The sequence below is a fragment of the Ovis aries genome, chromosome 15 (assembly GCF_016772045.2).
Source record: "Ovis aries strain OAR_USU_Benz2616 breed Rambouillet chromosome 15, ARS-UI_Ramb_v3.0, whole genome shotgun sequence".
NCBI classification, from domain to species: domain Eukaryota; kingdom Metazoa; phylum Chordata; class Mammalia; order Artiodactyla; family Bovidae; genus Ovis; species Ovis aries.
The window spans coordinates 56743895-57032252 of NC_056068.1; the positions used below are offsets into that span (position 1 = coordinate 56743895).

The window sequence follows — 288358 nt, forward strand, 5'->3', positions numbered from 1 at the left end:
GTTATACATTTTACTCTAGGTACTGCTTTAGCTACATCCCACAAGCTTTCATATGGTTACGTTTTCAGCTTTTTAGGCGTAAATGTTCCTCCTTGTCATGATTATTTCCTCTTTGTGGAATCATTAGTGCTGGTTACTGACACGTCCAGCTCTCCTCTTTGTGCAGGTCCGTATCCCAAAGGCAGCCATGGCGATGGAGGTCCTTTGGCCAACATAAGATGAGTGGAAGTAATGGGTGTCATTTTGGGGCAGAACATTTTAACAGCCACATGCTCTCCCCTCCACTACAGCAACTGATTCTATGCCAGATGGCAGAAGCTCAATCAGCTTGGGTCTCAGAGTGTGGAAAATGGGAAACAGAGCTCCCAGCTGACTTACACTAGAAATGTACCATAAATGGGAAGTAAACCTCCATTGTTTTAAGATCTTGAGATACTTTAGGTCTGAGCATTATTGCGGCATAATTTACACTAATCTGGCTCTTGCATCTACCACAGTCAACAGAAGTGTTTTTCCTTCTGTCTTTATGATTTTCAAATGTAGAGAGTAGTTCCAAGTATCCTTTTTTTTCAAGTTTATACCCTATTGGAGAATGGTCAGAGAATATATCCTATATGATACTAAGTCTTTGGTACTTGATGAGATTTCCTTTGTGGGCTAGAAAACCATCAGTTCTGGGGTCGTATATGTGTGGTGCTAGTGGTAAAGATCCTGCCTGCCAGCGCAGGAGATATAAGAGACACAGGTTCAATCACTGGGTCAGAATCAGAATCTGCCTTGTAACACGGTCCAGGTGATTTGTATGGACCTTGAAATTTGGGAAGCCCTCAACTAGGGAACAGCAGCTTCCCAGGTGGCGCTAGTGCTAAAGAACTCACCTGTCAGTGCAGGTAGACGTTAAGAGTTGAAGGTTTGATCCCTGGGTTGGGAAGATCCCCTGGAGGAGGTCACAGCAACCCACCCCAGTATTCTTGCCTGGAGAATTCCATGGACAGAGTAGCCTGACAGGCTACAGTCCATAGAGTTGCACAGAGTTGGACACGACTGAAGCAACATAACAGTTGTTCAAACCTTCAATATCTTTACTAGTTTCTGACTTTAAATCTATCAATTACTGAGAGATGTTTTTATAAACCTAAAACCTACAGATTTTTAAGTTTTCCTTTATAAATCAATTGATTTCTGCATTAAATTATGTGCAAACAAGGGGTGAATTATTTATGTTTGAATATAAAGTTAACTTCTTTAATAACGCATTCTGTCTTAAAATCTATTTGTCAAAGTGGTTGCTTCTGAAGTTACCACTGACTGGGGTATCACTGGCTTGAGGTCACTTCATATAGCGATGTCTCAGCTGGACAGGTGTGGCAGGCACATCCAGGACCACTCCATATTGATCAATTCAAGTTCTAAACCCATGTGCGATAGGCCTCTCTTCCTTCTCATTTTTCTGTACTGAGGGTTGATTTTTCTCTAGTTCCCTTGAGTGACAGTATAACTCTTTGGCAGTTTCAGCTTTAGGAAAGGGAATTAGTTCCAGTTCTTCAGCTCATGCAGGCTCACCATGGGCTCCTCTCCCATCCCTACATCCCTACATGTAGCCACAACATCAGCCCATAATCTTTCTCCTTTGGTTTTCACAGCTCCGCCCTCTTCTCCCCCTTAGGACTTTATTTACTGTAACTAGTACTTTTAAGAATTTTCCATTGGGAGGATGTTAGGTTATCTACTAGTGCCAGCAGAACTAGAAGTTGTCTTAATTATATTTTATAACTGCATGTCAATAACACTTTTGCCTTTCTATGATCAGTAGGCTGAAAGCAGGATTTCTGATAGAATAGAGAAAAGAGAACTGAATTCCTCTCATTTGGAGGATCTTTTTAGTCTATCACCTCCAAAAAAAGAAGATAATAATTACTATCACATCCTAATTTTTTTTCTCTTTATGTTTTCCCTGTCCCTCTGTTTTCCCCTGGAGGCAACAACTAGAAATAGGAGCTTCAGAAAGCTCAGAAGGTTAGTCAGTGAAAGAATACTTCTGATGTAACAACAGAATTAATAACGAATTGACATTTATTAGCATTTAAATGGGGCTTTCATGGTGGGTCAGTGGTAGTGAACATGCCTGCCAATGCAGGAGATACACGACTGATCCCTGGGTCAGGAAGATCCCCTGGAGAAAGGAATGGCTACCCTCTCCAGTATTCTTGCCTGGAGAACTCCATGGACAGAGGAGTCTGGCAGGCTACAGATTTAAATAAGCCAGGGCCTGAACAAATGCTTTACACATGTTCTTTAACTGAACCTAGAAACCTTATGAGTGACTGGACCTGAAGATGCTAAGCAATCTGCTGAGGTCCACACACTTAGGATGTGGTAGAGACCCCAGTTTTAGTCATCTGAAGCCAGAGCCTGCCATGGCCTGCATTCTTCCTCCAACATTCCAATTTGAATGTTGAAATTGCTATTCTTTACTTAATACCCCTTTATCTTCTTACCCCAACACATCTGCTTAACCTTTTCATTCCTTCCCTTGTTAGAAAGGCGAAGGAATATGATGCAAATACAGGTTTCTGGAGGATAACTCTTGACTGCACTGCAAAACCCAATTCAGGTGACACTTCCTCCAGGAGGTTTCCGTGGTTGCCTGCAGGGTAGTTCAGTAACCTTTCTGGGGTTCCTGTAAGCATGCAAACTACAGTTATTTTATTTCTATGAGCCTTTCCTATTGGTCTATGACCCTCCTGACTGTTGAGACAGTCACCTGCTCTTTTTTGTATCTCAAGCACATAGCACAGGTCCTGGCACCCAGGAGACACTTGGTAAACATTTGATGAGTGAATGAATGAATGAAAATTATCTTTCAGGGAAATGTATATATATTTATATTTCAGCTAAATATATTTCCAAAGATGTAGATGTTTATTATTCTTTAAAAAAAATTTATTCTCCTCATGTCCTGAAAACATTCAACAATCTCTCTAGAGATGCATATTTTTCTGATTTATATGTTAAGTCTGTTTCAAAATTGCTAAGGTGTCACAAGACAAGCGTGGATGTACCTAGAGTCTATGATCTTACTCAGCGCAGAGTTTTCCCGGGCCTGGGGTGGTCTGCTGCCTCCTGGCTTCAGTTCTTACTACGTGTCTTCTATCCAGTTCTGAGGAACGTTCTGTTTTTCCCTGTGCCCAAGGAGTGCTCTCCCCCATTGTGACAGCATGACAACCAGATGCTGCTTGCTCTGTGGGTGGCCACTCCAGGAAACCCTGGGAGTTTTTGCAAACTGATGCATTTATCCTGAAAGCAGCGTTTTGGCATCTTTGTATTCTCTCTGTTCCAAAAGGCAACTTTCACGCAAATGCCCTTCTTTAAAAAAACAGAGCAAAACCCAGGCACAGGTATAAATACACCTGCCCATGGCTGACCCTGCAGGCAACTTTGCTTCCCACTCATTAAAGGTTTCCCGCTCATTAAAGGTGATGAACCGTCTGGCTTTCTCAGAAATCGCATCAAGATGTCTCAGTCACCCGACTTCTATTAAACCATGCCATGCTTCGTGCACCAAAGCCTGGCTGGAACCGTTCCTCTTCTGAAAAAAAAGAAAGAAAGAAAAAAAAACCCCACATATACTCAGGAACTCAGTTCTTCTTAATTGGCCCCAGATGGGATGTGTTAGTATCCCTCCTCTCATTCCATCATAAATCCTTGTAATTAAATAACAAATACTTATTACTCTCGTGCATGCAGAAGCCAGAAGCAGCTTTTCTCAGTGTAGGAAAGCAAGGCGTGAGAGCTGAGAAGATAGGGATGAGCAAAGTGGTAGTTTTTTCACACTCAGGAGAAGTAGAAAGGTTACGGTTAAGGTGAGCAGAGCAGGCTTGTCTGAGGAAGCTCCCTGATCTTAAGTTTCTGCTCTGTTGGTTGAGCAGAGAAACAAAAGCTGCACAGTTAAGAGCATGAACCTTGGTCAGACAGATCTTGCTTTGAACCCTATCTCTGCCACCATGTAGTTGCTGTGTGAGGTGAGGCAAACCACCTAACCTCTCTGAACTCCAGTCTGCTCATCAACAGAGTGATGAAAAGAATTCTTCCTACATCGCAGGGTTGTTATAAACATTAAATGAGAAATCTGTTGGGCCATAGGCACAGTCTTCTCCAGCACCACAATTCAAAAGCATCAATTCTTTGAACTGTAGAGCTGGAGAAGATTCTTGAGAGTCCCTTGGACAGCAAGGAGATCAAACCAGTCCATCCTAAAAGAAATCAACCCTGAACATTCACTGGAAGGAACTGATGCTGAAGCAGAAGCTCCAGTACTTTGGCCACCTGATGCAAAGAGCAGACTCATTGGAAAAGACCCTGATGCTGGGAAAGATTGAGGACAAGAGGAGAAGAGGAGAGACAGAAGATGAGATGGTTGGATGGTATCACTGACTCAACAAACATGAGTTTGAGCAAACTGAGGGAGATAGTGAAGGAAAGGGAAGCCTGGCATGCTGCAGTTCATGGGGTTGCAAAGAGGTAGGCATGACTTGGTGACCGAACAACAACAGTTGGCACAGTACTTGTGCCAACAATAGGCACAGTAGTTGAAACATAGTGAGTAACTATAATTAATCATCCCATGCATAAGAGCTATTGTTGTCATTATTTAAGGAAAACAGAACCAGCTCCATATGAAGAGGACATGGAAGATCTGCACAAATTCACACAAAGTGAATTTGCACTTCGGAGCCCACAGACCAAAATAGTGTCTCATCCATGGTCTTATCCTGATGCCTATCCCCCCCAACTAAAAAGCCACCACCTAAGGGCCTTTTCAAGACATATGTTTGACTAGATTAAGAAATTATGAGGACTTTCCTGTGGTCCAGTGGTTAAGAATCTGCATTCCAATGCGATCTCTGGTCGGAGAACTAAGACCCTATAAGCCATAGGGCAACTAAGCCTGTGTACCGCAACTACTGTGGCCATGTGCCACAACTAAGACCCCAAAAAGCCAAATAAATAAATATTTTAAAAACCCCACAAATTGTGAAGCTGAGGCAGGCAGATAAAGCAAGAGCTATTTTACACATTATAAAGGATTTCTTAAGGGGACCAAAACTCATTAATGGCCAGGGTCGCATTGGATAGAGCTGGCTGCTGAGAGAACCAGACAGAGGACAGGTAAGTTTCGATGAGGGAAAAGGGCCAGAAAGAGGTAATGAATGGCTCAAGGCATAGAAAATACTGCAAAGGGGACACTTTGGAGATTAAGTCACCTGTAGACCATAATGGTGCTGAAAGGGGGCTTGGAAGAGAAGACTGGAGTCTAACTCTGCCAATATAAAAACTTTGCTATAGGTGAGAACTCAAGAAAAGATAAATATTTTGGAAACTGGAGCCATTTCTAAGATTCCTATTGAATGATCTGATTGTGTAAAAATTCATGAGTAATCATGAATCCTCATCCTGTATTTCACTTCAGGCTTAAGTCGGGCTGCATTTAAGAAAGAAATGCAGGAAATCTTAAGCCCCTGTAGTGAAATGAACTAAAGTCCTGATAAGCAGTGACTGCCCTGGTATACCGCAGCCCATCCAATCTCTGGACCTCACCCCAAGTTTATTCCTCAAGTCAGGAGCTGGAGGCTACTCTTCTGCAGGAAGAACTACCACAGGAAAAGAGAACCACCAAACCCCCGGCCTGAACAATTCAGCTGCCCAACAATATGTATTGTGTTCATATTCTATTCAAGACAAAGGAATTATTCCCAGTGAGTAAAACTGGGTTAGTAGGTAAAAGCCATTGGGAGGTGACTTGATCCAATATCAGCAGAGGCATCTTAATAGTAAGAAATGTTCAAAGTATAGGCTACAAAGTATTATGATTCCCATCATCAAATGTGTCTCAAGCAGAGGTTGGCTTGTAGAAATTCAGATTTTAAAGTGGAAATTGGAATCAATGAATTTAAAGTTTCCTTCCAATTTCCCAGCCCTATAAAATAGAAGGTATGGCCTCCAGTTACAATAAACTTACAGGTTAACCAAGAAAGGAGAAATTGTGGAAATGTTAGCAGATCCAGACTGAAGGTCTAAAAACTCAGGACAGTAATTCCTAAAAGGAGCTCTCCAGGGAATATTCAAGACAAACCTGAAATTCCTTCCCACCTGAAGAAAATTCATTCCTCTGCAGAAGCAATAATTAGACTGGACTCCTGGTAGTGAGGATAAAGATGAAGTACACATTTGATTTAGAGTCAGATAAATTAGTCTACAAACCCTCAGGCAGTGCCCACCAGATTCTTACTTAAATGAAGTACAGAGCCTAATGCTTGCCAATAAAAAAATAATAATAACCTCAAATAAACAGTAGCTTTGCCATCTCATGAGAAAAATCAGATCCGCTTGGATTCTGTTTTCTGTGTTTGTGCACACTATGAATCTAATGTCAATATTTTGCTTTGCAAGAAATTAGAATTCCAAGTCGTGGCTTTCCAAACTTAACTTTTAAATCAGAAGATGGAATCTGTGACCTCATGATTACTCAGGGGGTTTGAAATCATTACTTATTCATTCTTTATTTCTGACAGTGTCTGAGGAGAATAAGGATTCTTATTCCTCCTAAGATGCATCAGCTTGAAACAGGAGCTAGAGATAAAAGTTAACTAGGGCCTTGTTACTCAGCATGGTCCACAGACCAGCAGCCTTGGTATCCCCATCTCCAGGTCTGGTGAATCAGAATCTGCCTTGTACCACAGTCCAGGTGATTTGTATCGACCTTGAAATTTGAGAAGCCCTCAACTAAGGAAAGGCCATGGCGCCCCACTCCAGTACTCTTGCCTGGAAAATCCCATGGATGGAGGAGCCTGGTAGGCTGCAGTCCATGGGGTCGCTAAGAGTCGGACACGACTGAGCGTCTTCACTTTCACTTTTCACTTTCATGCATTGGAGAAGGAAATGGCAACCCACTCCAGTGTTCTTGCCTGGAGAATCCCAGGGACGGGGGAGCCTGGTGGGCTGCCGTCTCTGGGGTCGCACAGAGTCGGACACGACTGAAGCGACTTAGCAGCAGTAGCATCAACTAAGGAACAGCAGCTTCCCAGGTGGCACTAGTGGTAAAGAACCTGCCTGTCAGTGCAGGTACACATAAAAGATGCGGGTTCAATCCCTGGGTGGGGAAGATCCCCTGGAGGAGGGACCCACCTGGGAGCAACCCACCCCAGTATTCTTGGCTAGAGAATCCCATGGTCAGAGGACCCTGGCAGACTACAGTCCATGGGGTTGCACAGAGTCAGACATGACTGAAGTGACTTAGCACGTACTCATGCAACTAGGAAGCAGTGATTCTGTTGCCAACTTTCTGACCTCCACTATCTGAAAGCTTTGAGAAGAAACAGTGGCCTCTGGAAAACAAAAGGGAGAAAATTACTCCTATTGTAATCATTAATGGAATCATTGATCAAGCCACTTATATTGTTATAGCAAATCTCCTACACTGCTAACATGGTACAGTTGTGCTTGAAGTGGGCTGGCAGAAACTCTGGTTTGTTCTGACCCAAATCAGCTGATTAGTCTCAGCTTGTTATTAGACTTCAGTGGAAAGGATAGAAAAACCTCCAACAAGGGCTTCAACAAGGAAAGGCAGCTGTTTCTCATTCATTCTGCAATGAATGAGCTGATAACAGGGCTTCATCCTATATAACCTGCAGTCTCCTGCCTCCCTGTCAGCAGAGAGGGCTGTCTTCTGGCGAGGGTCACCCCTGAGATGTCAAGAGTCACAGTGAGAGCTTGGATGTGCCAGGGGAGGGGAGCTTTTTAAGCCTCCAGGTAATAGAAATATACAAAACAAAGTAAAGTGTTCCCTAGAACCCTTCCTCAATTCCAAAAGGCCACAGGTTGCAGCCTTTAGATCTAACAGAGCATCTAACAGAAGTTTTTCAGGAGGAATAATGAATACTCCTTATGTAAGTCACAGACACGCCCCTGTTTTTAAAGAGTAAAGTTGGGGAAGTCAGAATGTGTGAGTACATCTCAGAACCCAGAGGATTATAGTAGACCAGTGCTTTTCAATTTGATTGGCCAGATTTGCTCATGGAAATTAGTAATTCAGTCTTTAGATGGCTCCCTGCAAGTGTATATGGGGTTCACCGTTTTCTGCAGGCATCTGGTTTGCTGTGAGACTGAAATACAACCCAAAGAACTGCCAAGAAAGAGAAATATCAAGACTCTACTCTCTCCAAAGAAATCTCGATTAAAAATTAGGTAAGTCTCAGAGTTTCACACTCCTGTCAAAAGTTTGCTTTTTGTGAACTAGGGTCTGAGTCTGGTCGTATTGATGAAGAAAGACCAGCTGATCATGGGTGTGTATGTGTGGGAATGGTCAGAAGCAGAGAGAGAAACTGAGGTCCTGAAAGGGGACAAAAATTGTCCCACAAACACAGTGAGTCAATGAAATTCTGATTCCCTTAAGATGTAAGGTCAGTGTCTTTCCCTCTATCGTACCACCTCCTTCAAGCCATCCTATGTTTTCTGGTGTCCAACACTCAAATTCCTTAAATGAGTAAGAGTCCTCTCTCTCTCTCTAGCCCCAGCCTGGAGAAAAGCACACCAATTAAGAACTGCAGGGAGCACCATCAGGAAATCCAGAGTTAGAGTTCTCAGTGCTGCCAAAGTTAGACAATGCACTTCCCCATCCTGCCTGGGTAAAAAATCCTCCACCAGCCACCGCCACACGGCACAGAATGTACAATGAGTCACTTTGCTGCTGAAGGAAAAGTACTTTCTTCCTATGGCCCTCTTGAAAGTTTTCTACCATTAAAAAAAAAAAAAATTTCCAGTTGATTGTGGAGAAGTCAGAATCTTTAATGTTGAGTAGGGACTTCCTGGCAGTCTGCTGGTTAAGACTTCGCCGCCCAATGCAGGGGGTGTGGGTTCAGTCTCTGGTCGGGGAGCTAAGACCCCACATGCCTCTCGGCCAAAAAACCAAAACATAAAATAGAAGCAATATTATAACAAATCCAATAAAACTTAAAAGGTCCACATCAAAAAAAAAATTCTTAAAAGTAGAAAGAAAAATATGTCGCCATAAGCCCTGGTCACATTTGCTTTCATAGGCATTTATCTGCATTTTTCAAAAGAAAAATAAAAATCGAAGTGGCTATTTATAAAGGGCAAAAGCTTTTGGAAGAATTCCTCATAGAGGTCTCAGGCTTTCCTGGAGACACATCACTAGTTTTTCTTTCCCCTGAATCCTAAAGCTCCCTCTAGTGACCAAGAACTCAACACCGTCTACAGGTGGGGAGAATAAACGTTTCTCTAAAGCCTCTTGCTTGCTCTTGATTTCACCTGCAACTTTCTATGGAAGTTTATACATGCATCTCATCATTTGCCAAGAAAACTATAGGAAGGAGGAACTATACATGTTCTTTCCCCCCCATTTAATAGATAAGTAAACTGAGGCTCAAGACTTGTACAAGGTCACTTGGCTGATAATACGAGGACCTGGACCCCAATTCCAGTTTCCTGGGTTCTGCTGTTCTCACATTCTGGGACAATTGTGTAAACTTATACGTGAATATTCCCCTAGAAAGCACTCACGGAAACACTTTCAAGGATTTATAGCAGTGATTCTAGACTGCCTGGGTCCTTTGAGAACCTGATGTGAGCTATGGGCCCGTACCTACACATTTTTCCATAACATCAAGAAATCTTTGGACCACCCTGAAGGGTATCCACTGACCTTCTAGGACCCCAAGGACCTCACATTAAGAAGCCATTGACATCACCTGGGTATAATTGGGCTATCAAGAACTCAAGGAGTATGAACTTTGAAGTTCTTGACTCTTTCCCTTCATTGTTTTCCATGCTCATCCAGTTATCACTTCAGCACTGTTCAGAGTATTTAAGAGGATTGAAAAAAATTTGCTAACATTTAAGGAAAAGCCTGTGGATGCTGCCATCAATGCATTCTAACATTCCCACAGGCATGCCTGGGATTAGTGGCAAACTGAGATGTTTCTAGGAAAGTAGCAATTTGAAAGCATTTTTTTTTTTTAATATAAGAGCATACCACAGTCTTACCAGCTGGCTCTGTGGAGAGTCTAAACAAACAACATGGTAAATACATGAAGAGCTTTTGTCAGTGAACAAAAACCAGTACTGCCTCCAAATTATTAACTCTTTTCATCCTGGCACGTCTAATGACTTTGGAGAAGGCTGAATGAACAGTGATGGTTTTCGTGTTCACTTAAGTCTCTTCCACTTAAGCTCCAGGAGGGTGAGGACCATGTCTCTATTGATCATATTCCCAGCATCCAACATGGCCCCCAACCCTAATCACACTCAGTAGATAGTTATTGAATGAGTACATGAATGGTCCTCATTGAGTCAGTCCCTCTGGGAAACTGCTCATTTCCCTCCCTAATGAATCAGTGGCCTCTGGTTTCCTGAGACATTCCCTACAACACTCCACACAAGCAACCCCAGGGTCCAGATATTTGGCTGCTCTTAGGAAAATTCTGTTCTCTATTCTGGGACCTATACCCACAGGCTAGACTGGGCTACAGACAAACCTAAGCAATAATAACAGCTTCCCACCTTAACCCTTCTAGAAAGGGTGTCACAGTTTTTAATCAGCACTTCTATATGTAATACCCATAAAATATTAGGTTTGATGTGCTAATTGCTTTTTATTAATATGCGTTAAAACAAAAGCAAAACTATTAAAATGAAAAAACCTTTGCATTAAAACAAACTCATAACTATTACAGTGTTAAAAATGACTTTACGTTTGCACTCAAGAAAATTGCCTTCAAGTGTCATCAGTTGCATAGCTGCTCCACTTTGAGCAAGACCATCCTAAGCCTTCACTGCCCTCCCCAGCCCTTCTACACAAACCTCCCCTTTCATTCCCAGAAGGCTCCCCCACCTCCTACTTTCTTAAAAAGGGTCCATTAGACTTGAATTCCATCAAGCACCTCCTCGGACCTCCCCCCTCCACACATGCCCCTGAGATCACGCTGCATCTGCTCTCATCCTTGCTTCTTCCTGCTTTGCTCCCAGAAGAGGAGTCGCCCTTCTTTCTGCCCACTTGTGTGCCGAAGCCCATCCCAATGCATTGCCTCAAAGGATCTTACCCACAAATTAACTTCACTTTTGCTACTATCTAAATTATTCTAATTTGTGAAATGCAGCATGCATTCAGAAGCACATAAGCATCTCTCTTCAGGTTAAACAGTAAAATACAAGCATGTGTGTGCTTTATCACTCGGGTTAACAGTACCTAGTACCTTCAAACATGTGCTGTATCTCCATTGTCTCTCTCTCCCATTCAAGAGTTCACTCCGGCTTTTCTTTTTATGGTTTTAATGCTTACCTGTGTATGTATGTACGTAGACTTCAGCAATGTATTACTTATGTTTTGCTTAGGTTTAGATTTTATGTAAATAGAATCATACTAATTTATATTCTGTGACTCACTTCTTGCATCCAATATTCTGTTGAGATTTACCCATTTTGGTGTGCGTAGTGATAGCTGTTTATTTTTGCTTCTTGTTTATTTCACGACTAATCTTCAAGGTTCCTTCATTTTTATTTCTGTAGAATATTCCATTACATGACTAATCTACAGTTTATTGCAGTACTGTTGTTGGATATCTGAGCTGTTTCCAGATATTGCTGTTATGGTGTTATTATAAGCAATACTATTTAGACATTCTTGTGATTGCATCCTATCACACATTAAGTATCTTTTTAGTGGCTTTCAAAAAATTTTAACACAACTCCTAAAAAAAGACATTTTATAACATACCCTGAAATAATTAATACAATAAAAATCCCTACTACGAGCAATCCAAGAAATCCACAAAACGATCCATAACCTATCAGCAATGCATTCTGATTATTTCTATGCTGTTCTGTTTAATTCTGTCATATTCTCTAGATTTCTTTTTGTTTGTCTGTTTTAAAAGCACTGGTTCACCCACCAATGTGATCTGAGCTTGACCAAAAAAAACTAAAACTGCATTATGACATATACCTAGAAGTAACTGCTGGGTTGCAAAGCAAGTACATGTTTCAGCTTTCCTATGTAATGATAAATCATGTTCCAATGGCACTTTCTCAGTTTACAGACCAGTAGGACATGTAAATGACATTGTTCCCTGCCCTTCCTAATTTGGTGACAAGCGTATTTTTAAAAAATGTTTTCGAACTTCATGGTAGCTCACTGTGGTTTTAATTTGCATTTCCAAGATAACTAATGAGACACAGAATATTTTCCTATACCAGTTGACAATTTGTATTTCTTCTTCCATGAAATGCCAGTTTATATATTTTGGTGACTTTTCTATTAGGATTTTTTATCGCCATTCAGTTGCTCAGTTGTGTCTGACTCTTTGCAACCCCATGGCCTGCAGCACACCAGGCTTCCCTGTCCTTCACAGTCTCCCAGAGCTTGCTCAAGCTCATGTCCATTGAGTCAGTGATGCCATCCAACCATCTTGTCCTCTGTTGTCCCCTTTTCCTCCTGCCTTCAATCTTTCCCAGCATCAGGGTCTTTTCTAATGAGTCAACTCTTCTCATCAGGTGGCCAAAATATTATAGCTTCAGCATCAGTCCTTCCAATGAATATCCAGGGTTAATTTCCTTGCAGTCCAAGGGACTCTCAAGAGCCTTCTGCAACACCACAGTTCAAAAGCATCAATTCTTCTCCATTCAGCCTTCCTTATGGTTCAACTCTCACATCCATACATGACCACCGGAAAAACAATAGCTTTGACTAGATGGACCTTTGTTGGCAAAGTAATGTCTCTACTTCTTAATATGCTGTCTAGGTTGTTCATAGCTTTTCTTCCAAAGAGCAAGCGTCTTTTAATTTCATGGGTGCAGTCACCATCTGCAGTCATTTTGGAGCTCAAGAAAATAGTCTGTCACTGTTTCCATTGTTTCCTCATCTATTTGTCATGAAGAGATTGGACTGGATGCCATGACCTTAGTTTTTTGAATGTTGAGCTTAAGCCAGCTTTTTCACTCTCCTCTTTCACCTGCATCAAGAGGCTCTTTAGTTCCTCTTTGCTGTCTGCCATAAGAATGGTATCATCTGCATATCTGAGATTATTGATAGTTCTCCCGCAATCTTGATTCCAGAATGTGCTTCATCCAGCCCAGTATTTCCCACTGATGTACTCTGCATATGAGTCAAATAAGCAGGGTGACAATATACAGCCTTGACATACTCCTTTCCCAATTTGGAACCAGTCTGTTGTTCCATGTCCAGTTCTAACTGTTGCTTCTTGACCTGCATACAGAAGTCTCAGGAGATAAGCAGAGTGGCCTGGTATTTCCATCTCTTTAAGAATTTTCCAGTTTGTTGTGATCCACACTGTCAAAGGCTTTAGTGTAGTCAATGAAGCAGAAGTAGATATTTTAGAGGGTGTCTATTAGGATACCTATATCTTATATAGTCCCTATATTTTTGAGGTGCTAATCATTTGTTGGAGATGAGTTCCCAATATCATCTCCCACTCCATGGCTTGTCTTTTGACTTTCTTTAATGTGTGTTTTTTATTGAACCAAAGTTATGTGATATACTTGAATCTATCAATCTTTTCCTCTATGATCTGCCTTTTTGTTTAATGTCTTAAGGTTTCCTTCTATATCAAGAAATTGTATTAAATTACATAGTCTTCTAAACATTCTACGTGTGTGCTTTCACAATTAAGTCTTCTATCACTAAAAGCTGATTTTCAGCATGGTACAAGGTAGTGAACCCATTTTAATTTCTTAATCTTCATGAATTGTCCCATCGACATGCATTGAATTGTTGATCTTTATTCAGCAGTCTGCAATGATTTCATCAAGAATCAAAGTTGCATGCATGATTGGTTTGTTTCTAGAGTCTATTCTGATCCACAGATCTGTTTATACAGTATCTTGATCACTAGAGCTTTAGTCCTAAATCTGGTAAGGCAAGCCCCACCACTTCTTTTTCTTTATAAGTTTCTAATCTATTTTGGAAATTGTTTCTCTTCCACATCATTTTAGACTTGCTTTTTCAACTTTCTCATAAAACCCATTTGGATTTGGATTGGAATTATATTGAATCTATCGATAAATCTGGAGTAACCTGGCAACTTTACAGCTCTGAGTTTTTCTATTCAAGATTATGGTAGATCTCTCCCTTCACATAGGTTGTCTTTAATGATATTCGATAGTGTTTTATCATTTCCTCCATGAAAGGGTTTATATTCCTTAGAAGTTTACACTTTATGTTGACATTATAAAAAGGCAACTAACTGATCACTGCTGAGTAATTAGAAATGCATCTGGCTTTCCTATATTGACACCATATTCAGCCACTTTGCCTTACTCTCATTAAGTAAAATGATTTCTGTAGAAACTTTTAGAATTATTTAAAATCAATAATGATCCTTTTTCTTTCTAGTCTTTATAATTTTTATTTCTTTTTCCTATTTTACCCTACTGGCCTGGATATGCAGTGGATTCAGGTGCTAGTCAACCTCGGTTTTCTTCCTAATCTTAAAGGAAATATTTTTAACATTCCATCATAAAGTGCTTTTGCTTTATGTTTTTGTAGTTGCCCTTATCAAATTAGGTTTCTTTCTGTAGTAAGAGTTATTATTTCAGCTGTCATGTCTGATGATCCTTATCTGTGGCTCATCCTTTCCTTGTGTGTGTGTGTGTTTTATCTTAAGATACTACTGAAGCATAGTTGAGATCAAATAAACTGCACATATTTAAGATGTACAATTTGATCAGTTTTGACATATGTATAAGTTGACCCTGAACAGCACAGGGGTTCAGCTGCTGACCTTCCCCTCAGTTGAAAAACACCAATAACTTAGAGTTGACTCTCCATGTCCATGGTTCCCCATCTGTGGATTTAACCAATCATGCATCAGTGTAGTACTATAGAATTTACTGTTGAAAAAAACAAATAGACCCATGCAGGTTCAAACCTAGTATTGTTCAAGGGTCCACTGTATACATCTGTGAAGCATCACCACAATCAAAATGGGGAACACATCTGTTACCTCCACCCCCAGATTTTCTTCTGGATCTTAGTGAATCCTCCCTCAAAACTTCCCTGCCAGGCTTCCCTGGTGGCACAGTGGATAAAAATCCACCTGCCGGTGCAGGGGACATGGGTTGGACCCCTGGTCCAGGAAGATCTCACATGCCGTGGAGCAACAAAGCCTGTAAGCCACAGCTACTGAACCTGTGCTCCAGAGCCCACGTGCTGCAACTACTGAAGCCCGCAGGCCTCGAGCATGTGCTCTGCAACAAGAGAAGCCACTGCAATGAGAAGCCCATGCACTGCAACTACAGAGTAGCCCTTGGGCAGCAATGGAGACCCGATGCAACCAAAAATTTAAAAAATAAATTATGAAAAAACATCTTCCCTGCCAATTCACACCCCTATCTCCAAACAACCACTTATTTTTGTCAGTAATGATTAGCTTGCATTTCCTAGAAGTTTACATAAATGAAATTGTACAGTGTGTATTCTTTTGGGTCTGGCTCCTTTCGCTCAGTATATTGTGATGCATCCACAGTGTACATCTATAATGCATTCTCTTTTTATTACTGAGTAGTGTTCCATTGTGTGATATACCACATTTATTTATTATACAATGATGGACATTGATTTATTTCCAGGTTTTGACTATTAAATCTTCCTTAGTCATCTTCTGGGATGCAATTATAATAAGTTACTTGGAAACTGTTTGATTCTGTCGGTCTTGCTTTTGAGCTTTGTTATGTGAGACTACAATTAGTAGTCTCACATAACACTAATTGTGTCCAACTTTTTGGACTAATTGTGTCCATTTTTGTGTCCAGTTTTACAGAGGCAAAACTCTTCTGACTACCTTCCCAGACGGCTAGGATTACAAGGCTTGGACTCTGGTGGAATCAGGAACTATTATCAGCGCTATGTGAGCCCTGGGGACTGTATCCTCTAATCATTGTGGGTGGCTCTTTCCCCAGCATCAGGTAGTTTGCTTACAGGTATGCACTGATCAGTACTTACCTGAAAACTTTAGGAGGACTCTCTGCAGACCTCCAGAGTCCTCCTGCACAGCTCTCCCCTCTCCTGGGCTTCCCTGATGGCTCAGCGGTTAAAGAATCCGCCTGCAACACAGGAGATGCAAGTTTGATCCCTGGGCCGTGAAGATCCCCTGAAGGAAATGGTAACCCACTCCTGGAAAATCCCAGAGGAGCCTGGTGGGCTACAGTCCAAAGAGTTGCAAAGAGTTGGACATGACTGAGCAACTAAGCACTCCCCTCTCTAGTACGTTGCCATGTGACGTCCATCACCTTGACCTCCCCAGACCTCCAGTTCTACCTTCTCACCTCAAGCCAACCACTGCCCTCAACCTGGGTTCATGTCCATGCACCTGGGCTGGGCATCCTTTTCCAGCAGTAACTGAAGCAAACATAGGGCTCAACTAGCTTGTTTCCCATCTGTTGGAGATCATTGTCTTTCACTAATTTCAAAGTCTGGAAAACTGTTGTTTCTTTCTTTTTTTTTCTTTTTTTTTTTTTTTCAGTTATTCAGATGGGAGACTATCTTAGGCCCCCGTTACTCTATCTTGACCAGAAGCAAAAGTCTTGAATTGGTGTCCTTATGTATTTTATGACTTGTAACTGTGAGCTGCAAATTTTCCCTAAAACTTTGGGAGTTGATTTAGGGCTGATTTCCTTCAGAAAGGAGTTACATTGCTTTTGTCAGCGACTTGGAAAACACTATAAGTTAAAGACTATTTTAAAATTAACTTCTTCGAGTTGTGCAAACAGGTTCAGTTCAGTCACTGAGTCATGTCCAACTCTATGCGACCCCATGAATTGCAGCACACCAGGCCTCCCTGTCCATCACCAACTCCTGGAGTTCACTCAGACTCACGTCCATCGAGTCAGTGATGCCATCCAGCCATCTCATCCTCTGTTATCCCCTTCTCCTCCTGCCCACAATCCCTCCCAGCATCAGAGTCTTTTCCAATGAGTCAACTCTTCGCATGAGGTGGCCAAAGTACTGGAGTTTCAGCTTTAGCATCATTCCTTCCAAAGAACACCCAGGACTGATCTCCTTTAGAATGGACTGGTTGGATCTCCTTGCAGTCCAAGGGACTCTCAAGAGTCTTCTCCAACACCACAGGTATGTACTCATAAATTCTCAGAGTGGTATTACCACTTTCACTCAATGCAACTGCTGAGAGAAGAAGGAAAATACCTCTTTGTGCATGGCAAGATTCATCTTTTGTTCACTCATACAGAGTTTTAGCCTTTGCTGTCCCACATTTACGCAAGTTTCTTCTACTGGGAATGCTGCGTGGGCAGGACCCAGGTGTCCTGTCCTGTGCTCCACACCCCACGCAGCCATCAAAAGAGAAACCCCAGTATCACCAAGGTTCAGAAAACCTCAAGACAAAAGCCAGAACTGGGGCGGATTTATCAGCCAGAGTTCCTCCTCTCATGTTGTTTCAGGTCCCTGTAGGTTCCCCAATTTCATATCAGTTCAGCAGTTTCTTTTGGAAATTTTCACTCTTGAATTTTAGCTATTTTAGTTTCAGAATGTCTATTCTGACATGCCGATGGACTCAGGACTCTCACTTGTGTTTTCAATCTCTTTTTTTCTTTTCCTACAAGCTCCTTCTCGTCAGCCAATAACACATCCAAGTATTGATCACTCTTCTAAAGCAGTGGGTCAACAAAGGAGCCTCTCTCATAACGACAGCCCTCTCTCACACCCACCAAATTCTTGAAAAGTGTGTCTACAGTCAGTTTTTTTCTAATCCTCAATTCAGGTTCTAACCCACTGTATCTGCCCCCACATCTCCAGTAAAACTGATCTTTAGCAAACAGACTAAATGATGACCTCCACCTACCAAATCCAGTAGACATTTTGATTTATGATCTTACTTAACCAATCTGTAATAGCTGGCACTTCAGATCATTGTCTGATCATTCTCTCTTTGAGTTCTTTTATGTCATTTCTCCTAATTCTGCTTCTGCCTCCCAGTCCTTCCTTCTCATTGGATCCTCTTCCTCTGTTTATTTAATACCCTGCAAAGGTTTTATTTTTCCTGGTTTTTCTCCTTGTGGCATCATCTTTTGCCAAGCCTCATGAACCATATGCCATATACCAGGTATCAACCTCAGAACCACACTTCCTCTCTTCCTCCCGTGTAAGTAAAAGTCCCATTTTAATTTGGTACCATACTGTTCAGAATGACTTATTTCTCAGTCTTCCTAGCATTTAAACAGAGCCATGTGACTAAGTGAGGACCCATCATGTACAAGTGTTGTCTGGCATTTCCAGGAAAACTTCTTGAAGGAAACCAATGTAGGGGCTCATCTCTGTGCTTTGGTCTTTTCTCCATCTTCAGTCTTGAAACATGGGCATAATGATGACTGGAGGCCTGCATCCATCTTGGAACAAGAGGTGACTTTGAGGTTGGAAGCTGTGTAGCAAGAGAATAGAGCGGAAAGATAGGGGCGTAGATCCCTCCTGACCCCGTGGAGCCATACCAGCATAAACCATCCACCTCTGGACTCCTTCTAGAGAGAAGTAAACCTCTGTGTTTAATCCTCTGTTATCCTGAGCACAAGGGGATTGTTACTTGTACTACAGAAGTACTAAGTGATACTTCTGCCAGCTCTGAAATCTCAGTCAACCTAAATTCTTTTCTTGACTTTCACATCAGACACACTCTGCTGATTCTGACCCCTAAATATCTCCCAAATCTTCCCTTACTTTTCCTTTTATACTACCCAAGTCTAACTTCTAAAGACTCAGTGTTTACATGGTGGCTATATTTTTAAATTAATTCTTATTGCAATATAGTTGCTTTACAATTGCGTTAGTTTCTACTGTACAGCAAAATGAATCAGCCATACATATACACATATCCCCTCCCTTTCGGACTTCCTTCCCATTCAGGTCACCACAGAGCATGAAGTAGAGTTCCCTGTACTGAATAGTATGTTCTCATTAGTTATCTGTTTTATACATAGCGTTAATAGTGTCTACACAGTGACAATTGAAATAAATTTTCTAAAACATAAGCCTGTTGTCTCAGAACCATTTAAAACCTACACAAATTGATTGTCTATGAAATAAAGTCTAACCCCCTTAGCATTGCTTCCTTAGCCCTTCACAGTCAGATACCTAACTTCTTTTACTCCCCTTCCCCTTCAGACTTGACTGCCAATAATATATTCTATGATGGATTCTTGTTTGTTAAATATATCAAGTGGCTCCATGCCTTTATGCCTTTGTCCACATTGTACATGTGGGATGTCTTTCCTCTTTGCCTCACCTGCCTACCTGTTTTTCTTTTAATTTCCAATTTGTGTACAAGCTCATTCAGCTGCTATTCTTTGATGCTTGCATCCTTCTTCCCCGTTTCTTCCTCCCTGCCATCTCTACATCTTGCACATATTTCGGTCTCTGCATTATTATGCAATAGTTTTTTGCTTATGTTTTTACCTTCTCTCCTATACAAGGAGTCCTGAGGATAGGAAAAATACCCTACTGATCTCTGTAAGCCCAGCAAACAGAATAGTGCAATTCCAAGCTTATAATATTGGTCTAAAACTACACGCTGAAGAAATGAAGGTGTTTTATGAACATTCATAGGAATTGATAATGGAAGCATGATAATTATGAATTCTCAAGAAAAGATGTTTTCTCTAAAAACTGAAGAGCTGGACCATGGTGTTTTTAATGTCTTTGATACAGACAAAAATCACCAGTAAGTTGAGTGTGGGGCTTCCCTGGTGGCTCACTGGTAAAGAATCCGCCACCATTGCAGGAGACATGGGTTCAATCCCTGGATCAGGAAGATCCCCTAGAAAAAGAAATAGAAACCACTTCAGTATTCTTGCCTGGAAATATCCCGTGGACAGAGGAATCTGGTGGGCTATGGTCTATGGGGTTGCAAAAGAGTTGGACACAACTTAGCAAATAACAGCAGTAAGATTAGTACGGTAAAATCAACGACATAGAGGAGGTGTTGAATGGATTCTGTGAGCTATGATCATAAAAGATTAGCAAGGTGCTTGGAACACAGTACATGTCCATTGGCTTTAGCTATCATGATTGTGATTATTTTTGATGTGCAATTCTGTCATAGGGCACCAAAAAAATTGTCAATGTTAAAGAAATCTTCATTGGTTAGGATGACATTTAAGATACTTAATGTGACTGCTGGGAAATTAATTTCAAAAATGTAAAAAATAGGGCCTTTCCTTCCTAAAGAGAGTGTGTGACATAGCTTCTTGAAGTGGTAGTTATTGCTTGGAAATAAGAAGTAACCATCTATTTGCATGAGACCATTTTGCTGTTGAAATCGAAGCCCTAAAACTAGCTCTGTGACCCACCTTTATTTTCCAACATGCATGAGAAGCCAAAATGCTGAATCAGCTTTAAGAACTCAAACCATATTTCCAAGAAGTTGAGCTTGGGTGTTTGCTTGAGTTTTATATAAATGTATGTATAAACAAAGCAGTGTTTTAGCAGGATATGGGAGTAGTGTGCGTGGGAATTTAAACAACAGACACATTGTCTAGGTTTTTTCTGGTATGAGAGATTAAAGGAATGATCATAGCTTCACACATACTGCCTGTTTGTGCAGTAATTATGCTTTACAATTGGTTCTGGCTTCTCCATTAATGCCAAAGATTCTTTTTTAGAATGTGATAAACCTTCCTGGCTCCAGTGTACCAGTTCCAAACATTCCTTGGACTTTTTATGTTTAATGATGGAGTTTTAAAAGCTATACTTTGTATAGCTGTGTGTGTGTGTGTGTGTGTGTTGGCTGAGGAGACAGAAAAGGAAAGGAGAAAATGGGTTTCAGAGGACTGACTATATTTTAAAAAGCAGCTCACATGGCAGTCGTTCACGATCTGAATACGGTAGATTTTAAAAAAAACATACAAAAGAAAAACAGTCCCCAAACATAATTTTAAGATACATATTAAATTCATTTAGATGACAATAAAATCTAGTTACACACAAACATACGGATGCCTGTGTAGGTCTGATTGTTATTCCCCCTACTTTGCCTGGGTTTATCTGTTTGACTGTCTCCTATGAGGAAAAAGTAGCAGCAATTGTTTCAACGTATCATTTGCAACAGGATTGAAATCGAATTTGCTCAAAATTAATTACTCTTTTTTTATTTCATTCTGATGAATAGGTTTAGATTACCCTAAATAGGCCCCATAAATCTTGTAGTTTTTTTATTCTTGTCCTTCTCCAATATAAAGGCATCATGATAAATGGGAAACATTACTGATATTCTGATTCACAGCCAACATTTCCCTTTCTCTAGGTACCAATAACATAGTATTTCAATGCCTCTCATATGTTAAGTGTTATGATAGGTATTTTGAAACCCAGTTCGACTATTAACTAGCAAGGTAGTTTCTCTACACTAATGCTTTCTTGAGCATAAAACTGGAGATAATAAAAGTGCTTACATAAGGAGTTGTATAAATTAACATAAAGTGCTTAGAATAAAGCCTGGTACGTGGTAAACACTCAGTAAATGTTCATCATTATTATTTACTACTATTTAAATTCATCCTTAAAACCACCTTTAGAAGTAGAAATTATAATCCCATTTTATAGATAAATACATTGAGGCTCAGAAGCTAAGAAATGTGCTCAGTTACTCAGCTGATAAGCCTCAAAGCTGGAATTTGAAATCATCCTGCATTCCTTTGAAGCCCGTGTTCCACATTATGCTACCTTGCTCCCTCAATCTAACATTTTATTCTTCCCTTTGGCATTCAGTCATAACCCTTCTGTGCCTTAGTTTCCTCATCTGAGGAATGGCAGATGTAATAGTGCCTGCTTCCCAAGGTTTTAGACTAAGCCCTCAGTGAATATTACTACTCTGACATTTGTCCTGGTGATGACATTCCTTTATAAAACTTAGGGCTAACTTGAGACTTCCTATGCAAGTTAAGGAAAAACATAATTGGTTACACAGTAAAGTGATGGCCAATTTTAACCTCATCTTTTACTCAGTGACATGATCATTATACTAAAAGTCCTTTTAATCTGCTTAACATTTTATTCTTAAATTTCTCTTTGAACCTCTCTTGGAAGAACCCTAACATCTTTATGTAAGAATAACAGACTCAAACCACCTGAAACAACAAGAGTGGAGACTTTTTTAAAGGGGATCTGTTTGTTCTGGAATACCATGAAAGAAGGCAGCTAATTCAGCAGATTACTAGCTTCAAAGCAGTTCATTTTGACCAGCTTGGAAGCCCAAACACCTCATGGTCAGCATACAAATGTGAATTTAACGACTAGTTTGACAAGTGCATTATAAAAGCTGTATGAAAGAGAAAAGAAGTGAGGGGCCAGGGGATGAGAGAAAGCTTCGTTTTGACGGGAGTCTAGTTTTCGATTGCTAACTTGTTATTTCAACAACCAGAGTTCATGCCTTCTGCTGTCTAGTCTGGATTAAGCTGTTACTGCTGGTTGGATTCTTTTTTTCTCCCCCTGAAACACGACTTCGTCTTTTTTTCTTAAATGGCTAAAAGTATTTCAAATGACATTCTAAAACCCAGAGGACCAAACAGGGCATTCTTCAGAAATAGGCTTGTCAGAACTAAAACTTGTAAAAACAAAAATGAAACTGCTATAAGAAATTAAGCATCAGATTTTTCATCAAAGAATTACTTATCATATGTGGCATCATCAGCTCTTGATTATACATGTTAGTGGAGGGGACCAGTGGCCCAGATAATCAAGAAATCATTTATTTGATTTTGGAATGTGGTGCCTTTCTTTTTCTTTTTTTTTTTTTTTTTCAATCTTGGGTATATCTGGAGTTCTCAGGATTAGAAATGGAAACAAATGAGGAGGTCACCCTGTTTAACTCAAGGAACCAGGAAAAGCCACCCAGATTCTCGACCTTGAACTTGTCTCCAGCTTTGCTTTCAGTTCTACCATAAGTTAAGATTTCTTTGCTAGACTGCCAACTTTCCCTTTTTCAGCCTGCAACGTTTCTGGCTTATAGGAGAAAATACTGTTTAGGAGTGGAAAACCTTCCTTTTCTAGTGCTAATAGGAAGACCATATGATGTATGAAATTTAAAAAAAAAAAAAAGGTACCGAATGATCTTAAACGGGTTGCTGCGTTCTGTACCCTCACTTTTCTTCCTGCACAAGCTGATTCTAATGAAGGTGAAATGCGATCCAGGGACAAAGCCCTTAGCCTAGTCTTTGGTACATATTTAGTTCTGTATAAATGACAGCTCCATTTTATTGACTTGAGGTTGAAGGAAGCTTTGCTTCTGCTAAATCATATGGTGAATTATCAATCCATAAGAGAAGAATTAAATATAATCCTACAGGAAAAGTGTAAACATTTTTGCAGAGTAAATGAAAGGCACCATTGCTCCATTACCCAAGTGAAACATTTACAAGTGATGTATTTTAAAACTGCAAGATGTCAAAAGGTCACGAGGGAGGAAAACATTGTAATGCAGATGAAAAACACCAGAAAACTCCTGGTTTTTCAAACAAAAAGCCCTCTCTGCTGCTTGTAGTTATTTCCTTTTATTATCCTAAATGTAACAAACTTGTTTCATTTTAATTGCTTGCTATAGCAAGCAATGTACTGTGTCACTTTTGTTTGGTGATCATTTCATTATACTGCTGGATTACTTATTAATGGTTTAATTCCCTGACATAAACATCTGCATTATCTGAATGCAATACCTCTCCTTAAGTCATCCCAGAACTTGTTCACAATAGCAATAAATCATGCAGAGTTTTAAAAATAAATAAATTGGAAGGTGTCATGCAGTAATTCTTCAATTGCATTTTCTGCTTTTGGAAGAGAAAGTAGTGTTTAATCTAATTATGTCCTAAGCAGTAACTTGTGTTGATCATAGACAGTGGTATTTTTTGATGATTTTATTGTTTCACCTCAGTAATTCTCAGGTTAGTCAGGTTAGGTTATGCTTCTAGGATATTAATTCCATGCCATTAAAACTATACAACATCAGTAATATTCATTTGTAGATTCATGCCAAAAGATTAACTTCCCAAGTATCAAATTGAAATGATCATTAACAACGTAGTTTCATTGTGTACTATCCCTGTATCCAACTTAAGCTCAACTTCAAAACCAACCTGAATTATTCCAAACGAAGGTATTAGCTTCGTACCAAGCATTCCCAGAGGTTCTCAAAATTTACAGTACATAACACTGGAGTGGGTTGCCATTTCCTTCTCCAGGGGATCTTCCCAACCCAGGGACCGAACCCAGGTCTTTTGCATTGTAGGCAGACGCTTTCACCATCTGAGCCACCAGGGAAGTCACCACATAACACTCCAGGAGAGCTTTTTTAAAATGCAGATCCCTGGGTCCAGCCATCAGACTATATTGGTATATACATTCAGGGGTGGGGATTAAGGGTCTCTGTTTTTAACCAGCACCAGAGGCAATTCTCATTAAGATGGTTTGCAACACATTTTTAGAATCACCAACTTATACTGATATATCTATTACTTGTGAAAAGGAACTTAGTTGCCATACCTATAATACAAAACTGTTTTTCAACTTGCTGTTTATTAATCCTAAAGGGTAAGTACTACACTGAAATGAATTTAAACACTTTTAAACTTGTTCAACTTAATACTGACAAGTTAGCCATGCTTAAAGAGACTGTTTTACTTCGTGAGTCACTACTTCAAATATTTATTACATATGCTTTGCACTGAAACATATAAAAAATAAAACTAGATTCTGTTCAGCAGGGCTTTATAATCTAGTTAGGGAGGTGAGATACAACCATAAATTACTTAGAGTGCATGATTAAACGGCAAATAAGGGGAATTCAGAGGGGCACTGGGAGGGATTGAAGTGGGGAAAAAAAGGCCTTCCCATGAGTAGCAGGGAGGAGAGAGGGTGGTAACACAGACCTTGAGGTTAAAGAAAGAGGAGTAACTATACATTGGAGTGATTATACTCTTGCACTGCTAGAAACACATGACATCTCTGCAATGCATATTTTGCTTCAGAGTTTAGAGATGCCAACCATAATTAAACCCAGATGCATACATCCAGTCACTGCTTACTGTAAAAGGGAAAAGCCCTAGGCCCAATTTTAAATTTTCTCAAACTGCCCAATTTTTTAATGTCAAAGAAGAAAATAAAAACCCTCATCCTTAATCAATACTGATCAGAGAATGAACAAAATTGAGGAAGAAGAAGCCAAGAAGTTCAGTGTAGATGCAAGTTTTTAAGAAAAATTAAAAGTTTTCATTCAAGTTTTGTGCAAAGAATGTGTAAGAATGGAGGGGAGATGAACATAGCAGCCCCAGGATATAGACCAGGAAAGGTAAATGCAGAAGTCAGTGGGGGCAACGTGAGAAAGCATATCAGTGAAGCAGGCCAGGGTGGGAAGCAACAGGCAGTGTTAAAAGACCTTTGGCTGAAATAACCCTAGTGTCCATAGAAAATATCAAAAAAATATATTCATTCGAACAAAACCCTAGACACAGATGTTCTTGGCAGCATTACTCATAATATTGTAGTCAAAAGGTTAGAAACAAGCAAATGTCCATAACAACATATCAATGGATAAACAAAACCTGGTAGGTCCACACAATGTAGCATTATTCAGCCGGAAAAAGGAAAGAAGTGCTGCTGTATGCTATAACATTGAGGAACCTTGAAAAAGTATACGATGTGAAAAAAGCCAGACATAAAAGGCCATATACGATATGATTCCATTTATACGAAATGTCCAGAACAGGTATATCCAAGGGGACAGAAAGCAGATTTGCAGATGCTGGGGGAAGCAAGTGATGCAGAGTGGCTGCTTGACTGGAAAAATTATATTATGGGGGGGATACAAAGTTATTTTGGAAATAGGGGTGGTGGTTGCACCATTATGAATTTGGCAGACTGTAAATATACTAAAAGCAACTGAACTGTTCGCTTTGAAATGGTTACTTTTGTCATGTGAGTTTCATCTCAATTTTGAAAGACTTGTATACAGCCACAGGCTTCCTTGGTGGCTCAGATGGTAAAAAATCCACCGGCAATGCAGGAGACCTGGGTTCGATCCCTGGGTTGGAAAGATCTCCTGGAGGAGGGCATGGCAACCCACTCCAGTATTCTTGCCTGGAGAACCCCACGGACAGAGGAGCCTGGTGGGCTACAGTCCATGGGGTCGCAAGGAGACGGACATGACTCAATGACTAAGCACAGCACAATATACAAACACAACAACAACCCAGGAACAGCGGCATGTCTCATAATTGGCATCTAACTCAGTTCAGTCACTCAGTCATCTCCAACTCTTTGAGACCCCATCAATCGCAGCACACCAGGCCTCCCTGTCCGTCACCAACTCCCGGAGTTCACTCAGACTCACGTCCATCGAGTCAGTGATGCCATCCAGCCATCTCATCCTCTGTCGTCCCCTTCTCCTCCTGCCCCCAATCCCTCCCAGCATCAGAGTCTTTTCCAATGATTCAACTCTTCATATGAGATAGCGAAAGTACTGGAGCTTCAGCTTTAGCATCATTTCTTCCAAAGAAATCCCAGGGCTGATCTTCAGAATGGACTGGTTGGATCTCCTTGCAGTCCAAGGGACTCTCAAGAGTCTTCTCCAACACCACAGTTCAAAAGCATCAATTCTTTGGCACTCAGCCTTCTTCACAGTCCAACTCTCACATCCATACATGACCACAGGAAAAACCATAGCCTTGACTAGACGGACCTTAGTCGGCAAAGTAATGTCTCTGCTTTTGAATATGTTGTCTAGGTTGGTCATAACTTTTCTTCCAAGGAGTAAGCGTCTTTTAATTTCATGGCTGCAATCACCATCTGCAGTGATTTTGGAGCCCCCCAAAATAAAGTCTGACACTGTTTCCACTGTTTCCCCATCGATTTCCCATGAAGTGATGGGACCAGATGCCATGATCTTCATTTTCTGAATGTTGAGCTTTAAGCCAACTTTTTCACTCTCCACTTTCACTTTCATCAAGAGGCTTTTTAGCTCCTCTTCACTTTCTGCCATAAGGGTGGTGTCATCTGCATATCTGAGGTGATTGATATTTCTCCTGGCAATCTTGATTCCAGCTTGTGTTTCTTCCAGTCCAGCATTTCTCATGATGTACTCTGCATATAAGTTAAATAAGCAGGGTGACAATACTCAGTCCTTGCCAAATGCTGCCATGTCGCAAAGTCTTCATGGTGCTGTCAAATCTTACTATTTGAAAAATAACAGAAACTCAGACTTTCATATAAAAACTCACTATTTTAAATACTGGCAACCAATTCAAAAAATTTGGACTGTGCCAGCCAATGAAAACATACCCCAGGGCTAAATACAGTCCATGGGCCACCAATTTGTAAATTCTGGCATTGCCCCCTCCAATTTAAATCTGGATATTTTTAATAGTCTATAAACTCACTATATTGTTTCAATATACAATTAAATATTGTATATTTAATTACTAGAGATGGGTTAATTTAAAAAAACAATTGGGTTTCCTGAATATATATAAAAATACATGTGGACTTTTTAATAGAAGATGCTATAATACAAAAAATGGACTTTTTTTCTCCCAATGACACCATGAAATTACAGTGCCCTTTCATGTCTTTAATCTGAAATTATGCATTTTTTTTCTCTGTGGATGATATTCTGTTGGAAATATTTCAAAAACAAGTTCTTCCCGGCTCAGCAAAAGCATTATGTTGAATGAAATGCAACCATCCATGTGCACTTAAAACCTGACTTCTTAACCTTGAACATTATTCAATTTGATCTTAGTTCTGTTGACATACGAATAGAGTAAAGCCCTTATTTTAAATGAATTACAGGTATATATGTGTGTGCGCTCCGTTGTGTCTGACTCTTTGCAACCACATGGACTGTAGCCCACCAAGTTCCTCTGGCCCAGGTATTTATAACTATGTTTAAATGTTCTCCTACCAAATGACAAGCTATTATGTTATAATTTAAGAATAACAATATAATATTTACAAGAAAAAAACAAAAATTTCAAAAGCTCTGAATTTATAACTATGAATTTCAGAGGCCACATATATTTTAACTTTTTATGTTAAAACAATTTCAGGTGAGCTTTTCTATGTACGCTTCACCCATCTTTTCCTTAGATATAACCACAGTATATTTATCCAACTATTTTAAACATTTATGTAACCATGGTACATTTACCAAAACTAAAATATTAACCTTGGTACGATACCATGAACTCAGGAAATCAGCTATAGATTTTATTCAAATTTTGTTCCAAGATCTAATCCAGTTCAGTTCAGTTCAGTCGCTCAGTCATGTCCAGCTCTTTGCAACTCCAAGGACTGCAACACGCCAGGCCTCCCTGTCCATCATCAACTCCTGGACTTTACTCAAACTCATGTCCATTGAGTAGGTGATGCCATCCAACAATCTCATCCTCTGTTGTCCCCTTCTCCTCCCTCCCTCAATTGTTCCCAGCATCAGGGTCTTTTCCAATGAGTCAGCTCTTCGCATCAGGTGACCAAAGTATTGGAGTTTCAGCTTCAGCATCAGTCCTTCCAATGAACACTCAGGACTGATCTCCTTTAGGATGGACTGGTTGGATCTCCTTGCAATCCAAGGAACTCTCAAGAGTCATCTCCAACACCACGGTTCAAAAGCATTAATCCTTCAGTGCTCAGCTTTCTTTATAGTCCAATTCTCATATCCATACATGACTACTGGAAAAACCATAGCCTTGACTAGATGGACCTTTGCTGGCAGAGTAATGTCTGCTTTTTAATATGCTGTCTAGGTTGGTCATAACTTTCCTTCCAAGGAGCAAGCATCTTTTAATTTCATGACTGCAGTCACCGTCTGCAGTAAATTTGGAGCCCAAAAAATAAAGTCTGACACTGTTTCCACTGTTTCCCCATCTATTTGTCATGAAGTGATGGGACCAGATGCCATGATCTTAGTTTTCTGAATGTTGAGCTTTAAGCCAACCTTTTCACTTTCCTCTTTCACTTTCATTAAGAGGCTGTTTAGTTCTTCTTCACTTTCTGCCATAAGGGTGGTGTCATCTGCATATCTGAGGTTATTGATATTTCTCCCGGCAATCTTAATTCCAGCTTGTGCTTCTTCCAGCCCAGCGTTTCTCATGATGTACTCTGCATATAAGTTAAATAAGCAGGGTGACAATATATAGCCTTGACATACTCCTTTCCCTATTTGAAACCAGTCTGTTGTTCCATGTCCAATTCTAACTGTTGCTTCCTGACCTGCATACAGATCTGTCAAGAGGCAGGTCAGGTGTCTGGTATTCCCATCTCTTTCAGAATTTTCCACAGTTTATTGTGATCCACACAGTCAAAGGCTTTGGCATAGTCAATAAAGCAGAAATAGATGTTTTTCTGGAACTTTCTTGCTTTTTCAATGATCCAGCGGATGTTGGCAATTTGATCTCTGGTTCCTCTGCCTTTTCTAAAACCAGCTTGAACATCTGGAAGTTCATGGTTCGCGTACTGCTGAGGCCTGGCTTGGAGAATTTTGAGCATTACTTTACTAGCGTGTGAGATGAGTGCAATTGTGTGATAGTTTGAGCATACTTTGGCATTGCTTTTCTTTGGGATTGGAATGAAAACTGACCTTTTCCAGTCCTGTGGCCACTGCTGAGTTTTCCAAACTTGCTGGCATATTGAGTATAGCACTTTCACAGCAGCATCTTTTAGGATTTGAAATAGCTCAACTGGATTCCATCACCTACACTAGCTTTGTTCGTAGTGATGCTTCTTTAAGGCCCACTTGACTTCACATTCCAGGATGTCTGGCTCTAGGTGAGTAATCATACCATTGTGAATATTTGGGTCATGAAGATCATTTTTGTACAGTTCTTCTGTGTATTCTTGCCACCTCTTCTTAATATCTTCTGCTTTTATTAGGTTCATACCATTTCTGTCCTTTATTGAGCCCATCTTTGCATGAAATGTTCCCTTGGTATCTCTAATTTTCTTGAAGAGATCTCTAGTCTTTCCCATTCTATTGTTTTCCTCTATTTCTTTGCATTGATCACTGAGGAAGGCTTTCTTATCTAAGTCCAAATGGCTATATTCTTATTCAAGTTCAAATGGGTATATCTTTCCTTTTCTCCTTTGCTTTTTGCTTCTCTTCTTTTCACAGCCATTTGTAAGGCCTCTTCAGACAGCCATTTTGGTTTTTTGCATTTCTTTTTCTTGGGGATGGTCTTGATCCCTGTCTCCTGTACAATCAGGCACTCTGTCTATCCAATCTAGTCCCTTAAATCTATCTCTCACTTCCACTGTATAATCATAAGGGATTTGATTTAGGTCATACCTGAATGGTCTAGTGATTTCCCTACTTTTTCCAATTTCAGTCTGAATTTGGCAATAAGGAGTTCATGATCTGAGCCACAGTCAGCTCCTGGTCTTGTTTTTGCTGCCTGTATAGAGCTTCTTAATCTTTGGCAGCAAAGAATATAAGCAGTCTGATTTTGGTGTTGACCATCTGGTGATGTCCATGTGTACAGTCTTCTCTTGTGCTGTTGGATGAGGATGTTTGCTAAGACCAGTGTGTTCTCTTAGCAAAACTCTATTAGCCTGTGCCCTGCTTCGTTCTGTATTCCAAGGCCAAATCTGTTTCTTCACTTCCTACTTTTGCATTCAAGTCCTCTATAATGAAAGGATATCTTTTTTGGCGTGTCAGTTCTAGAAGGTCTTGTAGGTCTTCATAGAACCATTCCACGCCAGCTTCTTCAGCATTACTTGTCAGGGCATACACAGCCTTGGATTACCATGATATTGAATGGTTTGCATTGGAAATGAACAGAGATCATTGTCGTTTTTGAGTTTGCATCCAAGTACTGCATTTCAGACTCTTGTTGACTGTGAAAGTGAAAGTGAAAGTCGCTCAGTTGTGTCCGACTCTTTGCGACCCCATGGACTGTATAGTCCATGGAATTCTCCAGGCCAGAATACTGTAGCATGTAGCCTTCCCTTCTCCAGGTGATTTTCCCAACCCAGGGATTGAACCCAGATATCCCACATTGCAGGTGGATTCTTTACCAACTGAACCACAAGGGAAGCCCCTTGTTGACTATGAGGGCTACTCCATTTCTTCTAAGGGGTTCTTGCCCACAGTAGTAGATATAATGGTCATCTGAGTTAAATTCACCCATTCCAGTCCATTTTAGTTCACTGATTCCTAAAATGTTGGTATACACTCTTGCCATCTCCTGTTTGACCACTTCCAATTTGCCTTGATTCATGGATCTAACATTCCAGGTTCCTATGCAATATTCCTCTTTACAGCATTAGACCTTGCTTCCATCACCAGTCTCATCCACAACTGGGTGTTATATTTGCTTTGGCTCCGTTTCTTCATTCTTTTGGGGGTTATTTCTCCACTGATCTCCAGCAGCTTATTGGGCACCTACTGCCCTGGGGAGTTCATCTTTCAGTGTCCTTCCTTTTTGCCTTTTCATACTGTTCATGGGCTTCTCAAGGCAAAAATACTGAAATGGATTGCCATTCCCTCCTCCAGTGGACCACATTTCGTCAGAACTCTCCAACATGACCCATCCATCTTGGGTGGCCCTACATGGCATGGCTCATAGTTTCATTGAGTTAGACAAGGCTGTGGTCCATGGGATTAGTTTGGATAGTTTTCTGTGATTGTGGTTTTCAGTCTGTCTGCCCTCTGATGGAGAAGGATAACAGGCTTATGGAAACTTCCTGATGGGAGAGGCTGGCTAAGGGGGAAACTGGGTCTTGTTCTGATGTTCTGATGGGGCCGTGCTCAGTACAATACCATGGTACAATACCATGAACTCAGGAACTCAGCTACAGATTTTATTCAGACTTTTGTTCTAAGATCTAATCCAGGATACTGCAATTATGTTTAGGCTCCTCTGTCTTTCCTTGTGTTTTATAACTTCGACTATTTTGAGAAGTGGTCAGGTTTTTGTACCATGTCCCTCTATGAAGGTCTGTCCAGTGTTTTCTCATGAGTAGACTGTAGTTACTGATGTGAGGGGAAAATGCCATAGAGATGAAGTGCCCTTCCATTTGTCTAGTTATATCATTATCGAGGAGTCTATGATGTCAATTTATGTCATTACTGGTGATATTAACCTTGATCACTTGATTAAGGTGCGGTCAGATGTCTTTATATTCTCTTCCTCAAAAGTGAGATGCCAAGTCCTGCCCACACTCAGTGGGAGAGGAATTAAACTCTACCTTCTGGAGGGAAGAGTATTAAAATATTTATAACTACTACAGTAATGAATGATGCTTTGTGGGGAGATAGAAGGTGATGGTACCCCACTCTACTACTCTTGCCTGAAAAATCCCATGGATGGAGGAGCCTAGTAGGCTCCAGTCCATGGGGCTGCTAAGAGTCAGATACAACTGAGCAACTTCACTTTCACTTTTCACTTTCATGCATTGGAGAAGGAAATGGCAACCCACTCCAGTGTTCTTGCCTGGAGAACCCCAGGATCGGTGGAGCCCGGTGGGCTGCCGTCTATGTGTCATGTACCCTGGGGCACAGAGTCGGACACAACTGAAGTGACTTAGCAGCAGCAGCAGTGTAAAACTATGCAAGTATCCTGTTTCTCCTAGAAGTTCTTCTGCTGACATTAGCACTAAGTAGTGGATCTTGCCTGTAGCAATTGCTGCTGCGGTGTTCTAATGGGGATTTTCTGTTTCCCTCATTCCTTCCACATTTATTAACGGGCATTCTTTTTCTGTGCATGTGTGATCAGTTGTGTCCAACACTTTGCAACCCTTTGAACTGTAGCCCACCAGGTTCCTCTGTCCATGGGATTTTTCAGTTGAGAACGCTAGAGTGGGTTGCCATTTTTCCTTCGCTCAGGGAATCTTTCTGATCCAGGGGTTGAATCCCTGCCTCCTGCATCTCCTGCATGGCATGCAGATTCTTTACTTGCTGAGCCACTTTTTAAAACTGAAGTATATTTGATAAATAAGTTATCGGTGTGCAGTATAGTGATTCATAATCTTTAAAGGTTATATTCCATTTCTAGTTATTATGCTGCTAAGTCGCTTCAGTCGTGTCTGACTCTGTGCGACCCCATAGACAGCAGCCCACCAGGCTCCCCCGTCCCTGGGATTCTCCAGGCAAGAACACTGGAGTGGGTTGCCATTTCCTTCTCCAATGTATAAAAGTGAAAAGTGAGAGTGAAGTCGCTGAGTCGTATCCGACTCTTAGCGACCCCATGGACTGCAGCCCACCAAGCTCCTCCATCCATGGGATTCACCAGGCAAGAGTACTGGAGTGGGGTGCCATTTTATAAACAAGCGATTATAGTAAAACCCAGATGCAGCTATTATGATATATTTCCCTTGTTGTCCCATGTTATATCTTTGTAAAACCCAGATGCAGCTAATAATATATTTCCCTTGTTGTCCCATGTTGTATCCTTGTAGCTTATTTTATGGGCTTCCCTGGTGGCTCATGGAAAAGCGAACAGCTACCCACTCCAGTATTCTGGTCTGGAGAATTCCATGGACTCTATAGTCCATGGGGTCACAAAGAGTTGGACATGACTGAGCAACTTTCACTTTCACTGGTGGCTCAGATGGTAAAAAATCCTCCTGAAATATAAAGGACCTGGGTTTGATTCCTGGGTTGGAAAGATACTCTGGAGGAGGGCATGGCAACCTACTCTAATATTCTTGCCTGGAGAATTCCTCATGGACATGGAGCCTGTCCATGAGGCTACAGTCCATGCGGTTGCAAAGAGTCAGACATGACTGAGTAACTAAGCACAGCACACAGCTTATTTTATACATAATAGTTTGTACCTCTTACTCCCCTCCCCCTTATAGTGCCCCTTCCACTTCCCTCTCCTCACTGGTAACCAGTAATTTGTTCTCTATATGTTCTCTCTTTTGTTATATTCACTAGTTTGTTGTAATTTTTAGATTCCACAGGTAAATGATACCATACAGTATTTGTCTTTCTCTGTCTGACTTATTTCACTAGGCATAATGCTCTCCAAATCCATCCATGGACACTTAGGTTGCTTCCATATCTTGGCAATTACAAATAATGCTGTTGTGAATACTGGGATGCATATATCTCTTTGATTAGTATTTTTGCTTGCTTCAGATATATACCCAAGAATGGAATTGTTGGGTATTATGGAAGTCCTATTCTAAGTTTTTTGAGAGACTTCTGTACTGCTTTCCACAGTTGCTACATCAATTTACATTCCCACCAACAGTGTATGAGGGTTCTCCTTTCTCAGCATCATCACTGACATTTGTTATTTGTGTTCTTTTGAAGATAGCTATTTGGACAGGTGTGAGGTGACATACCATTGTGATTTTAATTTGCGTTTCCCTGATGAGGACTAGTGTTGAGCATCTTTTCATGTTCCTGTTGGCTATCTGTATGTCCTCTTTGGAAAATGTTTATTCATTTCTTTTGCCCATGTTTTGATCAGTTTTGTTTTTTTTTTTAAGTTGTATGGACTAATTACATATTTTGGATATTAACCCCTTATTTGTCATATCATTTGCAAATATTTTCATTGGTTGTGTTTTCATTTGGTGATTGTTACTGTGCAAAAGTTTGTAAGTTTAATTAGGTTGCATTTGTTTATTTTTGCTTTTATTTCCTTTGTTTCAGGATATGGATCCAAAAAATATTGCTACAGCTTATGTGAAAGAGTGTCCTGCCTATGTCTTTCCCTAGGAATTTTATATTTCTAGTCTTACACTTAGGTCTTTAATCCATTTTGAGTTTATTTTTGTATATAGTGTTAGAGAATGTTTTAATTTCATTCTTTTACATGTAACTGTCCAGTTTTTCTAGCACCTCTCTTTGAAGAGACTGTGTTTTCTCCATTGTATATTGTTAACTCCTTTGTCATAGATTAATTTAACTATAAGTATGTGGGTTTATTTCCAGGCTCTCTGTTCTGTTGATCTATTAATATGTGTCTGTTTTTGTGCCAGTACTATACTGTTTTGATTACTATACCTTTGTAGTATAGTTTGAAATCAGGGAACTTGATTCCTACAGCTCTGCTCTTCTTTCTCAAGACTGACTCAGCTATTTAGGGCTTTATGTGTTACCATACAAATTTTAAAATTATTTGTTCTGGTTCTGTGAAAAATGCCATTAGTATTTTGATAAGGATTACATTGAATCTGTAGATTTCCTTGGGTAGTATGGTTACTTTAACAATATCAATTCTTATAATCTAAGAACATGGTATAACTTTCCATGTGTTTGTGTCATCTTCAATTTCCTTCATCAATATCTTACAGTTTTCTGAGGATAGGACTTTTACCTTCTTAGGTAGGCTTGTTCCTAAGTATTTTATTTATTTTGATGTGATGGTAAATGGGACTGTCTCCTTAATTTCTCTGAGAGATTTTTGTTAATGTTTAGAAATGCAACACATTTCTGTATATTAATTTTATATCCTATGAATTTTACTGAATTAATTGAGTCCTAACAGTTTTCTGCTGACCTCTTAGGAATTTCTTAGTATCTGCCATCTACAAAAAAAAGGGCAGTTTTACTCTCTTTCCAATTTGGATTCCTTTTATTTCTTTCATTTATCTGTTTGCTGTAACTAGGACTTCCAAAAATATGTTGAAAAAGTGGTGAGTGGCATCTTTGTTTTGTTGCTGATCTTAGGGGGAACATTTTCAGCTTTTCAATATTGAGTATGCTGTTCCTCATATATGGCTTTTATTATGTTGATATGTATTCCCTCTATGCCCACTTTCTGGAATTTTTATCACAAACAGATGTTGATTTTTTTTCAGATTTTTGCATCTATTGAAATGATCATATGGGTTGTATTCTTCAACTTGTTAATGTGGTGTATCATATTAATTTATTTGCAGACACTGAAAAATCCTTGGATCCCTGGGATAAATCCTACTCAGTCACAGTGTATGAGCTCTTAATGTATTGTTCAATTTGGTTTGCTAATATTTTGTTCAGGATCTCAGTATATACATTCATCAGTTATACTGGCCTATAATTTTCTCTTTTTTTTGTATCAGTGGGATACAGATGTCATAGAATGAGTTCAGAAGTGTTTCTTCCTCTGAAGTTTTTTGGAATAGTGTGAGGAGGATAGATTTTAACTCTTTTCTAAATGTTTGGTAGAATTCACCTGTGAATCTGGTTCTGGACTTTTATTTGTTGGGAGTTTTTAAAGTACTGATTAAATTTCATTACTGGTAATTGGTTTATTCATATTTTCTATTTCTGGTACAGTCTTGGGATATTGGACCTTTTGAAGAACTTGCCCATCTCTTCTAGGTTGTCAATTCTATTGGCTTATAGTTGTTCATAATATTGTCTTCTGATCCTTTGTATTTCTGTGGTATTTGTTGTAACTTCTTTTTCATTTCTGATTTCATTGATTTGGGCCCTCCCCCTTTTCTTGATTCTGGCTAAATATTTATCAATTTTCTTTATCTTTTCAAAGAATTGGCTTTTAGTTTAGTTGATCTTTTCTGTGTATTTTTAGCCTCTATTTCATTTATTTCTGCTGTTATCGTCATGATTTCTTCCCATCTACTAACTTTGGATTTTGTTTGGTCATCTTTCTTCAGTTTCTTTAGGCGTAAGATCAGGTTGTTTGAGATCTTCTTGTTTCCCGAGCTAATCTTCCCTCTTAGGACTGCTTTTGTTGCATCCCATATGTTTTGGATCATTGTGTTTTTGTTTTCATTTGTCTCTAGGCATTTTTTAAATTTCCTCTTTGATTTCTTCAGTGATCCATTAGTTGTTTAGTAGCATATTGTTTAGCCTTCATGTGTTGGTGTTTTTTGCAGTTATTTTCTTGTAGTTTATTTCTTGTCTCATAGCATTGTGGGTTAGAAATGATGCTTGATATGATTTCAGTTTTTGTAAATTTATGGAGGTCTGTTTCGTGACCTAGCTTGTGTTCTCACCTGGAGAATGTTTCATATGCACTTGATAAGAATATGTATTCTGCTGCTCTGGGATAGAATGTTCTATTATATATCAATTAAGTGCTTGCTTCGGCAGCACATATACTAAAATTGGAACGATAGAGAAGATTAGCATGGCCCCTGTGCAAGAATGATACGCAAATTCGTGAAGTGTTCCATATTAAATATATATATATATATATATATATATATATATATATATATATATAAGCTTACCTGATCTAGTGCATCATTCAAGGCCAGAGTCTCATTGATTTTCTGTCTGGATGATCATCCGTCCATTGGTATAAGTAGAGTGTTAAAAGTCCCCTACTATTATTGTGTTACTGTTGATTTCCCCTTTATGTCCATTAATATTTATTTGTAACTGGAATTCTTTCATAGGAAGATTTCTCCACCCTGCACATTTATTTATTTACTTAGTAATCTGTTATGTATATGGATCCATGGATATTTACTTTATTCTCTAGATTATAATTCAATGTTATTTTCATTTACTTTGTCATTCACATTGTTCCAGTTTTGGCCATCAGCAGCTCTTTAAGGTTGGCCCCTGTGTCCTTTTGATATGCTCTCATCTCTTCCTCACCCTTTTACTTTCTGATACTATATGGTGTTCCAGGCTTCTCTAGTATGTTTCTCGCCCTAGCCCTAGAATCAAACAGGCATTTCTCCAAGGAATTCTGGCTTTTTAAAATGGTTGAATGGTATTTAGAAACCACAATGGGTGTGTTCATTGCTACTGGGTGTCAGTGCTTCTTAGCTCTCTCAAGGAACAGGGTTGGGAATTATATCTATTGTACTAACCAATGCAAACACACCTATCTACATTTATATCTACACCTATTTGTTTGTATGGTAAACTTATTCTCACCTTCTCCCACTTATTTATCATTTCCTTCTCTATTTCTTTCTCTTTAAAAAATAAAACAAAACCTGGCACCTGGCTCCCATTATCTACAATTACTAGTCTAACCCTGACAAATATATAAAGTGTCAGAATTGCCAAACTCTATCCCCAAGAGAAGAAAATTTTACTAGTGTTTTTGTACAGTTCTTTTTGTCTTCATCCTTACAGGATCTATGCAAAACACTGTTTTCCAGTTATTTAAGCCAACTCTCCTTCAGAGAGACTCTGTCCTGTATTTGTAACATAGTTAGATTCATTTGTCACAGTCTGCATTCCATCCTGGATTCCCCTGGTATTCTGAGTTTTTGTGTTTTTATTGCATGTAGTAAAAATTTTTCTTGTGGTATATAATTCTATGAGTTTTGAAAAATGTATATAGTGATATTATCTAATACCATAGTACTATACAGACCAGGCCCATCATCCTAAAAATTCTGTTGTGCTGTGGGGGCAGCATTTTAATTTATTTATCTGGACTCATACCTCTTTAAAAATCAAATATGTAAGTGATTAAACTTGTTTTTAGACTAATATTTTTTCACACTATCTTTAGTTTTTTTCTACCCAAAGTTGATGTTATACTTTAAGAAATCTCCATTATTTATCAAACTCTAAAATTCTCTCTTGAAGAGATATTAAACCTCAATTGCTAATGACATATATGGATTAACCAAAGTACATTCTATAACCCAAGTCCATTTCCCAACGTGCCTCATCCATTTTCCATACAGTCATTGCAAAAACCTTTCCATGGTGAGCCAAAGAAAATCAGAAAAATAGGTATAAAAATAACTTTATAAATTACAAATACAGTATTTTTTTTTAATTCTCCAGTATTTTTTGAAGTTTTCATATTGCTGCTCTTTTTTTGGGCTGAGATTGACAAAAGTTGACTTTTAATACTGCTCCCTTTTCTCATAAAATTTTAACAACCATGTTTCTATTTCTGAAAGCTGAAATGTTTTCATTGCTTTCCTAAATTCTTTAATTTGAAAAAGGAATAACTGAGGGTAAATCATTTAAAAGAGGTAAAAGTCAGAAGCCAGACAGGTAGAAATGAGGTTAAGTCATGCTTGCTGGTTAAAACTCTACAAGAGGACTTTTCAGAAGCCAAGGCACACAGAAGTACAGTGGCTAGCTGGCCTGAATTAGTGACTTGGTTAGTCAACAGACAGGAATCCAGAAAATATTCAATTGTTTAGAATGGGCAAATTAAAAGCACCAAGGAATACTACTCAACCTATTGCTCCCAAGATGGGTAAAGTAGAATATTTCTACTAGAAATCTTAGACCAGCTAAGATATGAGTAGGGGGAGGAATAACTCTTAGTCCTCAAGTATATCACCTGTCCTCACTGCCTGAGCAAGCTGTGGTAACTGACAGTGGAACTATGCGTGCTTATCTGGGAATTCATGTATATACTTGAGTGGGGATGCATGTAGGGGGTGGTAGAGTGGATTAGGAGAGGTTGTATGTAAAATTGTGTGTGCCTGTGGGCATTTTTCTGAGGACTCATCAGATCTGATGGATTCATCAGATTATCAAAAGTTTCTGAGTCATGTAAAAAATGTTAAGAAATACATGGGTTTAAGTTCTGGCTGGAGGGGTTGGGATCTCCATAAATGTGTCCAATCTGATTCTTCCTGGGATGCTGCTTCCCAGGAGCAGGTGTGCCACCTGAATTCACAGGAACATCCCTGGACCACTATAGTCTGAGCCTTCCTGGAGAACTGGCCCCACAGTCACTCCCTGCTTCTTAAAACACTTCTGACTCTGATTTTTATAACACTCCTTCTGCAAACCTTCTGTCTCCTGAACTGGCATCTCTTAACCACTTCATGTTTCCTGAAGGCTGAAGTTGTCTGTTAAGTCGCTTCAGTAGCGTCAGATTGTTTGCAACCCTGTGAACTGTATCCCTCTAGCTCCTCTGTCCGTGGGATTCTCCAGATAAGAATATTGAGGTGGGTTGCCATTTCCTTCTCCAGGGAACTTCCCAACTAAGGGATCAAACCCACATCTCTCATGTCTCCTGCATTTGCAGATGGGTTCTTTACCACTAGCACCAGCCATCTGGGAAGCCCAATGTTGTCTAGTAATGGGTTATCTATCTTTTTCTTTCTACACTTTTTCCCGTGGAGCATTTATCCATCCTTCTCTCATCCATCTTTCTCCAGCATGTGCTGTAATTTTGTATTTCCATGCTGGGATATTTCCATCTGGATACACTGTACCTTCCTCAAGTTCACTTGTTATACAACAATAAAACTGTGATTGAATAAAATTACCTTTCAGTCAGTTCAGTTCACTCAGTTGTGTCCAACTCTTTGTGACCCCATGGACTGCAGCACACCAGACCTCCCTGTCCATCACCAGCTCCTGGAGTTTACCCAAACTCATGTCCATTGAGTCGCTGATGCCATCTAACCATCTCATCCTCTGTCATCCCCTTCTCCTCCTGCCTTCAATCTTTCCCAGCATCAGGGTCTTTTCAAATGAGTCAGCTCTTTGCATGAGGTGGCCAAAGTATTGGAGTTTCAGCTTCAACATCAGTCCTTCCAATGAACACTCAGGATTGATCCCCTTTAGGATGGATTGGTTGGAATTCCTTGCAGTCCAAGTTTCTCTCAAGAGTCTTCTCCAGCACCACAGTTCAAAAGCTCAGCTTTCTTTATAGTCCAACTCTCACCTCCCTACATGACCACTGGAAAAACCATAGCCTTGACTAGACAGACCTTTGTTGGCAAAGTAATGTCTCTGCTTTTTAATATTCTGTAAAAGTCTCCCAATATTGATATTTTATGATTCTAGTTTCTATTAATTATAATGCCCTATTCTGAATGACTTGGATTCAATCTGAGTAAATGACACCAAAGTATTTTAAGAATTTTAAATCTAGAGAACATACAGAAAGGTGAATTGAGATCCCTTCAAACATCTAATGACAGCAAAACATCGCAAGATTGAGATAAGTACACAGTGTCCTGGATGATGAAGGAAGAGTCCCAACTCAGCCAAATTGGGGGTCAAGGGAGGCTTTGCTGCTCTAACCCCACAGCTGAGATTTAACGGGGCTGCTTTCAAAACTTGAAGTCAGTTTAAGGGACAGCATTGCAGGGGAAAGAAAAAGGTGAATCATTCTTTAAAAAAAAAAAAAAGGTGGGGGTGATGAAATAAGCAAAGGCATAAAAGGTGGGAATAACATGGTTTATACTGGGAACTTTCAGAAGTTGGGAGTATAAGGAGTAAAAGTACGAAGGTGAAAGATGAGATTAGGGAGACAGGGGGAAATGAAAAGGTAGTCCTGTAGTCTGTATTAAGGTTAAACCTCTTGGATGGAAAACACACATTAGGATGGTGGAAGGGGCTGTTCTTGTTGTTCAGTTGCTAAGTCATGTCTGACTCTTTGCAACTCCATGAACTGCAGCATGTCAGGCTTCCCTGCCCCTCACTGTCTCCTGGAGTTTGCCCGAGTTCATGTCCATTCAGTTGGTGATGCTATCCGACCATATCTTCCCCTGTTGTCCTCTTCTCCTCCTGTCCTCAATCTTTCCCAGCATGGGGGAAAGGTTTTCCAATGGGTTGGCTCTTTGCATCAGGTGGCCAAAGTATTGGAGCTTCAGCTTTTAGTATTAGTCTTTCCAAAGGGTATTCAGGGTTGATTTCCTTTAGGATTGACTGGTTTGATTTCCTTGCTGTCCAAGGCACTCTCAAGAGACTTCTCCAGTACCACAATTTGAAGCCATTTGGAGGTTTTTGATTCAAGTACTGCTGAAGATGTTTGAAGGGTTTTGACCATTACCTTACTAGCATGGGAAATGAGCACAATTGTCTGGTAGTCTGAACATTCTTGAGCACTGCCCTTCTTTAGGATGGGAATAAAAACTGACTTTTTTCAGTCTTGTGGCCACTGTTGTGTTTCCCAAATTTGCTGATGTATTGAGTGCAACACTTTAACAGCATCATCTTTTAGGATTTTAAATAGCTCAGCTGGCATTCCATCACCTCCACTAGTTTTATTGACAGTAATGCTTCCTAAGGCCCACTTGACTTTAGAAGTCAAGTGGGAAGTGGACAGGGAGAAAAAGCAGTGGCGGGGTGAAAGTATTCCCCAAATTGCCCACATGGAATGCTTTTCTAATACTCTGACACTCTTCTTCCAGGGGGAACATGTCCAGATAGGTTGCAAATCACCACATACACTGCTTACTGAAGGACATGTCTCATGCAATAACACTATAGAGGCAGTGGTGATGGTGGGAGTCGGGGGGAGTTAAAGGCAATGCTGGAGGTATGGTGGGCCATGAGAGAGCTGGAAGCAGACCTATGACAAGGTCAGATTTGCATTTCTGAGAGGTCAACAGTCACTGAGGATAAGATAAACAGGAGGGGATAAGATTACAAGCACTGTGACCAGATAGGAAACTGGTGGGTGCAATCATCCATTTGAGAAATGACTGGGAAAAGGGATGAGAGAGTCAGATTGGAAAAATATTGAAGATAGTGGTTTCCAAACTTTTCTTTATATTGGAGTCTTTGGGGGAGCTTCAGAAAAAGCTTATGATTTCATTGGTCTGGGATGTGGCCTGGACTTTGGAATTTTTAAGAGCTCCCTGGATGATTCTAATGTACAGACACAAGATGGGAATCGTTGATTCAAGGAGTAAAATCAGCAGAAATCAGTGACTGATTAGACAGAGTTGAGAATGTGGGAGAGGCATGTGAAGGATGGCTAACGCCTGGGATTCTAGCACTGGACACCTAGCAGAGCTGGGAGAATAGGACCAAGGCCTGATCCCTACTGAGCCTCAGTTCGCAATTGAAAGTGCTTTTAGAATATTGTCAAGCATGTCACAATACAGCAATGTATGTTCCTTTTCGATTGTGTTGTGACTCTAACACTTGGGGAAAACATTAACTGCCAAGGCCACTCTTCCCACATGCTGGTCCCTCCTGACCGAGCATGGCAGGGGTTCTAAGGCAGATCAGTAACCACAGTTGTGGACTTCTCTGCAGGGCAGTTTGGAGTGGGGGATTCATTGTCCTCACTAAACTTTTCTTAGAACTGCAGTGCACCCTTTTGGCTCTCTGAGCGGCACCATGGCGGTCGGCAAGAACAAGCGCCTTACGAAAGGAGGCAAAAAGGGAGCCAAGAAGAAAGTGGTTGACCCATTTTCTAAAAATGATTGGTATGATGTGAAAGCACCAGCTATGTTCAATATAAGGAATATTGGGAAAATGTTGGGCACGAGAACTCAAGGAACCAAATTCGCATCTGATGGCCTCAAAGGTCGTGTTTTTGAAGTGAGTCTTGCCGATCTGCAGAACGATGAAGTAGCATTTAGAAAATTCAAGCTAATTACTGAGGATGTTCAGGGCAAAAACTGCCTGACTAACTTTCATGGTATGGATCTTACCCATGACAAAATATGCTCCATGGTCAAAAAATGGCAGACCATGATTGAAGCTCACGTTGACGTCAAGACTACCGATGGTTACTTGCTTCGTCTGTTCTGTGTGGGTTTTACTAAAAAGCGCAACAATCAGATTCGGAAGACCTCTTACGCCCAGCACCAGCAGGTGCGCCAGATCCGCAAGAAGATGATGGAGATCATGACCCGAGAGGTGCAGACCAACGACCTGAAAGAGGTGGTCAATAAACTGATTCCAGATAGCATTGGAAAAGACATAGAAAAGGCTTGCCAATCTATTTATCCACTCCATGATGTCTTCGTTAGAAAAGTAAAAATGCTGAAGAAGCCCAAATTTGAATTGGGAAAACTCATGGAGCTACATGGTGAAGGTAGTAGTTCTGGAAAAGCTACTGGGGATGAGACAGGTGCTAAAGTTGAACGAGCTGATGGATACGAGCCACCAGTCCAAGAATCGGTTTAAAATGCAGACTCTTAATGGTGACAAATAAAAGATCTTATTTGTGGTTAAAAAAAAAAGAACTGCAGTGCTCCCTAAGATGCTTCCTTCCCTCTCTCCGCCACAGCGGTCTGACTGCATCGTGGTGTGATAGCTGTCCTGGCCGACTCTGAATCCTTCCCTGTTTTCTCTCATAGGCTATTACTCAAATAATCCTTTGCCTAACTATGTCTTGCTGTCTATTTCTCAGAATCCAAACTAACATAAGATTATAACTTTATTAAATTTAAAATTTTCTCTTTGAATCTTATGAAATACGGGAAACAAACTCTCCCTCATTTCAGTCAAAGACAACCTAAACAAGTTTCCAAGGAGCACCATTGGCGGCACTTCAAATTTAATTAGGCAAACCAACCTAGCCAGAAAAAAGCCAAGACATACCAAGACTTTCCCTCATCAGAGTCACATGGAAGGGTTCTGCAAAGTCGTAACGAAGAAACCAATTACATTAAAGTCTCCACATCTTGATATGACTGATATCCCATAAAACATACACGTATCTGAAAGTACTTCTGCAACTTTCAAAGACCAAATGTTTCACAAAGCATTTGCAAAAAAATGGCACCACAATGCAGAAAACATCACAGGGAGAATTCCATGAAGAAGTCTCAGTTATGCAACTTGTTGGAAAATGTGTAGCCTCATATACTGCCAGGAACTATGTTACTTCTACCCATAAGTACATATAAGTAAATGATATATGAAGCATCTTCCATGTGTCATATATTGTACAAGGTACTTTACATAGTATACTAACCTTAGCAACCAACTTATGGAGAAAAGATTATTGTCTTTTTTTTTTTTTTAAGAAGAAAAAACTGAAGCTTAGAGAGGTGGAGATCCATCTAGCTCCCATGGCCTAGGTAGCAGAGCATATATTCAAACTCAGGTGAATCTCTATTGCTCCCTGCAGTCAGGCTGCCTTCTGGCAGAAGCTGGACACAGCCAACTTCAGGAAGCCATAGGAAGGCTTCCTGAAAGCAGTTGTTTCCAGGTCACATTCCAAGAGGGAAGGGACGTTGCCCTCATCATCGTTACCGGGGAATAAGCAGTGACCTATGTCCACACTCTAAAAATACAAAAATGAACCATACAGAATAGAAGCCTGAAGCAGAAAAGAGCCTTCAAGATCATCTAATGTTAGGCAGGGAAAGAATCTGAGAATCTCCTCTAGGTTATGAGACAGACATCTTTTAGATTTACCTGTGAGCACTTTGCATCTCAGCCTGCACCCAGAGGGGAAAGCCCTTGGCTGATGGAATGGGAGGTACAAGCCTGCAGGCGCTGGATGGCTGTTTTGGTAAATTTATTCAAACTAAGGAAACATTCTGCTCCCATGCTGCCCTGCATGGTGGCCACCAAGGAGAAACAAAGATGGCTCCAATCTCCTTCTGGCCCTTGGGTGATTCTCAGGACTCTGGAGTTGGTGGCAGGGGACAAGCTCCTCCTTTTTTCCAGGTTCCTGTGCTACTTCTATCAGCTTAGAGCATAGGAGTGAGAAGAGGAAGGGAGGTGGCTCTGTGGTTTCAGGGAAAGAAAAGGGCAGTGTTCCTTGCTGACTTTTTTCTCCTGCCCATGAGCTTTCTCCCTGCTGACAGATAATTGAGTATTTTCCCTTCTCCAGTGCTCCTACCTCCCCCTCCAATTTTAAGAGGAAATTCAAGATACCACCGCCCTTTCTGAAAATTTTTCTTTCTCAGGCAGGCTGCCATTATCAACAGTAGTAGGTAAATATTCACTCTAAAGCTACTTTGTATGCTTTTTTTTTTTTTTCTCAAGCCAACATATGAATTTAATTTAGGATATTAATGGGCATGGTAAACACTTGAATATATATTTTCTTTTTTGCATCAAAAAAATTTAGTTTAAAACATAAAATACAATTTATGAGCATATACTACTCGAAGCTTTGTTATGCACCTGGGCCATGGGTAGCAGGAGAAGAAAGTCTGAAAGTCCAGTCTTTGAATTGCTAATGAGATCACCGGCGATTTATTTTTTAAATGAACAGCCCCATCTGTATTCAGATGCTGAGGCCACAGAGGGTGCATTTTTATCATCAAACTTTAAGGTTTACTTTCCCATGGAAGTATAAAAATTTTCTTTAGAAATGACTAAGATTTTAGAAATTTCCCTTGTAACCTTGTAGCTGTGTGTTCATGTATATGAGCCATCTGAAAGTCCCTTTTATGTTTAAAAGCTCTCATATCACCTGTCCTTGGTCTTGGAAAGATAGGTTACACATAGAATCACATTGTTCTAAGCCCATTTCTTACTCTCCAGTACCAACATGATTAAATGCTGAGCCTTGTTTATTTGGGTTATTTATTTGAGACTGCAGTCAAAACTGAGTCTCAGCTTAATCACTTCCTCCTGGTAGTTTTTCCTGACCCCAATAAAGGTTAGCTTCCTCCTGAGGTAGCCTCATACCTTGTGCTGTAGGATAAGGACTGGTTTACTGGTCATCTTTGCTAGACTGTAAGCTCTGATGGATTCAAGTTTAGGCCTCGAATTAGGTGTTGACTGCTGTATCCCAGAATCCAGCAGTGCTAGAAATGCAATAAACACTAATGAAATAAGCAAACAGAAGGCTTCCCACATTCCGTCCAAACCCTTAGGCAGCATTTCAAAATAATTTTATATTTATTTTTTGCCGTGCTGGGTCTCCGTTGCCATGTGGGCCTTTCTTTAGTTGTGGCAAGTGGGGGCCACTCTTTGCAGTTTGCGGTTTCTCATTGCAGTGGTGTCTCTGGTCGTGGATCGCGGGCACCATGGTGTTTGGGCTGCAGTAGTTTTGCACATGGGTTCAATAGTTGCGGTTCCTGGGCTCTAGAGCACAGGCCCAATAGTTATGGTGCTTAGCTGTTCCAGGGCACGTGGGATCCTCCTGGATCAGGGTTTGAACCTGTCTCCTGCATTGGCAGGTGGATTCTTTGCCGCTGAGCCACCAGGGAGCCCCACCGCATTTGGTATTATAGGACCATGAACTCTGCCTTAAAACCTCCCTGTCTCATAGTGAGAACACCTCCTTGTACCCTCTTCCCACCTTCCCCATGGATTTCCCAGTGGCTTCTCTTCCTCTTTATATCCAAATCCCTGTATTTTCAAAGTTGAAGTTTGGTTGCTGCATAATGTTATAGGTGTACAATATGGTGATTCACAATTTTTAAAGTTTATATTCCATCTATAGTTGTTATGAAATGTATAGTATATCCTGCATACTGTACAATATATCCATGCAGCTTATTTTACACCTAATAGATTATTCTTTCTCTTCTCCTCGCTTCCCTCTCGTGACGGGTAACTGGACACTAATTTGTTCTCTGAATCTCCTCCTTTTTTTGTTATAGTTCCTAGTTTGCTGTATATTTTAGCTTCTACACATAAGTGATATCATACAATGTTTGCCTTTCTCTGTCTAATTTTACAGCATACTGCCCCCCAATTTCATTCATGTTGCTACAGGTGAAAAAATTTCATTCATTTTTTATGGTTAATAAAAAACACATTTTTATGTGTGTGTATATACAGTATTTTTATCCAATCATTGCTTGATGGACACTTAGGTTGCTTCCATATCTTGGCAACTGAAAATAATTCTGCCATGAACACTGGGGTGCATGTTTATTTTTTAATTAGTGTTTTTTCAAAAATATACACAAAGGAGTGGAATTGCTGGGTATATTTAGAAATTAATTGTATTTGGAGGGCCCTCCACAGTTTTCCATAGTGGCTGCATCAATTTACATTCCCCAAAACAGTGTCCTAGGGTTCCCTTTTGTCCATATCCTCACCAGTATTTGTTATTTGTGTCCTTTTTGATAAAAGCCATTCTGATGTGACATGATATTTTCCTGTGGTTTTGATCTACACTTTCCTGCAATGTTGACCCTATTCATGTGCATGAATATTTTTGAACCAGTCATGGAACAACGGATTGGCTCAAAATTGGGAAAGGAATACATCAAGGATGTATATTGTCTCCCTGCTTATTTAACTTACATGCAGAGTACATCATGTGAAATGTCAGGCTGGATGAAGCACAAGCTGAAACCAAAATTGCTGGGAGAAATATCAATAACCTCAGATATGCAGATGATACCACCCTTACAACAGAAAGCAAAGAAGAACTAAAGAGCTTCTTGATGAAGGTAAAAGAGGAGAGTGAAAAAGCTAGCTTAAAACTCAACATTCAGAAAACAAAGATCATGGCATCTGGTCCCATCACTTCATGGCAAATAGATAGGAAAACATGGAAACAGTGACACATTTTATTTTCTTGAGCTCCAAAATCACTGCAGACAGTGACTGAAGCCATGAAATTAAAAGACGCTTGCTCCTTGGAAGAAAAGCTTTTACCAACCTAGACAGCATATTAAAAAGCAGAGACACTACTTTGCCAACAAAGGTCCATATTGTCAAAGCTATGATATTTTCCTAATCGTGTATGGATGTGAGAGTTGGACCATAAAGAAGGTAGAGTGTCGAAGAATAGATTTTTTGAACTGTGGTGTTGGAGAAGAGGTTATTGATATTTCTCCCGGTATTCTTGATTCCAGCTTGTGAGTCATCCAACCCAACATTCCTCAAGATGCACTCTGTACAGAAGTTAAATAAACAGGGTGACAATATACAGCCTTGATGTACTCCTTTCCCAACTTGGAACCAGTCTGTTGTTCCACGTCCAGTTCTAACTGTTGCTTCTTGATCAGATTTCTCAGGAGGCAAGTAAAGTGGTCTGATATTCCCATCTCTTTAAGAATCTTCCCATTTCTTGTGATTCACACAGTCAAAGGCTTAAGCATAGTCAATGAAGCAGATGTTTTTCTGGAATTCTCTTGCAAGCTTTTTCTATGATCTAACGATTTTGGCAATTTGATCTCTGGTTCCTCTAAATCCAGCTTGTACATCTAGAAGTTCTTTGGTTCAAGTACTGTTGAAGCCTAGCTTGAAGGACTTTGAGCATTACCGTAGCAAGAAAGTTCCAGAAAAACATCTATTTCTGCTTTATTGACTATGCCAAAGCCTTTGACTGTGTGGATCACAATAAACTGTGGAAAATTCTGAAAGAGACGGGAATACCAGACCACCTGACCTGCCTCTTGAGAAATCTGTATGCAGGTCAGGAAGCAACAGTTAGAACTGGACATGGAACAACAGATTGGTTTCAAATAGGAAAAGGAGTACGTCAAGGCTGTATATTGTCACCCTGCTTATTTAACTTATATGCAGAGTACATCATGAGAAACGCTGGACTGGAAGAAACACAAGCCGATCAAGATTGCCAGGAGAAATATCAATCACCTCAGATATACAGATGACACCACCCTTATGGCAGAAAGTGAAGAGGAACTAAAAGCCTATTGATGAAAGTGAAAGTGGAGAGTGAAAAAGTTGGCTTAAAGCTCAACATTCAGGAAATGAAGATCATGGCATCCGGTCCCATCACTTCATGGGAAATAGATGGGAAACAGTGTCAGACTTTACTTTTTTGGGCGCCAAAATTACTGTAGATGGTGATTGCAGCCATGAAATTAAAAGACGCTTACTCCTTGGAAGAAAAGTTATGACCAACCTAGATAGCATATTCAAAAGCAGAGACATTACTTTGCCAACTAAGGTCCATCTAGTCAAGGCTATGGTTTTTACAGAGGTCATGTACGGATATGAGAGTTGGAGACTGTGAAGGCTGAGCGCCAAAGAATTGATGCTTTTGAACTGTGGTGTTGGAGAAGACTCTTGAGAGTCCCTTGGACTGCAAGGAGATCCAACCAGTCCATTCTGAAGGAGATCAGCCCTGGGATTTCTTTGGAAGGACTGATGCTAAAGCTGAAACTCCAGTACTTTGGCCACCTCATGCGAAGAGTTGACTCACTGGAAAAGACTCTGATGCTGGGAGGGATTGGAGGCAGGAGGAGAAGGGGATGACAGAGGATGAGATGGCTGGATGGCATCACTGACTTGATGGACGCGAGTCTGAGTGAACTCCGGGAGTTGGTGATGGACAGGGAGGCCTGTGAATTTGGTTGAGTAGAATGATCACCTGGAAGTTGTACTATATCTAAGAGGTTATGAGAAGGATGGTCAGGTCTCTAAATTTCAGCAACATTTTGACACAATCAACTTGACTGATTCCTCCTAAACTGTTCTCCACTTAGAAGTGAAAAAAATAAAACAAAACCAAATGAAGATGGCTGAACTGAATGAGCTTTCAGGCTGGGTGCTCATTCCTTATGGGGCTCACAGACCTCCATGAGCAAGAAATTTTTTAAAAAGTGCATTTTTCTAGATTTCTGATGATATGAATACCCTTCAAAAATCCCATTGCTGTTTCCTGGCATTGACCAATACCACTGCAGGTTAATCACCAAAAACTTGGTAGATGACTAACCTCAAAGAAACATGGAATGTATTCTAAATAGGAATCACTTTTAAATGAACTTACTGAACTTTTATATTGCCACCACAAATTTTCATTTCTTGATGGCCCCCTAAAAAAAGATACACAGATTTTTAAAATTTAATAAGAAGGGCTGAGTGCTATTTTAGTAATCTTTTGATCTACTTTCCTTAACAAGTATTTATTAATAAAGATTTTTTTATTTCAACTTTAGTTAAAACATGACAACATTTTACATTAAAAACTAAAGCAGACATTTCTAATTACAAAATTAACAATCTAATTATAATGTGTAAGTATATGTACAAAGTATAGCAAAATATATTAGTGTCCAAAGATTACTACAATCAATTAAGATTGAGAGCCAAAACAATGTTTATAAATTGTCCTTTCAAAACCCAACCTTTATTTCTCCATTACCAAACATGATTCCAGTTAGTGGTTTACAAATATTTATGAAGGGAAAAACATACTAAAAGTCATCAACAAAGGCTGTTTTTGATTACTCTGGGATTCTAACTCATTTTAGATTCTTCTCTTATTTTGAGCATACAGTTTAGAAATGCTTGTTTCAATGACTTATTCTTACTATGTTCATAAACACAAACACATAACATGTGTGTATGAAAGAATACATGAAAAATTGTTTTATTGGTATTTAGAGGGTAGTTTTAATATAAGCTAAATATAAACACAATTGTTAGATATTGTCACTTATCTTGGAAAACAATATTCCAAGATCAACCTTGAAGCATTTATAAAAATGAAAATGAATAAAATATCTTCCTCAATTAACTCTAAGGACTCCATATACAAATGCAAAAATGTGAACTTAACAATAATACATCAAATGTTGAGCTACTAATAGTTGAGCAACAAAACAACAATTTCTGATGTTAAAATTAAATAGCTCCAGGTAAAAGCACGCAATTTCCCACATCTACTATCTCTGTATTTTGCATAGAGTTCCAAGGCAAAGATTGCTTCTAGCTTTATGCATTACCAGAGAGGACGCCCTGTGTGGCTGGCTTATCACAGGCCTTTTGGTCTTCTTTCCTGATAGATCCTTCACTTCTTTGGAAGGAGGCATAGGAATTGGTTTCCATGGAATTGGGTTATAAAAGGCTGGTTCTGGATAAGAATTCCCACTGTAAAAACCTAAAATTATTTAAAAATCAGAATAAAACAAGAACAACTTTTTGAGATCAAAGAAACTATTTTAAAATTCATAGAAAAATGTTAAAATGTTAAAAAGGCAAAAATATCACTGACAAACCTGACTTATTTAAAACTTGAACCCAAATATTTTCAAACAATACTTTTCAAATACAGTAATATTGTAGTAAAAGTTAAAATATAAATGATAATTCTGAATATTCAAAGAACATTAATGTTCAAAACTAAAAACTCATACAAAATTTCTTCTAAGAAGTTAATTTTAGAACGCTTAAATTGAACAAAATCTTCACTTTCTTATTTCAGTCTGGGAAACTTCTGATTATGTACTAGTTTCCCCTAGTTGGACACTAGAGCTTGCAGGAAAAAATCGTATGTTGCATATGTAGCTAAAGTGAATCAAGATTGTGGTTCAGAACCACTGAAATTCTAAATCATTGTCACTCAAATTAAGCATATTTCATACACTCTAGTTTTGTAATTAAGAGCAGTAGGGCATTTGCAGACTACAATGTTTATTATAACACTTATTTAAACACAAATTTGGTAAAATAATCCATTATTTGGCAATTAAGTTCTAGTCAATACATATATTCCATCTAAGTTTTAACTTTACTATCCAATCGTTTTGTTGAAACCACTACTTATTTCAAACAAGAGAGCAAAATAAAGGAGCAGACTCTGCTCGGTAGCTGTAGTGGATGACCTTTGTGACATGCAGGAGAGGCCTAAATCCTGACAGAAGGAATGTGTCATTCAGACACTGGCAACCCACTTTGACCGCATACATATGTCAACACACACTTCACCACGATGGTCAAAACAAAGTCTGGAATATGTTCTATTGTGTGAACAAAACAGAATGGGAGTATTTTTAATAATAAATCACTTAAACAAGTGAAGGCAGCTGTCAGCAAGGTATGAGCTTCCAACATGGAAGTACAAAGGAAAACACACATTGCCATTTATAATCAGACCAAGCCAAAAAAGCCAACCAGGTCTGTGTCTGGTTCGTGTGGCATCTAGTATTCCACCCTGCAAAAATAATGAGCCAAAGACACTGGGAACTCTGCCTCAGAGAGGTTAGAAAAGGGAAAGAAAATGACCCTTAAATATATCCTGATTAAGGCTTTAAGGTCCAAGGAATGTAAAAATTTTACTTATTTCTTAATGTTAGAAATCATTACTTTGCAGTTTTGCCACTGTTGCCTTTAAAACGTATCTGATTTTAGAGAATGACAGCAAATTTGTAGTATCTGCACAGGAACACAGTATGTTATAATCTTCCAGAAAATAGTAATTTGAAAGAAAAATGATTTTTACACACTTCTATTTCTGTCAAAAGGAAACATAATGTATAATATTCACTCCTGCAAGCCATATTTATGTAAGCCACATAACATAAAAACCAACCTGTGAGTTTTCCATTGGCATAACCATAGCTCTTCGCAGCTGGACGAGGTTTATTTTTTGCATTTTCCAACCATTCCTTAAACTTTTTTTCTGCTATTTCCTTTTTTTCCTGTAATTCAGCCTGCCGTTGTTTTTCTTTTTCCTTAAAATGACAAGACCAAAGAATCTCCAGGGATATTCTGTAACTAAAAGTTCTATTCAGAGTCTACTGACTTGCTCCCCAGTAGCTCCCCATCCCAACGGCTTACTGATCAGAAACACTGAATCATATTGCTTCTAAACAATGATATTAAATCCAAGAAGAAAAAAGCAATTTGTTCTTTTAAAATAGATCAGTAATTTACAATAATGTAATAAAACTTTTCATAAAAGTACACTGAATAATATTTAAAAGCCTAAACAACAGTAAAAAGCTTGCACCTGACTGCAGGAGTATCAATAGGCTTATTAATATTTTTCAGTCTAAAAAAAATCACAAATGCATATTCATTTATGAAGCTTAATGATAATATAACAAGTAGGGATAGCTACATGTATTTATATTATGCTAAGATAATGCCAATTTTCCATTAGAAATTCTTTACACAATATAGTTGGCACAATATAAACACCAAGTCATGTAGTCTAACTGATTACCCTAGTGAAAATACCTTTTCTTTCTTCTTCTTTTCGCATTCTTCAGCATTTTTTTTCTTTAACCATTCTTGATATTTTTCCTTTGCTTTTTCTTGTAAATGTTCTTTTTCCAGTTCCTTTGCTGCTTTTTCTTTCATTTCCTTATTAATTTTTTGTTCCCTTTCTTTTCTTTTCTTAAATAAAAATGAAGGAATTTTCATTGGAATCTGTAATTATTCTCATACAAGGAAAGTGTTATAGACAGTAATTTTCTAAAAACAGGTGGTAACATAGTGGTTGACACAATGTGGCTTATGAAAATATATAACATGCATGAACTTACCTGATCAATTTTAGTGTACCAGCTTGAGTATGTATTTCATGATGGCCTAACAAAGATCTTGTTCAACAAAGTATATTCAGAGCCTGGAACAGTGTTAAGTAAATAGTAGGTGTTCTATAAAGATTTGCTGAATAAATGAGTGAACAGAAATGACAACCTGTTAGACTGTCTTGAATCTTAGTGCTTTTTTTCCTTAATATATGTATTTTATTGAAATATAGTTGACTTACATGTTTCAAGTGCACAGCAAGGCAATTCAGCTATACATAGACACATATATTAGTTCTGAAATTATTTTCCACTGTAGGTTATTACAAGATATTGACTATAGTTCCCTGTGACTATAGTTCCCTTTGTTGCTTGTTACATACCTATTTTTTTTAAATTAGAAATCTAGCATTCTAGTCATACTAAGTCAAACAAGTAGAATCAAAATGTCATAAATGTTTCAGTTCAGCAAAAATTTATAAATTTTCTAAAATATATATAGTGTACATATTTTATATATATATATATATGTATACAAAAGCCTTCCTACTATGCTTGAGAAAGAACATTAAAAAAAAAGGGACGAGATGGAGAGATTGGAAAACATAAACTAAATGAAATGGGAGCACTGAATATGAAATAGAAAAAGTGAACAAACTAGATAAAAGTAAAAGATCATCACATAGCCAGTTGCTTTTAAACATGACTGCTTATTAGAAACATATCTGGAGCTCTGGAGGGAAAAAAAAGCAATACCTGAGCATTTGTATTTTTCAAAAAATGGATAATTCTGATTTTAAAAAGTGACTACAGGTTTTTCTATTAAATCCTACTTTTGGTAATATAGAGTCCTATTATTTTTCTGTTGACCAATCATGATACAATGGTATTAAGTGAATAAAAGCTGCATAGTCACAACAGTAAAAGATATTTATCAGTTTTCACAATCAATAGCCAGACAAAAAAATAAAAGGTAATTACAACTGCAAGCCATAAGAGGAACATGATTAGCTTAACAATATAAAATAATTACATACCTTTGGGGAGTCAAGCAGAACAATGTGATAAGTGGAAATGCATACATGCACATGTTTTCATCCACCCAGCCAGTCTATGTCTTTCGGTTGGTGCATTCAATCCACTTACGTTTAAGGTAATTATCAATATATATGATCCTGTTACAATTTTCTTGTTTTGGGTTTATTTGCTGTAGGTCTTTTCCTTCTCTTGTTTCCTGCCTAGAGAAGTTCCTTTAGCATCTGTTGTAAAGCTGGTTTGTTGGGGATAAATTCTCTTAATTTTTGCTTGTCTGGAAAGCTTTTGAGTTCTCCATCAAAACTGAATCAGAGTGTTCGTAGGTAGAGTATTCTTGGTTGCAGGTTCTTCCCTTTCATCAGTTAAATATATCATGCTATTCCTTTCTGGCTTATAGCATTTCTGTTGAGAAATCAGCTGATAGCCTGATGAGAGTTCCCGTGTATATTATTTGTCCTTTTTCCCTTGTTGCTTTTAACATTTTATCTGTCTTTTATTTTTGTCAGTTTGATTATTATGTGTCTTGGTGTGTTCCTCCTTCGGTTTATCCCGCCTGGGCCTCTCTGTGCTTCCTGGACTTGGTTGACTATTTCCTTTCCCACATTACAGAACTTTTCAGCTATTATCTCTTCAAATATTTTCTCAGGAACTTTTTCTGTCTTCTACTTCTGGGACCCGTAAAATGTGATTGTTGGTGTGTTTAAGGTTGTCCCAGAGGTCTCTTCAGTTCAGTTCAGTCGCTCAGTAGTGTCCAACTCTTTGCAACCCCATGAATCGTAGCACGCCAGGCCTCCCTGTTCATCACGAACTCCCGGAGTTCATCCAGACTCATGTCCATCAAGTCAGTGATGCCATCCAGCCATCTCATCCTCTGTCGTCCCCTTCTCCTCCTGCCCCCAATCCCTCCCAGCATCAGAGTCTTTTCCAATGAGTCAACTCTTCGCATGAGGTGGCCAAAGGACTGGAGCATCAGCTTTAGCATCATTCCTTCCAAAGAAATCCCAGGGCTGATCTCCTTCAGAATGGACTGGTTGGATCTCCTTGCAGTCCAAGGGACTCTCAAGAGTCTTCTCCAACACCACAGTTCAAAAGCATCAAGTCTTCGGTGCTCAGCCTTCTTCACAGTCCAACTCTCACATCCATACATGACCATCCCTTAGGCTGTCTTCATTTCTTTTCATTCTTTTTTTTTCTTTAATTCTGTTCTGTGGCAGTGATTTCCATCATTCTGTCCTCCAGGTCATTCATCCATTCTTCTGCCTCAGCTACTCTGCTGCTGATTCCTTCTAGTGTATTACTTACCTCTATTTGTTTTTTAGTTGTTATAGGTCTTTGGTAAACATTTCTTGCATCTTCTTCATTGTTTTCCCGAGATCCTGGATCATTTTCATTATCATTATTCTGAATTCTTTTTCTAGAAGGTTGCCTATCTCCACTTCATTTAGTTGCTTTTCTGGGGTTTTATCCTGTCCTTTCACCTGGGACATAACTTTCTGCTTTTTCATAGTGATTAACTTTCTGTAGTATGGTTTTTGTTTTAGGTACTGTGGGACTGTGTTTCTTCTTGCTTCTTCTGTCTGCCCTCTGATGAATGAGGCTAAGAGACGTGTGTAAGCTTCCTGGATGGGAGGGACTGGCAGTGGGAAAAACTGGGTCTTGCTCTGCTGAGCAGGACCTCCCTCAGTAAAGCTTTCACCCAATTATCTGCAGATGGGTCGGGTTGCATTCCCTCCCTGTTAGCTGTCTGGCCTGAGGCGACTCAGCCCTGGGATCTACTGGCTGTAGGGTAGGGTTGATGGAGAAGCCCAAGAGGGTTTACACCAAGGGGGATCTTCCTGGCCTGCTGCCGCCAGTGCCCCTGTCCCTGGGGTGAGACCCTCCTGAACCAGGCCTCTACAGGAGGCCCTCCAGCACTGAGCAGGTAGTTTTGGTTTGTCTCCTGTGGGGTCACTGCTCCTTTCCTCTGGCTCTTGGTGCATGCAAGGTTTTGTTCATGCCTTCCAAGACTGGAGTCTGTTTCTCCCAGTCCTGTGGAAATCCCATAATTAAATTCCACTGACCTTCAAGGCCATATTCCCTAGGGATTCCAGTCCCTTTGTCAGATCCCCAGGCTGGGAAGCCTGACGTGGGATTCAGAACCTTCCCAACAGTAGGAGAACTTCTCTGGTATTATTGTTCTCCAGTTTGTGGATCACCTACCCGGCAGGTATGGGATTTGATTTTATTTTGATTGTGCCCTTTGGCAACCCACTCCAGTACTCTTGCCTGGAAAATCCCATGGACAGAGGAGCCTGGTAGGCTGCAGTCCATGGGGTCGCGACGAGTCAGACATGACTGAGCAACTTCACTTTTACTTTTCACTTTCATGCACTGGAGAAGGAAATGGCAACCCATTTCAGTGTTCTTGCCTGGAGAATCCCAGGGATGGCGGAGCCTGGTGGGCTGCCATCTCTGGAGTCGCACAGAGTCGGACACGACTGAAGCAACTTAGCAGCAGCATCACTCACTGTGGCTTCTTCTTTATCTTTTGACGTGGGCTATCTGTTTTTGGTGGTTCCAGCATCCTCCTATCAATGGTTGTTCAACAGCTAGTTGTAATTCTGGGGCTCTTGGAGGAGATGGTGCACATTCTTCTACTCTGCCATCTTCAACCAGAAGTCTGAATCTTAATGTTTCTTAATGGATGTTTACCCTCACTCTAAAATAGAAGCCACATAGGTATATATTTCCCAGACAATTTACCAATATGAATACTTGGATAAGTCTTCACTATAAAAGAGTTACAGAGGACCAATTTTAGCCCATTAAATACTGTTATAAGGGCACATATAGACAAATCTTTGGCTGTGCAATTCTTGTAAGTCTTACACAGATCAAGGGTTGGCAAATTATGTCCTGCAGGCCAAATATGGTCCATTACCACCTGTATTTATAAAGTTTTATTGAAATGTGGCCACACATATTTATTTACATATTTATTGTCTATGGCTGCTACTGCACCACAACAGCAGAGTTAAATAGTTACAACAGAGACTGTATGATCCACAAAAACTAAAATTTTATTTGCCCCTTTGCAGAAAAAAACCTGACATAGATTCTAACTGAATATTTTTTCCTTTTCTCACCCAAAGGATAATCTATCAACACAGTGAAATTCTAAATAACCAATAACATGGCTAGCTCTCTTTATCAAAGGTTTAGAAAATAATCTGCAAGGCATAAAGTATATCTAATATAAATGTCATATATATCACCCTTCATGGAGCAAAGAAATATGAACCAAGAAATTCTTCTCTTGAAAGCACCTTGTAGAATACCTCAATACAAGCAATTCAAATAAGATTCAAGTAACAAACATCAAGTTATATTCAACAGATGTACAGTGCTGTGCAAGAAAAAGTGAAAGTGAAAGTCACTCAGTCATGTCTCACTCTTTGTGACTCCATGAACTATACAGTCCACGGAATTCTCCAGGCCAGAATACTGGAGTGGGTAGCCTTGCCCTTTTCCAGGGGATCTTCCCAACCCAGGAATTGAACCTAGGTCTCCCGCATTGCAGGCAGATTCTTTACCAGCAGAGCCACAAGGGAAGCCCAAGCATACTGGAGTGGGTAGCCTATCCCTTCTCCAATGGATCTTCCTGACCCAGGAATCAAGCCAGGGTCTCCTGCATTGCAGGTGGATTCTTTACCAACTGAGCTATCAGGGAAGCCCCTGTGCAAGAAAGGCAGGGGTTAAAAATCAAAGCCCAGGAATCCCCTGGCAGTTCAGTGGTTAGGGCTTTGAGCTTTCACTGCTGAGGGTGCAGGTTTACTCCTTGGTTGGGGCACTAAGGATCCCCCAAACCTTGTGGCAAGGCCAAAAAAAGAAAAGAAAATCAAAGCCCATCATTCCCCAAGTTGTTATATTTCCTTATTGTTGGGCAGCCAATACCTGTAAAAGGAAATCCTTTCTTGCTGAGAACTCAATATCCATTAAAATAACACTGGAATTTGACTACTTCCTACAGTCAGAAAATCCACAAGATTAAAAAGGATCTTGCAGCTCTATCTGACTCATAAGACTCCTCCACAAGCTCATCAACAAGGAGTCATCCATCAGAAAAAAAAAAAAAAAAGAGTCAACCAGTCTCTACACTATTTTCAGTTTTTGACAGCTAACATTTATTCAGTGCTAACTCTGCCTGTTACTGTTCTGTACGCTGTATACACATACACTATGTCAGTTAATTCTTAAAAGCACAATATGAGAAAGTTACTATTAAGATCTCATTTTATAAATGAGGAAACTAAGGCACAAAGAAGTTAAGTATTATGCCCAAGGTCACACAAATGGTAAATGAAAGATCACTATAGATCTCTCATATACATATGAAATAACACTGAAAACAATTTTTTTTTTTGGCCAATAAATCCAATTTAAATGAGACATTAAAATTCCTTAAAAATACATCACTTTTCAAAACTGATTCAAAAAGAAATAGAGTAACTGAAGTAACTGTTATAAGTAATTCTACTTACTAAAAATAATTCAGAATTAAAAACTTTCATATAAAGAGAACTCCAGCTTCCAATAGCGTCACTGGTAGATTTTATTACACGTTTCAGGAAGAAACAGTACCAATTACCATACAAACTATTTTAAAAAACAGAAAAAAAGAACACAACCAAGCTCATTTTAGGAGTGTAGTATTTCTCTAACATCAAAACCAAATATGAAATAAGCAAATATTAGGAATAAGGCAAAATAACTCCTTTCATCAAAACATGAAATACTTAGGGATACATTTAACAAAAGACATTTAAATACACCTGTACACTGAACTTAAAAAAAAAGCTAATTGAGATAAATATGACCTAAATAAATAGAAAAGAAAAATCACACTTATAAGTTTATATTATTAAGAGAGTAATTTTCTCCGGAATGATCAATGCAGTCCCAATAAGTTCAATGCAGTCCCAATAAGTATCAGGCACTATTCAAGCAAGCATGATTAGGGAAATTAATAAGCTAATTCTAAATTGTATATGGAAAGGGTACAGAGCAAATAAAACAATTCTGAAATAAAGAAAAAAGATGGAAGACTTACAGTATTTGATTAGAAGAATTTTAAATTAAAAATTACTCTATAAAGCTACAGTAACCAGACAGTGTAGTACTGTCACAGATCAAAGGAACAGAACAGAGTCTAGAAATAGACCCAAACATATTTGCTCAATTAATTTTAAATGAAAGTGCCAAGATAACTGAATAGGGAAAAAGATTATCTTTCAACAGTGATAGAATAACTGGATATCCAAACTCCAAAAAAATGAACCTTGAACCCTTAATGCATGCTATCATTAAAATTAACTCAAAATACAAACACAGGCAAATGCTGAAGTTATAAAACCTCTAGAAGAAAACAATGGAGAATATTTTTACAACCTTGGCATAGGCAAACATTTCTTCAACAGAAAGCAAAACCCACAAACTATAAAAGAAAAAAAAACAGAAATACAGAACCTACCCCAAATTTTAAATGTTTGCTCTTTAAAAAGATACCATTAAAAATTAAATGGAGGATATATTTACAATACATGTTACAGGACTTAAAGGAATATAAAAAGAACTCTTACAACTTACTATTAACACATGCAAAATGGGCAAAAGTTTAAACACAAAACAAACTCCACAAGAGACATAGAAATGGTCAACAGTGTTATGGACTGAAATCTGCCCTGCCAAAATTCATGTATTAAAACTCTAATCCTCAGTGTACTGGTTTTTGTTTTAATTGGAGTATAAATGATTTACAATGTTGTTCAGTTTCAGGTGTACAGCTGAGTGATTCAGCTATACATGTACCTACATTGTTTTTAAGATTCTTTTCTCATACAGGTTATCACAGAATTTGAGTATAGTTCTCTGTGTGATACAGTAGGCCCTTGTTATATATAGTAACATGTGTATGTTAATTCTAAGCTGCTGATTTACTGACCACTTCCCTCAGGTTTTACCTTTGGTAACCATAACTTTGTTTTCAAAACCTGTAAGTCTGTTTCTGTTTAGTAATAAGTTCATTTGTATCTTTAAAAAAATTTTTGATTCAACATATGAAAATATGTAAATCTCTAGGCCCAAGCATGTTGTTTCAAACGGCATTATTTTATTCTTTTTTATGACTAATATTCCATTGTAAACATATACCATATCTTCTTTATCCATTCATCTGTCAATCGACATTTAGGTTGTTTCCACATCTTGGCTATTGTAAACAGTGCTGCAATGAACACTGGGGTACATGTATCATTTCAAATCATGATTTTATTCAAGATATATGCCCAGGAGTGGGACTGTTGTATCATATAGTAGCTCTATTACTAGTAGTTTTCTTAAAGAACCTCCCATACTTTTCTCCATAGTGGTTGTACCAATGTACAGCCCTACCAACAGTGTAGGAGGATTCTCTTTTCTCCACACCCTCTTCAGTATTTATTATTTGTAGACCTTTTGATGATGGCCACTGTGACTGGTGTGAGGTGATATCTCATTTGTAGTTCGGATTTGCATTTTTCTGATAATTAGTGATGTTAAGCCTCTTTTCCTGTGCTTTTTCCACAATCTGTGTATCTTCTTGGGAGAAATGTGGCTGGCACAGGTGATTCTCAGGTCTGTGTCCCACCACTTGGGGCCATCTATATATTTTCCTTCACTCTGTATGCGTCCCTAGATCTGAAGCAGATCTCTTAGAGATAGCATATCTAAGGGTCTTATTTTTGTATCAATTCAGCCTGTCTTTTGGTTGGAGCATTTAATCCATTTACATTTAAGATAATTATCAATATGTACTAATATGTTATTATTGCCATTTTGTTAATTGTTTTAGATTAGTTTTTGTAGGTCTTTTTCCCTTCTCTTTTGTTCTCTTGTGATCTGATGACTAACTTGCTTGGATTCCTTTTTCTTTTTTGTATACCTCTTGTAAATTTTCAGTTTTTGATTCCCATCAGATTTTGATATAGCAGTCTATACATATACAAGATTGTTTTATGCTGTTGGTCTTTTAATTTCAAAATGCATTTCCAATATCCTCCATTTGTACTGTCCTCACAATTGCTGGTTATATCATATTTGTGTGTGGATGATTTCCTATCTTTACTGTAGTTTGCCTTTACTGGTGAGCTTTCCCATTCATAATTTTGTTTCTAGTTGTTGCCTTTTATTTTTCACCTAGAGAAGTTCCTTTAGCATTTGCTGTAAAGCTGGTTTGGTGGTACTGACTTCTCTTAAATTTTGCTTGTCTGTAAAACTTTTGATCTCTCCATCAAATCTGAATGACAGCCTTGCTGGGTAGAGTATTCTTGGTTGTAGATTTTTCCCTTTCATCATTTAAATACACCATGGCATTCCCCTCTGGCCTGCAGTTTCTGCTGAAAAATCAGCTGACAACCTTATGAGGATTCCCTTGTTGCTTTTCCCTTGCTTCTTCTAACATTTTCACTTTGGCTTTAGTTTATGTCAGTTTGATTAATCGGTGTTTTGGCATAATACCTCCTTGGTATAATCTACCTGGGACTCTCTGTCCTTCCTGGATTTGACTGGCTGTTTCCTTCCCATGTTAGGGAAGCTTTCAGCTATTATCCCTTCAAGTATTTTCTCAAGCCCTTTCTCTCTTCTCCTTCTAGGACCCTTATGATGCAAATATTCGTGCTTTTAATCTTGGCCCAGTGGCCTCTGAGACTGTCCTTCCTTTCATTCTTTTTCCCTTTGCTCTGTTCCACAGGAGTGATTTCCAACACTCCATCTTCCAGCTCACTAACTTCACTTTTCCGCCTCAATTATTGTGCTATTGATTCCTTCTCTTGTATTTTTCATTCTAGTTATTCTATTTTTCATCTTTGTTCTTTAAATTTTCTTTGTTAAGTATCTTTTTGTATCTTCTTAATCTGTGCCTCCATTCTTTTACCGAATTCTGGGATCATCTTTACTATCATTACACTAAGTTATTTTTCAGGTAGGTTGCCTATCTCCATCTAGATGTCTTATGGCTTTTTATCTTGGTCCTTCATCTGGAACATAGTTCTCTGCTGTCTCATTTTTGTCTAACTTTCTGTGTTTGTGGTCTCCTTTCTACTGGCTGCAGGATTTTAGCTCCTCTTACTTCTGGTACCTGCCCACTGGTGGGAAGGGTTGGGTGTGTCTCTCTGGTGAGCAAAGCCATGTCAAACAGTGTGTTAGAGGGAGCTGTGAGCTCAGTACAGCTTTAGACAACCTGTCTGATGGGTGGCAATGTGTTCCTATCCTGCTGGCTGTCTGGCCTGACGCATTCCAGCACTGGAGCCTGTAGGTTGTTGGACAGGGCCAAGCCTTGATGTCAAAATGGTGACCTCTGTGAGAGCTCATGCCAATCAATACTCTCTAGGGCCACTGCCTCCAGTGGGCTTGCCCCCAGCTCAGTGATCCATGGCCAACCCTCACCTCCCCAGGAGACTCTCCAAGACTCACAGGTCAATCTCTTCCGCTTTGTGTTGGATCCAGTGTATGTGAGCCCTCCAAGAGTAGAGTCTCTGTTTCACCCAGTCCTGTGGAGCTCTTGCACTCAAGCCTGCTGGTCTTCAAAGCCAAGTCCTCTGGAGGGTTCCACCTCCTGATGCCAGATCCTCAGCCTCAGGAGCCTAAGATGGGGCTTAGAACTTTCACTCTGGCAAGAGCATCTCTGCAATTATTTTGCAGTTTGTGGGACTCCCACTCGTGATGTCACTAATGCATCTCTCTTATTGTCGCTTTAGGCTTCTTCTATGTCTTTGAATGTAAAATATCTTTTTTGGTAGTTTCCAGTCTCCTTTGCCAATGGTTGTTCAGTAGTTTGTTGTGCTTTTGGTGTTTTCGTGAGAGTAGGTGAGCTCAAGTTCGTCTGCTCGGCCATCCTTTCTGGAATCAAGGGGCTGCTTTTAGTTTGGATATCTGCTGTCTCCCTCCTCAAGGTGAGCTGGCTGTTATCCCCTTGATATGGGGGGTGCAGGTGTAGCAGTCTTTGCATACTCCCAGGATAGCAGGGGCAGTGCCTGGCACCAGCCTGCGGATCTTAGTGGTTGCCCAAGCCTGCCTCTGGAGCCTACCATGGCAGCGATAACTGCGCCCACTCCCAGAGCTTCTGTAAGGTGGTGTCCTGCTGCCTGGGAGCACTTACAGGGGAAAGAGCTCTCATGGTGTCCCCCCCCGACCCTCCCACCCCCACCCCACTCCTTGTGTGCCCCTAGTAATGGCACCTTGCCTCTCTGGCAGGTGCTGGCTGCTACTGAGCACACCCTCAGTTACCACAGTCCACCCTCTTCAGGCTGTCTCCGCACAGCCAACCCTGATCTTTTCCTTGGATCTGATCTCTGAAGCCTGAGCTTCAGCCCCCAGCCCTCTCCTGTATCAATAGAGGAGCATATTAGGCTGTGGAACACAGGGCAGTGATGCTGACCTTCTGTGCAGGTTATTCCCCATTTTGCCTTCTACAAACCAGTTGCTGTGCTCTCCTCCTAGGCTTTGAATGTCCCTCTCCATCCAGGCTGATCCCCCACCAGTGAAGGGTCTCCCCAGGGTATGGGACTCTTTCCTTATTCATAGCTCCCTCCCTGGGGTGCAAGCCTGTCCTAATTCCTTTCCTTTCCTTTTTCCTTTGTCCTACCTGGTCATGTGGAGGTTTTCTTGTCCTTTTGGATGTCTGAGGTCTTCTGCTGGCATTCACTAGATGTTCTGTGTAAATCATTCCACTTACTGATATGTTAATGTTATTGTGAGAGTAGGTGAGCTCCCCTACTACTCCTCCACAATCTTGATCCCCTGGCCTGATGCTGTATTTTGAGATAGGACTTTTAAGTCACTCAATCTGTGGTAGCCCCAGTAGACTAATAGAATAAACTTACGAAAAGTTGCTAAATATCGTTAGATCTCAAGAAAATGGAAATTAAAACAATGACATACTGCTGCTACTTAGCCAGTCATGTCTGACTCTCTGTGATCCTATGAAGGCCGCCAGGCTCCTCTGCCCATGGAATTTTCCAGGTAAGAACACGAGTGAAGTGCCATTTCTTACTCCAGGGGATCTTCCCCACCAGGGATTGAACCTGCATTTCCTGCACTTGTAGACAGATTCTTTACCACTAGTGCCTCCTGGGAAGCCCAATGACATACTACATGTAACAGAATGATTTAAAATGGGAAAGACTGAGAATCTGGCAAGGATATGGTACACTTGGAACTGTCAGATATTAGTGGCAGGAATATAAAATGGCAGAAGCACTTTATAAGAAATTGCCAATTTTTTTTTTTAACCTAAAAACCTACCATACAACCCAGCAATTCGGTTCCTAGGCATCTACCCAGGAGAAATGAAAGCAAGTATCAACAAAAAGACTTGTATATAAGTGGTCACAGAATTTTACTCATATCTCCAAACTGGAAACAACCTAATTATCCATCAACTGGTGAATGGATACATAATTTGTGATACTGAACAATAAAAAGGAAGAATCTTAATACAAGAAATATTAGCAATTTTTAAAAACAAAGTAGCTTGGGACTACCCTGGTGGTACAGTGGATAAGAATCTGCCTGCCAATGCAGGGGACACAGGTTTGATCCCTAGTCCAGGAGGATTCCACTTGCAGAGAAGTAACTATGCCCATGAGCTCTAGGGCCCATGCTCTGCACTAAGAGAAGCCACCGCAACGAGAAGCCCACGCCCTGCAGCAGCCAGCAGCCCCTGCTTGCCACAACTAGAGCCAGCTCGTGCACAGCAACAAAGACAGAACACAGCCAAAAATAAAAATATTTTTTTTTAAAAAGTAGCCTGATGCTAAGGAATATACATTTAGTGATTCTATCTGAAATTCTAGAAAAGGCAAATCTTATCTATAGGAACAGAAAGCAGACCGATGGCTTCCTTGGAGCTGGGGTTAGGTCGGGGGTAGGAAGCAGGGGTTAAATGCAAAGGAGCACAAGGGAGCTTTCTGGAGTGAAGAAAGAGTTCTCTCTATCTTGTCACACCTCAGCAAACTTAAAATAGGTGTATTTTATTGTATGTAAAATATAGCTCAATGAAATTGATTTTACAACATCAGACAGGCTCTCTGCAGCATTTAAACTACAGAAGAGGGACTGGAATGTCTTTAGTTAGCAAAAGGATACCAGAACAGGCACTCAGACAGAGTACCAAGAGGGAATAGCCAGCCACTAAGTGGCTTCAGATTTTCTGGCGCTCCAGTTCTATACCACACAGAGTACAACAATAAATCTTTTTTTTTTTTTTTTAAGATGGTGCCTTGAGAGAACCTTTGTTTCTTCCAACTAAAGGAAACTAACAAACCTGAATTTCTATTTTCATTCCTTCAATAGTACCTGGCACATAATAACAGTGTTGAAGGCATGAATGAGAACTGATGACAGTTATCAATCATATGCTTGTTGGCTTGAATTAATTTTTTACATTAAAAAGCGGTTCCTTGCATTAAAAAAAACTTTAAAAATAAATTTACTTTTAATTCTCAGTGAAGGCAAATACCCTTTTACAAAATATGTGGTAACACACAATAAAAAAAAAATCTAAAAAATAAATTAGTATGGCAACACAAATATCAGAGTACCAGATGAGATAAGCCCTTTATTTGAAAAAAGATTTACAATAAAAGAAACCAGTCACAATAAAAGAAACCAGCTTTGCTAATGGATACATAAATTCTTTTTGTCTGATTTTTTGATAGAACACAGTGAAAATGACTTAGAGAAAATAATGCCACAGATATAGCTAAAATGTGAATGAGGCTGGAGGCAGCAGAGGACCACACACCATGCAATGTAAACAGAGGAGAAAAAAGCTAGATGCCAGACAGGAAGAGAAGAACCAGAAGAGCAGTCTTTACAAATAGAGGTAAATGTAACCAAGACTGAAATAAGAAATCTGAGAGTTCTTAAAGGAAAAAAACAAGAGTATCCTAATTATTCCTTAGCATGCATAAGAATTCTACAGAATAAGTAAATTTAATTTTTATTTCTCAAGGTTCATTTTTAAACTCTTCTCAACCTTATGGGATCTTGCTTTTAGGAATTAGTGATTTATGTCAGGGCAAGCCACTTCCCTCCAAAAAAAAGAAATTTTTTCCTCAAATAATTGGATTAGACCTACCACCACTAATTAAAACAGGGAATGTATCATCTCTACATTCTTAGACAAACAACAACTATGTTTGACTGGCGTGGTAAAATGAGCTTAATGGAGTCAGAAGATAAGAGAAGCTTTTAGAGGAGAGAATATACTTATACAATACACACAAAACTGTTTTATAATTATATACTTCAAAAAAGTATCACTCAAGGCCTAGTAGTGGTCACACAGGCTTATTTTGATTTTGGCATTTATTCACAAAGAACTCTTTCTTATTGTATTATGGGATGTAGCAAACTTTAAAAAATAATTTACTTAAGTAAAGAACAAATATATTTATGGTTATAACATACACATCTCTAGCCAATTCCTTCTCACAATATTTGGATGAAGAAAGCTATGCAATCTTCGATTTACTGGGGAAGTATTTACTAGGTACTCTTATTAATACCAGTAGGCATTACATTCAACAATAGCTAGGAACCAAAAATTAGAAATAATTTAAAAGTTTTGGCTTACAATTTCAATATCTCACTGCATTCATGAAGCTGGACCTTAATAATAAAAGTTTCTGCTATGCAAAAACTCACAACAGGAAACAAAGTGACAAGATCAATATTTTTTAAATTTCTAACTTGTGATCCAAATCAAGAATGTATTAAAATTCAAAGGAAGATGATACATTTATTCATTCTATAACTTATCACCTCCAAAATGCTATGCATATGTCTGCGTGGGCCTCTCTCCGTTCAACCCACCCTGCCCTTCCACACACCTGTGTGCACAAGTCTGTTCTCTCTGTATTAGGCAGCCAGTGGGAATTTGCTGTGTGATACGGGGAGCTCAACCCAGAGGGGTGGGGTTGGGGAGGAAACGGGAGGGAGGTTCACGAGGGAGGTGACATACGTATACCTGTGGCTGATTCATGTTGATGTATGGCAAAAAAAGCATTATGTCAGAGCTTATAATAGAAAAAAAGTAATACAAAAATAACTCCTTAGTTACAAAACAGAGACTCACAGACAGAGAAGGAACTTATGGTCCCCGGAGGGGAAGAATGTGGGGAAGGGATGTTAGGAAGTTTGGGATGGACATGTACACACTGCTATATTTTAAATGGACAGCCAACAAGGACCTACTATATAGGGAACAGGGAACTCCGCTCAATGTTATGTGGCAGATTGGATGTGAGGGGAGTCTGGGGGAGAATGGATACGTAAATATGTATGGTTGAGTCCCTTTGCTGTTCACCAGAAGCTACCACAACATTGTTAGTCAGCTATACCCCAATAAAAAATAGAAAGTTAAAAAGAGGGGGAACCAGCTAAAAAATAACTCCTATCCTGAAGAGTCTTAAAATTACATGAGAAGTTAAGACATATGCATAATAAAAGCAGCCACAAAATATATACATAACACATGGCAGTATATGATAAAGTGATGTCAATTAAGGATTCAGCAAAGAAGAAAAGAATTTCCAGTATGTGATCAGAGAATACTTCATGTAGGAAATACTTTGAGTTGGATAACAAAAGGAGGTTGAGTGAAAATCGCTCAGTCATTTCCAACTGTTTGTGACCCCATGGACCAGGCGCCTCTGTCCACGGAATTCTCCAGGCAAGAATACTGGAGTGGGTTGCCACTTCCTTCTACAGGGGAACTTCCCAACCCAGGGACTGAACATGGGTCTCCTGCACTGCAGGCAGATTCTTTATCATCTGAGCCACCAAAGGTAGGGGGGAAAATGTGATGAGATCCCACATTGAGGAGATAATTATTTAAAAAGGTGAGAAATAGAACAGAAATGTTCTCAAAAGTTCTTGTGAACACATATTCCTAGGGCCTGGGAGCACAATCCAAAGCCCAATATTTCTTTGAATTCTATTGTGTATTTTAAAAATACCATAAAATTTATGTTCTATACTATTAAATATCTGTGCTTGCTTTAGCATAAAAATAACGTTTTTCTTCTCAATATTTTCCAGCAAAACTAATACACCAAGAAGATGGGACATGCTTATCCTGAATGTGCTCCCCAAAGATGCCAGTCAGAGGCAGATAGCATGGAAGGAAGAACAGCACAGGTGAAGGAGACATGGTTCAGAGAGCAGAAGGTATTTAACCAGCCGGGCCACAACAGTTCAAACGTTATTCAGAGGAGAGTAGGGAATGACAAAAGATGTATTTGTGAACTGAGGAATGACATTTGGCTTTTTGGCAAGATTTCTCTGCAAAGGATACAAAGGATGAAGTCAAATCTTGGGTGGCTTTTAAGCATCAAGATACTGATTTACCTGCTGGATAACTGAACAAAGAGGCACAAACCCCTGCCCTTATGGGGCTTACATTCCAGTATGGGAAATAAACAATGAAGTGAAGTCTCAGTCATATCTGAATCTGAGACACCATGGACTGTAGCCCACAGGCTCCTCTGTCCATGGACTCTTCAGGCAAGAATACTGGAGTGGGTAGCCGTTCCCTTCTCCAGGGGATCTTCCTGACTCAGGGATCCAACCCAAGTCTCTTGCATTGCAGGCAGATTCATTACCATCTGAGCTACTAGGGAAGCAAATGAACAATAAATAAACTGAAAAATATAATGAGTCTAGACAAGAAGAAAGCACAAACAGGAGAGAGGTGATCGTAAAGGAAAGGCATGGACAATTAGAAACAAGAGAATTCCAATTACGTCTTGGTGACAGAAATTACACTAAGATCAGAAACCAAGGAGTCAGGATGATGGTTCTGTCAGAGAAGAATGGATAAAAATGGGTTGTTTTAGATTTGCAGGCCCAGAGGTGCCTACCTACTGAAGAAACGAAAATCCAAGGCTCTTGGAGGTCAGGTCTGGAGACAACAGACTTCATGACTACCTGCAACCACATCCAAATGGAAGCCACATGATGGAAAAGGGAGAGAGAGCAGAGAGCAAAGGACAAAAGATCTGATAGATGTCCCTCGGGGGGAGAGGGCTGGGGTGGGGCGGAAAGGGGGCAGAAACTAGGTCAGAAAAGAAAAAATCTAAGAGAAAGTGAGAAACACATAGGTAATGACTAGGAGTAACAGGATGAAGACTATAAGCGAGATATAGTACGTGTGTGCCCTTTTTTCTCCTTACCTGTTCATTCTTTTTCTGAACCCATTCCTTGTGCTTTTCTTCAGCAATTATCTTTCTCTTTTCACGGTCTTCCACTTCTTTCTTTTTTTCTAGCTGTTGATTTAACTCCTATAGATTTTATTCAAACAAAAGGCAACATTTAATAGAAGTATTCAACCTTGCATATTAAAAATAAAAGTCTGAGATTAACCAAATTTTAAACAAGAATATAGTTTCCTTTATAGAAATACGCCATTAGTGACAATAACTTACTTAAGTAACTAGTTTATGATGAAAGGAAAGCACTGGTAAAAAGTATAAGTCATTTTTTAGAAATGCAAATAATTGCTTGGCAGCAAAACACTAGTTTCTTAGACTAAACTTCAGCTAAATTACCCTCATTGAAATCAACTTTCCCACACATAAATTTTGGCATCACTTTATGCTACTGGCAGAAGCTCAAGAGAATTGCAACTTTTCTACAGTTATAAAAAGCTTCTAGATTCTTGATGAAGATAAAGGATAGGAATTAAATAATCCCTAAATTAAACTTTTAATTCAGAGTTATGCCAAAGAAGAAATGTAAAGAAGCCATTCAATTTTTTAAAGGGAGTGAAAAAAAAGGATCCAGATTTTCGTTCATTGATTTTATAGCTGTTGGAGTGTAAAACAAAACCACATTCATATCCTAGATTATTTAACTGCCTTGCTGTCACTCGAATCTACACGTTTGGGCATTTCCTCAGGAGAAAGAATGTGGGAAGTATGGCCAAATAAAACTACAAGCTGAATGCCACCACTCCGTCACTCAGCAGTTAAATTACTGCATTAGTTGAGAATGCTGTTCAAACTAGACTCCTAGGACTCTACTACCATAATTACCAGTTATTTTCCTTCTCTCTCCATAGATACCGGCAATTGGATACTTTTACATGTCTTTCACTGGACCTCGCTCCCCATCCCCATGCCTCCCTTTCCCAAGGACCTACCTACCTCAGCAATGGGTGGCAGTGGGAAGGACAATTTTTCAACTCTCAAGATAATTCCAGTGTGTTAAATGAAATGAAGATAAAACCTGACACCAAGAATATATCTCACGCATTTTAGAACAACTGGTCTCAGGATACCTGTCTTCCATGATCTCTCATCCCCAAATCCTTCAGCATAGGTAACAACTGTCCTCACTCATTCAGTCTTCCAACTTTTCAACTCTGTACTCCCCTACCCCCCAAGTAAAATATCCACCTTGGTTTTTAAAGGATTCTTCATTACCTCTGTGGCTGCTATCCCTTGATTATTCACTTATTTATTTTTTAAATGGAGCACCTACTCTAAAGATAGCAGGGATGAAATTCCAGAAGTCTCTGACCTAATCTGATTCTGTATACACCAAAGAATTAAGTGCTGTGTTGTGAGGTACTGTGTAGAATAAGAGCTCAGAAAAGGAAAAGGAAGATGAGAGGAGAGAGTATGGTCCAAAGTAGTAAAAGAAAAAAAAAAAAAGCACCATGAGAGGAACAATGAGGAAATGGCTTGACTACAAGGGGGAGGAGTGAAGACTAGAAAATCAGAGTGTGGTATTAATCCTAACTAGACAGGAAAAGGTCTTCTGAGACAGGCAGAGTAAAGAAAACACTGGGGAGTAGGAATACTTTGCAAACGGAATGATTCAGAACTCTCAATGATAAAGGCTGAAAACTGCATTTGAAGGGATCAGAACTATTCTGAGGGAGACAGACTAGGAGGTTGCCACAGTATATGAGTCAGAAGGAGATATATATGAGTCTGGACTTGGGTCAGGAAATAAGGGAGGGATATACTTCTACGTGTATGACAAGCCAGATATAGATGTGACAACCACATTTTAAAAAAAAGTCTTAAATTTTATCATCAAGAAAAGTAGTGATTTAAATATATGACTAAAAACAGGGTTGATTACTTTTATGAACCTTTTCAGATTCTTCGCATAATTAAGCTCAAAAGTAAGGGAAAAAAATCAGACTTTGTATTCTGATTTTATGGTTCACAAATTCTAATGTTGATGTAAGAATTAAAGATGAAGGAAGGGTCAAAAGTATCTAGAAAATGCTGCCATTGACCCAAACAGTGCTCTAATCTCAGAGTGTCTGTGCAAGCAATTTGCCACCTCAGAATACACATCACATTCTGAGAAACAACCCTCCTTCCAAGGCTGGCCCCTCTCAGAATTTCCCACCCTAAAGGCCTCCATCTGTTTACCACCAAAGCAAGTTTCTACCAGACACTGCTGGAGCCTTCTCTCATAAGGCCCTATGTCGTCTTCTGGTACACCACTGAATTTCAACAGAATTATACATCTTCCCACAGAGTAAGCACTTGATTACAGGAAACCAAAATCCAAAGAGGATCCTAAACATGGACTTTTTATTTTAATAACTTTTGCCGACTAAGGTAACAATCAGAAAAACTGAGTTTCTGAGTCTCACCAACTCTATATCCTGCTCTTTTCCTTCATTAAGCACTGATGAATATAAAGGGCAAAAGCAAGATGACGGGAAAAAAACAAACAAACCTGGATTATTCACAAATTAGATAACTTTTATAGTTTAGAATAGACTGTACCAAAATGTTAAAGCAAATGTTAAAAACAAAAATTATCCAAAGGCCATAAAAAATTTCGGTCAGTCTGCTAAATATTTTTTTTAATAATAAAAATTTAAATAAAATCTATATACCCTACAAAAATATACTAGTTTTTCACAATACTAATGTGAAATATTTACTATTTTTATCACTTCAACAGTTACAAATATAAAAACTATAAACATAATTTTGATGCGTTAATCTTACAGGGACATGAAAAACAAAAAAAAATGCTGCTAAAATCAAATTTATGAAAGGTGATGAACTTTTTAATGATTTAACTACCTTTAAATTTTAAGATTTCAAGGAAGAATATATGAAAGCCAGTGTACACTTAAAATACTGAGTCCGACCTATTTATTTCTAAAATGCACCTTGGTACTGTGGAAAAAATATTTATTAAGTTGGAAGTCAAAAGAACCAGGATCCAGTCCCAGCTTTGTCACTAACTGAAGCATTGGCAAAGCTGCTCTCTGGCCTTCATCTTTTATTAGGGATCTGAGATGAACTGTTCCTTGTGGTTAAAAATCTGAGATTTTAATGATATGATTTATAAATAAATCAGAGAATACAGTAAATAAGAACAGAAAAGTAAGGAAAGCATGACTTAGAAAATTAAAACAAAAGGAAAGGCATGAAAAAAAAAGTGAATACCACAATAGATCAAAATAAGTTTATACCAAAGTAAGTAATTTATCTGTATGTTATGATGTCTCTGGGATGACTGATACAGTTAAGATTCATGCTAACATACTTTAACTGCTTCAGAATTACAACTAACTTTTACAAAGTGATTTCTATAGAATAGGCCACATCCTGCAGTTCACTTAGTTCCCAAAACACTATGAGGTAAATGTCACTCTCCCCTTTCACTGATAATCCAGCAGAGAGAGGCTAAAGATCCAAGATCTTAGTTTTGAATCCAGGATGTACGACTCAAGAATTTATGCTTTTAACCACTCTAATATTGCCTAACATCTGGTTTATAGATGAAGAGACTGGGGCTCAGAGACGTAATTTTTCCAAGATCACAGATTTAGAACAGCAAGACTAGAATTTCAGCCTAGTTCCATGTTACTCCAAAGCTCAGAGTTTCTTATAATTTCTGTAATTTAATTACATTCATTTATGGTATGCTGACTCTAAAAATCGCTTGAAGTGACCCTCCTTTTCTTAGGATAACAAGTGACTTCTAGTGAGGCTGGAGATAAAGCTAAATAACATAAACTGGGCTCCACAATACCACTGATTCACTAGATCAGTGTTTTACAAAACTGTGATTCTACAATTAATGCATGGGTTATGACTAGCTTTAAAAAAAATTAGAATATTTCCAAGTTCTCCACAAAGTTAAGATATTTCAGATATATACATAAGTGTGTATATATGTATGCATTTGTGTGAAATGAAGAAAAGCAGATTTCTCAGTGTGAACAATTATTTAGAAAGGTATGAAATTAAATAATTCCAGTAGTCATGTATAGATGTGAGAGTTGGACCATAAAGAAGGCTGAGTGCCGAAGAACTGATGCTTTTGAACTGCGGTGCTGGAGAAGGCTTTTGAGAGTCCCTCGGACAGCAAGGAGATCAAACTAGTCAATTCCAAAGGAAATCAAGTCCTAAATATTCACTGGAAGGACTGATGCTGAAGCTGAAACTCCAATACTCTGGCCACCTGATGCGAAGAGCCAATTCATTGGAAAAAACCGTGATGCTGGGAGAAACTGAGGGCAAGAGAGAAGGCAGCAACAGAGGATGAGATGGTTGGATGGCACCACTGACTCAATGGACATGAGTTTGAGCAAACTCAGGGAGAGTGAGGACAGAAGAAGCCCGGCATGCTGCAGTTCATGGGGACACAAAGAGTAGGACTTAGCAACTGAACAACAACAAACTAAACAATGGAATCAGTAATGTTAAAACTTAAGATTGAAGGAAGAAAATTAAGCGTCTGGGGCCTTAACAACAAATGAATTCTGAAAATAAATGAAAAAGCATTAAGAAGGCTATGACTGAAGAGAGTGGGCAAGATGATGGAGTAGAAAGGCCCTGGGCTCCCCTTTTCTCATGAGTACACCCAAAACCACAACTCTCTACAGAACAACTGCAGATGAAAAAGGCTGGAACCTAAAGACACAAAAAAGGAACCATAATCAGACAGGTAGGAGGGACAGACTCATATTGCCCCTGAGGATGGGCAACCCACAAAGTAGAGAATAAGTATACTGCAGAGGCTCTCTCACAGGAATGAGAGATCTGAGCCCCATGTAAGCCTTGCAGTCCAGCACTAGGAAGACAAGTGCCAAGAGCATTTGGCTTTCAAGGTCAGTGGGCTTACTTGCAGAAGCCCCACAGAACTGGGGGAAAAGAGATTTCATTTTTAAAGGGCACATACAAAATATCATGTACAATGGAACCCAGGGCAAAAGCAGTAATCTGAAATTAGCTTGGGCCAGACCTACCTACTGGTCTTGGAGAGTCCTCTAGGCAGGCATGAGGTAGCTGTGACTCACCCTAGGGACATGGACACTGGTGACAGGCATAGCTGGGGCATTCAGCTGCATGAGCTGATGGTGGCTGCCATCTTGGCTCACTATCGCCAAGACCTGGACCCACCCAACAGTTTGTAGGATGCCTTAGGCCAAACAACTAACTGAACAGAGACACAGCCTCAACCACAAACAGGCTGCTTAAAGACTTCCTGAGCTCACAGTCACCACTAGACAAGGCCCTAAACACAGATTTCCTCACCAGGGTGCCAAGAGCTGGGTCTGGGCCTTTGCACTGGGAAGCTCACACAAGCCTCTCGACCACCAGGAGGGCAGACACCAGAAGCAAAAAACTATAATACCACAGCTTGCACACTGAGTCCCAGCAACAGCAGGTCAGACCCTACCCTGGGACCAGCTGGGCACTGGCCCTGCCCACCAGCAGGCCAACAACCTTTGAGACACCCAAGCCCCATATCCAGCCTCCAACACCAATCATCTAAAATGAGCTCTGGGATCCCTGGGCCCTGGACCGGGCTCTAGGACACAGCTCTGCCTGCCAGTGGTCCTGCACTAACCCTAGGATCTGGCCTCTCCTGCCAATAGGTGGACAAGAGCCCCAGAGTCTGCAGGATACTATCTCTAGCCAACAGTGAGCCAGTACCACCCCCAGCACTCCCTAGGGTTCTGCAACAGCTGCCTCATGACCAGCTGACACTAACGAGTAGCCAGCAGCATTCACACAAGGCAGTGCCTGGCAACCAACTAGACTAGCAGCCAACCAGGCCTACCAGACCACTCACAGTCAGCCTGCCACAACAGAAGGGCCTATGCAGGTATTTGGCTTAGGTAACGAGAGGGCACTGCTGGAACATGAAAGACATCCCCTACAGAAGGCTACTACTCCAAAGTCCAGAAAGGTAACAAAGCTGCCACATACACAAAAACACAAATACCAACATAGACAAAATGAGACACCACAGGAATATGTTCCAGATGAAGGAAAAAGATAAAACCCCAAAAGAAAAACTAAGTGAAGAGGAGACCGGCGATCTACCTGAGAAAAAGTTCACAGTAGGATCGTAAAGATGAGGGAAAGAATTGGGAAGAAAATGGATGCACAGAGAAGTCAGAATTTTTTTAACAAAGAGAAAATATAAAGAACAGCTGAACAGAGATGAAGAATACAATAATTGAAATAAAAAATACACTAGAAGGAATCAACAGTACTCTAAATGATATGGAAAAATGAATTGGTGAGCTGGAAGACTGAGTAGTGAAAATCACTGCGACTAAACAGACATCTGGGACATCAAGCGTACAATTACTCATATTATTGGGGTCACTGAAGGATAAGATAGAAAGGGCCAGAGAAAATATTTGAAGATGTAATAGCTGAAAACTTCCCTAACCTCAGAAAGAAAAATGTCACGCAAGCCCAGGAAGTGCAGAGTGGTCCCATACAGGATAAACATAGAGGAACACACCAAAACACATTGTAACCAAAACACCAAATATTAAAGACAGAATATTAAAAGTAGCAAATAACATACAAAGGAACTCCTATAAGGCTATCAGCTGTGTTTTCAGCAGAAATTTTGCAGGCCAGAAGGGAGTGTCATGATATATTTAAAGTAATGAAAGGGGAAAATCTACAACCAAGAATGCTATACCCAGCAAAGCTCTCATTCAGATTAGATGGCAAAATCAAAAGCTTTTCAGTCCAGCTAAAGTTAAGAGAATTCAGCACTACCAAACCAGCATTACAACAAATGTTAAAGAAACTTCTCCAGGCAAAAAAGAAAAGGCCACTACTAGAATCAAGAAAATTACAAAATGAAAAGCCTCATTGGTAAAGACAAACATACAGTAAAGATAAGAATCCATTCACAAAGTTAGTAGTGAGGTTACAAGACAGGAGTAATAAAGTCATCTGTATCCACAATAAGCAGTTAAGGGATACAAAAAACAATTAGATGTAAAATATTACATCAACAGCCATAATCATGAGGGAAGAGTATAAATGCAGGGGTTTTTTTTTAATGCATTTGAAATTAAGAATTCAGTAACTTAAAAAAGACTGCTATATAAAAACTTCATGGTAACTGCAAACCAAAAATGCATAATAGATATACACCCAAGAAATAAGATGGAATTCAAACAAAACACTAAAAACAGTCATCAAATCACAAGAAAAGGGGGAAAAAGACCTACAAAAACAATTAACAAAATGGCAATAAAAACATATATATCAATAGTTACCTTAAATGTAAGTGGATAAAATGCTTCAACCAAAAGACACACAGTAGCTCAATGGATACAAAAACAAGAAACATATGTATGATGCCTACAAAATACTCACTTCAGAATCAGAGACACACACAGACTGAAAGTGAGGGAATGGAAAAACATATTCCATGTAAATGGACATCAAAAGAGAGCCAGAGTAGCAATACTCAAACCAGACAAAACAGGCTTTAAAATTAAAGACTCAAAGAAGGATACTACAAAAGACAAAGAAGGATACTACATTATAATCAAGGGATCAATCCCAGAAGTAAGATATAACAATGGAAAATACATATGCACCCAAAATAGGTGCACCTTAACATATAAGGCAACTGTTAATAGCTACAAAAAGAGAAGTCAACAGTAACACAATAATAGTGGGGACTTTGAAACTCCACCTCTATCACTGGACAGATCATCCAGACAGAAAATCAATAAGGATACACAGACCATTAAAGATATATTAGACCAGACAGCCTTAATTGATATTTATAAAACGTTCCTATGAGAGCATCAGGCTACACATTCTTCTCAAGAGCACATGGCATATTCTCCAGGGTAGCTTACATGCTAGTCCAAAAAGCAAACCTCAGTAAGTTTAAGAAAACTGAAATCATATCAAGCATTTTTTCTAGCCACAACACTACGAGATTAGAAATCAACTATAAGAAAGAAACTGTAAAAAAACACAAATATGTGAAGCCTAACAACATGTTACTAAACAACTAATGAATCACTGAATAAATAAAAGAGGAAATTAGGGGGGAAAAAAAAAACCTAGAGACAAAAACAAACACATGATGATCCAAAACCTCTGACGCTTTGTGCTGTAACAAAAGCAGTTGTAAGAGGAAAGTTCATAGCAATACAACTGTACCTTAGGAAACAAGAAAAATCTCAGACAACCTAACCTTACACCTAAAGCAACTGGAGAAAGAACAACAAACAAAACACAAAGGAAAGAAATTAAATAGATCAGAATAGAAATAAATGAAATAAACATGAAATCAATTTAAAAAAAGATCAATGAAACTAAAAGTTGGTTCTTTGAAAAGATAAAATTGATTTAGCCAGACTCATCAAGAAAAATGAGAGGGATTTCCCCGGTGGTCCAGCAGCAAAGACTCCGCACTCCCAAAACAGGCAGACTTGCTGGGGGAACTAGATTCCACACGCTGAGTTTGTATGCCACAACTAAAGAGTTTGCAGACCACAACTAAAGATCCTGTATACTGAAATAAAGACCTGGCATGCTGAACTGAACTGATGCTGAAATAGATAAATATTTTTTAAGAAGAAAAAAGGAAAAAAAGAGGGCTGAAGTCAATAAAATTAGAAAAGAAAAAGAAGTCACAACTGACAATACAGAAATACAAAGGATCACAAAAGGCTACTATAAGCAACTGTATGTCAATAAAATGGACAGCCTAGAAGAAACGGACAAATTCTTAGGTACAACCTTGCAAGACTAAACCAGAAGAAATAAAAAACATGAACAGATCAATCACAAGTACTGAAATTGAAACCATGATTTAAAAACTCCCAACAAACAAAAGTCTAGACAAGATGAATTCACAGGTGAATTCTTTAGTATTAAACATCTGTGGTTGTTTAGTCACTAAGTCATGTCCACCTCTTTTGTGACCACATGGACTATAGTTCACCAGGCTCCTCTATCCATGGGATTTCTCAGGCAAGAAAATACTGGAGTGGGTTGCCATTTCCTTCTCCAGAGGATCTTCCCAACACAGGGGTCAAATCCAAGTCTCCTGCATTGGCAGGCAGGTTCTTTACCACTGAGCAAACATGTGAAAAAAAGAGTTAAACTGATCCTTCTCAAACTATTCCAAAAAAACTGAAGAAGAAGGAACTCTCCCAAACTCATTCTATGAGGCCACTGAATAACAAACCTAGACAAAGATATCACCAAAAAATAAATTACAGGCCAATATCATTGATGAACATAGGTGGAAAATCCTCATCAAAATATAAGCAAACCAAATCCAGCAATACATTAAAAGGATCATGCACCATGATCAAGTGAGATTATCCCAGAGATGCAAGAATTTTTCAATAACTGCAAATAGAGTGATACACTACATTAACAAATTGAAAACTAACAACCATATTATCATCTTAATGCTGCTGCTGCTGCTAAGTCACTTCAGTCGTGTCCGACTCTGTGCAACCCCATAGATGGCAGCCACCAGGTTCCCCCGTCCCTGGGATTCTCCAGGCAAGAACCCTGGAGTGGGTTGCCATTTCCTTCTCCAATGCATGAAAGTAAAAAGTGAAAGTGAAGTCACTCAGTCCTCTCCGACTCTGTGCGACCCCACAGACGGCAGCCCACCAGGCTCCTCTGTCCGTGGGATTTTCCAGGCAAGAGTACTGGAGTAGGTGCTTCTTAATAGATGCAGAAAAATAATTTGATAAAATTCAACATTCATTTATGATAAAAAAAAAAAAACTCTAGAAAATGTGCTTAGAGGGAACCTACCTCAACATACTAAAGGTCATATATGATAAATCCACAACTAACATCACACCCAACAGTGAAAAGCTGAAAGCATTTCCTCTAAGATTAGGAAGAAGATAAGAATGACCACTCTCATCACTGTTATTCAACAAAGTTTTGGAAGTCCTAGCCATAGTAATCAGAGAAGAAAAAGAAATGAATCCCAACTGGAAAAGAAGTAGTAAAGCTGTCACTGCAGACGACACAAGACTACACAGAGAAAACTCTAAAGGTGCTACCTGAAAACTACTTAGAGCTCAGCAAGAAATTCAGCAAAGTTGCAGGATACAAAATTAATACACAGAAATCACTTGAATTTCTATGCACTAACGATGAACTATCAGAAAGAAAAATTCAGGAAGCAGTCCCATTTACTGTACCATCAAAAAGAAATAAAACACCTAGGAGTAAATTTTCCTAAGGAGCCAAAAGACCTTTGCTCTGAAAACTGCAAGAACCTGGTGAAAGAAACTGAAGATGACACAGAGAGGGGAAGATACAGCAAAAGTATGTTGTTGGATTGGAAGAATCCAAGAATCCAAATGTTGCTGGATTGGAAGAATTGACCAAATGTTATACTATCCAAAGCAATCCACAGATTCAATTCAATCCCTATCAAATTATCAATGACGCTGTTTACAGAATCACATCAAATAATTTTAAAATTTGTATGGAAATACAAAAGACCCCAAAGAGTCAATGAAATCTTGATAAAGAAAAATGCAGCTAGAGCAATCAGGCTCCTTCACTTCAGACTATACCACAAAGTCACAGTAATAAAAGCAGTATATTACTGGAACAAAAACAGAACTACAGATCAATGGAACAGGACAGAAATCCAAGAAATAAACCTACTCACCTATGGTCAATTAATCTATGACAAAGAAAGTCTTCAATATATAATGGAGAAAAAGTCTATTCAGTAAGTGGTGGCAGGAAAAGTTGACAGCTATATGTAAAAGAATGAAATTACAACAGTCTCTAACACCATATACAAAAATAAACTCAAAATGGATTAAAGACCTAAATATAAGACTGGATACTATAAAACTCTTAGAGGAAAAGAAAGGAAGAACACTCACTGACATAAACTGCAGCAAGATTTTTTTCAATCCACCTCCTAGAATAATGAAAATAAAAAGAAAGAAAAAGCACGTAATTAAACTTAAAAGCTTTTGCACAGCAAAGGTAATCATGAACAACAAAAAACCACACAGAATGAGAGAAAATATTTGCAAGCAAATTGACCAACAAGGGATTAATTGCCAAAATATATAAACAGCTCATCTAGCTCAATAACAAAAACTAAATAAATAAACCAATCAAAAAAATGAGTGGAAGATCTCAATAGACATTTCTCCAAAAAAGACATACAGAAGGTCAAAAAAGCACACAAAAAGATATTCAGCATTACTAATTATTAGAGAAATGCAAAATCAGAGCTACAATGAGGTATCACCTAATACCAGTCGGAATGGCCATCATCAACAGGCTGACGCATTATCAATAAATGCTGGAGAGGGTGTGGAGAAAAGGAAACCCTCCTACCCTGTTGGTGGAAATGTAAACTGTATGGAAGTTTCTTTAAAAATCACAAACAGTATGGAGGTTTCTTAAAAAATAAAAATATAAGCATGTGACCTACCAATCCCACTGTCAGGCATATAATCAGGGAAAACCATAATTTACAAAGATACTTGCACCCCAGTGTTCACTGCAGCACTATTTACAATAGGCAAGACACGGAAGCAACCTAAATGCCCATTGACAAATGCTGCTGCTGCTGGTGCTAAGTCGCTTCGGTTGTGTCTCACTCTGTGCAACCCCATAGATAGCATCCCACCAGGATCCCCCATCCCTGGGATTCTCCAGGCAAGAACACTGGAATGGGTTGTCATTTCCTTCTCCAATGCATGAAAGTGAAATGTGAAAGTGAAGTCACTCAGTCATGTCCGACTCTTAGCGACCCCGTGGACTGCAGCCTACCAGGCTCCTCCGTCCATGGGATTTTCCAGGCAAGAGTACTGGAGCAGGGTGCCATTGCCTTCTCCGCCACTGATAAATGAATGGATAAAAAAAGAAGTAGTACATATACACAATGGGATATTACTCAGCTACATAAAAGAATGAAATAATGCCATTTGAAGCAACATGGATGAACCTAGAGATTATAATTCCCAGTGAAGCAAGCTAGACTGAGAAAGACAAATATATGATATCACTTATATGTGGAATCTAATAAAAAAGATGATACAAATGAACTTATTTACAAAACAGAAACAGATTCACAGTCTTTTGAAAACAAACTTATGGTTACCAAAAGGGAAAGAATAGGGGGAGGGATAAATTAGGAGGGATAAAACAGTCTCCTAATTTATATATACACTAGAATATTAAAAATACCTATCAACAAGCACCTACTGTATAGCACAGGGAAATTTACCCAAAACTGTGTAATAATTTATATGGGAAAGAATCAGAAAGAGAATGTATATATAGTATAACTAAACTACTTTGCTGTACACTTGAAATTAACACAACATTGTAAATCAACTATACCCCATAAAAAATAAAGATTAACTGAAAAATTAAGGATCATACATCATAACCAAGTAATACTTTTCCCAGCTATCCAAGGACTTTTTAACATCCACAAATCAATTTGATACATCCCACTAACAAATTAAATGATAAAAGCTTTATGATCATCTCAGTAGAAGAAGAAAAAGCTTCCAATTAAATAAAACATCCTCTTATAAAACAAAACTCTCTAGAAACTGGGCATGGAGGGAACATACCTTCAACATAATAAAGGCCATGTATGATAAACCCTTTCATCAAGAGCCTCCTGATGAAAGTGAAAGGGGAGAGTGGAAAAGTTGGCTTAAAACTCAACGTTCAAAAAAACGAAGATGGCGGCATCTGGGCCCATCACTTCATGGCAAATAGATGGGCAAACAATAGAAACAGTGACAGACTTTATTTGGGGGGGCTTCAAAATCACTGCAGATGGTGACTGCACCTATGAAATTAAAAGACGCTTGCTCCCTGGAAGAAAAGCTATGACCAACCTAGACAGCATATTAAAAAGCAGAGACATTACTTTGCCAACAAAGGTCCATCTAGTCAAAGCTACGGTTTTTCCAGTAGTCATGTACAGATGTGAGAGTTGGACCATAAAGAAAGCTGAATGCCAAAGAATTGATGCTTTTAAATCGTGGTGTTGGCGAAGACTCTTGAGAGTCCTTGGACTGCAAGGAGATCCAACCAGTCCATCCTAAAGGAAAATCAGTCTTGAATATTCACTGGAAGGACTGATGCTAAAGCTGAAACTCCAATACTTTGGCCACCTGATGCAAAGAACCAACTCATTGGAAAAGACCCTGATGCTGGGAAAGAATGAAGGCGAGAGAAGGGGATGCCAGAAGATGAGATGGTTGGATGGCATCACCGACTCAATGGACATGAGTTTGAGCAAGCTCTGGGAGTTGGTGATGGACAGGGAAGCCTGGTGTGCTGCAGTCCATGGGGTCACACAGAGTCAGACACAACTGAGCGACGGAACTGAACTGAATGACAAGCCCACAGTTAACATCATACAAAATGGTGAAGATCAGGAAGAAAACAAGGATGTCCATTCTCACCACTTTCATTCAACACAGTTTGGAAGTCCTCGACACAGTAATCAGACAAGAAAATGAAAGAGAAAAAAGGGGAAAGGAAAGATTTGAATTGGAAAGGAAGACATAAACTGTCACTGCAAATGACAAGATACCATACATAGAAAACCCTCAAGATGCTATTATACCAGAAAACTACTAGAGCTCAATGAATTCAGTAAACTTGTGGACACAAAATTATTATACAAAAATCTGTCGCATGTCTATCCACAAACAAGGAATTAACAGAGAAAGTGGAATTAAGGAAACAATCTCACTTTCCATCTCATCAGAAAGAATAAAATACCTAGGAATAAGCCTACCTAAGGAGGCAAAAGACCTGTATTCTGAAAAGCATAAGACACTGATGAAAGATACTAAAATGACACAAACATATTGAAAGATATACTGTGTTCTTTGATTGCAAGAATCAATATTGTTAAAATCACCATATTACCTTAGGGAATCTAGAGATTCAATGCAATCCCTATCAAATTACCAATGGCATTTTTCAAAGAACAACAACAAAATTAAATTTATATGAAAACACAAAAGGCCCTGAATAGCCAAAACAACCTTGAGAAAAAAGAACAGAGCTCAAGGAATATGCTCCCTGATTTCTGACTATTCTACAAAGCCACAGTAATCAGAAACAGTACTGCACTGGGACAAAAACAGACTGAGATCAGGAGAAGAGAATAGAGCTGAGGAATAAACCAAGATACCTAGGGTCAATTAATTGATGACAGAAGAGGGAAGACTATACAATGAAGAAGACATTTCTTCAAGAAGTGGTCCTGGGAAAACTGGATGCTATCTGTAGATAAATAAAACTAGACCATTCTCTGACACTACAAAAATTAACAAAAATTAACTCAAAATGGATTAAAGACCTAAATGTAAAGCAAGATACTATAAAAACTCTTAAAGGAAAACGTAGGTAGAATACTCTTTGATATAAATTGCAGCAATGTATTTTTAGATCCATCTTTTACAGTAATGGAAATACTAACCAAAATGTAGTAATAAGCAAAAGCAATTGTTTAAACTTAAAACCTTTTGTACATCAAAGGAAATCATAAACAAAATGAAAAGACAACCCACAGAATGAGAGAAAATATTTGCACCTGATACAACCAAAGAAGGATTCATTTCAAAAAATATAAAAAGCTCATACAGCTTAATATAAATAAAAAGAAACAGCCAAATCAAAAAATGGGCAGAAAATCTAAACAGACATTCTCCAAAGATATAAAGATGGCCAGCAGGTACATGAAAAGATGTTCAACATCATTAATTATAGAAAAATGAAAATCAAAACTACAATAAGGTATAACCTCACACTGATCAGAATGGCCATCATTAAAAAGTCTACAAATAAATGCTAGAGAAGATGTGGAGAGAAAGGAACCCTTCTACACTGTTGGGGAGAATAGAATTGGTGTTCCCACTATGGAGAACAATATGGAGTTCCTTAACTAAAAATCGAGTTGCCAGCAATTCTGCTCCTGAGTATATATCCAGAAAACATGAAAACTCAAATTTGAAAAGATAATGCAACCCAGATGAGTGGAAAAAGAAGATGTGGTGTGTCTGTGCGTATACACACACCAAAGGGATATCACTCAGCCATAAAAATAAATAAAATAATGCCATTTGTAGCAACATGAATGGACCTAGAGATTATCACACTAACTGAATACAGACAGACTGAGAAAGACAAATATCATATGATACCACTTATATGCAGAATCTTGAAAAATGATACAAATGAATGTATCGGTTTGGTTAAAAGGTTTATTCAGGTTTTCCATAAAATGTTATGGAAAAATCCAAATGAAATTTTTTGGCCAGCACAATATTTACAAAACAGAAATACACAGAAAACAAATCTATAGATACCAAAGGGAAAAGCAGGGGGAGGGAAAGATGTGAAGTTTAATATTAATAGGTACATACTACTACATATAAAATATTAACAGCAAGGATTTACTATATAACAGAGGCAATTATAGGCAATATCTTATAATAACCTAAAGGCAAAATGGTTGTCTGAGGAAGCCTTACAAATAGCTGAGAAAAGAAGAGAAGCTAAACGCAAAGGAGAAAGGGAAAGATACACACATTTGAATGCAGAGTTCCAAAGAAAAGCAAGGAGAGATAAATAAGAAAGCCTTCCTCAGTGATCAATGCAAAGAAATAGGAAAACAACAGAATGGGAAAGACTGGAGAACTCTTCAAGAAAACTAGAGACACCAAGGGAACATTTCATGCAAGGATGGGCACAATGAAGGACAGAAATGGTATGGACCTAACAGAAGCAGAAGATATTAAGAAGAGGTGGCAAGAATACACAGGAGAACTATGCATAAAAGACCTTCATAACCACAACAGTATCACTCACCTAGAGCCAGACATCCTGGAATGCAAAGTCAAGTGGGCCTTAAGAAAGCATCACTATGAACAAAGCTAGTGTAGATGATGGAATTCCAGTTGAGCTATTTCAAATCCTAACAGATGATGCTGTGAAAGTGCTGCACTCAATATGCCAGCAAATTTGGAAAACTCAGCAGTGGCCACAGGACTGGAAAAGGTCAGTTTCCATTTCAATCCCAAAGAAAGGCAGTGCCAAAGAATGCTCAAACTACCGCACAATTGCACTCATCTCACACGCTAGTAAAGTAATGCTTAAAATTCTCCAAGACAGGCTTCAACTGTTTGTGAACAGTGAACTTCCAGATGTTCAAACTGGATTTAGAAAAGGCACAGGAACCAGAGATCAAATTGCCAACATGTGTTGGATCATTGAAAAAGCAAGAGAGTTGCAGAAAACATCTATTTCTGCTTTACTGACTACACCAGTCTTTGATTGTGTGGAATACGACAAACTGTGGAAAATTCTGAAAGAGATGGGAATACCAGACCACCTGAGCTGCCTCTTGAGAAACCTGTGTACAGGTCAAAAAGCACAGGTAGAACGTGCACCAACAGACTGGTTCCAAGTCGGGAAAGGAGCACATCAAGGCTGTATATTGTCACCCTGCTTATTTAACTTATACGCAGAGAACACCATGAGAAATGCTGGGCTGGATGAAGCACAAGCTGGAATCAAGACTGCCAGGAGAAATGTCAATAACCTCAGATATGCAGATGACACCACACTTATGGCAGAAAGTGAAGAGGAACTCAAAAGCCTCTTGAAAGTGAAAGAGGAGAGTGAAAAAGTTGGCTTAAAGCTCAACATTCAGAAAACAAAGATCATGGCATCTGGTCCCATCACTTCATGGCAAATAGATGGGGAAGCAATGGAAACAGTAACAAAGTTTATTTTCTTGGACTCCAAAATTACTGCAGATGGTGACTGCAGCCATGAAATTAAAAGATGCTTGCTCCCTGGAAGAAAAGCTATGACCGACCTAGACAGCATATTAAAAAGCAGAGACATTATTTTGCCAACAAAGATCCATCTAGTCAAAGCTATGGTTTTTCCAGTAGTCATGTATGGATGTGAGAGTTGGACTGTAAAGAGAGCTGAGAGCTGAAGAATTGATGCTTTTGAACTGTGATGTTGGAGAAGACTCTTGAGAGTCCCTCGGACTGTAGGAGATCAAACCAGTCCATCCTAAAGGAAATCAATCCTGAAGATTCATTGGAAGGGCTGATGTTGAAGCTGAAACTTCAATACTTTGGCTATCTGATGCAAAGAACTAACTCATTGGAAAAGACCCTGATGCTGGGAAAGAATGAAGGTGCGGGGAGAAGAGGATGCCAGAGGATGAGATGGTTGGATGGCATCACTGACTCAATGGACATGAGTTTGAGAAATCTCCGGGAGTTGGTGATAGACAGGGAAGCCTGGTGTGCTGCAGTCCATGGGGTCACACAGAGTTGGACCTGACTGAGCAACTGAACGGAAGTGAAAACAGAAAACAATCTAAAAATGTATATGTACATATGTGTGTGTTTGTGAGTTGGTGATGGACAGGGAAGCCCAGTGAGCTGCAGTACATGGGGTCACACACAGTCGGACACGCCTGAGCAACTGAACTGAAGTGAAAACAGAAAAAAACTTAAAAATGTGTGTGTGTGTCACTCCAGTATTCTTGCCTGAAAAATCCTGTGGACAGAGGAGCCTGGCATGTTACAACTCATGGGGTCACAGAGAGTCAAATACCACTGAGCAACCGAGCACACACACAGGCATATATGTATAAACTGAATCAGCTTGTTATATATCTGAAACTAACACAACATTGTAAATGAACTATATTTCAATTTAAAAGATGGAAAAAAGACTGTGACTAGCAATGATATCAATAACAATATCAATAAAATCACTAGCTATCCTTACACTTTGTCTCATTTAATCCTCTAAAACACTGTGACCAGGTAGTATTATTTTATCCTTACTGTCGAGATGAGGAAATGGAAGTGTAAAAGTTTAAATAAGTCTATCTGACATGAAACCATAAGGTTTTTCTCAAGTCCTAGCCCTTCTAAGTAGAAACAAGTACTACAGTGTACTTTTCCAGGAATAAATTTGTTTTTAGAATACAAAGTATACTTCAACAGGGAAAAAGCTGAAGAATTGGTTTCTACAATTATCTAAATCATGTCAAGAACCTGGCTAGAAAGCCATCACAGAAAAAACAACTAGTTTCAAAACTGAAATGGAAAATTTACTCCAAAAAAATCATGGAGGGCAAAGCTTTAATTCCCAGGATTTTTACAGCAATAGGGATACTAATAGATTAGTTGTTGTTTTTATCACTGTGCTTTTATTTTGCAATCCCATGGGCTGTAGCCCACCAGGTTCTTTTGTCCATGGGATTTCCCAGGCAATAATACTGGAGTGGGTATTGCCATTGCCTTCTCTAGGGGATCTTCCCAACCTAGGAATCGAACCCATGTCTCCCGCATTGGCAGGTGGATGAGCCACCAGGGAGACCCTAAGAGATGAGAATAAACTTAAACACACAACAACAGTGAACTGGTTAATTATCTTCTATTATATATATGATACATTTTAAATATATTTTAATAATCAGCCATTTTTAAATGACATAAAATATTTAATGATATACAAACATATTAATAATGTAATAGGCAAAAAAAAACAGGTTACAAAAGAGTGATCATATTTATTAAAAACAAGATATATCCCTCACCACACACATCTACCTGGTTTCAGTGTTTGGATGGAGAGAATTCAGATAACCTAGATACTGAAGGATTTAAAACTACCCAAATCTATTTGGCTGCTAGATTCTAAATAGCAAACAGTAAGAGTTGAAAGAATGATGGATTCATGTGAAAATGTATTTTTTTGAGTTTGGAGAGGGAGAATTCAGAGAGAATTAAAAATACAAAAATGCCCAGAAGTGAGGTAGGGAGGTAAAGAGAAACCAGGAAAACCTGAAAGCCCCTCAGACTCCCTTCTCCCAGCATAAACTCACTCTGGGGCACAAGCTCTGAATTGTATAGGCTAGACTTTCTGCCTCTACTTCAGTTTTTATTTCTCTCCTCTCTTAAAAATTTTACCAAATATATGAGGTTGACTGTACCTTAGTTAAACATACATATGGTGACACTCTGTATGAATATACATTTGCACATATGTTTCTAAAAAATTTACAGAGAAGAAAATCTGGAAGGCTACACACCATATTATAACAATAGTTTTCAGGGGGCCAGTTTGGAGATTTTAATTTTCCTAATTATGCTTAGCTGTATTTTCCAAATGTTCTTATAATCTGAAACACATATCATTTCTCTAGTAAGCTATAAATACAGATATAGCAAACTGATACCAAAATATGCTAAAACTTTGTTGTAAGGGATAACAACATCCTGATAATAACATTCTGATTTTGACAGCAGCTCAACTTTGCGAGCTTGTGGATTAAGTAGAAAAAAGACTGTCTAGTTTTACCTCTAGAGCCTTCTGTTGCAGACGGTCACGTTCTACTTTTTCTTTGCCAACAAACCACACTTCCCACGGTGTCAGGCTGCTTTCTGGTAAGCGCACCTGCTTCTGTTCTTCTTGGTTATCTTCGGATCCAACCGTGCTATTACAAAAGAGAGGATACTACAGACCTTGCACTCAAAACTCTTTGACTTAGCAGTCAAAATGATTTAGCTGCACAATAGAAGTAGAATTCCATGATACACTGACAATACTGTGATTTTTATATGTAAATATACACTTAAGAAACTAAGAACAAGAGTCCATTGTTTAAATTAGTTTATCCTTTAGACAGCCTCTGAATTCTCTAATCTAAAACCACACCCCGTCCATTTACCTCAATTACAATAACTTTTTTTATTCTTGCTTGGACAACTAATTACAACACATGATCCTAACCAAATCCTGGTGCAGACTTTTCCCTTTTCTTCCTTTAAGTGGTTCACAAAGGAAAGAATACATATCTACACAGAGAGGATGGTAATGCCAATGTCGTAACAATTATGGTTTTGATGTGAAGGGTGGACAGAGTTCTTTATACCCTCGATTTTTCTGTAAGTTTGAAGCTGTTTTGAAATAAAAAGGTACACAAAGTATATGGCCTTGTGTTCTTTAATGGTTTGGTGGACTCCATTTTGCCAGTTCTCAGACAAAGTGGCCACGATTTTCCCAGAGTTGTCAGTCTGTCTCTTCTGGGTACATGGAAAAGTAACCATTCAGTCAAGCTCAACAGAAAAGGGAAAGGGAAGTACTCGTGAGTGCATATATACATAAAGAACACAGGCCTTGGCCAGGTACAAGACCCCCATAGTAAAAGGTGAACCATTAGTGCCCATGGAAAGAAAGGTTGTTCAGGACAGGAGGCAGCCAGAGAAAGACTAGGTTATTATAGATTCAGCCCCTCTTTGTCTCTTTAACATTCCTGCTTCAGGCAACCAACTGCCTCCCCTAGGCCATGCACAGTTTTTTCTGCCTTGTAATTTCCATTTACTTGGTGGTGGTGGTGGTTTTTTCCCCTATTTTTGCATTCGTTCATCCAATTATGTAATTTGTGTTCTAGTGGGAAAGGAACACTGTTGCTATGTTGTTTACTTTCTATATATCTTTCCTTCTAAGTCTTGCAAAACACTACCTCATCCTCCCATAGCTTCACTGGTCATGAACGTGTGGATGAGGCCCACTCCAGGCATTTCAGGCTAGATATTACTCCTGAGCTCCAAACTTTTATTTTCTACCATCAGATAGATGGCTTCACTTAAATATCAAACTCAATCAATCCAAAACAAATCTAGTCACCTACCACTCACTCACTACCCTCCTCCCATAATCCCACCTCAGAGGAGAGTACCCACACTCACCCAGTTAGCCAAGCCAGAAACAAAAGATCTTTGACTCCTGCTCCCCAACCACATTTGGTGCCGCTCACTCCCACACCTACACAGTTCAGTTCAGTTCAGTTGCTCAGTTTTGTCCTACTCTTTACGACCCCATGTACTGCAGTACGCCAGGCTTCCCTGTCTGTCACCAACACCTGGAGCTTGCTCAAACTCATGTCCATCGAGTCAGTGATGCCATCCAACCATCTCATCCTCTGGCGTCCCCTTCTCCTGCCTTCAATCTTTCCCAGCATCAGGGTCTTTTCCAATGAGTCAGTTCTTCCCATCAGGTGGCCAAAGTATTGGAGTTTCAGCTTCAGCATCAGTCCTACCAATGAATATTCAGGACTGATCTCCTTTAGGATGGACTGGCTGGATCTCCTTGCAGTCCAAGGGACTCCTTTAAGAGTCTTTTCCAACACCACAGTTCAAAAGCATCAAATCTTCAGCACTCAGCTTTCTTTATAGTCCAACTCTCACATCCATACATGACTACTGGAAAAACCATAGCATTGACTAGATAGACCTTTGTTGGTACTATCTCCGCTTTTTAATATACTGTTTAGGTTGGTCATAGCTTTTCTTCCAAGGAGCAAACGTCTTTTGATTTCATGGCTGCAGTCACCATCTGCAGTGATTTTGGAGCCCCAAAAAATAAAGTCTGACACTGTTTCCCCATCTATTTCCCATGAAGTGATGGGACTGGATGCCATGATCTTAGTTTTCTGAATGTTGAGCTTGAAGCCAGCTTTTTCACTCTCCTCTTTCACTTTCAAGAGGCTCTTTAGTTCTTCTTCACTTTCTGCCATAAGGGTGGTGTCATCTGTGTATCTGAGGTTCTTGCTATTTCTCCGGGCAATCTTGATTCCAGCTTGTGCTTCTTCCAGCCCAGCGTTTCTCATGATGTACTCTGCATATAAGTTAAATAAGCAGGGTGACAATATACAGCCTTGCCATATTCCTGTCCCTATTTGGAACCAGTATGTTGTTCTATGTCCAGTTCTAACTGTTGCTTCTTGACCTGCATACAGATTTCTCAGGAGGCCCAAACTATCAGGGCCCCAACCAAAGGTAAGAGGTAGAGTGGTGGAATAAGGAAAAGTTCTAAACACTTTTCTTTCCTGAAAAGAGGTACTGATTTTCTGAAGCATTTGAGAATAATCACTGCATCTATCTGTTCTCTAGGAAGTGGGAAATAAGCACACCTTCAGCAGACATTTATTGAACACATCACAGGCATCTGACACCTGCCACCCACAGGCCTGACAACTCTTGCATTTTTTCCAGACCAGGTCCTACCAATTGCTTTGAATCAGAGGGGATGAACTGCGATAAGGAAGGCAGCCAGAGCCTCGAGGTGTTACCAGCTCATTTGGGCTTTGGCTAGGCTTGACATAAACACAACTAGCTCCTCCCATGGTAAGCTCCATTTGGTCAGGACTTTGGCTCTTGGAAGCTAAAGCAAGGTCTTAGCAGCAGAGCTGTGGATGGCCTCTGGATAGCCATCATTCCCGGGGCTGCTCAACTGTCTACATAGTGCAGTCCTGATGATTAAGCTCAGGATTTTCCAAAACCTTAAAATTTATTTTAAAAATCACTGGGACCAGGACTTCCCTGATGGTCCAGGGGCTAAAACTGTACTCCCAATGTAGGGGACCCAGGTTCAATCCCTGATCAGGGAACTAGATCCCACATGCTGCAACTAAAATCAAAGATCCTTTGGGCCACAACAAAGACCCAGGGCAGCCAAATAAATAATAAATATCCTCCTAAACACCACTGGGACCAACTTAGTCCTGAAGAATCTGTACAAAGGCCCACATGAAAATGGACTCCTTTGAAACAGTTTCTTGTTGCTACAAACTGTGTGGACAAGTGGCTTACTTGCTTACTGTTACTGATATCCATTCCTACCAATGTACTTACTATTACTTCTCCTTCTTAAGAGACTCACTGTTGTAACTGTGTATGTGAGTCACTTCATATGGCTTCATATTCAATTTACTCACCCCAGGTATGCATGCCCTATAGCTACAGGGGCTAAATGGTTGCCTACACATAAAGCATGGGTTCTCTGGTCAGTATTTCTTAGATCTCCTGTATAGAAAGTGAAGAAGAACTAAAAAGCCTCTTGAGGAAAGTGGAAGAGGAGAGTGGAAAAAGTTGGCTTAAAGCTCAACATTCACAAAACTAAGATCATGGCATCTGGTCGCATCGCTTCATGGGAAAGAGATAGGGAAACAGTGTAAACAGTGTCAGTCTTTATTTTGGGGGGATCCAAAATCACTGCAGATGGTGACTGCAGCCATGAAATTAAAAGACACTTACTCCTTGGGAGGAAAGTTATGACCAACCTAGATAGCATATTGAAAAGCAGAGACATTACTTTGCCAACAAAGGTCCGACCAGTCAAAGCTATGGTTTTTCCAGTGGTCATGTATGGATGTGAGAGTTGGACTGTGAAGGCTGAGTGTCGAAGAATTGATGCTTTTGAACTGCGGTGTTGGAGAAGACTCTTAAGAGTCCTTTGGTCTGCAAGGAGATCCAACCAGTTCATCCTAAAGGAGATCAGTCCTGGGTGTTCATTGGTAGGACTGATGCTGAAGCCGAAACTCCAATACTTTGGCCACCTGACGGGAAGAACTGACTCACTGGAAAAGACCCTGATGCTGGGAGGGATTGGAGGCAGGAGGAGAAGGGGACGCCAGAGGATGAGATGGCTGGATGGCATCACTGACTCGATGGACATGAGTTTCGGTAAACTCCGGGAGTTGGTGATGGACAGGGAGGCCTGGCGTGCTGCGATTCATGGGGTCACAAAGAGTCAGACACGACTGAGCGACTGAACTGAACTGATACTGCCTTGAGCAGCCTGACAATCAGAACCTTGTAAATGCTTTCTGAAGTTGACATAATGAGTCTAACTCCGAATGCACCTGCATCATCAAGCCTCTCTAAGAAAAAGATATTCCTGCAGGGATAGGCCCTTTGCTCATATTTCTATATACCCAACAATAGGCATGTAGCATAGGCAAGGGAAAACATGATCAGTATACCTTGGTACTAGGCCCAGCTCCTCTAATGACTAGGTGGAAGCCTTTGAATTAGACTTTTTATCTGTCTTCTGAGCCACAGTTTTGTTATCTGTAAAATGAATGGCTTGACGTAGGCTTTAATTCCAAGAGAGTAGAGACCATGCCTGTCTTATTTATAGGCGCTTATCTGGTGTCTCACACACTAAAGAATCTGCCCCCAGTGAGGAAGACCTGGGTTCGTTTCCTGGGTTGGGAAGATCTCCTGGATGAGGCATGGCAACCCACTCCAGGATTCTTGCCTTGAGATTCCCATGGGTAGAGGAGCCTGGTGGGCTACAGTCCATGGGGTCACAAAGAGTGGGAGACGACTGAGCGACTCAGCACATATGGCACAAACTAAATGTTTGCTGAAAGAACAATTGTAAAAATAAATTAAGATGACTTTAATAACCCTTTGATTCTAGCATTCAATGGCTTCTACTTTTAGTAACTGCGAAGAGCAGACCTGACATTGTCTCTGAATGCTAAAGTCACTGCTAACCTCAAAGCTTCAGCTTTTAATCTATGACATAAAAGGTATACTACTTACTACAATCTACTTCACTGACAACCATATTTTTTTCATAATCGCTACAGGTATTACTAAGATGCAGTAAACCACATTTGGGTGTTAAAGATTTGAACAAAAGTTCTAGTGTCCCCACTCTGACTTTTGAGTGTTCATAAAATGCCTGAAACTGTACCAATTATGTGTGTTTAGTGCTCGCTTCTTGTGTGTTTAGGTGCATTTCTCTGGGGAGGAAGATTGTAGCAACCATCACATACTCAGGAAAAGGGGTTAAGAACGATGGAAAAATCTGTAGTCATGAGGAAGAACCGGCCCAAGACTCTGGGCCAAAAGGAGCAGCACCTGCGGCTGCAAGTGCCCGCGCTACCTTTTGAGAGGGAAGACAGGAAGGTATCTGGTCGCCAGACGAAGGTACTTAGTGGGGTCTAAGGAATCTTGAGGGGGCTGTATTTCGGATTTACCTGGTACACCCCTGTAACTCCACTCCTGTCAGGCTCTCCGCCTTGGCCTCTGAGTCATAAGCATCTTCGTCCACATCCTCCTCCCCGTCACCATCGTCGTTGTCAAACGGGAAGCTCTGGTGGCCGAGGGGAGACAACAGCGACAGGGTGGAATTGCTGCAGCTCAGCGGTGTCGACAGCGAGCATACCTCCACCGCCTTCAGGCCCGGCCCCCGGGGGCCTGCCGTGAGAACAGAGAAGCCCGAGGAGGGCCGCGACCCGGATCTGCAGTCGGCCATGAAACGGGGTTCGAGAAGGGGAGAAGCAGTCCCCCACCGCCCTGCGGCCCACATCTGGCCCGCCAAGTTCAAACCGGCGGAACCGCGGCGGGGACGTGCTTTCCCAGCAGGCCTTGCGCGCGCCGGCGCGGCCAATCCCGGCGGGCGCGGACTTCGCGTTGCCATGGCGACGCGTGGAGGCTTCCAGGGCTTTGTCCCGGCCTGCGCAGCTTGGCTTCCTGCTCCCGGCAGTCTTTTGGGTGACCTCCCTCTTTCCCAGCCTGGATCTGCGCTGGTGCTTGTGAATTAACCTCGCGCTCGGCTCTCGCTCGCAGACAAGGTCCCCGCTCCCGGCTCGCAGCCAGGAGGGCCCGTCCGTTGTTTGCTGTGGTTCGTTTGGTACAGAAAATGTGTTGTGACTGAATAAGGCAGATTCTTTAAAGCGGAAAGAGGCAGAAGCCAAAACTACCCCCATATCATTACAAGGTCAGGGTTACAAGGATCAGTCACGATTTCTCTCACCACGTGGCCACACACGGCTGTATTTTAGGAAAAGGTCGGGGGCGGGGGGCGAACTTGGTATCCAAGTTTACAAGTGTATCTAAAAATACACTTCTGGTACAATTTTTCATTGTTTTTGGTAGTACCTCGTCTGCCTAGCATCACCTCGTCTTCCTGGCATCTTACAGGAACTTGCTTATTCAGGTGAATATATAAAAACATATATATGTATAAGCCCTTACCTAAACAGGGCCTCTCTGAAGCATCTAGTGTACTGGGGTCTGTACTAATCACTGGAGATATAAAAAATAAAAGCCCTGTAGTCCTCACCCTTTCCTAGTGAAGAGTCATACCATTAAAATATCATGTGATATGTATACTATGAGGAATGAAAAAAATTTGTGGGACTTAGAAAGGAGCACTCTCCTCTCAGGGATTGAGGGTGGGGATGAAGGTAGTAAGGGAGAGGTGATAGACACTAAAGCTAGTTGCTTTATTCATGCTAATAAACGGGCTTTGTCCAGCTCATAATGCATGTTGTTAGTAGAAATATCACAGAATGAAAACAGACAGTGGCTAAAGCAGCACACAAGATTTGTCATTGACCAAGGAGTGATACAAAATCTTCAATGACATTTAGATCTGCAAAACTTGACACCAAAGAGTTATATACAGTAGAAATAATAGTAACAAAGGGCGATTTATAGTTAATAAAATACGACATGGTTCAGTTCAGTTCAGTCGCTCAGTCGTGTCCGACTCTTTGCGACCCCATGAATCGCAGCATGCCAGGCCTCCCTGTCCATCATCAACTCCCAGAGTTCAGTCAGACTCACGTCGATCGAGTCGGTGATGCCATCCAGCCATCTCATCCTCTGTCGTCCCCTTCTCCTCCTGCCCACAATCCCTCCCAGCATCAGAGTCTTTTCCAATAAGTCAGCTCTTCGCATGAGGTGGCCAAAGTACTGGAGTTTCAGGTTTAGCATCATTCCTTCCAAAGAAATCCCAGGGCTGATCTTCAGAATGGATTGGTTGGATCTCCTTGCAGTCCAAGGGACTCTCAAGAGTTCTCTAACACCACCGTTCAAAAGCATCAATTCTTTGGCGCTCAGCCTTCTTCACAGTCCGACTCTCACATCCATACATGACCATAGGAAAAACCATAGCCTTGACTAGACGGACCTTAGTCTGCCAAGTAATGTCTCTGCTTTTGAATATGCTACCTAGGTTGGTCATAACTTTTCTGTAAGCGTCTTTTAATTTCATGGCTGCAGTCACCATCTGCAGTGATTTTGGAGCCCAGAAAAATAAAGTCTGACATGGTTAAAACTCTTTAAATGGATTGTAAACTTTGTTAAAATTTTCAGTAAAAATAACGAAAATGGAAGAAAACTGGAGCAATTTAAATGTGATGAAATTGATGGAGGAATAAAAATGGCTTGAGTTTTCATTCTCTTACCTAATTATTCAATAGTGTCATGTCTGGTTAAAAGCTTTTAGGTGAGGATCTTTAGAATTAATAATTGATGCAAAACAGTATCACCCTGGGTCACTTTAGAGCTTCATAAGGGAGCTTGAGAAGCTATTCCCAACAAACATCACCCCATATTACTGAAGCATAGTAGGAAAGCAAGTTTCAGTATGAAAGGACCTGGATTTGAATCCATGGTTTTTCTCTTGTTTGCTAGGTTTCCCTCAGTAAGTTTCCCTGGGGAAGGAAATGGCCACCCACTCCCATATTCTTGCCTGGGAAATCCCAGGACAGAGGAGCCTGGTGGGCTAGTCTGTAGGGTCACAGAGAGTCAGCCATGACTGAGCAACTCACACACAACATCACCTAAATAAGCTGCTTGGCCTTTCCAAGGCCTTACTCACTCCTCTGTAAAACAGGGAAATTCTGTAATCGGTTTCCCAGTTATATCATCTTATTCTCAAAACTTCTAGCACAGGATCAGATAAGAGAAAATGGTAAATGGTAACTTGTGTCATATAAGCTCCAAAACTGTCTCACTGTAACCTCTTACTATGGGAATCTAAAATGTTTTAAACAAATTATGCCCTTTCCTGGAATCATCCAATACATGACCGTATTGCATTATGTTGTGACAACTCTGGAACTATGAGGCAAAGAGCCACTAGTGTTGGTGCTTGAACATAATCAAATCCCATGATCTCGTTTCTTACAGCACCTTTTCATTACTGGGACTGAGAAACCATAATCAAGTTTGGTAGAATTATATAAGATGTATAAATAAGGTCAAAAGAAGGCCTCTCCCTCGTTTCAGGATGTTGACTTAGTTGCTTCTCTCCTTACTACTAATGTATTTATATATTTATTTTCACTTTCATGGAATATTGAGGATAATTTGTGTTTGGTTTTTTTTGTTGTTGTTGTTGTTGTTGGCATTGTAATCTTGTATAAGTGAAAAGAGAGACCTTTGCTTGAAAATTTGTTACAAAAGTAACATTATTACCAGTGAGTCCTAAGGCAATATATTATACCTCTTAAAAAAATGTAGCCCTGGATATATTAAAACATTTGCAGATGAAACAAATTGTCTAGGATTAGCTTCAGTGTAATCCAAGGGGCAGAGGGATTCCAGAAGGTGAGTGAATGGGATGAAGAAGAAATGACATTTACCACGTACTCTTGACAACTGCCAAAGTTGGATGATGGGTATGGGCAGTGAGGGCCGAGAGCGTAGGAAGAGGGGTAATTACAGTATTCTACTTTTGGTTATGGAAATTCCAAACATATACTGAAGCTTAAAACAAAAACAAAACAAACAAAAAAAAATTAAGGGGAACTGGGTGCTGGTTTGGGCTCTAATTTGCTGTATGGGTCAGATATTCACTTAAGATTTCCTCTATTTCCCCATCTGTAAAATGAGGACTTGATGATTATGAATACTTAGTTAGTTCTAAGCACAACAGTCCCTCCTTATCCATGAGGGTCCCACACTCCCAGTGGATGCCTGAAACTGCAGATAGTACCAAACCCTACAAATACCATATTTTTCCCTACACAGTTGGTTTTTTTTTTTTAACTTTTTATTTTGTATTGGGGTATAGCCAGTTAGCAATGTTGTGATAGTTTCAGGTGTATAGTGAAGGGACTCAGCCATTCATATACATGTATCCATTCTTCCTCAAACTCCCCTCCTATCCAGGCTGCCACATAAGATCGAGCAGAGTTCCCTGTGCTATAGAGTAGGTCCTTATTGGTTATCCATTTTAAATATAGCAGTTTTATTTATGAATTAGGCACAGTAAGAGAATATCCAAATTACCAGCATCACTATTCTCATGCTTTGGGGCCATTACTTGAACACAAGCACTGAGTCAGAGATGGCTACTAAGTGACTAACGGACAGCAAATACTGGATAAGGGATGATTCGTTTCAGAATAGGAGTGCAAGATTTCATCACACTACTCAGAAGGGCACACAATTTAAAACTTATGACTTTATTTCTAGAATTTTCCATTTTAATTTTCCATTTTTGGACCATGGTTGACTGGGCAACTAAAATGATGGAAAGTGAAACCTCAGATAAGACAAGAAAGGGAGGACTACCGCATTTTGGCAATTGCCTGTATCTGGAATGTGCAATTTCTTTAAAAAAAAAAAAATCATTTGCTTTTAAATAAGATCTAATTGAGGGTATCCTCTTAAATTTCATACTTTGTTTTCCCTGAGTATTGTTCAGACTTAAGATACAATAAAGCCTTACTTCTAAATTTCAGCAAAGTGTTCTCCCAACATTTCTTCTAGAACTCTTAAAATATTTTACTTCAGTTTGCTTAGTTTAACACTAAAACAAATTCATTCATATACCTAGTTATAAATTAAGGCAAAATAGATTGCTTTCCAGAAAGTTTAATGATTCAACACACTGCATACAATATTTCCTATCATATGTATAACACAGTTTACCACATATTTTAAATATCTGCTATTCTATTGTTTAAATGAATCCAATGAAAGTATTCAGTAACATGACTTTTGAAGAAAAAAACTTTTAGCTAGATTTTTTTACCAAGTTATGATTTAATATTTATCAGATGTGTAAATATACAAACATGATGGCAATTTTAAAAACTTGTGGATAGTTGGCCTTACAAAATTACAACACACTGTAAATAAATCCCTCCCACATTTTATACAAACTACGTGATTTTGATATACAAAGATTCTGTTTTTATTACACTGACAATGTACAACCAAGAGTATTTACAATGCAAAAAGTATATAAACCACAATTTAACATTCTGCTACTGGCAGCCACTATAGTTTAGGAGGTAGCTTTAATTAAACAAAATGAACAGAAGCCACATTTCCCAACTTGTGTTCTAAAAATAATTTACATAAGATAAAAATTCATTATATGCACATTATATACAGTTTAATTATTAAACTGCAATCTAGCTTAATGTTTTTTAGTATCTCATGAACAACTAATATGGCAGTGGATTTGCTATTGATTTAGCATATTGTTCAAAAAATATATTGAACACTTATAACTTTAAGACTCCACATAATGACATGTCAAAAGTCCATAGATGACTATCAAGTAGAATTTTTAATTTTTAAAGACATAGGCCTAAGCTTTATGCCTTTTTTTTCCCCTTAGTGACATATTTGTCTTGTCTCACAAGAACAGTTTCAGAGCTGTTGCACAGGCTCTTGTAAATCAAAGGAAGGGAAAATATACGGTAGCATCCACGTAAGAGCATATGTTCAGGAGAATCTAGCTCACTAAGAAATAAATGTAAGTGCTTTGTGTCATAATTACTCCCGATTTCTTCCACCTTAGTTGAAACCATTTGCCACCATTTACTTTCTGTACAATCCAAGCTACAGGTAGATCACATACCAACAGAATTGAAAAATACTGATAGAGCCAATGATATTAGGAAGAGTTTTATCCATGAGAACATTATACTGCTGCTGCTACTGCTGCTAAGTCACTTCAGTCATGTCTGACTCTGTGTGACCTAATGGACGGCAGCCCACCAGGCTTCCCCGTCCCTGGGATTCTCCAGGCAAGAACACTGGAGTGGGTTGCCATTTCCTTCTCCAATGCATGAAAGTGAAACGTGAAAGTGAAGTCGCTCAGTCGTGTCCGACTCCATGCGGTCCCATGGACTGCAGCCTACCAGGCTCCTCCATCCATGGGTTTTTCCAGGGAAGCGTACTGGAGTGGGGTGCCATTGCCTTCTCCAGGGAGAACGTTATACGGAGCCATCAAGTCCCTCAGATACTTTTAAAATCCCGTTAGTAGTTTAGCCAAATCTACTAAAATCACACAGCAATGAGCCTTTTACTTTTTCCTAATAGTATGATCACAAAGCACTGAAGAAAAAATTACTGTGACCAACACAAAGCAATGCATAATGACTGAAGACAAATGTGTTAAGTTATTCTTTTAAAATCTAACAGTTGTTAATAGTTTTAAAAACATCAGGTTTTAGATTTAAATGTCTTACACAAAATCGATGATTCTATTATGTCAGAGATGGATTAGAAAAATGCAAGAATTTAGTGCCTACATCCACTCTCATAGTCCTGTCTGGGAAATGATTCCCCTCCACCTTTTTTTTTTTTGGCCCTGCAGTAAGTTGTCCTGAGATTAATGATGAAACATTAGGTAAAATTAGCAAGCCTTTTTCTTCAATTATATAAAATCACCATTTAAAATATTCTTTAAAAATATTAACAGCTGTTTTCTATCTTGTGCTTAATTCAGAAACAGGTATAAATTTGCTCCTTATGGATCAGAAAAACCCAACGTTATATTGCTATGATATACATAAAATCTTTTTCAAGTTAACTATTTGTTTCAAATAGACTACACATTGCTTGGACACTGCATTTTGTCATCAATCCATAGTTCAGGCACTTGTCCTTTGCAAAGGTCTGGTTGAAGAAATAACTGCCACCTTTCTCCTTCTTCTAAGTGACACCAGGCAGTGATCACTTAAGTGCTTCCCAGATAAGAGATCAAACTAGGGTTCATTCTTATAAACACTGTGATTTTGGTTGATGGGAGAAACAGTTAGAAACACATGGATTCAGTCTTTAACTCTTGGGAGATTGTAAGCATAGCGCACCAAAGGGAATCCTCGACTCTGATAGAAGCAGGCTCTTCCGCAAGCCTGAACCTGGTCAGAACTGTCTGAGACAAAGGAATCTTCTTCATCGGCATAATCAGAGTGGGCGGACTGCGTGGCACAGTCGGACCAATAGCCGTCTGGCCTTTGGCAAGAACCCACTGTCAAGGCAGGACAGCTGTGTGATTTTATTAAGTGTTTGCAGGACACTGGCTTTGTCAACAGGAAGGCTTCGCAGCAGTCACACACAGTCAGGTTGCCCTGCAAATGTGAGTACATGCCGCAGTCGTAGTAGAAATCCTGCTCCACACAACCAGCTTGGCTGCTGATGGACACTGAGGCCGATCCGCTTTTCTTGGTAACATGGCGCTTCAGTAACTTCCAGTCTTCTTTAAACTTTGGGTTGAAGAAGACATAGAGGACTGGATTCAGGCAAGCAGGCAATGGGAAAAATATCAGAGTAACAGACTTCATTATTTCGGGACTGATCGAGATGGCGGTGATCAATGGCGCGAAAGAGAAAAACGCCACGGGGCAGAAAAAGATGCAGTTGGTGAAGATGAGCCAAGCGACATGCTTAATCATGCTAGAGTGTGAGTTCTCGGAAAGGTCTTCTTTTTCCAAGTTGCAGTAGAGTTTAGTGTAGATAATGGCCATTAATAAAAATGCTAGTGAGTTTAACAGTACTAAAGTTACGGTAAACCCTAATGATGGGGTTTCTCCGGTGGGAAATGGCAAGCACAGAGGGGATGCGGAATACTCCCCTCTATGGAAAAGGGGGAAACAGCCTGCCACTGCGGCCCCCAGAAAAGCCAAAAGGGCAGCAATCCGGAACTGCTTGAGGTGACTGCTTTTCCCATTTTTCATCATATCTTTTGCAGATAAGCTTCTTTCGACGGCTGCTAACATTAATAAAAATATGGCGCTTTCTGAGGAGAAAACAGCAAGAAACCCAGCTATTTTGCAGCCACTGCCTATCTCCCACCAAATGCCAAATTCAGCAAATCGGCCCCAGGACACAGCATCCAGAAAAGTTAAGATTCCAGTATAAGCGCCCATGAATAAGTTAGACACAGAAATCAGGCCTATAAACAATTTGGAGGAAGGCACTGATGTACAAGATGCAAATGTTGTTAAAATGACAAGCAGGTTGAAAAACAATGCCACCAAGAAAATGAACCACACAGTAAGACGGATCATCCAACTTCCCAGCAAGTATTCGCAGGGCTTAAAAGCACCTAAAATGAAAGAGAGAAAAGACAGTTTATAAAAGACTATCTTCTGTAAGATATGGCTTGAGAAACTATTAATAGAATAATTAATCTACTACCAAAGTGAATTGACCCAAACTGAAAAGATTATCATTTCTTAGGCATCTAATCCCTGGACTAGGCTATTTAAAAATTTATTTTAATACGTCATCTTAATATATATTTACTTATTTTATTAACTACTTGGCAAAGTCATACAGTGATATTTAAAGGAAAATTCTCACTTTTTCTCTTACTGAAGTTAATATACATAGGACAGTGACTAGTATGTGAAAGTAACTTCATATGGGGCTTAGAATCGGATAAACTAGGGTTTGAATTCAAGGTTTATAACTTGCTACTTTTAAGAAGGCAGCTTAAACCTCAATAAATTTCATTTTCCCACTTGTGGATAATAATACCTATTTCATAGCATTGTGTAGCTTAAGTAAAATTACACATACAAGGTACTTCAACAGGCTACTGGGTACATAGTTGGACTTCAAAAAATGTTAGGTCCTTATCGTCTTTCTTCCCAGTTCCTAATATACTTTATAATAATTATATGTGATATATATATGTAACATATATTTTATACACACTTCTTACAGCCTTCAAAAGCAATCTGATGAAGCAGGCTAAGATAAATATAATTAGCCCTATTTTTCACGCAGAGATTTCAAAGTGTTTGGTAGACCTGACAGAGGTCATTGAACAAAATAGTACAGTGAGAGCTAAATTACATTGATGTTAACAAATCATGTAAAACTATGTCCAATAACACCCTGCATCACTTAAACTAGACCTGCAAGAACTAATTTAGTAGCTGAGTCGCATGTTCTAGCAACTGACTTTGGCATGCTAGTTATGTCCCAAATGACAACTGTTTTATTTAAATGTTAGTAAAGAAAAACAAAATGTTGTCTGCAGAGCACAAGAAAATGTGTTTGATACCTCCTGTAAAGCGTCTTTATCACTGAGATATTCACAGACCTAACAAGCTGAGCTGCACTATTTATATCAATTTGACTGAAGAAACTTGTAAAAAAAATTTTTTTTCTAGTTAATTTTTTTATCCTCCCCTCTCAGGGAAGTATGAAGAGGAAGCTTTTGCCTTTATCTCTGAATCTGAACTCATCCTTCTACAAGGAACAAGGAGTAGCTCACATGACCCGGGAGAATAGGACACCCTTCGGAAAGTGTTTGACTAGTGGGTGGAATTACTTTCCCTCAAGGGCCTGGGAAGTCGGCTCCACTCCTCTGTCTTGGAAACCTGCTGCCTCCTCCAGTTTTAAAAGAAGGTTCCTGCTCTCTTCACTTCCTGCTTGCATCACCGCATGGCTGTCTCTGTGTTACTACGTCGGAGTGGAGTTGGGGAAATAGGTTTGCCATTCACTCCTATTGCCACCTGGGGAGATGAGCTCAGACCAACTTTCCTCCTGGCTGACCCCCAAAATTTAAAATCAGAAAGAAAGAAATGGAATCTCTGCATATTCATGTCTAGACTCCCCTTTAATAAAGACTTTACCTTCCTTAAGTCCAATACAAAACCCCCAGCAAACAAGTGAGTGAACTACGCCCTTGACTTCTAACAATCAATACCTTTTATAGATTTTATAAAAGATTCTGGTCAATCCCATTCACCCCCATTCACTCATCTGATTGCTATAAATTTATTCTCTACACCAGGAACTGTGTTAAGTATTAAAAGAACATATACACAGCCTCTGAAGAAGCTCACCAATTCAGTAGTAATCATTAAAGAATCCATAATACTTATGATTCTGAGTTATACATTAATATTCAGAACATCCAGTGTTGTTAAATAGAAATCTACTTCATAGCACACAACTTAGCCATTTAAATTTTTTTTTAACAGTAAAATTATAAATCCATCTTCTCTGATTAGGCAGGATATCACAGTCACGACCTAATACTAAATTGTGGTTTCAGTTTAGTAACTCTCCCAAGTCTAAAGTTCAGTGAAGTAAAATAGAGACGTAGACAAGGTTGCATTTAAAAAATAAAAGGATAACACTAAAAGTCCTTATAGACTAGTAACTTCTAGAACTATCCCAGGGTTAGAGGTGCATGAAGAAAGTACCTCTCCATCCTTAAATGAGTGCAACCCCCATCTGGGGAGCTTGTTAACACGAAGATTCTGAGTCATGGGTCTGGCCTGAGATTCTGCAAGAGATGCCTAAGCTCCTGGTATACAGACCACAGGTGAATCAGGTCTTACGAAATCATCTAGTCCTACCTCTGTTACAGAAATCACATTTCTCCCTGGAAGTTTAAAGCAAGAAACTGCAGCCAAATGTACTGTGCTTACCTGTCGAGGGTGTGCAGTGGATAATGATTTGACTGTGTTCCTCATTTTCAGCACTGCTGGTGACACCTGCCACATCACTGAGACCTGAACATATAATACAAACTGTTCAATTCAAGCTGCAGGCAGATTAAAAGATTACAACACTTTTCCAGCAGTGTTTTCTCTTGTACATGATATAAGTTCAGTGTGCACCACACTTAATAACATATTAAAGATGTCAGGAACACAGTATAGAAAAGCCATTTTTTCTCCACAGATTTCATATTGATCCTTCACAAACTGATTACAATAACACAGACTTTGATTAATGCTGTAAAGAGTGTTCTGTTTTTAAAAGTTCATGCACTTGCCTTTATCCTTTGACCCACTGTGGTCTTGCAGGTTGTTATCTTCTATGTTTGAATGTGCGTAAGAGTCACAACCCCAAAATGCACAGCACTGATAAGCGTATGGTACAGATAAAGACCTGGAAAAAAAATGGCAAAAAAAATGGCAATACTGAAATACCAACTTCACAGACATGCTTTTGTTTTGTGAAAGGTAAATACTTTAAACTGGTCCTTATCCTCTCTGGACTTGGTTTCCTCATTTGTTGAAAACAAAAGGCTCTAGTATCAGGGGACACCATGAGTTTCTCCAATTAGATAAGGTATGCTTTGAAAAACTGAATTTGAATCAAGCCATCTTTAAAGCTTAATAGTAATACTGCAATTTAAAGAAAAATCTTATCAGACTCCTTTTATAAATGAATTAACCACTCCCCATGTATCATATGAAACTGGTAGTTTCATTTAAAATTAACATTCTAGTTCATTTGTGACTTTACACCATTAAATGAATTCACATTCTCATATAAGTATAATGAAAATATTTATTCTCTTCTCCCATGATAATATTCCCAAGCCCTCTCTCTACTATATCTAATGAGGTCCCTGCTCTAACTCTGTCTCTGTGAAGTATTTCACATTGTATCACTTTTCTATAGGCTCACAAGTGGTTTCTGCTATCTTGTTGTAAATGATAAATCCCATTATACATAAAACCATTCTGATGAAGGGCTATATTATCTCTTTGACAGCATCACAGGCTACAGTTCATGTTCTCAACAACAATGGAATAGTGCTCTATTTTTTTCCAAATTTGTGAGGATTGAGGTTGAAAATCTGGGAACCACAGCAAAAAAAAAAAAAAAACCAACAACAACAAAAAACAGGATACTCTATAATCTGAAGGCCTACCAAAACTTTCACAAAAAAGAAAAACACACCTGAGATTAACAAAGTCTTTTGCTGCTAAGGCTTCTTTCAGCTTGAAGTTGCCCACAAGTTTCAGTTGATTTAGCCCATTTAGGCCTTCCGTTGGAAATGAAGTTAATTCATTGAAACTTACATCTCTAAAATGTGAATAAGACTTCAAATTAACTCCTAAAACACAAGTCTGTACATGTATTAACATCATAAATACTAGAGCTTTAAGAAGAAGTTTAGGTGAGGAAAAACCATTTCAGAAGCTGTCATTACATGATAGCAGATTAGCATTTATACAAAGGAACACTCAACAGAAAGATGATTTGGGTAGGTAATGCTAAAACACAGTTTCTGTAGACTATTCACTACTTTCATGAAATCGTTGCATGAAACTTACAAGTTTGTTATTGACCCAAGCTTGGCAAAAGCTCTGTCATCAATTTCATGGATCAGGTTTCTACTAAGATCTCTGCAATTATAAAAATAAATTGTTAACTCCTTTCAAATAAACTCTAAATGCAATTACTTTGACTACACTTTAGGATCTGTTGCAGTCATAATAACCCTGATAAAATAACAAAGATCTTTAATCCTGTTCAACAACATTTTTAATATTTATGTTGAAGGCCTCCCCTTCATAACAATCTATTTCTTGGAATGTGTTCCAGGGAGGAGTAATTTCAGTTGGCATCTGTTTCAAAACAGTTGTGAATTTTCTCCTCCTTATCACTCTGGTACCAGTTCAAAAATACAAATGATATGATATAGCTTCTGGTACGATTAACTAGGTGAGGAAAAGCACAGCCCCTGACAAAGCTGAAAATAAAAACAGGCTTAGTGTTGTTTGCATTCTCAAAGGTTAGTGATAAGGCCCTTCGGGAAGACAAAGAATCAATACGCAAACGAGAGCATTCCAGAAGGGCTTCAGATATCATTTTTCCCCCAAGCAGGAAAAAAAAAAATCCATATCAACACCAGAGCCACATATTACATTCAGGAACACACCCTGTGGAATTCTGATATTACAGAATTAAAATCTGCAGTCACACTTTACAGGGAGCCTTAATGGAAATTTAAAGATAGGATAAATTCATTCCATGACACATCTCCTGGATAATAGGAAAATTCGACAGACTTGGTTCCAAATCATGACAAAGCAGGGTAGCTTTGCATTGTTGTCACTTATCGGTGCTCTGGAAGTGACTGCATCTGGGAGTCGGTCCCTTTCCCTACTACTGCCCAGACCCACAGGAAGCCTGCCACAAGGCAAGATCCAGAAATCCAACTACCAATAAAGTATTTTTCTAGTAGAACACGTGTGATTTCTTAATGGGGATCTACCGGAAAACATGATATATTAGTATCTGTAATTTCAACTCATTGTCAATGTTTCCAATTTTTTTCTATATAAAAAAAAAGTTTCCTAATTAAGTGTACTGTGTCTTCTGCATTGCATGAAGGCAGCGACACGGTTTGTCTTAGTCATCTCTATATTCCCAAGTGCTTAATAGAGTACGAGACACAAATATGTCCTCCAATACAAATCACTTTTTAAATGAGTATGTCTGCTGCACATTAGCTGTGTTTGTCATGATAGACACCAGTACAGGGGTCAGCAAACCTCTTCTGTAGAGCACCAGATAGTAAATATTCTTCACCTCTGGGGGTCACATGGTCTCTACTGCAACTATTTGACTACGCCATAGCATGGTGAAAACAGCTTTAGACAATACTTAACCAAAGGGCATGGCTGTGTTCTAATAAAACTTTATTGACAGAAACAATAAGCAGGTTGGCTGTAACACACAGCCTATAGTGTGCCCACCCATCACCTAAAGAGGTGGCAAACTTCACTACTATGACCTGAAAATACACAAGGTGCATTCCTCAAGCTATACACGTTATATTCTTTTGACTCACAAATTTCATGAATTAGCTAAGGTTAAAAAAAAAAAAACTGAAAAGAAATTAAAGTACCACATGGTAAAGTTTGAAAAATAGTATTTATGCATAATAAATCATATTTAAATATATTTACTAACATGGGAATTGTAACGATATATTAATTTACAGCTTGACAACAATTTTATTTGCCTCTGATAATCATAGAGGAACTTACAGAATTTTTAGGGATGTCAGGCCTTGAAAAGTATCTTCCTTTATTTTGTGGATCTGATTTCGCTGCAAAGAACTAAAAAAAGAATAAGATGAAAGGTAAAAAAAAAAAAAAAAAGAGAAAATATTTTCTATTTTGAAAAATAACATTTTTTAATTAACTTTTTTGAAGTTTAAATATTCATTCACAAGTAACAGTAATTGATCTTGTTGAAAGTAAAGAGAACTGTTGTTGCCTCATCTGAAGGATGAAAGGACTAGACTAATTGGTATTACACCCAAAACGAACCTAACAGTTAAGGCACACTATCTAAATTCCTCACCAACCCTACTCAGGAGTGAGAGCAGGAAAACAACACAGGAGAAAGGACCCAGGACACTATCAAGCTTTCAAAAGATATAGAACAGTACTAGTTGCATATGACTAAGTGAAAGAAAACAGTCTGGAAAAGCTACATACTATGATTCCAGCTAAATGACCTTTTGGAAAAGCCAAAATGATGGAGACAAGGAAGAAAACAGTAGTTTCCAAATCTTAGGGTGGTGAAATGACTCTGTATAATACTATAATAATTAACACGTCATTATACATTTGTCCAAATCCATAGAATGTTCAATACCAATTAACCCTAATTAAACTATGTATTCAGGCTGATAAGGATGTGTCAGTGTAGGTTCATAAATTATAATAGAATCCTATTGTGGTGGGGAATGTTGACTTGGGGTAGGCTACGTACATATGAAGGTGGGGAATATAGGAAATCTCTGAACCTTTTGTTCAATACTGTTGTGAATTTAAAGCTGCTCAAAAAAAAAAAAGTCTATTAGAAAAAGAAAAAGAAAAAAGGACCCAAGACAATATAACCATGTCAAGTACTGCAGAAAGAAGGTCAGAGGAAGGAGGAGATATTATAAAACATGGGAGTATTAGTTCCTCCCTTTCTTGACCTCCCAGTCAACTCCCACCAGAGCTGTATTATATAGCTACATGGTAGACATCCACACCTGGACCAGTTTTTGTTTGGCTGGTTTTTCCTACTGCCCTCCTCCCAGACAGTCTCACAGATTGCCTGACAGATAGGTGCCCAGTAAGTGCTAGTCACATGAACACACCTGGTGCCCCTGAACATTTATTCACAGGAACACCTGATTAAGTGAATTTCTAAGACCTTAATATGAAAGTCATTTATTTACAATAAAAAATGCTCAATGAGTTAACAGTAGACCACAGCAAAAAAAGTAAGTCAAAGACCAACTTACATTTCTTCCAGAGCATGGCAACCATTAAAGCTTGGAAGGTCTTTTATACTGTTGTAAGACAAGTCCCTTAAAATGCAAATGGAAAATGATCAATTAATTTTATGTTATCAGAACACGATATTAAAACAGCTGTACTCAGAAGCATCAAAAACAATGCTAAGATCTGTTATAAAGAGATATGGCTGAACAAGAAAAGAAACTTTGTTTTCCTTACACTTGTAAGCTTTCCAGAGTACCTTAGAGATAGAACAAACTTAAAACGGGCAAACATGGAGAACATAATATTGAGTACAGACAATATAAAATATTTTAAAACATTAAGAACATAAAATAAATACGAAAAATATAGTACAGGAAATACACAAAAGTTAATTATGTTCACTTGGTAGAGATATGGATTTTTAAATCTATAATTTTATAATATTGCTATACCATAAATACTGCCCATGTTATTTAACTAAAAAGCTAGAAGAGGAGTGGTGTGTGCACTCATATTTTAAAAAATACTTATATTAAATAAAAAATGGGGACTAGTTAGCTCTGTTAATCCCACTGCAGTTTTCCCTCAATGATATCGTTGTGTTTGATACTCCATGACACCATTTAATTACCTGCTTGCTTGATCAGTCACTTATTTTGTTAGTATCTCTAGCCACTGAACACTTATTAACAACTTAGTAACTTAACTGTTTTTGTGACCTTTTTTTCATGTTTTATTTACTTTTCATTTTCAGGGCAGCTTCGAGATTTTGGAAAGCTTCAATGCTTAGTTGGTTTCTGATCCAAGAAAGATTTGGGCTCTTAACTTAGGTTATGGTGAAAGAGCAGCATACAGAGAGGTAACTACCCTGGGGCAACTAGAATCAGGAGGAGGGGTCAGGATAAAGGAAAAGAAATCAAGAAAGAGCCCAGTATGGTTTCACTTTATTCAAAGTAGAGTCACAAGATGGGAGACATACACATGACTGTAGAACAAAACTCAAATAAACTTTACCTACCCAGGGAGAAACCAGAACACCTGCTCATTTCCATGAAGGGAACGAATAAGGACTAATTATACCGTAGTGTCACCAAATGAACACAGTTTATTAAAAATAAAACTCAACCTATGTGAGATACATCAAAGAAAAGCAGGACAGGGGAAGAGGAATCCAGCTTACAAAGTCCTAAGCCTCTTCTGTTCCTGGCACAAATTACTGGGTATGCTGCTTATCTTCGTACCTGTCAAGGTCCTGTGGAGAAACATTGTTTGTCTAAGAAATGATTCGAGTTGAGATGGTAAACAAAATGCTGTTCTCACAGAGAAAAGTACACGTTCGTGCATTTGCATATGGACTAGAGGCTATGTATCCCACTGCCTAACCACTCCCTAAAGTGGGAAGAGGAACGAATCCTCTAATGTAGAAAAGTTTTGTGATAAGATGTTCACAGTGTCCAGGGGATAAGCTTGAGTTCTCATGTGGACCAACAGAAAAAAATGAATCCATAGTTACAGCTGACCATGGTCACCTGCAAGTTTGTCACCCCTCACACCCAAAATATTTGAAACCAAGTTATTTTCCTGCCCCTCAAATCTTGATTCTGTCTACTATTTCAATCAACCTGACTCAATATTCTGAAATTTTCCTTTAATCCCTGTATGATCAGGTCCCTCAAAATGGCTGCTCTCTTGGCTCTCTGTACAACCCCAGCCCAACCAGTACCTGCTTCACCTACATGCGACTCACATAACTGGCCTTCCTACATACTTGCCCCAGGCCTGGGACACTGAAGGGCGTAACCCCTCTGCTGGTTTCCCCGGTAACTGTTGAGCCAAACTGATGTCTATTCCTATCAATATAACTGGTGATTTCCCCTTCCCCTCCACCACCCTGGGGAGCAAAAACTGCACCTTGTCCTGTCAGCTGGGTGCTAGTGGGGTGTTGCCCCAGGATCTTGCTTCAGACATGTAAGCTCCCCCATTCATTAAACCACTGCTGACTCTGGGCTCTTTCTTCAGTTTTGAAGCTGGGCAAGTGCAGGCCCTAAAGACCTGTGGGGTGCAGCCCAGTAATCCATCCTCCCTTTCTATGTCCCTATCTGCACTCAACCATCAATTTCTGTTCTTTCTTCTGTAGATCTCAGCATCTGACCCTCTTCATTTTTACTGCTACTATGCAGATCAAGGGTGAAATGACGCACACAGGGATGGAGGAATCTCAGGCCACACGGAGGAATTCCAGGGATGGATTGAAGACACAGAACTCTCATAGTTAAATGCGCTCACTTAGCGAAGTGGGGTATTCCCATGGCCTCCTCACCATTCTAGCTCTAGTATCCTCTTCTTACCCTCTTCACACCACCTCATCCAACATTTTTAACATCTCCAAACTGCCATGAGAGTTGAATTTAAACTCCTTAGCTCAATGCTTCCCAACTTCTTTTCTTACATCTTGGCATACATGATAATTGTAAGCTATGCAGCACACTTGTGGTCCTTGTGGCAGAGACCCTAGCCACGTCAGACGCCACGTGGCTTCTGGAGGGCTGAGGTCATCAAGATCTTACACGCACCTGCAACCTATTCACAGGCGACCCAATGAGAAGCTCTGCCATAACCAAATGCTCAATGTTCAAGGTTTGTCATTTTAAAATTACAAGCCCAACAACTTTCCAAATTTCTCCATATCATTCCCCATACTATTATAAACAAGTCTAGCTATATTTGATCATCTGTAATGTCATACTTGGGCTTCCTAGATGGCTCAATAGTAGAGAATCTGCCTGCCAATGCAGGAGATGAAGGAGATGCGGGTTCAATCCCTGAGTGGGGAAGATCCCCTGGAAAAGGAAATGGCAACCCACTCTAGTATTCTTGCCCAAGAAATCCCATACAGAGGAGCCTGGTGGACTATAGTCCATGGAGTTACAAAAGAGCTGGACATGACTTAGCGACTGAGCACACACACAGGCTATCAGTTCAGTTCAGCCGCTCAGGCATGTCCAACTCTTTGCAACCCTATGGACTGCAGGACGCCAGGCTTTCCTGTCCATCACTAACTCCCAGAGCTTGCTCAAACTCGAGTCAGTGATGCCATCCAACCATCTCATCCCCTGTCATCCCCTCCTCCTCCCACCTTCATTCTTTCCCAGCATCAGGGTCTTTCCCAATGAGTCAGTTCTTCGCATCAGGTAGCCAAAGTATTGGAGTTTCAGCTTTAGCATCAGTCCTTCTAATGAATATTCAGGACTTCTTTAGGATTGACTGGTTTGATCTCCTTGCAGTCCAAGGGACTCTCAAGAGTCTTCTCCAACATCACAGTTCAAAAGCATCAGTTCTTCAGCACTCAGCTTTCTTCACAGTCCAACTCTCACATCCATACATGACCACTGGAAAAACCATAGCTTTGACTAGATGGACCTTTGTTGGCAAAGTAATGTCTCTGCTTTTTAATATGCTGTCCAGGTTGGTCATAGCTTTTCTTCCAAGGAGCAAGCATCTTTTAATTTCATCTGCAGTGATTTTGGAGCCCCCCCAAATAAAATCTCTCACTGTTTCCATTGTTTCCCCATATATTTACCGAGTGACGGCATGGATGCCAAGTAATTTTCAGTATTCTCCATTTCACTAAGGCTTGCTTTTCTAAATAAAAGACCCAGCTCGGTGAAATCTAATTTTGAAACACTTCCATAAAGCTTTTTCTGATAGCTTACATGGACTACTCCAATTCTGAACTCCTAAAGCACTGCTTCTAATCTGGTGCTTACTTACTGCCTTATATTTTCAGAGACTTTGCTACACTCTACCTGAGCTGACTGATTCCAAACCCAATACCATCCATTTCTATGCATGATATTCACAAAGCAAGGATGTAGGAATCAACATTAACTCATTATCATCACCAAAAAGCACTGGCAACCTACTAGCAGGCCAGTGTGGTGTTATCTTTACACACCCTCACTTCAAAGAGCCACACTTACAAACTCTCCAGACGGACAGTTCCAGTCAGATTGGGGAACCGCTGCACCATGCTTGCACCACGAATGACTCTTTAAGAAATTGTGAGAGAAAAAGTAATTTAAAATAATGAATTTTCATAGATAATATTTTAAACTTATGTTTGAACCGGCTTAAAATTATAATACCACTATACCTAAAAAGATTAGTTTATGAAAATGTGATCATTTTGACCAGGTGTTCATGAATAAATAAGAACCATTGTAAATTTTCAAAATTGTCTTCTGTACTTCCACCAAAGGAAAAGAAAATAAAAGATACTGTTTTCTGGAGTTACAATATAAATTCTAGTTTTCCATTAAAGTAATGGTGTAAATATTCAGGTTGTTTTTAAATTTCTGTAATACTTACAAGGAATGCAGTTCAGATAAATTGTGAAATGCTGAGTTCCCCACAAAAGATAGAGGATTATCATACAAATGTCTGTAAAAATAGCCAAAAAAACAAAGTTTCCATGTGTTCACAAGCACTCCAACACTAAATCTATGTTCACAAAGTTAATATATCTAACAGCCTGAATTTTCATTCTTCATCCAGATGTTTGGCCTCGTACAGACACTGCTTTACATGATTATATACTAAAAGAAAATTTCAAGCTACTTACATAGTTTTTAAGAGTGGATTACCATCAAACGCTCCATCAGGGATAACAGAAATAGAATTACTATGAAATAACCTACAAAGATAGAAGAAAAATATTTTGAAATGCTTATCCTCTTGTAAAATAAGTAAAACCCAAATATCTACTACTATTCAGTATTATATAAAATATAACTGATAACAACTACATAAAAATTTCAATGATGTGATGAAACCAAATTTTTAATTCCAGCTTATCTTTTTCAGGACCATACCTAGTTCTCTCTAAACCCACTGCTTAACCTATTAGTTGGCAGGTCCTTTATATACTTTTAGCTTGCTTTATCCTCAAAGGACTTTAGACTGCAAGAATCACAGGTACTCTAACCTCAAAATCCCTCTCATTACTGCCTCCATTGAGTTTTTAAGCAGCACATCTCAGAATATTAGCCATCAACTCATGACACACAATCTCAATTATACCAAGAGCATTCTTATCTCTGACCTTGACAAATCCAACATCTAAAATGCCCCCTCATCTCTCATTTATCTAAACATTTCCATTCTTTCAAGTCCAGTCAAATTCCTTCTCTTTGGTGATGTCTCTTCCAATGCCCCCAAGCCTCAGTGAGGTCTTTTTCTGGAGTGATTTATTGATCCTATTCATTCAGCACTTATTTCCACCCAGAGACTATTCTTTGTCTGTCTTACATAGTCAGCCTCCCCAATAGGACTAAGACCACAGCTCCTACAAAGCAGACACTATACATTATGGCTTGTTTCACTAGAATCCATACTTACACAGTAATCTATGCTCAAAACTGTCCAGGTTAGCTGACATAATCCAGTCTGTATCATCGTGCATGTGTGTGTGTGTGTGTGTGTGTGTGTGTGTGTATTATGGAACATGCAATGGAACAACGATGTTCTAAAATGTCACTGGTGTAACAGTAAATTGTGAGTTCTAGGGATATTAAGGCATAGAGAGAAGAAAGCAATACTTACAGCTCTTTTAGGCTGGGGAGAGCTTTAATAGCCTGAGGAAATTCCCCCAAATTATTATAGTTCAAGTCCCTAGAAAAAATTAGTAAAATATGTAAGAACACTCAAGAGGGGTCACAATTTATAAGGCAATTTGGTATAAATATAAATATATATATATATATGTAATCACATCCTCTGGATGATAATCTTTCTTTGCCAACAACTGTCATTCCATTTAATTAAATTAACACTTTTTCTTAAAATATTGAATACAAAAAAGAATCAATTCTCCATTTTTAAACATTTTTTACAACTTTATTTCACTTAATTTACCATAAAAATATTAGGATTTTAGTGTCTTTTTTATTTTTTAAACTTATTTTTAATTGAAGGATAATGATACTTTAAGTCAACAACTTTACAAGTTCAAAGAATTCTCAGAATCACATATTACTGGTGCATTAAATAAACAAATCACCTGAATGGCAGTTTTCCATAAAATAGAATGTATTGACTATCCATTTATACATGACAATAGCCTGAAACTGAGGTTTCTATTTGAGGTTTAGAGTGAAATTCTGGTATCAGGGTAGCTGACCTCAGCCCTACTATCAGCAGGATAAGGATAAGGACTAAGATGGGTTCATACAACTATAGTCCTCAAGTAAGTTAAAAATTGTTGAAAAGTTGCATTAATTAGGAGAGAGAAAAGCCATAGTGATCTGTACTTTTAAAAAATCTTAATTCTGAGTGTATTTAAACTTTCATTTCATTTAACCTAGAGAGAATGTTCACATATGATCAGCGACTGATTTCAGAATGAGAGTAAACAAACACCCAGCTCCTTGGAGACCTATTTTATTCTCCTTTACTACACAGAAAAGAGTGGTAAGTTAAAAAATCAACTGGAAAGAAAACATTTAATTTTAATAGAATTTGGAATAATATACACAGTTTAGGATCAAAAGGCTGGCCCAGTCTTCTTTTCCACTGGCATTTACATACTTAGGAAAGAAGAACTGGGTTGGTCAGTTCTTCAAGAGCTTCCACTTTCAAATATCCATTGATGTTTTTATCCTTTAGTGGTTTAAATAGGAAAGTGAATAAATAAATACTAAAAGATTTTAAGTCTTCTCATTGACTGGATAGTTAACCAAAAAGTCAATTAAACAAAATACTGATATTACAAACCCTAAACATTTCAATCAGGTGTTATTTACTTACCCATCTAACTGGAACATTCTCTGAATCATTCACTATACCACAATGGGAAATACTAAAAATCTCCTAACAAAGGCCACTAATAAAATCAAAACAACAAATATAAAGGTCCTAGTCTTGTTTACACACAGCTGCATCATGTCTTTTGCAGTTGAAACAGCCAGAATTCGCAAACGCTCTGACAACAGAAACAACAACAAAAGTATCCTAAGCAAAATGGAAACCGTCATTGCATTTACCAGATAAAATTCAAGACAGTATTCAAGCCCACTGTTAACAATTAGCAAGACAGCTGAGATCATGGAGAAAACAAAGAAACAAACCAGCTTTTCCAGAATCAATTTTATAAGGTTCCAAGTTCCGAAAGTGTCTATCATATATTATAATAGAACCAAAATTTCTGAAAAGGTATATAGCTTGGCAGACTCAGCTATTTTTACCATGTCCTTTTGAAAGAAATATCAAGCTCATTCTTGTGCAAGTTTTTAACCAGAAACCTAGATTAGCTTTCATGACTGTGTTAGCTGAAGGCAAGACTTTAGTCATACATTAAAACAAATTAATTATTATAGCAAATTAATAATGAGCTGAACTCAAGACCATTACTTTTTTCTGCAGTGAAATGCCCAATTGCACTATCAACATCCCAACTGTGATTATCCAAAATAGAAGTAAACTTACAAGGTCTCCAGGTTATCAAGTCCATCAAAACAGTGTTGACCCAGGCTTTTAATTTTATTGTTATGAAGATGCCTATGGAAAAAAGCATCAAAATGACTTTCGTGTGACCTAGTAGCAACTATTAATCATGTTTAGATGTCTAAATTGGTAGTGCTTAAAGGAATGGTGCAGCTAAACACTGCAACACTTGACTAATAGAAAACAAATAACACTGAGTAGGTATCTCTTGATAAACACGGTACAAACTCAGATTCACTGAACACAGGAGGCCAATGGAAAAGAAACATCACTCTAGTGGAGAAGGGTTACACACATGGAAGATTCTTGAGAAGTTACCCATATCCAAATTAAAGTTTTGATGCACTTTTAATTATATGAAGCAAAACTTTGATGAATTCTCCCATGAGGACGTGGGGGGAATGTCAGCTTCATAAGGGAGAACTGGTAACAGATTTTACAAAAAATGCCACTTAATTATGTTCAAGCTTTCGAAGATTAAAAACAACAGAGAATCACATATTCCTTGAATAGACAAGTTGGTAAAGAAACATGAAATATCACTGAAACTTGTTTTCTATGCACGTCTCCAAAAGAATCCTGCTTCTTTTATCACTGAATGCACTGCTGGGACACAAAAAGCCACACAAGGGTTTGCTGCATGACCCACTTTCTTCTCCTGATTACAAATGGCCATTTAACTTCGAGAGATTCAACTGTTATCATCAGCCATTCATTTTTAAATTATCCTGATCTGTATTTTTCAAAGTCAGCACATGTAATTTTGTAAAAAATAGGCAGCTCCTCCAAACACCAGCTCCCCAAGAACACAATTCAGTGAGGCTCTTTCAAAACAATTTTCCACCAGAACTTTGCTCCTGCCCCCAAATTAACACAAATATATGGTGTTGAAAGGGATGGATACTTACAGAACCACCAGGCTGGACAGGTTGGTAAAGGCAAAGTCAGGGATGCGGGAGATCTTGTTGAGTGCCAAGGTCAGCGCCTGCAGGGTGGGCAGATTGCTGAGCGGATGCACTGGCACCTCCGTCAAGCTGTTGTCATCCAGCCACAGATGCCGTAACTGAGTGAGTCCCTCAAAGCTGTCCTCAGGCACCGAGGTGATATGGTTGGCATCTAAACGCCTGACAGAAACAACAATCGCCTTCAGCAACAATTCTAGTGGAATGAGTCAAGCCAAGTCACACAGCTGCTCAGAGTTCCAAAAAAATAAGTTATAAAAATGACCATAGCCACAACGTCTTTGATTTCTTTCATTTTACTAGAAGTTCTTCCCAAATCTAATGTTTCTAAGACCAGCATGTGAAAGTCAGTTGTTTCCCCTCCTTCCTAACAAAGAGATGTGTAAAAATCTGAATTTTTGGCTAAGCATAATTGTATGGAAGAATGACATGTTTTTATGTATATATATAAAACATACATTTTATGTGCTGTCTTCTGGGCTGCAGTCCTCATTTTGCCCCAAATAAAACTTAAATTGCAATTCTCAAAAGAGAAAAAGAAAGGGACCATAAATCTCAAGCTTGAGTTTTATGTCACAGAATGCACTTATCAAAAATACAGAAAAACAACATGAAGAAACTAAGCTGAGCAAATAAACTACTTAATTTACAAATATAATATTTGATATTAAATTTAATTGCTATTCTGACTTGGTACCAAAGGGGAAAAAGTAAGAACATAATTAAAAATTTTTTTTTTCTACATCAACAAACCATTTCATTAGATTCTCAACAATCCTTATTACCACCAGGCAAGTTAAAAATATGTGTCACATACCACCAAAGCAACCCTCTCCTCTTCTCTTAGGTATAAGTACATTTGAAAAATTAGTTTGTCAAACAGATATTAAGAAAAGGGCCTACTATCCATAGAAAAAATTAAACAGTTCCTCTGATCAACGTGTTTGTGGCTTTTGAGTTACTTCGATTTTTCCCAAAGTTTTGGAACTAAGGACACTTTACTAATAGGATTACTCATTTTTAAAAGTTAAATCCCCATCTGAAAATCCGAGAAAACTAGTCCCAAATGTTAGTGTTGACACAATCAGGCATAATTGTTGGAATAATTGCTTTTAAACACAAAGATAAGCTAGTAATTAATATGTTGAGGAACTGCATGCCCTGGGCAAATCTCAATTTTCTTCACAAATCCCTTGTTGATATATCTTCACTACTTAAATCCATGTCTTAGAGACTTAGCCCTCTTGGTGAAAATTAGTGAACACACACACACATACACACACACACACACATACACAGACACGAAATGGGTACAAGGTCAAAATGGCAGCCTGTTTCTGAAGAAATCAGCTTTGGCAGCTTTCAAGTTCAGGAAGTTCTGACTTTAGAGTGGTTTTCATGCCTCCAGTTTCTCTAAGCTGCTCTAGCTTCGGATCCTGCCATAATTGTCCCTTCCTCTCCATGCAAGTGCTGAGCCCCTGCTCCCAACTAAGTGCCCCAGATCCAAATGCAGTCTCCTTCCCAAAGGGGCAGACTAGTCGAGGTCAAAGACCCCTGGTCCTGGTGAGGATCTGATGGAAGCCTCCTTTTTGGTAGTCAGGATAACTGGGGAGAGCTCCAGAAACTGAGCAGCTGCCTTAAGAATCCACTTAGAAACCGAGTTTTAGGCTTATTTATTCCTTGGAGTTTCTAGAACCTACCCTTGAGAAAAGACAGGCATCCTTTATGTAACAGACTGGTAATGTACTGGCTACAGAGTTGCTTAGCAGATCCGCTTTACTGAGTAGAGAGCAGTGTGTTCAAACACACACAGTAACACACACACACACACACACACACACTTCATAGACTCAAGGTACTTCTATTTAGGGAGAGAGAGATATAGTTTGGGTGGAGGGGAGTTAAGGACATTTATTTCACATTCAGACATCTGTACATTTTCTATAAATAAGGTGGAACTGAAATACAACCATACAATTAATCATATAATGTCACTAAATCATGCAATTAAATTCTCCTTGTAGCTAATTTGTCTGCAATTCATTCAACACATGTAAACTGAGCATCTTGTTAGGCACAAAAAACTAAAAATGGTGCACACCACATGCATGAGGAAGAGGGACCCACACTATAATTAACACACTGAAACATGATTGCAAACTGCTTACAAAGTGTTATGAAGTAAATAAACAGGGTACTGAGATAAGGATTAGCAGGGGCTGCAGGGGAGGCTAGCTTCTGAAAGCGTGTTGAATAGGAAAAGCATCTCTAAGAAGGTACCATAAACAGATCCAGAGCAAGGGGCCAAGGAAGGTGGGCAAGGAGTGTTCGAGGCAATGCAAACAGTGAGGGCAGAGACTCAGTAGCAGAAACCAGCTGGTGTGGTCCCAGCAACTCCCAGAAGGTTCTAGTGACTAGAACACAGCAGGAAGAGAGTGGAGGGACCAGGGAGACCCAGATGGGATGCAAATGGGGACCAGATGACGCAGACCCCTGGAGGCCAGGTGAGGAGTTTGGATTATATTTTAAGCACAGATTGAGATCCCTCCCCAGTTTCTCAGCATCATAATAGTTTAAAAGTGTAAACTGTTTATTTTGTAATAATGAGATAATATTCATTAACATTCACCAAAATAATGAGCAATGCTCCCCACACATACAACACTCCATTGGCATTAAGTCCTCTCTGTGTTAAGAAAATTAACCCTGTATTTCCTAAGAGTTCTCATCACAAAGAAAAAACATTTTTTTCTATTTCAAGTATCTATATGAGATGATGGATTTTCACTAAACTTACTGTGGTATTATTGGGTTGACCAAAAAGTTGACTCAGAGTTTTCCATAGGATGTATGTTAAGTCAAATCAATAGGCTGTACACCTTAAAATTATACAGCAATACAAAATTGCCATATGTCAATTATACCTCAATAAAACTGAAAGGAAAAAAGATGTGGCAAAACACTATAAGGAAAGTTGTCCAGGCCTTTTAAACAAAAGTCCAGTGTTATACACACCACTTGGGCTCCTGCCGAATTCTGTGCCCCACCTCACCAAAGAAAAGGGGTGGTCTTCACTGAGCAGGAGAACTAGGTGAGTTTTGAGCTAAGAACAGCAATGAAACTACCTCCTATGCAAAATAACTATAAACAATAAATGCACAGACACAATTTCCTCTGTTAAAAATTTCCCCAAATTATAAAGTCAGCCATAAGAAGTCAAAAGGAAGAACTTTGGGAAAATGGAAATCTTACATAAAAAGTTAATGAGAAAAAGGATTTGGGGTGACTCAAATGGTTAATCCTTATGCCTCAATTCATATGGGTGTTGGTGGCACACCCATAAATATAATGAGTTTGCACTTACACCAAGATCAACGTTTCTCAGAGAAATGGTCTTAGAAAAGTGTGCATTTGTACAAATGATCTATGCTATTAAAATTCATCATAATTAATAGACCAAAAAAAAGAAACAAAAACTAATTCTTTCAACAATGGCAGTAAAGAGCACTAGATATCTCACAAAGAGATTATGTGGCTTAAGTTATTTTACCATTTCAACTCCATTTGGCAAGAGATAACTATTACTTTATTTAAGTGCACTTCAATTGTTAAACAGTTCAAAATGTATTGACTGAATTCCCTTACTATTTTTCTCTTTAAAATGTGCTTCTATTCCCTATTCTCAAAAGCCTGTTTTATATTTTACTGAGACTCACATAGTTTTTTTTCTCTTGCCTTAAATGAAATGACAGTAACAATTCTATGTGTATTTTCTGATGAATGTCTATGCTACCATAAACACTTGTTCAGTATAATCAAAAGCTCCCCCCTTTTCTCTCTACTCCTCATTTACCCATAATATAAACATTAAAGTATTATATTGTTACCAGTTTAAAATATTTAAGAAATTTTGTTATGGTAGAAAACCTAGGAAATTTAGTCATTGAAATCCTCTAATAGTCAATATACGTGAGAAATTTTTTAAAATTCTAGTGGAACAAATTCTGACTTGTCATTTTAATATCCGACTCAGGCAATGCTTTAGACATTTTCATGGCTTCATGGAGGGTTGTTAGGTTAGCTTTTCATTAATATCTACAGTTCGCTTTCAGCTTTTACGGCCATCATCACCCACTTGAATCAAACCACTTCTGGTCAATTTCAAGCCCTAATGAACTTTGCTCCTTCTAAGCACTATTTCAAAACCATAAGGAAATCTTTCATGTAATTCAGGTCTGAAGATCAGATTTTCAAACTGACTCAAGTACTGATAAGACTGTTTTACACCAGGACAGAATTTCAATTGTATCTAACTTGACCACTACACCCACTATGCTAACAAACTTATGAACGTTTCCTTCTTAAATAAAACAGCCCTGACATATAGCTCCTTGTATTTCTGATATGCATTTAAAAAAAAAAAAAAGCCCCAGTGCCTTTATTAAAAAAAAAAATAGTTTAACTCCTCTCCATACCCCAACCTCCCATCCCAATTTTGGACATAATTTATGCAACACACTTAGTGGTGATGAGCACAGTATCCTTGATTTAAAACACTACTTTAGAGGGAAAAACCTACAATTTCTGTGAAAAATACTTTAAACCATCTAAATTGCCATAAATGCCATGTGTATTTTAATGCACTAAAGGATGACAAATCCGAAAAAAAAAAAAAATCTACTTGTGTATTTTCTTGGTAATTTTTCTAACGTTCAAAGATTTTAGCCTTTCCTTTCTCAGCCTTCCAGCTAGACAAAAGGATTGAATATTTCGATCATTAAGTCTTGGGAAATAAGAACAATTCTGTATGAAGGTTCTGAAGGAAAACAAATTCTGAAGAAGCAAAAGAAAATGAGAACTATTTAAAATGTCTAATGAATTCAGATCCAAGGGAGGTGAGATGGCTCTCTCTGTGTACTTCTGTCTGAGGTTAGAAATGGTGTGGAGGCAGTGAAACCACGTTCTTTAAAGGAACTCACTCCAATCTGTTCACCAAAAGAATCTGTTCAGAATCCTATTCAATTAGTTATGACAAATTCTTATATTCCATAACTTGGCATTTGGGTGAAATGAGCTACTTAACAAATTTCTACCTTAAATAAATTTATATTGAAACCAGAACTTAAATGGTCAGTACCCCAGATACCTTTTTATGATATTAGATATATTTTAAAGTTTGGCCTTTATAGCATATTCTATGCTTTATTAGTATATTTTTTCATTTTCACATTCACTGCCCATTAATTATCAAAATATCTAAAGTCAAAGGTAATCTATAATTTATAATTTCCAGTGATATGCTTTTGGTTCAGTTAAAAATTATTTTATATTAGCCAGTGGAGGGGACGAGCCGGTCAATCATTTTTACCTAAGTCTTCCCTAGCTCACTTGCATTTCTACAATGCTTAAATTCACAGTTCTTTCAAAGGGCAATTTAAAAACCGATGGGATAGATTAGTATACAGATACGTGATGTGGTGACAACCTAATTATATAGCCCAGAACACCTAAGTTTTTCTTCAGTTTTTCCTTTAGTGATTCTCAGAACTTCTGTAAACACAAGGATGATAAGAGTAAATTTTTTTAAATACAGCTTCTGGGACTCTACCTTTAGAGACACAATATCGTGACTCCTGGGATAGGGCCTAAGAATCTGTATTCCAGCTATATCCCCTCTAGTGATTTTGCTGTGGGTGGTCCAAGGGCCACACTTCAAGAAACTAGGCCTTAGTCCCGCTGTATTTAGTATTAAGACATGAACAGAAGCCATGTAAATTTGTGTTCATTACTGTAGTAGCATAAGAAACAATGAAATTGCCTGTTATAAAGAATACTTTTTCATTACTTTCAGACAATTCCTTCACCTAGGTAGGCAAGTTGGGTAATCTAGCAATCAAAAGAACAGATGAAATAGTCATCACCATTATTACTATTAATAGATTCTACAAATGTTTATTGAGCAACTTACTACAGGTCATATATTGTTGAAGTGCTTTTCACGAACGAAAGTACATGATAGGTAATAAGCCAACGACTCACAGAGAATTTTAAATAACCTGCCCAACATCACACAGCTAACAAGCGGCAAGACAGGCCTGTTCCAGAATTCTAATTAATCTGAACTTATCTGAATTCCTTTTGAGAGCAATATAAATATTCTGACAGATAAATAAGTGAAAGGCTTCTCTTAATCTTGGGAAAAGATTACAATAACCACATGCTTCAGTTCAATGCTCCTTAATCTCTTCTAAAAATCTAGTCCCTGAAGACAGAGAAACTAGATCTTTTAAGTCAGGGATGGGGAGACTGGATGCTAGTCCACGACATGCATTCTGGTTATGAATAAATATTTGTCTATTTAACATAAAGATGGTTGTTTCTTTAGACTCTTCTGTGGGTTTGCACAGCTCCAGCGATACTACTGCTGCTTACCTGATCCCCCACTCTAGGGAGAAGTGGGGTGTGTGCATACCCAAACCACAGAGGCAATGACACCCGTTCTCCAGGTTCATACACACACACATACATTTATATGTGGAAGAATGCAAACTAGAATAAAGTTAAGTGCTACATGAAAAAGCTTTTGAAAATAGTGGCTGCTGCTGCTGCTAAGTTGCTTCAGTCGTGTCCGACTGTGCGCGACCCCATAGACGGCAGCCCACCAGGCTCCCCTGTCCCTGGGATTCTCCAGGCAAGAACACTGGGGTGGGTTGCCATTTCCTTCTCCAGTACATGAAAATGAAAAGTGAAAGTGAAGTCACTCAGTTGTGTCGGACTTTTCGCGACCCCTAGACTGCAGCCCACCAGGCTCCTCTGTCCATGGGATTTACATGGTTAAAACCAAGAGCTGAAATCTTTTTTTTAATTGAAGTATGACTGATTTACAATGTTGTGCTACTTTCTGGTATACAAAAAGGTGATTCAGTTATATATACGTATATTTCATATTCATATATATTTCATATATTTTTCCACTGGGCTTCACAGGTGGTGCTAGTGGTAAAGAACCCATCAGCCAGTGCAGGAAGTGTAAGAGGTGCGGGTTAGTTCAGTTCAGTGCTTCTCAATCTTTTCTAAAATCTAGTCCCTGGGTCAGGAAGATCCCCTGGAGGAGGAAATGGCAACCCACTCCAGTATTTTCTTGCCTGGAAAATTCCCTGGATAGAGGAGCCTGGTGGACTACGGTCCATAGGGTTGCAAAGAGCTGGACACTACTGAAGCAACTTCAGTATGCACAGCTTATTATAGCACATTGAATATAATTCCCTATGCTATACAGCAGGACCTTGTTGGTGAAAGCTGAAATCTTGAATATTCCACATCAAGCCAACTTTGCCTCGGAAAAAAAAAAAACAAACAAGAAGACAGCACAGGCAATTAAACTGCCATCCCTTACACATGTTCAATATCCACAGATAAAGATCTATAATCACTGTGCTCTGATGCTCATTAGCACCCAGAACAAATCTCTGTGGCTGTTTCTTGAGTGTCGTGGCACAAGACTCTAGGACTTTGGTGCACACGCAACTCTGACTCCAAAGAGAGTATAATCCCCTGCCACATGCAACCTTGTAGCTTTCTCCCAGCCTTGGAGATGATAGGATATTTCAAAGGACACTTCAGTAACAGCAACCAGTCATTCCCATTTTTATCCCAAATAAGAGGGTTCATCTTTCCTTTCTCTAGGATTCCAGTTCTGTACATATTTAGAAGCCTGAGTGGTCTCCTAACGATGCAAGGATGCAGAAAACCTAACAGTTTACTTACAAAGACTGCAAAGAGCTCAGTCCTCGAATGGCTTCACTGGGTACTGTTTTCAACTGGTTGTTCTGGAGGGTTCTGGAAGGAAAACTTGGGTTAGTGAATAAGAAACAATTGTGACCATTTTTTCTCAGAAGAATTTAAAACCATTTCTTTAAAAACAAAAACTTTCTAATAGAAAGAAAGGGGGAGGAGTCAAGGTAAAACGCATCCAAGATAAGAAAATTACCAAAGAGTAAGAGGCGTTTGTCATTAAAGCCAGAAATACAGTAGGCTGATTTCCCAAGCCATCTCCTAACACAGACCTGCTGGATCATCTGGGACTGTTTTGTCACTCTTTCTCAGAAATTAAGACACCCTAATTAATATTCATCACTGAGGTACCATGAGTGTTAACTGAGACACATAACAGATTAAAACTGGGAGGTAAGGACTTTCCTGGAGGCTCAGTGGTAAAGAATCCAGCTGCAATGCAGGAGAAGTGGGTTTGGGTCAGGGAGATCCCCTGGAGAAGGAAATAGCAACCCACTCTAGTATTCTTGCTTGGGAAACCATGGACAGAGGAGCCTGGTGGGCTACAGTTCACAGGGCTGCAAAAGAGCTGGACAGGACTGAGTGACTAAACAACAACAGGGCAAGCAAATCCACTGAAATCCCTAACGCCTAGAGTAAAGCATTATTCTAGAAAAAAGCATCTGGAATAAAGCAAAGTCCAGAAACACCCAACACTAGGTAACGACAATCCTGCCAAGAGGACAGCAGATTCTGAACTCTCATGAACAGTGGCCATGTCCTCAGTGAATACAGGGCTGAGGTAGAAATAAAGCTTTGATTATCTAATTATCGCCAACCTGGAGAATGGAGGTATAGATCAGTAGTGAAAATGAAGTCTTTACTATTTTTGCCTAATGCCCTTCCTGGTCACATTTATCAAATGACTACCTGATTAGAATCACCACCACAGAAAGGAATGGAAAAAGGCCCACCTAACTCACTGAACCAGAGAGGCTGAGTGACTTACAGATGCTTACCCAGAGGGGTAGCGGCAAAGTGGGGCTGGTGGTCAGTTCACCTGCTCTCCAATCTGCCAACCTCCAAGCTCCTGCTCCCTGCCAGGAATTTATTTCCTGATCCCTCAGAGGCTATGTAAATCATAGGCACCTCAATTCTCTTTAGCTTTAAAATGATTTTTACCATTTGGAGCTCTTGTAAGCCTTTTTGCCTTTAGGGTCAGCAAATTCAAAATTCTTATAGCTATTAACATAATAAGAGTAGAAACAATGGGGGTGGGTGGAGAGAAGCTGAAACAAAGCTTGCCAGTGAAGCTTAAATATGATTTTGATTCAGTGCTTTCGCTACACATAAAGCCTAACATTCAACTGTAATGCGCTGGAGGTCAGAATACCTATTATTTAGACGTTAACTTTTGTTATCTAGACCCAAGTTTGCCTAAATCACCCTCTAGCCTCCCACACTACCCATTGGCTTCTCCTTAAATCTTTTAATCCTGAACCTAAAGAAACTGTGCTTAACCTAGCTCCAAGCATGTTGACTACGCAGAAAGAAAATACACAGCCAGCTGTGAAACTCTAAAATTGCATTACTTACAGAACTTTGAGTTCTTTCAACCCCGACAAGGCCTTTGGGTGGATAAAAGAAAGGTCGTTGCCAGCCAATCGTCTAGTGAAAAAAAAAAAGTAGCAAGAGAAAAATAGTAACTCAGATTCTTAAAATTCAGAACTCACAATAACCCAGTCTGCTACTGAAGTTCTACATTAAACATCTTTCAAACCTAACTGACATTAAACATGGACTTAAACCTTTGCTAAAGCGATCCCAAGGTTCTTCCACTCTAGAATTTTTTTTTTTTTAACTCCAATACAATAATTTAAACAGAATTTAAACAGAATTTTTATTCTGGTGAGGTCAAGCAAGCCAAAACACATTAGACCAAATTAAGTTTGCTATTCATGGTCACTCTCTGCAGCTTGCAGTGCCTCACAAACACAGAGCCCTGGTATACAGCAGACAGGAGCTTTATACCGATCAGAGCAAGGAGGAAAGAATGCCTTCGGGAGGCATCCTGTTACTTCTCCATAACCTAGGGCAGTATATTCCATGCAAAAGAGAAGCAAAAAGTGAAAGTCACTCTAAGCATAACTTCCCAAACTAAAAGCATATCTAAAAAAACAAATAAATTTTTTCCTAAGGAAATTTCAAAGTGACAAATTTAACTGTGAGTTAAGAGTGAAGTAACAAAAGGCTAAGAATTCCTTGGGTCCTTTGGTAAGAAAGGCACACACAATTCAGAATGAGCCCCACAATTCAGACTGAGCCCCACTTTTTCCACCATATTCCCAGACACTCAGACATGGGAGGAAAAGTTGGATAGAAAACCTCAGGGAAAAGCAAAAAGCAGGACAGCAACTCATATGAGTAACTTATAAACAGATGAACTGGAGGCAGATTTAAGTACAGTTGACCCTTGAAAAACAGCAGGTTTGAACTGCATGGGTCCCATGCATTTCTTTTCCAATAGTACATACTACTGTACCACACAGCCCATGGTTGGTAGAATCCTTGGATGTTGAGGAACCTTGGATAAAGGATGGGAGTGACTGTAAATTATCAGTGGATTTACTCATGCTGTTCAAGGGTCAGCTGTATTGACTTAAAAATGATAGTTATGTACCCAGTTGATTAAACATAGGACTTTTCCAATTTCCTGGTTCCCTCAGGGGGACTTTCCCAAGCAATGAGATTTACATGTATGATTTTTTTTTTTTAATGCTCTCTCCCCTTCACATCTTGGGATCACAGTCATCAAGTCATATTATTTCCTCCTTGACGGGGTCTATTTCTATTATCTTTTCTCTTCCTTCTGTAAACACAGTGCCCTCCCCTCCCCATCCCCAACCCCCAAGCCTTGGTCAGCAATTCATTCACTGATTAACAAATGAGTGCCTACTCAGCCCCAGGGAGAAGACATCCTCTTCTTAGACTTCAGGTTCCCCTCTTTTTAATCTGTTCTTAGACACCCTGATTCTAGGACATAAAGATGGCTCCTTTACCCTTCGTAAACTTGAAGTCACAGAGATGTGAAACTATTTTTTAGATGCAATATTCTTTCTTGGAAGTTTTCATCCCAGTTAAAATACAAATAGCCCTGGAAAGGATAACACTTGATCATTTCTTAGTGTTAACACAGTAATTGGCATGGAAGATGTGTGGGTGCTGGGGGCAGTGGGAAAGTGAAAGAGGACTCAGAAACCCAAAGAGTGAGTGTGTAGAATTATTTCTTCAATTGCAAGGACAATCATGCCAGGTTCCCAGGCAGTGCTACAGTTTTAACACAAGGTTCATGCTCCTAAACTAAATCCTCCCCAGGAAGCTGTATCCTCCTGCACAGTTTCTCACAAGACACCCTAGCACCTAGGCTCTAAACTGCATGTCAGTCAAGGGTATTCCTCAATCCAGGCTCACAACAGTTCACTGCAGATCATCAGCCTCATGGCCTTTCACCTCTCAGGTTTCACCATATGGAAAAGAAAAGAAGGGACTGGCGAAGATGGTGTTAAGATTTTTCAATGCTTGTATTTAAAACTATTCCTGGAGACTTCCCTCGTGGTCCAGTGGTTGAGAATCTGCCTTCCAATGCAGGGGACATAGGTTCGATCCCTGGTTGGAAAACTAAGATCCCACATGCCACAGCTAAGATCTGAAGCAGCCAAATCAATATTAAAAAAAAATAAAACTATCCCTCCCCAGCATGTGGTCTGAACTAGCCAGCTTCACCACTGTATCTTTAAATGCCTCACCTCATGACCTAACCTTCACTTCTTAAATTCCTGACTCCAGTGTGAGTGGTGCTGAGTTGTTCAGTTGAGTCCGTCTCTTTGCGACCCCATGGACTGTAGCCCTTTGGGCTCTTCTGTCCACGGAATTCTCCAGGCAAGAATATTGGAGTGATAGCCATTCCCTTCTTCAGGATATCTTCCTGACCCAGAGACCAATTCCTGCGTCGTGTGTCTCTTGCATTGGCAGGTGGGTTCTTTACCATCAGCACCACCAGTGTCAGTCAGTTCAGTTCAGTCGCTCAGTCGTGCCCGACTCTTTGTGACCCCATGAATCGCAGCACGCCAGGCCTCCCTGTCCAGCACCAACTCCCAGAGTTCACTCAGACTCGCGTCCATTGAGTCAGTGATGCCACCCAGCCATCTCATCCTCTGTCGTCCCCTTCTTCTCCTGCCTCCAGTCCCTCCCAGCATCAGTCTTTCCCAATGAGTCAACTCTTCGCATGAGGTGGCCAAAGTACTGGAGTTTCAGCTTTAGCATCATTCCCTCCAAAGAAATCCCAGGGCTGATCTCCTTCAGAATGGACCGGCTGGATCTCCTTGCAGTCCAAGGGACTCTCAAGAGTCTTCTCCAACACCACAGTTCAAAAGCATCAATTCTTCAGCACTCAGCTTTCTTTATAGTCCAACTCTCACATCCATGCATGACCACTGGAAAAACCATAGCCTTGACTAGATGGACCTTTGTTGGCAAAGTAATATCTTGGCTTTTGAATATGCTATCTAGGTTGGTCTTAACTTTCCTTCCAACGAATAAGCATCTTTTAATTTCATGGCTGCAATCACCATCTGAAGTGATTTTGGAGCCCCCCAAAAAATAAAGTCTGACACTGTTTCCCCATCTATTTGCCATGAAGAGATGGGACCAGATGCCATGATCTTGTTTTCTGAATGTTGAGTTTTAAGGCAACTTTTTCACTCTCCTCTTTCACTTTCATCAAGAGGCTTTTTAGTTTCTCTTCACTTTCTGCCATAAGGGTGGTATCATTTGCATATGTGAGGTTATTGATATTTCTCCTGGCAATCTTGATTCCAGCTTGTGCTTCTTCCTCTCAAGAAAATTAGAGGTACCAAGGGAACATTTCATGCAAAGATGGGCTCGATAAAGGATAGAAATGATATGGACCTAACAGAAGCAGAAGATATTAAGAAGAAGTGTACAAAAAAGGGCTTCGCAACCCAGATAATCATGATGGTGTGATCATTCACCTAGAGCCAGACATCCTGGAATGTGAAGTCTAGTGGGCCTTAGAAAGCATCACTACGAACAAAGCTAGTGGAGGTGATAGAATTCCAGTTGAGCTATTTCAAATCCTGGAAGATGATGCTGTGAAAGTGCTGCACTCAATATGCTAGCAAATTTGGAAAACTCAGCAGTGGCCACGGGACTCGAAAAGGTCAGTTTCATTCCAATCCCTAAGAAAGGCAGTGCCAAAGAATGCTCAGACTACCGCACAATTGCACTCATCTCACATGCTAGTAAAGTAATGCTTAAAATTTTCCAAGCCAGGCTTCAGCAGAACGTGAAGCATGAACTTTCAGATGTTCAAGCTGGTTTTAGAAAAGGCAGAGGAACCACAGATCAAATTGCCAACATCCGCTGGATCATGGAAAAAGCAAGAGAGTTCCAGAAAAACATCTATTTCTGCTTTATTGACTATGCCAAAGCTTTTGACTGTGTGGATCACAATAAACTGTGGAAAATTCTGAAGGAGATGGGAATACCAGACTACCTGACCTGCCTCTTGAGAAACCTGTATGCAGGTCAGGAAGCAACAGTTAGAACTGGACATGGAACAATAGACTGGTTCCAAATAGGAAAAGGAGTACGTCAAGGCTGTATATTTTCACCACCTGTGTAACTTCCCTCAAAAACTTCAGTTCTTACCATAAACATGCCTTGTGTGGTCATTAAACAGGCTGTCTTCTACTCATTGTTTCTAGCACATTAGTCTTACAGGCCAAATACAAAAGCTTCCAAGAACAGGTCTTGTGTTTCACAATTCTGTCGCCACCCACAAGTGTGTCAACCCAATAGTCAGAAACTGCATTCTCAGCATTTCCTCCCAGAAAACAGATGGCACCCCAGAGCCTACCTTAGTGCAGGCTTAGGACAAGCCCTCTCGAGGGACTTTCTATACCCCAGACTCACGAACTGCATTCAACCGATAATCCTCAGGGCTGGAAGGCAGTGTTCAAAAGGTCACAGTTTATAAGATGAAACTGGACCATAAGGACTAGAAGGGAGAACAGATTCCATTATCCCCAGGAGGGCAAGTGACTATTATCTGAAAGATCAGCTTTAAAAAGCTGAGTCCACCAAAAAACAAACACTGTAGACAGACCCAGGCTGTCAAAGAATTTTATCTCTAATATTGGTTTTGAATGTTCCCCTATCTATGGGCTTTCCTTGAGGAGTTCAGTCTATTGTATTGAAAAAAGGGTTTTTACAAAGTATGATTACCTTTACTTGTCAACAGAAAAGAGTGCTGAACCACATTAGCCAAAATATTTGCTTCCCTTTCCCAAGGATCTGCCTCTGTATAAACCCTGGGAAAACTAAAGGAGCCTAACCTCCAAGAGCAGGCTACTCACACCACTCTGATTACTTGATTCCTTACAAGAGTAAACAGATCAAGTGGAGCCCTCGGGAATGCATCTACCCATGTTTACCAAGCAGCTGGGTTAATGAATAATAAACACAGCAGCTTAATAAAGCCTCTGCAGCTTCAGCAACTGTTCCCTCCCAAGTCTCTTTACATTTTGCTTATTTTACGAGCCAGTACTTCTATTTTCCCCCTAGTATTTCTTATAGTAGACACTATGGATGCTTCATGTCCAAAAACTCACACCCAGGAGAGACCAAAGTGAATAAAGAATGGGGTTAGGGACAAAGTCCCAAACTCTGGAAGGAAAAGCCTACTATGTCATGTCCCCACAGTAGTTGCAGGCACTGAGTTAGGTAGTTTACATTCTTGTCTTTCAAATCTTCTCCGGACAGAGGCCCTACTTCTCTGGGTCCCTGAGAGGTTAGGTGACTTGGCAGAAGTCACACAGCGGGTAAGCAGAGGGGCCAGCATTCCAGTTCTCACACGGCTGGCTCCAAGGCTTATCTGTGTCCTTCAGCAATTCGATGCCTCTGGTGTGTCACCAAAGGTTGGGAAATAATTCCCAAAAGGTGAAACACAGTGGACCTGGGCGAGTTAATAGCCTTGGTTGAGGAGCAACAGCTCTCAGCAGAGCAGAGCTCACAGCAGGGACTGAGGCATCAGGAGCTCAGAACTGCAATTATGGAGGAATTTCCAACAAACCAACGGGGCATCTTCCCCACAGTCAGAGATGAGCAGCGGCAAAGTAGGGTAAGATGGAATCCCTGGGTGGCTAAGAGTGGCAGGCAGCAAGCCCTAAACTCACTCCGACTCTTTAGGATAAAAAGCACTCTCCACTGTGCTTTTCCTCAGACAGTAAAGAATCAGCCTGCAATGCAGGAGAAACAAAAGACCCCTGGGTCAGGAAGGTTCCCTGGAGGAGGAAATGTCAACTCATTTCAGTAACCTTGCCTGGGAAATCTCATGGACAGAGGAGCCCAGCAGGCTACAGTCCAAAGGGTTGCAAAGAGACACAGCTGAGGGACTAAGCACACCAGAAGCTGAGGACCAAGAGATGGCTGATCTCAAGGAAGTATTTGTCACCCACGGCCCTCTACCAGCAAAGGCCAGCTCCTTCTCTTTCTTGGTCTGCACACCCAACAGTTTTCCCTGTAACTCACTTCATGAGGACCTACTGGCTGGCTCCATAAAATTTTTAACTAGATAAATGATGATATTTGTATCTTTTACTATTATTGTGATGATTATGAAGCACTAGAGGGAAAAAAAAAAAAAAACCTCATTACAGTGAGAACAGAAGAGTGAAGTGAAAAGGGGTACCATTTTCTGCCACTAACGGTGGGCAGTCCCAGACATCACCACCCCTCCTCCCCCCACCGCAGCTCATTCGTCTCCAAAAGCCATAGAGAACCCCGTGGAAGGTCTCAATCCATCCATTCTTACTTTCCCTGGTTTGCCATCCAAGTCTAGACCCTCCTTTTCTTCCTCCTGGATTACTGCCATGAACCTCCACGAGAGTCTTGCCTCAAACCACTTCATTGTAATACTGGGAGATCTAAATCTTAAAAAGCACAACTGAGCATTGCTTCCCCCCACTACAACTGAATCAGCTAGACCTTCAGCATGATCCTCTCCTTTCTCACCTTCTTCCTGAATGTTCCTTGTATCCTATGTTTTAGCAACACCCTGCTTTCACACCCCAGATCCTCTGTTCATGGCACTGCCTTCATCTGAAATACCCTACTCCACTCTCTGCCAGCTGAAAACCTTATTCATCACTACAAGCTGGATGTTACCATCAATGTGGAACTTCTATGATATCCCCTTCCCTGGATTCCACAGATTACCCTAGACGAAGCTCTCTCCTTGGGTGCGTTTTACTTTGCCTCTGGTTATTAAGTTGGTGCATCTCCTTCAACTGTATTTAGGGGCCGTATGGACAGGACTAGATCATATTCATTTTGGATCCTCTTGTGTGGGACCTTCGATGAAACAGACCCTTGGTGTTTGCTCTAATGCCTCAACTAAGCCCCAATATAAGACCAGATTCAAGAAAAAGGTAACACTGCTACTTTAGGTGTGGGGAAAAGCTGACTCATGATCTTGACTTTTCTGCACATTTTCTCCTCTTGTTTCATTGCTACTCCCCTACTCCCCTCCACTCTCCTAACAGGACAGAACTACTTGGCTTGATCTGAAAGTGCTACAGTAACAATGTTCTTTCTTAACATGTTCTGGTAGTATATTTTCTTAAGCAAGAGGGGTGGACCTTGAATATGAGAACACCAGTCTCCTGATCAACAGTGTTATCTCAACACAGGCTGGGGTTGTGCACCCGATCACACAGAATTAAAACGAGTCTAGCAGGACTTCCAACGGGGACACGGTCTACCTCAAGGCAACTCCTATTTATTCTGCTTGTTACAACAGTCCCAGAAGCAGAGACGGAGAGGAGACAGACAGAGAGAGGGTGGAGGAGAGGGAAACAGCAATCCATTAGCCTTCCGCACTCCCATCGGACTTGGAACTGTTCCAGGAAACAGGATACAAGTGGCTCAGTGAATAATGTCTTTCTGAGTCTGTTTTGGGTGCATTTATTATTCATAAGGACCAAGGATTCACATCCGGGGCTCCTTCTAGGGGAGGCTAGAGTTTGCAATTATATTCTTGATTCTTAATGCACATGCTACATGATATTTTCTATCTGCCAACCCTCCCAGAAATAGGAAAGCTGGACTGGCCCTGGTTAATGGACACTGATCCACGGTTATCCATGCCAGGGGGTTCATACCTTCATGAGATGTGCTGAATTAGACTGGGATTTCTTCACTTGGGAAGCGGTTTAAAAGAAACACGAGAGGCGGGTGTGAACTAGAGGGTACGCCAATTGGTGTTATGTCTCTGAGAAGTGCCTGGATTTAGGTTTCTTCTTGTCTGGGACAGAAATGTCATTGTGGCCATTTGGCTGGAATTCCAGCCAGGAAAACAGTAGGGTAAGGACTGCACTATCCACACTCACTAGACACATGGATCGAGCTGGGGGAGGGTGGAGAAGGGGTCAGAAGCTTCCAGCAGCTGTTGTGAGGAGCCATGGGGAGGAATGAGAAGAGGGAGGCAACTGCAGCAGGAAGGCCCAGGCCTGAGCACACTCTGCACGCAGACAACAGCCAGCCTGGCTTGTGGCAATTTCTCTGTCACCTGGTGGACAGGTCCTGGCTGGAGGTTACAGAGCCACAGTCTCCCAGCCACTCATGTGCCTCCTGCTCCTCTGCAGAGGTGGCCACCAGATGGTCTGACCTTGTGGCAAGTCCTGAGAGAAAACAACTGTGAGCACCACCCTTCCCTTCAGGGGGCCCCCACTGATCTAACCCCCCGCAGCCACGGCTCCTTGTCTCCCTCACCATTTCTTTCCACAGCTACACATCTCCACCCGACAGAGCTGCATTCAAAGCCACGCACATGACCTCTTGCAGATGGGACCCAAACACCTCCAGGCTGCCCCTCCTGCGATGCCATTAAATTCTCTCAAGTGGGTGGATCTGCATGGCGTCACGCTCCGTGCCAAGTACAACAGACGCAACCACCAGCCCATGACTCTGCCCTCGGAGATGGCATTTCCAGTTCAACACTGAACTGGGCAAGGAAGGCCACGGGAGAGCATCCAACAGGAGGTGAGCAACCGTCTCCTATTAAATATAATTGGACATCAGCAAGACCCAAAATGCATGCAACAGTTTTGAAAGAAAAAAAAACTTCTAATGCATACCTCCAATAAGTTCTTAATCATCTATTTATTTGTATCTTAAGGCCCTACTATGGGCTCAGAACTCTGCTGGCTCCTGTGAAAAATTAAGAACTCAAGTGGGGGGGTGGGTAGGGGAGAGACTTCCTTTTATTTAAAAAAAAAAAAAAGACAAAACACTGGCAATCTAGTGATTACGACTCCAGTGGTGGGAGCTCAGGCTCAATTCCTGGTTGGGGAACTAAGATCTCATGCTGAGCAAGGTGGCCAAATACTACAAAAAAAAAAAAGAAAGAAAGAAACGGACTGTTCCCTGTTAGGGATATTTGGTATCAGTACATCTTAACAAAAACTAACATTTGTATAACAGTTTATATTGTCATTACCCTACTATGTCATAGTGGGTCTGCTCTTATTTTTTTTAACAGATGAGAAAAGTGAGCCTCTGTTTCCTCTGTGCTTTGTCTAAATTCCTACAGCATAGCTAAAGAATGTAAACCTTAGAAATTGTATAAGGTAATCAAAATAAAATAATGGAAACTCTAGAAATAGAACCATGTTGTTTTGTGTTATTTTCTACAAATGACTTTCAAAGGACCAAAGCACATGGCTCTTTTCCTAGCGAATACAGAAGGCCAGCAATCGACTAGCATCCTTGATAGGTCTCCTTGGACATGCTTCCTACCAAGGTTAAATAAACTTTATCTGATACAGTAGAGCAGAGAGTCCTGAACCCACTAATAATGTTTTACCCTATTTCTTCTCTTACCAGGGAAGAATTTTATACTTTCATATAACTTTCATAGAAGTATATATAAAAATTAAATGTTTTATAAACATGCCTGTACTAAAAACTCTCATTATGGAAATTCCCAAGGTTTTTAATGCAGTCTTCCTTCACAGAGAAGGGGAAAACTATTTCATATACATACATATATATATGCAAAATATTACGTATTTGTGTTTAAACATACAAAAAGAAAAGCAGCAATGCTTAATCAAAAATAAGCTTGTCCTTGCTAAAACTCAGGCTATAGCCCATTTAGAACTCCACCATATACTGAAAGAGCTTTATTCAATTCAAAGAAACTTAAGTTATCCCAGCACCCAAGACCCTTTTATATATGCCACTTCCTTGTATAGTCAGTAACCCATAGAAGGCTTCATTTTATAGGCAAATCAATAAAAACCCTGGCAACAGTTACAATTTCCTGAGCAAAGTTTATCCTGACAACCCAGTCATTTATCTTCTGGCACTAAACACACAAAATATCCATCCATATGAGGAAACATGTTACAGCATAAGAAAAACATTTACCGCTAACATAACCAACAAATACTGACCTTCTACTATAAGCCAAGTACCAGGTAGGGCAAAGTAAGTACTGAATTTTCCCAAGACATTTCTCATTTCTTTTAAATAAGGATGATTCATTCAATATAAACCTTCAATGGAATGCAGTTTTTACATAGGCTGATAAGGTTTATTACTTCAATAAACTCAAAATAAGAAGAGATCCTTTGTCTTAACCCCTCCCTCAATTCCAAATTCTCAAATGCGCTCACTGTCACCAAAGGCCACACACAGCAGAGCAGTGACAAGGCGCTGCCCTCGGAGGAGAGTCTGTGGAACTGAACAGATAGGTGTGGACTGACACACCTAGAACGCGAAATAACAAGGCATTCAATCCAGTGCTAAGTGGGGAGGAGCAGAGAAGGTGCAAGAGGAATCTGGAAAAGGAAGACCAGGGAAGGCTTTTTAGTAGCAGAAGGGGCTCAAAACAGACTAGATAAAACAAGTAAAATGTGAATAGGAGAGAGAGGAACCACGGCACATACTGTTGGTTGCCTACCAAATACCCAGCCGTGCCTTCCTGGCAGAGCTTAGGTTTGTTCAAATGTGACTCATCTCCATGAGCAAATTCTGATTGGTCTTAACCAATCATGCTGAGAAAAGAAATTACATACAAATACTAAGAGAAGAGTTGAGAAGAATAAACAACAAACTGTTAACCATAGGTATTTCCTATGGTAAGATACAGGTCATTATTTTTCCTTCCTTCTCCTTCTCTGCCTATGCATCCAGATTTTAAACATTGAGTACCCATTAATTTTAGGATTATTTCCTTACAAAGCCAAGTACATCAATGATACAAGTATTTTTAGCATGTCTAACATAATCTTCGGAGAAGGCAATGGCACCCCACTCCAGTACTCTTGCCTGGAAAATCCCATGGATGGAGGAGCCTGGAGGGCTGCAGTCCATGCGGTTGCTGAGGGTCGGACACAATTGAGCGACTTCACTTTCACTTTTCACTTTCATGCATTGGAGAAGGAAATGGCAACCCACTCCAGTGTTCTTGCCTGGAGAATCCCAGGGACAGGGGAGCCTGGTGGGCTCCCGTCTATGGGGTCACACAGAGTCGGACACGACTGAAGTGACTTAGCAGCAACATAATCTTTGATGTATACATAAAAGCCAACAGGGGCAAATGATGAACAAATTCTGAATTAAAATTCTACTACAGAATAAATCATGGCTTGACAAAGAGTGAACAATACATGAAAGAGATGACTTTGTTTATTTCCTTACTGGAAAATTCAATCATGCTTGTAGAATATTAAAGACATTTTCACTTACTTGTAGACAGTACTACTTTTAGTCAAAGAACAAATAATTAGCTTTGATTAAAATAGGTCAATGCACCAGCAAATTGTGGTTTCATTATCCTCTCTACACTTTCTGAATTCCATGTCAAACACTGTAACAATGAACTGTTGATTCTCCTACTTGATTTCCCCTAGTTGCTTATGAAATACTAATTTAAACCCCAATTCTGAGTATATCACATGTTCTACTGCCTCTACTTCTAAGCTGCTAAGCACTGTAGGACAAAGTTTCCGAGCCTGTTGGTTCCACTATAAGTTCTTTGGGAGGCTTCTTCTTCGCTCCAGGTGGTCCTAGTGGGGATAAGTCGAGGACCCAGGATGGACCCTACCAACCCAAAGAGGAGAGTGATTGGTTCGAGGACTCGCCCATGGGACAGGTCTGGCCAACTAAAGTCCTCTGGGGATTTTGCTGCTAAAAGCAAAAAGGAAGATTTTACATGCTCATCTTGGATATCAAGATGCAAAGACTTATGTGGGGCTGTTGAAGGTTATTTTACCCATTATATGGAGACAGGCTAAATACCACAGGAAAGAACAAAATCTAAAAACACTAACATAGACACAACTGAAGCTGAGATATGGAAAGCATGAGAAAACTCTCACGACTGTGAAACCCCAAGATCCAGGACCATCTGAAGCCAACTCCATCGCTAGACTTCCTAGATCCACCTGAAACAATAAATCCTCTATGATACCTCAGCTGGGGTTCTGTCTCTTACACCCTGTGGACTCCTGTCAGGTAATAGATGTATTTCAAACACCATCTTCTCTCTCCAAATCAGAAACTACCTACTAGCAGTCCCCAAATGCCTGCTTTAAGATGAACTTCTTTACCCCAAAGGCACTCTCACAACCCTCAGTAGAGAGGGCTCTTAAAAAAAAAAAAATGAACTGCAAGGCCTTTTGTTATGATCTGGCTGTAGGCACCTTTCTCCAGCATGTCAATGTTGATCCTTCATTCTTGTGAAAAGCCTCCCCTCCCACAGCTCCCAGAGCATGGTTCTGCCCTAGTTATCCTGCTCCTCTGGCGCTTGGTCTTCTTCCCACACCCTGATTCAAGTGTTTCCCAATGAGTTGTCTTTGGCCCGCTTCCCTTTCCTTCTGCCCTCTCTCCTTTGGCAAGCTCTTTCTACCTAATGTTTCCAGTAATCCCCTCAAAATAAAAGACTCTAAAATCTATACCCATGAAACTCCATTCTAGAATCCCCCCACCCATCCATCTCAAGTCTTGACTCCACATCTATATTTCCAGGTGTCCCTATGCCTCTCTCACCTAAAATCAAGCTGTATATTCAGAATTGCATGTACTATCTTCTCTTCTGGACCAATCTCTCTTACTGCATGGTCTTTAGTTTTGTCAAAATACCACCAAACTCCTGGTAATCTACAAGTGAAGGGCTGGAATGGACTTCCCTGGTGGTCCAGTGGTTAAGACTCCATGCTCCCCAATGCAGGGGGCGGGGTTCGATCCCTAGTCGGGAACTAGATCCCACAAGCCTCAACTAAGAGTTCAACTGCTGCGACTAAAGATCCCGCACGCTGCAACTACAAACATAAATAAATAAAATAAAAGTGAAGTGTTATTGACAACACCCCCTGCCATCCCAGCTGAGACATCCTCTTGAGTCTATTTGCATAACACCTTAGGCCAAGTTCCCTCTTCCCTCTTACTATCTTTCATCTACCTGAGTTCAGAGTCTCATAGTTCTCACCTGGACTACTGCCATTATCATCTTCATCTGTTTCCCTGCACTCACTCAGTCTCAAGCACCCTACTCTGTGCTATGAGATTACATTTATATGATGGAAGGTCACGTCTGACCAAGTCATTTCCTAGCTCAAAATTCCATAGCCACACAACACCTGACCCTCCTCCACGAGTCTGCCAAGAAATGTCCTCAGCTTGGCCTTCAACTCCTTTCAAGGTTTCCTTCCCAGAATATCCTTTCAGAAATCCTTTCTAAAATCAAACCAACAGAAATCCCTTCTAAAATCAAACCAAACCCAGCACTCCTTCTTTCTGTCCCAGTTTATTTCCATATCTTTGCTCATCCTCCTTTTTCCACATCTCCTCATGAATAACTCTGCCATCCCTTGAGGCTCTCTCTAGAAATGCCAAGTCTTTGATGAGGCCTTCCTTAATCTTTTTTGCTAGAAGTTATTTCCCTTCCTTTCTCCTTTGAACTCCGGTAACTTTACTACACCATTCATCTCTCTTGAAGGCAAGAACCTCAGTTGACTTCAACAATGCACACAGCGCTTTACCTAACACAAGTCTGATGACTCAATGAATTGTCTAATGAAGTCTTTCCTTGTCCTTTTTTTCACATCTACACTGTCAGATGTGGGATTGAAATCAGACCCATTACTAACAGGCTATGTGACCTTGGGAAACCAACCTCAAGAAAAATGCAGCTTCCTCATCACCAAAATGGGAATACATATAGCCCACAGAGTTTTATGAATTCAAACAAAACAATCCTTGCTCTAGGAGGACCTGTCTGGTACACAGAAGGTTCAATAAGTACAGGATCCCTCTCATTTCTCTTCTCACCGTTATAACCGAATCTGAGAGGTCCCCACATTACACACAGGGAAGGGTATGAGTCGGAGAGCACCCATACGCCTCTGTGAGATGACTACGTAGTTTCCAACAGCAAATGTAGGGATCTTCACTACCAACTCATCCTACCAAGGCACTATAAAGTGGAACAAGAGAATTCCAAGAAAATATTTTTGAACTGTCAAATATCACAGTCAAATTTATCAAAAATCACAGGGGGAAATTATTGCAGTTGAAAAAGCTTATCTGAGAAGCCTTCATCAAGGGAGTAAACGTTAAGTGAGTCAAATGTTAGTTTGGAAGCAAAGGAAATTCCTTGTAAATACTGGAAGAGAACAGAGTCTGCTACTTTCTAGAGCTCTAGACAACCCAGTAAGACTATTTGAGACTACTTCTGCATCTCAGATACAAAAGGTGATAGGACATAGTGGACATGGCGTTGAACGAGGTAGGTCTAATTCTGGCTCAGATGCATACTAACTGTAGCACTTGGAACATGTCACTCATCTACTGTTGAGCCTTGATAATCTCATCTATAAAATGGTATGGCTAGACCAGAAAACCTCATTCTAGGAAGATCTCTTTGTTAGAAAGTTTTCTGTTCAATGACCTTATTAAGGAATATGTTAGGCAGCCAACCATCTTTGACAGTTAGCTTGGGACATACTTAGCATTATAGATCAGAGTAAATAGGTGTCCTCTTAAGCTTCTTTCCAATCCTATGCCTCTTGAGACAGTATCACAGCTTAGAAATTAAGATGAAATACTTGAATCAGATCGACATGAATTCAGATCCTGGCTCGGATATTGACTAATGACCTAGTGAGTTTTTCACCTCTCTAAAGCCTCCTTGTCCACATCTATAAATTAGCATGATGATATATAAGAATCACGTGAGCAGTAAACCAGATTATATGCTCTAAGTTTCTTAGTACGTAATAAACTCTCAATAAATTTTGGCTGCCACTATTATTGCTATTGAACCCTAAAATAACTTCCTTTGCATCCTTTGGATGCCAGGCTTGACCAATTTTAATTATATACAGTAACTCAATTAGAGACCATAAAACTTAGCTTTAGAAAATCAAAATGGATTACCAAGACACAGCAACCAGGTGCAACTTGTGGTTCTAAATGTATCCTGAACCAGAATTCTACTTTCTTTCTTTTTTTTTTTTTTGCTAAATAATATTACTGACCAAATAATACATAGGAATCTAGTTTTCTGTTTGACAACTGCACTGCAATTATTTAAACAAATACCCTTGTGTTTTTGGAATAAACAATGCACTATTTAGAAGTAGAGGAGAATTCAATGATTGCAAATTACTTTCTTTTTTTTTTTTAACTTTTATTGTGACATTTATTTATTTTATTTTTTTCTCAACTTTTTTTTTTTAATTTTTATTTTTACTTTATTTTACTTTACAATACTGTATTGGTTTGCAACTTATTTTCAAATGGTTCTGAAAAAAATGTACACACATTTTATATTGTCTGCATGTACGTTTGTGTGTGTGTGTTCAACTATTGGCTAAATTAAAATATTTATAACTTTTAATGTTAACCCACTCTTTATTTTCCTGTTCAAATTACATACTAGTTTTCTTCTGTAATGTCTCTACTAGGAACTAATTGTCCTACAGACCCACCTGCCCAAAAAAACAAGTACTCAGAGACCTAATTTTCACTTTAGCACTGTAAAGAGTTCCAAAGTCAAAGTATATTTTGAAACAGATAGAACTAGCCTAGTCTTATAGTATGTATTAAACAATAACTGTACAAGTGCCAACGCTGGCAATAGTTTCCACTGCTGTTGCAACATCTAAGCTCATAGTAACATTCACGGATTTCTCAGTGGGAGCCTATGGAAAAGCAGTTGGATATTCCTTCTCCTGTTTCTAATTAAATCAATTTCACAACTCCACATTTCAGCCATTCCCTAAATGGCTACCAATGCCCTGACAGGTCTCAAGGACAGCCAAAATACTATGGCAGCAACGTGTAGTATGGGGACTTCCCTGGTGGCTCAGAAGTAAAGAATCCATCTGCTAATGCAGGAGACCCAAGAGACCCAGGTTCGATCCCTGGGTTGGGAAGATCCCCTGGAGTAGGAAATGGCAACCGGCTTCAGTATTCTTGCCTGAAAAATTACATGGACAGAGGAGCCTGGTGGGTATAGTTCATGGGGTCACAAAGAGTCAGATATGATGGAGTGACTGAGCACGCAGCATCACATCAGACACCAACTTTGTGGATGCTAACTTAATATTTTCCCCAAATTCTGCCTTTCCTTTCATATCACTAACAGAAATCTATATGGGCCCATTCCAACTCCCATCTCCAAGCTAAACAACCTCTCCCCCAAATACTTCAAGAAAGACAGCAATGTTTAAGAGGATTAGTGAAATTTACATTACTCATGCAATGTAGCACTTCATGGTCACAAAGCACTTTTACATAAATAATTCCCTCTTCCCTCTACAATACGACTGTGAAGAGTCCCATTTTAAAGAGTAGGAAATTGAGATGTGGAAATCAATAGACTGTCTCAAGACGACACATTTTATGTATTGAGTTTAGGGTTAGATCCTATGTTTTTGGATTCCCAGAGAAACAGAGGGGGGAAAACAAATCAGTGAATGGCATCTAATCATTCAGGGAAAAAAAAATCCTAGTCTCCTCCCTATCGCTTACCCTCATACCCAATTCAGCTCCTTCAGGATAAAGTCTAAACTCCTTAGCTTAAAAAGTCCCTTGGTGATCTGGCCTCATCTCCTCACATTTCTCTACCTTTCACTATTTCACATTTTTCTATTTCCGTTGCAATAACCATCATCTTGTGTCCTAACACTTCTGAAATGTCTACCTCCATGCCTTTGCACATGCTATAAGGTTCTTCCTGGAGCACCCTTCCTACCCATCCTCACCTAGCTAATTCTCATGTGTCCTTCAAGACTCAGCTGAAGCTATTCTGGAAAGCCTTTCCCAAATCCTCCAGTCTCAATAAACAGGTTACTTCAGGCTTCCGCTGACCCTGCACATACTGGGACAATCTTCACCACGCCACACCAAGTGTTAGCTCCACCTCTTCCTCTGGACCCTTGTTGTCCAAATGAACTTTCTGCAATGATGGAAACTGTCTACATCTGCACTGTCCATCACAAGAGTCACTAGCCACAGGTGGTTACTGAGCACTTGAAAGATGGCTAGCTCCACTAAAAACTGAGCATTTATTTTAGTTTTAATTATTGTAAGTCCAGATTTAAACAACCATCTGTGGCTAGTGGCTATGGTACTGGACAGACTGTCAACTCCAAGAACAAAGACCACACTTAACTTGTCTTAGTGTCTTTGACACCCATCATAGGGACCCAGCACAGAGCATGATTTAGTGTTTGTCAAAAGAACAAGTGAATGCATAAACATCTATAAACACTTCTTAACTTGGGAACTGATTCCACCCAATACTCCCAGCATTCCGGATTATCATATAAAATTCAGCCAAACCAGTCACATCATGTAAAGCACACCTCATTAACTATTGTGGAAAAAAAAAAAAAGCCCTCAGTAAATCACTCATTTCTGTTCCGGGCACTTCAGCTTCACAATCACTCTTAAATGACTTCCAGATGACTTTTGGACAAAGGGTGATGCTGTTTCTGAAATATTACAATACTCCTGGCAGCATCATTTTGGAATGTCAAACTCTGCTACGGTGTTTTGTAAAGAAAAAAAAAAAAAAACAAAAAACGGGCTTTTTTACCCTGATTCTATTAACATGGAAAAGAAATTCCCTCAAATGTCTGTAAGTATACCCAGCATATGAAAGACTATTCTGAAGGACTCTTTAAAATTAACCATCAGTGCTCCTGACCAAATTCATTTCTGAAATCCCATACAGTATTTACAGGAGCTGTACGGACTTCAGAGGACGGGCTTTCTTGCTGCCATAAGCAGAATGGGAAGTGAACAAAATCTTGCTGCAAACGACTAGCAATCAAATCCAATTTGGTTCCAATTAAAACTCTCAGTTGACAGAATTTGTGAGCTTGATGTATGCTTGGTCATTTGAGAGTTTTACGAAATCCAAGATGCGAACTTTACAAAGCAGAGATTAGCCAGGGAGGACTCCATATCCAGGCGCTCACCGCCAATCCCTCCAAGGGGGCTGGCTGACAGTCAAAGGCATTGACAATGTGGTGTGCACACATGGTTCACCAGAACAAGGAGGGCGTCTCCATTTCCTGCCCAGTGCGTCTCATATCTCTGGGGGTGACCCAACAGCTGAACCCAGGCTCATGAATGGCCTTTCACTGTGTGATTACTTCTGTAAAGGGAGACTAATCCTAAAGGCTGAAACTTTATGTGAAATGAAAAGAAATAGGTGAGACATCTTTGAGCTTGATTGGGAGGGTGGGAACTGGGGGGCTTCAAATACACAGCTCACTGCTTTTTCATTCAATGTAAATGTCTAATTAAAAACAAAGAGCTATTTCTTACAAAAGAATTAATTTCACTCAAGGGGAAAAAAAAACAAACAGGCAAAAATAAAGTAAAACATACATTGAAACCTTGTAATCCATGACAATTGGTATACAAGCTGCTGCTTCCCGCACCACCCCCACCTTAAGCACTTTTAAAACGATGAAATAAATAACAGCCAGCATTTACATTACACTTACCCTGCTTCATGCACTGTCCTAAGTATTTAACATCTATTTTAATTCATTCTGTCTTATCTGCACCTTATAGACAAAGAAACTGAATCGAGGGAGGTTAAATAACTTGACCCAGTTCACAAGCTTGGAAGTGGCAAACAATCTCTGTCCAACTTTTGCTGTGGGAACATTACGTTCAATTAAGTAGTGTGGGAAGAAAAACTTCTTAACTTTACTAAATCCTTAACTGCTGTTTCAAGAGTATCAGAAACTGGGAGCACAACCTGCTTGTCTTATTTTCGATTCCGATTCCCCATGTGCAGGGAGGGGCTGACCTAAGATAGGAGAGACAGTCACTGACTTGGATCTAAAACTCAACAGCTGGCTGTAGGGCACAATCTGTAATATGAATTTAGATTCCTTCAGGGCTATAGCTCTTTGATGTTCTTACCATCAAACTGTCACCTTCTTGCCTCTACATATTACATAATCCATTAGCTTAGCTGTTTTTAAAGCCCTCCATTTAACTCAAGTCAACTATGACTTTATTTTATTTTTCATCTGAATTCTTAAAAGCTATTGATCGTTGCCAATTCCTATAAAATCTAAAAGTGCTTATTTTGATGATGAACTTTAAATAGTGTGGAGAGAAAAACAAAATGGAGGTTACAGGTGGAAAGAACTTCTCCCCCATGTAAGCTGTTAAATTGGAAATGAGAGATGACACTGCCAAGTTCAGAAACAAGCTTAACGTTAAAGGTGTTCTCAGAGACGCGAAGGATGTTCCATGTTTTCGCCCCACTTCCAAAGACCACCTGCCCATAGCCGAGGAAAGTTTTCTGCTGGGTTACATTGAGGTCATCTGCTGCGTCGTGACCCTGAAATGCTGTGGATTATTCTTTATGGGCCTGTTGCCCACACAGCAACTCCTGTGGCAATCATAGTAATTACACAGCAGCCTTGTTATCTTGGGATAGCGCTGTAATTAACCTGTGTCACTGCCTCATTCGTGGTCATAACAATTGCAGCAAAAAGTCCCACGGAAGTAGCATTTTTCATCCTGACTTTCAAAAATAACTTCAGTGATCACACTCCTTAAAAACTCAAGTCTGTTTCCCCCAAAACACATGGTTTCCACTATACGGAGGCCAGTGAACCCAGTTCTCTGAGTGTCCCCTGAGAAACAGTAGACAATCTCTGTTGTGAGAATTTCCAAAGAGAAAAGGAGAAATACTCAAACAAACAAAGAAACAGTTCTCAAAAGAATACTTACAACTCCTCTAGAAAAGGAAAGTTCTTAAATGCATCTTCTGGTAACTGAGTAATGTTATTCATGCTGATATCCCTGGAAAACATGAAGTTAAGAAGATTGTTAATTATGTCATATTATATTTAAAGCACTTAATTCAACAGAAAAATAATTGGGTGATAAAATTTTGTAAAGAAGCAAGCAAAATGAGCATAGAAGACAGACACAGGAATAGTCATAATTTAGCGTCGGAATGCAATGTTAAGAAAACAGAAAAGCTCAATGTTTTATTAAAAATTATATCCCATCATTTATGCTATATCCAGATTCTGGGGTTTTGCCCTTTAAGTATTCTTGGAAAAAAAATGTCTCCAACTACCTACAATGAGTGAGCTGGTATGGCCTTTCAGGGCTCTGGTATTCAAAGTACTGTGTACCTGACAAAAATAAACAAACAAATACCCAGAACTTGATAAAAGAGATCTACAGGTACGGTGGCTTCTTAAGCCACTGTCAGGGATAATAAAACAGGTCCTAACTGTACCCCAGTCATATTTTCTGCAAAACCTATAAAAGTCCTCCAGGTAATAGTTGTAAGTAGATTTCATTTTTAGCCTATGAATAGATTCAGGCTGCAAACAAGTGCGTACATGACAGGTATGTGGTCCACTTCCAGTTTTCCCTTAAAGAGACAGCAGCAAGGAGGGTACCCGCTCGACAATACAACTCAGCAATTAACTAGTTCAAGCAGCTGAAAAAAAAAAACACTTTATTAACCATTTTCTTCTTCTCTGACAGCTGTCTTTTGGACTGGCTTTCTCCTTCCACACTCTGTTTGATCTGGACAGTGTGATACTCAGGTGAAGGCAGCCTCACCAGGGGCAGTCCCTGCAGGTTCTGGGTTGCCTGCCTCACCCAGGTGCCCCTGCTTCTTTTGTTGCTGCTGCTGCTGCTTTGTCGCTAAGTCGTGTCTGACTCTTTTGCAACCCCATAGACTGCAGGCAGTCCGCCAGGCTCCTCCGTCCATGGGATTCTCCAGGCAAAAATACTGGAGTGGGTTGCCATTTCCTCCTCCAGGGGATCTTCCTGACCCAGGGGTCCATATTGCATCTCCTGCATTGGCAGGTGGATTCTTCACCACTGGGCCACCAAGGAAGCCCGCCCCTGCCTTTTTATCTGCTGTTAAATTCTGTGGTTCAACCCACAGGTCTCTCCTTTCTATCAAGCACCGTAAAAATTCACACATGTGACTTTCCCATGACTGGATCAGACAAATGGGTCTAAGAAAGTGGAAGAGAAATCAAACACACAGAAACCAGCTGACAATAATACCACTTTCTTTTCCTTACTCTGATCAGGTAACATTTTCCTTTAAAGGACACTGAGTATCAACGTAGGTCAGTCCCTTCTCCCCACCTTCCCTCTCACCAACAGTTAAAAGTGGAATTTGCTTTCCTTCTTACTAGCCTTTTCAAGGCATGTTTGGGAAACTTCTTGGCTTGGGAATAATAACAACAATGCAATAGCAAAAACAGCAGTAGCAGCTGACATGTCGCAAATACCGATCAGGGGATAAGACTGCACGTTGATCTCATTCTATGAAGAGGGAAACTGAGGCTTCCTGGGGCAAAACAACCTCCCTGAGGCGACTAGCAAGTGGTGTAACAGGACATGTGAGCTCCAGAGCCCAAGATCTTAACTCCAAACTTCGAGTCTTTTAAAACATCATTTGGATCCTGCTACTTCGCTCCAGCGGTAGTCAGGACATAAAGCAAATCCTGAGACCACCCAAGGTTAAAAAGAGGCGGGGACGCTGCCCCCAAGCCCTTGGCAAGATAATCAGAGGATCTCAGGAAGAGCACTTCTGCTTGAAAATAATAATAATATTAATAATAATAATAAAACTATAAATAGCTTTAGCTATTGAAGAAACAAAATTCTGAAAATTCTCTGGAGATGAATCCTCTGACCAAAGGGATTCACATGCATTCCAAAGTTGCCTATCATTAAAAACAACTCAAATTCTACTAAAGATAATTTATAAGAAAATAAAATTAATACACTTTTCTAGGAATTATTTTTAAATACAGGCCCTGATACTAATTTAGTTAACTATTATTATCCCTGGGGAAGGGGAGGGGGGAGTCTTTCATTTCTCACAAACACTGGAGCAACATACTAGAGAAACAGCACCCCAATAGGGGTCAGAAGGAATGCTGTTTAATCCTGGGCCTTGGTCTGCTTATCTGTAAAATGGTGGGGGTGGGGAGCTTCACTGATGTACTGGAGTGCTTCCTGGCCTGACATATACTTCCGTGATTCACTTTTTTGGTAGTTTTCATGGAGGTGCTCACCCTTCCTGATGAAAATACATGAGGTTCACAGACCCTGGTGGCTCAGAGGGTAAAGCGTCTGCCTGCAAGGCAGGAGACCTGGGTTCGATCCCTGGGTGGGAAGATCTGCTGGAGAAGGAAATGGCAACCCACTCCAGTACTCTTGCCTGGAGAATCCCATGGATGGAGGAGCCTGGTGGGCTACAGCACTCGGGGTGGCAAAGAGTCAGACACGACTTCACTTTCACTTTCACCTGATGGAAAAGGCAGCTTTCTGAAAACTGACCATAAAGCAACATTTAAAGACTCCTGGTTTATCATCAGAAAACAACATTTAAAGACTCCTGGTTTGTCATTAGAAAACAACTGAACCACTTCCACTGGAAACACATTTCAGTTCAGTCAGTTCAGTCGCTCAGTTGTGTCCGGCTCTGCTACCCCATGGACCGCAGCATGCCAGGCCTCTCAGAGTTTACTCAAACTCATGTGCATTGAGTCGGTGATGCCATCCAACCATCTCATCCTGTCACATTTACCTTTAACCAAAACACATTTACCTTTAACCAATAAAATCATTGTTAAGAATACAACAAAACTTTTAATCACGCGGAAAAGCAAAATAATGCGTAAGCAGTGATTCTGCAAAATATCACACAATTTTGGTGTTCTTTAGTCATTCCAATAACAGGGGAAAGGAGGACAACCGTAATTGACTTCCTTATGAAAGGAGGCACTCCATACCGTTTCCTCTAAATTCGCATGTGCGTGTGCTCAGTCATGTCTGGCTCTTTGTGACACATGGATTGCAGTCCACCAGGCTCCTCTGTCCATGGGACTTCCTAGGCAAGAATACTGGAGCAGGTTGCCATTTCCTCCTCCAGAGGATCTTCCCGAACAAGGGATCAAACCCTTATCTCCTGCATTGGCAGGTGGATTCTCTTACCCACCTGGGAAGCCCTTCCTCTAAGTTTGGGACACCTGAATTCAGGTGAGCATCACAGCAACAGAAAAACTGACTAATTGCCTCAGCAGAAAAAGACACATAATTATAAAAGAATTTACACCACACTCTTCCCTGAATTCCAATTTTGTAAAATGCATACACCTATATAACTCTCTCATTTTTCCCCCCTCAGAGTAACAAGATATAACAGGTAGTTTTGCTGTGAGCTATAAATGCAATTAGTGGGACTCCATATTTACAAACTAATATGTGTTAAACACACTTGGTGAGGTGTTTTTTGTTTTTTTTTTTTTTTTTTTCTCCCAAAGCTTCAGAGTCAGAAGCAACACTTGTTTCCAAACTGGTCTGAATTTCACATACTATCTTTTTAGGTGTTTTCCTTCATATTTTTCTGGGCCTCATTTACAAAGCATTTGCAAGTAAGGAGAAGAAAAAGAAAAGAAAGGGAGGAGGGACCTGCAAGATGTAATCTCCAGAGAAGCGCTGGAAACATGTGGTTACAGAGTATAAGGTGGGTGGGTACTCATTTAAAATAATGAGGGCTAATGGTGATAAACAACCCACAGACAGCCCCAAAAGTAGATTCCAGACCTGACATCACCAACACCAGCAAGAGAGCTCCAGGCTTCGGATGCTGGGGGTGATGACTTAACTGTAACAATTTACAAATGGAAGCCCTAAGCCAATAATTACAAATATATTGGGCTCATGGGCCTATAAATTACTAAAGTACATAAGTAAAAGAAAATGGTACAGAAAATTTTTAGCTAGAAGATAACACCCCTAGGTCAGTGCTTTCACATTCATGATGAGCAACACAATCTAGCCAGGAACATCTGTAGTTAAACCCAGAGATTTGCAATCCTGGGTTCCTATGAAGAAAATAAGTATACGGTAGAAAACAAAATAATCTTATGAGGTCAGAGACCACCAACTCAAAAGCCTCCAAAGAGTGATTTCAAGAGAATGCATGGCCTTATTTGGAGCCAACCTGGCATAAATGGAAGGACGCAGGCCTCGAAGATTAAGGCTTTCATATGGATTCACCAGCATTAGCTGTGTGATCTTGGGCAAACCGGTCATCTTTTCTGAGCCCTGGCCTCTTCATTTAGATAAAGAAGGCAGTAGTAATTAAGTCCCATAGCATCCTGTGAAGACCAGAAAATGTCAAGTCACGTTGCTGTTGCTCAGTCAGTAGTCATGTCCAACCCCATGGACTGTAGCCCACAAGGCTCCTCTGTCTATGGGATTTCCCAGGCAAGAAAACTGCAGTGGGTAGCCATATCCTACTCCAGGGTATCTTCCTGACCCAGGGATCGAACCTGCATCTCCTGCATTGGCAGGCAAATTCTTTACCACTGAGCCACCAGGGAAGCCCCATGTCAAGTCACGTATAAAAAGCTAAATAAGTAACAGGTGTTATGTCATCATTGTCCATGTTTGACTGCTCCTAGAAGCTGTGTGAATCCACTGGACTGAGAGCCAGCAGGCCAAGCACCTCACTGCCTTTGGTGGCCTTCTTTCCCAGAAAAGAAACCACTTTTACACAAGGGAAATACTAAACGGTGCAGAAGGTCTAGAACCTGGAGTTGTTCCTAACTACAAAACTGGATTCTAAACTCCAGAATTCCAGGAGTCAAAGATGTTGAGATAGAAGAGCTCTTTGAGATGAAAGAATTTTGTTTAAAAAAAAGTAAAACGTTGAGGCCTGGTTGATGACAGAGAAGGAAGGGAGACAGGGAGAGAAGGAGGTAGGAAATTACATCCTGATAGGAAAATTGTTAGAAATACAGGAAAGATAAGAGCCATTTTCAAATGGCTTTGCGCCAGGAGGACTTTGCACCATAAGTGATGAACCAGGAGTCAGAACCCAGAACTTTTAGTTAATGTGGGGAAATGCCTGAATGTATGCTTTCTATACATACTGGTTCCGTAACAGATTTCTTTATAATTTAGGCCTGTCAAGGTATACCAATTGGAACAGGGCACACGCATATCAGACCCAGTGTAATATTCCCCAATTTTTACAATAGAGATCAAAAGTGCAAAAGTACATCACCCCACTAGGAAAATAAAGGTGAACCCTCCAATACCAGCAGTCACCGACTTCAAAATTAACACTGAAAGGGTGCAATTGTTTAATTGAAACTGCTAAATCTCCCCAGTGGTTAAACTATCTTTTTTCCACTCATAAAATTCACTAATGCTAAAGTACCTCCTGAGTAGAGAGAAACATCATGTTTCAACAAGGTACCTTTTAAAATCCCTGTAAAATGCTCCCGAAGCGAGCCCAACCTGTTTGCTGATGGCCCAGAGTGTACCACCACGGACTTCGCCACCGCATGCTTGCTTGTCTGGGCCTTTTGCCATGGGGTTATTTAATTTTAAATATACTGTGATTGATCCAATATTATCTAACTTTGAATAAACCCTCCTATTTGTGTGAGATAAAACTGCACTTTTGCTGTAGTAGTAACGCAAATATTACCCGGCCATATGAGAAGTTGATAAATTATATTTAATAAATTACAAACAGCTTCTACAAAACACATCATTCTCTAAACCGTTCCCCAGAAAATGGTGGTGATGTCCTGAAACTCAGCAGACACACGCTGACAATAATAAAGAACTAATACTATTCCAATGACTTTTCGAGGGTCTTGTCATCCACCAAAAATTTTCAGGCCCACAGATGTCTACTGTTTGAACAAAAACAAAAAACTAAAACTACACTTGAAAAATATCCCTGGTGGGACACACTGGAAGGGAAGGTCTCTCTCACAGAGAAGTGATGTAGACACACACACGACCAAGGTTCCAGACAAGGCACGTGAAGAGTTTAATTCCCTTTTTTTCCCCTCAATATTTGTTTATCTATTCGGCTGTGCCAGGTCTTAGTTGCAGCCTGTGGGATCTAGTTCCCTGAGCAGGGATTGAACCCAGGTCCCACACATTGGGAGCTCAGTCCACTGGACTGCCACTGGGCTACCAGAGCAGTCCCAAGTTTAATTTCTTTTCTGACAGGGTTCTGAACCTTTGGGCAAGTGATCTCTTTCACTCACCACTTTTATAACAACAAAGCAATCTATATTCGCTGTTTTTAAAGCACTGAAATACAGAGAAAACCATCAACAATATCAATACTCAGGAATAACCACTGTTCTATTTTATGGGAGACATTACAGGTTCTTTTTCTATGGATGGTATATATTTTCACCAATATGAAATGCTATCATTCTAAACATGTGTATCTCTTGACTTGTATTCTTCACTTGCAAAATGGAAAAAAAAATTCTCTGAAAGTATCTTTCAAGGAAAGAGTATTTAATATATATATCTCGATGCTATTTTTTGGCAGGCCATACATCATGAGAGGGATCGCCTTTGCACCTGGAAATCACTGTGCCAAAAAGAAAAGAGATAAGTCTCTTTTCCGGAGACAAGGAGATACACTGTCACCTATTTAACAACTATGTACAAAGCACCCGTATAAGTGCAAGGCACTGCGCTAGGGTGGTGAAGTTTTTATATCAAAAGATAGGTTCACAGTTCTCTTACTTTCTTTTAATTAAAATTCATCAGTCTGCTCTATTCTTACCTGGCTATTACTGCTGAAGACATTGTTGCAATATGCAATTAAATTTAACCTTTCTAAAATGCATTCTTGCATTTTGGAAGCAATAAGAACAGCTACATAGGTGTAAAGATACTGCTCTCTAATTACACTGCAGAAATGGGGCCAAAATAGAATGGGAGCCATTTTAGTCAGAGTTTGCTCTGAGATATTTTTTGACCTTACATGTTTTCTCACTGCTAGATGGCATGATGGACACCCTTCTGATGCCGTATGAAATGTTTCCACTCCAATTTTAGGCAGCAGGATAAATTGGCTCCATACTATCTGGCATCTTCCCTGGTGTTTCAAACACAAAGGCTCAGTGCTTCCCAGCAGAAAGAATCCAAAACGTGATTTCTTGAGCCTTGCAATCCTTAAGAGGTGAGCTGTTACAATAACCATGTGAAAGCATTAGTTGCTCAGATGTGTTCGACTCTTTGTGACCCCAATGGACTGTGGCCCACAGCTGCTCTGTCCATGAAATTCTCCAGGCAAGAAACTGGAGTGGGTTGCCATTCTCTTCTCCAGGGGATCTTCCCAACCCAGGGATTGAACCCGGTCTTCTCCATTACAGGCAGATTCTTTAGCGTCTGAGCTGCCAGGGCAGCCCAGAACAACCATAACTGACACAAAAATAGATGTTAATTATTGCCAAGAAGAGTTACCATCTTGTAAAGTCATTGTCTGATAAGGTACTTGAATATCCTAGTATACAGTCTTCAAATCTTAAAAAATAATAATAAAAATACAGTAAACAAGTTTTGGCTATAGAAGATGCAGAGAATGCTGAATTCATCTTATAATCATCTACTTTCATGGATGAAAACCCCTTTTAGCATTCTTAAAGACTTTCAAAGCTCTATTTCCACTGTTAAGAAAATTTAAAAAGACAAAACAAACTGGAAGACAACATTTGCAAAACACATCTGGGATAAAGGATTGTATTTATAACCTGGAAAGAACTCTCAAAAGTCAATAAAAAATCTGATTTTTCAATGGGCAAAAGGTTTGAATAGGCACTTCACTTATTACACAATGACAAAAGATTACACAAATGGCAAAAAGCACGTAAAAAGATGTTCAACATTAGTCATTAGTGAAATGCAAATTAAATCACAATGAGATAGCACTCAGCTATATGAATGGCTAAAATGCAAAATGATGGACAGGGAAGCCTGGCATGCTGCAGTCCATGGGGTCACAAAGAGTTGGACATGACTGAGCAACTGAACTGAACTGAAACTGAAAATGCAAAAAAAATAAATTGACAGTAATAAGTGCTGGCAAGGATATAGACAAACTGGAACCCTCACACACTGTTAGTGGCACAACCACTCTGGAAACAGTATGGCAGTTTCTTATAAAATTAAACACACACTTACAACCATGAACAAGGTATAAATGGATGGGACAGAAGAAAGGTTGACTACAAAGGGAAATGAAAGAACTTTTCTGGCCCAGTGGAAATGGTCTATATCTTGATTTGCATGGTGTGGTTACATGGTTGTATACATTTATCAAAACTCTCAGAACTGTATACTAAAAAGTAAAAGTACATACCCACTCCAGTATTCTTGCCTGGAAAATCCCATGGACGGAGGAGCCTGGTAGGCTTCAGTCTGGGGTCGCCAAGAGTCGGACACGACTGAGCGACTTCACTCACTCACTCACATATTTTACTATATGTAAATTAAACCTCAAGGCCTGTGTTGGCCTTCACAAATAAGTATATGTATATGATATTATCTCTTCACATTTCTCCCACAGGAAAAATAATTCATCCTGAGGCTAGAAGTCCTCTTTTCCAACCCTGCCCCCAAACCAAACAACATGATGCACAGCACTGGTTTGGCTTGAGAATCAGGAAACCTACAGGATTTTTGTTTTTGATTTGCCTTTTTGGGTGTTGTTTTGGTTGTTTTTACAGCCTCTGCTATCTACCTGGAGGGCACTGGACCAAGCCTCTTCATTCTTTCTTTATTGAGCACCTGTTAGGATTGTGACGGACTGTGTGCTGGGTCCCAGATAGATAAAGACAGGTAAGATTACCCTAAGGGTACTCTGCAATAACAAAGCAATAAATAAATACCATGATCTGCATGGTACAGCAAGGGAAGATGGTCAGCCTAACTGGAGCCAGAGAGAGGCTTCCAGACGCAGGGCTGTGGTATTGAGGTAGAAAGGGCGGATATTCCTTTACAGAGAGCTGCTATCTCAATCTGTGGTCTCACACATAAAGTCAGCACTGTTTTTCAGCAGAGATGCAATTGGCTTTTGAGCAAGATGATTCTTCATTATTCAAGACAGTCTTGCTCACTATACAGTGCTTGGCACCCCTGGTCCTCCAATGCACTAATTAGTGCAACTAAAAACATTCCCCAAATGCTTCCAAACTTCCCCGTAGGAACCTGGCAGCACAGAGAGGGATCTGAAATCCATTCAGTCGGTGACAAATGGCATTAAAAAAAAGAAATATAAGGAATAGTTGGGCTTTCCTGGTGGCTCAGACAGTAAAGAATCTGCCTGCAATGCAAGAGACCTGGGTTCCATCCCTGGGTCAGGAAGATTCCCTGGAGAAGAGAATGGCAACCCACTACAGTATTCTTGCCTGGAGAATTGCATGGACAGAGGAGCCAAGTGGGGGTCCATGGGGTCTCAAAGAGTCAAGACATGACTGAGCAACTAAGACTTTCAATTTCTCATGGAACAGGTAATCTCAAAGTTAAGCATGTCACATAGACAAAGAATAAATACTATTTCATGACAATTATTTAGATTTCATATATATTTTGGGCTATGGTGTAAAACGTAGTTGTCACTGGATTCATAGGAAAAAAAAAAAATTTGAAAGCCTCTGAATCGATAACTTGTTTGTTTGGGAAGAGGGTGCCTTCTACACAGTTCAGTTCAGTAGGTCAGTCTGACTCTTTGCAACCCCATGGACTGCAGCACGCCAGACCTCCTTGTCCATCAACAACTCCCAGAGTTTACTCAAACTCATGCCCATTGAGTCGGTGATGTCATCCAACCATCTCATCCTCTGCTATCCCCTTCTCCTCCCGTCTTCAATCTTTCCCAGCACCAGGGTCTTTTCCAAGGAGTCAGCTCTTCGCATCAGGTGGCCAAAGTATTGGAGTTTCAGCATCAACAGCAGTCCTTCCAATGAATATTCAGGACTGATTTCCTAGATATCTGGTTGGATCTCCTTGCACACAAAGGGACTCTCAAGAGTCTTCTTCAACACCACAGTTCAAAAGCATCAATTCTTCAGCGCTCAGCCTTCTTCACAGTCCAACCCTCACATCTGTACATGACTACTGGAAAAACCATAGCCTTAACTAGACGGATCTTTGTTGGCAAAATAATGTCTCTGCTTTTGAATATGCTGTCTAGGTTGGTCATAACTTTCCTTCCAAGGTGTAAGTATCTTTTAATTTCATGGCAGCAGTCACGATCTGCAGTGATTTTGGAGCCCCCCAAAAAAGTCTGCCATTGTTTCTCCATCTATTTACCATGAAGTGATGGGACCGGATGCCATGATCTTTGTTTTCTGAATGTTGAGCTTTAAGCCAACTTTTTTACTCTCCTCTTTCACTTTCATTCAAGAGGTTCTTTAGTTCTTCTTCACTTCCTGCCATAAGGGTGGTGTCATCTTCATATCTGAGGTTACTGATATTTCTCCCAGCAATCTTGATTCCAGCCTGTGCTTCCTCCAGCCCAGCATTTCTCATGATGTACTCTGCATATAAGTTAAATAAGCAGGGTGACAATATACAGCCTTGACGTACTCCTTTTCCTATTTGGAACCAGTCTGTTGTTCCATGTCCAGTTCTAACTGTTGCTTCCTGACCTGCATATAGGTTTCTCAAGAGGCAGGTCAGGTGGTCTGGCATTCCCATCTCCTTCAGAATTTTCCACAGTTTGTTGTGATCCACACAGTCAAAGGCTTTGGCATAGTCAATAAAGCAGAAATCGATGTTTTTCTGGAACTCTCTTGCTTTTCCACGATCCAGCGGATGTTGGCAATTTGATCTGTGGTTCCTCTGCCTTTTCTAAAACCAGCTTGAACATCTGGAAGTTCACGGTTCACGTTCTGCTGAAGCCTGGCTTGGAGAATTTTGAGCATTACTTTACTAGTATGTGAGATAAGTGCAATTGTGCAGTAGTTTGAGCATTCTTTGGCATTGCCTTTCTGAGGGATTGGAATGAAAACTGACCTTTCCTAGTCCTGTGGCCACTGTTGAGTTTTCCAAATCTGCTGGCATATTGAGTGCAACACTTTCACAGCATCATTTTTAGGATTTGAAATAGCTCAACTGGAATTCCATCACCTCCACTAGCTTTGTTCGGAGACAGTGGGAATATGTTAAATGAGATAACACTAGAGGGGTCAACAAGATAAAACTATACAGGAATTGAAGTACTAAAGCAGAATGGATATAACTGGCAAAAGAAGCTACCAAGACAAGCAGAAAATACATCCCCAAAGGCCTCTGCGAATGACTTCAAGAAATCACAACTTTATTCCAAAAGCATGGGAAGCTACCAGAGGAAGACTAAGCATGTCACGTTTGCTGTAGAAAGATCATTCTAGCAGCCATCTACTGCCATGGGACGGAAGGAAGGGAAGTTAGGAAGAAGAAATTCCAGCTCCTCTGGAACTCAGCTTCCTCTACTGTAAAATATCCTGTACTTGCTAATTTCGAAGGTCTTTTTAAAATCTATCATTACGACTTCTACTTCGACATTCCTGCTCCTGCACATTCCATGCATTATTAGCAGAAAATGAGAAACCCTGTGATTCACGTTCTTCCTATATGTGCAGGCTACATTTGCTTATGTTAGCAAGTGTATGTATCAGGACAGACTTAAACATACCCCCTTCAGAATTACAAGGGTTCAGCAATTAAGAAAGACGCATGACTTCATTTCCAAAGGTAATATTTTATGCCGTAATTGTTTATGGTCTCGGTGAAGCAATACAGTCTAGGAGACACTGAAGGGTGTGTTCTTCAAGGAGATGCTAACCCAACAAGGTGGAAGACAGAGAAAGCAAAACAGCAGTGTGTAGATATCACACTGCAACAAAAGTCATGTGTCATTTAACATTACACGTCCTCAAAAGAGTAACTTTAAACAATAAAGCCAGTCAGGCTCATTCAATATCTTTTCTAATAGTGAAAGAAATTCTGATTGTTTTTGAGGCTGTTTTGCTTTTTGTCATTTTAAACACAGCCTGTTTTCAAGCGTGAGATGTGTCCTAAAGAGGAAAATATAAAATGTTCTAAATCTAGAGCAGTGTTTACTAAATGGCAAAGAAGAGTTGAATACCAAAGACAAAAAGAACATTATTTTCTTTTGTATAGTTTGAATGAGGACCCCTAGCATCTGGCATCACATGGAATAGACAAGGGTTAAACTGTAATATTCCTTGTTTTCTTGCTACTTAACGGCCATTCTCAGACATTCTCTGGGTGTCAACAGCTGTTCTGGTAACCCTAACGATGACAAAACAGTGCTCATTACCAGCCAAGACACACAAACAAAATGCTATTTCAATAGTCCATTTAACATCAACAAGAAGCATTGTAAGGACTGTCGTCTGGGCTGATTGGAAACACTCAATTACTTCATCCTAGCAGACAAAATGCACTATTCATAAAGAAATCAATCCCACAGCACTTATTATGGTAAATATTCTAATTAACTAAACGGTTGCTGTTTTATTATGGCTACACTTATTAACACCACTGATAGGAAAACATTACTTTATGGTCCTTGCCTTTAAACACGCACACCCACCCACGAAAACTGTTTAGATGCATATTTTCTAAAACTTCAGCTCACAACCAATTAATGGATGGTGAAATCACTTTAATGGGTTGAGGCCAACTTGTTTTTTCAACTGAAATATGAAAGAATAGCGAATAAAACAGAAAAACATCAGAATGCATCAAATGTAATAAAGGTAAGTACTGTCTCAGGAAATTTTGTTTCAGCAGATGTGGGCTTCGGTCTTCCAAATTCATACACATAGTTTAGTTTCAAGTTCACGTATACTGTCCGTGTGATACAGTGAGAACCATCAGTTCAAGAACTGGGCTATTCAAGCCAAATCTTTTTATTCCTCCTGCCAAATGGATTCAAAACTACAGCTGCTTCCCCAGCACCACCAGGTAGAATGGATATAAGTAACCTTTAAAGCAGTACTTTAAGTACGCCCCAGTACCGTCATACTTTAGTGACAGGAGTTTTCTAAAACAGTAGCAGTTTGAGGGAAGGTCACAATAGGCTACCCTGAAACTTCTTCATTTAAAAAAAAGTGGGGGTGGGGGGGTGATGGCGAGGAGAGGCTGTTAGTATAGGTAAGTGGCAAAGATTTTTAAAAAATAATAATTCTAATACCAAAATCAGGAAAAAAAAAAAAAAAGTACCTTTAGCCCCACCCCCTGATATCTGGTGGCTCAGATGGTAAAGCGTCTGCCTACAATGCAGGAGACCTGGGTTCAATCCCTGGGTCAGGAAGATCTCCTGGAGAAGGAAATGGCAACCCACTCCAGTATTACTGCCTGGAAAATCCCATGGACAGAGGCACCTGATAGGCTACAGCCCATGGGGTCGCAAAGAGTCCACACGACTGAGCAACTTCACTTTCACTTTCTTTCACTTTTCTGATATCTGGGGAGGTGAGAGGGGCTGCTGATTTGAGTTCAACTATGTGTGGCCAGTGGGTTAATCAATCACACCTATGTAATGGAGCTACCAAAAAAACCCCTAAATGAGGAGGTTTGGAAAGCTTCTCAGCTTTTAACATATCCATGTGTGGGGACGGTCACGCCCCCCAACTCCATGGGGACAGAAGCTTCTGTGCTCCAGACCTTTTGGAACTTCATCCTCTGTACCTCTTCATCTGGCTTTTCATTTTAAATCCTTTATAATGAACCAGAGATAATAAAAATAAATAAATTAATTTTAAAAATTAAAAAGGAGAGACATACAGGCACACATTTAAAACACTATATTACACTATTACTTTTCAACTGTTTCAACATAACTGTCAATAAGTCAGCTGAGTTCACTAAATTTCTATTTGGTCACCCTGGGCTCTGGGGCTTCCCTGGTGGCTCAGCAGTAAAGAATCTGCCTGCCAGTGCAGAAGACAGGTTCAATCTGCGGGTTCAATCCCTGGGTCAGGAAGACTCCCTGGAGAAGGGAATAGCTACACATTCTAGTATTCTTGCCTGGAGAATTCCATGGACAGAGGAGCCAGGTGGGCTACAATCTATGGGGTTGCAAAGAGTCAGATATGACTTAACAACTAAACAACACCAGCAAACCACACCCTGGACTCTATCCAGATTTCCAGAAGTAGATAACAGCATGATAAATTTTCACTTACTAGGTATGTGATGTTTATAAATAATCTGACAAAACCATGCTTTACTAATGTAGTGGCTTAAAGGTTTAAAACAACAGTAACAAAAAACTACACTCCAGTAAATCCCTTCCAAGGCCCCAAATCCAAGAGGCGCTTCCCAACAAGCACTATATGCACATCTAATAATCAGCCTCGGCAATAGGAGCTTCTATTTCCAAGACACTGAGGCACTGACCTCATTATATTGAGGCAAGAGGAAAATTTCAAACCATGAGGCAGCTTACACCCCAAGGCCAGCTGCCAACGGTCAAGGCCTGAACCCAGGGGCAGACGCTGGGGTTTCACCATCCCTACAATGCTGGTTCTGTGGGGCAATCACTTCCCTTCAAGCCAGGAGGCACGCAATACCCCCCCTCCCCAAACACACACTACATACTCTTTCTTCTCCTTTCTGATGGCCACTTTTTTAAAGGGCCTGTAAAATGTATTCTATCCTTAGAGGAATGACTCAAAATTGTAACTGGGATGACTCAATCATTTCTGTTGACTACTAGACAACAGACATTGATGATGACGGTTTACAAAAAGTCATTCAAGATATCCCCTTGGGAATGACTTACAGCTCATTAAAGTCACTACAGAAGAAGCCAGGCAATCAAACCTGAGATGATCCTGGATCTTTGAGAGCAAATACTCTCAACTCCGAGGCTTTGTAATACTTCTGGAGAGCTTCGTTTTTTACAAGACTTCACATTCTAAAAAGTCTGGGACACAAAACACTTCACTGTCCTTTTGAATTTTGCAATCACTATGGGTAATATGGTCCTCTGTTTTTAACTTGGACAGAAAACAATGGGCTACCCTGAAATCTATTTATTAAATAAAAAGAGAGAGACATATACACTAGGAACCCCAAAGCACAATACTCTGTAATGACCTATACGGGAAAAGAATCTAAAGAAGATTGGATATATGTATATGTATAACTGATTCACTTTGTTGTATACCTGAAACTAACACAACATTCTAAATCAACTATACTCAAATAAAAATTTAAAAACAAAACAAAAAAGCCATGATGAATAGTTTAAAAAAAGTTATTACTTTAGAATGTCTATCTAATAAAATCTCTCAATTCTATAGTTGACTTGATGCGTTATTGAAGCAGTTTTGTTGAAAGTTGAGAAGAAAAATATCTTAGAAAATAAATTCCTATAATGAAGAGGATATTTAATGCCCTTGACCTCCAGGGAAATCAGGCACATACTTCTGATTCATTTGTTCAGCAGTGCAGGCGTGCACACGCACAAACATACTCTCTCTGCATAAAGAGTTTAACCGTAATTGAGGAATGTTTAAGATTAGGAGGTCAATTCAGATACCAATAAGGAGGTTGACAACACATTCCAGTCTGCCTTGGACAATCCTAGTTTACATCTACCGTTTCAGCATAAGGATTAATAGTGCTCCTTTTCACTTTCAAAGGTAAGGTCATCTGGATGATAACTTGAATCATCATCCATTAACAGCCATAGGTATGAGTGAACAGTGTTGAATGAGTTGCGATGGGAAGAAGTGGAAATCTTGGTTTGGATTGCCTTGGGGAGGGCTTAAATAAAAGGCTAATTCCTCATTTGTATAATATTATGAGAAAAATAATAACATGGAAAAACATCTCACTGAACATCTGTAGCATTTGTAAATTATCACTTTGATCAATTTTCTGCTCTTCCACTTAGACCTTATGCTCCACGAGGGCAGGCCCTGTGTTTTGCTCACAATGGTATCCCACATCTTCAGCTCAGTGTGGTCACAGTTTAATGAGGGACACGGCAGACACCACGCTAAATGCTTTATCAGTCGTGTAACAAGTCCTTCCCAAAAAAGAGAAATGCTTAAGAAAGCTTAATTTCCCACCTATCTAAAGACAGTCAAAGACCTGGCTGCAGGAGAAAAGAAAGGAGGAGGCACGTAAAATATCTTCATCCTGACAGCTGACATTTGATCTGCTCCCGGGACAGACACCAAGAGCACATTGCTTATGGACAGCAAAGAGCACTAATGACAGGCTTCCTCCCAAAGGCTACTGCTCTAACCAAGTAATAACCTTACATGCAAACATGTTTGGGGGAAAGCGAGCAAGGCGTTCATTTCAATACAAGTTCCTGGGTTTAAAAATAGCTTGGGAGGAATGATTAAAATTGGATTTCAGTAACTAATTTTTCTTCCTCAAAAATTCAAAATACAGGCTTTGTGCTATAAATAGCATCTCACAGAACCACTGAACTAGAAAGCAGAGTGGTTAAAAGTTTCTCCCAGAAGCCTGACCAAGAGCCCTGTGTTTGAACACAGCTCTGCTGGCTCACCGGCTGTATAACCCTCAGCAAAATCCCTTAATTTCTCTGTGCCTTGGTTTCTTCAAGCGTCAATGGGGATAACACTTCTGACTTTAGAATGTCGCTGGGAAGATTAAAGGAAGGAACCTCTAGCCAGGGCCCGGTACAGTTTCCTAGCCCACAGCAAACAAAGAAAGTCAGCCATTATTATTTGTACTATTATCATCATTCCTCATCACCATCTGGTCTAACCATCTCATTTTAATAATGAGGCAACTGAGGCCCAGAGGGGTTAAATTTAATTAATCAAAGAAACCAAGATCAGAACTAAGAAGATAAATCCCAGTTCAGGGTTCCTTTTACTACTCTAAACTGGAAAACATTGCTGCAATATTTTAACAGTGTGCTCTGGGACTGGGGAAAATAACTTCCCCAGAAACATATTCAATGGCACTTAGACTCTTAAAGTTAATAGGTAAGAGCTGGTTGAACCCCTCAACTGTAGCTCAACTAATGAGCAAGTGGGACAACCAAAACACTGAAAGAGACAAACCAACGCATGAAAAGTCTCTTCTTATATATTAAGGATGCTAGTCCTTGAAGAAGTCTTAAGTTTGAAACTGAGGCTGGGAATTCCCTGGCGATCCCAGTCGTCAGGAGTCCATGCTTCCAATGCATGAGTTAGATTCCTGGTCAGGGTCCTAAGATCCTACATGCCTTGCTGCATGGTAAGCAGGCAAGCAAAGAAGTATGTAAATAAATAAATAAAATGAAGCCAAACAGTAAAATGAAATTCTGGACACCTTTATGGATGGGTTGATATGTTCAGTTTTATGTAAAGAACCGTTCTTTAAACAAAGAACAGTTTGTTGTTCAGCGTAACTTTATTGGCTTGCTGGTTAAAACCTTCCCTCTTAACTTGGGGAGAGAGGAAGAAGCTGGATGTAAATCGGGTCAGAAGGTAGGGAGGGCAGGACTTCCTGGATGCTAAAGAAACAGCCTGCATGAAGGACAGAGCTGTTCAGGAAACAGCAAGTACGCTGGCCGGGCTGGGATGCAGAGTTCACAGGTCGGGGCAAACCCGGAAGGATAACACAGGCTCACATTACAGAACACACTGAATGTCCATATAATAAAGAATTTGAGGACAGACACAAAGAGTTATGGAAAACTGTTTAAGGAACATAAGAAGGCCGCTTTGCAAAGAAATTCTAGTGGATGGGCACAGTGTTTACTATCTCTACACCTTTACAAGGACCTTGATTGAAATCGCACACTGACACACTGTTGCTGGCCCGTGCTTAATGGGGTCAGGAGCAGCATCGCCATGAAACGGATTGCTATGGATATTCTAGGAATTCGATGAGGTTATGATTCATGAAGCCACACAGTATTCTCCTCATCAGAGCCCTTGGGAAAAAGTTCTCTCTGACCTCCATTCCGAGAACAGCTGCGTTTCTCCTGCACAGCGCGTCCTTTCTATCATATAGACAATGTGCAACCACAGAAATGGATTCTCTCTTCCTCTTCCCATCAGCTATTAAGATTCTCTGAGCCAAAACTGTAACCTTCCCTTTTGCAGATGTATATAGAGTAGATGGGTAGCTTCAGGAATTCCTGTCTTCAGTTGGTATTTTCCATTCCTAACTAAGGGGTGGGGGACACGTCTTCTAGCCACTTACTTTATATTTTATCTTAAGCATTTTGCAAAACCTATTTTGGATTCCTTTTGGAATAAGGAGGCTAACACTAGTATTTTGTGAGCACTGTCTATGTGTCTGGCACTCAGAAGTCAACAAAGGCACAAGCCCATTTGGGTGATTTTATGAAAGGGTGATCATAGAAGTGAGAAGGTTGAAGGGCAGAGACACAACAGCTCAAGGGCCAGTGAGGAAAAGCAAGAAAAGAGCCCCCTCCGAGGCAGAACCAACAGAACGCAGTGATTAGAGGCTGGGGGAAAGGAAAAGTCAAACCTTGAAGAGGACACTGACATTTTTTCTGTTCACTCATGGATCTGGGAGAAGGGTCCTGCCATCAGTTGGGGACCTAACAGGAGGGTAGTGTGTTGACTCTATCAGGTCGTATGGTGTTCTGTATTGGATGGTAACAAATGCCAGCCTAGAACTGAGGCGCAATGTCAGGGAGGGGCAAAGACAAGGGAGAATGGAAACCCCAGAGTGGGTGGCACTGCCCAGAGAGGATGAACAGAAATAAGAAATGGCTGCGAAACAAGGGTTTAGAAACAACTCAGTGGAGACATGTATACGGCATATGGCTGAGTCCTTTCGCTGTTCACCTGAAACTACCATGACTGTTAATCAGCTATACTCCAATATAAAATAAATAGTTAAAAAAAAAAAAAAAGAACTCAACTAGAGGAACAGAAGAAGGAAGGGAATGATCAAGAAGAGAAGGAAAAAGAATCTGAAGGAAAAGCTTCTAAGAGATCAAGTAAATACACTGTCCGATGCTGCTATCAGGAAATAGATTAGCCACAGGATTTGGTAATTAGATCATTTGTCAATAGACTTATCATAGCATAAATCTCATAAATACTAACCATGACTAGAAGTTGTTTTCTTTTTTTTTCCCCCTAACTTTGGCTCCAGGAATAGAACAAAGAAAGGGAAAGAATTTCCTAAGGTAACTGGGCAAGATTTAAAAGAGAAAAGGAAAAGAAACACAAGGTTTAGAGAGGATGTGTGTAAACATGTGAGAAAGAGACCGCCTGAGGTGGAACTGACTGGGCTAGGATGCCTGGAGATGAGGACAGGGGACCTACAATGTGACTATTCCTCCTGCTGGGATGAAGGGGGAGAGAGGGAGAAGGGTGGGGTCCCCCAGCAGAGAGCAGGTGGGGCTCCTGGCTGACCATTCTTTGGGGTGCAGCAGCGTAGACAGAGCCCCAGAGTCCATGACATCCTGGCATCTATTTCCTCATTCTCTAAGTCCAGAAGTGTTGATTCCAGGCTCACTCTCAAACTGAGTGTACTCTTTTCACTCCTATAGCACCTCACAACTACACTTCTCTTCCCTCATGTGTTTTCCCAGCTCTTTCTCAGCTACAGTAATTAATCCAAATACACCATCACTTAAGTGCCAATCAAAGCTCCATCGAGATCTAAGAAGAACAATAGTCTGCTTATATGCACAGTCTATTAATTTAAATTACCAGTTGAGTCACTACATGCCAACAATTAAGCAATGACACACACACACAGATTATACTCCACATGAATATAGCTGCACCAGAGACCTCAGAGGATGAGTTGTCCTAGATAGCCCAGTTTTCCAGATAGCTGAGGGTCTGCCCTTGGGGAGGACAGGGCATTTGGGGGAGGACAGGGCATTTGGGGGAGGACAGGGCATCTGGGGGAGGGGATGCCAGCATTCAAATAACTTTTGATGATGACTTTTTAAAATATAACTTGTCCTTCTCTGCTTTCTCAAACAGCACAATAAGATATAATTTAACTGTTTCATGGGACTCTGCAATGAGCATCCATTGCTGTGATAAACAACCAGACAAAAAAAACGAAACACATTCCTCTAGCTCCTAGCTGTTTCTTTCCCACCCTCACTGAAGCCACTCCCATCCCTCATGGACCACTGCAGCAGCCTCCAATCTGGTCTCCCTGCCTCCACGCTTCTCTTTTTCCAATTCAACCTGAAACTTAGCAGCCTAAACAAGGAAACAGTTTATGCCACTTGTCTCCTTACAGAGCCCTACATGACTTATCCCCTGGATCCTCCCCAAGCTCGATCCCAAAAGATTCAATCTTCTGCCTCCAGCTCCCCCAAGCTCCTTTCTATTTACCACTCCAAGGCGCTTTCCCAGCTCCCCTCAGGGCAGGCTTAATCTCATCTTCTGGGTTCATCTCAAAGGTCAACCTTTAGCCCTGTGACAGTGGCTCCCAGTTCACTCTCTTACCACCCAGTTTATTTTCTCTTTGAAAGTGAAGTTGCTCAGTGGTGTCCGACTCTTTGTGACCCCATGGACTATAGCCTACCAGGCTTCTCTGTCCATGGGATTTTCCAGGCAAGAATACTGGAGTGGGTTACCATTTCCTTCTCCAGGGGATCTTCCCGACCCAGGGATCGAACCCGGATCTCCCGCATTGGAGGCAGACACTTTAACCTCTGAGCCACCATTAAATAATCTCATTTTTAATCTTTTCATTTATTCTATTTTGACCACAATGCGTGGCATGTGGGATCTTAATTCCCCAACCAAGGATGGAATCTTCGCCCCCTGTTTTGGAAGGCAGTTTTAACCACTGGACTACCTGGAGAAATCCTTTCAATTATTTTTTAAAACTCTCACATAGCGCTTACTATATGCCAGCCCCAGCACTCAACCCAGAGTACTCAAAGTATGGTCCAGTATCACTTAGGAATCTGACGACAGACACATTCTTGGGTTCCACTCCAGACCTAAGAATCAGATCCTCCAGAGATGTTAACAAGCTCTCTGGTGACCGTGATGCACATTCAAACCTGAGAGCCCCTGCAGTACATTACACTATGGGGCCTGCTTAGGTAGTCATGGTCTTCCTCACCAGGAGTGAACATTTATGAGGGCAAAGATCTAGTCCGTCTTGGTTACCACCGATCTTTTAATTCCTAGTCCAGGACCTAAAGCATTGTGGGGACTTCAAGGTAGGAAGCCTATTGTTATTCAATCCTCCAAAGACACTGGCTGAGCTCTGATACCTCTTCCTTCTGCTTCCTTCTGTATTTTCCCCCATGTTTCTTAGCACTCAGGATACAACAATTATCTCTTTGCAGATCTGACTAAACCAGGCAAGGTGACCAATCCTCAGAGCATTCTTGCCATATTGTAGGAGCATACCAGTCTCAGGCAGTCAAACATAATGAGTAAAAAGCTATTAACAGCTTTGCAACAAGGCTGCTAGGGTTCAAATCCAGGCTCCACCATGTATTAGCTGTATGAACTTCAACAAACTTCATGAACTTCTGTGCTTCAGCTTCCTCATCTAAGAAACAATGAATAAGGCACCTACCTCAGAAGGCTGCTGGGAGAAGCACATAAGGTAATACATATGAAGTGCTGAGATCGTGCCTGTTGTACAAAAAGCACTCCATACTCACATATACATCACACTCTGCCAGTTACCAGGCCTTGGACTTTAGCAAGCTCTTGGCCATGGAAGTTTAGGGGTCTATATAGTAGAGCACTGCCACACTCTCGTAGACAAAAGATAAAAAGACATTCCACATATCAGGAGCTCCGATCCTACTTAAGATGGGCTATCTCTACTGTTCCCTAAATATCTCTCCCACATAGATTTTTCCACCTCCACACTCTCTCCCCAGCCCCCATTTCTGACTGTTCAAGTTGCTCAGAAACAAAATAAATACAGTGGTACCTTGGTATCCAAGGGGTTGGTTCCTGGACCCATGGTGGACACCAAAATCCACAGAAGCTCACATCCCTGAGTCTGACCCCTCTGCATCTGCAGATTCAACCAACTTCGACCATAAACATGGTACAAGATTAGTGTTTGGTTGAATCCGTGGATGTGGGATCCATGGACTGGGAGGGCCAACAGTATTTGCCTAAAAAATTAAAAATTTTTCTGGTAGAAAATTTGAATTTTATAACAATTGAATGCAGCTGCACAGAGGCGGTAAAGCAACAAGATTTGGAGAGCAGAAAAGTGGTTGATCTGCTCTAGATAAAAGTGTCCCCTGGAGAAGGTCGGAAGGCAAAATTCAAGAAGGAAGATCCTGCAAAAGCAGCCCATGTTTGCTCTTCAGATGATATAAAGAGAGGAAGACAAAGAAAACCAGAAAACATGAAAGATTAACTGGCAGGCATCAAAGGAGTTTTACAGACACTCACAGCTTACTTACAGAGCAGCAAGTATCTTAGTCACTGAGAATATCCAAGAGCATCATTCAGCGGACCACTGACAAGCCAGCATCCTTGCTCAAGAACTTGCAGGAGCTCCCTGTTCCTCATGGTGCCAAGTTTAAACTCTCCTCTACCCACTGGAAGTTGAGACTCTCTATCAGCTAACACCACCTTCACCTTCTTTTTCTTCCAACGTTTCACCTATACATACATGTTCTGATTATGTCCTCCCTGCTTAGACCCCTGAGCCCCATCCCCTCCCCACCACTGGGGACTAAACCTTCCCACTTCTGTCCACAGGAGACAGTGCTTCTCAAAACATGGGGCCAGCGTGTAACCTGTCAGCGAGACACAGTGAGACCACAGATACTCAAGTTCACCTTGGAGCAGCCTGACAAAGTAATTTCATGCCTTCAATCAAACAATAACAACTTTAGGTTTGGATTTTTCCATTTTACGGTTTTTTTCTTTTTTCTGCTCCATGCAGCTTGTGCGCGCAGCTTGTGGAATTTCAGGTCCCCAACCAGGGACTGAACGCACATCCTTGGCAGTCAGACTGCAGTCCTAACCACTGGACTGCTGAGGGATTCACTATTTTTCTAAAAGTTAATCATTATTATATTTTACAGAAGTATTGAGCCACACTGGATTGGTGGAAATTTAAAGAACAAAACTGGCCTACCACCACAGATCTTTTAAGAAATGCTGTAGTAATGTGCATCACGGGATACACTTCTACTCTATTTTACAGCCTACTCTAATTTTCAGCAAGGTCGCCTATAAAATACCCTCCCTGAACAATCCCACTCACTGTAGACCTCCTTCCCAAAGTTTGTACCCATCATTGTCTCAGCTGCTGGAAACTGTGTAAGAAACTAAGCAGAAAGACAAAACTGATCACTTGTAAATTCCTTGCGCTAAGAAGCCCTGTTTTATTTGTTTAACACTTCTCTGCACCACTGCAGAGCACAGAGGCAGCACAGCATCACAGTTCAACATCTGGACCAAAACCAGATTAAAAATGGAACCCATTTCCCAAGGGCCATCACCAAACACCAGCCATGTGGCCCAAGACAAGTCCCTCAACTCTTCTGCCTTTCCAGTTTCTCTTCTGGGATGTGAGGCTGACATGGTATGCAAAGCCTTCCCAACTCTAAAATTAAATGATGTCCATTTGTTCTTAGAAAGGCTCCCAGGTTCCTCATGGGCAAATGGGAAGGCGTCTGCCTCCACAAGGCTGGGGAGGCACAAAAGCATTTTGAAAACTATAGAGGCTGAGTGAACTTGAGGATTACTACTATTACTCTGCATATACTAAGATGCCCAGGCGGAAAGCGTGAGCTAAATACAGAGACTTCTTGTAGCCTGCCTCCAAAACTGAAGGCTGGGATGGTGAGGGGCCTCAAAACTCTGACTAGGGGAGCCACAGAAAATACAGGCTATCTGGGTCTGGAGAAAATGAGCAGGAAGTGAGGAACTGAAGAGCTCTCATGGAGATCAGAGAAGATGTAGATGGGCGAAGTAGGTACAATGAACAGATGCAATAGACGGGAAAGGAAGGAGGAAAGAAAATTTCCAATTGTCTTATATAGGCTTAGTGTTGTGCCCCCTTGTAATATTCATAACAACTCTGGCCTTACATACCCAAGGTTAAATAACATTTGGAGTAGAAGCCTTCAGTCTTTCCATTATACTACATCTGTGAGGCAGAGAATATCACAACATACACCATAATAGGACACTGCTAATGCTTTAGAGCTGCTCAGTAAGAGAAGCCACTGCATTGTTGCTGGCGATCTTGGGCAGTGGCTAGAAGACCATCCGTCAAGACCCAAGAGAGGATGTCTACCATGAATTCAACTCTCAGAATTCTGGTACCTGAAATCAGCAGAACTTCCAACCCTACCCCTTAAAACCCATGCAACTATCTATAAAACATCTATTATAAGGATATGGGGAGCATCTAATAACAAAATAAGCCAAAAGGATGTAATCATAGAATAAAAGATGGCCCTTTAAGACAGGGATTCCCAACCTCCAAGATCTAATGCTTGATGACCTGAGGTGTTGAGGTAACAATAATAGAAATAAGTGAAGTGAAGTGAAGTCATTCAGTCGTGTCCGACTCTTTGCAACCCCATAGACTGTAGCCCGCCAGGCTCCTCTGTTCATGGAATTCTCCAGGCAAGAAGACTGGAGTGGGTTGCCATTTTAAAGTGCACAATATATTTAATAGTTTTGAATCATGCTCAAACCAGCCCCCTCACCCCATCTGTAGAAAAAATGCCATTCACGAAACCAGTCCCTGGTCCTCAGTTGGGGGCCACTGCTTTAAGAAGACTAAAAGACTTACTTAAAAATCAGAGCATTACCCCTAGCATTCATATTTCACCATGCAATTTGTCACAGAGGCCAGTGGGGACCAACACCATTACCTCAGATGAACTTTCTGACTACTTACAACTTTTAAGTAGCTTTTAAGCGATCAATTTTTCAAGGGTCAAATTCTAATAACAGTATCTCCCTTTTTAGAGAACATGCTTTGACCAAATACCACTTCTACTAATCAACACTACTTTCAATGATAAAAACAGCTGGCATTTAGTGCCAGGGGCTGTAACAAATGATTTGGACACCTTATTCTCACAGCGATCCTAAGAAGCAGGTACCATGACTATTCTCACTTTCCAGAATTGGCAATGCAACTGTCCAGGTATCCAGCCAGGATGTGAACACCCAGACAGCTTGTCTCCAAAACCCGGTCTCCATAATCACTACACCATCTAAGGCTTAAAACACACATATACCCTGAAACTAACACAATACTGTAAATCAACTATACTTTAATAAAAATAAAAAAAAATAAAGTACACACACACAACTATCAGGCCCTAACAAATTACTTTAAGAAATGTTCTAAAATCATTTACTTATCCAGGAAATTTATCCTGTAAGAATGGGAACGTCCTTCTTTTGGTAGAAGGTGAAGGCACTTTATAATGAAAACATTTACTGCATTGTTTTTCCACCATAGGTTTTCATCATATATGTGGGGAAAACAAACAAACAGAAAAATCTCAGGAAAATAAATCATGAGAGCAGTAAATATGTTTTCTAAGAGCCCTGCAATTTTCGTAATTACAGTTTACAACACTGTAGTGAAAATCGCTAGAGAAGCACTTGCCTTTGTCACAGGTGTTAACTGAATATAGTTTGCTCATAATTTTCTCATGCAAATCACATTCCTGTAAGTAACTCCAGGCCTACCTACCATGTGTCTGCAAATCCTGTATCTGTATGATGGACTTCCTGCTTGGCTGTGCATCGCAAGCAGAAGAAGGGGGTGGCTGGGGCGGGGTGTTGAAAGGAGGCTGACGGGGTGAAAGTTGGGTGACACTCAAAAACTTAGCACACATCTGTTTGGTCTGATTACTAACTAGTTTTAATTTCAAATAATCCCCCCGTGCTTTATTTTGGTTCTTCTGCTATTTCTACCCAATATTTAGACAGCAACACAAGCCATTAAAAAGTCGGGGTGGATCTAAAATCTGGGGGATGGCAAAAAATGAAACGCTTGGCCTAGAGTGCAAACTGCCACTTATGTGGCTGCACCAGGACAACCAATGTAAACATGTAAGTCAGCCCAAATATATACATGCTCCTCTTTACTTTAAAACTGATTTTGCATCTTAGTAATTTCTTCCTTAAAAATAGCCAAGACACCATAAGGACTTGGCCAATTTTTTTTTAAATAGCCATTTTGAAAAGAAATCATAATTAGCCATGTGTGGTAGATAGATCCAGGACACATTGCTATTTTCTAGTGCTGAAAAAAGTTTCAAAGTGGTGCCTCAGAGCACCCATTCAAACCAATGTATCTCCATAATGGATGCTTTTTACAGTCATTGCCCTGAGTTAATTCCTGGATAAATGGAGTTTTACATACTTGCACAGTAGACAACAGCAGTTGGTCCAAGATGCTTAGGAAGAGGCTGAATTCCAATTATTTTGTAACTTTGTTCCCACAAAGACCCTCAGCCTTGTCCTGATTTCTAGCTAAAGTGTATGGTCAAACACACCTACACGAACAGTTTGGAAGGGTGTGTGTATGTGCCTGCTAAGTCACTTCAGTTGTGCCCAACTCTTTGTGACCCCATGGACTGCAACCCTGCAGATTCCTGTTCATGGGATTCTCCAGGCAAGAATACTGGAGTGGGTTGCCATGCCCTCCTCTAGGGGATCTTCCCGACCCAGGGATCGAAACCACATTTCTTACACCTCCTACATTGTCAGGTGGGTTCTTTACCCAGGTGCCACCTGGGAAGCCCAGTTTGGAAGAGTAAGAAGGCAATCTCTCCTGTATCTAGACTATCTGAAAGCAGCGGTTCTCCCAGTGCGCTCTCAGGATCAGCATCACCCAGGGATGAATTAGAAATGCAAATTATTGGGCTACACCCAACGTCTGCTGAATCGGAAACTTTGGGAGTGCAGCCCAGCTATCTGAGTTTTACTAACTCTCCTGGTGATTCACATGCGCATTTAAGTAGCACCACTAAGAATCAATGCCTAGATATTAACTTTTATATCATTTAAATTTCACAACAACCTTGTGAGGAAGACAAAGCTGGGATGGTAACCCTTTTTTAAAATGGTGAAACTGAGGCCCAGAGCAGTCACCTGATTTACCTCAAGTGCTACAGCTCAGGAAATGGTTAGAATAAATTAGGGTTGTTTTTTTAAAATTAAGTCATGTGAATTACATTACAGGTAATGTATTTAGTATCATACATGTGAGGGGCTGGAAAAAAAGTTGGGGATCACATAGCCAAGTAGCCTTGTTATACAGATGAGGCAAGAAGAACTCAGAGCAGTTCTGACATCTGAGTAAGACCACACAGTATCACAATGGAGACCTCCTTCTCCATCAAACCATTCCATCCGAGCAGTGAGCCTCTAATAATTAACCAGCTCCTCAAATGATGAGTCGTTTTTTATCGCCCTGAGGTTCGTGCGATAAGTATTTAGTTTGAGACCTATCAGGTATTTCTCACACACACACACACACACAAAACCAGCACTGACGACTGAATAAACTGTTCTCATCATTAAACAAAAAGTCGCCTTTGATAAGACAACAGGAAAAGCTTAAGGATAGAGAGAGAGACTGAAGGAATGGGTGGGGGACTTTAACCAGAAATGAATAAATGATGAAGAAAAAAGTGAAAGGATCCAGGAACTTGAGAACTTAATGAGGTTGAAAAATCTGAGTGGTGACAGTCATGGAGACACTCAGCTAAATATTGTAATAACAACAGGTACGGTCAAGAGGTATTTAGCAGCTTGGGGTGTTAGCAAGGTCCAGGCTGTGGCCACGGGAGGGAATGGCTATAGTGGAGCTGATCAGGGCTCACCATGTTGATGGTGAGAAATGAAATCAGAGGCAAGGGTGTTGGAAGGCCTATGTGGGATAAATGATGACTTCTGAGAGTGTAGGAGTAGCAGAAATGAGAAGACCCTGAGCTTAGCACCTAATTCTTTAGAGGGAGCCAAGAGAGAAGTCAGCTGATGACAGTCCTAAGGGAGGGAGGGTTCAGAACCGAAGGTCATGTACCACAGTAGGAACAGAAATTGTAAATGAAGAGGGAAGCCTGATGACCTCCAGTCCAGAGGTCAATGTTTACTCTCTTAACGGTGTGGGAAGATGAGCAGCATCTAACCAAAAGGCTGCAGGCAAGCAGGGTCCTCAGGAGAGAACCAGTGAAGAGGCTGAGGATGTAGGAAAGTGTATCAATCTGAGAAGAAGAGCTAGAAAGAACATGAGGCAAAGGTTCAGAATGGAACAGAGGAATGGGGAACCAAGTCAAGGGAGAAGAGACACACGACTCAGCCCCAACACCACCTCTTTGGAGAAGTCTCTAATCACAGCAAAATTACTCTCCCATGGGGATGAAAATCTATGCCAACACCCCAGCGGACCTCAAACCAAACTTCAATATTAAAAAGCTTGTCCAGATGAAATTTAATCTCATGTGGCTACACAACTAGATTATCTACATTGCCATAAAATTGTATTTTATTCTGTGGTACAATGTAGGGGACCTCACCCTTCCATTTTAATATAGTGATTTCTACATAGTTCTTCAGAACCACCTATGAGGTAATCATCTTCCAAACAAACCTGCAAAGTGGAAAGTGAGTTAAGTGTTATTACCACTATGTTGCCAATAAAGAAGCACAGAAGTTAAGTGACTTTCCCAGGGTTACTGAACAAGACAGAGCCAGGCCTGAAAGGACTTCTAAATGAATTACGACAATGGTTCTCAAAGAATGAGTCAATATTCCGGGATGTTCCCGGATGGTTTACAAAGCAGGGAGGAGTCACACTGATTCTGTCCTAGACCAAGGATTAAGAGAGCGCTGCAGAAGGAAGCCATTTATTCTCATCAAATTATCCTTGAAAACTCAACCCTCTGCTACTAAAAAATCTGCTAAGAAAAAAACAAATTGGGTAAAAAGCAAAGTTACTGAAACTCCAGCCCCTTGGCTTCAGATTTAGGTATGAGGTGACTCCTCATAACTAAAAAGGGAAAGAGAATTAGCACAGATCAAACATTTATTACTGAACCAAACCTGGGTCTGCTGGTCCGCCTTGCAGCAAAGCCAATCTACTGACTCCACGTTGTGGTGAAGGAAAGTACAGAGTTTATTGCAGGTCGCCATGCAAGGAGAATGACAGATAGTGCTCAAAAGAGGTAAACTCCCCACTGGCTTTCAGGAGCGTTTTTAAAGCAATATTTGGAGTGAAGGCTGCAACTTCTGAGCTTTCTTCTGACTGGTTGGTGGTGAAAAGGTAACAGGGTGGTGATGTTTCTAGAATCTTCACCATCAACCTTCTGGTTCCAACCAGTCTGCTAAGTGATTGTGGTCAGCACAGAGTCAACATGCTCCGCCTGAGTGACAGTCTAGTTTCTATAGAACAACTCAAAGATAGATGTCAGATTGTTACGTATATCCCTTGAGGAGGAACTAGGACTCTATTTTATTGCTGAACAATTGTTCAAGCTATCATTACTTTTCTAATTTAATCTCTTTTCCTTTGCTTTTGCACTCCCTCACTTCCCTGATAGTGACTACTTGAGTCTGTTCTTTGGAATTCAGGCAAGGCCTAGGAGACTAAAGCCTTTTTCTTACAAAACAGGGGACAAGGAGGGGCTTTTGTATCCAGGAAGGCCAGGCAGAGTCCTGCTTAGTTTCAGTCCCCACTTTTTTTTCAGTTCAGTTCAATTGCTCAGTAGTGACTGATTCTTTGCGACCCCAAGGACTGCAGCACGCCAGGTTTCCCTGTCCATCACCAACTCCTGGAGCTTGCTCAAACTCATGTCTATTGAGTCAGTGATGCCATCCAACCATCTCATCCTCTATCATCCCCTTCTCCTTCTGCCTTCACTTTCCCAGCATCAGGGTCTTTTCCAATGAGTCAGTTCTTCCAATCAGGTGGCCAAAGTATTGGAGTTTCAGCTTTAGCATCAGTCCTTCCAATGAATATTCAGGACTGATTCCCTTTAGGATGGACTGGTTGGATCTCCTTGCAGTCCATGGGACTCTCAAGAGTCTTCTCCAACACAACGGTTCAAAATCATCTATTCTTCGGCACTGAGCTTTCTTCATAGTCCAACTCTCACATCTGTACATGACCACTGGAAAACCATAGCCTTGACTAGATGGATCTTTGTTGGCAAAGTAATGTCTTTGCTTTTTAATATGCTGTCTAGGTTGGGCATAGCTTTTGTTCCAAGGAGTAAGCGTCTTTTAATTTCTTTTAATGGCTGCAGCCACCATCTGCAGTGATTTTGGAGCCCCTTTTCTTTGATACTCCTCAATTGAAGGACAGCACAAGAAAGGGCATAAAGTTTTGGAGAGAGAAGTTAATTATAAACTCGGCAGGGAGACTGGGTTTTAGGGGGACTCAGTTTCACATGTCCTATGGACCAGGCACTGTACTAGACACGTAACAGGCTCAACTCATTTCATTCTCATAACTACCCTGAGAGACAGATATTGTTAATTCCAACTAGAGGAATAAACTGAGGTTCACAGTTAAAGTTTAAGAAACGTGCCTAGGGAGACTGGACATGGTGACTTGTCCAGTGTACCAGGATCTTGAAAAGATAAAAATGAAGACCTAGAGTCTTAATGAAGGAAATCAGAGCTGACTCTGGTGCCCCAAGCCACATCTGCCCCGTTATCTAAGAGTGTATCAGAGGAAAGTGGATCCTGAGGGCTGACACCTGTGCCCCTCCCCTAGCTCTACCCCATTACTACATGCTATTTCATACCAAGGCTCATGGGAGATTCCTCCCAGGTTACATTCCTATTACAGAAAGTAAGAGAGCCTGGAAGTTTAAACCAATGAGTAGGTGATCTCTAAGACTCATCTGCCCCACTTAAGTAGCTCATGTATCAAAACAGCTTGAGACCCAGGCAACACCACTCCATCTTCCACTCATTACTCTGCAACTTTAACAAATAAGGGAGGGGGAGGAGTTATTAAAATAAAAATAGGGAAGAGTTGAAGCAGCTTACATATGTACATGTTAACAAATAGCTTACATAACTTTAATGTTGGAATCTCATACCTAAAAAATAGCTGGGCAACACACTCCAGTATTCCTGCCTGGAAAATCCCATGGACAGATGAGCCTGGTGGGCTATAGTCCATGAGGTCACAAAAAGTCAGACATGACTGAGCAACTGCACACACATGTACATGTATTACACCTACACACAAATACACATAGATACTATTTTTTAAAAGAGAACTGAGGAACAGCTAGGACGTGAAAGTCGCCCTTTCATGATAAATTCCAGGCCATATTCATAACAGGAGTCAGACAGATTTTGTTTTCCACCACATAGTTCTATAAAAATAAACTGTCATCACAACATCCTTGTGGTAGTAAAAGGCCATATTTGCCTGCAGTTAAATCCAACAGCAGCTGCTCTATGGAAAAAGACGGCCCAATAATTGGCTTCTTTCACCTCTGTTAATCACGAACAAAAGTGTCATTCAGTTTTAAAATGGACAAAATGCTCCAATGGATGGTCAGCTAGCTGAGCCAATGGGGTGGAATAACAATAACCCTGTAGCATTTTCCTTTTTCCTTTTGTTTGGTCTTTCAAAGCCCTTAATTAAGACCTGCACAAAGCGCCCCTGCAGTCCTTTTTCAATGAGGCATTACACGCCTGTTTTCTTGTATTTAAAGAAAAAAAATAGCAGGGATTTTCTGAGACACATTAAACAGAATACACAATTTCCATTTATTTGCAACTGAAATACTGTTAAAATTTTAGAGCTTAAATATTATCATCAGTAACAAAGCAAGTTCTTTGCATTACAGGCTTGGGGAATGGAGGCTGAAGGAGGGGCTGTTTAGAGGGGATGGGGGGTGGATGTGAGGAAAGCAGGGGCTGAAGCAGGAGAAGTGCTGTGCAACAATTTCTCCAGAAATAAAACAGTTAGCAGATCTCATTTAGAAAGATCTAGACTGGGCTCCTAAACCTTTCATTAGCTTCACATATACACACTGAAAGAAATAGCAAAACTCAAGAGGTATTCTTAAAGCGAACAGCCAGACAACAGAGACAAAAACTTGGAATTGAAACTGCTTCTTACAAACTCCTTAAACATCATAGAGAAAAAGATAAAACCTTTTTACAGTTAAGCAATCTTGGTAAGAACTTTGTGCAGTTCTATAATTGATGTCTGCCTTTCTCTCGCTCTCATTTTTCCCCCCTATCCTGGCTTTAACAAAGCTTCACATATCATGGTGGATAAGCATCAGAATGTCTACCTTTTTTAAAATCTCCATAGCCTAATTAACTTTTCATTATTCAATTTTCTTCTTGCACAACTTTAAAAAAGGTCGTTGTGTTCATTTTTAAATGCTCTGAAATATAATCTTTCCGGGTTGGAGGCTGTTCTCAAAGTACCTAGTCCTGCCCATAATTTGTTCCCCTTCCCTCCCCCTCTCACAAATATCCTGAGTGACAGCTTAATGTGACAGCTTTCTTGCCACAATTCACTGAAGGGGAGTGGCAGGTAGGGTTCTCAGAGAACAAATACCTAACAAAGCCATCATTCTGGGGAGTTACTTCCAAACTGTCAATCCAATCCATCAAGTCGAATGTGCTCCACTATTCTCTTGTAAATGTGCTTATTTCAAACAGGGGAGAACTCGCAGCTGCCCCACAGAAGACTAAATGACCCAACTCAAATGTCACCTCTCCTGCGAAGCCTTCCAGCTCCCCAAGGCAGAGCAAGTTCCCCTCCTTTTCTCCCCCACACCCGTTTGTTCATCGCCACCCCCCCCCGCCCCCCGGCCATGGCACTCCCACGCTGTATTTTATTTGTGTTTATGTCTGTCTTCACCACTAAACCGGATCACCCGTGGTTGATCCTCAAGCCAGCGTGGCTGAGTGGAGGAGGGTGCATGCTCTGCAGTAAGCATGTAAGACTACTGGGTTCAAATCTGAGAGATGAGAAAACATATGACCTTGAACATGTGACTTAACCATTTTGCGCTTCAGTGTTCTGAGCTTAAAACGGGGATAAAGAATACCATTCCATACAGCTGTTGTGACGATCATCAAGTGAACTTGCAGATGTGAAGTTTGCTAAATGCCTGGCACACACAGGAGCTTGGTCAATGTCAAAACAGGAAACATCATCCTTATTTTCTCCCCTCCCCCTTGAAGACTGTAGCATGGTTGGAAGCATACGCACACACTCAATGTTCATGGAATCAACTTTTGCTAAGCATATTATTAATTTACTAACAAAATGTCAAATTTCCAAAGGCAATCTTTCCCAGTCTTTCAGCATATTCCACATTGAAGAGTATGCTAAACACAAGGCACAAACATAGGTAAGGGAAGAGCTCAAGAGATGATGAGTGAGACTTTACCTTCATGGAGCTTATAAGCAATTCTGAGCGGGAGGCATCTGGAGATACATCTCTTTGATACTAATGGCCAAGGTTATGCTTTCACAATATATTTGCCTGACCTGAATTTTCTCAACAGTGCAGCACGTATTACATCATCCAGTATTTAAGAGACTTATGTATAACAACGTGTCTCATTTTGCAAAGGGAGGAGGAAGGAAGGATGTTGTATTTCACATATTTCAATGAAGCCTGTAATTCTTACTAATCTTCATGCTAAAACAGCACGTGCACTGGTTCCGGGTCCACAGCCCGTCCTAAGACAATAGACACTGCTCTCTGGAGCCCTGGAAGAGTCAAAACTACTTAGGCATGAAGTTTAAAAATTCGGGTCAGGAACAAATGCACAGCAAAATTCTTGTTTCCGTCAGGCTCTTTTCAAAGACTTCACTGTTAAATACAAAATCACTTGTTTAAATGTTGCAATTCTAGGAAGACCTACTTTAGTGAAATCATTGCTAATTAAAAACCACTGTTAAAATAAAACAGTGTTTTAGTTGTCATTTAGGAGAAAAGAAGTTTATGGAAACGATTTTGCTACACATTTGCCAGTTTCTTTTGTCGTAAAACACTAACTTCATAAGAGTCTGAATAAATGCATGAAAGCTACCAATAAATACCTGCATGTGACAATGTCAGGCAGATTTCCTGTAACGCATTCTCTCTAGAGGAGAGTAATAACTGAGAAACAGACATTAACTCCTTAAAGCAAACACTGGAGCAAGCTTCCTGCAAGCATGCAAGGGCGCTAGTTCTTCCTCGGTCACCAGGCTAATCTTTTTTCACTCTCTCATGGATACTGCAAAGTCAAAACAACCCACCGTAATTAATTTTGGTGCTTCTCTTATTTTTCCATGGAAGTCTGCAAATTATGGGGAAAAACTCAACCTAGTTGACAATATCTGATCACAGGTTAACGAATCTCTACTTAGAAATCAAACTGTGTCAAGTCTTAGTTTCATCATCCAAGAGAAAGTTGTGTCCAGCATCTTAACACTGTCCAGATATTCACTGGCTGTCTGTACAATAATCAATGCCTGCTTAAATATAATGAATCCTTAATAATTCCTGAGAGTTTAAAATGATATTGTTGAATTTATTATAGTATCAGGATAACTAAAGTTTGGCAGAAATCTATCTGAATTATCCTGTGAAATTTTGAAAACGTCATTTACGAGCAAAATTTTGTTACTTGAGATGCTACTTAAGAGAAATCAAATGGCAAATGTCTAAACTATTTTAAACTCTCAAAAAACTCTAGAAAATATACTTCAGGAGGGCTTCAATTTTCTGCCATGCTTCCTGATTTTTAAACAATTGGAATGGCTTTATTAGCTATTGAGTAAGTATTCCTTCTGAAGAATTGATGCTTTTGAATTGCGGTGCTGGAGAAGACTCCTGAAAGTCCCTTGGATAGCAAGGACATCAAATCAGTCAATCCTAAAGGAAATCAACTTTAAATATTCATTGGAAGGACTGATGCTGAAGCTGAAGCTCCAATATTTTGGCCATCTGATGTGAAGAACTGATTCATTGGAAAAGACCCTGATGCAGGAAAGCTTGAGGGCAAGAGAAGGGGACAACAGAGAACGAGATGGATGGATGGCATCACCAACTCAATGGACATGATTTTCAGCAAACTCCAGGAGAAAGTGAAGGACAGGGAAGACTTGCAGCCCACCAGGGTGCAAAGAGTCAGACACGACTTCATGACTGAACAACAAGTATCCCGTCTACTGACTCCTTATGTTAGCAAAACGAGTTGGTTCTCCTAACAACTGATCATTTAAGGCACAAATGTCCTGTAAGCATGGAAACTGAAATTGTTTACTGATACATAAACCTCCCTTAAAAACATTTTTAACTAGTGAGATACATGTGATATTTTCTGTTCTAACAGTGTTCAGTTCAGTTCAGTCGCTCAGTCGTGTCTGACTCTTTGCGACCCCATGAATCACAGCACGCCAGGCCTCTCTGTCCATCACCAACTCCCAGAGTTCACTCAGATTCACATCCATCGAGTCAGTGATGCCATCCAGCCATCTCATCCTCTGTCATCCCCTTCTCCTCCTGCCTCCAATCCCTCCCAGCATCAGAGTCTTTTCCAATGAGTCAACTCTTCGCGTGAGGTGGCCAAAGTACTGGAGTTTCAGCTTTAGCATCATTCCTTCCAAAGAAATCCCAGGGTTGATATCCTTCAGAATGGACTGGTTGGATCTCCTTGCAGTCCAAGGGACTCTCGAGAGTCTTCTCCAACACCACAGTCCAGAAGCATCAATTCTTCGGCGCTCAGCCTTCTTCACAGTCCAACTCTCACATCCATACATGACCACTGGAAAAACCATAGCCTTGACTAGACGGACCTTAGTTGGCAAAGTAATGTCTCTGCTTTTGAATATGTTATCTAGGTTGGTCATAACTTTCCTTCCAAGGAGTAAGCAGCCCTACCTAAAACAGACTGGCATACAAGCAAATTTACTGTAAAATATCCAAAGGCCCATGATACCATTGTATTTGAGAACTTCTCTGAGAAAAACTGAGCAGTTAACATTGTTTACATAAATGGGAAGGGATAGAATTTTGAAGCTGGGTGACAGGGACCTGGAGAGGACAGTTCTAAAATTACGCTGCCCCCTGTGTGCATGCTCCGTCGCTCAGTCACATCCAATTCTTTGCGTCCCCATGGATTATAGCCCGCCAGGCTCCTCTGTTCATGGAATTCTCCAAGCAAGAACACTGAAGAGGGGATCTTCCCAACCCAGGGATTAAATTCGCACCTCCTGTGTCTCCTGCATTGCAGGAGGATTCTTTACCACTGCACTGTTAAGCGTCACGCTGCCCTCTCCCCCAACACCAAAGTGACATTAAACCATCCAAGCCTTGTTAAGTGTCTATAGAGACATGGGCATATTACTCTACATGAAACAAGGTCCTAGGTAGAATTAATACTATTTCTCCTGGCAGAATATTTTCAATTCCTTGCAACCAATAGACACTTTCAACTCCACAAACCTCCACGTGGGAAATGAAACAGAACTTCCTATCTGTTGTTGCTATGAAATTAAAAATAATAACAATACTCCCATGGAAAATTTTTCATGCATCTCCATTCCATGCTTGAGGGTCCTAGATGTAGCTAAACTTATATTAAAAACTAAACAAGGACATCTCTTTGCCAACCCTGCACAAGCCTCTCAGTTTCATCCTGAAGGTCTGAGCCTCACCTTGACAGCGACCTGTTACATAATGATCTCTATACTGTGACTACAACAACACATGACTGCCTCACAAAACACTTCTTAAAGGTACTCAAGTTTGTTTTTAAGAGTCTAATCTTATTTTCAAAGTTGGCATAACCACTCACTTAAAACAAGAGAATGTCAACTTGAAAAAGAGAGGCTGCAAGAGAATTATTTAGTGCCATGTAATCATCAACTTCTCTGACTGCAACTTCAGAAAAATGCATCGCACCACTGCTCTAATGAAGAGCATCCACCAGGCACATCACACAAGAACTGAGGCCTAAGTCACTATGTCAGAGGTATAAATTATGGTCCAAAGACAGCTCCAGGCACTGCTGAGCTTGGAATTGCTTGCTGAGCAACCATGTCGTTTCAAACAAACTCAGTGCTTAAGAGGCTAAAGGGCAGTGGAGGCAGTTATTGAAAGGAAATTTCTCCACTAGGCCAGAAAGGAATAATTAAGCCTTTGCATGCTAAATCACATCACTGGGGTTAACAATGAAGTAATCAAGTGTAAATGGTGACAAAGCCCATCTATAGGACTCATGAAAGGAAATTAAGGTTGTGGGTAATCTAAACTATTATTGCTTAAATACCACAAAAATTAGTCCCGAAAACTTCATTCATTTATCCTCTCTTTATACAAATGTGTGTGCTTTTTGTGGGAGGCAAGAAATTGGTTAATCCAGCAATTAAGGCAAATATACTGAATCATCTGAAGTAAAACACCACTCAGCTACTAATTCACAGGCAGAAATCCAACATGATTCCCCACAATGCTTAGACTGGACCAAATGCTCAGTAATGAAGGACCTTCATGATAGGAGACGCATATGGGATTTATTCAAATAGATGGCTAAAACCATCTAAGTGATAAATCTAATGCATACTTTATATATTACACTTCCTATGCTGCAGGGCATAGAAGAGCATTCACACACACACACAAACACACGCACAGAGCGAGGTGGAAAGTGGGGAGACAAATTTAGGGAGAAACACGGAGGACAGGCACATCATATCCAAAATCGGCTCAACAGCAATGAAAACTGGCTAAGCTCTAAAGGGGGGAGAAGGCAATGGCACCCTACTCCAATACTCTTGCCTGAAAAATCCCATGGACGGAGGAGCCTGGTAGGCTGCAGTTCATGCGGTCGCGAACAGTCGGACACAATTGAGCAAGTTCACTTTCACTTTCATGCATTGGAGAAGGAAAGGGCAACCCACTCCAGTGTTCTTGCTGGGAGAATCCCAGGGACGGGGGAGCCTGGTGGGCTGCTGTCTATGGGGTCACAAAGAGTTGGAAACGACTGAAGCAACTTAGCAGCAGCAGCAAGCTCTAAAGGGGGCAAAATACTGTGGACCTGACAGTTACAAAGTCCAGATTCAGACTTCAGCTCTGCAACCTCAGGTTATTATGTCACCTCAGAGACAGTTTCCTTATCTTATTTCAGGAGGGAGGAGACCAAGATTTCTACTAAGGTTTTGCAAGATTCTAAACTGATCTGGTACAGTTGTTGTTATAATTGTTAAGATTGTTGAAAATAATCTTAAGACTCACCAGAAGTTGCAAAAATAGTACAGAGGTTCCTATGCATCCTTCACCCAGATTTCCCAATGGCAACATCTTATGTGACCAGAATACATTAGCTAAACCAGGAAGTCTATTTGGGTACAACACTATAGTGGGCATCCCTGGTAGCTCAGCTGGTAAAGAGTCCACCTGCAATGCAGGAGACCCTGGTTCGATTCCTGAGTTGGGAAGATACCCTGGAGTAAGGGATAGGCTACTCACTCCAGTATTCTTGGGCTTCCCTTGGATCAGATGGAAAAGAATCCACCTGTAATGCAGGAGACCTCGGTTCCATCCCTTGGTTGGTAAGATCCCCTAGAGAAGGGCATGGCAACCTAGTATTCTTGCCTGAAGAATATCTTGATTTATAGCACAGAAAGTCCTACATCTCAGAACTCAAGAAGTCCCATTTGGGCATCCCTGATGGTTCAGATGGCAAAGAAACCGCCTGCAATTTGGGAGACCTGGGTTCAATCCCTGGGTTGGGAAGATCCCCTGGAGAAGAGAATGGCTACCTACTCCATGTTCTGGCCTGGAGAATTCCATGGACATCAGAGGAGCCTGGCAAGCTACAGTCTACTGGGTCGCAAAGAGTTGGACACGACTGAGCAACTTTCACTTTTCACAACACTATCATCTTAAAGACAGACCCTACTTAGATTCCACAGCTTTTTATATGCACTCATTTTTTTAAACCACAAGTATGAATTCATATAATCACCACTACAGTTACCATAAGGAACTGCTCTCTCACCACGTAAAAACAAAAATATGGGCATATTACTCTACTTGAAACAAAGCCCTGGATGGAATGAATACTTTCAATTCCTCCTGGTAAAATATTTTCAATTCCTTGCAGAAAATAGATACTTTCAATTCCACAAACTTGGAAAATGAATATTAAAACCTTCCATAATGTTATGGCTGTTCAATAAAAAATATTCTCAAGGAAAACTCTGCTCTCACCTCTAATCCTCACTTTAGGGCACTACACACAACTACGTGCTCAGTCATGTCTGACTCTTGTGACCCCATGGACTGTACCCCGCCAGACTCCTCTGTCCATGGGATTTTCCAGGCAAGAATACTTGAGGGGTTGCCATTTCCTCCTCCAGGGGATCTTCCTAACCCAAGGATCAAACCTGTGTCTCCTGCATTGCAGGCAGATTCTTTACCACTTGAGCCATTGGGGAAACGCAGATGCAACTATACCTATGCTAAAAACTAAATGAAATAAAATAAAGACCTCTCTTTGCCATCACTGCCCCCTCACTCCCTCCTGTACCTCTTTAGTCTCACTGTTCTCCCACCTCTAACCCGAGCCACCACTGACCAATGCTCCATCACTCTAAAATGTTGTCATTTCTAGGCTATTTTAAATGGGATCATGCAGCAGATGTAACTTTGAGACTGGTTTTTTTGCCCAGCATAATACCCACGGGACCTATCCATGCTTATGCATGTATCAACAGTTGGCTATCTTACTGCTGTGTAGTAGTCCACTGTATTGATGTACCAGTTTATTATGGCATGTGAAAATGCCCCCAATGCATATAATCTTTTTATGTTTTAACTAAATTATAATTATGGGGTGGGGAGGAACTTTTAAAATCTAGTTTTGCCATTGCTTAAGATGGGCTCATATTCCAACAGATACTGACTGACTCTCTTAATCAGTAATTACCTTAATCACTCTGGGATTCAAGGCTTCCCTGGCAACTCTTAAATAGTGAGTCCCCTTCATCCTGTTTTATTTTTCTTGATAGTACTTAATATTAGCTGATCTTATATGTTTATTATGTTTATTTTTTTAATGTCTACCACTACCCCACCCCAGCCCAAGCCAGCTAAGTTACATGAAGAGAGGGACACTGTCAGATATTGTCAGATATCTGACACTATCTGTTTCTCCATCTCCAAGAACAATTCTTAATACTTACAAAATATGTGCTGAAGAAATTAATTTTTAAAGCAATAACTTATTAACCCAGTAAGTAATTATTACTTTAGAGCTTATTTCATGAACCATTATATCAATATTAACAACTCTCAGAAAATAGTTTGAACTGATAAAATTATTCACACAAAAGCTGTTTTACTCACCTCACCTACAATGTCAATCAAGCACTGGACCCTGAAAGACTGGACAATAAACAGGGGAGAAGCACAGAAAATCTTACCATCCGACAAGCATAAGCCATAGATAGCATATTCAAAAGCAGAGACATTACTTTGCCGACTAAGGTCCGTCTAGTCAAGGCTATGGTTTTTCCTGTGGTCATGTATGGATGTGAGAGTTGGAGTGTGAAGGCTGAGCGCTGAAGAATTGATGCTTTTGAACTGTGGTGTAGGAGAAGACTCTTGAGAGTCCCTTGGACTGCAAGGAGATCCAACCAGTCCATTCTGAAGGAGATCAGCCCTGGGATTTCTTTGGAAGGAATGATGCTAAACCTGAAACTCCAGTACTTTGGCCACCTCATGCAAAGAGTTGACTCATTGGAAAAGACTTTGATGCTGGGAGGGACTCAGGGCAGGAGGAGAAGGGGATGACAGAGGATGAGATGGCTGGATGGCATCACTGACTCGATGGACGTGAATCTGAGTGAACTCATGGACACTGAGTTGGTGACGGACAGAGAGGTCTGGAGTGCTATGATTCATGGGATCGCAAAGAGTCAGACACGACTGAGCGGCTGAACTGAACTGAACACAAGTCAAAGTCTCATTAAATATTAAAGATTTATATAATCAAAGAAAAGACCATCTACTCTGATAACATGCTTCCTTCTCCTTTGTTTGGTCAACATACCCTGGAAGGCTACCAATGGTTCTGGGCAAATCATACAACTAAATGCAACTGGATTTCTTCCAGGTTAAATGGAGAATGTAAATCAGACCAACAGTCTTTTACCAGTTCTTAAAAGAAGTGAACTTTCAAGAAAGGAGGGAAGGTCAGAAAAATATTAGCAAAAATTTGGTTATGATTCATGTAGTTGAAATGCTGAAAACATGCTAAATAGATACAAGATCTTTAAACATGTAAATATATGTGAGTAAGTAAGTGAAGTCGCTCAGTCGTGTCCAACTCTTCACAACCCCATGGACTGTAGCCTACCAGGCTTCTCCGTCCATGGGATTCTCCAGGCAAGAATACTGGAGTGGGTTACCATTTCCTTCTCCAGGGGATCTTCCTGACCCAGGGATTGAACCTGGGTCTCCCACATTGGAGGCAGATGCCTTAACCTCTGAGCCACCAGGGAAGATGTAAATATATGTATGTGTATGTAAATATACATATCCATGTGTGAAAGTGAAAGTGTTAGTGGCTTCGTCCTGTCTGACTCTTTGCCACCACATGAACTGTAGCCTGCCAGGCTTCCTGTCCATGAGATTTCCCAGGCAAGAATACTGGAGTAGGTCCCCCTTTCCTTCTCCAGGGGATCTTTCCAACCTAGTGATCAAACCTGCATCTCCTGCACTGTAGGTGGGTTCTTTACTGTCTGAGCCATATAAATACATGTAAATACAGCCTCTTTGCTGAGTGGCTCCTAACACACACAAGATTTTCAGGACCATCACACCAGAGACTTTTAAGATTTAGAAGGGTCTGAATCTACATTCTAAGGAGCTGAGAACACTTCAAGCCGAGAACAAACAGATTTAATCTCTCCAGAACTAACTCCTCATCTATAAAACAAGTAGTTCATGATATCCACCATACAAAGATAAATGCCTACCTCTAAGAAGAGGACTAAAGGACACTGTCCCATATAACCCACTGAACCAAATAATCCTGGTCTGAAAAAGCAAGATCCAACATCTCATCCACAAAACCTTATTTATTACCTGTGCACCCTCACCCTCCCCCCACCGCCCCTGGAGGTTTCTCCATCTATCAAATGGAAAATAAAAGCATGTGCTTTAGAGGGCTGATAGGAGTATTAAATGGATAATACATGCAAAGACATTTCACCCAATGCCTGGTATTCAATGACATTTGTTATTTTTAGCATCTATGTTCATAACAAAATGATGATAATGGTTTATTTGTATGGCAAGACAGACCATGAAGCAGCTCTTCATGACCAAGAATGCAACTTCAGCAAAATAAAATTGCAAAATGCTTCCAGAAGAAGACCACCTGCAGTGTTACCAGGTAAATGACCCTCCGAGCTGGGGGCTGGTACAGTCAAAATCAAAACTGTGGTCACAGATTCGGTCGTGAACAGCCCTGCTGTTAAAGGAAAGAGCACACAGATTCAAACAGGAACCCATTCAGTCTGTAAAATATTAACAGCTTAATAAACATCAGCTCACAATCCAAAAACACGGTGTTCAAGTCAACTGAAGAGTACCAGCTAAATTAATACCAAGTTGACTACATGAAATGCCTTGAGGGGGGAAAAAAAGGCTCATGGGTGATTCACTTTTATGCTGACTTCCCTATAAAAACATCTTCAACAGGAGAGGCAGGAAATTCCAGTGAGTGAAAGGGGGCAGCTATATGGAAACCATCATACTGCACACTTTGCTTTCTAATTTACTTCAGGGTTTTGGTTTAAAGAAGCAAATTCAGAAATTTGTTTCTCCTTAAGAAACCAAAAAGGGAGTATGCTAACGGATCTGATCGTCATATACCATTCGAGGGAATTCCACACAAAAAAAGACCAAGCCAAAAGACACACAACTAATATTTATTTTCCTGACGTGGAAAAACACTATTAACATAGAAAACGATGTGAAAGCTTTTAAACAAAGATGTACAGAAAGCAAGGAGACCAAGTGAGTAAGACTTGTTTTTTTAAATTCTGCTATGAATAAAACATAATTTTACCTGGTAAATTGATTTTTCTTCTTTTTTGGCCAAGCTCAATGACATGTAGGATCTTAGTTTCCTGACCAGGGATCAAACCCATGCCCACTGCAGCGGAAGTGTGGAATCTTAACCACTGGACTGCCAGGGCAGTCCTGAATTGATTTCTGAACATAAGTTACTCCTTAATCAAGAGATAGTCCCCCACTGCATGTACACATGTACATGTGTACGCTTTTTGAGGATGCTTAATTTTCAATTCTGTTTTTTTCCCCGCGTAATAATCTGTAGCTTCTCACCATTTCTTTTAAATTATATCCTTTCCCTTTTCTGAAACTGTGAACTCTCCAAGTTAACTACAGGATGGACAAGTAAATACCAAACACCAACTACCACCCACTAACTGGGATGTCAGCACAAGTTACCCAACCCTTTCCAACTTCGTTTGCTCAGCCATAAAATGGGAACCATGCCACGTATAACATGCCAAATACACAAGAAGGCCTAGCAATTCCTTACCAAATTTCCATTTTTTTGAATCAGACTTTCCAAATACAAATGCAGTAATAATGCAAAGTTTTTTCACTGTCAGCAAAATGCTCCACTTTGGTCTCATTTCCACACGAATCCTTGGGGTATCATAGTTAACTGCCTGGTATCAAAAAGAAGGCTAAGAATTCTACTCTGGTAAAAGCACAGACATTTAAACATAACCAATCTTTAGAGACTTCTGCAAATGCCACATACATACCATGTTAACAATATATTGAGGCTACAAGTAATGAGGGATATCAAACCTCTAAGGCATTAAAATCTAGACCATTTTCTTATTAACATATACTTACCATATGCCCCAGGAGCTCACTTCTAGGTACCTATACAAGTGAAATGAAAACCTCTACATGTTCATACAAAACCTCTCTATGAATATTCATAATGGCTTTATTCTCGTTACTCTAAGAACTGGACAAACAGCAGATGTCCCTCAACTGTGGAATTGATAAAAGAATTGTAATTCCATTACATCCATATGATGGAATACCAGGGAAGCTGTGGTGGCTCAGATGATAAAGAATCTGCCTGCAGTGCAAGAGACACAGGTTCAGTCCCTGGGTCAGGAACATCCCCTTGAGAAGAAAATGGCAACTCACTCCAGTATTCTTGCTTGAAGAATTCCATGGACAGAGGAGCCTGGTGGGCTATAGCCCATGGAGTTGCAAACAGTCAGACATGACGGAGTGACTAACACACTACTCTACTAAATATAATGAATACTCCTTGACAATAAAAAGGAATATTACATATAGAAACTCAACAAGATGGTAACAACATGGTAGAATCTCAAACGCATTACAATAAGTCAAAGAAGCCAGGCCCAAGAATATAATCTGTTACTTTCCATTTATATGACATTCTGGTAAATTCAAAATACGTGACCGAAGGCAGAAGAGAGATCATCAGTTGCCAGGGACCAAAAGTGGGGAGAGAGGTTGACTACCAAGGGCACAGGATGGGTGATAGGGATGTTCTGGATCTGAACAGTGTTGGTGGCTATATTCCTGTACACTAGAAAGGGTGAGCTTTTAAGAGTGAGAGGTTTAGGGGAGTTTTCCCTATGAATTCATAGTTATGAAGATCAGTTAAGCAGGCAAAGAAGGAAGACAGAACATTGGAGATTATAACAGTTATTTTAGAATAAACATACAGAGTCACTAACAGAAAGTGAGGGGAACCTCAAATAGACTCATTCACGAATAACTGGAAAACCAAAAGTTTTTAAAATATAAACTCCCAAGAACTTTTGTTGATATGTGGCATCCATTTGATGGATAGAATGATAGAACATGCCTTGAGGACTGTCTGCCTTGCTGTTTATCTTCTTGTCAACCTGCAGAAAGAGGTCCATTGATCATTCTCCTGCTAGCCAAGGCCCACTACATTGGCCTTTAAGGTTTCTGTTGCATAGCACCAGAAATGTAACTTTCCAAATTTAAAGGAAATGTATTATAATTAAGAACTACAAAATGAATTAATATAAGAAAATGTGAGAGGCAGCAATGTCTATTAGCATGTTGATTTACAGCAAATGTTCAGTAATGAGAGCAAGAACCATCAGAAATATCTTCTACATAGCTGAGTCCCTTTGCTGTCCACATGAAACTATCACAACATTGTTAATTGGCTATACTTTAATATAAAATAAAAAAAGTTTTTAAAAAGGAAATACCTTCTAGATGAGATGTATACATTTAAATATTTGCCTCTATCAGGGATAAAACAGGGATAAAACTCACTTCCTTTTCAAGCTGTCATCCACTCTTGACAAAACCAGCCAGCACATCTAAGAAACAATAGAACTAGAAATTCAAGCTCGGGTAACTTAAGGGCTGGAAAGGACCCTGACGAAATGTATGTCGTTATTTCCTCCGCCAAAGTCATGAATCTTCTCATCTTTGGTGTCACAGGGTGTTGCTTTTTTCCACTCCCCCTTCTGCAATGCCACATCAGCCAGGGTAGTGCCAAGGGCAAATTCTTTTAATGCAGAAGAAGACCTGAAAAAGACAGCAGTTGATTTACCCCTCTTTTCCACATTCTTGGCCCTCTCCTGCTACACCTGCTGACAAGCCTCCACACTGTGGATTTAGATGCCACAAAGCAAAGCCGTTAATGCTCGCTGAACTGAAACCAAGTCCCCAGTAGAAGCTGGTGCTATGCAACAGAAACCTTAAAGGTCAATGTGGTGGGCCTTGGCTAGCAGGAGAATGATCAATGGACCTCTTTCTGCAGGTTGACAAGAAGATAAACATCAAGGCAGACAGTCCTCAAGGCATGTTCTATCATTCTATCCATCAAATGGACGCCACATATCAAACCTGGGAGAACAGCCTTGAAACATTCTGAATACACACACAAATTCCCTTTGGTGAAATAACTGATCTAGTAGAAAACCCCACTATGGAAGCTGGTCGTATAAACTTAATTCAAACTAATATTAGACACTGATTTATCCAAAACTCGAGATTGCCTTTCCACAGAATGTAATGGGGCTTTGGAAAACACAGTCTGATTGCTAACAGCAGAGCCTGTGGTTAGCACACAAACTTGCCAACTTACCATGAAGGATGAAGCCTTCTGCTGCATGCCCTCACAGCCCCAGACTGTTTGCAAAGGGCAGGGATGAAATATTCCATATGTTTTCTTTGTCAGTGACATGGCTATTGAAAGCAAGGCCATGGTAGTCTCCCTGCTGAGGGACTGGGTCAAGCTATTCATGTGTAACCAGGCAGATGTCAAGATGGTAATGGGAAAAACATCTCAAACATTTTTTTTTTTTTTTTTAGAGAAAGAGACTGGGGTAGAAAATGCACAACTGTATTTGGAACACTCAGCCAATCTAAATAGGTTGTTAGCACTTTTGCATGTGTTAGCTGCTGCTCTGGCTTCACAATTCACTTTCAAAGCAGAGCTAAACTGAAACCCAGAAAAGTTTTTAAGGTTTCTGAGAAAGATTTAAGTGTGCTTACCAAGAATGTCATATAACTTTTGAGCAATGTGTGAAAGGGATTTTAGTTCTAAAATTACTCCAAGGATAATAAGCTTTTCTTTATCCATGGAACACAAGCATTGGTCTCAAACATTAAAAAAAACAAAAACAAAAAACACAGGTATCCAATAACAAGTAAAATATCAAAGTACTTAAAAGAGAAAGTAATCTTATAATCTGCATATTGTTACAAAGTGATATGAAGAGACAAGAATCCAGCTAAACTGTCAAACCTGAACAAACCTTATCCATCCCCAATATGGAAAGTGATGAGAAACTGCTGGGCACTCACTGGCATGAGGTTGCTTAAAAAGTTAAACATTACTGCATGAAAATCCTTAGTGTTCAAAAGTCTGGAAGTAGAAAATGAGTGTCTAGAGATTACATCTTCTCCCCTGGTGGTCAAATGGTTAAGAATCCACCTACCAGTACAGGGGACACGGGTTGGATCCCTGGTCTGGGAAGATTCCACACACTGTGGAGCAACTAAGCCCACAGTGCGCCACAACTACTGACTCCGTGCTCCGCAACACAAGAAGCCACTGCAATGAGAAACCCACGCGCCGCAACAAAGAGCAGCCCCCACTAGAGAAAACCCTCCTGCAGCAACTGAAGACTCTGCACAGCCAAAAAAAGAACTAATTAAATTTAAAAAATAAAGATTACACTGACACTGTCTCAAGTTACCTGCCCATTTGCTAGGAGGAGAAACAAAGTGTCCCCCTATTAGGAGAGCATCCTTTGACTCGATCAGCCATCTCAGGGAAGATAAATCTCAGGCCAGCCAGAGACTAAGGCAAGGAAGCATGATTTCCCCCGAGCTCTCTCCTCTAGAGAAACTGTAACCCCCAACCATTAGGCTTTCTTGTTGCAAAGGGAGCAGCACCACCTACAAGAACGGATCTTGATAAAAACATACGCACTGTCCTTTCTCCACCAGGATCTTTACAGTTTTCTGAATGAAAAGTCTGCCAGCCAAGAAGACATTTTCCCATTAGTATGAGACTCACTGTGAAGTTTCCAACAGGCTATGAAACGGATACACATTCAAAGAACCAGAGAAACAGAGTTTAGAATTCTAAATCTAAATGACTTAAAGGGATAGCACACATAGACAATTGCTTAGTCACTCCTCAAAGAAATGACAACATAATGTAATGGGTCCTTCAGTTCAGTTCAGTTGCTCAGTTGTGTCCGACTCTTTGCAACCCCATGGACTGCAGCACGCCAGGCCTCCCTGTCCATCACCAACTCCCGGGGTTCACTCAAAATCACGTCCATCGAGTTGGTGATGTCATCCAACCATCTCATCCTCTGTCACCCCCTTCTCCTCCTGCCTTCAATCTTTCCCAGCATCAGGGTCTTTTCAAATGAGTTAGTTCTTCACATCAAAACATTGGCCAAAATATTGGAGTTTCAGCTTCAGCATCACTACTTCCAATGAATATTCAGGACTTATTTCCTTTAGGATGGACTGGTTTGATCTCCTTGCAGTTCAAGGGACTCTCTTGCGGTCACTGAAACAGGTCATGCTGAAATTTCTTACATATGACTCCTGAAGTCAAGTGAACTCCTTTCGCAGATGGAAAAGCCGATGTCCCAAGGGTTAAGTGATATCCCCAGGACTTCCCTGGGGAAGGAGGGAAGCTTCCAGCAGTACAGAATCTGCCTGCCAATGCAGGGGACATTGATCCCTAGTCCAGGAAGATTCCACATGCTGCAGAGCAGCTAAGCCTGTATGCTACAACTACTGAGCATGCATGCCTAGAGCCTGTGCTCCTGCAACAAGAGAAGCCAGGAGCTGCCCCCACTTGCTGCAAATGGAGACAGCCCACACAGCAACTAAGATTCAGTGCAGCCAAAAATAAATAAATTAATTTTTTTTTAATTCTTAAAAAAAAAGTGATCTCCCCAAGTGCGCAGATTGAGGATCTCAGAGGTCTTGATTCCTGGAAACCACACTCTCAAAAATAAAACCATTTCTGAAGTCTTGTTCATAAAAACAGGTGCATAAAAAGAACACTGAAGCATAGACAGTGACATAAAAAGCTGGATTATGAGACCACGGATTCAAAATGATCTTAGGGAGGGCAGAAGACCAACCTGCAAAGTTTTTCTTTGTTACAAAGATAAGAAAACATCAAGATTTTAAAACACACCCCACTAAGCAAACGAGATGAACTAGCAGTGACACCGAACAGATGAGAAGTGGGATTATAATAAACTGCTAAGTACCAGTTAGTAAATCCACATGTAATGTTTTTATAATAAGTGAAAGAGCTAGTCACTCAGTCATGATCGACTCTTGGAGACTCCATGGGCTGTAGCTCACCAGGCTCCTCCGTCCATGGGATTCTCCAGGCAAGAATACTGGAGTGGGTTGCCATTTCCTTCTCCGGGGGATCTTCCCAACCCAGAGTTCAAACCTTGGTCTCCTGCCTTGCAGGCAGATTCTTTACCATCTGAGCCACCAGGGAAATCAAGCTTTAAAACATAATACTAAATGTTAAAATGCATTGAATATTCCTTTCTTAACTCTGATCAAATTGTAGAATTCTGTACATGCTTGATATGAGATAAGGAGAGACCAAAGAGGAGGTCTCCTCTCTCCCGAGAAAAATCTAATCTGCCAAACCCTTCTCACAGTATCCATATCATTTATGTACTTTCTCTGAGGGCCTTTTAGCATGAAGCTTACCTGGTAGGTAAATAGGTAAAGCCAGAAGTTAATCACCATCAGAGCCCTATCCCCACTGTTTCAGAGAGAAGACTGCCAACTTGGAAGCACACTTCCTACCTTGCACTTCCAAACAAGAAGTGTGAATAAGAGTGAAACTTCTAATGGCCAACTGTCTATCTCACTAGGAAAACAGCTCCAGTCAAGCTCTTCAGGGCAGTCAGATGTTCCCACTTGTACTCGGTGACTCTGTGACTTATACTGAGAGCTCCATGTGGGTGCTCAGACCCTGGAGGGAAAGGACAAATGGGGTCCCCAGCAATCCTGGGCCCATTCCTCAGTCACGCTTCCCACAGCACCAAGGGAAAGGCGCCATCTCCTTGCCAAAGTTATGTTGCCCTACCTGGGAAGGAAAATTTCCCCACAGAAAACTTTAAAGATATACAGGAACAGGGAGAATCCAACTTAGGATTTTTCTGGATCCCAGGCTCTGAAATCTGATTCAAAGAATAAAAATATTCTGCTGTCAGTGTGCATTTCTATTGTTTTAAGGGTCAATTTTATATTTAAAACTTTGTTTAAAAAAAGCTATATTCTCCTATGGTAAAAATAAAGGGGGGGGTTAGCTAACTCAAGGAGATTACTTAACTTTTTACTTATCTTGATTCAGAATACTTAAATACAAATGAAATATAAAGGATAAAGTATCATTAAATATTCCATAATAGATTAAATATGCTTTCCCACTACATGTTTTCTCACTAGCACAGACAGCAGACCAGACTGGGATCTAAACGTATACCGTCTTGGTCTAGCTGCCTCCCAAAATATCTATGGTTTACATTTCCTTACAAGGATATTCTTATATTCTTAATGGGCCAACATGCTGCCAAGAGGGGTGGTTCAATGTTTTTCTCACAAGATCTTTCAGTACAGTAAAGCTAAGAGTGCTATTAAAATATATTTTTTTAATGTTCATTTTTGAAACTTATACTCTTAGATGGGCATTCCTGAGCCCCAATCATTTGCATTTAAAATAAGAGATGCCGAAAGTCAAACCTTACTGCAGGGATGGAGGGACTAGGCTAGCATGTTCTTTTAACTAGTAAAATATGTAACTATCAAAACATACTTTAGAGACTAAAAACAACCACCCAGAGTTTTAACTGCCTGTACAGGACACACAATATTTCTATACATTTGCTAAAAACAGTCCCAGCCATATACAAAGTTTAATAACAAATATTTGTCTATGGGTGGGTGATTTCAGAGTACACTGCAAAATAACCACATCTTGCCTTTTAAAGAGGGTATTTGAGTAGTAACTGGCTCAAGTCTTTAGAAAGTTGACATGTTACTAAATGTATATGAACTAGAAAATCATTTCTAAACTCAGTTTTGAATTCATTCAGTTTCAGACAATAGAACGGATACCTGGCCTGCTGTCTGCCCATCAAGTGTTGAAACACAAAAGAAATATCTGGGAAGGCAAACAAATTAGTTATTGTGTAAGAGTACTGACTTGTTAAATGCCTTAACTGTTTTTTCTTCACTGACAGACTTTAAAGCTAAAGTATTTTATTATCCTCAATGAACCTTTCGAAAAACTACACTTCACTGAACAAAACTGGGGGGAACAGAGGCAAAAATTAGCCATACCCTTGTCTATATAGGAAAACAAGCTTTTGCCATTGCCGAAAACTTCAAGGCTGCAGGAGGCAATTAAAGAGCAAGCTAGATAATACATTTCTAAAGTCAAAACCTTGATCTCTAGTTTAAAAAAAATGAAAAGAAAAGCTGTCTTATCAAATTACATTAGTTACATTTTTCAGAGTTAAGGGCACATTGGGGAGGGTTTAACTTTTAACCCAGGTATACTGATAAATACTGAGCTTTTATGGAAATATATCTTTTTTTTTTAAAGAGAAAAGGTGAGAAACAGTCTTGGAAAAATGTCAAAGAGTCACTAAAAGAGCCTTACAACTTGCTAGACAATCTACACAGATTCAGAGAGACTGAAAGCAGTGAGAGCCATCAGTCACCAATATCCATTATTTCTTAATAAGAAAAATGGGAATAAAAGGATAAATAAGCACAATCAAGGAGACCAAAGACCAAAACACAAACTCGCAGGCTCTCTGTCAGTGCCTCCTTACTATAAAGATGGCTAAAATAAGAATTTGAGAGGTAACCTGACAGAGGCCAAGAAAACGCCCAAACTTGCCTGGATCCACCTCCTAGCACAGAACTTTGATCTTCCCTAAGAGATTAAGTTGTCAAATGTTACCTTACGACTCTAATGGTAAGAGCCAAGTGCCTGGACATTAAATGCTTGTGATACCATAACTGTCATTAGCATTGAGCTGGACTGAGAATCATAAAATAATAGTGGTTACCACAAGCCTTCAGGAGCCCCAGAAGGAGAGTCGGTGGTTTAAATCCTGGGTACAACTCAGACCACACCCAGCACATTGTTGCCTTGTGAGGCAGTGCGTTTCCCAGTCAATGGATACGTTCCAGTAGAGTTGGACAATTGGAGAAGTGTTCTGGGTGGCGGAGAGATTTCAGGATTGAGACACTTACACTACTCTTAACACAAGAGAGAGAATCAGACAAACATATTGGGAAAAAATCAAATCAAATAGAAAGAAAACTCTTGGCAGTAAGAGTTGTTTACTTCCTTATTCTCAGGTGAAGAAACCAAGGCCCTGAAGGGTTAAGTATGTCACCACTCAAGGTCACTTGTGTGATTTACTGACAGATCTGGAAACCAGCTCTCCGTATTCCCAGCAGAATGCTCTTTCCTCTTGAATTGAAAGAAAATCCAGCAGTTCACTAGTTTGTGAAATGAAGGACCTGTACTTAAAGATGTTCATATATTGCCCTTGTTTAGAACAAAGTTCCCTGGTATATAACACAAATACTTCGCTAGAGAGACAGACCACAGAAAAGCTAACAATGAAATTTACAGACAGTAATTCAGACAGCAAGATATCAAGACTTGACCATCAAAAAAGGCATAAACATTTAGCCACTGATTACTGACCTGCCTGGGAATACAACTAACATTAGAGGAAACATAAGAAAATATTTTCAAATAATACTATTAAAAGAAAGGTGCTTGGGATCATGAAAAAAGTACACCTTAGGGAAGAATTTGAGATGATGCTTCCCAAAGAAGAAGAAACAACAGATTATTGTTTAAAACCCTTCAAAGCCCCTCAGGTAACCATCAATTTTATATAGAAAGCTTGCTAACCTGCCTCTGTACAGGGTACGCACACTGTGAAGGCTGGAGAGATTATGACTAATTACATGGAAGTGAGGACGTTGAGTAACTTTTTGTACAGTATCCAAATTACTGAAACAGAGTGATTTTATTTTCCAAGTGTGAAGCCATACCGACAGGAAACAAGCGGGGCTATTCTACCCCAGCAAAGCGCCTTAGCTAGTCAGGCATTCTGTAACAAGTCTCCATGGCAAATTTCCTAACACACACTTCTAAACACAAAGAACTCTTCCTCAGAGTGAGTGGCAATAAATAGGCTTGTGCAACTTCAACTAGAAGGATATTCAGATCCTTCTGGGATCTTTTCACGAAAGCAGCAGAATGCTATAGTCACCTTGCCATCCCAAAACCGTGAAAGGATTATAAAATCATAGAACATCTATCTGGAAGCTACAAGCAGCCTAAACAGGACATAGTGAATCCAATGACTTCATTTTTCAAATGAAAAACTGTCACCCGCCTCCCAAAATAAAAGAGTGACTTGCCCAAGGCCACCCAATTACTGAGTAGTATGGTAAGAACTACTACGGTCAAGGGCTCAAACCTAGTACCCTCTCCACAAAGCCACAGAAACAGCCTTTATAATCCTAAAACTATGCACCAGATATAACCTAGGATGTGGAAATTTGTGTCCCTACAGGTCTCAAATTTTGTGGTTTGGCCACACAAACCAGAGAACATACATTCACAGTCCCTTCCCCACCTCCACGGTGACTTCATCTCTTTATCTCCCCATCAAGAATCTTGGAACACAGGTGATTAAGACAGACCTTATTAGATCTAATAGAGGAATAACCTTGAATCTTTTTGATTAAAAATACACATTGGAATTTTAATACCAGTCAGAGCACTTCCTTTCAAACATCTCAGGGTGATGTGTGACGAGCCATTGCACTGTGACACAGGATGGGGAACTGCTGCTGCGAAATATAAATAATCACTACAGGTGCAGCCGATGCTGTGAACACAAGAATCTCATCAACAATACTGAGGATTAGATCTGATTTTGCCCCTAGACTTGGATAAAGCAGCTTTCGGCAGGAAATAGACACTGTTAGACTGAACAAGTTTAAACGAGCCTAAAGGAGAAGAAGCAGGTAGCCTCCTCACTCTGGGGCCTTCTCAGATCTGGACAAAAGGCTAAATGCTGAGAATGCAGAGTTTGGCAATCCCATGTGGGAATGAGGGCTGAATTCCAATCCCCAATTCTGCCCCTTGGTGTGCCCTGAAGTCCTTATTTATTCACTGCAACATTTTTAAAGTGCTTCCTGGGTACTGGGCTCTGTGCCCTCCACGTTGAATAAAACGAAATCCCTGCTCTGTTGACCAAGAGTTTCCAATGTGGGATGTGTACACCCCTGAGTGAGGTGAAGGCAAGATACCACTGAGGAATGACAAAAAAAAAAAAATACAAGAATTGATTTAAAATTATAGTCTCATCATTTTGATTTCTATTTTGGTGATTACCATTTTACAGATAACTAAATAGGCCTCGGTGCCCATGCTCCAGAAATTAGAAAATCGGTCAATCAAAGTTTGGGGACTCTTGATCTAGTCCCTTGGTGTGTAGCTTAGGCTCACCAAAGCTGTGATGGGATAGTAAATCAGAAGTACTTGCAAAAAGTGCTTGGGTGATTCCAAGATGTCTTGTAAGATCAACTGTGTGTGGGCACCCACCCCTCCCCAATGCGGCTTTTTAAGTCACTGATTTTCCAAAATGCAAATATATTGCCCTTGCGACTCCCTTTACATGCACTGGTCACATAACATACTTTTAAGGTGAAATGGAGAGTGAAATAAGGAGTTGTCAGGTGTATAATACTCTACAGGTCATGAAGAAGAAAATGTAACACAAGTGCCCTCTAACCACAGCTCAGAAAGTGCTACGATGATGCTAGTTTAGGCAATCTGATCTGGACTGGTGCCAATTATCTTCATGTTTCCCAAGCCATCCACAGTCACTTGTGTAAGGCTCAAAGTCAAAAACAGAACATTGTTGAATTCTAAAGAAAGATGTCTGATGCTCTATAGCAAGGAGTGCACTCTCATAAAAATGTGATATTTCTTTGTGCTTTTTAGGTAATAATGTAAAACAGCCCTTTTCCTTACAGAGCAGGCAAGACTAGTCACTAAAACTCAAGGAATCTGCTCAACAAGGTCTTTTCAACTGCTTTTCTCTCTGGGGCTTGAAAGAAGTGTCAGGAAAAGGCACCTCTTCTGCAATGAATTCCCTAAAAGTTTAAAGAGGTCTTGGGGGGAAAAAATAGTCCCATCCCCTCTACCTAGTCTTCTTCCCTTCTGGTTCCCCACTCCCGCCCCAACTTTTCCACATAATGTATCTTTTGTAGGCAAAATGCTCCTCACAGCAAAGTTAATATTTTGCACTGAAAAGTTAAATTTCACCTTATTGAAGGAAAATGACTTCAAATATGTAACTTCAACCTGAAAGGCGGGGGATAAAAAAAGAGAAGGGGGGGGGGGTGGCCAAAGAATGACACTGGTTCCAAGGCAACTGGCCACCATACTAAAAAAAAACAAACCACCCATTGGCAGACAGCAAGCAGAACAGTTCCCACCACCCACCTGGAGGCAGCATACTCTGGCCTGAATAGAGAGGATTCTCCACGGGGGTCTGCTCTTCCTTTCCAACTGTCTAGGTCTAAGAGATCCCCCTCAGGAGGTATAAGGTAAAAGGAAATTCCCTTTACCCAAGGCCCTCAGAACCCCTTTCTCTCTCAAACAGTTCTTTCACTGCCCTTGGTTTAATCTGGCCACACAGCACAACAAGGAAGAACAGGAGCCTAACCCCAAGCCCGGCACTCAATTATCCTATTCTTTCTCTACGGGGGCCATCTGCCAATGCCACCTCCAGCACCTATTTCAGATTCTTCTTTTCTGAAGCGAATGTCTAAAAGCTGAGACTGTCCCCATTTGCGGAGAGGGTCTGTGGAAATCAGAACCATTTGAGCGACTTCCCCAACCTCGGGGAGCTCAAAAGAAAAGTTCTCCTGGTGAAGCAACAACAGAAAACGGCTACCTTTCGAGAGCTTATGCTCTGGCACTTTCATTTTCCTCCAATATCCTGTACTTCAGGTCAGCATTCCTTCTTTAAAAGGCCTTGTTGGGTAAGAAGACTAATATATCCAGAGAAACCTGCAATTTCCCCTCCTTCTCCCTTGTTTTGGCCTGGCTTCCCCGCGCGCTCCAGAACCCCAGGCGCTGGCTGATGAGTCCGGAGTGCAAGCGGACCCAGGTGCCAGGTTGCTCTCCCCGGACAGGGCCAAACAGGAAGGCCACTGGCCCTGACTACCGCACAGGTGTTCTCCCCACATGCTTCCCCACGAAAACCGCCTCGGTCTCAGACTCGGGCCAAGTTCGAGGCGCCCTCACCCCTAACGCCTGCAAAGCTCTTGCCAGCTGAGCAGGGGGCCCGGGTGAGAAGACAAAAGTCGCGTGAAAAGGTTGCCAAGGGCAAGCGTTTCCAGATTCCTCTTTCTTCCTCGGCCCCAGATGCACTTGAGAGTTAGGAGGTGTGGGGGAGCTGGTGATCGTGCCCTTAAAGCCTGGGAAAAAGAGCTACACGGGTCTCGGACCCGGGTTGGCAAAGCTTGGGAAGCCCGTGGCACTGGAGTGAGTGCCAAGGAGGTGCCGGCGGCCCACCGCCCCGCCCCCCTCCTCGGCACATTGCGGGGCGGGGGGTGGGGGGTGGGATGAGATCTGCCACTGGCTCCGCCCCCGGCGCCCCCACCCCCGGCGCCCCCGCAGCCCGCACTCACAGCAATTGGGTGAAAGCGCTGAGCCCCTCGGGCACGGCCGTCAGCCCCTTCCCGGAGCAGTCCACCCGACGGTCTCCGTCGCAGCTACAGGGCGCCGCGCAGAGAGGCGGCGCCGCGCCGCTGGGCTCGGCCGAGCAGCGCAGCCCCAGGGCGAGGAAGCAGAGCAACCCCAGCGGGCCCGGCATTGCTGCGGCCGCCACCCGCGCCGGCCTCTCCCGCGGCGCCGCTCGCTCGGCGCGCCTCCGCCGCCCTCCGACGCCCCCCGCCGCCCCGGGCGGCAGGCCTGCGGGTTGGGCCGGGGGCTCTCTTCTCTTGGCAGTCACGCGGGCTCGGCTCCTTCAACAGTCCGCGGCAGCAGCGAAGGAACGCGGCGCTCCGGAGTTTCGCCCTTCCCGCTGCTCCATGGAAGCGCAGAGGCAGCCCCAGGTCCTCCCGCGGCTCAGGCCAGCCGGCCCGGCCGGGCGCAGCTGCGGGGGCCGCGCTCTGCCATCGCACCCGCCTCTCGGTCCCCGGCCTCCCGCCGCAGCCGTTCTTCAAGGTTGCGGAGCGCAGACTTCAGCCATGCCGGCCCCTCGCCCCAGCCCCCGCCCGGCTCTCGCACAAACACCCGGGCTCTTTCTCGCTCTTCTCGCAGCCGCGGCTCGATCTCCTCCCGTCCTTTTTCCCTTCTAGGGTTGCACGCTCGGGTTCCCAAGCCCCCAGCCGCTGGGTTATGCAAATCACCTAGGTACATGCAAAACTAACCCCTCTCTCGGAGCACCATTGGCCGGGGGAGGTCTCTAGCTTATTACTATGCGAGGAGGGGAGCCGCCATTGGCCGAGAGTGGACCAGAAGGGCGTGTGTATCGGGCGTGAGTGACAAGGTGGTGGTGGTGGTGGTAGTTCTAGGCAGAAATCCCTGACTTGGTTTGATTTGCGTGGCAGGTTGTGGATCGAAGGTAGAAGGATCTGAAGACGTAGAATCTGGTTTTCTACCCCCCACACACATGCTCGTTGTCTTCCCTCTGCAGAAATTGGATCTCCTAAATTGGACGACCTGAAAAGTAGAACTTGCCTCCAGCATTCAGTTAAGTTTCAAATGACTCTGTGCTGCTCCAAATGGTGAGGACTCTGGGAGCTGTGCAAATGGGCAAAGAATTTTAAAGAGGAGGGAAAAGGCTTCTCTTAATCTGGCATAAATATTTAAGTTTCACCTATATACTAAAGTTAAAACAGTGTATCCCCCAAGAACCTCTCCCTTCACCTAACATCTTTATACCTATCTAAATGGCAGCCCACTCCAGTGTTCTTGCCTGGAGAATCCCAGGGACGGGGGAGCCTGGTGGGCTGCCGTCTCTGGGGTCGCAGAGTCGGACACGACTGAAGCGACTTAGCAGCAGCAGCAGCAGCAGCGATATGCACAGGGTAGCTAAATCATAGCAATTAGCCATCCACGATATAGAGTTCTGGTGACCCCCAACGCAGACTACTTTCTCACCTACTTCAAAATCCTGGAACACAGGAATCTTGTTAGGGTCAACAGAAGTAATGTTTCTGAACACTGGACAATTTTTCCAGACAACAGAAACATTTGCGTGCTAGTAACTACCCTTGAGAAGGCAGCAGCAACTTTGCTGTTAAATGATTATCAGCATTCCTTCCTCTTCTGGACTTTTGTGGCATAATAGACCTCACGTTATTATTATTGTTGTTTGTACCAGCTACTGCTTTGTAGGCACTTCCTTTCTTGCTGTCCACTATGATTCTGAGTTATTTTTCTCGATTTTGAAGACATTTCCCACAAATATTTTAAGGTAGGCAGAGTTAAAAATTTCACTGTCATCAAGGTGATTACTCATGTCATATAAGTAAAATTAAAGAAACTGGAAATAAGTTGACACAGACTCGAGAAATTTAAATGAAAAATTTCCATCATCCTTACATTCAGGAGTTTATCTTTTAAAATAATGCCAGTTGGGCATATGAATAACAAGAAATTCTTGTTTGACATGATTGACAGTCAAATAAATACAGATATGCCTTGAATTTAAGTTTTAGGAATGACCTGTTTCCTATAGTTGTAGGTTTGAATGAGAATTTAAAGGTAGCTGGACAACCCTCTGGTTTTATGGATAAGAAATCAGAAGCTTGCAGATACTGTGCTCTGTCCAATATCATCACAGAACAGCTCCTGGGCTCCTGGTTCCTTGTATGGTACCCTTGGAGCCTTCTCTAAACTGGATTCCATTGTCTAAATCACTTCCATTATCTGCTGGCAACTCTCAGGAGCAAGTGAAAACTGTTCATTTTGTTTCTTTGGTTCCTTTAACACTTCTCTTTCATTACAACAGAATTTTCTTGCCCAGATATCATTATCTTCTTTTTATATAACAATAATATGTTATACTGATTGATCTTGTTTTGGCCAGATAACTCGTTTCCTTTCTTTAAACTTTAGTAAGCATAAGAATCACATGCAAAACTTGATTAAAACTGTAAACATTTTGATGCATGTCAAGTCAGGAACTTTATTCTTTGCTTTCAAGGAATAAGATCTTAGGGCTGGGAACTTAAGTGAAAGGAGAGATTTGGATTTTGGAAAAGGGAGAGATATAGATTTTATTGAAGAATACATTTCTATTATCTAGGAGATGAAAAAGGTAAGAAAGGAGGATTCAAATTTGCAGCTTGTCCAAGAAGAGAAAATATCAGGAACAAAGGACATGTAGAGGAAGAAAAGAGGTAAGATATGTTACAGTCTTAGTGTTTCATATAGTTGCTACATTATGTGTGCTTTGCTTTAAACTGGCCGATTAGTCTTCATTTCTTGGATAAGATGCCCGAAGAGAGAAAAAAAACACACCCTGATTTTTAAGATCCTATCCCAGATAACTAGAGAAAAATGATCAGCATTTCCATCACCCTTAAGGACCTGGAAAGATATCTAGATGAACCAAAATTTGATGACAGACAAGATATAAACTTAATAGAGACTCTGCCTGCAGACTGGTTCTTCTTTCTAGCTTTTCATGCCATGGTTGAGTAAATAGGTAGCATCCACAGGCTCGATAAGAGGAAGTGGAGCAACGAAGGAGGCATCCCTTCCTGGTAATGCTCATCTTGGGGCTTTGGGGAAGGGGGTACAAGGTCTGTTGACTCATGGACAAGGTGGACTTCACCCATTCTTACAAATACATACCTATACAAATGTATGCTTCTGCAGGCTGCTCTATTAAGGAAACAAAAACAGATTGTGAGGGTTCTCCAGGAGTGCTATAATGACTGAATTAAAAGTCCTCAAATGTACAGAATTTCACTTTTTATAAAATACTTCCAAATGACAAAGGAAAAATATCTAAGTTCACAGCAGTCAGCTTAAGAAATACAGTGTTACAAATGTAGTTGAAGTTCCCTTTGTACTCCTCCCCAATCATATTCATTTCCTTCTTTCTTTCCCTGGAAGTAAGCCCTTGCCTAAACTTCATCATTAATGCCCAGGCATATTTTCATATTTTTCGTATGTGTGCATCCCTAAAAAGAATATCATTCTGTATTCTTCAGCAACTTGTTTTCTTCAACCTGTGAGCTTTGTCCATGTTCATGAACTATGTGCTATTGTTAATTCATTTTCATTACTACATAGTATTCCATTAAAAAATATACTCAGTATTTATTTGTCCATTCTATTTAAACTTATTTTTTTTCTAAAAATACTACCATGAATATTCTTGTTCAAGTCTCCTTTTTCATATATGCAAGAGATTCTCTAAAATGTATTTTCCTTTATATATGTGTGTGTGTCCAGGAGTGGAATTGCTGGGTCATAGCTTAGGTACACTCACACACTCACCATATTGGATGTCAAATGGTTTTCCAAAGTGACTGGACTTACTTGTCCTTCCTTCAGCAGAGAATAAGAAACCTCATTACTCTACTTCCTACCAATACTAATGTTTTAAGACTTAAATATTTGTGAATCTGATGCACACCGAGTAAAATTGAAGTGTAGTTTAAATTGAATTTCCCTGATTACAACTGCATCTTCTCATGTATTTATTGGGCATTTGGTGTGCTCTGCCATACACTGCCTATTCGTTTCCTCTGCCTGTTTGTTTTCTGTGGAGTTGCTTATATTTGTTTTTCTAGTTTAGGGCCAGATAGTAAATATTTGGAGCCTTGTGGACCACATGGTCTCTGCCATAACTATTCAACTCTGCCATTGTAGCACAAAAGCATCATAAATGATACATAAGCAAATAGATGTGGCTGTGTTCCAATAAAACTTTTTTTTTTTTTTGGCAAAAACACATGTTGGACTAGTTCTGGCCCGTGGGCCATACAGTTTCCCAACCCTGTTTTATAGATGTTAATCCTTTATTGAAATCTAATTATTTTTAAAAATCATTTGTAGGATTATGTAAAATTCAGAAAGACACGCCTCAAATGTAACCGTCTTTCCTTACCTGTTGACATTAAGCACTTTTAAATTTCTGATCTCCGTGGTGAGCTCATGGTGAAGATTATATTGCAGAATTAGCCCTGAAGAGTCCATTGCAAGCTTAAACATGCCTCTCTTTCTAGAGTGAATGGTGTACAAGTTGTCCTGGATGCTTAGGGTTTATCATACCTCCCATCCAAAAGACACCCCAAATATTGACTTGATGCAGTCACATGATGGGGGAATAACAGCTGTTGACTTTATGAAAGCATCTGTGCCAGACCCACCACCCGATGTTAGAAGCTGTTTTATTGCTGTTGTTGTTTAGTTGCTAAGTCGTGTCCAGCTCTTTGCAACCCCATGGACTGAGCCCACCAGGCTCCTCTGTCCGTGGGGTTCTCCAGGCAAGAATACTGGAGTGGGTTGCCATTTCCTTCTCCAGGGGATCTTCTCATCCAGGGGTCCAACCCACAACTCTTGCAGTGCAGGCAGATTCTTTATCACTGAGCCACCAGGGAAGCCCTAGAAGCTGTTTATGTTTTTAAAATTATGTATGTATCTACACATACATACATATTTATGGGTTTTTATATCAAAACATAATAGATTCAGGAAATAAGGAGAGACTATCAAGTCTAATCCCTACCCCTCAGACAACTGATACATCCCTACTCTTAACAACTGAGTCCTCCAGGTAAATGCTTGTTTCTCTGCTCTGCTGCCTCCACATCTGCACCCAGGGCTCTGGGCCAGTGGAACTCCCACACGGGGCCCCAGAGGCTTGCAGTCTCAGTGTCTCACTTAGTTGTCCTTTTCTTTGGAGTCTCAATGTCTCTAGAGTGATCCTGTTTTGCACAGAAAATAGCATCTATTTTTTAGGGATAATTTTAAACTACAGTGATTATCTTGAATCACATACACAAAATAAAAATATCAAATTGTTGAAAAATTAAAAATATCTTTTTAAGCTGTACAAGTGGTCAAACTTGGGCTTCTGGGACCTCTTTCCTCTGCCACCTGTGTAGAACTGATGGACCTTGGCATGTGATGACTGGCAGTAAGGCTTGTGGTGGGACTGAAGACCATTCTTGAAACCAGCCCTTTTCAAAACATCACCCCGAAATTTCTTAGTTTCTTGACCTCGTCAAATATCTTGTAGTCAGATGTCCTATTAAGTACTTCTAAAGACCCATATTGACCCTAGACTTCAAAATATTAGGACAAGTATCAGAAACATTTTCCTATACATAATATACCTAATATATATTCCTAACCCTTTCTAATTCTGATTGTCTTTTCCTGATATTTCCATTTCAAATCTAACCCCAGAAGAGAATGAGAGTCTGCAACAATTTCTGAACTACACAACTGCTCGTAGATCCCAAGGTCCATGTAATAATAATCTACTAATCTACATAATCTGCTAATGATAAAAAGAATGAGGCAAAAAAAAAAAAATTAAATGAGCATTAAAGCAGCCAGGCATTATCACAGAAAAGTAAAGGGAAAAAAAGCAGAGTAGAAAACTGTGAAGATTACCACCTAGTCATGCTGAACATTTGCTCGGGCCAAAGTTTTAACACACAAAGTTCAGACACAGAATGTGGCTCCTTTTCACTCCCTCAAAATTCCAAATAGAACTTTAAACATTTTGGAAAGACCGTAACATGAGACAATTATTTCAAAGAACTACATGCAAAGTCTCTGAACCCCATAAAGGACATGAACAGAAAACCAGCACTTGGGCAGGGGTGTGGATTTGAAGACAGTTCTACTGCTGAACTGTATCCTCAAAAGCTCTTCCTTGTCTACAAGAACATACATGCAAAGAAATCTAGGAAAGAAGGCAGTAAGGGATTGTAGACTCAAGGAGAAGTTGTGGGAAGAGGTGGAAAGAATACTTCACCTTCTGTAGATTGTCTTTCTTTTCCTGTTCTGGCTCCTAATGCTGTCTCAAAAAAGACTTCTTGGGTAAACACATCTTAGGTAATTTCCTCTCTTTCTGTCTAACAACAGCTACCATCACTCTCTTCAAATTAAAAGGAGTGGCAACCAGAATGAAAATTTTAACAATACCAAGGTTTCTGAAATATCTTTAATATAATTTCAAAAATAAAAATTCTGAGGCTATTGCTCTAAAAATTCAGACAAACTACCAACCATCTATAATTCTCAGGATTACCTTGGAAAGAGGCAAAGCAAGAGAGGATCTGGAGACTGGATCAAGGGGACTGGAAGTTAGGGTGATGACAAAAATGCTTTCTTGGGGTCTGGTTAACAAAATCTGGTACTATTTATTACACTCTTTTTTTTTGGTCTTAGGTTAGTGTTAAAACATATGAATTCAGTTCATAGAACACATATGAGGAAAAGTTAAAAATTTTCAATATGAAAGAAAAAATGGGAGGACCTTGAGGTGTTAGGGAAACACATCATATTCACTTTTCCAGTTTGTTCATTTTAGTCCAGAATAACACAAACTTGTCAAGTTTTTCAACTTTTGTGGGAGTTTTTTTTTTCCCCCCCAAGGAATAGTTACCATACATCTAACACCTCAGTCTCTGTTCTCTTGGGGACTGAGCAGCTTCGATCAATTCACAGGTCAGTTGGAGAAGACTTGAGACACAAATTCCACCTCCATTGATTCTGATGTAGGTCTGGGATGGGGCCTGAGAGTCTCAATATTTTAAAAGATCCGATTCTGATATAACTTGCCACCCAACTTTATGAGTCTCTGCTACAGGATTGTTTGAATCCTTTGAGAAGCAGACACCCATATAGGATCGCTTATGCAAAAGACTCACGAGGGGAAAAGTTAGTGAAGAAACGTGGGGAGGGAAGTATGGGAGACTCTTAGAGCCCTGAGATCTTATGATGCAAGTTTGACTCCAGGTCAGAGAGGAAAGCAAGGAAAAGTCGTTGGATGAGTCTCTGATGGCAGTGCAGTTTCATCGAAGCTTGGTGCGTCCAATGGAGAGACCCTAAGACAAACTCCCCCATCAGAGGAGTCCCGTGTCTCCTGCCTTCGTATTTCTGCTGCACTCAGTCACTGACCGGGACCAGCCTCGGGAACTATGGTGAAGAACTTCCCAGCAGGACTGCTAGTCAGTTAGTCTCCCTATAGTCAGAGACTGGAAAGGTGCATTTTCTTGGCAGCCTCAAAGTAGAAGGTATGATTTGGAGTCCCACTGTCAAGCAGCTTACAATTCAATTTAACTTATAGAATTAAGAAATTTAGGCTTAAAAAGGACCTTAAGATCTGTTTAAGCACCTAAGGCTTAAAAATGTTCAACAGCATCTCTGCTTCTTCTGGATATGTCTATAGTGAGCATTAGGGCTTCCCTGTTTGGCTCAGACAGTAAAGGATCCACCTACAATCCAGAAGACCCTGGGTCCAGAAGATTCCCCTAGACAGAGACATGGCAGCCCACTCCAGGATTCTTGCCTGGAGAACTCCATGGACAGAGGAGCCTGGCGGGCTACAGTCCTTGGGGTCACAAAAAGTTAGACACAACTCACACATGGTCAGCATATTCACATCCTCATTAGGGGTTGACTCCATCTTTGGATGGTTCTAGCTGTTAGAAAGTTCTGTCTTACGTTGTGCCAAACTTTCTTCTTGATACTTGTGAAATCCCCAGAAACAGAAGGAACTTTGGAGATCACTGGTTGAATCTCATTTACCAGAGAGAAATCAGACCCACAGAGGATAACTGAATTACTAAAGGCAGCATACCTAGTCACCGGCAGAACTGAAGCTAATATCTAGGTCAACTGCTCATTTCACTCTGTATTTGGCTTGACACTGTATTTTTAATTTGCAAGGAAAGGAGAACATTAAAAACTTTAGTTGTCATACAAAGCAGGTTAATCGCAATACCTCAGTTTTTAATTTATTTAAAGGAACTTACCAGGTCCCTCTGAAATGAATTAAAAAAAAAATCTTTTGGCCACAATTCATGGGATATGACATCTTAGTTCCCCAACCCAGGACTGAACCCACACCCTCTGCATTTGAAGTGTGGAATCTTAACCACTGAACCATCAGGAAGTCCCTGAAACAACTTTTCTTTTGATTAAACATCCTGTTTGAATTTGGATGAAGATAAAAAAAAGATGTAAAGCTGAAAATAATTTCCAGCCAACTAAAGTTGTTCATATTTAGTAGAAGGATCAAAACAATGCTGAATCACTTGTACTCCTCTCCCACCCCAGAAAACCTATATACGGAATAGTATTTATGTAACTTTGGCCACCTCATGCAAAGAGTTGACTCATTGGAAAAGACTGATGCTAGGAGGGATTGGGGGCAGGAGGAGAAGGGGACGAAAGAGGATGAGATGGCTGGATGGCATCACTGACTCGATGGACGTGAGTTTGAGTGAACTCCGGGAGCTGGTGATGGACAGGGAGGCCTGGCGTGCTGCGATTCATGGGGTCACAGAGTCGGACACGACTGAGCAACTGAACTGAACTGAACTTATTTAGGTTTGTTTTTCTTTTAGAATGTGTTTAGAAAGTTTTCTTCCCACATTTACAAAGCTTTGAATTTCATAAAATACATAAAAATACTAATCTAGGGCTTTAAAGAAAAGGTTGAATACATTTTAAAACTTAGGCCTGATCCCTAGTGGCTTAAATGGTAAAGAATTCACCAGCAATGTGGGAGACCTGAGTTTGATCCTTGGGTTGGGAAGATCCCCTGGAGTAGGAAATGGCAACTTGTCCCAGTTCTCTTGCTTGGAAAATTCCATGGACAGAGCACCTGGCCAGGCTACAGTCCATGGGGTAGCAAAGAGTCGCCCGATACGACTGAGCACTTCACTTCACTAATCTTTAGTTAGCAAGAACTATTAATACTAGAAAATTCTTACATAGTATCAACAGCACTTTGGTGCCACCTTGTGGTACAACATAAAAAGGTAGGAGGAAAAGGTTATATGCTGCTAAGTCGCTTCAGTCGTTGCGACCCCATAGATGGCAGCCCATGAGGCTCCCCCATCCCTGGGATTCTCCAGGCAAGAACACTGGAGTGGGTTGCCATTTCCTTCTCCAATGCATGAATGTGAAAAGTGAAAGTGAAGTCGCTCAGTTGTGTCCGACTCTTAGCGACCCCATGGACTGTGGCCCACCAGGCTCCTCCGTCCATGGGATTTTCCAGGCAAGAGTGCTGGAGTGGGGTGCCATTGCCTTCTCCAAAAAGGTTATATAGAATTATATAGAGTTTAATAAATCTGTGGGGTTCTAGTTACAGAAGGAGGTGGGGAAAAAGGGGGAATGTGTGTGTTACTGACTCCTTCCTTAAGTATTCATATTATAAAATGTCACATTGGATTTTAAAAATTCCAATTTTGCCAATGTTTTCAATTTTTAAGAATTGTTTAACGTGGTTTAAAACTTTGTGTTTTAATTCTGTTTCCAACATTACTTACGTGTTTACATGTTTATCTGGCTAGAAGGACACCACACTTTCGAGGTTTTACCTCTATCTCAGTGGTTACTTTTAACTGCTTTTCTTGGAGGCACTCACACCATGGGAGTTTGGTAAATCTGGGAAGAAGGAAGAAGCATTTCTATCTCATATCTGCCCTTCTGGGGATGGTATCTAGAGCGTGAACAAGCTCTGCCCCTGAAGAATGGGCATGATGAGAAATCAGTCATGGTCCAGATGAGGAGGGTCGATGTGGCGAATTTGAGGAGCACATTTTCTTAAGCCTAAGGTATGTATGCCTGCCCCGTCTTTAACAGAGAGTAGGCTCCTGGAGGCAAGGGCTTTGTCTTTTTTCTCTATTGCACCCCTACCCTCTAGAACATGACTAGCACAGAGAAGATATTCAATAAATATGTGGAGTAAGAACAAATAAATAAGTGCTATCTTGGCCCACATCAGCCAATTCATTGATTTCCTGCCGCATTCAGAACCATAGAGGGGAAGAGAAACTCTTTACTGGGCCCTATCAAAAACTAGTTTCCCAGATATTCACATGGGTAACTTCTTCAGTTCACACCATTCAGGTTTCTTTTCAAACATCATCTCTTCAGAGAGGCGTTTCCTGTCGTCTTTCTGTAAAATAGCAACACCGTGTTCTTCCATGTCATTCTCTCAGCAAGTATGGATTGACTGCCACATGCTAGGCACTGTTCTCAGCTCTGAGTATATAAGCTCAGTCACTCAGTGGTGTCCGACTCTTTGCGACCCCATGAATTGCAGCACACCAGGCCTCCCTGTCCATCACCAACTCCCGGAGTTCACTCAAACTCATGTCCATCGAGTTGGTGATGCCATCCAGCCATCTCATCCTCTGTTGTCCCCTTCTCCTCCTGCTCCCAATCCCTCCCAGCATCAGAGTCTTCTTCAGCGAGTCAACTCTTCACATGAGGTAGCCAAAGTACTGGACTTTCAGCTACACCATCATTCCTTCCAAAGAACACCCAGGACTGATCTCCTTTAGGATGGACTGGTTGGATCTCCTTGCAGTCCAAGAAACTCTCAAGAGTCTTCTCCAACACCACAGTTCAAAAGCATCAATTCTCCGGCGCTCAGTCCAACTCTCACATCCTTCTTCACAGTCCAACTCTCACATCCATACATGACCACTGGAAAAACCATAGCCTTGACTAGACGGACCTTTGTTGGCAAAGTAACGTCTCTGCTTTGGAATATACTATCTAGGTTGGTCATAACTTTCCTTCCAAGGAGTAAATGTCTTTTAATTTCATGGCTGCAATCACCATCTGCAGTGATTTTGGAGCCCAAAAAAAATAAAGTCTGACACTGTTTCCCTATCTATTTTCCATGAAGTGATGGGACCAGATGCCATGATATTTGTTTTCTGAATGTTGAGCTTTAAGCCAACTTTTTCACTCTCCTCTTTCAGTTTCATCAAGAGGCTCTTTAGGTCGTCTTCACTTTCTGTCATAAGGGTGGTGTCATCTGCATATCTGAGGTAATTGATATTTCTCCCAGCAATCTTGATGCCAGCTTGTGCTTCCTCCAGCCCAGCATTTCTCATGATGTACTCTGCATATAAGTTAAATAAGCAGGGTGACAATATACAGCCTTGACGTACTCCTTTTCCTATTTGGAACCAGTCTGTTGTTCCATGTTCAGTTCCAACTGTTGCTTCCATATAGGTTTCTCAAGAGGCAGGTCAGGTGGTCTGGTATGCCCATCTCTTTCAGAATTGTCCACAGTTTATTGTGATCCACACAGTCAAAGGGTTTGGCATAGTCAATAAAGCAGAAATAGATATTTTTCTGGAACTCTCTTGCTTTTTCCACGATCCAGCGGATGTCGGCAATTTGATCTGTGGTTCCTCTGCCTTTTCCAAAACCAGCTTGAACATCTGGAATTTCACGGTTCACCTACTGCTGAAGCCTGGCTTGGAGAATTTTGAGTGTTACTTTACTAGCGTGTGAGATGAGTACAATTGTGTGGTAGTTTGAGCATTCTTTGGCATTGCCTTTCTTTGGGATTGGAACAAAAACTGACCTTTTCCAGTCCTGTGGCCACTGCTGAGTTTTCCAAAGTTGCTGGCATATTGAGTGCAGCACTTTCACAGCATCATCTTTCAGGGTTTGAAATAGCTCTACTGGAATTCCATCACCTCCACTAGCTTTTTCGTAGTGATGCTTTCTAAGGCCCACTTGACTTCACATTGCAGGATGTCTGGCTCTAGGTGAGTGATCATACCATCATGATTATCTGGGTCGTGAAGATCTTTTTTGTACAGTTCTTCTGTGTATTCTTGCCACCTCTTCTTAATATTTTCTGCTTCTGTTAGATCCAGACCATTTCTGTCCTTTATCAAGCCCATCTTTGCATGAAATGTTCCCTTGGTATCTCTAATTTTCTTGAAGAGATCTCTAGTCTTTCCCATGCTGTCATTTTCCTCTATTTCTTTGCATTGATCGCTGAGGAAGGCTTTCTTATCTCTCCTTGCTATTCTTTGGAACTCTGCATTCAGATGCTTTTATCTTTCCTTTTCTCCTTTGCTTTTCACTTCTCTTCCTTTCACAGCTATTTGTAAGCCCTCCTCAGACAGCCATTTTGCTTTTTTGCATTTGTTTCCCATGGGGATGGTCTTGATCCCTGTCTCCTGTACAATGTCACGAACCTCTATCCATAGTTCATCAGGCACTCTATCAGATCTAGTCTCTTAAATCTATTTCTCACTTCCACTGTATAATAAGGGATTTGATTTAGGTCATACCTGAATGGTCTAGTGGTTTTCCCTACTTTCTTCAATTTAAGTCTGAATTTGGCAATAAGGAGTTCATGATCTGAGCCATAGTCAGCTCCCAGTCTTATTTTCGCTGACTGTATAGAGCTTTTCCATCTTTGGCTGCAAAGAATAATCAATCTGATTTTGGTGTTGACCATCTGGTGATGTCCATGTGTAGAGTCTTCTCTTGTGTTGTTGGAATAGGGTGTTTGCTATGACCAGTGCGTTTTCTTGGCAAAACTCTTATTAGCCTTTGCCCTGCTTCATTCTGTATTCCAAGGCCAAATTTGCCTGTTAACGCCAGGTGTTTCTTGACTTCCTACTTTTGCATTCCAGTCCCCTATAATGAAAAGGACTTGTTTTTTGGATGTTAGTTCTAAAAGGTCTTGTAGGTCTTCATAGAACTGTTTAACTTCAGCTTCTTCAGTGTTACTGGTTGGGCCATAGACTTGGATTACTGTGATACTGAATGGTTTGCTTTGGAAATGAACAGAGATCATTCTGTTGTTGTTGAGACTGCATCCAAGTACTGCATTTCGGACTCTCTTGTTGACCATAATGGCTATTCCATTTCTTCTAAGTGGTTCCTGCCCACAGTAGTAGATATAATGGTCATCTGAGTTAAATTCACCCATTCCAGTCCATTTTAGTTCGCTGATTCCTAGAATGTTGACGTTCACTCTCACCATCTCGTTTGACCACTTCCAATTTGCCTTGATTCATGGACCTGACATTCCAGGTTCCTATGCAATATTGCTCTTTACAGCATCGGATCTTGCTTCTATCACCAGTCACATCCACAGCTGGGTATTGTTTTTGCTTTGGCTCCATCCCTTCATTCTTTCTGGAGTTATTTCTCCACTGATCTCTAGTAGCATATTGGGCACCTACTGACCTGGGGAGTTCCTGTTTCAGTATCCTATCATTTTCCCTTTTCATACTGTTCATGGGGTTCTCAAGCAAGAAACAAAACAGAGGCCTGCCTTGCTCTCAAGTTTATGATTTTGTGGAAATAGTGGGCTGACAAAATAGACAAATACATTATCAGATTTCAGACAAAGGGAACATCAAGTGTAAAGGCCTGTCATGTTGGAGAAAGGGGAAGAGTCGAAGTGGAGAGGGGAAGAGTGGAGGGCTTCAGAGGGAGGCACATAGTATGGACTGGGGATGTTATGGTGAGGTGCTTAGATTTATATTCTAACTATGGTGGGGAGTCAGTGGGTATATTAAGGGTGATTTATAGAAAAGGATCATCAGCACAGAGTAGGTGCTTAAAAATTAATACTAGTACTCAGTCATTGCAAGCATTATGTGAAATACTGTATGGAGGTTGGTGCTGCACAGAGGTTCCAAGGAAAATTTTAAAAAACTAGCTGCTTAGATATGGTGGGTCCATGTCTCTGAGCCCACCTCAGACAGCCCAGAGAGAAGGGATGGTTTTGAACCTTGACGAGTGATTTAATCCTGCTGAGTCTTTTCTCTTTGGCTTTCATCCTTCTTGCCCTCCTGGACTTCTTAACACTCATTACCGCCTAAAAGTATGTTGCTTTCTTGTTCCTGTGTATATGTGTGTGTATGACACAGGACTCTGGCTCAAAAAACAACAACAACAACAACAACAACAACAAGAAAAACCATCTAAACCAAAAACACCAAGAAACCTAAGAAATAAAAGGAAAAAAAGATATATATGTATGTATAACTGAATCACTTTGCTATACACCTGAAACTAACACAACATTGTACATTAACTTTTTTAAGCCACTCAGTTGTATCCAATTCTTTGCAACCCCATGGACTATATATAGTCCATGGAGTTCTCCAGGCCATAATACTGGACTGGGTAGCCTCTCCCTTCTCCAGTGGATCTTCCCAACCCAGGGATCAAACCCAGGTCTCCCGCATTGCAAGCAGATTATTTACCAGCTGAGCCACAAGGGAAGCCCATATTACTATACAATTAAGAAAAGCAAAGCTATTGGGAATTCTCTGGCAGTCCCAGTGGTTAGGACTCTGCACTTTCACTGCCATGGCCCCAGATTCAATCCCTGGTTGGTTAGGAAACTAAGATCCTGCTAGCTGCATGGCTCAGTCGGAAAAAAAAAAAAAAAGTATATAGAGTGGGTAAACAAGATCCTACCATACAGCACAGGAACTATATTCAATATGTGATAAAATATGATGGAAAGGAATATGAAGACTTTTTACATATATGTATGACTGAATCACTTGGTGTACAGCAGAATTTTAAGTCAACTACACTTCAATAATTTTTTCTAAAAATGAATGGAAGGAGGGAACTTCCCTGGTGATCTTGTGGTTAAGACTCTGTGTTTCTACTGCTGGGGGCAAGAGTTCAACCCCTGGTTGGGGAACCAAGATACCGCATGCCGTGTGGTATGCCAAAATAGAATCAGTTCAGTTCAGTTCAGTTGCTCAGTCGTGTCCGACTCTTTGTGACCCCATGAATCACAGCACGCCAGGCCTCCCTGTCCATCACCATCTCCCGGAGTTCACTCAGACTCATGTCCATCAAGTCAGTGATGCCATCCAGCCATCCTATCCTTGGTCGTCCCCTTCTCCTACTGCCCCCAATCCCTCCCAGCATCAGAGTCTTTTCCAATGAGTCAACTCTTCGCATGACGTGGCCAAAGTACTGGAGTTTCAGCTTCAGCATCATTCCCTCCGAAGAAATCCCAGGGTTGATCTCCTTCAGAATGGACTGGTTGGATCTCTTTGCAGTCCAAGGGACTCTCAAGAGTCTTCTCCAACATCACAGTTCAAAAGCATCAATTCTTCGGTGCTCAGCCGTCTTCACAGTCCAACTCTCACATCCATACATGACCACAGGAAAACCATAGCCTTGACTAGATGGACCTTAGGTGGCAAAGTAATGCCTCTGCTTTTGAATATGCTATCTAGGTTGGTCATAACTTTTCTTCCAAGGAGAAAGCGTCTTTTAATTTCATGGCTGCAGTCACCATCTGCAGTGATTTTGGAGCTCAAAAAAATAAGGTCTGACACTGTTTCCACTGTTTCCCCATCTATTTCCCATGAAGTGATGGGACCGGATGCCATGATCTTCGTTTTCTGAATGTTGAGCTTTAAGCCAACTTTTTCACTCTAGGGGAGAGGAAAAAACCAGAAAGTGCACTTGTGGCACTGGGGGAAAAGTATGGGCTTTGAAAACAAATTTGAGATTGAATCTTGTCTATGTTGATCACTAACTGTATGATTTTGGAAAAACTATTTGATTTAGCTGATTCTGTGAAAGTTATGTGCACCTATCTTGATGTGTGCCATCACTGTTATCATTTTTATATGGTTCCAGGGTAAGTTCTTTATCTACGTGCAGAATTATGAAAAGTAAGCCAATGCAGCAGGGTATACGAGTCACCATACTGTGCTAGGTGATGGGGGAATAAATGTGAATACAGTAGTGATCCTTCTTGCTGTCACTGGAAGTTAAACTGTAGTGCGAAAGCACAATTAAGCACATAATATAAACAAACAAGGGCTTCTCAGGTGGGCTGAGTGGTTAAAAAATCCGCCTGCCAATGCAGAGAGGTGGGTTCAATCCCTGGGTCAGGAAGATCCCCTGGAGGAGGAAATGGCAACCCACTCCAGTATTCTTGCCTGGAGAACTCCATGGACAAAGGAGCCTGGCGGGCTACAGTTTGTGGGGTTGCAAAGAGTTGGTCATGCCTTAGCAACTTAACAATAATAATAATAAACAAGGAAACAAAGTATTGCCCTATTAGCAGAGGATGAGGAACCTACCTTTAGATGGAACAGATGGTGACTCCAACTTATACCTGAATGAGGAGCAGCCAGCCAGCGGAAGAACCAGAGAGTGAGCCTTCCAATGAGGGAACTGGTATGGAGTAGAGCCAACTGGAATGCTGGGATGAGATGAGATTTGAGAGGAAGGAGGGAATGGATTATGCAGGACCTTTTAAATCATGGCAAGGGATCTGGATTCTATCCTAAGCACAACAGAATGTTTTAAGGAAAAAACATAATCCATTATGACTGAAATAAGGCTTTGCATCAGGCGTGCATAAGCAGCCAACATAAACCTTTACAGGGTGAAACACCGCTGGCCAGAGACAAATGCTCATCACATTCCCATCAGAACAAGGGCCATGCAGAAATGCCTCTCCTCAGTGCTGAATATTTTGCCACTGCAAACTCATGGAAATTCCTTGAAATGAGAAAGATACAGCCAATGCAATAACTGGCAGCCTAAAATGGGGAAAAGCCCAAGTTCTGAGGGGCTTATAAGCCCAGGAGGCCACTTGAGGCACAGGTCAATTACAGATTCATACTTGTTTTAAAAAAGCATTTCAACCACAGCAGAGAACCCCTCCCCTTGCTCCCAGAGGCCAGGAGTCTTACCCTTTCTTCACCAAAACCATTTCCACTGAGACCCTCGGACTGTACACAGGAGCCACATCTTGCTTCAGCACCCATTTTCAATAGCAACGCCACCAGAACCTGGGTTCTTATGTATCTGCTTTCTAGGGCTGCCATAATCAAGTACCACATACTGGGTGGCTTAAAGAAATTTACTGTTTCAGTTTTGGAGGCTGGAGTCCCAGATCAAGGTATCCACAGACTTGGTTCCTTCTGAGGGCTCAGGGAGAATCTACTCACGCCTCTCCTTATTTCTGTGGTTAGTTGTATCAATAGAGCTATCACCCCAATCTCTGCCTTCATCTTCCCATGTGTCCTCCCTGTGTGTGTCCAAATTCTCCTTTCCTGATAAGGACACCAGCCATTCTGGAATTGGGCCCACCCCAATCATCACATTTTAATTTCTAAAGAACCTATCTCCAAATAAAATCATTCTGAGGGGTTAAGGTGCCAACATATCTTTTGAGGGTAGGGAAAACAGACGATTCAATCCATAATATAACACAAAGTCAAAAGTTAGCATCTAAACTCTGGGTTCAATGTACATCAAGTAAGAGATACCAGATATAAAAATTTTCCCAGGGCTATTTCATGCTTTCAGATTGCACTTCCTTGCCAAATAAAAACAAAGGTTTGAGTTTTTGAGTTTTCATATTCCCTGATGAAATGCAGTAACTGTCAAATAAAGGGATCTCATGTTTCACCAAAGGCCAAAATTTTATAATCCAATTGTTTAGAACAATTCTGGAGAGACTTAGAATCCTTCCAAGCTTTCCTTCTTTTAAAAGGACCAAATCAGATCTTGACTGTGTCCAAAACACACTTTTCTATAGTTGATGAGAATCAGGAGAGCTTATACACAACTTGTTGGTGTGAAGTGCTTGTGCTTTTTAAAATATATTTAAATCAAAATAAAGTTGACAAATGGAATCTGTATGAATTTATTTTTTCTCTGTATATAAAGTAAGTCCGAAAAATTTTATCAGGTTTTTTTGCCAACAAAGAAATAAATGTAAAAAAACCTGGGCCACCACTTCATCATATTAAAATAATCAATGAACATAACAAAACCAGAATTTAAAGATTTCTAGAAAACGGTATTCTGGTCTACTGAAATTTTGAAGAAATTGAGGGCTAACAATGTGTTTCACTGTACCCTTGGTTGCCTGTGTATTTTTCTGCCTTTAGAAAGTTCACTACAGTGAATTATGCCTTGTGTTGTCTGAGGCCCATCCAGCAATCCATTATCTTCAGGTCATATCCTCCCTACAAATTGCTTTTCTGATTGAACAAATCTCTTATTGGGACTTATATTCTTACAAGTTTCATTCTGAATGTGACTTTAACCCTACATCCCCCAAACTCCGCTTTATTTTAGAATTCCACGAGTTTCTTGGATCAGAGTGAAATCTGAAATTCCTATAAATCTTGTTTACTTTCAAGCATAATTTAAAGGTTAGTTATCTGTCTTCCAGGCATCACTGGACTCCCCTGGTGGTCCACACGCTCATGCAGGGCATACAGGTTTGATCCCCGGTCTAGGGTCCTGATTCCTGGTCTGATCAGGTCCTGGTCCTGATCCTTTGATCCCTGGTCCTACATGCCGAGGAGGAACTAAGCCCGTGCGCCACAACTACTGAGCCAGTGCTCTAGAGCCCACATTCCACAAGAGAAGCCACTGAAATGGGAAGCCTGCCCACTGCAACCAGGAGCAGTCCCTGCTCTTGGAAACTAGACAAAGCCTGCACGCAGGCAATGAACACCTACAGCAACCGAAAATAAAAAATAAGAACTTGCTAATTTTAATTATTTGGCCACAATGTCTCCCTTTAGCTAATAAGGCCCTAAAGCTAGCATACACAAAAGTAACAGCAAACATAAACAGCATTTACTATGCAGGCCGTTTTCTAAGGGCTTTACAGATCACGATATGGCACTTACAGGCATCCTCACTACACACGACAGATGAAGGAACTAGGGCACAGACAGCTAACTTGCAGAAGGTCACAGTCGTGGTGAATCTACAATTTAAATCAGGGTTGTCAGGCTCTAGATTCTGTGCTCTCAATCACATGCCAGACAGCCTCTCTTAAAATAATACAACAGAATCTTTATTCTCTCCAGTTATATTTTAGGAAAGGCAAAGCAAAATGTAGGAATCTGAAGTTTCATTCCAGTTACCACCTGAGTATGCTTTTACCTCATTTAAGTTATTGTATATATATGTTTCAGAAACACAATGATTGTGTAGTTACCTCAATTTTTTTTAATCCAAAGAACAAAAATATAACTGATACAAATTTATTTTAATAAGCCTTAGAATCAGAATGATAAATGAAGTCACCCACTGAAAAAGTGTTAAATCTATTTTGGCTACTATATTCCTTTACTTCAAACTTAAAGCATATTGTTTACTGATGCTTTTAAAAACTATACCCATATACAAATTAGTCTGGAACTTCTTGAAAATTAATGAACAAGCACTTTTCCACTACTTCATCATTATAGAACTATAACAACCTTTGAAGAAACACTATTAGTGACATTTTGGACAATAAAAAGTATAAAACCAGACTGTTAGCAAAGGAACAACAAAATGTAAGTTAGAAAATTCATAAACATACATTTATTCAGGAAATACAATTACTAGAGTCCTTGATATTTCAATGCTCATTCCACATAATAAAGTATTCACAACACATAGTCTTGTAAGTCTACACCAAGTCATGCTGACATTCTTTTCAGATAAGCCATAGCCATTTCTTCTATTAAATGCTATAATATCCACTTATATTGTAAACAAAGTACTTGAGCCAAACTATTTAAGTATTTGAGCAAAGTAACTTTCAAAAATTTAGAAGAGGAAGACAACGATTAAAAAAAAAAAAAATCTGAATTATCAAACCCCAAAGAATGAGGCCACTACAACCTAGTATTATATTAATGGATAAAATGGCTATATTAAGACAATTCATAATTATCAATGAAAATATTATTAAATATCATCTGCAATTTTTAAACATGCTTTCTCAAATAATAGACATTTTTGAAAGTTTTAAAGGCAAAGAGGGCAGAAAGGTGACAGACATTAAAAACTTACATTTAAGCTACTGGTAGATTTTATTAAAAAAAAAAAAGTTAAGTGGTAGTTACTTCCCCAATGCCAAGTACCTTTATTCCCAAAGAGATTACTAAGAAATATAACTGACCCTTACATTTGTAGCTATTTAGTAGTAGCTGTAAACTGAATTATTCTGATGTTTCCAAACAGAGTCCAGTGTAATTAGAGCATGTCATAAAGGGGGAAACAAGTGGTCCTCAACCCTAGGTGTCCTTTAGAACCAGTTGGAAAGCTTCAAAAAAATAAGCATCTGGCCCCACCTCAGAGACGGCAATTTAGTTGGTATGGGGTAGGACTCAAGTGTCATTATTTTTTTTGAAGGCCTGCAGGGTGTTCTAATATGCAGCCAAGGTTGAGAATCAATGAGTCAACTCATTTTGAAATACCAAAACAACAAGTGGAAACTGGAGAGGGAAGATAACTTATATTTATAATTTACAAATCAAATACCTATTATTTACTCTGTCTTAGTTATGTTCATAAACCATACATTTATAAGATGAAAACTCCCCTCATTTCCTCACTATACTAAATCACTATCATACATCTTTGCCACTGAATGACTGCATTTTTCTATGGTCATGATTTGAAATTCTTGGATATACTATGAAAACTGCATTAAAGAAAATAAACTACTGCTACTCATGCTCAACAGGAGCAAGCAAAACTACTGTATTTGGCTCTTTTAAGCTATCCATATTTTAAAAATTATAAATAAGTGCCAGCCCACACAAAGAACAGATTGTGGATTACTGTAGAAGAAACAAAAAATAGCTTACTCAACTTACTAAGTTTCAACACCAAAAAAGATTTAACTTGGCTGAAAGTTCTGAAACAGCTGAGATACTGAACCAGGAAGCTGTAATTTATAATGAAATGTTGACACACCCTTAAAAGCTACTGCAGCTGCAGCAATACTAAAATAAGATTTCTTCAGGGTTTGTTTACCCTGTAATGCAAGAATACAAGCGCAACAATAATATTACTGTTTTTATATGCACCAATACCTCTCTTTAATATATAAAGCTCTACAACAAATACCTCTAATAATTTTACATTTAAATTAAGTCCATAATTCTTCTACCCTACTTTGGTCTCAACATTTTAAAAACATCAATTAATTTTGGAAATATACAATTCAACAACATGATCTTATCAATAACAAGCACGTTTTGTAGTGGACTAAAAACACATTCAACCATGCAATCCAGTGTTCAATACCTAAAAGATAAATAACAATGCTGACTGACTTTTATTCTGAAATCACTGAAAACTGGAATAATCTTTTTAAGACTCACAGTGCTCACAAACATGCAGAAAAAGATACACATTTCTATTCTTCCTAAAGGAATGTCACAAAATGCCCACTCTTTACACAGCGTTGATAATTATTCTAAAGTCCTTATATATTTCAATTCATTATTTTCTTTCTAGCACTTGTCACTTAAAATTTGCAAAAGCCAGACAAGTGTTCCTGTAAGTTATGTCTAAATATGAACCTTAACTCAATTTCTGCCATTAAAAAGACCTCAGTCACAGTCATCCACTAATAGCTGCCTTTCAGTAAAACAGTGACATCCAGTGGACAAATCAAAGTATCTCAGAATTCTCGTCATTATATTTGAATCATAAGAATCACGACTCTAAATCCAACAACTTTAATGTGAATGAGTTCTTACTCATTTTGACAAAGTGTATGCAGATTCTTATGAAATGCATCACATTATAATTTCTATATATCTTAAACATATCTTTTTCTTACTTAGTATCAATTCTTTAAATTGAGCTATAACTCTTGAGGCTGGTGAGGTTACAAGTATTATTTTTTCTCCTTTGCTATATCCCATCACAAACTAACTGGCTCATCTCTAGGAATGGAAGGATGAAAAATAAGATATATTTAAATAACAATGAATAGCATTAAAAAAATTTGCAAAAGAAACCTAAAACTTTTTTGCATTTGTAATTTATGATATAGTTGAATATAAACAGAAAGATGTAATCAGTAATGCAAACAATCAAATTACATTCTCTTGCCTCACTGCTCAAATATTATGAAAGAATACATATTTTAGCAATGATTGTATCAGTGTTTAAAAACTTTTATAAATCAGTACAAACAAGTATTCATTATATATTATGTTTAAATAAAAGTAAAAAACTTCCACTGTGCTGAGTTATAATTTACCATTGATTATATTATGTGTGTGTTTCAAATACAAAACGCAGCAGTGATATTAACAATGAATTCATAGTGTAATGAACTGCTGAGACTATTATGTGTAATTTCTTGGAAAAGCATAAAGAAATGTTGCAGGTTAAAGAAAAAAAAAGAATGGAGAATTGTTCTTTTTAAATAAGCAAATAAAGAAAACCTTTTTTCCTAAAAAAAGATTTAAGAATGTAAAAGTACATTTTAATATTAAAAAAGCATTTTTAAAAATCTATAACAACTTTATGACAAAATCTGCATTTGTTGAAAAAGGCCTGTAAAAACAGCAGGACAGAACTGCCCTCATTACCTTTTTACTTTTTCTTGTCAGAAAAAAGTGTATGCATCTCTGGAACCATAAATGATGTTAAAATAGGTATTTATAAAATGGCAAGGAGGATTTCACGGGAAGTTTGTTGTTATTTTTACAATCATTGGCATTGTGGCCATCAGTAGGTCACAAGTAAAACTTTCTAGCTAAAAGCAAAATGGAATATTAAGGTTTTAACCGCTTTAGGTCTGTTGCCTGCGTTTTGCTGATCGCATTTTCTCAAAGCGTGACTCCATTTCTTCCAGGACCTTGGGTGTGTACCGCACTACTAATTTAACCTTTCCTTGCGCTGCTTTCAGCAGTTCTACAGCTTTTTCGTGATGCTCTCCTTCAACACTCTACGAAGAAACAAACCACAGACAGAAACAAAATTAATACCTAGGTTTTGTAAATAACTCAAAATGAAAAATGTTTTAAACCCATGCAAGTAAAAAATGCTAATGTTATAGCATTTCAAACTATAAACCTATGAAATAATCCTGCTTAGTCACTTTAATCAGTGTAAAATTGTCTGCTAAATCATATTCTGTCTGCAGTCCAGGAATTGGTTTTTAAGTTCCAAATACCTAGCATTATCAATCTACATGCCCTATTATTTCACTAGGTCAGAAGTAAATCAAGCAATTGCTGTTTGATAAAGTTAAACCGAGGAGAGGCTTTCGATTCAATATACTGCCTTAACTATTAAAAAGCTTAATAACTTCATAAAAATCACACTAAGCACTGCTAATTTACACTGGAAAGAAGCAACACACACACAAAGTGCTTCAAAAAGTATCACTCCACTAAAGAGCAATGCCTAAGAGTCTTCCAAGGGATTTCTAAACTACAAAGCTTCTTGGTCTTTCCCTGCATCTTCTGTTTCTGACTTTCCTGGTGGCTCATACCGTAAAGACTCTGCCTGCAATGCAGGAGACCTGAGTTCAATCTCTGGGTTGGGAAGATCCCCTGGAGGAGGGCATGGCCACCCACTCCAGTATTCTTGCCTGGAGAATCCCCATGGACAGAGGAGTGTGGCAGGCTACAGGCCATGGAGTCAGAGTCAGGCACGACTGTTTCTATAACTCAAATACACCCCCAAGTGGTCAAGCAGAAATAAAATGCATCCCTACCACTCCATTAACAGAAAGGAGCTGATCTCCTCGCTTGAGGCCCCCATGTCTATCAGCAATTCCACCTGGAATTATTCGAGAGATGTAGATTGGAGAGTTCTGTTCTTTGCCTCCCATAATATTGAATCCAAGGCCTTCTTCTGTTTTTGGTAGCTCAACAACTCGAGGATGAGAATGCCCTTCGCTGGCAGCAAATGCAGCAACGGTAGCCTGAAAGAAAATTTTACACGTATTTAAAAAAATACTTCACTCTTTTGTCCCTTTTTAAAAACCACTTTTTCTTCTTTTTTTAAATTATGAGGGTATGGTAACCTCATAACTTACAGCAGATTTGAAAAATACAGAACCAAGTTACATACAGTCCCACTGCATTTTTAAGTAGATTTTCAGTTGGAGTTTCAATATCAAACTCTCAAAAATTAATACAATGATAGAAAAGAAGGAGATAGTAGACCTGAAAAGCACTATGAATGGATTCAACATAAGATTTATACAATTTTCACACAATTGCATAATACAAATTCTACTCAAGTTCCCATAGACTATAAACCAGTAGACAACTGAAACATATCCAGGGACATAAAACAAAATAGAATAATTTCATGGTCTAAAGGTACTGAAATCATAAGAGTGTGTTCTCTTATCACTGTGGAATCAGTGATACTGATAATTAGAAATCAGTATCAAATTAAAAACCATTTTTGAAGTATTTTTGATGTCTGAATGTCCATAAATTCACTGACAGTGAAGGTAAGCTAAGTAGATGGTGTTTTTAAGAGGATGACTGGAAAGCTTACTCTGGGATTATGCAGAAAGTGCTGAGGTAGTTCAGGTCACTCCTGGTCCTTCCTGTGCCCAGAACTTCTGTGCAGTGCTTGGCAAGCAGGCCTTGCCAGGAAGATGAACGCTGTGCACACTAACAAGGAGAAGCCCCTCTCCTCACATGCCACCAACTGTGGGGCATTTGGGGCGGCACAACCCATGTGCGTAACCTAAACGTAGGCAGGTGTCCTTTTATGCAGTCATTCTGGCTGCTGTACTATTTGCTCTGTATATTAACCCATACAGAGCCACATCTTTCAAGTTTAGACTAATTCAGAGGAATTCTAACACAAAGTTGAGAACTCGGGTTTCATTTTGCTTTTAAATGTAATCTGGTACTATTTCTTTGTGTATTAAATCAGGGTATATGAGAAACATGGGAAGAAAGAGAGAAAATCAAGATTTGCTGAATACTCTAAACTCTTAAACAGGCTTCATTTTAGAGATAATGGAACAAAGGCTCACAAGTTCAGGAGGCTGTGAAAGTCAGGAATTAAACCCAAGGGTTTTTTTGTTTTTTGTTTTTTTCATTTTTTAAATTTTAGTATCTTTAATTCTTACATGCGTTCCCAAACATGAACCCCCCTCCCACCTCCCTCCCCATAACATCTCTCTGGGTCATCCCCATGCACCAGCCCCAAGCATGCTGCATCCTGCGTCAGACATAGACTGGCGATTTTTAATTGTTCTTTCCCACTCTGTCAAACAATACCCACAAGACTCAACAGAGAATCCAATGTTGCCTTTTGTGAACCAGTTAACCATCAATGAATAGTTACCTGCTAATGACTAGTTTCAGTATGAGTCACCTGCTACTGACAGAAACTTATTCCAACCCACATATGATGAGATGGCTAGAAAGCATCATCGCTTCAAAGGACATGAATCTGAGTAAACTCCACTCAAAGGACATGAATCTGAGTAAACTCCAGGAGATAAAGGAGGACAGAGAAGCCTGGTATGCTGTAGTCCATGGGGTTGTAAAGAGTCAGACACAACTTAATGACTGAACCACCACCACCACATATGATGGACAGAGATCAATGCTTGATTTGAGGAAAACACTGGTACAGAAAAACACATAAAAGCTGCCACCTGTAGCTCTGAGGAGTTAACCTCCTATTTGAAGAGTTAAGGTTAAGGAGAAAGTGAATGGCAACATAGGGGAGTACCTCAGATCTACCATTTACTATTTGTGTGATCTAAAGCAAGTAATCTAATTTGATGCTTCCTCACCAATAAAATGAGACTAATAATCCATACCTCAGAATTTTGATGAATATTTAAATAATGATATATATATTACCTACAGCAACCACATATTATATATATGTATTATTTGTGTGCAAATATATTTTAATGTATCATCTAGATTGCATAACAGAGAAGGCAATGGCAACCCACTCCAGTGCTCTTGCCTGGAAAATCCCATGGACAGAGGAGCCTGGTGGGCTGCAGTCCATGGAGTCGCTAAGAGTCAGACACGACTGAGCGACTTCACTTTCACTTTTCACTTTCATGCACTGGAGAAGGAAATGGCAACCCACTCCACTGTTCTTCCCTGGAGAACCCCAGGGACAGGGGAGCCTGGTGGGCTGCCGTCTATGGGGTCGCACTGAGTCAGACACGACTGAAGCGACTTAGCAGTAGCAGCAGACTGCATAAAATGTGTTTGTAAAGCCAATTAAAAAATCCTACTTTTCAGTAATCGAGTTTAGTGTAACTTGAAAGGTACTATTTGTTAGTTTTTAAAATAAGTCTATTATGAAACTAATAACGTCACATTTTAAACCTCTAATTTGTGATGAATCCTCTCACTTTCAGTAAATGAAAAAAATGTACCTTTGCAGTTGCATTAGCTCTCACTTCAGGACTGCTACTGATGTCCACAGTCTCGTAGACATGTTCATATACCTGCAAAACCCAAAGTTATCACTGTGATTTTAAATCTCAAAATATAACAAGCTTGAGTTCTTTTTAAAGTTAACAAATGTGTCAAAATTTCAGAAAAAGTTATGCATCTTTGTACCATGTTTTTCTGTTAGAAATTCCAAAAATGAGAGGAGTGGGTTCTAAAGTTAACTTTAAGAAACTACAAACCCAAATTTCAGAATGTTATCTTACCCTAAATAACGCAAGTTCATAGTCAATTTTAATCACATTTACTTACCTCTCTTACAGCATTGCAGAATTCACTCTGAAGGACTCTTTGTAGAGCCTGAAGTTTCTGTGGTGGTACCTCTCCACTTCTTTGCAGTTTTTCCAACAATTCAATTGCTCTACAAATATCTAGAGTTAAACAAACACACACTGATAGATAATTTTCTCTAAATGCCTCTGTAACAGTGCAGCATTTAGGATTTATTCCTCAATGGCTAACTAGAAATATAAGAACACAGAGGAAAAAAAAGCCTAAGAGTATGAACTTGTGTGTGGGGGGGTTCATGTATGGAGGGTGGGAATGTAAAGACTGAGAAGAATGTTAAATTTTACAGCAGACTAGGAAGAAAAACTGAGGTTGAACATGCATAAAATCTGAAAAACCGTATCTTTAAGAGACATAGGAAAACAAATATAAAGTCCTAAAGGTCACAAGAAAGAAATGGAGCTCAAATGTCACAGACACATGAACACTGAAGTACTTCAGAAAAGATGACAGCATTATCAGAAGCTACTTAGTCAATAAAAATTCACCTACCATCAGTAGTAACCAAAGTGCTGAGCAGTATAAAATGCTGTGTGCTAATGAAGTCACTATTTCCCAAAAGAACACTGAATATATATGTACACACAAAAACTCTTCAATAACATGTGCAGTTAGTTACTGGCAGGAACACAATTTAAAACAACAATACAAATGAGTAAAATTAACTGGTCTGCTTTCGACTTAGGATCATCACACAGTGTTTTAATTAGGACAAGCTCAGTAAAATACATGTTTACAAAACACAAAGCAATTAGTTTATAAGTATGGTATCAGTAACAGCTGGGTGATCTTGGGCAAGTAACTTAAACTCCCTGTGTCTGTTTTCCACTATAAAATAGAAATAACAGTATATCTCCTTTATAAGAATTACATGACCAATGAAACAAAAAAACATGGTAAGGGCCTGGCATGTGGCAAGCATAAATGTTATGTTACATTAGCACCAATTAATAAGAAACATTAAGATGTTCTATACTTTTATAGAAATGTATTAAGCCTGTTAGGCAGTTCTCATTGTGAAGCGTCAGGAAAAAGTGTTTTACAAATTAAGAAACTTTTACAAGATTCAGTCATGTTTCATACTATTTCTCCCCTCATTTCTTTTTTTAACAGTTTTTGTACCACAGGGGGCTAGAGTACTTATTATTCTAAAGTTCCTTCCCTCCTTTTGTCTTAAGTGGAAGAAATTCCAAATCTTCTATTATACTAAAGGATTGGAACTTTTCTCTTTATAGAATCAGTATGGCTGTCTTTGTTTGCAACTGGAAAATTGAAAATAAATGTAGTGAAGAAAGAAGTACATTTTTCAATTTCAGGTAATAGAAGCTTAAACTGATGTTAATCCAATGCAGGGGGAAAAAACTTTCCCTATTCTCATCTCCCACCATCAGAATAGCTGGTGAATCAGGAGTGCTGGTTCATCAAATATTCTGACCTACAAAATTATAATAAACAAGCTATATGAAAATTTCCAACTAACAAAAAATTGAAAAAGTATAAATATTGTTTACTGAACCTAAACTGTACCCAGTATGTTCTCAAATGTGTTCCACTAAATCTTGTTTTAATGTCTTTGAAGGCATTCAGGATCTTGATCATATGAACTAATTTTATACTATAGGATTGCTGGGAGAGTTTCTTAATAGAATCTGTTAAACAGAATGCTAAGTAAGAATCAGAGTGGATGTAATCTTTCTTATCCTGCTAAATGGCATCCACTAATAGCTTATCCTCAGGTTCTGAGCACTCTTACTGCAGAACTGAAATGAACTCTGAAACAGGAAAAAACAAAAAGCCAGGACTACCAAAAGTAAATGCCAGAGGTGAAGCCTCACATTTTGTACTGCACTTAACAATACAAAAGACTGCCAACATGTTAGAATTCTACAACTAGTTTTCAAAGAAAAACACCTACTCCAGTTAACACCAAACAAATCTGTTCCCATCTGCAAAGCACAGTGTCATTGTGCTTGGAAGAACATGTCACAGGCTTAGGCCTAACTTAGCGAATCTTCCCAGAGTAAGCTGCTACTCTGTCAAAATGATACTTTAATTAATGGTCTGGTGGGCTGGAGGAAAACATTACTTGTAAAGAGGCTTACAAATAGTGAATACCACAAGGAATAAATAATGTTAAATGGGTCTGTGTAAAGATATGAGGAAAGACTCCAAAATTCAACTCTAAAAATGTATCCCTTTTTAGAGCAGAAGCTACTTAAATAGTCGGACTGTAAATGCAAATGTTAATATTTAAAGAGACTGTCAATCTCCATCTTATACTTTGTTTACTACTAGTACTCGAAATGTCTAGTTTTACTTTCTGACTCTTACTGATGACTTCTAATACAGGTGTGTCAAAAGTATACTTGAAATTATATGAAATAAAGAATTTGGGGAATAGTGGAATGCTAAAAAACTGCAACAGTACGTTTTTAGGCTCATAGTCTTTTACTTCACTGGCTTTTCGGTTTTTAATTACTTAGCAGAACAGGTTTTATTTTCCTTTTTGCTCTAAAAAGCAAGCAATCAACCAGTTAGCAATCGTAGGATCTGTAATGAAGAACGCTGCTGCACTTTAACGTAATTTACAATCACTATTCCTTCCAGTCATGCAACCTTCTTTCCAGAACCACAGCAGGATTTTTATAAAGCACCTTCTCCGTACCTGGGAGAGACACCACAGGCAGGAAATATCCCCAATACGTATACAAGCGAGGTTGTGGTGGCATTTGTGCATAAATGAGAGGGGGTTTGGTGGGAACGCGCTGCGTGTCCCGGCTGGGTGAGTGAAGACGCAAACACTGTGTATGGAAGCGTCAATACGGGCAAGGCGTGTAGTCTGTCCGAACTGGGCGTGAGTCTGTCCGAACTGCTCAGCTTGACACGTCTCTGAACGCAAAGCAGGCCGTGCCCACCCAGGGAGAGCGTGTACAGCGTGTATCTGCGAATGCAGACAAGTGGTGGTGAACTATGCTGTGCTCCGGAATAGTCCATGTGAAGACAGAAGGGGTCTCAGGAGCAGTCAAGAGCGTCAAGCCCCCTCCCCAGGCCCGGCGCATCGACATCGGTGGCCACAGGCGCCAGCGCGAGGGAAAGCCTGGTTCGGGGTCTCGGAGCTTGGCCCACTCGCCCCCTTGGACGACAAGGCACTCCCCTACCTCCTCCGCCCACGTCCGTCCCAGGGTCGGCCCCACTCACCCCTCTCCAGCCGCACGGGTTCCCCCAGGGCCGCCATCTTCTCCCTCTGCCTGCAGACCCACAGGAAGTGACGACAGAGGGGCTGCGGTGGAGGGGCGGGGCCTAGCGGAGCCGGGAGCAGGTATCGCGAGAGCGGGAGAGGTGGGTCTGGGCCTCGTCGAGTCTTCTTGAGGTAGAGAGTGTGTGGGTAGTGGGCTTCCGAGGCCAGTCTTGTGCTGCACTTCAGCAGTCTTAAGATTTAGAAATCCCTCGGCCAAGTATAGTTGAAAAGAGTCTGTTTCCCGACTCTTGCCCCATTCCTGGGGATTCGAGCCATATTCTTTTTCCTTGGAGCCCTTCGTTTCATAAGGTAGAGTTTAGACTCTAGTTCCAGCTTGACTGTTTGGGGCTCTGTGAACTTGGAGTGCTCACATCGTTTTTTTTGCCTCAGTTTATCCATCTGTCCTACGTAGAAGTTGTGTCTGAGTTCTTAACATTCTTAAGCAATGAAACTGGGTGGTGGTTAGTTGCTCAGTCCTGTTCAACTGTTTGCAATTCCATGGACGGTAGACCACCAGGCTCCTCTGTCTATGGGATTCCAGTCAAGAATACTGAAGTGGGTTGCCATTTCTTTCTCCAGGGGATCTCCTCGACCCAGGGATGGAACCTGCAGCTTCCTGCATTGGCAGTTGGATTCTTTATCACTGAGTCACCAGGGAAGCCTCTAAAATGATGTATTAGGAATCAAGTAATATTTTTAATACATTACAGATTCTTAGGGCCACTTTTGAAATTTTCTTAAACCAAGAAAGCTTTAGTCCTTAAGTGAAATATTAATTTGCCCAGTATTTAGAGTCCAGTAACATTTATTCAAGTGCTAGTCTATGCTGATAATCAGTTGGGTGCTTTTACAAACAGCTTTTCAACAGTTCATGACAGGATTGTTTTAACAACTTCCTAGTTGCCCCCATCCACTGTTTGCATTCAACATATTTTCTTCTAGTCCATCATGAATGCCACCATCATACTTTTTGTTTTCCCCTTGAAAATTTTCAGTGGCTTCTACCTTTGTTTCCTGTTTCTAAAGTTGTGTGTGTGCTCATTCATGTCCAACTCTTTTCGGGCCCATGGACTGTAGCCTGCCAGGCTTCTCTGTCCCTGGAATTTTCCAGGCAAGAATACTGGGACAAGTTGCCATTTCCTACTCCAGGGGATCCTCGGGACCCAGTAATCAAACCCATGTCTCTTGTGTATCTTGCATTGGAGGCAGATTCTTTACTACTGCACTGCTTGGGAAGCCCAAAGCTTTGTGTACTATGAGCCTAACACATCTGTCTAACCTAATTTCTCTTTATCCCTCAAATGGAGTAGACACTCCAGTAGAGGAGGAATATTCAAAACCATGTTTCTTCTTGTTTCCAAGTCTTCATTTGTGTTTTCTTAAATGGATCACCCTTCCCCATCTCCTCTGGCTCTCTAGGCTATATACATCCTCAGACTGAACCCATCCTCCAGGGCTGTGAAGACATATCACTTCTACTAAGCTTCCCTTTTCCATCCTCTTCTCCTTATTGGTCCCTAATGGCCCTTATAGCCTGCAAAAGCATTCATGTATTTATTTTTTATTTATTGTTATTATTTGTCACAGATGTTCAACAAATGTTTATTAAATGCTTAATGTCTATCAGACACCTTGCTAGGCACTAAGAATGCTATGTGGAGAAAGACAAGTGCAGACATTCAAAGATTTTCTTTTCTTCCATCCTCCAACTCCTCTCCTTTGATAACTCTATTTACATGTATATTCCCATGCCTGACATTGTTTGCAGCTCACCAATACTCTGTTCATTTCAGCTTTTCAGGATTTCTGTTTCCCTTTTTCAACATAAAATATTCTCTTAATCCCATCTAGTTCATTTTTCCTCTCAGATATTTGTCTATTTTATCTTCAGCAGTTTGATTTAGGGGTGTGTGTGTGTGTGTGTGTGTGTGTGTGTTTGCATTTTCCATGTACTCACTTAACATGTTCAGTATTTCCTCTAGCTTCTTGAACATATAGAGTAAAATTATAATGACAGTTTTAATGTCTTTATCTACTAAGTCTGTCATCTGTGCTATTTCTATTGATTTTTCTCTTAATTATGGCTTATGCATGCATACTAAGTTGCTTCAGTTGTGTCCAGCTCTTCATGGTCCTGTTGACCATAGCCTTCTGTCCATGAGATTCTCCAGACAAGATTACTGGAGTGGGTTGCCATGCCCTCCTCCAGGGATCTTCCTGACTCAGGGATTGAACCCTCATCTGTTGCATCTCCTGCATTGGCAGGCAGATTCTTTTTCCACTAGCCAAACCTAGGAAGCCCATAATTTCTTGCCTCTTGCATGATTGGTAACTCACTAAATAAGTAAGGCTAAACATTGTGAAATTTACATTTGGGGGAGCTAGATATTTTTATATTTGTATAAATATCCTTTGAGATTTGTTTTGAAATGTAGATGGGACACTTAAAAATAATTTTGTTTTTTGAGGCTTAATTTTAAGCTTTGTTGAATGGAACCAGTTCAGTCTTTTGTGAAGGGCTAATTGTGTTCCCTTATACCCTTCTAAGGTATAAGGGAAGGGTAATCTAATAAATACCCTTCTAAGTTCTTTACCTCATGCCACATGAATTGTGAGGTTCTACTCTGATTGGCAGGGGTTTTTCAGGTGGCATTAGTGGTAAAGAATCTGCCTGCCAATGCAGGAGATGCAAGAGATGCAGGTTCAGTCCCTCTGTATGGAAGATCCTCTGCAGAAGGAAATGGCAACCTGTTCCAGTATTCTTGCCTGGAAAATCTCATGGACAGAGGAGCCTGGCAGGCTACAGTCCACGGGGTCACAAAGAGTGGGGCATGACAGCATGTGCACACACACACATACACACATACAGATACACACACACTGATTAACAGGAATAGGAACTAGTCTCATGAACTGGAATTGTGGGTTGTTTGCTTTGTTCCTTTCAAATGGTTCCCTACCCTTGGTAATTTCTTAATACACATAATCATCATAAAATTTCTGAATTCCAGGGATAAGTAGAAGATCCTCAAAGTTTTCAGAGAGAATGAAAAGAATAAAAAGTCCTGTTCTAAAGAACTGGGACTCAGAACACTACAGATGGCTAATTATTTGAAGCATAGGTAAGGAAGAAAAAGCATTAGGAGCTACTTCTTCTTCTTCTTTTTTTTTTTTTGCTGCAAAAAGCTATATTGTTTCCATTTGGTCCAAGGCTTGAGAGAGGGCTCCAGGGTGTTAAAAAGCTGCCTAGTGGCTGCAGAGAGGGGCTTCAGAGAGCCCTGATGTTAGGTGGGTTCTTCAATGGCCACTGGTCTCCAGAAGCTCCTAGTCGTGCTTGAGGGTAAGCCTTTCGAAGAGATACTCGCCCAACCCAGCCTGGGGACCAGCCAGCCTACGGAGGTTGGTCAGGTGGTCACCCATCTTCTTGATGAGTTTCACTTCCTCATCTAGGAAGTGGTTCTCCAGGAAGTCACAGATGTGGGGGTCTCCGCGGGCAGAAGCCAAGCCATGCAGATCCAGCAGGGCTTGATTCAGGTTCTTCTCTAGGAGAAGGGCAGCTTCCATAGCGTCCTGGGTTTTACCCCACTCATCTTGAGATGGCTTCTGCACGTCCAGGAAGAGGGCGCGGCCGCCACGCTGGTTTTGCAGTTTCAAGAGACGCTCCGCGCCCTCGCGCTTCTCCTTGGCCAATTCGCGAAAAAAGTGACCCACTCCTTCCAGGGCCACATCGTGGCGGTCGAAATAGAAGCCCAGAGAGAGGTAGGTGTAGGAGGCCCGCAGTTGCATGTTAACCAGGCGGTTGACGGCGGCCTCCACCTCGGTAGAATAATTCTGACGAATCTGGGAGCTCATGATTGGTTGGTAATAATGAGTTAAAAAATGGTGGCTGGTCCCGGTGATCGCGGACAGCTGAGTGGCTGACTCCGGAGGTTGCGACTGGAAAAAAGGTTGGAGGGTGGTCGGAGGCTGGAGCAAGGGGCGTCCCTGGGTCTGTTCCGTCCAAGCACTGTTGAAGCAAGAGACAGATCCGCGGGGCCGCCGAGCGCACTTCCTAGGAGCTACTTCTGAGTGGAGAAACTATGATTCAAATTAATTAACAGATTTATATTCAACACGCAAAGTAAATGAAAGCATCAGTTAATACCTGAGGCCAGTTCTCCTAAAATATCCTTCCCTAATTCATATATCTTTGAGATTTAGAGTTAGGAGAGGTCTAGAGAGTTCCAACTCCTTCACTTTACCGAAGAGAAGACTGATCACTGTCCTGCCTCTCAAAGGAGGCGCAACTGCTTTTGTTCTTATGGTTCTGCTAGATTATTAAATCAGCCAGCTTCCTAATCAAGAATTACTCTTCCTGTGGAAGCACTCTTCATCACCTGTTGCTTGCTCACATTACTTCCTGTCTCATATGAAGAGGAACACTCAAATTAGAATAGGAAGTCTGAGTCTAGACAAATCCCAGTGAAAGCTAAATTATGCAAATATCATGTTTGTATAAAAAATGAAAGTCCTAAGTAGGTTGTAGATATAAGAACTTTCTTAAGACGCTGCAAGAACAGTGTACTAAGACAGCATCAATTAAGAGAAAACTGGAGTTGGTGAGAACATTGGGGATGGGAGGCTATCTAGGGAACCTAGGAAAGTAGAAAGTAGTGTGAGGAAGTCAGATACTCCCAGTGGAAGGTTTTACTATTTCATTGCCTGTTGAATTGTATACAAATAGGCACTACCATATAGAATATGTATTTAAAAGAGTTACATCTTCTTACAGAGTAAAACATTACTCTTACATAAAAGGACCTATTTAGGCTTCTATAGGTACAATTATTATTATTTTTGTTTTATTTTTTATTTTTTTAAAAAATTTTAATTTTTACTTTATTTTACTTTACAATACTGTATTGGTTTTGCCATACATTGACATGAATCCACCACGGGTGTACGTGCGTTCCCAAACATGAACCCGCCTCCCACCTCCCTCCCCATAACATCCCTCTGGGTCATCCCCATGCACCAGCCCCAAGTATGCTGTATCCTGTATTGGACATAGACTGGCGATTTGATTCTTACATGATAGTATACATGTTTCAATGCCATTCTCCCAAATCATCCCACCCTCTCCCTCTCCCTTGGAGTCCAAAAGTCCGCTATACACATCTGTGTCTTTTTTGCTGTCTTGCATACAGGGTCATCATTGCCATCTTTCTAAATTCCATATATATGTGTTAGTATACTGTATTGGTGTTTTTCTTTCTGGCTTACTTCACTCTGTATAATCTACTCCAGTTTCATCCATTGCATCAGATCTGATTCAAATGTATTCTTTTTAACGGCTGAGTAATACTCCATTGTGTATATGTACCACAGCTTTCTTATCCATTCATCTGCTGATGGACATCTAGGTTGTTTCCATGCAACTTATGCAGCTCGATTCCAGAAAAATAAATGACCCAATCAAAAAGTGGGCCAAAGAACTAAATAGACATTTCTCCAAAGAAGACATACAGATGGCTAACAAACACATGATGCTCAACATCACTCATTATTAGAGAAATGCAAATCAAAACCACAATGAGGTACCACTTCACACCAGTCAGAATGTCTGCGATCCAAAAATCTGCAAGCAATAAATGCTGGAGAGGGTGTGGAGAGAAGGGAACCCTCCTACACTGTTGGTGGGAATGCAAACTAGTACAGCCGCTATGGAGAACAGTGTGGAGATTCCTTAAAAAATTGCAAATAGAACTGCCTTATGACCCAGCAATCCCACTGCTGGGCATACACACCGAGGAAACCAGAATTGAAAGAGACACATGTACCTCAGTGTTCATCGCAGCACTGTTTATAATAGCCAGGACATGGAAACAATATAGATACAATTAAAGTCTCAGTTTTGTTTATTTTTCTAACTGAGTTTCTATAATACACACTTCAGAAAAGTAAAATTTTAGACAAATGGCTTTCTTTATTTGAAGTGAATGTGAAGTGTCATATGTGAAATAGCTTGCATTTTAAATAAACAATATATGAAAACACTTGGTGTAATCAATTAAACACCACAATATAGGGAAATCTCTTCAAGAATACCTTTAGAAGGGAATTTTTCTTGGTCACAGATCTTAGCTCTGAACACAAAAACCCCATCTCAGAGTACCAGAAATCTAAGGTAAACCCTACTTGTTATTAGAATGAGTTGCAGATTATATTAAAGTATAAGGGTTTACTTTTTTTAATGTCAGTTGTTTCATCATCACTCTACAGTACATGTAAAGGCACAGATTGATGCATTTTTCTGGCATCTTCCTGACGCACCCTTGCCCTAAATAAATCTGTTTGCCAGGATCTTGTCGCTTAAATTAGCCATCTCACTCTTGGTCCTGCCAACACAGGCAATTGTGCCAATGTTCTCAGCATTTACTGGCACATGAGGTGTTGCCTTTTCTTTGGCGTTCTATGTGTACCTAAGGCCATCATCCTTCCTTCACAAGACAGCAGTCTGGCTTATGTGTCACTGAGACAGACTTCAGAATTGTTTGGACTCACTCTGGCTCTCTCCAGGGTATGCATCCTGCACGATGTATTTTCAGGCACACAATATATTGTTCAGAATTTGTCGTGCACATACTTGCAGATTGGCAGAGCCACCTGCCAAGGATAAGAACCTTTTAAATTGTTGTCAAACGTCATAAAATGTGTTCCATGATTAATTTTGTGGGCACAGATCGGTTTTTGCATAGAGTCCAAAATTTGGGATATGTCACAGTGACTAAATGGCACCGGCATGCTGAATGAATTTGGAATTTGTTTTCTCAAGTGTGGGAGCAAGCACACAGATGGGCTTAGATCCAGTGGTGCTGCTTGGAATTCTCATTATAGCAATGATGTCACTTGTCACGTGGACTGGGTGATAATGCTGCCAAATTATGGACAAAGAAAGGCAAATAACAAAGTACAGAGGCCAGGGGAGAGGATTTATGGTAGCACAGGAAGCTCTCACTATTAGCTGACCTCTGCTCAAATGACATAAACATTGTGTCAGGGCTGCCAAGAATAAACTCTAGAAATACAAGCTGGGAAGGAAAATTCCAACTAAAAGGGCTTTGTAAGAAGGTCCTATATAACCTAAATCTTTACTTCACAGACAAGATCAGACAAACAGGCCCTTACTTTTTTGATCAGTCTCTGAAAACAAATCTTTGAGCTGCAAGCAATCTCAAAACCAAACCAAAACCAAGACGTTTTGCTTTATAAGAAAAGCTTTGTGGACACAAAGAGTCAGCAACCCTACTGGGAGATGGAAAAACAAAAACTTATGTTGGCAAAGAAATACCAAGTTAGCACATCAGAATTATCTGCAGGGCTTTGAAAGAAGTACATCTGTTGTGTAGCTAAAGCAGTACTTAGAGGGAAATTTATAGCTATAAAAGCTTATGTTAAAAATGAACAAGACCTGAAATAAAAAACCTAACCTTTTCTCTTAGGTTCAAAAATGAAGAGCAAACTAAATCCAAAATAAGTAGAAGGAAAGAAAAATAAATATTAGAGAATTAAAAATATACATATATACACATATGTGTTCATGTATATGTGTGTATATATATTTGTGTGTATATATGTATATATATATACATATATACATGCAAAAAATAAATGAAATGAAAATTTGGCTCCTTGCAAAGATCAAGAATGTTGACAGACCTTTAGGTAGACTGATCAGGAGAAAATGAGAAGATTTAAATTATTAAAATCAAGAATAAAAGAGGGAACATTACCATCAACCTTATACAAGAGTAAAGAGAATACTATGAACAACTATTCATATACATATTTACTTACTATATATTATATATAAATAATATCTTTATTCATGTCATCTAATTTAGCTAATTTATGATATGTATAACAGTGTGGATGAATATGTATATGTGTATATATATATTTTTTTTTTCAATGCCAGAGGCCTATCACATAAATTTTGATTCAGAAAGTCTCAAGTACAAAAGGAACATTTGTATTTGGTGGTTTTTGTAATGTGTTCTCTTTTCTGAGAACTGAACTAATGCATAGTAGTTATTCAAAAGTATTGTTGAATTACAATTGAATATGTATTAGTTAATATAGGTGCAGCTGCATATAAACACAAAACTTCAAAATAGCTGTGCATTTAAAGTAAGTAAAAGAAATCCAGAAATATGTAATTGGGGGCAAGTATTTTATTTTGAATGACAAAGGGCCCAGTTAAAAATCTCAACTTTGTCCCCCTGGGAAAAAGAGGAAAAAGAATGCTGGGATAAGCCTCTAGAACAAAGGTCTCCAATCATTTTGGCACCAGAACAAGTTTTGTGGAAGAAGATTTTTCCACAGACTGAGGGGTGGGGAGTGGTTTTGAGATGATTCAAGGGCATTACATTTATTGTGCAGTCTATATTATTGTTACATCAGCTCCACCTCTAATTATCAGGCATTAGATCCAGAGGTTGGGGACCCCTGGGCTGGAAAATTTGCCAAACCATACCACAACTTTCAAAACTTAACTTTAAACTTAGTTCCTGGAGTATTCTAGGTTGATAGATTATTTTTTCCCCATTAGAAAATGTATAATTAATTCAATTAATTAATTAATTCAAAAGAATTTACTCAGCAAATGCTATGAGAAAAAAGGCCAGATGTGCTCCGACCCTCAAGGAACTCTCAAGCAATTTGGACAATGAAATTTACACAAACGAAACAATCCAGAAACGCTTTCTACCAGCATTTACTGAAGCACTATGTTTTACGATTTGGCCCACTACTTTATATTTACATTTAAGCTTTGAAAAAATCATTTAGTCAGCAAACTGACTTAAACTAAAATTTTCATTGAAATGAACCACATTACTGTTAGCGAAAATTGAGTCTGAAAATTAACATTTGTTCAATCACAAACCATTCCAAAATGTGAAGACATAAAAACAAACAAACAAAATAAACAAACCCCAAACTCTCCAGAATTCATTGTTTGTAAAACTTCTTGTAACTTGTTAGGTATGGACAGAACTTTGCAAAACAGCATGAGAATAATTAGCTTCTCAATCTTTCAACTGATGCGTCTATCAAATGGCTAGTTAGGGACTACAGCCTTTATCACATCAAGTCTGCAAATATGTCCCGATTACCACTAAACAGCCTCTTGATGAAGGTGAAAGAGGAGGGTGGGAACGCTGGCTTAAAACTCAACACTGAAAAAAAATTAAGATCATGGCATCCAGTCCCATCACTTCATGGCAAATAGATGGGGGAAAAGTAGAAACAGTGACAGATTCTATTTTCTTGGGCTCCAAAATCACTGCAGATGGTGACTGCAGTCAAGAGATTAAAAGATACTTGATCCTTGGAAGAAAAGCTATGACAAACCTAGATAGCACATTAAAAAGCAGAGATATTACCTTGCCAACAAAGGTCTGTATAGTCAAAGCTATGGTTTTTCCAGTAGTCATGTACGCATGTGACAGCTGGACCATAAAGAAGGCTGAGAGTCAAAGAATTAATGCTTTCAAATTGGAGTGCTGGGGAAGACTCTTGAGTGTCCTTTGGTTAGCAAGGAGATCAAACCAGTCAATCCTAAAGGAAATCAGCCCTGAATATTCATTGGAAGGACTGATGCTGAAGCTGAAGCTCTAATGCTTTGGCCCCCTGGTGCAAAGAGCTGACTCATTGGAAAAGACCCTGATGCTGGGAAAGATTGAGGGCAGGAGGAGAAGAGGGCAACAGAAGATGAGATATTTGGATGGATCACTGACTCAATGGATATGAGTCTGAACAAACTCTGGGAGATAGTGAAGGGCAGAAAAGTCTGGCGTGCTGCAGTCCATGTGGTTGCAAAGAGTTGGGCACATCTTAGTGACTGATACACTTAGCACTATAGTAAAGCATTACACTGAGTCCTAGAGATGCCAGGAAGATGCATCCTGCTTTCACAGAGGTCACAACACCCAGTGAAATGGGATATCGGCATAGACATCAGATCAACCCCAGAATCAAAAGACAGATGGTGCTAAATGTTTTTATTTTTTTTATAATGCCTCCTCTCAGTTCATTTTTTTCCTTCTTAATTTAATTTGGCTGTGTCAGGTTTTAGTTGTGGCACTCAGGATCTTTAGTTGTGATATATGCGCCCCAGTTCCCTGACCAGGGATCAAACCAAGGCCCTTGCGTTAGGAGTGCAGGGTCTTAGCCACCAGACTACCAGGTTGTTGCTGTTGTTCAGTCGCTCAGTCGTGTCCAGCTGTTTGTGACCCTATGGACTGCAGCACTCCAGGCTTCCCTGTCCTTCACCAACTCCTGAAGCTTGCTCAAACTCATGTCCATTGAGTCAGTGATGCCATCCAAACATCACGTCCTCTGTCATCCCCTTCTCCTCCTGCCTTCAATCTTTCCCAGCATCAGGGTCTTTTCCAATGAGTTGTCCCTTTGCATCAGGTGCTCAAAGTATTGGAGCTTCAGCTTTAGCATTAGCCTCTCCAATGAATATTCAGGACTGATTTCCTTTAGGATTGACTGGTTTGATCTCCTGGCAGTCCAAGGGACTTTCAAGAGTCTTCTCCTACTCAAAGGCATCAATTCCTGGAGAAGGGAATGGCAAAAACTTCAGCTTTCTTGCCTTGAAAACCCCATGAACAGTATGAAAAGACCACCAGGGAAGTTCCCTAAACATTATCATTTCTGTTCTTACTGCTTTAGTTGCACAGGTTTTAATAGAGTAATGTTGTATAGTAAAGAGTGGGATAAAGTGATTTCTCATCAAGGGTAACCAGAAAAAAAATTCAAAGAGCAGGGGTTCTCAAACAGAGGCTATTTTGGAGCCCAGAGAACATTTGACAGCGTCTGGAGATATTTTTAATTGTCACGACTGCAGATGGTGGGATGGGGGTGAAGATTGCTACTGGCATCTAGCGGGTAGAGGCCGGAGATGCTGCTTTAGCATCTTACAATTGGCAGGACAGCCCCCTCAATGAAGAATTATCCAGCACAAAATGTGAATGGTGTGAGACCGAGAAACTGAGCTTTAGCAAGAAGGAAACATTTGTTGAGCAATGATCAGAATGTTGACAAATGGGTAAGTGGGGAATGGGAATGAAAGAGGGCTATGTGAGCAGAGCCAGGCAGGGAAAAAAACGTACTCCCTGTTTAGGAAATGAGGAGGGCTTCAGTGGGAGTATGGATACGCACCTGGGGTTAGGTGGGTGCAGAAGAAAATAAGGGCTAACGTTTAGGCTGAGGTGGGGACCTCCCTGATGCTCCAATGGATAAGACTCCACACTTCCACTCCAAGAGGTACAGGTTTGATCCCTGGTCAGGGAGCTAAGACCTTGCAAGCCACATGGCCGCTCCTCACTCAGATTTAGGCTGAGGTGGATTGTGGGGGCTCCTGAATGCTTGGGTTTATACTTTGAGCTAGAGTGAGCCATCAGAAGATCTTAAAAACTGAACAACTACAATTAAAACTATATTTTAGAAATATAAACAGAGGAAGAAACCTAGATTCTCATAGCAGATAGTAAGACAATTCCTTTGAGAGAGTCACCTTTGTTTGAACATTGTCTATTAAGCTCCAATTTTTAGAAAGTGCCAACACTGCAAGAAGAATGGAGAAATTCCACATAATTGGACCAGGGTGAGATGGTATGAGGTGATATAGGATGGACGGTGAGATGAGAAGGGACAAGAGGGTAGGGGAGAAAGACACTGCTGAACTTTTTACTCTGAAATCCTTCCCCACAGCCTCTGAAGCTACCGTAATATTTACAAAAATCACAACATGCTTGTTACCTTTGGATTTCCTGTGGAAGATGACTTTTGGGAGGTTGAAAGAGCATGATGGTGAGAATGGTATCCCAGTGGCTAGAAACGGGATTTGGATGCTTCTGTAATAAGCAATTTCATCACCCACTCCTTCCTTTCATGTTCTGTATGTAGTCTTGCTGCTCACCTCTTCTCATGCTTCCCTAACAGTCCAATGTTTACCTGCCCTTCTTTCTCCATGACTTGCTTTTCTTCTCTGATCACCCTTTGAAGCCCACTTCTCAAGGTCTATTCCCTGTACTTCAATTTTACATTACCAATATTGTATTGTGTTTACCAACATATTTGTTTTCTCCAATCAGATACTGAACGCTTAGGTTCACTAGAAGAATAGAGATGGTATTTCATTCTTCTTTGACTTTCCAGCAGGTCGCAAAGTATCTAGCATGTTACCCAAGCTCAGGGATCATTCATTTTATGAAATGTGGGTAAGGCTGGTGAGTGGTAGAAAGATGGTAGCTCTGGACCTAGCTTGCTTTTACATGGCTATTGTTAAAATGATACTTTCCCTTCTTATTAATTTTCTGTTTTGAACTTCATCTCCCAGCTTAAATATTTCCTTCCAATGGATGATATTCTATCAGGAGGAAAAAAACCCATAGTATAGTGTTAAGCCTGAGTGAATGGACTAAAATCATGTTTCAATATGCTTTTTAGAAAGCTTTTGTGTTATTAATTTAACATCGACCTGCTTATTAAGATCCCATTATTAAGGAAACGATTGTAAAAATCATTAAGAGCATTTCTACAAATTTAAGCCACTGAGTCATCTTGCTGGTTCTCAATGAGCTTGGGCTGAATATCTCCCATTCAGAGTAGTGGGTAAAAGTTTATTTTTCTACTCATCAGTAAACATTTATCTGTGGGCTGATTTTTATGTATTTTTGTTGTTGATGATGTGAAGAAGGTTCTATATAGGAACAGCTGCTGTACATGTGGGACAGTGCCCAGGTATGGTTCTTGAAGACCCTTTCCCAAAACATCTTTCCCCACACTGGTGGCATGCAGGGTCTCTGGTCTCAACACATAATAAGTATTTCCACTGAGTCAAAGCATGAAGCCTCTAGTCATATTTCCTCCTTTTGGATTAGAGTATAACTTTTGTGGTATCAACAACCTATATTTGGAATGTGAATTTGGAGTGGAATTCTGGACCTAGAGGTCGAGGAGATGTCTCTTGGGTTGTCATTGCTTCTATCAGATCAAGTTTTCTTCTCTCTTAAATAACTTTGGTGTGAAGTTTGTGACATCATTACTAGGTACCCCTTATTATTGCTGTCATCTGCTGACTTGAGGACACTCCCCACATTCCTTACAGATTTAAGCTCTGAGCTCACTCACTCATTCTAATAATAAACCTATCATAATTCTTAGATCCAAGTAAATGATCATTCTGATACTCTGGACTTTGACTCCCATGACCTCTTCTCCTCTCGTGACCTCCTTCTCTCTCAACCTCAATCACTCATTCCTACCGCCGACCCCCAGAATGGACCACTCATCCCCTCCCCTAGACCTTGCTATCTCCCATATTTTACTCCCAAGCATCCCACTCTAGGACTCCTACCTCATATCCTTTCAGTTTTCTGTCCCTCCCACTCTGACTTGAAAATACCTTGACCAGACAATTCATTGTCCTAATCACTGTCCACACCCCGCATATCCTAACTTACCTCCTCATCCATGCTAGATTTTATAGTTTATCCTAATAATCACTTATATTACACAGCCACTCCTGGGCACTTCTCTTACTTCTTTGTCCTTCTTTGGCAAAACTCCAATCCTGGTTATCTCTTCCCACTCTGCACTTGTTTCCTGGCTGCTGAACTCGGCTGGAGGAAAACACCCAGTGTTGCTGCATGGTCTTACTTTAAATTCATGAGTCAGTAAACTCAAGTGGGCCCAGCAGTTCTATCTCATTTCCCCCGTCTATTCACTTCCACTTCACAAACAAGATTTCAAACCTTCTCTCCCTTCAAATTCTCAACACTTTCTCTTTCTTCATCATTCTTACCCAACGACCTTGATTCTTTTTTCACTGACAAAATGGGAGCAATCAGAAGTGATTTTCCACGTGCTGCTTCCACCACTTCTACCAACCAACTAGCATCTCTGCACGTGTTCCATCTGCCGTTCGGTTACTCTGAGCACGCCCCTCCCCTTATCCACCAGTCTCAGAACCCCATATCTACTCAAGGAGATTACTTTGGTAATTTTTCTCCAGAAATTTTGGAAATGCTCTCTATTCTTCTTTATCAGTGCATTTCCATCAGCATATAAACATGTTATACATTTCATATTAATATGCTCTCCCATGACTCAACGTTTCCCTCCAGCCACCTGCCCATTTCTCTTATTCCCATTCCCATGGACAGAAGAGCCTGGTAGGCTACAGTTCATGGTGTTGCAAAGAGTTGGCTAGAACTAAGCATACAGGCAGGCGCGCACACGCGCACGCACACGCACACACACACCCCTACAGCATTCTATCAAAACAGCCCAGGTCAACATCTTCGGCAGTTTTCGTGTTGTCAAAGCTAATTGTCGATGCTCAGCCCTCGTCTCACTTGAAACAATTGACCATTCCCTTTTTTGAAATGTTTTCTTCATTTGATTTCTGGGATATCACCTCTGGAGTCTTCTCTGACCTCATTGGACACCTTTCAGTCACCTTTAATGGTTCCCCTTTTGAAAAAAAAATGATTTATTTAATTATGACTGCAAAGGGTGTTTGTCGCTGCATCCAGGCTTTCTCCAGTTGCTGAGAGCCAGGTCTACTCTGTAGCTGCAGCGCGTGGACTTCTCACTGTGGTGGCTCCTCCTATTGTGGAGCACAGGCTCCAGACACATGAGCTTCAGCAGGTGCAGCGCTCAGGCTCTGTAGTCGTGGCATTCAAGCTATAGGTCATGGGCTCAGTAATTGTGGTGCATGGGCTTAGTCGCCCCTCAGCATGTGGGATCTTCCTGGAGCAGGGACTGAACCCATATCCCCTGTGTTGGCAGGTAAATTAAAAAAAAAACACAAAACCTTAATTTATTTTCAGCTGTACTGGATTTTGTTGCTTTGCTAGTCTTTCTCTAGTTGTGGCAAGTAGGGGCTACTCTTTGTTACAGTGTGCAGCAGGCTAACTCTCATGCACCACACCATCAGGGAAGTCCTAATGGTTCCTTTTTATCTCCCTGGGCTCTTAATTCTGCAGGTCCCCTAGAATTCTACTCTTAAACTTCTTCTGTTCTTTGTCTACTCTTACTGTCTAGATGCTTCTCCAGGCTTATAACTATGTTCTAGGCTATATTAGCATCATCTGATAGAAATAGAATGTGAGCTACAAATGAGTTTTAGATATAATTTTGAATTTTCTAGCTGCCTCTCTTAAAAAAGTGAAAAGAAACAGGTTAGATTATTTTAATGACATATTATTTAGCTAAATTGTAGCCAATATTTTAACATATCAATATTTAATCAATCTTAAATTATTAATTAGATGTTTTCCATTCCTATTTTCATACTAACACTTTGAGATCCAGTGTGCATTCTATACTTAGAGCACATCTCAATTTGGATGAGCCGCATTTTTTTAAGGACTTGTTTTTTTAATTGAAGTATGATTAATTTACAAGTTTCAAGTGTACTGCAAGCTGATTCACGTATATTCCTTTTCAGATTCTTTCCCATTAAAGGTTACTACAAGATATTGAATATAGCTCCCCTTGTTATACAGTAGGTCCTTGTTGTTTACCTGTCTTATATATAGTATTGTGTTTATGTTGATCCTAAGCTTCCAATTTATCCCTTTCCCCCACTGTTATCCCCTGGACAAGCTAGATTTTAAGGGCTCAGTAACCACGGTGGCACAGAGTTGGACACGACTGAAGCGACTTAGCAGCAGCAGCAGCAGCAGCAGCAGCAGCAGCAGCAGCAGCAGCAGCAACCACGGTGGCTGCTGTATTGGACAGAATGGTTGTCCATAGATGCTGAATACTGGCTTTTATTGAGTGAGATGAAGAGTCGTGGGAAAGTTTCAAGGAGGGAAATAACTTGATTTTTTTCTAGAAGATCATTCTGGCTGCTGAGTTAAAAATAGACTAGATGGGAGCCAGGAGGAAGCAGATAGATCAGGCAAGAGGCTAAATGTGTGAAAAAGAGGAGGACACTGGAGAAATTATACTTTAGGAAATATAACAAGTGGTCATATTTTGAAGGTAGAACAAAAAGGATTTTCAGATGGATGTTACAGAAAGTAAGGAGACCAGAGTGACTCCTGGAGTATTTTTGTTTCTTTAAATTGTGTTATAGTTGATTTACAAGGTTGTGTTAGTTTCAGGTGTACAGCCAAAGTGAATCAGTTATACATATATGCACTCTTTTTTTAGATTATTTTCCCACATAGGTCATTACAGAGTACTGAGTTCTTTGTGCCGTATAGTAGGTCCTTTATTACTTATGTGTCCAATTCTTTGCGAACTCATGGACTGTAGCCCACCAGGCTCCTCTATCCATGGAATTCTCCAGGCAAGAACATTGGCATGGGTAGTCATTTCCTTCTCCAGGGACTTTATATATAGTAGTTTGTAGATATCAATCCCAATCTCCCAATCTATCTGTCCCTCCTGGGTTTTTGACCTGAGCCACTGGGAGAATTGCAAGAACAGAGCTGTCTTTAAGCAAGGGGAAGGGAAACTGAAGATGTGCATGTTTGGAGAAGGCAGACTGGTAGCTCAATTCTGGATTTGTCAAGTGTGAGGTTTCTATGAGACAGATAGAAGAGAGAAGAGGATAGTTTCAAATAGTGATATATGTCATGAAAAAAAGAGAACAGCTGTAGAATGACTGAGGAGGTGCTCCTAAGTTGGGCTTATCAGTGGGAGCATCTCTGAGTCAGGAGCAGTTGAGCTGAGTCTGGAATGATGAAGCAAAAATCTGAACCAAAAGCATTTCCATCAGAGGGTACTGAAAAAACAAAAATCCTGAGGCAGGAACATCTGAGGAAGAGAAAAACAGCCAATGCTGAAGTGAGTACAATGGAAAGATGGAGGGCCGGGGTCAGCCATCCAGCACCTTGGCAGATGAGGTGGAGGAGCTGGGGTTCTGTTTTACGTGCACCGGGAAGCTTCTGGGAGGTTTCAAGCTAGACGTGGCATGATCTGATTTATGTCTCACCAAGAAAACTCTGGCTCCTAAGTGGTGAATGGATTTATATTATATTACATTAATTATTATCATTATTCTTATTATAGGGGATGAAAGTAAAAGCAAGGAGAGCAATCAGAAGCTTTTCCAGTAACTGGCTCAGACGTTATGGCTCTTCCCACAGCACAGCTCTACCTGTTTTGTACTGTCTTTTCCTGAGTACAAGCAATGTCTGGTGTCAAAAACGAACACTCCCCCTCTCTCTGTCCTCCCCATGCCCAGCACCGTGTCCTGCTCACATTTGTTGTTGATGTTCAGTTGCTAGTCAGTTCAGTTCAGTCACTCAGTCGTGTCCAACTCTTTGTGAGCCCATGGCCTGCAGCATGCCGGGCTTACCTGTCCATCACCAACTCCCAGAGCTTGCTCAAACTCATGTCCATTGAGTCAGTGATGGCATCCAAACATCTCATCCTCTGTCACCCCCTTCTCCTCCTGCCTTCAATCTTTCCCAGCATCAGGGTCTCTTCCAGTGAGTCAGTTCTTTGCATTTGGTGGCCAAAGTATTGGAGTTTCAGCTTCAGCACCAGTCCTTCCAATGAATATTCTGGACTGATCTCCTTTAGGATTGACTGGTTTGATCTCCTTGCAGTCCAAGGGACTCTCAATAGTCTTCTCCAACACCACAGTTTTAAGCATCAATTCTTCGGAAGTCAGCCTTCTTTATGGTCCAACTCTCACATCTATACATGACTACTGGAAAAACCATAGCCTTGACTAGCAAACCTTTGTCAGCAAACTGATGTCAAGACTCAGTATGTGTTGTTGGGTGCATTATAAGGCTCTACTCATCAAGGCTCAAAAGCAATTTCTGGACACATTTGTCTTTCTTATATGTTTACATTTTGTCTGTCTCTTAATTGAAACTCAGTAACAGTTGTCAGGGTGGGGCAAGGCCTCTCTTCAGATAACTGATTTACTGAAAGGGACCTTGAAGAGCCAGAGGTAGTAGGGAGAGTGTTGGCCTTGCACAGGTGGAGGGTAGGGGAAGTCAGGGATGGTGGGACGTGTGGAAAGGAGAGAAGCGGGTAGAGACCCCAACCTTGAGCATATCAGAGACAGATCTGGCCTGGTCTTTAATTTGGCCCAGAGTTGGCCTGCATCCACGGGTGGTGATGTGATCCCTCTGTGTGGGAATGACTGAAACAGTGTGATTATCACAGGACCAGAATCCATCATCCAAATCCTTCATTAAGAAGGTCTTGCTGTTCAGCCTTGTTCAAAACCAAGCCTAGAAGAATTTGCCATCCAGCATGAAAATTCTCTCTGTTGATACTGATGTTGCAAGTCCCAGCAAACTCAGGACGGCAGGCTGAATTCAAGCTTTCTGGCACTCTTCCTTTCCTGGCTGGGACAGATGTCCTCAGGCCTAATAGCAGCCTGGCAGAGGGCTGGAAGCTGGGCTGACTCTCGGCTTTGCTGCATGTGCTGGGTTTGAGTTTGATTCTATCCCATAGATGTTTGCAGACCAGAAGGATGACATTTTGGCACTGAGATAGAAACCCAGGTGTCTGGCTGGTTTTCAGTCTCAAAAAGCTTGTTCTTTTCCTTTAAGTCTCTGCAGCCCTTTGGAATTCATCTCTCATCACCAAGAAGTTTCAGTGCCTTTAGATTAGGGATCTACACCCACAAATGCTGCTCCACTGGACTCTGATCCTTGGCCTTGGAGAAGAGCCAAGAGAGCTGGTTACAAATTCATTGTTAATTACTGTGTGTAATCACAGTAGATCCAAGTATGGAGACACCCTAGTTTGTTATTGTTTGGGATTTGAGATGTGTATAAAATGCTTTTTAAAAGAATGCCATTTTTGCTTTCTAATTAGGATCAGGGGTTTGGAGTAGCCCCATTATGCTGTTATTTAATCATGCCCTTTCTGAGGAGGGAGGAAAAGAAAAGATTTTCCTTTTTCTCTCAACAATTACTCTCATTTCTGCATTAAGAGGGTGGAAACTCGGTTCCTCCCTCATCCCCTTCAGGCAAAGAGTCTATGGCTCAGATTCACAAAGGTTGTTGATTTTGACTTTAAGTTGCCTTGCTTTGTTTTTCCCCTTGTCTGCTGCTCCCTAATACAATAGGTAAGTTCTTTTAGCCAACACTCCCTAAGGGTGGGTAAGAAAGGCAGTCCAGTTTTTTTCTTTTAAGCTTTGGGTGATCAGCTTTTATATTTGCCAAAATCAGCCAGGCTGGTGGCATATTTTCCTTTGTTGTTACATTTGAGCTGAACTTCGAGTTTAAATGGTGCCAGAATGGATCATATCGCTTGCGTTCTTGTGCTTGCATTCTTGTAAGGAACTGCAAAACATCCCAGGTTTGAGAGCCAAAAATCCCCTGAAGATGGCTTTTATGGGGATGTCACTGCTGCCATATTAGCCACTCCCTACTTTGCTAAACACTTGCATTTCTTATGTACTGTCCCATCCCTACAGAGCAGAGGTCCTCAATATTTTTGGCACCAGGAACCGCTTTCTTGGAAGGCAATTTTTTCCATGGAATGGTGAGTGGAAGGGGGATGGTTTGGGGGGTGATTCTCTTAAGTGTGCAACTAGCTTCCTCGCACATGCAGTTCTCAGTGGGGTTTGCATTCCCATGAGAATCTATTGCCATGGCTTATCTGACAGGAGGTGGAGCTCAGGCAGTAAAGTGAGTGATTGAAGTGGCTGTAAATACCGATGGATCTTCACTTGCTTGCCACTCACCCACTGTTGTACGCCTGTTCCTAATAGGCCACAGAGCAGTACTGGTCTATGGCCCAGGGGTTGGGGACCCCTGTCCTAGAGAACTGATGAGATTCTAATATCATTCTTGCCCATCACCTCCCTCTTTTGAGAGGGAGTCAACATTTCCCCTTTCCTACCATGCCCTCCCATTCATACTTTCCTGCTTTACAACCTGAGCCTCAGTTTCCTCATAAGAATAACAGGGACAATGAGAAATAACTGGCATGCTACATGCCACAGAGTTGTTGAGGATCAAATGAGATCATGGCTATGAAAGTGCTTTATTTCTACAAATGTAAACCACTGTCACTATTATTTGCTTACTGTCCTTTGTTAGCCAGTGTTAGAGAGGAAGAAATTTTCTTCTACTCTTCTGGGGTTCTTCTGGCTATTCTAAGAATTAAACTGACATGGGACAGGTTAACGGGAGAAAATCAGATAAAAGTTTAACATCAAACCAGTCAATCCTAAAGGAAATTGACTCTGAATATTCAAGGGAAGGACTGTTGCTGAAGCTCCAATACTTCAACCACCTAATGTGAAGAGCTGACTCACTGGAAAAGACCCTGATGTTGGGAAAGATTCAAGGCAACAGGCGAAGGGGGTGGCAGAGGTTGAGATGGCTGGATAGCATCACTGACTCAATGAACAGGAATTTGAGCAAACTCTGGGGGCCAGTGGAGGACTGAGAAACCTAACATGCTACAGCCCATGGAGTTGCAAAGAATCAGACATGACTTGGCAACTGAACAACAACAACAAATACGTGGGAGAGACCCAAGAGAATTGTGTAACTTGCCGAATGGCTGAAACTCTCACCTTAAATAACATATTCAGCTGAAGACAAAGGACCGTGTTGGGGTTAGTGGTTTAGGACTTCAAAGGGGAAGAAGACAACTGACTTGGAGATGGAAAAGCAAATGTTTGGTAAACACATGTTTGCTGGGCATGCAGAGAAGATGGGACACAGCGAGGGATTTTAACAAGCAGACTTTGCTTGGTTCCTTTCTGTCTATATATTTAGTGTATGCTCTAGCGCAGGGGTCCCAACCTCTGGGCCACAAATGGGTACCAGTCCTTGGCCTGTTAGAAACTGGGATGAGGGGCACACAGCAGGAGGTGAGCAGAAAGCAAGAGAATGAAGGTTCATCTGCTGCTCCCCATCGCTCCCATGACTACCTGAATCACACGCCGCATCCCACCGCCCCATCATGGCTCTGTAGAAAAATTGTTCATGAAACCAGTCCCTGATGGCAAAATGGTTGGGGATCACAGCTGTGTAGTATTATATGGTGACAGCTTCCTTCCTGAAAAAGGTCCTCTATCCACATTCTTTCAGCAGTTAGGGGAAAGGTCAAAGTTTCTTCTTGAGCCTTTTGGGTTTTCATGTAAAATAATCCACGTGCCAAAGAGATGCTTTGAGGAGGCAAACTTTGCTTACCTACCCTAGTTACATGACGTAGCCTACCTTGTGTTTCAAAGGTGGAAGCTCAATTGGTCCTGGTAAGTTGAGGACCATTTCAAAGCCCTGAGAAAACGACCCGATATGAAAGTGTATAAGAAAAACTTCTTGTTGCATGGCTGATTCATTTACTATGCATGTTATTTATATTCTTTTCACCCAGGCATGGGTTGAATGTGGCTGCCCGGGCTGTGAAATAAAAGGCAGCATCATAAGTCCTTTGGGGATCAAGCTTTTCCATCCAAATGGCCGCCACTCAAAATTGGATTTCCCCTTGATTTTCAATAAATGGAGAACAACAGAATGTGATTTGTTCTAATTATATAGCAACAGGAATTCTAAGCATTGCTTTACAAATAGCTGCTTTTGTGTCATATTAATGAGTTTTGAGGGGAAGCATTCTGAGCCTTTGTAGCATATTCTTTGTTTTCTCTATTTGATCCCCTTGCAGAAGATGGATAAACTGAGGGCATGAAAATGAATGTAAACTCTCCAAAGCCGTAGAATTATTGGCTGCGCTATGACAGCTTCTCACCTCCTTCTTCATTTACACATTTTAAATGTTTTCTACAAGCTTGATAAAATATAATTAACTCTATGTTTACAATTTTCACACTGACTTTTACTTTATTTTTGGTTAGTGTTCACTGTAGGTTTCTGAGGACTTAAAGTTACCTGCTAAAACCTACATTCTCTGTTCCGAAAAGAATATTTAACCACTTCTACCAAGTCAGATCTTCTGGGTGAAGCACGTTCTGACACAGGAAAAAGCACAAGGAAATAGTATTCATCAGTGTCTACCCTACGTGGGGTCTCATGCTAGGCTCTTTAAACAGGTCATTTTATTTAATCCTCACATCAACTCCACAAATTATGTAAAATTATTTTCATTTTATTGACAAGTGCACTGAGGCTAGGAAGTTACATCTCTAGGACTTCTCTACCTATGAAATATTTAATTCCCTAGATGTTCTGGTCTATGGCATTTACATTTTTGAAATATTTATAATCTTTTCAAAATTATAGTCACATCTCTCCCCACTTGACAGAACCCACTGTCTTTGATTTAAAAAAAAGTATACCCTCCATCTACAAAGTAGTAGTTCAGTTCAGTTGCTCAGTTATGTCCAACTCTTTGCAACCCCATGGACTGCAGCACACCAGGCTTCCCTGTCCATCACCAACTCTGGGAGTCTACTCAAACACATGTCCATTCAACCGTCTCACCTCTGTGGTCCCCTTCTCTTCCTGCCTTCAATCCTTCCCAGCATCAGGGACTTTTCAAATGAATCAGTTCTTTGCATCAGGTGGCCAAAGTATTGCAGTTTCAGCATCAGCATCAGTCCTTCCAATGAATATTCAGGACTGATTTCCTTTAGGATGGACTGGTTGGATCTCCTTGCAGTCCAAGGGACTCTCAAGATTCTTCTCCAACATCACAGTTCAAAATCATCAATTCTTTGGTGCTCAGCCTTCTTTATAGTCCAGCTCTCACATCCATACATGACTACTGGAAAAACCATAGCTTTGACTAGACAGAGCTTTGTTGGCAAAGTAATACCTCTGCTTTTTAATATGCTGTCTAGGTTGCTCATAACTTTTCTTCCAAGGAACAAGTAATAGAGACTTAGTTATATTCTAAAAGTTAAATATAAATCTGCAAAAATGCTATAATACAAATAATTTATTAATAGTTTTCCATCAAATACAAAGAATATTAGTGGTCCTGCATATATCATTTTGTGAAGACTTAGCCATTTTAATTATGATTTACATCAGATATTTCAGACTGCATTTTATGGTTTTAAGAGAGTATGCAAATAGTACTTATCATTATTCCTTGAAATAAAAGATTCTCTGGGTACAAAGATTTCCGTGTGGCTGGGAAACTACCAGAATGCACACTGATGAAAGTATACTAAGGAAGTACAGACAGTCCTGTGGTCTGAAGCTTTCATTTCTGAAGTCCCATCAGTGTTTTTATCTGCCTCTTCACAGATGAGAAGGTTGTATTATCTCTGCTCAAGGTAAGCCATTAGTGTTCTTTTTCAGTCAAATCTGAGCCACTTAACCACTTTGAGCACTGAGCCATCACCCCCTAGTGGAAACTTGCAAATGACATTTGTACCTAGAAACTGAAGGGCAGGAAAGCAGATGGACTACCTCCTTTTCAATTGTTTTCTGGGGAGGGGAAGAGAGAACTATAATTTGTTGTACAAATACTCTGTACCTGGCTTTCCAAATGACATTATCTGATTTATATCTCATAACAATCCTGCAAAGAAGATACAATTATCTCCATTTTTTCAACAAGAAGTGGTTAAGTATCTCACTCAAAAGTTATGTGGAGGCCCAGATTTAAACCAAGATCAGTAGTATTTTTCTGTTACAGGTATATCAGTAGTTCCTCGTTAGGGGGAACAATTACCAGGATTTTCTTCATAGAAGAGTTATCAAATAAAATAGAACAAATAACTTTTAAAAATAATATGAAACAGCAAGGACCTACTGTGTAGCATAGGAAACTATATTCAGTCTTTTGTAATAACCTATGATAGAAAAGAATCTAAAAAGAATACATATATATCATATATATTCCTGTGTGTCTCTCTTTTTATAATCCAGGTCTCCCACATAGTAGGTGGATTCTTTACCAGCTGAGCCACAAGGGAAGCTCAAGAATATTGGAGTGGGTAGCCTATCCTTTCTCCAGAGGATCTTCCCGACCCAGGAATTGAACTGTGGTCTCCTGCATTGCAGGCGGATTCTTTTACCAACTGAGCTATCAGGGAAGCTCACATATGTAAAATTTGGAGATGAGTGAAATAGTGTCTACTTATTTAATTTATAAATTTAGATGACATAGGTATTCATAGTGACATATCATAGAAAAATATTTATTCAAAAATATGGCTTTTGTGAACTCAGATTTTACCACCCTTTCTCCTTGGGGTCTCAGCACTGACTACCCAATGCAATCTCCCTGGAGATTTAAAAACTTCATGCTGCCTAGAAACATTTAGTCCAGAATCTCTGGGATTGGACACCAGGCATTAGTGATTTGCAAAGTCTTCCTTAGGGTTGAAAGGATTAAAAACTCTTATGTCATCCTTCTGAAAATATGAAGAGTAGTGACCTATTGGAAGGGTTGGGTCTGAACTGAGAAAGCATCTGTAAAATGTACTGTTTCTTTAAGTATCTCCACTGCACCCCTAGTAGCTCCTTATATCACTATTACAGAGTTAGACACAGGAAGCCCTGGCATAGCCCCAGCGAAGAAGCTGAATGCTTCCGATTGGATGGGACATTACTGGTAATGGGCAGTCTCATTTCTGAATTGAATTTGAGTGCTGGGAAAGCATATTGGCTAACATTTCAATCCTTTGGTTGAATCTATATATTTGACAACAAATGCTGGCTCTTGGGGCTACGCAATTCTCATCTCTTTCCATTTCCCCTCACCAGAACAAGCTTCCTCTATGTATTTTTTTAACTTTTTATTTTGTATTGGGGTATAGACGATTAACAATGTTGTGATAGTTTCAGGTGAACAGCAAAGGGACTCAGTATACATATACATGTATCCATTCCACCTCAAATTCCCCCTCACTGCACCCCCCCCCCATACAGGCTGCCACATAACACTGAGCAGAGTGCCACGTGCTATATGGCAGGTGCTCGTTGATAACCCATTTTTAAATATAGCAATGTGTACATGTCCATCCCAAACTCCCTAACTACGCCTTCCCTCTATCCTTACCCCTGGTCACCACAGGTTCATTCTCTAAGTCTGTGACCTTTATGTATTATTTCCTCCGATGGGGAAGAGAACTGGCAGTGACCCTTCTCTCCAGCAATAGGCAACCTCTCTGTGAGTTGTAAGAAGGTAAAAGAGAGTAGGTAGTAAAGACGATAATCCTTCTTCTATGTAGGTAGCCTGTTCCGAAGGCGGTCAATTTTAGAGATGAAAACCAAGAGTACCAGTGGGGAGCAGTAATAATGCCTTACAAGGGTAGGATGTGTTATCACTTTTAAAACACTTGGGTATTCATACTTTTCCTTTGAACTTTTCAAAGAGATTGATGGAACAAATATCGATAGCCTCATTTTAGGGTGAAGAAACAACAGAGATGCTGTTGATGAATCAGTTTCCCAAGAGCACAAGGACAAGAACCAAGGTGGGACTAATACCTGGATCTTCAGGTATTACTCACCTTGAACAGCGTTAAAGGTCATATGATAAACCAGGAGTCCTCAGATCTGCCTATTCACTAGAACAGGTTTGGAAGATCATAAAATAATACAATTACCTCAACTCACCTGGGGGGCTCTAACTCAAAAGGACAGCAGCTCGGGGAATCTGTCGTTTAAAATAATTTTCCTGTAGGTGTTCTCAATTCTGACTAAACTTTACCATCACCTGGAGGCTTTAAAAATAAATACTCTTGTCCAGATTGTACCCAAGACCAATCAAAACAGAATTTCTAGTGTTGGTACCCAGCATCAGGTTTTGTAAATATTCCAAGGTAATCTCAATGGGCCACCAAGCCTGGGAATTTTACAAACTCTTTTTTCCCTGAATTTCATCACAGCAGGTAGGGAAAGACGAGTGTAGAATTAGGAGTGAAAAGACCAGCATTCAAGTTCTGTTTCTGCCTTTTGGGAAAGTCACTTAATCTCCGAGTCTCAGTTTTCTCAGAAAATGCTAGTACTTTCCTTGCAGAGATACAAGGAGAAGTAGATGAGATAATGGACACAAAGTCACAAGGTACCACCAGTTATCAGCTATTCATCCCTATCACTTTCCAAAGAGCTCCTTTAAAGAAGATGTGTTTTTTTCACCAGCTGTTCCCTTTGTGTCTGAAGGTCCCATCCTCAACCTTACAGAGAGTTAGACCTCTAGGGAGCAGAGCTGCTTCTGTTAGTTTCCACTCATAAAAGAAGGTTTGGAGGTTGGCAGGATGTCCTCCAGGCTTCTTTTCGCTATTGCCGTTGGCATGTTCAGCACACTGGAGTTATGAATCTGCCAGTTTGCTAAATGTTTACCCAGAAGGGCAATTTTGTTTTCATAATACAGGAACACTTCTATCACTATTCACCTTCCCCACTTCTCCATCTAGCTCGAGTTCCCCTGAATGTGCCCCCAAACACCTCTTGTTTAGTCCCATTCAGCAAATTAGGGCAGGTTCTAGTATGTGTTTATTATCCAGTAAATGCTGAGTTCACTGTTACCCAGGCCCACTGGAGAACAAATAAACCCATACCATAAACACCCACTCCTTGGCCTAACAATTTGTACTGGTTACAGTGGAATCTTCTAATATTAGGAATGGTAGCGTGAGGATCGTTTCATAATGGCAAACACAGGCAAAAGCAATCATGAAATTATGGATGACTCACTGTCAGAGGAACTCTTGAATCATCTTGGTCAACCCCTTAGATTCATTGGATGGGGAAACTTTTGCACCAAATGCATGCTGCGCTATCAGTCTTCTCTCTGATTGTTATTGCCAGCTTTGTCTTGACCATATCAGACATATTTTTAAACCTCTTACAATTCCCTCCTCACTAAGTAAAATATTTGTGTGTATGTGAATACCTTGCTCTTATTTCTTATATATTTCCTGGCTTCTTTTGCAAACTACACAATGAGCTGAGGACACAGATTACATCTTATTTCTCTTAAGTAAAGTAGTACCTGATGCCTAATACCTTTTCCTCTGACTGACGTGGGAGGCCACAGGGGAACTGGATCTGATTGATGCTTAAAAGCATCCTTCTGGCTGTGTGATAAGAACAGTGGATGGGAGGGTAGGGGTGGAAGTAAGAAAACCAGTTAGGAAGTTATGTCAACAGGACAGGTGGCCCAGACCATGACAATGGAGAAGGTGGAGGCAGTAGGAAAGGAAGAAGTCTGGATAAATATTGAAGGTAGAAGTAATGGGATTTGCTCTCAGACTGACTGGGTCATGAGGAGAATTAAAAATTACTCCAAGTTGTTTGATCTAAACAGCTGAGGGGATGGACAGATGGAGTTGCCAGTAATTGAGATGAAAACATCCAACAGAGAGGATTTGTGGTGAAGGGGATGTGTCTGTTCTATCTGCCTATCTATCTATCTAATAAGACCAATATTATATATGAGATCAAAATACAGAATAAATAATTTGCTGATAGTCTCATAGCTAATATGCAGTGATTTGACATTTAAAGTATTTTAGACTTCAAACCCCCTACCCAACTAGGCCCTTCTCATATATGTATTATCACTTTTGAGTCTCACAATGACTTTATCCTCATTTTTCAGTTTAAAAAACTGAAGTTCAGAGAGTTCAAGTAACTGGCTTTAGCCATGTTTAAGAGAGAAAGCAGAGATTCAAATTTGGTTTCTGATTCTCATGCCTATATTCTTTCTAGGAAACTATCCTCCCTATTATCTATAACTTATTGCAGAGGTCCTCAACCTCCAGGATCTAATGCCTGATAATCTGAGGTGGAGCTGTTGTAATAATAATAGAAGTAAAAGTGCACAACAAATGTAATGTCCTTGAATCATTCAAAAACACTTCCTTCTCTCCCTGGTCTGTGGAAAAATTATCTTTCACGAAACTGGTCCTTGGGACCAAAAAGGTTGGGGAATACTATCTTATAGGATAGTGGCAGAAATTTAATGTATGTACCCAGTCCATACAATGTCTGACACATTGTATGTTTTAAATAAATGATGACTATTGCTGATTGATGTAGATTTCATTTGTATACATATTGTGTTTCCCCAAAAGGAACTGTTTTAAGTTTATTAAAACATAAGGTTTAAAGTAATTCTTTTGTAGCCTCAAACACACCAGAAATATTTATTAATAGTTACTGAATGAATCACAAAGTGTGCAACTGAAACAGTTACAAACAACATACCATGGGCATCTTCACAATGAATATGGGAGTTTCCTAGTAGGAGAGATGTAAAAGTAGGAGCGTGTGGGGCTGCAGATAATACATGGGGTTACCAGAGTGCCTTTTAGTAAAAAAGATAGAAAGCCTTGCAGAAGAGGCCACCACTCTGCTGCAGAGAAGGCTTTGTCCTTTGCTCCCAAACAACTCTTATCTATTATAACTCTAATTAATTTTGCACTGGACTATCTAGAGTTTTCCCATTTGGAATCAATTTGTTCCCCTCTTTCAAATGAGGTGATGGGTTCATTAGTTTACCAATATCTTGGCTGTGTTCAAATTAAATCTGATGCACCCTAATACCAGGTCTGAGTATTTTCCTACCACACAAAATATTCCACAAAAGTCTTTAAAAACAAATATCATTATATTCTTGTCTAAGAAGAAAGTTCTCAAATCAATAACCTAGACTTTCATTAAATAAAAAAGGAGGCAAGAATATACAATGGAGAAAAGACATTCTCTTTAACAAGTGGTGCCAGGGAAACTGGTCAACGACTTGTGAAAAAATGAAACTAGAACACTTTCTAACACCATACACAAAAATAAGCTCAAAATGGATTAAAGATCTAAATGTAAGACCAGAAACTATAAAACTCCTAGAGGAGAACATAGGCAAAACACTCTCTGACATAAATCACAGCAGGATCCTCTATGACCCACCTCCCAGAATATTGGAAATAAAAGCAAAAATAAACAAATGGGACCTAATGAAAATTAAAAGCTTTTGCACAACAAAGGATACTATAAGAGAGGTGAAAAGACCCCTTCAGAATGGGAGAAAATAATAACAAATGATGCAACTGACAAAGAATTAATCTCAAAAATATACAAACAACTCCTGCAGCTCAATTCCAAGAAAATAAATGACCCAATCAAAAAAAGGGCCAAAGAACTAAACAGACATTTCTCCAAAGAAGACATACAGATGGCTAACAAACACATGAAAAGATGTTCGACATCACTCATTATTAGAGAAATGCAAATCAAAACCGCAACGAGGTACCATTTCATGCTGGTCAGAATAGCTGCTATCCAAAAGTCTACAAGCAATAAATGCTGGAGAGGGTGTGGAGAAAAGGGAACCCTCTTACACTGTTGGTGGGAATGCAAACTAGTACAGCCACTATGGAGAACAGTGTGGAGATTCTTTAAAAAACTGGAAATAGAACTGACTTATGACCCAGCAATCCCACGCTGGGCATACACATCTAGGAAATCAGAATTGAAAGAGACATGTGTACCCCAATGTTCATCGCAGCACTGCTTACAATCACCAGGACATGGAAGCAACCTAGATGTCCATCAGCAGATGAATGGATAAGAAAGCTGTGGTACATACACACAATGGAGTATTACTCAGCCATTAAAAAGAATACATTTGAATCAGTTCTAATGAGGTGGATGAAACTGGAGCCTATTATACAGAGTGAAGTAAGCCAGGAAGAAAAATACCAATACAGTATACTAACACATATATATGGAATTTAGAAAGATGGTAATGATAACCCTGTATGTGAGACAGCAAAAGAGACACAGATGTATATAGAACAGTCTTTTGGACTCTGTGGGAGAGGAAGAGGGTGGGATGATTTGGGAGAATGGCATTGAAACATGTATATTATCATATGTGAAAAAAAAACCAACTAGAAAAACAGGAATAAAATAAATCCAAAGAAAGCAGAAAGAAGGAAGTAATAAAAGTGAGAGCAGAGATCAATAAAATTGAAAACAGAAAATAGAGGAAAACAATAAAAAAACAATGGTTGATTCACTGAGATTAGTAACATTGACAAGCCTTTAGTGAAACTAACAGGAAAAAAAATAGATAAGACATAAATTATCAATATTAGGAGGAAGAGGGGGGATATCACTACAGATCCCATAGACATTAAAGAGGTATTAAGGGGATACTACAAACAACTCTGTTGACATAAATTTAAACACATAAATGGAATAGAATAATTCCTTGAAAACAACACACCACCAAAACTCACTCAAGATGAAACAGATAACTCAAATAATTCTATACAAGTTAAAAAAATTGAATTTGTAGTTAAAAGTTTCAAAAAAAGCAATCTTCAGGCACAGATGGTTGCACTGGCACATTCTACCAAATATTTAAAGAAGAATTAATGCCAATTCTATACGATCTCTTCCAGAAATTAGAGGAGAACACTCTCAGCTCAGTTTATAGGCCAGCACTACCAAGTTACCAAACTTAGACAAAGATAGTACTACAACAAAACAAACAAAAATCCACTGCAGGCCAAATATACCTCATGCCCATAAATGCAATAGAAAGAAAGAAAGTGAAGTCGCTCAGTCGTGTCCGACTCTTTGCAACCCCATGGACTGTAGCCCACCAGGCTCCTCCATCCATGGGATTCTCCAGGCAAGAATACTGGAGTGGGTTGCCATTTCTTTCTCCAGGGGATCTTCCCAACCCAGGGATCGAACCCAGGTCTCCTGCTTTGCAGGCAGATGTTTTAACCTCTGAGCCACCAGGGAAGCCCAATGAAGCGCCATAAAATACCATATTAAGAAACTGAAAATAAAGGAGAACAATCATATGATCATATCAAATACAGAATCAGTATTTGACAAAATTCAGCATCCATTCATAAGAAAGACTCTGGGCAGGCTAGGAATAGAAGGAAACTTCTTAACCTAATAAAATGCACCTAGAGAAACACCTAGCTAACATCATACTTAATGGTGAAACACTGAATGCCTTTCCCCCTAAAAGTATGAACTATGGAAAGATATCCACTTTCAACACTCAACATTGTATTGGATAGCTTAGCCAGTATAATGCAAGAAATAAAGGCAAGCATATTTTCAGATGCTAAGATTCCCATGCAGAATATTCCAAGGGGAATCCACAAATGAATTCCTGAACTAGTAAGTGAATTTAATTAGATTGCAAGATACAAAGTCAACATTGTGTTTGACAACTAGAACATCACTGTAACGTAAAAAGACTTTCAGAGTAAGAGCCAGAGGGACATAGCTTTAGGAGTGAACGAAAAGTAAGGGAGCATCTTCAGAAAGACTTGGCTTACTTCAATTTGGATTCTTGAATAAGGTTTTGGTGTGAAGATTACTCTCATCTCAAATCACCAAGCCAAGCTAAATTAGAATTTCAGTGAAGCTTTGCATTTCTGGCAAAACATGAAGCCAAGTAATAATTATGTGTGTTTAGGGTTTAGACACAATCCTTTTCTTTTTTTCTTTTGTGAATTAGCAGTCAATTCAGCACTGCTAATTGGGCCCTGACAGTGTTGCAGACAATGAAAGAGGTTAAAGATGTACAAGAAATGAGAACCCAGTTTGTTTAACCTATCCTCTTCACTTGAAAGAAGAAGAAACTGAGACTCAGAAATGAAGCAGTTTGGCCAAGACTGTGCTTAATCTGCTTTCCTCCTCTCCCACTATGTATTTTGCTAGTTCTTATATTTTTTCCTTTACATAATGCTCTTCCCCACCACAAGTATAGTATATACATACAGTAGATACAGCCTATTTTGGTCCTTTTCTGAGTGGATTTTGCGCAGCTGGGTGAACCAGAAATTTATGGGAAGATGGGATTACTGTCTCTGGCAGTAAATGGGCAACAGATTCAGTGTGTACAGGGCATGAGTGTAGTATTGATGGATTCATAGGTGTGTGCTCAGTTGCTCAACTGTGTCCAACTCTTTGCAACTCCGTGGACTATAGCCCACCAGGCTTCTATGTCCATGGGATCTCCAGGAAAGAATACTGGAATGGGTTGCCACTTCCTCCTCCAGGGGGTCTTCCCGATCCAGGGATCGAACCCTCAACTCCTTGCACTGCCAGGCAGATTCTTTACCACTGAGCCACCTGAGAAGCCCCTGATAGATTCATAGACTTGGTATCAACAGAAAGAAGAGGTCCAGGTACACTCAGAGGTATTGGAGGTTCTGTTGCAGATCACTACAATAAAGTGAATATCACAATAAAGTGAGTACATGATTTTTTGGTTTCCTGATGCATATACAAGCTATGTTTACACTATATTATAGTGTATTAAGCATGCTAAGAAATTTACGTACTTTAATTAAAAAAACACTTTAATGGTAAAAAATGCTAACCATCTTCTGAAAATCCAAGGTTGACACGAACCTTCCATTTGTATTAAAAAAAAACCAAATGCAATATCTGTGAAGTGCAAAAAGCAAAGTGCAGTAAGATGGGGTAAGCTTGTGCAAGGATATAGACAAGCATAAAAAATAATATTTAAAAAACATTTATTGATGGATTTATCCAGCCGTGCCAGGTCTTAGTTGCAGCACACAGGATCTTTTCTGGGGCATGCCTGATCGCGGCATGCAAGCCTTTCCCTGCAGTGTGCGGGCTTCTCTCTAGTCGTGGCGTGTGGGCTCAGTAGCTGCGGCCTGGGCTTCATTGCTCTGTGGCATGTGGGATCTTAGTTCACCAACCAGGGATTGGACCTGTGTCCCCTGCATCAAGAGGCAGATTCTTGACCACTGGATCTTCAGGGAAGTCCCCAGACTGCCTTTTTAAGGCAAAACAAGACCTTTGGCAGGAAAATATTGTGATTGATATGTACACATGAACAGATATTTGATTATCCCTCTCACTGGACACTATCCTTCTATCCATCTTTGCTAAAACACTGAAAGTTTCTGTGGTTTACTCTCATAAGAGAGATTGTTCCTTTAATGTAATTCCAAATAGTATTTGGGGGGAACATTGTTGGAAGAATTTTGCTAAAAGATATCTTGGAGAAGGAGAATGGATAACCCTCAATGACAGACTATATTGACAAGCGTAGTGAATACATGTGTTGGTGTTCAAGTTAAATGGTGGATCTCTTGCTTGAGTTCATTGTTGCCTATAAGATGCATAAGCTTGAATAAATGTCCTGACCTCTCTAAGCCTCAGTTTCCTCCACTATAGCATAGATAATGTGTAAATACTGAAAAGAATACATAGGATGTCCTTCATATAGGACCAGGCTTACTAAATGACCGACTTAATGAATGTTAGGTTTTATTTTTATTATTAATCAGGAGTACAGCTCTCTTCTGTAGGAAATGGTTGAAGATTATATAAGCCAACATTTTTGGACTCAAATAGTTCCTGTTTTTTGTAAATGGATCTTTATGTGCCTTAAGCTGGCATGGCTAGTCTTCTCACTGGGAACTGGAGACGCATTTAGAGTTGAATACAAAAGCCTGAGCTCAAATGGGATAAATGATGAGAGGATACTAAAGATATAAATGGACAGACACTCTACTAGGGGGCTGGGGGTGGGGCAGAGGCATTACTTGTCACATGACATCAATGTCCCCAGTAGACTGGACCACTGGGAGGACAGGAGATGGGGTGGCAGTTTTACTGTCAAAGGGGCCTGGAAGCAGAAAGCAGGGTGATGCTGATCTAATTTCTTTAGGATGATGAGGACTATAATGTTCTAAGAGATCACTCCAGCTTCTAAAGAGAAAGTAGCCAGATCTCATCTTCCTGTCCCTGAGAATTTATGGCATAGGATGCCACCTTTCCAGTGCTTTTTTTTTTTAAGATTTTTTTTATGTGGACCATTCTTTTTAAAAGTCTGTATTGAATTTGTTGCAATATTGTTTCCATTTTATGTTTTGGTTTTTTGGCTAAGAGACATGTGGGATCTCAGCTCCCCAACCAGGGATGGAACCCACACCCCCTGCATTGGAAGCATGGAGTTTTAACCACTGGACCACCAGGGAAGTCTCTTTCCAATTCTTTTTATTCACCCATTCCTTTTCAAAAAATTCCTTGAAAACGAAGATGACAAGATTAGAGGTGAATATGGTCACTTCATGTGTTTGCTGTAGATTTGTTCTTGGACTCCGAAGTAGGAAGGTGATGGGGTGGGGAGTGCAATTTATATTCTTTTCATCAATCACTGCTGTCACTTGGATGTTTAATGTATGTGTGCTTACATATGCATGTACCCAGACAAAAGATGTTCTATAAAATTCATTTATGAGGGCTCATAGTTGCATTGCTCAAAAAAAATGTCTGGCCTAGTCATGTTTTTTTTTTTTTAAATTTTTTATGGGATTTGTAAAAAATTGTGTGTCAGCACAATTACTTCTCCCCGGAAAGTAAAATTCCTGGGTAGATCAGGAGCTCATTAAGAAGCTCCAGTGGTCCTCAGCCCTAACTGGACTATAAACTCAGCTCTACAACTTAAAAAAAATATGTGTCTGGCCTGAGCTCCACTCCACAACATTTAAATTAGACTCTCCAGAAGTAATTCCCTTTAATTTACTCAAAGAATCTAAGATTCTAAAAAATAGAATTGGCACAACATTTCTGTTTCTTACAACAAAATTCTTGGTATAATGTATCTTCCCTGAATAACTTTTAGAATATTAAAATTTTGTGAACTTTGACCTAGCATATCAATCTTGAAGAATGGGGCAGGAGGAAATGGTCCTGGATGCATGCAAAAATTTATCAACCATGAGTCACTGAAGCCATGTTTTTAATGTTAATTATAAAAATTGGAAACTACCTAAATGTGTAACAATAGGTTTTTTTTTAAAGTTATGATACAACCATTTAACTGGCTACTTTGCAGCCATTAAAATAAGGTTATGAGAAATCCTTAATACATACAACATGTATACAATTCCTTTAAGAGAAAGAAAGATGTTATATGTACAGTTAGGAGTACTTTGTAAAAAAGGACATTATATAAATAGAAAAAAAGTGGAGGAATATATTCTAAAATAGTAACATTTATAAGATGATAGGATGGAAAATAAGATGATTTTTGTAGTCTTCTAGGCCTAACATTTTCTACTTCAAGCATAGATTGTTTTTTATAATGAGAAAAAAAAAGTAATATTATTTTTATTTTGAGAAAAATGTTGTTAAGTCAAACACAGTTGTAGAAATCTAAAGGAGATTTATATGAAAACATTGCTCTGTGGAGTCACTGATTTCGTGTTTAAAGTGACTCACATTTCTAATTTTGTATATGTTACCTGTGTGGATGGATTCCACAGGTAAAATTACCTTACAGTAACAGCTTAGGGAGATCCAACCAGTCCATCCTAAAGGAAATCAGTCCTGAATATTCACTGGAAGGACTGATGTTGAAGCTGAAACTCCAATACTGGCCACCTGATGCGAAGAACTGATTCATTTGAAAAGTCCCTGATGCTGGGAAAGATTGAAGGTGGAAGGAGAAGGGGATGACAGAGGATGAGGTGGTTGGATGGCATCACTGACTCAAGGAACATGAGTTTGAGTAAACTCCGGGAGTTGGTGATGGACAGGGAAGCCTGGTGTGCTGCAGTCCACGAGGTTACAAAGAGTCGGACATGACTGAGTGACTGAACTGAACTGAACTACTTAGAATTTTCTCTGAAGGTAACCATGGGCAGGTCCATAATATTACCCTGATTTAGGATGGAGAGTCTAGAACAATGACTTAATTTGGCAAAGACAGAGAAAGATGGGATTTTATGCTCCATGATTAGTTTCTGCAGTTGTTCTGAATTAATAGGCTGCTTTCTTCCTTAATGATTTATAATTAGGAACAGCTGCCCTATTCACAGGGTTTCTTCCTCCTGGTAACGCCCCACTCTTGGAAGTTACATCTGACTTTGTAGTGAAGAAATGGGTAGAAAAGATAAGGAGGGCTGGTAAATTTATATATGTCTACTTTGTTTTATTTTTTTTTAATAGTATTCTGCTTTAGAACACATAAGTGGAGATTTCCCTGGTGGTCCAGTGGTTAAGACTCTGCACTCCCAACGTAGGGGGTACAGGTTTGATCCCTGGTCAGGGAACTAGAGCTCACATGCTACAATTAAGAGCCCACAGGCCACCGCAGATATCCTGGACATGGCAACAAGGACCAGGTGCAGCCAAATAAATAAATAAAATAAACTCTGAAACACGAAAGTGAAGTGTCCTGTGGGAGAACTGGATGTAGAGCATTAACATCTTCCTATAAAATGTTTTTCAACATTAGATTGAGAAAACACAGTAATATTAATTGACTGGGCAATTGATGTAAACAATCACATTAATAAAAATGAGCACACTCCCTTCTCCCAAACCAACTGGTGTTCAGATCAGCCAAGAAGCCAAGGATGCATTCAAGGCTGCATTGTCTGAGGACATATCCCTGTCCTGTGTGAGATGAACAAATAAGAAGTGTTTGACCTTAGTAGCTTTAAGGCTAAAATGAGAACATAGTCTCACTCCTTTGTATTGATATATGCTTCTTAGTTGTATACGTTTAAAAAAACATTTTTAAAAAATATTTTATTTGGCTGAGCCAGGCCTTCCCTGTGGCATGTGGGATCTAGTTCCCTTACTAAGGATCAAATCTCAGGCCCCCTGCATTGCAAGCAGGGAGTCTTAGCCACCAGAGCACCAGGGAAGTCCTTGGTTATGTATGTTGAGATCAGCCTATTCCCAAACTGATGGAACCGGAAAGCCCCCACGACCCCTCTCTCAAAGGGAATGGTGTATCTCAAAGGGGTGGGCCTCTGCTGATACCTTGAGGAGTTGCTGATAACCTCCCCAATCTCACCTCCCCACAGTCACTACCACCCCACGAGTGGAGACTGGGTGAGCTTTGGAGAGGGCAGAATTGGACTGTTGGAAGATGAATCTCGGAAATCATCTGCCTACTCGTGTAATTTCCCAGATGATGAAGCTCGCACCAGGTTAGCCAAGAACACCCAGAGTAGGAATGGTGGAAATCAGATTTTGCTAAGCCCGTGTTCTTCAAGTGATTTCTTTCCCCCATACAGAAAACAGGAAGAACTGTAGGGAAGAAGACAGTGTCTGTCCCCCCAAACTCAAGGGCTGATGTGAGATCTCATAGAGTAGTCACTGTGGGGAAAAAAGGAGGGGGAAAATGGCAGGGGAGAGGGATGGAGGGGAGCAGAACAGCACAGTTGCCAAGCTCAGGTGTGCGGTGACAGGTGAGTCTTGGGTGATGGGAGCTCGGATGGGAGAGAGGACCAACTATGAGAATGTAAGGGAAGATTTTGCCACGCTTGGATATAGGCCAGGTTCCTCTGTTCTTTGCTAAGTTAAATGAAATATAAAGCCCTTGGCACCGTCCCTAACATTTGGTAGAGCCTTGGTACACAGGAGCTTTTACTAATCACAGACTGGACTTAACACAAGCTACAAGTGAGAGAGTCCCAACACTTGAATAAGCCTTAATGAATCTGCCATGGTCCCACTGTTAGGCTGATCCTATATTTTTGTGGGGCTGACACAGAGCTAAAGGCATATCAAAACAATATATTATAATGATAACATGTTTTTAGAACATATTAATACTTGCCCTTAAAAATGTTGCTTTATGACCCTCTGTCAACATATCTACATATACACATACACACTCAAATCTCTCATACATGCACAAGGCATGTTTGCGTTATCTAGAAGTAGATACACATATTCTAAGCTATCATCAAGTTTATATGTACTTAAGGCCACATGAGTTTTATCTAGGTATATCTCTCTACAATGTACTATGTGACTATATGTAAATCTATACATTATTCTATCACCAATCATGAATTTCTGGCTACCACAGGAAATGGTCTGTGTATTTATGACCAATACAAGTACAAAAGATTTTAAATATTTAAATTGCATCAGTACATAGTCTATGAATAAAAATGACATAACTTAAAATATAGCCTTTGACATTTACACAATGCCTTCATGATTTTTGAATAAAAACTGATCTATACATTCATTTTGGGGAAGTAAGTTTTATAAATGTGATAAATGAGTTTTTCCCCTCAGTCCGCAAAGTGACAGTGTAAGGAAATGGGATTTCTTTTGCCTGAAGATGAAACTACCCAAGGGGTATAATATTTCCAGAATGGATATTATAGAAGTGGTGGGAAGCTGCTGTATTTCATTTCCAATGAAGCCACAAGAACATGATTGTAGCAGGAAGTTGTGGTTTGGGCTTTAAAATGACTTTCTTGTGAGGTAGCATAGAAGGAATTTATGTATTCTCTCTCTCTCTCTCTTTTTTTTTTCTGTCTCAAAAAGGCAATCAGTTATCTGAGATTTATTAAGTCAACCTATTCTGCAGCCCTGTTCTAAGAAGAAATGTCTCCATCCTTCTCTCAATAATCTCTGTTGAGATGGTGGGTGGGTGGAGGAGGCAAGTTTTATGTCACCATGACCCTGGTACTATTTTCTTTTTCCCCAGAAACACCAGCTGATGGGATCAGAGGTGGGAATAGTAACCAAGGGGAACCAATCAGAAAAGTCTGAGACATCATGTGAGCTGGCATTAAAATATGAGCTGGACCTATCCTATTTACTTTCTCAAGAAATTGCTAGAATGTTTGCAAATGAAGCAATTAAGGGATTAATCTCCCAAATACGAAAACAGCTCAACCAACTCAATATCAAAAAAACAAATGACCCAATCAAAAAATGGGCATAAGTTCTAAATAGACATTTCTCCAAACAAGATACACTGATGGCCAAAAAGCACATGAAAAGATGCTCAACGTCGCTAATTATTAGAGAAATGCAAATCTAAACTACAGTGAGTTATCACCTCATACCAGTCAGAAGGGTCATCCTCAAAAAGTCTATAAACAAAATATTCAGGAGTGGGTGTGGAGAAAAGGGAACCCGCCTACACTGCTGCTGGGGAATGTAATTTGGTGCAGCCACTATGGAGAACAAACAGCCTACGGAGGTTCCTTAAAAAGCTAAAAATAGAGCTATCATATGACACAGCAATCCCACTCCTAGGCATATATCCAGAGAAACCATAATTTGAAAAGATGCATGTACCTCAATGTTCATTGCAGCACTCTACAATAGCCAGGACATAGAAGTACCTAAATGTCCATCGACAGACACATGGATGAAGGAGACGCGGTGTACATATACGATGGAATAGTACTCATAAAAAGGAATGAAATAGGTCCGTTTGCAGAGATGTGGATGGACTGGGAGACAGTCATACGGAGTGAAGGAAGTCAGAAAGAGAAAAACAAATATCGTATAATATTGCTTATAGGTGGAATTCAGAAAACTGGTACAGTGTGAACTTATTGGCAAAGCAGAAATAAGTACAAAGGTGTAGAGAACAAACTCACAGTTATCAAGGAGGGAAAGAGGAGGGGGGTGAATTGGGAGACTGGGATTGACATATATACACTACTACGTATAGAGTAGATGAATAATGAGAACCTTACAAATAGCTGTGAAAAGAAGAGAAGCGGAAAGCAAAGGAGATAAGGAAGGATATAAGCATCTGAATGCAGAGTTCCAAAGAATAGCAAGAAGAGATAAGAAAGCCTTCTTCAGCGATCAATGCAAAGAAATAGAGGAAAAGAACAGAATGGAAAAGACTAGAGATCTCTTCAAGAAAATTAGAGATACCAAGGGAACATTTCATGCAAAGATGGGCTCGATAAAGAACAGAAATGGTCTGGACCTAACAGAAGCAGAAGATATTAAGAAGAGGTGGCAAGAATATACAGAACTGTACAAAAAAGATCTTCATGACCAAGATAATCATGTTGGTGTGATCACTCATCTAGAGCCAAACATCCTGCAATGTGAAGTCAAGTGGGCCTTAGAAAGCATCACTACGAACAAAGCTAGTGGAGGTGATGGAATTCCAGTTGAGCTATTTCAAATCCTGAAAGACGATGCTGTGAAAGTGCTGCACTCAATATGCCAGCTAATTTGGAAAACGCAGCAGTGGCCACAGGACTGGGAAAGGTCAGTTTTCATTCCAATCCCAAAGAAGGGCAATGCTAAAGAATGCTCAAACTACCGCACAATTGCACTTATCTCACATGCTAGTAAAGTAACGCTCAAAATTCTCCAAGCCAGCCTTCAGCAATATGTGAACCGTGAAATTCCAGATGTTCAAGCTGGTTTTAGAAAAGGCAGAGGAACCAGAGATCAAATTGCCAACATCCACTGGATCATGGAAAAACCAAGAGAGTTCCAGAAAAACATCTATTTCTGCTTTATTGACTATGCCAAAGCCTTTGACGGTGTGGATCACAATAAACTGTGGAAAATTCTGAAAGAGATGGGAATACCAGACCACCTGACCTGCCTCTTGAGAAATCTGTATGCAGGTCAAGAAGCAACAGTTAGAACTGGACATGGAACAACAGACTGGTTCCAAATAGGAAAAGGAGTACATCAAGGCTGTATATTGTCACCCTGCTTATTTAACTTCTATGCAGAGTACATCATGAGAAATGCTGGGCTGGAAGAAACACAAGCTGGAATCAAGATTGCTAGGAGAAATATCAATAACCTCAGATATGCAGATGACACCACTCTTATGGCAGAAAGTGAAGAGGAACTAAAAAGCCTCTTGATGAAAGTGAAAGAGGAGAGTGAAAAGGTTGGCTTAAAGCTCAACATTCAGAAAACGAAGATCATGGCGTCCGGTCCCATCACTTCATGGGAAGTAGATGGGAAAACAGGGGAAACAGTGTGAGACTTTATTTTTTTGGTCTCCAAAATCACTGCAGATGGTGACTGCAGCCATGAAATTAAAAGAGGCTTACTCCTTGGAAGAAAAGTTATGACCAACCTAGATAGCATATTCAAAAGCAGAGACATTACTTTGCCGACTAAGGTCCGTCTGGTCAAGGCTATGGTTTTTCCAGTGGTCATGTATGGATGTGAGAGTTGGACTGTGAAGAAGACTGAGCACCGAAGAATTGATGCTTTTGAACTGTGGTGTTGGAGAAGACTCTTGAGAGTCCCTTGGACTGCAAGGAGATCCAACCAGTCCATTCTGAAAGAGATCAGCCCTGGGATTCCTTTGGAAGGAATGATGCTAAAGCTGAACCTCCAGTACTTTGGCCACCTCATGCAAAGAGTTGACTCATTGGAAAAGACTCTGATGCTGGGAGGGATTGGGGGCAGGAGGAGAAGGGGATGACAGAGGAGATGGCTGGATGGAATCACTGACTCTATGGATGCGAGTCTCAGTGAACTTCAGGAGTTGGTGATGGACAGGGAGGCCTGGTGTGCTGAGATTCGTGGGGTCGCAAAGAGTCGGCCACGACTGAGCGACTGACCTGAACTGAACTGTTTAGCACAGGGAGCTCTACTCATTGTTCTGTGGTGACCTAAATGGGAAGGAAATCTAGAAATGAGTGAATATATGTATATGTGTGACTGATTTACTTTGCTGTCTAGCAGAAACTAACACAACGTTGTAAAGCAACTATACTCCAATCAAATTTTAAAAGAAAAGAATAAAACAACTACAAATGGCAAAAAAGAAAACAATAGAAAACATGCATTTTAACAATGGCAGCAGAAATTGAAAAGAAGCCGTTAAATAGATGAGGGTTGTGACCAACCATTTACTTTAAAAAAAGAAAAAAAGCAGGCAATGAGTACGCAGAGGAAATGATGGCTAGAGAAAGGAGATTGAAGAGAGAAAATTAGTAAGAGTGTTCAAGCGACTGAGAGAGCTTCCTAATTCATGAGGCTTTTTCCAGACTATTGTCAAACACCCTACCCCCTTTTTCCTGAAGGAACTTGAGTCTCTGTATCAGTTGGATGATTTTGGCCACAAGGAATAGAAAAGCCAATTGAAGTCGATTTAAGCTAGGGACTATTTATTATCTCCCATAATACAATGTCTGGAGACCAGAATGTTTTTAGGGATGGTTCTGTGATGTCATCAGAGACAGAGTTTCATTTTATAAAGACAGAATATATAGTATAGCTATTTGCTATAGTCAACATCTTGGATTTTGGCAAAGGCTTGTTCCATCATTGATGTCAGATTCCTTTCACAGCACCATTTATCACCTTATTTTCTCAGAGATATATCCTCCAGAACCTCCTAAATGCCACCAATACAGACTAATTTCTCTCTAGGCTCCCCCACCCAGTTCCCATCCTGAAGTCTGTCTCCACCATCATCCTGGAGTCTCCTGGGTCTAATTTTTGTGTTGAATACCCTGCTTCCCAGATTTCTTGTCTTCAATTCTCTTGGATTATTCCCTTGGTAGAGTAAATCCTCTATTAGCTTTCAGAGACAGTGTACACGGGAAATACATTTTTTGAGACCTTGAATAGTTGCAAATATCTTGTTGTATTCTAATATTTAATAGCTTGGCTGGATATACAGTTTGTAATTTTCACTGAGAGGTCTGAAGACTCTACAACCTCTGAGCTTCTTATGTCACTGTAGGGAAATCCAATGTCATTTTGTTTCTTGTTCCTTAATATGTAATATGATTTCCTCCACCTTTATAAATAGACTCTCCTTATCCTCAGTGCTTTGAAATTTCATGATGATGTGTCAATGTCTTAGCATGGAACTATTTTTATTACCTGGCACTTAGTAGGACACTGAACCTCCCTGGTAGCTCAGCTGGTAAAGAATCTATCTACAATGCAGGAGATACTGGTTCAGTTCCTGGGTCAGGAAGATCCTCTAGAGAAGGGATAGGCTACCGCCTCCAGTATTCTTGGGATTCCCTGGTGGCTCAGATGGTAAAAAATCTGCCTGCATTGTGGGAGACCTGGCTTTGATCCCTGGGTTGGGAAGATCCCCTGCAGGAGAGCGTGGCAACCCACTCTAGTATTCTTGCCTGGAGAATCCCCATGGACAAGAGGAGCCTGGCGGGTGATAGTCCACCGGGTCACAAAGAGTTGGACGTGACTGAGTGACTGAGCACAGCACAGCACAGGACCCTGGAAACTTATAACCTCTGATAATGGGATTTTTAAAAAGTTATTCTTTCATTTTCTATCCCGCTAGGCTTGCTTTCTCTTTTCTAGAATTCTATTATTTGGCTACTGTACATTTTTTGCTCTACTATTGCTCTTCCTCTGTCCACCTTTGCTTCACTTCTTGATCTATTTTTAGGAAGATTTCCTCAGTTTTAAAATCTAATCCTTTTATTGAAAACACTCTCTCATTTTTAATTTTCAAGAGGTATTTTTTATTCTTTGAATCTCTCCCTCATCTCTTTTGTAAAAAATGGCATTTTGTTCTTTGTATCTAGATGCAAAATACACTCTTACCTCTCTGAGGACATCAATTATAGTTCCTTGAAGTTTTTTTCTCCTGTATCATAGCTGTCTCTTCCAAACTGTTTTTCCATATTTGCCTTAGACTCTGTTCTTTATGTTAGAGACTTCCTCTTATGACCCTTTACAGTCTAAGCTTAGTTAAGAGTGGGCTGCTTAAAAGCTAGTTGAAATTCTTTACACATAACTGGATCTTATTAACTGAGAGCTTCAATGCTGTGTGATCTGGCAGGGAAGATTTACTAGAGGAATCCTCGATAATACGATCTTTAGCGTTTGGGGTTTTTTTCCCCTTTTCTTGGCAAGATCAATTACCCAGAGAAGAATCCTGCTTGGAGGATATAATTCTGGGGCTACCAGCATGTTGGGAATGCTACTTGTGGAAGAGGTCTGAGGATCTCAATAATGAGTATGTAGAATTTCACTTATTTCCTTGGTATGCCCCACTTCACCTCCATCTTCAACTTTTCTTGCTGTTCCCTAAATGAAAGGTTCTCTGTCCCCTCCTGGAAAGTAGCCTGTTAGTATTGGAAGAGGTAATTAGATATACAGAGGGGATTTTAGATGTCTTTTTCCCCCCTTTAACAGACTTTTCAAACTTCCTTTGTTTTCAGCCTGGTCTTTACCTCTGTGACCAGAATTTCTTCCTTTTTCTGATGTTTTTGAGAATTCTTGTGAAACTAATTTTTTTTTTTTTCTCAACTTTCTCCACTGATGGCTTAAGATTCTTAGGATTCTTAGATCTGCTGTGGGTTCCTACTTTTAAATGTTTAGCATTTATAATTTTGTTGGTCTTCTACCCTACTTTCCTTGTTCTTGCAGATTTATTCTTTAAAGAAAATTTCTTTACTGACACTTTTGACCAAGCCACATGGCATGTGGGATCTTAATTCCCTACAAAGGATTCAACTAGAACCCCCTGACTTCGAAGCACAGAGTCTTAATCACTGCACAGCCAGGGAAGTACCTCATTATTGTCCTTTTAGTGGGGCTTTGAAAGGAACCAGTGGTGAATACATGTATCCAATCCACCGACTGTATTGTGAATCCTATAAGACATCTTTTTTTAAGAATGAAGACATTTTCCGAAAGTTTCCCCATTAGACTTATTCTTTCATTGGTTAGAATGGGGCTACCTGGTAAAACCTAAACCAGTCACTGACAAGGGGAATGATGTCACTTGGATTATACAAACTGTAGTTCATTCCTTGAGGGTAAGGAGGAGTCCCTTCCCTTATCCTCTTCTATGGAGTGTGAAAAACAAGAGTGCTATTCAAAACACTCAGCATCAGATATAGCCTGCTGCTGCTGCTGCTAAGTTGCTTCAGTCGTGCCCGACTCTGTGTGACCCGATAGACAGCAGCCCACCAGGCTCCCCCATCCCTGGGATTCTCCAGGCAAGAACACTGGAGTGGGTTGCCATTTCCTTCTCCAATGCATGAAAGTGATATAGCCTAGCACCTACCAATCAGAATGCTGCTGCTACTGCTACTGCTGCTAAGTCGCTTTAGTCGTGTCCGACTCTGTGCGACCCCATAGACGGCAGCCCACCAGGCTCCCCCATCTCTGGGTTTCTCCAGGCAAGAACACTGGAGTGGGTTGCCATTTCCTTCTCTAATGCATGAAAGTGAAAAGTAAAAGTAAAGTCACTCAGTCGTGCCCAACTCTAGAGACCCCATGGACTGCAGCCTACGAGACTCCCCTGTCCATGGGATGGAGACGCCTGATCAGAGCAAATGAAACCCTATGAATACCCAGGTGGAATCTGATTCAGCCAACAAGGAAGGAAATGAAAGCAGATTTGTGCAGGTCCTCAAGGATGGCTGCAAAATCCTCTGTTCCTGGCACCTAAACAGCAATCACAGGAAAGAAAGCACAAAACTGCTTTGGTGTGTGTGTGCTGTGCTCAGTTCTGTCTGACTTTTTGTGATCCCATGGCTGGTAGCCCGCCAGGTTCCTCTGTCCGTGGGATTTTCCAGGCAAGAATAGTGGAGTGGGTTACTGTTTCCTACTCCAAGGGATCCTCCTGACCCAGAGATTGAACCCATTTCTCTTGTGTCTCCTGCATTTGCTCCTCACCACTGAGCCACCTGGAAAGACCAAGTCACCTCATAAGGGTCATCCCAGCCTATAAGTTGTCAACTCAAAGAGAATTGCTCCATTTAATAATTTTTTCTTAGAGCAATCTACCAACCTGAACTGGACACCAGAGGGCTAGAATAAGTAAGTACAAATTACAGAGTTGAGGCACTTTCCAATTCTGGCATTACAGAAGGTTTTATGGACAAGGTTGCTCCAAGCCTTTAAGAATGAACTTTGGAAGAAAGGTTTTGCCTCAGAGGTGTTTACAATTAGTTGACTTTATCTCATTTGCCAGCTCTTGCTTGATGTAAAGTAAGTGTTAGTCGCTCAGTCGTGCCTGACTCTTTGTGACCCCATGGACCGCAGCCCACCAAGCTCCTCTGTCCAAGAGATTTTCCAGGCAAGGATACTGGAGTGGGTTGCCATTTCCATCTCTAGGGGATCTTCCCAACCCAGGGATCGAACCCAGGTCTCCTGCACTGCAGGCAGATTCTTTACCAACTGAGCTCTTGCTTGATGATGTCTGTCTAAAAGACTAGCCTGGGTAGAACTCTGGGACCTGACCAGGATCAGCTAGAAGGAGCACTGTGTTCATTTAGCCATGTGAGTGTGGGTATTGGTATGGGTAGTCAGAGCACACAGGCTGTGTGTTTTATCTCTTCTTTCAGGCCATTCCCATGTGGGTCAAAATTTCATGGAATTACCTGAGCTGGATGCTTCCAGTGGCAAATTATACCTAGGACAAGGAGATTATCTTTCTTCTTGGATGACATTCTCAGTCAAGGAAGAAGAGCATCTTGGAGGAAAAAATCTTAGTGTCTTGCTCTTATCAGGGTCAAAGGGTAAAGAAGTTTTGTTGAGCTTCATCTTGAGAAGGAAGCTAGAAGACAGAGGTTCAAGGGTGTTTCAGTTACTATGAAATGAAACATGGATGAAGAACCATAAAAAGTCTCCAGAGCTCTATGACTCACCATGCCAAGTTGACTCTGTTTGTTTCCTGGAGCTAATTAGCAGTCAAACAACTTCTATGTTTGAGGTCAGCAAATATGATTGTGGGTAGGGAGAGCAACTATACTTGAAGCAATGTGATTCAAAGGATGGAGTGGGTGGTGACAGTTATCACAGGAGAGGAAGGCAGGTTGAATCTCTGGCCCCTACCATAAAGAGGAAAGAGAGTGTGAGGAAAGGCTGAGAGGGAGCTTTGAGCTGAGTAATAGAAAGGCTCTCATGGAGGTTTCCAAAGACAGTGCCTTGTACTATATGATGCATGTTCTAACTGCGATATCATGCAATTCTCTGACGTCTCTGTGGGTGAGGTGCAGTTGACATTTTTAGCTCTGTTTTCCTAATAAGTAAAATTAATTTTCAGAGAATGTAAAGTCACCCAAAGTACACAGCTTGATAGAATTTGGTCCAAGACCAGAAACAAGTCCACCTTACAGCTCACGGCTATCTCTCTATGTCTTAATGCCATTAGGGACCTAAAACAGCACTTCCTGGTCTGGAGACTGTCTAGGAGTGTGAGTGTGAGTAAGGAAGAGTGTTCTAAGTAGAAGAAACAGCCCTTGCAAAGCCCCGAGGAAGGAGGAAGCTAATGTTTTCCAAGATCCAAAAGCAAGGCAACAAGATTAGAGGAAGAGAAGCAATATGACCATTGGTGTGAGTTAAGGCTAAAATATGTAGCAGGGGACAGATTGGGAGGGTCCCTGAGGGTTAGTTTCCACTTCTTCAGCTAGACCTGCCTATCTCCATCAGCAGATTCCCTCCTAAATAGCATCAGCAAGCTCTCTTCTTGGATCTTTTGTTACAGAAAATGGTACCAACCTTTGAGTCACTGGTGGCAGGCTGGGGGAGGACATGGGATTATTGTAAGTACATAACTCTTTTGGACACCAATCAGTCTGAATGAATAACATTCTGCACTTTTATGTACTATTTTTTCAAACAAATAAAGATACTGTAATGAATAAAACTAAAATTAATTTCAAAGGACTCCTGAATTTTTAGGAGCTTTGAGCTAGTATGTGTATGAATTCTATGTCTTTGGCCCCATTGGCCTGTGACAACAAATACAGTTGCAACTCCTTTTGCTCTACAAATTGCGGCTTGAAAATCGCCTACTCAAAATACATCCTGAGTGTTTGCATTGGAACAGGATAGGTCTCTTGGGTTTCTCCTCTTGTATCTACAGTTTTTTCTGCTATGCTCCTTCTCTGGTTCACTTCACCTCTAACCCACCTCTGTTCATTTGCACCTTCCACGACCCCACCACCACCTTGATGTCTTCCCATCATTCATGTCTCCTCTGCTATCTTTGCTCATCCCTACTGGTCATGTCAGCATCACTCCTATTGGGTGCAAAGGCTCAAATAATTTGCCTCCTGCTTGTTCTGGAAGACTGGCACTACCTCCTGAGATTAGAGGGTGGTCTTGGGGTGGACCTCCCTTCCAGCTACCATCATCTGCCCTCTGCATCTGCAGTTGCAACCAATGTAACTAGTACCAGCACAGATGCCCATTGAAAGCAAAGACTTGTGCCTCCTACCTTGTGCCAGGACAACTTACTCTCAGCAATGGAACTTCTCTGACTTCACAAATCCTTGTGAATCCAAAGGATTCCAGTCCAACTGGCTCTGCAGAGAGAGGAAGCTTTTTATTGCTGTAGTCCAGGCGTCAGCAAACTATGACTCAGGGGGCCAAATCCATTGTCTGTCTGTTTTTTGTAAATAAAATTTCCCTGGAGTACAGCTACGTTCCTTTATTTACATATTGTTTATAACTGCTTTCGAACTAGACTGGCAAAATGGAAAGGTTGTGACAGAGGCAGTAAGGCCTGCAAAGCCAAACATATTTGCTATCTGAATCTTTACAGGAAAAAGTTTGCCAGCTCTTTATCGAGTCATTAGGTCTGCCATATTTTCTGCCTGGAGAGTTACTTCAGCCCAGTAGAAGCATCATTCCCTTCAGTGGAAAATTATATTCCTCCTTGCTAAGCTATATCCTTGTCTCATGGATGCCACTTAACAATCTCATTCTGAAAATAGATGGATGATTTTTCTAAAAGCTGTGCTTTTCTGTCTTATGGATGGCAACCTTGTTACTTGTACTTTTTGTATGAATCAGCAATAAATTTAACACAATCATGTTAATAGTTTTGTTATCAATCTATCTTATTATCTATCCATTTATATATCGTATCTACATAAACATAATTTGAATTACATGTACACATACACATTTGTGTAACAATATTTTCATACAAAAATGTGACTAACTTTATTGACTAAGCACTGAATCAGAGATATTATTGTTTTAAATGTTATCATTTATTTAACAACTCTTCTATTATTATATATTTAGGTAGATCACAAATTTAAACTTCTCCATTTTAACTTATATTTTCTCCATAAAGACTTCATTTTCACTTTAGCAAGAGTCCCTTGGAAGGCTCCCATTGGCCCGTCTATGATCTTGTGACCATCAGTGGAGAAATACTATGTATAGGGAATGATGTTGTTCCGTTTCTCAGTTGTGTTACTGTGTACAGGGAATAGCATTTTCTAATTGACCATGTCGGGGGTCAAAGGCCAACACTGAAATTTGAATTTGGAGTCAGCCCCACACAATATGAACTGAAAAAGAAAGGACTTTTACATAGGATAAGTCCTCTGTTGTGAAGTCACTAAGTCGTGTCTACTCTTTGTGACCCCATGGACTGCAACACACCATACTCTCCTTTCCTTCACTATCTCCCAGAGTTTGCTCAAATTCATGTCCATTGAGTTGATGATGCTATCTAACCATCCCATTCTCTGCTGTTCCCTTCTCCTTTTGTCATCAATGTTTCCCAGCATCAGGGTCTTTTCCAAACAATCAGCTCTTTGCATCAGATGGTCAAAGCAATGGAGCTTCAGCTTCAGCATCAGTCCATATTTCAAGGAATGAATCTAGTTCCAAATCCTTCCTTTCAGTTCACATGGTTATTTTGTCAGTACTTAACATGTGCTGAGCCAATTCCAAGATATAACAAACATAAAGAAAGGTAGATAGCTGTCCGGTGACTTCATGATCTTAAAAATGCCAATTCTGTGCTTTTTATTCACTTACCTAAACTGTTTGAGGATATTTTCATGGAATGAGAGGTGATAACTCTCTCCTGCTCTCCCCTCTAGAGTTCTTTCTCTGTTCATCCTATACGCTTGTGTGCTGATGACTCCAAAATTTACAGTTTCCATCCTGTAATCCACATAGTATTCACTGCCCACTGAGTTTCTCCAGTTGGATATTCCCCCAAACACTTTAAGTCCAATCTATTTAAAAACGGAACCATTTGCTTTATTGCCCCTTTTCCTTTTCTTCCTCCCATATTCTTTGTTCTGATGAATGGCCCCATCAATCACCTCTTCAAATAAGCAAAATTGTGAGAGTCATCCTGAAGTCATAAAATCTTCCTATATTTTTACGCTACAGTCTATCAGGAGTCTGTCTCTTAAATACATTTTTAAAATTCCTTATCTCTTCTACATTCTTACTTCCTTAGTTCACTCTTAGTTTTCATAATGACTAGTCATTTCCTGGCTTCTCCCTTTGCTTTAGTCTTGTTATGACTTAATCCTTCAAGGAAAGAACCAACTGACCATCATCTTCCTATCCTCTGTTAGGAGCTGATGTGAGGTGGGCGTATGGAGATTCCTTGTTGAATATACATTCACTTCTAAATAAAGAGGACAGGCAGGGCTGCATGTGTCTCTTCCTTCTGACACTCCTTCTGAATTAAGGTTTTCTCTTATCAATATTTTCCTTCTGGGTTTTAGAAAATTCCTCCAGTGCTATGGAACAGTGGTCCCTGATCTTTTTGGCACCAGCGACTGGTTTCACGGAAGACGATTTTTCCACAAATCCAGGGTGAGTGGGGGAGACAATTCAGGCAGTAATGTTAGAGATGGGGAGTGATAGATGAAGCTCACTCATTTGCCTGCCACTCATCTCCTGCTGTGTGGCCCAGTTCCCAACAGGCTGTAGACTGGCATACCGATTTATGGCCTGGGGGTTGGGGCCCTCTGCTATGGAAGACCCTCAAATGAGGTTTCTATTAAGGCTCTGAAAAAACTAGAAGCCTTTTAAAATAAAAAGTTGTAGCTTTTCCACAAGCACTGCTATGGCTCACTTTGGGAGGTGGGAAGGCCTTCTGCTGGGGTGAGAATACAAGTCAGGCTCCTGAATTTTAATAACAGAATGTCAGTCTTGCCACCTGACAGCCTAAAACATATGCCTAAAGCATATGGATCTCTTTTCAATCAACACAGGGTCTTCACTTCCTCTAAAGAGCTCAGTCTTGGCCTGACTGATACTCAGCCCTGTCAAAAAGCTTAGCTGAGAAGAGTGATATTTGAGGGATATTTGGAGCTGGTTAGCCCCTACATTTTAGCCTTAAACCAAGTTAAAATTTTGTTTGGACTATAGCTCTAATTCCATTAGAAATGTCATCACTGGATAACATTTAAGTAATATGCTATCTGGTTTTAGGCAGGGATGGAAAGACATGTCTACTTTTGAAGACCCACCTCTAAAGTATTTTTTGATTATTTTACTAAATGTATCATTAAGAAAAAAATGTTTCTAAAGAAGTGGGATTTTTTTTATTTTGTGTAATGACAGCTATACTGGTTCTGTTCAAGACAAAGTTTTGATCTTTGATCCACTCCCTTCTTCTGGGAGTAACAGTTATAAAAAAAAATAATAGTAAAAGAGAAACTTTAAATGACAATAACACTCTAAAGAATCAAAGAAATGTTTCTTTGGATCAGAAAGAGAACAGAAATACAAACCAACAAGTGGGGCCACTCCTGAGGTTCTGCTGAACTCTAGCTCTGTAAAAAGGCAGAGGCAACTAGAGTAACTCCCATGGAGTCAAAAGCTATTAAGATGTCAAGCAAGTGGGGATCAGACCTGGGATCATTCTTTAAAGTTAGGGTATAGGGTACCATTCCATGAAAGGAAGCTTACAAAAATCACCCCTTTTGCCTACCACCGCCTGAGTATCCAGAAAAGTAAGATGCAGACACAGTTTTGAAGCCAGGATGTTAGCCAAAAAAGACTTTTGCCTCAGTGACCAGTGCTCTAATGTCACATTCCTGCCACATTATCTTACCCCTATCCCATTAGCGTGTCCCTATGGAGCACAGTACCTGATGTATCTTGATCTAGATAAAGATCTAGCTCTAGCTTGGAAGCTTACCAGGGTTGGGTGGGAGCAATTGAAAAACCACCAAGGGGAAAAGAAGAAAGGATAGAAGGAGGAAGAAACTCATTAATAACTGACAAAACTTCCTCCTCCTCAAGATAAGCCTGAAAATCTAACTTTCATTATTCATGAAGAAAAAAATGCTAAGAAAAGATAGCCATCAAAATATTGATAATTTATAATGACTAAATCATTCATTCTTTTCCAGATGAAGTGAAAATAATACAACAACTGAAAAAGTTTTTATGGTAAGATATAAACAATAACAGTCATATCTAAATACAGCCTATTAGAAATTCTGGAAATAAAATTGCATAATCTTTAGAGAAGGCACAATCAAAGCAATTAAGTAGTGAAGCAAAAAAGTAGAACTGAGAAATTTGTGGAAAAAAGCAGTTTGAATAAATGGAGGGTAGACTGGGGAGGTCTAGAAGAAGCTCCAAAAAAATTAGAACAGAGGAAAGAGCGGAGAAGCAATAGATGAAGAGATTCTAGTAAGCATTTTTTCAGTGCTGAAAATCCTCAGATTAAAAATGTAATCCATGTTCTAAGAAGGATATGTTAAAATAAATGTGTGCTTAGATGTATTATGATGAAATTAAAAATACATAGAAAATAATAAAATTTATTGGTGAAAAATCAGATTCTTGCAGGAATGACCATTAGACAGGCAGCTGACTTCCCACTGGCAACTACAGGTATCAGGGAACAGTGGAGCTATATTTACAAATTGCTGAGAAAAAAAAAAAATCACTGTCAATCTAGAATCTCATGCCTGGCTAAAAAAACTGAGAGTAAAATATCAACATCAGTTCTGAGACCCAAACACAATAAAACTTTCCTGCACACACCTAGGCCAATTAATCTTTGACAAAGGAGGCAAGAATACACAATACAGAAAAGACAGTCTCTTCAACAAATGGTGTTAGGAAAGCTGGACAGCTGCATGTAAATCAATGAAATTAGAACACTCCCTCACACTATAAAGAAAAATAAACTCAAATTAGCTCAAAGACATAAATATAAGACATGACGCCATAAAACTCCTAGAAGAGAACATAGGTAAAACATTCTCTAACATAAACAGTACCCCAAGGCAATAGAAATAAAAGCAAAAATAAACAATTGGGACCTCTTGAAACGTATAAGCTTTTATACACCAAAGGAAACCATAAACAAAACCAAAAGACAGCTTACAGACTAGGAGAAAATATTTGCAAGTGATGCAACTGACAAGGGCCTAATTTCCAAAATATACAAAGAACTCATGCAACCCAATGACAAAAAAAAACGAGCAATCCAACCAAACAATGAGAAGAAGATCTAAATAGACATTTCTCCAAAGAAGACACACAGATGGCCAATGGGTACATGAAAAGATGCTCAACATAACTAATTATTGGGCTTCCCTGGTGGCTGAGAGGGTAAAGCATCTGCCTGCAACGTGGGAGACCTGGGTTCGATCCCTGGGTTGGGAAGATCCCCTGGAGAAGGAAATAGCAACCCACTCCAGTATTCTTGCCTGGAGAATCCCAGGGATGGAGGAGCCTGCTGGGCTACAGTCCATGGGGTCGCAGAGTCGGACAGGACTGAGTGACTTCACTTTCATTAATTATTAGAGAAATGTAAATCAAAACTACAATGAGGTATCACCATCGAAGGCCAGTCAGAATGGCCTTCATTAAAAAGTATACAAATAACAAATGCTGGAGAAGATACAGAGAAAAGAGAACCCTCCTACATAGTTGGTGAGAATGTAAATTGATATAGCTACTATGGAAAACATTCTGGAGGTTCCTCAAAAAAACTAAACATAGAGTTGCTATATGATGTAGCAATCACTAGGCATATATTTGGAGAAAACTATAATTTTCTATGTTTATAGAAAACTGCTATTCTTATAACAGCACTATCTACAAATAGCCAAGATATAGAAACTACCTAAATGTCCATTGACAGAGCAATCGATGACAATATGGTACAGATGGAGTACTACTCAGCCATAAAAAGAATAAAAAATACCATTTGTAGCAACATGAATGGACCTAGCAATGATCATACTAAATGACGTAATTCAGAAAGACAAATACCATATGATATCACTTATATGTAGAATCTAAACTATAACACAAATGAGCCCATCTATGAGGCAGAAATAGACACATAGACATAGAGAACAGACCTGCGGTTGCCAAGGTGAGGGGTGAAGGAGGGACAAACTGGGAGTTTGAGATGCAAATACTGAGATAATACATACGGCCAATGCAATTCTTGAGATGCAAACTATTATCTAGAGAATGGATAAACAATAGGGTCCTACTGTAGAGCACAGGGAACTAGATTCCGTATCCTCTGATAAACCATAATGGAAATATGAAAAAAACATATGTTTATGTATAGCTGAATCATTTTGCTATACAGTAGAAATTAATACACATTGTAAGTCAATTCTAATAAAAATAATTGCTTAAAAAAAGACTTTCCTGGAAAGAAAAAATTTCCTTCTCAGTAATGTCTTCTCACAGCATCATTCTCTTGGACACAAGCTGAGTTAAGATAAATGTGGAATGTTACATATTAAGAGACAATTATCTGCATTATTTACTGTGAAATTTTTGATTGGTGGGAGTCCATCT

The 288358-nt window shown here is 40.2% G+C and overlaps 5 protein-coding genes, 1 long non-coding RNA gene and 1 other non-coding gene across 9 annotated transcripts; 3 read left to right on the forward strand and 4 right to left on the reverse strand.

Annotated features, from left to right (window-relative positions):
• Positions 1 to 7708: 7708 nt before the first annotated feature.
• On the forward strand, positions 7709 to 17158 carry LOC121816708 (uncharacterized). The gene is made up of 3 exons (XR_006056392.2): positions 7709 to 7809; positions 8143 to 8244; positions 15844 to 17158. It is a non-coding gene; the product is annotated as an uncharacterized LOC121816708 (long non-coding RNA).
• Positions 17159 to 37054: 19896 nt separating this feature from the next.
• LOC114118609 (U6 spliceosomal RNA) lies at positions 37055 to 37159 on the forward strand. Its single transcript, XR_003591848.1, has one exon. It is a non-coding gene; the product is annotated as a U6 spliceosomal RNA (small nuclear RNA).
• A 5818-nt stretch (positions 37160 to 42977) lies between these two features.
• Positions 42978 to 43841, forward strand: LOC101116252 (small ribosomal subunit protein eS1-like). The gene has a single exon (XM_042233301.1). It carries the CDS (start codon positions 43002 to 43004, stop codon positions 43794 to 43796), a length of 795 nt encoding a protein of 264 aa, XP_042089235.1. The 5' UTR covers positions 42978 to 43001; the 3' UTR covers positions 43797 to 43841.
• Positions 43842 to 50412: 6571 nt separating this feature from the next.
• Positions 50413 to 95454, reverse strand: CCDC34 (coiled-coil domain containing 34). Its single transcript, XM_004016355.6, has 6 exons — positions 95012 to 95454; positions 89539 to 89674; positions 70054 to 70161; positions 53472 to 53630; positions 52822 to 52963; positions 50413 to 51390 (listed from the first exon to the last, which is right to left on the reverse strand). Exons 1-6 carry the CDS (start codon positions 95452 to 95454, stop codon positions 51176 to 51178), a joined length of 1203 nt encoding a protein of 400 aa, XP_004016404.4. The 3' UTR covers positions 50413 to 51175.
• A 4177-nt stretch (positions 95455 to 99631) lies between these two features.
• Positions 99632 to 204593, reverse strand: LGR4 (leucine rich repeat containing G protein-coupled receptor 4). Of its 3 annotated transcripts, none has more exons than XM_060400030.1 (19): positions 204059 to 204158; positions 193067 to 193324; positions 147661 to 147732; positions 127897 to 127968; positions 126295 to 126366; positions 118474 to 118689; positions 117548 to 117619; positions 115667 to 115735; positions 114687 to 114758; positions 114434 to 114505; positions 114046 to 114114; positions 111246 to 111317; positions 110086 to 110151; positions 108830 to 108901; positions 107108 to 107179; positions 106731 to 106856; positions 105814 to 105929; positions 105464 to 105547; positions 99632 to 103119 (listed from the first exon to the last, which is right to left on the reverse strand). In XM_060400030.1, exons 2-19 carry the CDS (start codon positions 193111 to 193113, stop codon positions 101843 to 101845), a joined length of 2718 nt encoding a protein of 905 aa, XP_060256013.1. In that variant the 5' UTR covers positions 193114 to 193324; positions 204059 to 204158; the 3' UTR covers positions 99632 to 101842. The 3 variants fall into 3 exon arrangements, with proteins under 3 accessions (XP_060256013.1, XP_060256012.1, XP_027835378.1); XM_060400029.1 differs by having other exon boundaries at positions 203320 to 204083; XM_027979577.3 differs by lacking the exon at positions 193067 to 193324 and having other exon boundaries at positions 204059 to 204593.
• A 19122-nt stretch (positions 204594 to 223715) lies between these two features.
• LIN7C (lin-7 homolog C, crumbs cell polarity complex component) lies at positions 223716 to 234180 on the reverse strand. The gene is made up of 5 exons (XM_004016356.5): positions 234119 to 234180; positions 230885 to 231003; positions 230557 to 230628; positions 227893 to 228102; positions 223716 to 227118 (listed from the first exon to the last, which is right to left on the reverse strand). Exons 1-5 carry the CDS (start codon positions 234153 to 234155, stop codon positions 226963 to 226965), a joined length of 594 nt encoding a protein of 197 aa, XP_004016405.1. The 5' UTR covers positions 234156 to 234180; the 3' UTR covers positions 223716 to 226962.
• A 3044-nt stretch (positions 234181 to 237224) lies between these two features.
• LOC101117015 (ferritin light chain) lies at positions 237225 to 238210 on the reverse strand. The gene has a single exon (XM_004016357.6). It carries the CDS (start codon positions 238008 to 238010, stop codon positions 237483 to 237485), a length of 528 nt encoding a protein of 175 aa, XP_004016406.2. The 5' UTR covers positions 238011 to 238210; the 3' UTR covers positions 237225 to 237482.
• Positions 238211 to 288358: the final 50148 nt, after the last annotated feature.

Excerpts from the sequence above, each read along its gene's own strand:
- LOC101116252 (XM_042233301.1), top strand. The coding sequence starts at position 43,002 with ATGGCGGTCGGCAAGAACAAGCGCCTTACGAAAGGAGGCAAAAAGGGA.
- CCDC34 (XM_004016355.6), bottom strand. The coding sequence starts at position 95,454 with ATGGCAACGCGAAGTCCGCGCCCGCCGGGATTGGCCGCGCCGGCGCGC. Across the intron at positions 89,675-95,011 it reads GAGTTACAGGGGTGTACCAG|CACGGTTGGATCCGAAGATA; the intron begins GTAAATCCGAAA and ends CTTTTGTAATAG. Across the intron at positions 52,964-53,471 it reads AAAAGAAGAAGAAAGAAAAG|GAAAAAGAAAAACAACGGCA; the intron begins GTATTTTCACTA and ends TGTCATTTTAAG.
- LIN7C (XM_004016356.5), bottom strand. The coding sequence starts at position 234,155 with ATGGCGGCCCTGGGGGAACCCGTGCGGCTGGAGAGGG. Across the intron at positions 231,004-234,118 it reads ACCCGTGCGGCTGGAGAGGG|ATATTTGTAGAGCAATTGAA; the intron begins GTGAGTGGGGCC and ends GTTTAACTCTAG. Across the intron at positions 228,103-230,556 it reads GAGCTAATGCAACTGCAAAG|GCTACCGTTGCTGCATTTGC; the intron begins GTACATTTTTTT and ends ATTTTCTTTCAG.
- LGR4 (XM_027979577.3), bottom strand. The coding sequence starts at position 204,243 with ATGCCGGGCCCGCTGGGGTTGCTCTGCTTCCTCGCCCTGGGGCTGCGC. Across the intron at positions 114,759-115,666 it reads CTCCCCAGCCTAAAAGAGCT|GTTATTTCATAGTAATTCTA; the intron begins GTAAGTATTGCT and ends CTATCTTTGTAG. Across the intron at positions 114,115-114,433 it reads TTATCTGAACTGCATTCCTT|AGTCATTCGTGGTGCAAGCA; the intron begins GTAAGTATTACA and ends AATTTCTTAAAG.
- LOC101117015 (XM_004016357.6), bottom strand. The coding sequence starts at position 238,010 with ATGAGCTCCCAGATTCGTCAGAATTATTCTACCGAGGTGGAGGCCGCC.